The sequence below is a fragment of the Tachyglossus aculeatus genome, chromosome 7, assembly GCF_015852505.1.
Source record: "Tachyglossus aculeatus isolate mTacAcu1 chromosome 7, mTacAcu1.pri, whole genome shotgun sequence".
Taxonomy (NCBI): domain Eukaryota; kingdom Metazoa; phylum Chordata; class Mammalia; order Monotremata; family Tachyglossidae; genus Tachyglossus; species Tachyglossus aculeatus.
In genome coordinates, this window is record NC_052072.1 from 37,636,814 (window position 1) to 37,881,692 (window position 244,879).

Consider the following 244,879-nt stretch of genomic DNA (forward strand, 5'->3'; position numbering starts at 1 on the left):
GGGACTGTCTCTATATGTTGCCAATTTGTGCTTCCCAAGCGCTTAGTACAGTGCTCTGCACATAGTAAGCGCTCAATAAATGCGATTGATGATGATGATGATACAAGTTGGATGCGGTGGAGGACGCAGAGCTGTGTTGAATACACTCACCACTCCCTAATCCCTCCCATTGCCTTCCGGCGTCAACTGCCAGCCCAAAGTTGGGATTTCCTGGTAGGGCCACCCCATCTCCCTCCCTGTGGCTCAGCCACTAGCCTTGCAGGTCCATGAAATGGAGCTTCATGAACATCTATGTGCAGAAATCATAGGCAGAGAGACGTCCTCTTTCCTTCCTGACCGAGCCTGTCTTCCTGCTGTGTGACCTTGGGCAAGTCACTTCTCTTCTCTGTGCCTCAGTTGCCTCATCTATGAAATGGGGATTAAGATTGTGAGCCCTCTGTGTTGCATATCACATATCAATCAATCAACCGTATTTATGAGTGCTTACTGTATGCAGAGCACTGTACTAAGCGCTTGGGAAGTACAAGTTGGCAACATATAGAGACAGTCCCTTCCCAACAGTGGGCTCACAGTCTAAAAGCATATCTACCCCAGCGCTTGTGCCTGGCATTTAATAATAGTAATAATAATAATAATTGTGGTATTTGTTAAGCACTTACTGTGTGCCAAGCACTGTACTAAGTGCTGGGGTATATACAAGCAAATCAGGTTGGACACAGTCCCTGTCCCACATGGGACTTCCAGTCTCATTCCCACGGGAAGCAGCGTGGCTTAATGGAAAGAACATGGGCTAATCCCGGATCCGCCACTCGTCAGCTGTGTGACCTTGGGCAAGTCACGTCACTTCTCTGTGCCTCAGTTACCTCATCTGTAAAATGGGGATTAAGACTATAAGCCCCATGTGGGACAACCTGATCACCTTTTATCCTCCCCAGACCTCAGAACAGTGCTTTGCACATAGTAGGTGCTTAACAAATGCCATCATTATTATAGTAAGCGCTTAACAAATACCATCATCATCATCGTTTTACAGATGAGATAACTGAGGCCCAGAGAAGTGAAGCGACTTGCCCAAAATCACACGGCAGACAAGTGACAGAGCTGGGATTAGAACCCACATCCTAACACGGTAAGAGTGTAACAAATACCATATAAAAAACAAAAATCAAAGAAAGAGCGTTCATAAAGCTCTGCCTGGAGAAGATGATAAATCCACTTTATGCAGCTTCCTCAAGCTTCCAAGGGTATAGCTGAGAGAAAGCATGCCAAGAGGGCAGTGGTGTCTACATGAGTTAAAAATGTGACTCACTGGGAGTATTCCCTGTGCCATAGCCTGCTCTTTGGAATTAGAATATTGAGTCACGGCTTTCATTGTTCTCGTTTGTATGAGCAAAGCACAGTGCTTTAACCTCACAGAGTCTGGGCGGGGGGGGGGGGGTCCGTATTATTTCTACATTTGAGGGAATGGCACATAATCATCTGGATAATTCATTTACTCCAGGATTTCACGGCATTTTCCCTCAGCTGTGTTTTGCCCAGAATATCGAGGGAATGACCTTTGCCATAATATGCTATTGTTTCAACGCTTTGAGCTGTCTCGGTGCCTTTTCCCCCCAAATACAATTATCCACTTTTACAGCTGGGGAAGCTGAGGCACCAATCAATCAATCGTATTTATTGAGCGCTTACTGGGTGCAGAGCACTGTACAAAGCGCTTGGGAAGTACAAGTTTTCAACATAACCACAGACAGAGATAGTCACAGCGTTGACGGTGAAGTGGCGAAGAGACTATGTACGTGAAACCATAAATCCAACCCAATATTCTCTCTTCAAATCCAGAGATTTTTTCCCCATAATCCTTTGATCTGAACCCTGATCTTCCTGCTCGGTTTTAATAAATTCTGTACAAAACTGATATCTGTTGATGCCTCCCAAAGACAGCTATTTGCCTTGCATCTATATTTGGAGGACATAAATGCTAGTAGGGCACCAGCTCCGTGGGGAAAAGGAAGGTCACGGCTCACCAGACTGGTATCAAAAGGGCAAAGCCATGGGCTCCACCCCTTCTCTTACTACCAGAGAGGGTCTAGAAGAGAAGATGCCAACTTAATTTTTTTCCCCCCTCCTGGGAGACTGAAACCCCTGAGAGATTCCCCTCATCCTCACCAGGCTTTGGGGCTGGGAGAATGAAACTCCTGAATTCAGCCTGGCCCCTCTGAGAGTCCTCTCATCCTCACCTGGCTTTGGAACTGGGCCAGAGGTTTCTCTCAGCACCACTCCCCTGCCATCCCCAGGACGCTGTTACTGTGTTGACGCTGTAACCCAGGGAGCTGTCTCCCCAACAGTGCTTGGTACATAGTAAACGCTTAAAAAAATACCATCATTATTATTATCTGACCAACCCTGGACCTGCCCTGGAGACTGTAGCCACTTGTTTACTGACAGCTGCAGCAGCCATTAGAGAAAAAAATAGCTCCCTTTCCTCTTCTCTTCCCCATCCTCCTCTGGCCTCTCCCCTGGATTATTCTCCCTCTTCCCTCCCTCTCTCCCACCACTCCTCTCCTTTCTTCCTTTTCTTTACCCTCTCCTCCTCCCTCTCTCCACTGTTCCTCTCTTACCCCTTCAGGGCCCTAAAATTCACCCCCTCGCTTAAAATGGACTTGAGGTCCTCTCTGTGCCATCCTCATTCTCGATGAAAAATCCCAGGGACCGAACAACACTTTGGATTTGGATGCCGTGGCTTTTGTCACAAGGGATCGCCTCTAGACTGTAAGCTCGGCACATAGTCAGAGCTCGATAAATAACACTGATAATTAGTACAATTTTAATTCTCGGGATTGCACTTGACCTTTGTACAGTAAAAGACCTGATTGCAAATGCCTCTGCCCTTCTAATGAAACAGAAAACATTGTGGTGAGTAAATTTTGGATGGCGAAGGAATCACAAAGTGATTACATTGTGGATCAGCTTCGTCAAACAAGGTAGCGAGTTGGGTGCTTAGAACAGTGCTTGGCACACCATAAGCACTCAATAAATATGTTTGAATGAATGACTAAATGAGGGCATAATATTATGGCTAAAGAGGGTTAGCAAGGCTTTTATTCATTATTCAAGCTCTTATTACACTGCTTTGCACAGTTAAGAGCCCAATAAATACGATCGAATGAATTACCTATTGCAATGAATCAAGGAGGGTTACCTATAAGAAAGAGATATTAGCACAAGTAGATTGAAAATGAAAAGAAGGTGATTAAGAAGACCACTGGCAAGAAGGGCTTCTTGTGAAGGTTGATTTGAAATTGAAATACAAAAACCACGAATCAAATCTTGGACTCAGTAAGTGCTAAGTGAAACACTGTAGGTGGGGAAAACTTTTGTCCTGAACAGAATTCCTTAAGGAAGATAAAGACTGGGTCCAAGAGGGAGAAAGAGCAGTTTGCCGAGGATAAGATGGTCATCACTATTCTTCATGATAATATTATTAATAATAATGGCATTTATTAAGCACTTACTATGTGCAAAGCATTGTTCTAAGCACTGGGGAGGTTACAAGGTGATCAGGTTGTCCCGTGGGGGGGCTCACAGCCTTCAACCCCATTTTCCAGATGAGGGAACTGAGGCACAGAGAAGTTAAGTGACTTGCCCAAAGCTGACACAGCTGACAGTTGGAGGAGCCAGGACTTGAACCCATGACCTCTGACTCCAAAGACCGTGCTCTTTCCACTGAGCCATGCTGCTTCTCTATGTTTGTGATATTTATTAAGCACTCTTCAGCGCTTAGAACAGTGCTTTGCACATAGTAAGTGCTTAAGAAATGCCATTATTATTATTATTATTATATGCCAAGCACTGTACCAGGCCTCGAGGTAACAAGATAATCAGGTCCCACATGGGGCTCACAGACTACACAGGAAGGAGAACAAGTATTGAATCTCCACTTTACAGACGAGGAAACTGAGGAAAAGTTAAGTGACTGGCCCAAGGTCACACAGCAGGTATGTGGTGGAGGCAGAATTAGAACCCAGGTCCTCTGATTCCCAGACCCATGTTCTTTCCACTAGGCCACGCTTCTTCCCTAGTTAAGGACGGTGAATAAAAACTTAGGAGCACAGCCTTACCTCAGACCATTCTGCTCCTCAGGTTTAATCAAAAGGAGGGATTACTTCTCAAAGCTCAAATCCCAAATATGAACCTGGAGAATATGGGAAAAAGACTTTATTTTATATTTGCACCATTCAGCTGAGCGACATCTGAGTAATACCTCCCTCTGCTGTGAATTTTGAACATAGCAAAAATCTCTGGGCCGTCACTATTTTCGAGGAAGTTCGTTCCAAATACTTAAAGGTGCCTTGCTAATGAACGTGCTGTTTTCAATTCAACACTAACATTCAAAACTGACACATAATAATCAGAAAATATAAAACACGTTTTCACGTTTATTCGCCATCATTGCATGTCAAATTCCGTGCCCTGATTGACACGAGCTCCACCAATAACTAAATGTAACAAAATGTAGTAAAAATAACGCATTACCCCTCCAGCATCGTGACCCGCTGGCTCAAAACAATTCAGAAACAATATTATGCACAAACTCAGCAAGAAAATAAATTGTCCAAAGCCACAGAATGAGTAATGCCTCAGACCTGGAATGCCTTCTTTCTTCATAAACAAGAGACGATTACTTCTCCCCGCCTTCAGAAACTTTTTAAAAACACATCTCCTCCAAGAGACCTTCCCCCAGTTAGCTCTCATTTCATCTTCTCAGTTACCTCATCTGTAAAATGGGGATTAAGACGGTGAACCCCACGTGGGACTGGGACTGTGTCCAACCTGACACAAGATGTCCAACCTGATATCTACCCCAGTGCGTAGAACAGTGCCTGGCACATAGTAAGCGCTTAACAGACACCATAATAATTATTATCGTTGCCCTGCTGAGGTCAAGTCAACTGTAATTGGGTTCTGCACCTTGAACTCTCACTCACACTGTGCAATGTGCTACACTCCTGCTTGCCTACATGGTTGGGTGCTTGTTGTAATCAATCAGTCAATCAATCGTATTTATTGAGCGCTTACTGTGTGCAGAGCACTGTACTAAGCACTTGGGAAGTACAAGTTGGCAACATATAGGGACGGTCCCTACCCAACAGCGGGCTCACAGTCTAGAACTCTAATCTATCTCTCCGCCGACCTCTGGCCCACGTCCTCAGAGAAGCAGCGTGGCTCAGTGAAAAGAACCCAGGCTTTGGAGTCGGAAGTCATGGGTTCAAATCCCGGCTCTGCCAATTGTCAGCTGTGTGACTTTGGGCAAGTTACTTCACTTCTCTGGACCTTGCTTACCTCATCTGTAAAATGGGGATTAAGACTGTGAGCCCCCGTAGGACAACCTGATCACTTTATAACTCTCCAGAGCTTTGAACAGTGCCTTGCACATAGTAAGCGCTTAATGAATGCCATTATTATTATTATTATTATCCTGCCTCTGGCCTGGAACGCCCTCCCTCTTCATCTCTGACAGACAATGACTCTCCCCTCCTTCAAAGCCTTCTTGAAGGCACAACTCTTCCAAAAGGCCTTCCCTGACTAAGCCTTCCTTTCTTCTTCTCCCACTCCCTTCTGCCTCACCCTGACTTTATTCATCTCCCCCCCAAGCCCCAGAGCACCTATATACATACCTGTAATTTATTTATTTATATTAATATCTGTCTCCCCCTCTAGACTGTAAGCTCGTTGTGGGCAGGGAATGTATCTGTTTATTGTTATATCGTACTCTCCCAACTGCATTGTACAATGCTCTGACTGGCTGACTGACTCCATGCCACAGCAGGAACAAGGATGGGAGGGATGAGGGAATCTCAGTCAATCTCAAGTATTTATTAACCGCTGGAGTAGCAGTGTGGATTCTTGGAAAGAGAATGGGCTCGGGAGTCAGAGGACCTGGGTTCTAATCCCAGCTCTGCCGCATGTCTGCTGGGTGACCTTGGGCAAGTCGCTTAACTTCTCTGTGTTTCAGTTCCCTCATGTGTCAAACGGGGATTAAAGCTGTGAGTCCCATTTGGGACATGAATTGTATCCAACCTCATCTACCCCAGCACTTAGTACAGTGCCTGGCACATAGTAAGTGATTAAAAAATACTACCCAAAAAAAAGTCTTATTATATGCAGAATACTGTACTAAGGGCTTGGGAGAGCCCAATAAAACAGCATTACCAGACAGGTTCCCTGCCCATAATGACCGTGGAGTCTAAGGGGGATGAACTGTTGGCTCATTCAATTGGATTTATTGAGTGCTTACAGTGTGCAAAGGACTGTACTAAGCGTTCGGAGAGTATATTATAACAATAAACAGACACGTTCCGGATCGGGTAGCTGCAGCAGCTGAGCCAGATTTAGAAGCAGGCCTTAGAGCCGTGCTCTCAGAGCTCGTCGCTCGTCTCAGAGCGGGTCATGAGGGTGTATACAACGCCTCACTGTGTCCATCCAGCCCAGAAGTCTGCCTCCAAAAACAGCCAAAGGATCCTTAGAGGGACAGGGGGAAACTTGGGAGAAATGTTAGAAACCCTGTGTGTCACCTTGGGCCCAGTCAAGCAACCTCCAGGCCTCAGTTACCTCATCTGTAAAGTGGGGATTCAGACTGTGAGCCCCAAATGGGACATGGGCTGTGTCCAACCTTTCAGCTTGTATCTTCCCCTTCACCTAGCGCACAGAAGGTGCTTAGCGAATAGCATAAAAACAAAGAAATGAACAACAACAAGCAGGTTAAAAGCTAGTCATTTAGGCTACAACCTTAGGAGAAGACAACAGTTAGGAGTTTGGGCCCCAGGAAATGGAATTCATTTCAATTCTTGCTCTGACCCGGGGGCTTTGATTGCTCTATGTCAGAATGGTGGCAATGGGACTAAGTGAGATTGCAGGGTGTGCTCAAGGTGCACAATGAAGAATCTGTGATTCAAATCGCTATTGCCAATATCAGTTCCTCCAAGCAAGTTCTCTGTCCTGAGGGAATAATGAGGGATGGCAGATTCCATCATCATAATCATCATTAACATCCTCATCATCATCATTGTTAAAGAGAACAGGTAGATAAGAAGGGGCTTAACCTTGAAGCCCATTTTGAGATTAGGTTTGATGGGAAGAGACCCAGTGAGCCAGTGGAGGCCTTTGAATGCCCTCCCTCCACACATCCACCATACTAGCTCTCTTCCTCCCTTCAAAGCCCTACTGAGAGCTCACCTCCTCCAGGAGGCCTTCCCAAACTGAGCCCCCCTTTTCCTCTCCTTCTCCTCCCCTCCCCATTGCCCCCCCCGCCCTACCCCCTTCCCCTCCCCACAGCACTTATGTATATTTGTACATATTTATTACTCTGTTTTATTAACGATGTGTATATAGCTATAATTCTATTTATTCTGACGGTATTGACACCTGTCAACTTGTTTTGCTTTGTTGTTTGTCTCCCCCTTCTAGACTGCGAGCCCACTGTTGGGTCGGGACCATCTCTATATGTTGCCGACTTACTTCCCAAGCGCTTACTACAGTGCTCTGCACACAGTAAGTGCTCAATAAATACTATTGATTGAATGAATGAATAGGAACCGTCTCTATATGTTGCTGATTTGTACTTCCCAAGCGCTAAGTATGGTGCTCTGCACACAGTAAGTGCTCAATAAATACGATTGAATGAATGAATACTTCATTCATTCTGGAGCGTATCTGGAGGGAGCGTAGGTCTGGAGCGTAGATTGCCCGGCAGGTGGAGGTTTAGGGATTGCCTCTCTTTAATGCTCTATTGTACTTTCCAAGCACTTAGTATGGAACTGTGCACACAGTAAGCGCTCAATAAATACGATTGAATGAATGGTCATTTTTATAATAATAATAATAATGGCATTTATTAAGCACTTACTATGTGCAAAGCACTGTTCTAAGTGCTGGGGAGGTCACAAGGTGATCAGGTTGTCCCACGGGAGGCTCACAGTCTTAATCCCCATTTTACAGATGAGGTAACTGAGGCACAGAGAAGTTAAGTGACTTGCCCAAAGTCACACAGCTGACAATTGGCGGAGCTGGGATTTGAATCCCTGACCTCTGACTCCAAAGCCCGTGCTCTTTCCACTGAGCCATGCCTTTTCCCCAGTAACATATGATCATCTTTTATGCTAGACTGACATTAGTTTTAGTCAAGCTTGTGTGTTTTTCCAAGTTTCGGGTGACTTCTCGATCAATCAGTGGTATATGCTGAGTGCTGACTGTGTGCAGAGCACTGTACTAAGCGCCTGGGAGAGTACGGTATAATAATAATAATTATGATATTTGTTAAGCACTTACTATGTGCAAAGCACTATTCTAAGTGCTGGGGTTGATACGAGGTAATCAGGTTGTCCCACGTGGGGTTTAACAGTTTTCATGCCCATTTTCCAGATGAGGTAACTGAGGCCCAGAGAAGTGACTTACCCAAATTCCCACAGCTGATAAGTGGCGGAGTCGGGATTAGAACCCACGACCCCTGACGCCCAAGCCCTGGCTCTTTCCATTAAGCCACGCTGCTTCTCTGATAGAGTAATAATAGAATTGGTTGACATGATTCCTCTCCTCTCTCAACCTCTATGAGAACATGGAAGGGGAGGGATTTTGAGGGTGAAGTTCCAACCAGATTCCGGGTCACTGATACCTTACAGCATTGCACTGAAGTGGGGAGATCCTGGGCTTGGGAGTCAGGGGACATGGGTTCTAATCCCGGCTCTGCCACTTGTCTGATGTGTGACCTTGGGCGAGTCACTTCGCTTCCATCCCTCAGTTACCTCATCTGTAAAATGGGGATTCCGCACATGTTTTCCTCCTTATGTACCCTGTAGGGACGGGGATGGTGTCTGACCTGATTACCTTGTATTTTCCCCAGTGCTTAGAACAGTGCTTGACACATGGTAAGCTTTGGAAATCCCCTTACTATTATTATTATTACTATATGTCTTGAGCTCTGTTGGGCAGGGATATCAGCAGTACATGGCACAGAAAGCTTCCCAGACTCTTCTCATCATCATCAATCGTATTTATTGAGCGCTTACTATGTGCAGAGCACTGTACTAAGCGCTTGGGAAGTACAAATTGGCAACATATAGAGAAAGTCCCTACCCAACAGAGGGCTCACAGTCTAAAAGTCTCAGATTACCTATCCCATGGGTTTGCATTAGAGCTGTAAGGCCATGGCAGGTAACATCAATCACATTTCCAGTTTAGTATTAAAGCCTTTTTTCTGGTCAGTGGGAGGGCCCTACTAGTTGGGGATGCCAATTTGTACTTCCCAAGCGCTTAGTACAGTGCTCTGCAAACAGTAAGCGCTAAATAAATACGATTGATGATGGGGATGGGTGAGGAAGGGGAGAGGAGGAAAGCAAAGATAAAGTTGGAGCCCCTCCCTCCTCCTTCGTCATCATCAATCGCATTTATTGAGCGCTTACTGTGTGCAGAGCACTGTACTAAGTGCTTGGGAAGTACAAGTTGGCAACATATAGAGACAGTCCCTACCCAACAGTGGGCTCACAGTCTAAAAGGGGGAGACAGAGAACCAAAACCAAACATACTAACAAAATACAGTAAATAGAATAGACATGTACAAGTAAAATAAATAGAGTAACAAATATGTGCAAACATATATACAATCCCTACCCACCAGTGGGCTCACAGTCTAAAAGGGGGAGACAGAGAACAAAACCAAACCTACTAACAAAATAAAATAAATAGAATAGACATGTACAAGTAAAATAAATAGAGTAACAAATATCATCATCAATCATATTTATTGAGCGCTTACTGTGTGCAGAGCACTGTACTAAGCGCTTCGGAAGTACAAATTGGCAACATCTAGAGACAGTCCCTACCCAACAGTGGGCTCACAATCTATATGTACAAACATATATACATATATACAGTCTCTACCCAACAGTGGGCTCACAGTCTAAAAGGGGGAGACAGAGAACAAAACCAAACATACTAACAAAATGAAATAAATAGAATAGACATGTACAAGTAAAATAGAGTAACAAATATCATCATCAATCATATTTATTGAGCGCTTACTGTGTGCAGAGCACTGTACTAAGCGCTTGGGAAGTACAAATTGGCAACATATAGAGACAGTCCCTACCCAGCAGTGGGCTCACAGTCTACAAGGGGGAGACACAGAACAAAAGCAAACATACTAACAAAATAAAATAAATAGAATAGATATGTACAAGTAACATAAATAAATAAATAAATAAGAGTAACAAATATCATCATCATCAATCATATTTATTGAGCGCTTACTATGTGCAGAGCACTGTACTAAGCACTTGGGAAGTACAATTTGGCAACATATAGAGACAGTCCCTACCCACCAGTGGGCTCACAGTCTACAAGGGGGAGACACAGAACAAAAGCAAACATACTAACAAAATAAAATAAATAGAATAGATATGGACAAGTAAAATAAATAAATAAATTAATAGAGTAACAAATATGTACAAACATATATACAGTCCCTACCCACCAGTGGGCTCACAGTCTCAAAGGGGGAGACAGACAACAAAACCAAACATACTAACAAAATAAAATAAATAGAATAGATATGTACAGGTAAAATAAATAAATAAATAAATAGAGTAACAAATATGTACAAACATATATACAGTCCCTACCCACCAGTGGGCTCACAGTCTAAAAGGGGGAGACAGAGAACAAAACCAAACATACTAACAAAATAAAATAGACACGTACGAGTAAAATAGATAGAGTAACAAATATGTACAAACATATATACAGTCTCTACCCAACAGTGGGCTCACAGTCTAAAAGTGGGAGACAGAGAACAAAACCAAACCTACTAACAAAATAAAATAAATAGAATAGATATGTACAAGTAAAATAGAGTAACAAATATGTACAAACATATATACAGTCCCTACCCACCAGTGGGCTCACAGTCTAAAAGGGGGAGACAGAGAACAAAACCAAACATACTAACAAAATAAAATAAATAGAATAGACATGTACAAGTAAAATAAATAAAGAGTAACAAATATAATCATCAATCATATTTATTGAGCGCTTACTGTGTGCAGAGCACTGTACTAAGCGCTTCGGAAGTACAAATTGGCAACATATAGAGACGGTCCCTACCCAACAGTGGGCTCACAGTCTATATGTACAAACATATATACATATATACAGTCTCTACCCACCAGTGGGCTCACAGTCTAAAAGGGGGAGACAGAGAACAAAACCAAACACACTAACAAAATGCAATAAATAGAATAGACATGTACAAGTAAAATAAATAAATAGAGTAACAAATATAATCATCAATCATATTTATTGAGCGCTTACTGTGTGCAGAGCACTGTACTAAGCGCTTGGGAAGTACAAGTTGGCAACATATAGAGACGGTCCCTACCCAACAGTGGGCTCACAGTCTAGAAGGGGGAGACAGAGAACAAAACCAAACATACTAACAAAATAAAATAAATAGAATAGATATGTACAAGATAAATAGAGTAACAAATATGTACAAACATATATACAGTCCCTACCCACCAGTGGGCTCACAGTCTCAAAGGGGGAGACAGAGAACAAAACCAAACCTACTAACAAAATAAAATAAATAGAATAGACATGTACAAGTAAAATAAATAGAGTAACAAATATCATCAATCATATTTATTGAGCGCTTACTGTGTGCAGAGCACTGTACTAAGCTCTTCGGAAGTACAAATTGGCAACATATAGAGACAGTCCCTACCCAACAGTGGGCTCACAGTCTATATGTACAAACATATATACATATATACAGTCTCTACCCACCAGTGGGCTCACAGTCTAAAAGGGGGAGACAGAGAACAAAACCAAACACACTAACAAAATGAAATAAATAGAATAGACATGTACAAGTAAAATAGAGTAACAAATATCATCATCAATCATATTTATTGAGTGCTTACTGTGTGCAGAGCACTGTACTAAGCGCTTGGGAAGTACAAATTGGCAACATATAGAGACGGTCCCTACCCAACAGTGGGCTCACAGTCTATATGTACAAACATATATACATATATACAGTCCCTACCCACCAGTGGGCTCACAGTCTAAAAGGGGGAGACAGAGAACAAAACCAAACATACTAACAAAATGAAATAAATAGAATAGACACGTACAAGTAAAATAAATAAATAGAGTAACAAATATAATCATCAATCATATTTATTGAGCGCTTACTGTGTGCAGAGCACTGTACTAAGCGCTTGGGAAGTACAAATTGGCAACATATAGAGACAGTCCCTACCCACCAGTGGGCTCACAGTCTAAAAGGGGGAGACAGAGAACAAAACCAAACATACTAACAAAATACAATAAATAGAATAGACATGTACAAGTAAAATAGATAAATAAATATCATCATCAATCGTATTTATTGAGCGCTTACTGTGTGCAGAGCACTGTACTAAGCGCTTGGGAAGTACAAATTGGCAACATATAGAGACAGTCCCTACCCAGCAGTGGGCTCACAGTCTAAAAGGGGGAGGCAGAGAACAAAACCAAACATACTAACAAAATACAATAAATAGAATAGACATGTACAAGTAAAATAGATAAATAAATATCATCATCAATCGTATTTATTGAGTGCTTACTGTGTGCAGAGCACTGTACTAAGCGCTTGGGAAGTACAAATTGGCAACATATAGAGACAGTCCCTACCCAGCAGTGGGCTCACAGTCTAAAAGGGGGAGGCAGAGAACAAAACCAAACATACTAACAAAATACAATAAATAGAATAGACATGTACAAGTAAAATAGATAAATAAATATCATCATCAATCGTATTTATTGAGCGCTTACTGTGTGCAGAACACTGTACCAAGTGTTTGGGAAGTACAAATTGGCAACACATAGAGACAGTCCCTACCCAACAGTGGGCTCACAGTCTAAAAGGGGGAGACAGAGAACAAAACCAAACATACTAACAAAATGAAATAAATAGAATAGACATGTACAAGTAAAATAAATAAAGAGTAACAAATATCATCATCAATCATATTTATTGAGCGCTTACTGTGTGCAGAGCACTGTACTAAGGGCTTCGGAAGTACAAATTGGCAACATATAGAGACGGTCCCTACCCAACAGTGGGCTCACAGTCTAAAAGGTGGGCTCACAATCTATATGTACAAACATATATACATATATACAGTCCCTACCCAACGGTGGGCTCACAGTCTAAAAGGGGGAGACAGAGAACAAAACCAAACATACTAACAAAATAAAATAAATAGAATAGACATGTACAAGTAAAATAGAGTAACAAATATCATCATCAATCATATTTATTGAGCGCTTACTGTGTGCAGAGCACTGTACTAAGTGCTTCGGAAGTACAAATTGGCAATATATAGAGACGGTCCCTACCCAACAGTGGGCTCACAGTCTATATGTACAAACATGTATACATATATACAGTCTCTACCCAACAGTGGGCTCACAGTCTAAAAGGGGGAGACAGAGAACAAAACCAAACACACTAACAAAATGCAATAAATAGAATAGACATGTACAAGTAAAATAAATAGAGTAACAAATATCATCATCAATCATATTTATTGAGCGCTTACTGTGTGCAGAGCACTGTACTAAGCGCTTGGGAAGTACAAATTGGCAACATATAGAGACAGTCCCTACCCAGCAGTGGGCTCACAGTCTAAAAGGGGGAGACAGAGAACAAAACCAAACACACTAACAAAATACAATAAATAGAATAGACATGTACAAGTAAAATAGATAAATAAATATCATCATCAATCGTATTTATTGAGCGCTTACTGTGTGCAGAGCACTGTACTAAGCGCTTGGGAAGTACAAATTGGCAACATATAGAGACAGTCCCTACGCAGCAGTGGGCTCACAGTCTAAAAGGGGGAGGCAGAGAACAAAACCAAACATACTAACAAAATACAATAAATAGAATAGACATGTACAAGTAAAATAGATAAATAAATATCATCATCAATCGTATTTATTGAGCGCTTACTGTGTGCAGAGCACTGTACTAAGCGCTTGGGAAGTACAAATTGGCAACATATAGAGACAGTCCCTACCCAGCAGTGGGCTCACAGTCTAAAAGGGGGAGACAGAGAACAAAACCAAACACACTAACAAAATACAATAAATAGAATAGACATGTACAAGTAAAATAGATAAATAAATATCATCATCAATCGTATTTATTGAGCGCTTACTGTGTGCAGAGCACTGTACTAAGCGCTTGGGAAGTCCAAATTGGCAACATATAGAGACAGTCCCTACCCAGCAGCGGGCTCACAGTCTAAAAGGGGGAGAGAGAGAACAAAACCAAACATACTAACAAAATACAATAAATAGAATAGATAGGTACAAGTAAAATAAATAGAGTAACAAATATGTACAAACATATATACAGTCCCTACCCACCAGTGGGCTCACAGTCTAAAAGGGGGAGGCAGAGAACAAAACCAAACCTACTAACAAAATACAATAAATAGAATAGACATGTACAAGTAAAATAGATAAATAAATATCATCATCAATCGTATTTATTGAGCGCTTACTGTGTGCAGAGCACTGTACTAAGCGCTTGGGAAGTCCAAATTGGCAACATATAGAGACAGTCCCTACCCAGCAGCGGGCTCACAGTCTAAAAGGGGGAGGCAGAGAACAAAACCAAACATACTAACAAAATACAATAAATAGAATAGATAGGTACAAGTAAAATAAATAGAGTAACAAATATGTACAAACATATATACATATATACAGGTGCTGTGGGGAAGGCAAGTAAAATAAATAAATAGAGTAATTAATCAATCAATCAATCAATCGTATTTATTGAGCGCTTACTATGTGCAGAGCACTGTACTAAGCGCTTGGGAAGTACAAATTGGCATCACATCGAGACAGTCCCTACCCAACAGTGGGCTCACAGTCTAAAAGGGGGAGACAGAGAACAGAACCAAACATACCAACAAAATAAAATAAGTAGGATAGAAATGTACAAGTAAAATAAATAAATAAATAAATAGAGTAATAAATCTGTACAAACATATATACATCTATACAGGTGCTGTGGGGAGGGGAAGGAGGTAAGATGAGGGGGAGGGAGAGGAAGGAAGGGGCTCAGTCTGGGAAGGCCTCCTTCCAATAAATACGATTGAATGAATGAATGAACAGGAAGCGCTCAATAAATACGACTGAGCGAATGAATGAATGAATGAATGAGAGAGGAAACGGGGGGGGCAGAGGGCGGGGCCGGCCTCGGCTCTCGCGAGAAGAGGGCGGGAGGCGCGCGGCGGCCCTCGCGCCTCCCCGACTCGCGCGCGCATGCGCGCGCGCCTCTGAGGAGACCGAGGCCTCAGTCGAGGCCTCGTCGTCGTCGTCGTCGTCGTGGTCCGGGCGCCATGGCGAGCTCGGCGGCCCCGGCCCCTTCGCAGCCCCCGCGCCCCATCAAGGGCATCCTGAAGAAGAAGGCGGCCGTCCCGGCGCCCCGACCCGCCGCCAACGCCCGCCCCCACCACGGACACGACCACCGCGACCACCATGGACACGACCATCACCTCAGGTGAGGACCCGCCCCCCGAAGGAATCAGTGAGCGCTCACTACGGGGGGCACGGCACTGTACTGAGCGCTGCGACCGAACGGGCAGTCAGTCAGTCAGCCATTCGTGTTGGTTGAGCGCCGACTGTGCGCGGAGCACTGGACTGAGCAGTCAGTCAGTCAGTCATTGTCATTCATTCGTATTGATTGAGCGCCGACTGTGCGCAGAGCACTGGACTGAGCGCTTGGACTAAGCAGCCATTCATTCAGTCAGTCAGTCGTTCACTCATTCATTCATTCGTATTGATTGAGCGCCGACTGTGCGCGGAGCACTGGACTGAGCGCTTGGACTAAGCAGTCATTCAGTCAGTCATTCATTCATTGTCATTCATTCGTATTGATTGAGCGCCGACTGTACGCAGAGCACTGGACTGAGCGCTTGGACTAAGCAGCCATTCATTCATTCAGTCAGTCGTTCACTCATTCATTCATTCGTATTGATTGAGCGCCGACTGTGCGCGGAGCACTGGACTGAGCGCTTGGACTAAGCAGTCATTCAGTCAGTCAGTCGTTCATTCAGTCATTCAGTCAGCCAGTCGTATTGATTGAGCGCTCGCAGAGCCCTGGATTGAGCCCTTGGACTAAGCAGTCATTCAGTCGTTCATTCAGTCATTCAGTCAGTCAGTCGTATTGATTGAGCGCTCGCAGAGCCATGGATTGAGCGCTTGGACGAAGCAGTCATTCAGTCAGTCAGTCGTTCATTCAGTCATTCATTCATTCGTATTGATTGAGCACCGACTGTGCGCAGAGCACTGGACTGAGCGCTTGGACTAAGCAGTCATTCAGTCAGTCAGTCATTGTCATTCATTCGTATTGATTGAGCGCTTACTGTGCGCAGAGCACTGGACTGAGCGCTTGGACTAAGCAGTCATTCAGTCAGTCAGTCAGTCGTTCACTCATTCATTCATTCGTATTGATTGAGCGCCGACTGTGCGCGGAGCACTGGACTGAGCGCTTGGACTAAGCAGTCATTCAGTCAGTCAGTCGTTCATTCAGTCATTCAGTCAGCCAGTCGTATTGATTGAGCGCTCGCAGAGCCCTGGATTGAGCCCTTGGACTAAGCAGTCATTCAGTCAGTCAGTCGTTCATTCAGTCATTCAGTCAGTCAGTCGTATTGATTGAGCGCTCGCAGAGCCCTGGACTGAGCGCTTGGACTAAGCAGTCATTCAGTCAGTCAGTCGTTCAGTCAGTCATTCATTCATTCGTATTGATTGAGCGCCGACTGTGCGCAGAGCACTGGACTGAGCGCTTGGACTAAGCAGTCATTCATTCAGTCAGTCAGTCGTTCATTCAGTCATTCAGTCACTCGTATTGATTGAGCGCTTAGTGTGCGCAGAGCCGTGGACTGAGCGCTTGGACTAAGCAGTCATTCATTCATTCATTCATTCATTGTCATTGATTCGTATTGATTGAGCGCTGACTGTGCGCAGAGCACTGGACTGAGCGCTTGGACTAAGCAGTCATTTAGTCAGTCAGTCGTTCATTCAGTCATTCATTCGTATTGATTGAGCGCCGACTGTGCGCAGAGCACTGGACTGAGCGCTTGGACTAAGCAGTCATTTAGTCAGTCAGTCGTTCATTCAGTCATTCATTCGTATTGATTGAGCGCCGACTGTGCGCAGAGCACTGGACTCAGCGCTTGGACTAAGCAGTTAGTCATTCATTCATTGTCATTCATTCGTATTGATTGAGTGCTGACTGTGCGCAGAGCACTGGACTGAGCGCTTGGACTAAGCAGTCAGTCAGTCAGTCGTTCATTCAGTCATTCATTCATTCGTATTGATTGAGCGCTGACTGTGCGCAGAGCACTGGATTGAGCGCTTGGACTAAGCAGTCATTCAGTCAGTCAGTCGTTCATTCAGTCATTCATTCGTATTGATTGAGCGCTTACTGTGCGCAGAGCCCTGGACTGAGCGCTTGGACTAAGCAGTCATTCAGTCAGTCAGTCATTCATTCGTATTGATTGAGCGCTGACTGTGCGCAGAGCCCTGGATTGAGCGCTTGGACGAAGCAGTCATTCAGTCAGTCAGTCGTTCATTCAGTCATTCATTCATTCGTATTGATTGAGCGCCGACTGTGCGCAGAGCACTGGACTGAGCGCTTGGACTAAGCAGTCATTCAGTCAGTCAGTCATTGTCATTCATTCGTATTGATTGAGCGCTTACTGTGCGCAGAGCACTGGACTGAGCGCTTGGACTAAGCAGCCATTCATTCAGTCAGTCAGTCGTTCACTCATTCATTCATTCGTATTGATTGAGCGCCGACTGTGCGCGGAGCACTGGACTGAGCGCTTGGACTAAGCAGTCATTCAGTCAGTCAGTCGTTCATTCAGTCATTCAGTCAGTCAGTCGTATTGATTGAGCGCTCGCAGAGCCCTGGACTGAGCGCTTGGACTAAGCAGTCATTCAGTCAGTCAGTCGTTCATTCAGTCATTCAGTCAGTCAGTCGTATTGATTGAGCGCTCGCAGAGCCCTGGACTGAGCGCTTGGACTAAGCAGTCATTCAGTCAGTCAGTCGTTCATTCAGTCATTCAGTCAGTCAGTCGTATTGATTGAGCGCCGACTGTGCGCAGAGCACTGGATTGAGCGCTTGGACTAAGCAGTTAGTCATTCATTCATTGTCATTCATTCGTATTGATTGAGTGCTGACTGTGCGCAGAGCACTGGACTGAGCGCTTGGACTAAGCAGTCAGTCAGTCAGTCAGTCGTTCATTCAGTCATTCATTCATTCGTATTGATTGAGCGCCGACTGTGCGCGGAGCACTGGACTGAGCGCTTGGACTAAGCAGTCATTCAGTCAGTCATTCATTCATTGTCATTCATTCGTATTGATTGAGCGCTGACTGTGCGCAGAGCACTGGATTGAGCGCTTGGACTAAGCAGTCATTCAGTCAGTCGTTCATTCAGTCATTCATTTGTATTGATTGAGTGCTTACTGTGCGCAGAGCCCTGGACTGAGCGCTTGGACTAAGCAGTCATTCAGTCAGTCAGTCATTCATTCGTATTGATTGAGCGCTGACTGTGCGCAGAGCCCTGGATTGAGCGCTTGGACTAAGCAGTCATTCAGTCAGTCAGTCGTTCATTCAGTCATTCATTCATTCGTATTGATTGAGCGCCGACTGTGCGCAGAGCACTGGACTGAGCGCTTGGACTAAGCAGTCATTCAGTCAGTCAGTCATTGTCATTCATTCGTATTGATTGAGCGCTTACTGTGCGCAGAGCCCTGGATTGAGCGCTTGGACTAAGCAGTCATTCATTCAGTCAGTCAGTCAGTCGTTCGTTCAGTCATTCGTTCATTAGTATTGATTGAGTACCGACTGTGCGCAGAGCACTGGACTGAGCGCTTGGACTAAGCAGTCATTCAGTCAGCCAGTCGTTCATTCAGTCATTCAGTCATTCAGTCGTATTGATTGAGTGCTGACTGTGCGCAGAGCACTGGACTGAGCGCTTGGACTAAGCAGTCATTCAGTCAGTCAGTCATTCATTCATTCAGTCATTCATTCATTAGTATTGATTGAGCGCCGACTGTGCGCAGAGCACTGGACTGAGCGCTTGGACTAAGCAGTCATTCATTCAGTCAGTCAGTCGTTCATTCAGTCATTCAGTCACTCGTATTGATTGAGCGCTTACTGTGCGCAGAGCACTGGACTGAGCGCTTGGACTAAGCAGTCAGTCAGTCAGCCAGTCGTTCATTCAGTCATTCAGTCATTCAGTCGTATTGATTGAGCGCTGACTGTGCGCAGAGCACTGGACTGAGCGCTTGGACTAAGCAGTCATTCAGTCAGTCAGTCAGTCATCATTCATTCAGTCATTCATTCATTCGTATTGATTGAGCGCCGACTGTGCGCGGAGCACTGGACTGAGCGCTTGGACTAAGCAGTCATTCAGTCAGTCATTCATTCATTGTCATTCATTCGTATTGATTGAGCGCTGACTGTGCGCAGAGCACTGGATTGAGCGCTTGGACTAAGCAGTCATTCAGTCAGTCAGTCGTTCATTCAGTCATTCATTCGTATTGATTGAGCGCTTACTGTGCGCAGAGCCCTGGACTGAGCGCTTGGACTAAGCAGTCATTCAGTCAGTCAGTCATTCATTCGTATTGATTGAGCGCTGACTGTGCGCAGAGCCCTGGATTGAGCGCTTGGACTAAGCAGTCATTTAGTCAGTCAGTCGTTCAGTCATTCATTCGTATTGATTGAGCGCCGACTGTGCGCAGAGCACTGGACTGAGCGCTTGGACTAAGCAGTCATTCAGTCAGTCAGTCGTTCATTCAGGCATTCAGTCATTCAGTCGTATTGATTGAGCGCTTACTGTGTGCAGAGCCGTGGACTGAGCGCTTGGACTAAGCAGTCATTCATTCATTCATTCATTCATTGTCATTGATTCGTATTGATTGAGCGCTGACTGTGCGCAGAGCTCTGGACTGAGCGCTTGGACTAAGCAGTCATTCAGTTGTTCATTCAGTCATTCAGTCATTCATTCGTATTGATTGAGCGCTGACTGTGCGCAGAGCCCTGGACTGAGCGCTTGGACTAAGCAGTCAGTCAGTCAGTCGTTCATTCAGTCATTCATTCATTCGTATTGATTGAGCGCTTGGACTAAGCAGTCATTCAGTCGTTCATTCAGTCATTCAGTCACTCATTCGTATTGATTGAGCGCGTACTGTGTGCAGAGCCCTGGATTGAGCGCTTGGACTAAGCAGTCATTCATTCATTCATTGTCATTCATTCGTATTGATTGAGCGCTTACTGTGCGCAGAGCCGTGGACTGAGCGCTTGGACTAAGCAGTCATTCATTCATTCATTCATTCATTGTCATTGATTCGTATTGATTGAGCGCTGACTGTGCGCAGAGCACTGGACTGAGCGCTTGGACTAAGCAGTCATTTAGTCAGTCAGTCGTTCATTCAGTCATTCATTCGTATTGATTGAGCGCCGACTGTGCGCAGAGCACTGGACTGAGCGCTTGGACTAAGCAGTCATTTAGTCAGTCAGTCGTTCATTCAGTCATTCATTCGTATTGATTGAGCGCCGACTGTGCGCAGAGCACTGGACTGAGCGCTTGGACTAAGCAGTCATTCAGTCGGTCAGTCGTTCATTCAGGCATTCAGTCATTCAGTCGTATTGATTGAGCGCTTACTGTGTGCAGAGCCGTGGACTGAGCGCTTGGACTAAGCAGTCATTCATTCATTCATTGTCATTGATTCGTATTGATTGAGCGCTGACTGTGCGCAGAACACTGGACTGAGCGCTTGGACTAAGCAGTCATTTAGTCAGTCGTTCATTCAGTCATTCATTCGTATTGATTGAGCGCCGACTGTGCGCAGAGCACTGGACTGAGCGCTTGGACTAAGCAGTCATTCATTCATTCATTCATTGTCATTCATTCGTATTGCTTGAGCGCTGACTGTGCGCAGAGCCCTGGACTGAGCGCTTGGACTAAGCAGTCATTCATTCAGTCAGTCGGTCGTTCATTCAGTCATTCATTCATTCGTATTGATTGAGCGCCGACTGTGCACAGAGCACTGGACTGAGCGCTTGGACTAAGCAGTCCTTCAGTCCTTCATTCATTCGTCATTCATTCGTATTGATCGAGCGCTTACTGTGCGCAGGGCCCTGGACTGAGCGCTTGGACTAAGCAGTCAGTCAGTCATTCATTCATTGTCATTCATTCGTATTGATTGAGCGCTGACTGTGCACAGAGCACTGGACTGAGCGCTTGGACTAAGCAGTCAGTCAGTCATTCATTGTCATTCATTCGTATTGATTGAGCGCCGACTGTGCGCAGAGCACTGGACTGAGCGCTTGGACTAAGCAGTCATTCAGTCAGTCAGTCGTTCATTCAGTCAGTCATTCGTATTGATTGAGCGCTTACTGTGCGCAGAGCCCTGGACTGAGCGCTTGGACTAAGCAGTCATTCAGTCAGTCAGTCATTCATTCGTATTGATTGAGCACTTACTGTGCGCACAGCACTGGATTGAGCGCTTGGACTAAGCAGTCATTCATTCATTGACATTCATTCGTATTGATCGAGCGCTTACTGTGCGCAGAGCTCTGGATTGAGCGCTTGGACTAAGCAGTCATTCAGTCAGTCAGTCAGTCGTTCATTCAGTCATTCATTCATTAGTATTGATTGAGCACCGACTGTGCGCAGAGCACTGGACTGAGCGCTTGGACTAAGCAGTCATTCAGTCAGTCAGTCGTTCATTCAGTCATTCAGTCAGTCAGTCGTATTGATTGAGCGCTGACTGTGTGCAGAGCCCTGGATTGAGAGCTTGGACTAAGCAGTCATTCAGTCAGTCATTCATTCGTCATTCATTCGTATTGATTGGGCGCTTACTGTGCGCAGAGCCCTGGATTGAGCACTTGGACTAAGCAGTCATTCAGTCAGTTAGTCATTCATTCATTCATTGTCATTCATTCGTATTGATTGAGCGCTGACTGTGCGCAGAGCCCTGGACTGAGCTCTTGGACTAAGCAGTCATTCAGCCAGTCAGTCAGTCATTCGTATTGATTGAGCACTGACCGTGTACAGAGCACTGGACTAAGCGCTTGGACTAAGCAGTCATTCAGTCAGTCAGTCATTCGTATTGATTGAGCGCTGACTGTGTACAGAGCACTGGACTAAGTGCTTGGGCTAAGCAGTCATTCAGTCAGTCAGCCATTCATTCGTATTGATTGAGTGCTGCCTGTGTGCAGAGCCCTGGACTGAGCGCTTGAACTAAGCAGTCATTCATTCATTCAGTCAGTCGTTCATTCAGTCATTCATTCATATTGATTGAGCACTTACTGTGCGCAGAGCCCTGGACTAAGCGCTTGCTTGGACTAAGCAGTCAGTCAGTCATTCGTATTGATTGAGCGCTTACTGTGCGCAGAGTCCTGGACTAAGCGCTTGGACTAAGCAGTCATTCATTGTCAGTCAGTCATTCGTATTGATTGAGCGCTTTACTGTGTGCAGAGCACTGGACTAAGCACTTATACTAAGCAGTCATTCATCCATTCATTCATTCATTCATATTTATTGAGCACTTACTGTGTGCAGAGCACCGAACTAAGCGCTTGGGAAGTACAAGTCGGCCACATATAGAGATGGTCCCTACCCAGCAACGGGCTCCCAGTCTAGAAGGGGGAGACAGACAACAAAACAGAACATGTAGACAGGGGTCAAAATCGTCAGAACAAATAGAATTAGAGCTATATGTGCATTCATTCATTCAGTCGTATTTATTGAGCGCTTACTGTGTGTAGAGCACAGTACTAAGCGCATGGGAAGTACAAATCGGCAACATATAGAGATGGTCGCTACCCAACAATGGGCTCACGGTCTAGAAGGGGGAGACAGACAACAAAACAAAACATGCCTGCTGTGTGACCTTGGGCAAATCATTTCACTTCTCTGGACCTCAGTGACCTCATCTGTAAAATGGGGTTGAAGACTAGGAGCCCCACGCGGGACAACCTGAAACGCTACTCCGCGTTTAGAACAGTGCTTGGCACATAGTAAGCGCTTAACAAATACCATTATTATCATCATCATTGAGCACTTACTGTGTGCAGAGCACTGGACTAAGCACTTGGGAATTCCAAGTCGGCAACATAGAGAGACGGTCCCTACCCAAACAACGGGCTCACAGTCTAGAAGGGGGAGACGGACAACAAAACAAAACATGTAGACAGGTGTCAAAACTGTCAGAATAAATAGAATTGTAGCTCTATGCACATCATTAACAAAATAAATAGAATAGTAAATATGTACAAGTAAAATAGAGTAATAAATCTGTACAGATATATACAAGTGCTGTGGGGAGGGGAAGAAGGTAGGGCCGGGGGGGTGGGGAGGAGAGGAAAAAGGGGGCTCAGTCTGGGAAGGCCTCCTGGAGGAGGTGAGCTCTCAGTAGGGCTTTCTGCCCGCACCCCTTCTCTGCTCCGTGACCTCGTCCTACTCCCTCCTCTGGGCCTCACTTCCCTCATCTGGAAAGTGGGGATGAAAACTAAACCCCACGTGGGACAACCTCATCACCTTGAATCTCCCCCAGTGCTTAGAACAGTGCTTGGCACAGAGAAAGCGCTTAACAAACACCAACATTATTATTGTTATTATTATTCTAATCCCGGCTCTGCCACTTGTCTGCTGTATGACTTTGGGCAAGTCACTTAACTTCTCTAAGCCTCAGTTCCCTTTTCTGTAAAATGGGGTTGAAGACTGGGAGCCCCATGTGGGACAACCTCATCACCTTGGATCTCCCCCAGTGCTTAGAAAAGTGCTTGGCACAGAGTAAGCGCTTAACAAATACCAACATTATTATTGTTATTATTATTCTAATCCCGGCTCTGCCACTTGTCCAGCTGTGTGAATTTGGGCAAGTTCACTCCTCTGGGCCTCACTTCCCTCGTCTGGAAAATGGGAGTGAAGACTGGGAGCCCCACGTCCATGCTCAGCGTAGGTTTCACTTGGGTTTTTGGGTAATTGTGCGGGGAAGCGGGGGTCTTGGTTTTTAATGCCTGTTTCGGGTTTCACCAAGGTGGTTATGTAGTTTCTGGGCGATATTAAATTGATTTTTGTCATACCAATTTAAAATGGACATATGCTAGAAGAAACAATGATTTAGGACTGGGAGCAGGGGGGTAAAAAGATTTTACAAAACCGAATGGGTTTTGTTTTGGGTTTTTTTTTGCCAGTTTGAATTAGAGTAGAAGCCTCACTTTTAACATTTCCCGTCAGTATTGGGACAGGAGCGTGCTGATATGTGAAAACCCGGAAGTGGAAGGTTTATTACTGTAATGTTCTTTCGTGGTCAAAGACACAAAAAAATGGTCCATTGTATTTTGACCCGCAAGGAAAACTCGTTTTAAAACACTCAGTAATATTTCTGTCTTTGTGATGATTCAGATACATAATATGTTCATATCCGTAATTCTTTTTATTTATATTAATGTGTGTTTTATTTGTTCTCATGTGTTTATCTATCTCTATTTCTTTTTATTTAAATTGATGTTATTGATGCCTTTTTACTTGTTTTAATGTCTCTGTCCCCCCCCTTCTAGACTGTGAGCCCATTGTGTCAGGGATTGTACTGAATAGTACTTTCCAAGCGCTTAGTACAGTCCTCGGCACACAGTAAAAGCTCAGAAAACACGATTGAATGACTACATTTCTTTGGAGCACTTAGGTTATCAGCATGAACATTTCATTCATTGTCAGTCGTGTTTATTGAGTGCTTACCGTGTGCAGAGCACTGTACTAGGCGCTTGGGAGAGTACAACAAGCAGACACATTCCCTTCTTACAGTGAGCTTCCATTAAATAAATGCATTTAAAAAGTCACTTCTGGGGTACTGCCAATTTAAAATGGGCTTGTGCTAGAAATAATGAATTTAGGTGTTGGGGGGGCAGAAAGAGAATTGAGTTGTTAGGTATAGTAGGAAATATGACTATATGGAGTGTAAATATTAACGATCTTTTTGCACTGCATTTTCCTTCGGTGAGCGTCTTATTCACACGGTAGGTAAAATACAGTCTCTAATTGGGCCTCTTTTGTGGTGAGGGATGCGCTTAAAATATAGACTCCATTCAGGCATCAGCAGCGTCATTACAGGTAACTGATAACTCACACCCTGAAATACTGCCATGTATAGATTTCTATTTCTAACCTTGCCCTCTCTCTAGAATCCATCCTCTGGCTCCTTATTTTTTAAATGTTTGTTGTGAAGAACACCGTTTCGCTTTGTTTTAGGGCCTGGTTTGATCTGTCACTTCTTTGGCAGGCTTGGGGATTACATTGGCTGGAATTCCCCAAGTCCCTGTAAATCTGTTGAAGAAGTAAACAGCATTAGATATGCTTAAGCAAAGTCTTAGAGAGAGGAAAAGTAAATATCCATTTTAAATTCATCTCTGGTGGTTCCAGAAACCTAACTTGAAAAATTGGGGTCAGGTTTTGTGACATCTGGTGAACACCAAGGAGGGATAATAAATAATTATTTTGAAAGAATGTGTTGCCTAAGTTCATAAACATTTTTTTCCAATTTAATCTAAATTTGGGTGACTGGCATTTAAAGGGCAGAAGAAATGCATAAGAAGCATGTGGACGGTGATTTTGTTGGGGTCTTTGTCTTGTTACATGCTAATAGAACAACGTAACTCATAATGTGAGAGTTCCGCAGGTATATTATTTAATTCTGGATAAATTGTTTAAATTTATTTCCTAATGTCATCTAAGCTCAAACTAGCAGTATGGTGTATAAGCACTATTCATTGGTCTTTTTCATGTAAAACGGGATTAGAAATGAATTTCCTTGTAGCGCAGCTCCACAAATGCTGACTTGGCTCTTCAGTCCAGGATGAGAAGTACTGTGCCCTAGTAGAAAGAGCTAGGCCTGAAAGTCAGAAGACCTGAGTTCTAATCTACCACTTACCTGTTGAGACCCTGGTCAAGTCACTTGAGTTCCCTGTGTCTCAGTTTCCTCTTCTGTACAGTAAGAATTGAATACCTGTCCTCCCTCATAGATGGTGAGCCTCAAGTGGGACAGGATTGTGTGTGACCTGATTGCATCATCCCCAGCCTTTATACAATGCTTGGCACAGAGTCAACATAGTGACTTTGGGCTAGTCATTTAACTTGCCTCAATTTCCTCATCTGTAAAATGGGGATTTAGACCGTGAGTCCTATGTGGGACAGGGACTGTGTCCAACCTAATTTTCTTGCATAGGCGGTAGCAGTCAGTACGGTGCCTGCTACATAGTAATTGCTTAACAAATACCATTTTTAAAAAAGCAAAAAATTATGTTCAACCAACCAGAATCACTTTCATTTCATTTTCATGTTGCCGACTTCTACTTCCCAAGCGCTTAATGCAGTGCTCTGCACACAGCGCTCAATAAATATGATTGAGTGAATGAATTTGCTCTTTGCCTCTGTTAGTTTTTTGATGTCTGCTCTAAAATCTCTTTGCCTGTAACTACTGAGCTTGCTAATTATGGTATAACATTCAAGGGGCTTTATCTTAAAATCTTTTCTGATGAACTTTTACTTAATTCACAACTATAGATATTTTATTAATGTACGGTAATGAGTTTTTGCCTGGAAATTAAGGAATGGGTTCAAGGAGAAATTAATCACATTGCAGTAAAGTTAAAAAAAAGATAGAATGAAATGCTTTTCCTAGTTTTTTTCAGTTTCAAAAAGTACTTTTTTAAAGTTTATTTGGAAATCTTGTTAAAATTGGAAACAGAAGTAAAAAATCCCTACTTGCCAATGCATTATTGCAAGGAAAAAATGTGTGGATAATGAAAATAGTTTGTCAGTATTTGGATCATCTTTGCTTTAATGTGAATGTCATGTGCATGCCTTATGCTAACTAGAAGAAAAAACAGGGCAATGTATGCCTGTGTGGGCTTTTTTCCCCTGGTCAGAGTTTTATCCTGTGTATTCATTCATTCATTCAATCGTATTTATTGAGCGCTTACTGTGTAAAGAGCACTGTACTAAGTGCTTGGAAAGTACAAATCGGGAACATATAGAGACAGTCCCTACCCAACAATGGGCTCACAGTCTAGAAGGGGGAGACAGACAACAAAACAAAGCAGGTAGATAGATGTCAATATCATCAGAATAAATAGAATTATAGCTACATACACATTATCAATAAAATAAATATAGTAAATATGTACAAATAAAATAGAGTAATAAATATGGACAAATATATACAAGTGCTGAAGGGAGGGCAAAGGAGTATATGTTGCCAACTTGTACTTCCCAAGTGCTTAGTACAGTGCTCTGCACACAGTAAGTGCTCAATAAATACCATTGATTGATTGAGTAGGGCGGGGGGGGGGGTGAGGGGGAAGGGAGAAGGAGGAGGAGAGGAAAAGTGGGGGGGACTCAGTCTGGGAAGGCCTCCTGGAGGAGGTGAGTTCTCAGTAAGGCTTTGAAGGGAGGAAGAGAGCTAGTTTGGCAGATGTGCGGAGGGAGGGCGTTCCCGAACCAAAAATTCACATTTTGGGTCCGTAAAACATAATTACTGTCTCTATATGTTGCCAATTTGTACTTCCCAAGCGCTTAGTACAATGCTCTGCACATAGTGAGCGCTCAATAAATACGATTGATGATGATGATAATTATTTGACTGCATTTTCTTCAGTTTAGAATACATTCATTCCTCCTTTTGCAAGGGATTTACATTCTTAACAGCCCAAATTTTAGGTTTAGGTTATACTCTTGTTATAGCATGTGCCCCTTGACCAGTACCATGCAGTGTAGACTACACTGTTTCTTCTAGCATTGCATCATGTTCTATCCAAATAGACATGCTTTGGAACTGAATGGTCAGGTTGCAACCTTAAAGTTTATCAGCTTATCCCTGACAGTTACTGACATTGAGAGAACAGCAGTGAAAATCCAGCATTAAGAAGCTGGTCCATTAATGGGTGGAATGCTGTCAGAGTGTTGGGTGGTGAATTAATACTGTTCTTTCCCAGAAACCCCCTTTACTCATAAAATGCAGGCTTTACTAGTGCAATAAATAATTAGAAGGAAAAATTTCTCCCGGTTGTAGAGTGCATTTTTGAGGGTACTTAAGCTGGCTCCCAGATCGGACCAAAGACAGCCTTACCTCTAAATACTTATCTCTGTTAAACCTTTTGAAAATATTTCTGCCATTTGTGGTGCCTTTATATAAATGAATGTTTTCTGGGTTTGTATTGCCCAGTCTTCTCCATTAGGTCTTAAAAAGCAGCCTAATTGTCCTCTTACATTTTTTTTTGTGCTTTTGTCTTTCTCATCTTTTCAGCTTTAAGACTTTCAATCAGCTCTCTGCTACCACCCCCATCTTACCTTGCTTCTTTTGCATTACAATCCCTCCAGCACGCTTCACTCCAATACCAACCTATTCTCTGTGTCTTGCTCGCACCCACAAGGCTATGCTCACATCCTCCCTCCTGCCCAGAACGCCCTCCAAATATGATAGACTGTGATAGATAGATATGATAGACTATTTTTAGACTGTGAGCCTTTTAGACTGTGAACCCGCTGTTGGGTAGGGACTGTCTCTATATGTTGCCAACTTGTACTTCCCAAGCGCTTAGTACAGTGCTCTGCACACAGTAAGTGCTCAATAAATACGATTGATTGATTGATTGATTGATGATAGGCCATCACTTTCCCCATCCTGAAAGCCCTACTGGAAAGCCCCTCTCCTCCAGGAAGTCTTCTCCGACTAATCTCTCATCTCACCCTATTTTTCCCCCCTACTGCATCTCTTGAGTCTCCTAAGCACTTAGTTACTCACTCCACCTCTATAGAATGTAGGTTTATTCATTCATTCAGTTGTATTTATTGAGTGCTTACTATGTGCAGAGCACTGTACTAAGCACTTGGAAAGTACAGTTCAGCAACAGAGACAATCCCTGCCCACAGCGGGCTTACAGTTTATAAGGGGGAAGACAGACACCAAAACAAGTAAACAGTCATCAATAGCATCAATATAAATAAATAGAATTATAGATACATGCATCATTAATATAAATAAATAAGTACGTACATATATACACAAGTGCAGTGGGGCGAGGAAGGGGGTAGAGCCAAGGGAGTGAGTTGGGGAGAAGGGGGTGGAGCAGAGGAAAAGGGGGGCTTACTATGTGCTGGGCACTGTACTAAGCACTGGGGTGGATACAAGCAAATCAGGTAGGACACAGCCCCAGTCCCACTTTATATCCTTATACTCTGTTCCCCCTCTAATTTATTTTAATGTCTGCCTCTCTCACTAGATTGTAAATTCCTTGAGGGCAGGGACTGTGTTTAAGCCGTTGTACTGGTCCAAGTGATTAGTAAAAATGTTCTGCACATAGTATTGTTGATTTTTAATTTCCTTCAGTGACTAACACAGTGTTTTGCACAAAATGGCCCCTCGGTTCAGTCCTATAGATAATTATTAAGGCCCTCATTTTCTAAAAAAATTTTGATAGGAATCTTCCATTGTGATCTGTGGCTACTTTTTTAAAGTATTTTCATATATTAAGGGTAGTTTTTAATGGTTAATCCACAGGAAATTTGAGAGAAAGGAACGTTGATAGTTGATTAGGCTGAGATAAGATTGGTTTCATTTTTTTTTTCAAAGTCAATCTTTGTGTTCCGCAGTTCTGCAAATTTTGTTCTAGAGGAAGAAATTTCCCATTTTAAATGTTTGTCTTTTCTCTTTTAGGGCTCCTTTTATTCCAAATCGGTCATAATTTTTGAGCACCTTATGCAGAACGCTGTACTAAATGCTTGTGAGAAAACAGTTGAGCAAGAGAAATGGGCCCTGCCCTCAAGGAGCTTACAATCTCAGGGGAGAGACAGACAGACACAGGCCTTTCACCAATAGCTGGAAGAGAAAGAAATGACAGCTATTGATAAAAGTGTGGAAGGATAAGTGTAAAAAGTGAAAGTTGATGTAAATCCCTGTCCCACATGGGGCTCATAGTCTAAGAAGGAGAGAGTACAAGTAGCCATAGTCCTGGAATATTGTTAACCTGAAGGTATTTTCCACCCTTTCCAAAACGTAGAGTAAAATCCCTTGCATATAAAACATCTGAACTACTGTTTTTAAGTTCATTCACTGATTCAGTCATATTTATTGAGCGCTTACTGGATCCAGAGCACTGTGCTAAGCGCTTAAAAAGTACAGTTCGGCAACAGAGACAATCCCTACCCAACAGCGGGCTCATAGATACTTATCATGTGATAATACTGGGATGTGTGGATGTAAGCAACTAAATAGTAAAGTTAAAAAGCACTTTATGATGGTAGTACTCAATTTTAGGTATTTTTCTTTTGTGACAGTTCTTTGTTTAGAGGACTTTTAGTCCTGCTTTAAATTATGCGGCAGGTCCCCACGAACACGGGAACACTGTTACATGGAAGTTTTATTTCACAGGCACATTATAAAGAGGTTTGAATGTGGAAAGTAAGGTGGCGAGCTCTAGCTTAGGTGTTCTTGTCAGTCATATTTATTGAGTGCTTATTGTGTTCAGAGCACTGCACTAGGCACTTGGCAGAGTACAATTTAACGATAAACAGAATCATCCCCTGCTCACAACGAGCTTACAGTTGACGACCCATAATTATTTGAAATTATGCTCTTACTAATGCGGTGCCAAAATAGTTTTTAGACAATAACTCCATTTGCAAATGCTGAATAGTTTTAAGAACATCGGTAGCTTTGAATAAATTAGAAAACAATACTGCAGTAAGCATCAGAGTTTTCAGTATTAAGAAAATGACTTCTTTACCAGCAGAAGGGGTAATGGAATGGTAACACCCCATGGGTGGCCATACCTAGTTCTCAAATTCCTCAGGCAGTTGTACTAGATGTGATTCAGTAAGGCTTATTTGCTATTTGTCGGGAACTGTGTTTCCGTGAGTTTCGGGCTTACGGATCAGAGGGTTCCAAACTCCTCCCTCCTGGTTCATCCACCCCCGGAGTTTATCCCTAGTCTGCCATGCTCAGAATCCCAAACTTGGATCTCTTTGACTTGAGGGGTGGGTGTCCCATGTTGATCCTAGCATCACTGAGACCACATGGGCGGTTGGCATTTAGCTTCGGTCGTCTTCCCTCGGGGCAAGTGGGCCCAGCACGTGAAGGAGGTAGCTATCATAGCAATACAACTGTTGGAATGAAATAGCCATATTAATAGTTGAATATTCAAATAAAAATACACATGTACATATGAGTTGAAGATGGCAATAAAATATATAAAATTGTAATAATAATAATGGCATTTGTTAAGCACTTACTATGTGCAAAGCACTGTTCTAAGCACTGGGGAGGATACAGAGTGATCAGTTTGTCCCACGTGGGGCTCACAGTCTTAATCCCCATTTTACAGATGAGGTAACTGAGGCCCAGAGAAGTTCAGTGACTTGCCCGAAGGCATGCAGCAGACGAACAGCGGAGCCAGGATTGGTGGCTATTGGGTTGATGCAACTGGGTGATGTCAATTAATTGGGAGAGGCCTCCTGAAGGAGGTGGGATTTTTGGAGGGCTCAGAAGATGGGGAGAATTTTTTTTAATGGTGTTTATTAAGCGCTTACCATGTGCAAAGCACTGTTCTATGGGTTGAACTGGCAGGTTGTTTTTTGGTTTTTCTTTGGGTCTTTTTGGATGGGAGGGAGTGCAGGATAGACTGAGGGAACAGGTTGAGAGAGGGGTCAGAAGGAGAAAAGCTCTGAGCGGAGTGCAAGTGGGGGACGCAGCGAGTGAAGAGATTCTAGTAGCTACGATGGGGCGAGGTGACGGACAGCCCGAAGCCAAACGTTGTTCGGATTGACATGAGGGGAAACATGCAGCAGCCACTGGGGCCTTGGGGGTAGGGGAAAGCCTCTGAGCCGCTAAGCATCATTTCAGGAAGATGATTCGGACAGCAGCCATGATGATAATAATAATAATTGTGGTATTTGTTAAGTGCCTACTATGTGCAAAGCACTGTTCTCAGCGCTTAGAACAGTGCTTTGCACATAGTAAGCGCTTAACAAATGCCATCATTATTATTATTATTATACAAGATGATCAGGTTGCCCCATGTGGGGCTCACAATCTTAATCTCCATTTGGCAGATGAGGTAACTGAGGCACAGAGAAGTTAAGTGACTTGCCCAGAGTCACACAGCTGAGAAGCGGTGGAGCCGGGGTTAGACTGAGAAACCAGAGAAGCAGCAGATATAGTGGTCTCACCTCATACTGCTAAATTTGCCAGTTCTTCCTCTACATTTCTCAGATGTGCCCCTTCCTCACCACCCAAGCAACTACCACCCAAGTCCAAGCTCTTGTCATGTCATTGTTTACTCCCATATCAGCCTCTTCACTGTCTTTCTTGCTGCCTCCGCTTACTGCCATCCACTCCCCTCCCCCGGAACACCTATTTGCCATTTAGGCTGAAGGAATGTTTTGTGAACTGCAGCTCTCAGCCTTATTATGGTTTTGGCTTACAGGTCTTCATTACGTGAAGATGATAATAATAACAATAGTAATAATAATGATAGCATTTATTAAGTGCTTACTATGTGCAAAGCACTGTTCTAAGTGCTGGGGAGGTTACAAGGTGATCAGGTTGTCCCACGGTGGGCTCACAGTCTTAATCCCCATTTTCCAGATGAGTAACTGCGGCACAGAGACATTAAATAATAATAATGATAATAATAATAATGATGGCATTTGTTAAGCGCTTACTATGTGCAAAGCACTGTTGTAAGTGCTGGGGAGGATACAAGGCAAGCGGGTTGTCCCACATGGGGCTCACAGTCTTCATCCCCATTTTACAGATGAGGTAACTGAGGCCCAGAGAAGTTAAATGACTTGCCCAAGGTCACACAGCTGGCAATTGGCGGGTCTGAGATTTGAACCCATGACCCCTGACTCCAAAGCCCGGGCTCTTTCCATTGAGCCATGCTGCTTCTCTAAATAGTAATAATAGTAATAGTAATAATTGTGGTATTTATTAAGCATGTATATGCCAGGCCCAGTACTAAGCGCTGGGGTGGATACAAGCAAATCAAGTTGGAGAGAGTCCCTGTCCCACACGGGGCTCACGGTCTTGATTCCCATTTTACAAATGAGGTGACTGAGGCACAGAGAAGTCAAGTGAGGATTGACCTCCTTCCTCTTCCTTCCCAGTACAGGCTAACCTGAAGTTGGGGAGAAATATTGCCCTGTAAGGGGAAAGGGAGCAAGGAAAGGAATACCCAAAGACAGCTGTCCGGTAAGGGCCCTGAAGGGGACTCAGTGGCATGTCCACTCAGTCAAGCGAAGCTGTAGACCAGGTGCAAAAGAAATAGTTGTGGTTTTTAAGTGTTTACTATGTGTCAATCACTACATTAAAGTCATGGGAGTGCGTTATATGTTTGGGCTGTCTACTTGGAACCAGTTGGCCAGTCTTCCACTTCTGATTTGCAAACCTAGCTACTGTATCATTCAGTCATATTTATTGAGCACTTACTATTTGCAGAGCACGCTACTAACCCTTGGCCCACGTCCTTCCCCTGACCTGGAATACCCTCCCTCCACACATCCGCCAAACCAGCTCTCTTCCTCCCTTCAAAGCCCTACTGAGAGCTCATGTCCTCCAGGAGGCCTTCCCAGACTGAACCCCCTTTTTCCTCTCCTTCTCCCATTCCCCCCACTCTGCCCTACCTCCTTCCCCTCCCCACAGCATTTATATCTATTTGTATAGATTTATTACTTTATTTATTTTACTTGTACATATTTACTACTCTATTATTTTGTCAATGATGTGCATATAGCTATAATTCTATTTATTCTGATGGTTTTGACACCTGCCTGCGTGTTTTGTTTTTTTGTCTGTCTCCCCCTTCTAGACTGTGAGCCCATTGTTGGGTAGGGACCGTCTCTATATGTTGCCGACTTGTACTTCCCAAGTGCTTAGTACAGTGCTCTGCACACAGTAAGCGCTCAATAAATATGAGTGAATGGGAGAGCACAGTGCAGCAGAATTAGCAGTCACATTGCCTGCCCACAATGAGCTCACCATCTAGAGTCCTTTGCGTTAGCTAAGAGAGTGGCATCCTAAGCAAAGAGTGTTGTTCCTTGAGCACCTCTTAGGTTCCCCGGGATGGGATCATTGGAAGATATTCTCTAAGAGTGCTGTGTCAGAAAGTCCCCTGGGGATACTTTGCTTTGGCATTTGCTGCCCCGAAAAGCCCTTGCAACGTAAGTCTCTCGAATGCAGCTTGGACCAGGGTAGGCCCAGAAAATCCACTTTGAATGCATGGGCGGTCCCAAGCTAGAGAATTCTGGGTTTGGGGAGCAAGTTGATTCTGCAACTCTTGGACATCTGTATCTTCCTAAGGAGAATCCCAGCTTAGGTTATTTGACCCTCGTTTTGTGCCAAGACCTTTGCTAAACACTGGGGTAGGTGCAAGAGAAGCAGCGTGGCTCAGTGGAAAAAGCACAGGCTTGGGAGCCAGAGGTCATGGGTTCCAATTCCGGGTTCGCCACTTGTCAGCTCTGAGACTTTGGGCAAGTCACTTAACTTCTCTGGGCCTCAGTTACCTCATCTGTAAAATGGGGATTAAAACTGTGAGCCCCACATGGGACAACCTGATCACTTTGTGTCCCCCTCAGCGCTTAGAACAGTGCTTTGCACATAGCGCTGTAATCAAGTTGGATACAGTCCCTGTCCCACATGGGGCTCACAGTTTTAGGTTGGGAAAGGAAGAATGGGTATTGTATCCTTATTTTATAGATGAGGAAACGGAGGCACGGAGAACTTAAGGTCACCCGGCAGGCAAGTGGCAGAACCGGGCCTCCTTGAGAATTCTTGGAGATGGCTCTACAACAAACCTCCTCCTTGGTTTTTCTCAAATCCCAGTACGACTTCCTCAAGGCCATCTTGGAGCAGACCAGGGTGGGCTTTAAGGCCTGAAGGGGAGTTGTGAAGCTGGCACGCTCTCCTTGATGAATGAAGTATCTCATGTAGCTAAGTGTACTGTGGCTTCTGGGGTATAAACAGGTGGGTGGCTGGGTGGTGTACCATCATGGATGAACTTTGAAAAAAGAAAATAACTCCTTACCAGTTTTGATTCCTGTAGATACAGTTGGCTGTAAGTGATGAAAGGAAACCAAGAGAATCCGCCAGATTCTTTGTCTTGACAAAGACTATTAATGATATACTGAAAATTAACTTTTTTTCTAATTTTAGTAAAAAATCCCAAAAGTGGGATGAAATGAACATCCTGGCGACGTATCATCCAGCAGACAAAGACTATGGTTTAATGAAAATCGATGAACCTAGCACTCCGTACCACAGGTAAAATGTTTCTAGATGTCATTCTTTAATGACATATGTTTTCATTTCATATTTAGTTTGAGGTGCTGCTTAACAGTAGACTGGAGACATTATATTCGATTCCATCCCTGCCGGGGCTTCAGTTTGTGACAACACAATTATTCGATTTCATCTAGTAACCTTTCTAAATACTGAACATAGTATCTAAAATGAAAATATAACCAGGAAATATACTATGCACTTAAATGCCAAATACAGTCAAACTAGTTGAATTTGTTTAATGATTGTCGTTCCTGATAATTATAACCGACATAGATCAGTGAGTTGTGATTCATTAAAAGAAAATTTTTAAAGCATCCAATTCTCTATCTCTCTTGCTCGACAGTAGACTTAGCATTGGTAAATTAAATTCAGGGATCATCCAGAAATTGATTTTAGCCTTTGAAATCCTACAGAATTAAAAATTTCTTATTAGCTATTACTTTTAGACATCCCTCCCAATAAGTCCTTTTCTAGTTTTGCTAACAAGTAATGCAAATAAAAGATTTAAGTCTTTCTTTTATTGCTAGTGCATAGTAAAATGGCTAAAAAATGAGGAAAGAAAAGTAAGTCAGTTGCACAGTATGGATAATCCAAAGGCAGGATAATGGAGAGTTGACCCAGCTTTCTCCAGGAATATGCTGTTTTTATTATTTTCAGTAGTTTGATTAATGTAATAGTTGTATTTTAATCCTTGCCTACTAAGCTTATGTGTTAAATTCAGCTACGTATCAAGCACTGCATTCACCACAGGAAATTTTGTAGTGTTCACCTTTCAAGTTGATCAGATTTCAAATGGTCATTAAATTCTGATGATTGCATTTATTGGGAGTTATGTGTGTTTAACAACACCAACTTAATGTCTCAACAAACATATTAGATAATAGCTCGTCACCAAATAGGAACAGATTTGTTTTTAAAATAAAAATTTATGTAGTCTGCCAAGTTATGTTTGTAACATTCTTCAAATATTAATTGCAGTCTATTTTCCACATTAGCATGATAGGTGATAATGATGAAGATGCAGTGAGTGATTCTGAATCAAATGAAGCATTGACTCCAGATCTCCTAGCTAAGAAGTAAGTTCTAGTGGATCCGTGTGAATGATCAACATGAAAACTGAATTTTTGTAAAGGAAGTCTCGTCTTCACTCGTGGCTCAGTGGAAAGAGCCCTGGCTTTGGAGTCAGAGGTCATGGGTTCAAATGCCGGCTCCACCACTTGTCAGCTGTGTGACTTTGGACAAGTCACTTAACTTTTCTGGGCCTCAGTTACCTCATTTGTAAAATGGGGATTAAGACTATGAGCCCCCTGTGGGAAAACCTGATCACCTTGTAACCTCCCCAGTGCTTAGAACAGTGTTTTGCACATAGTAAGCGCTTAATAAATGCCATCGTTATTATTATTATTATTTCTCGAGGTTCCTTTCCCTTCAATCAATCGAGCTGAGCCCTTACCGTGTGCAGAGCACTGTACTAAGTACTTGGGAGAGTACAGTATAACAGAGTTGGAGGACATGCTCCCTGTCCAGAACAATTTTACAATCTAAAAGGGGAGACAAATATTAATATAAATAAATTTTGGCTATGTACATATGTGCTGTGGGGTTGAAAGGGAGGGGTGAATAAAGGGAGCAAATCCAAGTTCAGGGCGGCTCAGAAGGGAATGGGAGAAGAGGAAATGAGGGTTTAGATCAGGGAAGGCCTTTTGGAAGAGATGGGCCTGTAATAATATTTTGAGGGTGGGGAGAGTGACTGTCAGATATGAAGAGGGAGGGCATTCCAGGCCAAAGGCAGGACATGGGTGAGAGGTCAGCAGTGAGATAGATGAGATCGAAGTATAGCGAGTAGGTTGGGATTAGAGGAGCTAAGTGTGCAATGTGGGTTGTAGTAGGAGCGTAGCAAGGTGTTTTAGGAGCGGACAAGGAGGTTGAGTGCTTTAAACCTGATGTTAGGAGTTTCTCTTTGATGTGGAGGTGGACGGGCAGCCACTGGAGGTTCTTCAGAAGTGGGGAAACGTGGACTGAATGTTTTTGCAGAAAAATGGTGAGGGTGGCAGAGTAAAGTATGGGCTGGAGTGGGGAGAGTGAGATGGCAGGGAGATCAGCCAGGAGCTGATACGGTAATCAAGGTGAGATAGGATAAGTGGCTGGATTAATTGGTAGCAGTTTGCATGGAGAGGAAAGGACAGATTTTAGCAATGTTGTGAAGGTTGAACCAACAGGTTTTAGTGACGGATGGAAAGTGTGGGTTAAAAGAGAGAGATGTGTCAAAGATAATGCCAAGGTTACTGGCATGTGAGACAAGGATAGTGCTGCTGTCCATAGGGAAAGTCAGAAGGAGGGCAGGGTTTGGGTGGGAAGATAAGGAATTCTTTTTTGGACTTAAGCGTGAGGTGTCTGCGGGACATCCAAGTAGAGATGTCCTGAGGGTAGGAGGAAACGCGAGATCGCAGAGTGGGAGAGAGATCAGGGCTGGAATTGTAGATTTGGGTATCATCCTCGTAGAGGTGGTGGTTGAAGCCATGGGAGCGGGTGCAGATGAAAAATAGAAGGGGACCTAGAACTGAACCTAGAGGAACACCCAGTTAAGGAGTGGGAGGTCGAGGAGGACCTCGTGAAACAGACCGAGTGCTGAGCGGCCACAGAGATTGAAGGAGAAGCAGGGGAGGACAGTGTCAGTGAAGCCAAGGTTGGGTGATGTTTCCAGGAGAAGTGAGGTGATCCAGGGCTGTGAGTTAAAGGTACGAGATCAACAAAGGGATAAGGGAGTGAGTTGAGTTCAGTAGAGAGGGCAGTGTGGAGGGCGTCAATTTGGTCATCAAGGAAAGGCAGTTTGAGTATGGAAACTAAATGAGACATGGTGATTTGAGAAAATTGGATGGGGTCAAAAGACCCGAGGTCTCTGAGGAAATTAATCAGTCTTATTTATTGAGCGCCTACCATGTGCAGAGCACTGTACTAAGTGCTTGGGAGAGTACAATATTACAGAATTAACAGACACGTTCCTTGCCCATAATGAGCTTAAGTCTAGAGGACAGATTTGTGGGGAGGTGGTCTGGGGGAGAGAAGACAGGTGAGGAGGTTGTGGTCATTCATCCATTCAATTGTATTTATTGATCACTTACTGTATGCAGAGCACTGTACTAAGTGCTTGGAAAGTATAATTCATCAACAGGGACAATCCCTGCCCAGAACGGGCTCACAGTCTAGAACGGGGGAAAGAGAAATCAAAACAAGTAAACAGACATCAATAATATCAATATAAATAAATAGAATTATAGGTATATATACATCATTAATAAAATAAATAGAATTATAAATATGTACATATGTACACGCAAGTGCTGTGGGTCCCGGAGAGGGATAGAGCAGAGGGAGAGAGTGGGGGTGATGGGAGGGAAGGGGGAGCAGAGGAAAAGGGGCTTAATCCGGGAAGGCCTCCTGGACAGTTGGTCAGGCAGAGGAAATTTCAGAGTTGGCGAGAGTAGAGACTAGAGATGATGAGCTATTCCCATCTATTTGAGGATCTATTTACGTAGATAAAACAGAGCCACAAGAAATTTCCAGTAATCCTTTCAGCCTTTAGAAACCAGCTAAAGTGACTGAGAGTTGGGTCAACTTCTTACTTGTCTCAAACTCCTGTTGCCTGTCCTGCTGCTGGTTGCCTCAGCCTTATGCCATTTTGCAGGAAAGAGGATTGCATCTCAGGAGTGTTCTCCCCAGGATTTTGGGGTAGTTAAAGTAGGGAAACGGGATGGCGGGGAAAGTGTCTGGTCCTGAGATACTAAAAAGGGAAAGGGGGAAATTGCAGAGCATTTCCTATGGCTAATTTTATTTCCTAATTTGTTGCTACAAGATTTCAGAAAGTGGTCAGGCTGAGAGGGTGAGGAGGCAGGAAGAGGGTAGGAAATACAAGACAGAGGAAGGAATATAATAATATTAGCATAAGCACTATACTATAGACTTTAAAGCCCTTCAGCAGCCAGCCCTCTCCTACCTTGTTTCACTAATCTCCAGCTACCACTCAGGCCGCACATTTTCCTGCACTAACACCAAGCCATTCACTGTTTTTCAACCTCATCCTTCTCTCTGCGGACTCCTTGCCCATATTATCCCTCTGGCCTGAAATTTGTTCCCTATTCATACCCAACAGACCATCACTCGCCTTATCTTCAAAGTCCTACTTAAATCACATCTTCAAGGGGCCTTCCCTGATTAAACCCTCCGTATTGGTGGTGCCCTTCAGTCTGTAACCCCTAAGCACTTTAATTTTCACCTCACCTTGAAAACACTTGTGCACATAACCATCTGCAGTTTGCTTTAATGTCTGTCTCCCCCTTTAGTCTGTAAGCTACTTGTGGGCAGGAATTGTCTTCCTACTCCATTGTATTGTATTCTCCCAAGTACCTAGCTCGTGCTGTGCACACAGCGCTCAATAAATACCATTGATAAAGTCCTGAGAGAGCATACACAGAAGGGAATTGGACATACATAGTCTCCGTCCCTCAGGAGGCTCAAAGTGTAAGATCTACCACATCCAAACCTTTTCTCCTTTTTGTATCTTCTCTCTCCCTCTCTTTTTATCCTTAGTGGATTGTGGAATCATATTTATGAACTTAATGTATGCTTGAAAGTTTAAAGACTAAAGATCTGGAAAACACCGCAGTCTTGCTGACCTTGTAATTGATTGTATAGGTTAGCAGCAGCTGAAGGAACTGAGCCAAAATTTCTGGTTCAAGAAGAAGAGAGCAGCGAGGAGGATGAGGACCTGTCACCTGAAGAACAAGGTAATTAGTTTGACTTCTCTCGGTACATGCCTTTAGTTTAAAATTACAGAAGTCTGAATAGAAAAAGAAAGCATTCTCTCAGAATTGGTAATGTATTCAAATTTGCCTAGTGATTGATTTGTGGTTCATGTGTTCTCTGCCTCTGTGCAGCTTTGGAGAATGTCACTGAAATTTCAGTAGTTACTGGAAATAGGTTTTAGATAGCTTTTCAAGTACTTGTTATCAAGTAATGGTATTTATTGAGCACTTACTATATGTGGAGCTCTATGCTAAGCACTTGGGAGAGAACAGTGCGGCAGAATTAGCAGACACGTTCCCTGCCCATAATGAGCTTATGTTTGTTCGAAGTTAATTGCAAGATTCATCCCCTCCTCATTTTGACTCTGGTGGCCGAAATTCGCTCACTTCTTTCAAACATTCAACCAAGGGACTGAGCACCCAGGAGATAGGTAATGGGGTATCATGTATTATGGGTATATTTGAAGACCCACCCTCCTAAATCCTTCAATACAAAATCACCTCGGATTTTTTTTTATTATTATTACTGGTAGGGGTTTGGTGTGTTTCAAAGGGAGAAACACTTTAGGATTATATAATAGAGGAATTAGTTTCCATTACTGCTGTTTTAGAGGCAGGCTTTAATCATCCGAAAGAACGGGGATTCGTTTATAACTTGGAAACTCATTAACTGGTGACTCATTGTTTAGCTACCGATGCAAAACTTCAACTTCTTATTAAATAAGTAGAATCTTATGATTAAACTGCAGAGGGAGCCACCAGGCCTGCTCCTGTTTTGAAAATCAGACTTCTGCTTTGGTTTAGCAGTAGAGAAATCTCTTGCATATCTTATAGAAAATCTTACTCAGAGGTGGGGACAAGAACTGTATCCAATTTATCTTGTACCTACCCCGGTACTTAGCACCATGCTTGGCACATTTTTAACCATTATAATAATAATAATAATGATTGTTATTATTATATAATATTAAGTATATTTTTGATGGGATTATTATTTATTCCATAATAACTATAAATATACAATGTTTTTAAAGCCGTTTTAATGTTACTGGTATTGAGAGATATTTAAAATCATTTTCATTTAGTAGTGGCAGAAGCTCGTCTTGTTTGCTTAAATAAAAATAATTTGGATAAAATAGGTTCAGGCGGGAAATTAAAAAAAATACCAGCTGCCAGTGAATTTGAGGAACTTTCTGAAAAACCTTATTCAGCTCAGTGTTTAGTATCAATATTGTACATGATTGCAAAACAATGCTGCCAAACAGATTTTTTTTTTGCCAGACTTCACAATACTAATCCTGCTCCCCTTTTCATTCAAGCTTGCTTCCACTTTTTCCCTATCTTACACAACATCCACAGAGTAAAAGAAAACTTGTATTGACCTGCTGTTGAATCCTTATAAGCCCAAATTCCAAAATGTAAACCAGGGTAATAGAAGGTGAACTTATTAAGTTGCTCTGGGGCGTGCCTGACACCTGTCACTCCAGACAGACCTATGGATATGGGCTACAGTGGTTGTTTTTATGGTTTTGATCTCTCAAGGAAATCCATTTCATTTTAATGAAGCGTTCTATTTTCAGAGGAGAGTTTTGTTGTGCAAGTAGTAACTTCAAGATAAACCACAACAGCCCACTGAGCATAAGTGACTTTTTGCGGAGTTAAAAGTAAGGGGGGGTCACATTTTTATATCAGATATCTCAAATAACTGAAATTCTCAGTCCTTATTAAAAATTGAGTTACCCACTCATCCTTTGTTTTATGAGGGTGTTTTAATTTCTCTTATACCATTATGACAAAAGTAACGTCAGAAGTGCCCAAAACATTTAATTTTTCTGTGATATTTAAGTGCTTACTATGTGCCAGGCACTGTTTTAAGCGCTGGGGTAAATACAGCCTAATCAGGTTGGACACAGTCCGTCCCTGTCCCACATGGGGCTCACAGTCTTAATATGTTTATTATAATGCATATTTACTTGTTTTGACATGTATATAGCTATAATTCTATTTATATTGATGCCCGTTTACTTGTTTTGAAGTCTGTCTGCCCCCTTCTAGACTCTAAACCTGGTGTGGGCAGGGATTGTCTCTCTTGCTGAATTTTCCAAGCGCTTAGTACAGTGCTGTACACACAGTAAGCGCTCAATAAATACTATTGAATGAATGAATCCCTCTTTTAGAGATGTAGGAACAGAGAAATCAAGTGACTTTTCCAAAGTTGCACAGCAGACAGATGGCAGAGGTGGGATTAGGTGGGATTAGGACCTAGGTCCTTCTGACTCTGAGATTTCTTATAATTTAGTAATAAAATAGCATAAATTTGAAGTGCCCTCTTTTACAAAGGAGAAAATGTAGTATAACTCAGTAAATTTTTTTCCTCATTTGGGGTGAATCAATCAGTGGTATTTATTGATTGAACGTGTTTTGTGTGCAGAGCACTGTATTAAGCGCTTGGCAGAGTACAGTACAACAGAGTCGGTAGGTGTCACCATAAGCATCTTACAGTCATAGTTTGGTCATTGTGATAGGTGTTTGTTTCTAAAGTCCCCGCAAAATATCTAGGTTTATTTTAATACAGCAGTGCAAGACTGTAGTTCAATAATTTTTGTTAAGTTGATTGTCGTGAATCTTGAACTCCAGCAGCATGGCCTAGTGGTGAGAGCACAGGCTCGGGAGTCAGAAGGATCGTGAGTTCTAATCCCGGCTCTGCCACTTGTCAGCTGTTTGACCTTGGGCAAGTCACTTCACTTTGTGCCTCAGTTACCTCATCTGTAAAATGGGGGTGAAGACTGTGAGCCCCGCGTGGGACAATCTTGTGTCTACCCAGTGCTTAGAACAGTGCTTGGAATTTACTAAGCTCTTAACAAATGCTAACGTTATTATAGAGAAGCAGCGTGGCTCAGTGGAAAGAGCCCATGCTTGGGAGTCAGAGGTCATGGGTTCTAATCCCGGCTCCGCCACATGTCTGCTGTTTAACCTTGGGCAAGTCACTTAACTTCTCTGAGCCTCAGTTACCTCATCTGTACAGTGGGGATGAAGAATGTGAGCCCCACCTGGGACAATCTGATCACCTTGTAGCCCCCCCCAGCACTTAGCGCATAGTAAGCACTTAACAAATGCCATCATTATTATTTATTTATTATGTGTCAAATGGAGGTTAAGCCTGTGAGCCCCATGTGGGGCAGGGACTGCGTCCAACCCGATTATCTTGTATCTACTCTGGTACTGAGTACATTGCCTGGCACATAGTAAGCACTTAACAAATACCGTAAGAGAGAGTGCTTCTTAAAAGGAGACACAACAGTGGATAAAACTTAGTTACCTGTGAACTATCCAAGGAGAAAACAATGTCTTTGAAATGGTTGTCCATCAAATAGCATTGACCAAAAACTTCAGGATATTTTCCAGAGGAAAATATTTGAAAGGGGAAAAAAAATCCCAGTAAATCTGAAGCCTCTGACTCTTGTTCCCTGTAACCTCAATACATGAAACTAGTTGGATTGGAGGAGGAGAAACAATTAAGAGGGACTTGGAAGAGGATTTGGCTCTCCAACTGCCGTGCTGGATCTTAAAAAACTATTGATTGCTCTGGTGAAGGGAGATTCTGGCATTAGGTCTGGGTGGTCAGGGAATTTAACCGAATGGAATTCATGGCAGTTTCAGGGAAACACAAAGATTCGGTTTTAAAACGTGTGTGTTAAGTCTGCTCTTTGGTACCTTGCAGAAAAAAAGCGGCAATTTGAAATGAAAAGGAAACTTCACTACAATGAAGGACTAAATATTAAATTGGCTAGACAGTTAATTTCAAAAGAACTACATGGAGGTGTGGAAGATGAGGACGAGGAAGATGATGATGATGACGACGAGGAAATGCAAGAGGCTGCAGACGTGGAAAGCATGAATACGGAAGCATCTCACCAGAGTAAGCTGACTGATCCCATAATTTCTTTTTGCTCCTTCGTGAACAGTAAACTCGATTTTTTTTTTTCCATGTAGACCTCCTCAGGTGAACTATAAACCCGGGAAATCTGGAGAGTTGGAAAATACCTCTTTTGGTTGGTTATTTTTGAGCCAAGGTTTGCTACATGTACTTGTGACTCCTCCCTCATGTGGAGGAAATCTGAGGGGTTTTCAGGATCTTCAAAACTTCCCAGTCGTGAGACGTACGGACCGGTCTAGAAAGACTTGGAAAAGGGCCTCCTCGAGTGAGGTACTGAGCGGCACACGGTTCATGGGCATTTTTGTTATAGGGGAGAACGTTGATGCGTCCAGCTCCTGCTGCTGGGACTTGGACTTGCTGAGGCTGACGGCGTTAGGAGGTGACTGTGACTGCTCTAATTTTTTCAGGAGAGAGGGCTGGGACTGGCATAGCACTGAGGTTTAAACACTCACAATGCTTTGCTTTTAAAATCCAGTCCCCCTAGGCATCAGTTCCTTTCAAGTCACCTTTTTTTATGTGACGTCGTAGGATACTAACAATTTATTGAAAGCAATAGATTTCAGCCCAGGTCACCTACAAGTCTGGGTAGCTAGAGGAAAGATAGTGGAGTTGGGAAGTAACGGCTGATCCATGGGACATTTGTTTTTCTCCAGTTTGACGTACCTAGTGTGGTAATTTGATTGTGCTTTCATTTCCTCTCTAATAATTCTCTTCTTGGCGCTCAGTAATCTCATTTTCATCTTCTTTTCACTACGGAGTCCACGCACACCAAGTTCTCCAGTGATCTCCTCCTAGCCGGGTCTAGTCAACTCCATTCTCTCCTAATCCTCCTTGGCTTCACAATTGCCCAGAACACGATTCAGCCTTGGTCTTGCCATTACAGCACACACCCAGTCCTTTTCAACCTTTCTGACCACTCCCTCCCAATCTCCTGCAGCAGCTCTCCTTTTGTCCCTCACCCCATAACTGCTGGACCCCCACTAAGCTCCGTTCTGGGTGCCATACCTTCACTCACTCTCCCACTCACGTGGTTTCAATAACCAACTCTACCAAGGTGACTCCAGAATCTACTGCAGAAGCCCCAATCTCTCGCCTTCTTCATAACATTGCATTCCTCCTGCCTTTAGGACAGGCCTTACCATCCCCTTGCTGACCCACTGCCTGCATATTTTCCCCCACCCGGAACTCTTTCACTCGACTTCCATCTCTTCAAAACCACCAGGTCAAAGCCCTCCAAACAGCTCACCTCTTCCAGGAGGCTTTCCCCAAATAATTTTCCCTTGTAATGCCCCTTGTAATGGTATTCTAATATCTTCCCTCAGCACTTCTCAAAAATACCAATCAGTGGTATTTTTTGAGTGCTTCCTGTGTGCAGTACACTGTACTAAGCATTTGGGAGAGTACAATGCAACACAGTTGGTAGGCATGTTCCCTGCCCATAGCGAGTTTGCACTTACGTTTCAACATGATTGCCTTACGTACTTTACTTTTCCATAGTTTTGCTATTTTCAGTTGTATCTATTTCCCCTGCTCCATCGTTATTTACACATATTCTCTCTCTCTCTCTCTCTCTCTCTCTCTCTCTCTCTCTCTCTCTCTCTCTCTCTCACACACACACACACACACCACACACACACACATTAACTCCCTCAGTAGATTGTAACCTCTTGAAGACCAGACACCTTATGTTTTTGTACTCTCTAGCACCTAATACAGTGCTCAGGGTGCAGTGGATGCTCACTTAATGCTATGGAATGAATGAGTGACAATGTTCAAGTTTTGTGCCCAGGGATCATCATCATCATCAATCGTACTTATTGAGCGCTTACTGTGTGCAGAGCACTGTACTAAGCGCTTGGGAAGTACAAGTTGGTAACATAGAGAGACAGTCCCTACCCAACAGTGGGCTCACAGTCTAAAAGGAGGAGACAGAGAACAAAACCAAACATACTAACAAAATATAATAAATAGAATAGATATGTACAAGTAAAATAAATAAATAAATAGAGTAACAAATATGTACAAACATATATACATATATACAGGTGCAGTGGGGAAGGGAAGGAGGTAAGATGGGGGGATGGAGAGGGGGACGAGGGGGAGAGGAAGGAAGGGGCTCAGTCTGGGAAGGCCTCCTGGAGGAGGTGAGCTCTCAGTAGGGCCTTGACGGGAGGAAGAGAGCTAGCTTGGCAGATGGGCAGAGGGAGGGCATTCCAGGCCCCGGGGGAGGACGGGGGCCGGGGGTCGATGGCGGGACAAGCGAGAGCGAGGTACGGTGAGGAGATTAGCGGTGGAGGAGCGGAGGGTGCGGGCTGAGCTAGAGAAGGGAGGTGAGGTAGGAGGGGGCGAGGTGATGGAGAGCCTTGAAGCCCAGGGTGAGGAGTTTCTGCCTGATGCACAGATTGATTGGAAGCCTGGAGATTTTTGAGGAGGGGAGTAACATGCCCAGAGCGTTTCTGGACAAAGACAATCTGGGCAGCAGAATGAAGTATGGATTGAAGTGGGAGGATGGGAGATCAGAGAGAAGGCTGATGCAGTAGTCCAGACGGGATAGGAGGAGAGCTTGAACGAGCAGGGTAGCCGTTTGGATGGAGAGGAAAGGGCGGATCTTGGCCATGTTGCGGAGCTGAGACCGGCAGGTTTTGGTGACGGCTTGGATGTGAGGGGTGAACGAGAGAGCGGAGTCGAGGATGACACCAAGGTTGCGGGCTTGTGAGACGGGAAGGATGGTAGTGCCGTCAACAGAGATGGGAAAGTCAGGGAGAGGGCAGGGTTTGGGAGGGAAGACATTGTTGCTTTCCTACTTCTAGTGATTTCCCACTACAATCCAGCCCACACACTTTGCTCCTCTGATGCCAGCCTACTCACTGTACCTCCATCTCGTCCATCTCGTCACCAACCCCTTGTCCGTGTCCTCCCTCTGGCCTGGACCTCCCTCCCTTTCTTTTCTGACAGATGATCACTCTCCCTTCCCTCAAAACCTTATTAAAAGCACATCTCCTCCAAGACGCCTTCCCCAATTAGGCCCTCATTTCCTCTTCTCCCACCCACTTCTGCGTCACCCCTGCACTTGGATTTGCACCCCTCCCTTAGCCCCATGGCACTTCTGTTCATATCTGTAATTTATATTAATGTCTGCACCCCCCTCAAGACTGTAAAGCTCACTGTGGGCAGGGAAAATGTCTACCAGCTCTATTAATATTGTATTCTCCCAAGTGCGTAATACAGTGTTCTGCACAAAATAAGTCCTCAAAAAATACAAGTTGATTGCTTAAGTATTTATGGATGTCTCATAAGATATGGAACTTCCTTCCTGTCCGTCAGTTATTTCAGTAGCAGCCAATATAAATGGAAATTTGTTTTGCCTTTGTGTAGATTCTGATTCTAAAATGGTATTCTAGAATTCTTTCCCATACATTGTTTTTTCTTTTTTTTCCTCTTAGTTAACGTTTGAGGGTTTGTTATTCCCTTATCAAACCTGCTTTGACAGATTCCAGTCATCTACATAACCGTTCCTCGGCACATGGGTTATTTAGGCAGGTGTGAAGCAGGGAAAAAAATCTCGTAACTTCATTAATTTCAGAAACTGTTCTTTGGTTTTTGCGGCTCCATTATGGGAGCTATTTGAGACGGCAGCAGGAAAAAACATGGGTCCACGTATCCGGAGAGTGCCATACTACATGCTGCTTTACTCTTGTAGTTCATCTTGCAGAATTACAAAAAATACATGCAGCTCACAAATTTTTGCCAGTCTGCCCAGGCTTTTTAGTGCTGTACTTATTCACTTACTGATTCCCATAGCACGGGCTTTCAAAAAAAAATGTGACTGCTGTCAAATATACTTAAGCAACCTTCCAAGATAGATGTTCAGGAAAATCTGCAGGAAAAACAGGCAGTATATACTTGAATTTTTAACTAGCCTGCTTGGTGAATTGACTTTTAGAACCCGTACATGGTCTTTCATGTTGAATTTCAGTACCGTCCCTGAAGCTTTTTTTTAAAACAACACCGTGTTATTCAATTCTGATGATTCTGCAGAGCATTCTGTGTAAATAAACATTTTGTTCTAATGTGTATTTCTGAAGAGGCTCATTTTCATTTCTAGACTGGAAAGCGTTTCGTTGTATTTCTGTCGCGCACCACAACAATTGAAACTGCAAAGTGAATTGATTTCCTCCTGGTGTAGCCAAAAAAAAAATCAGGGTTCATTTGATGTGCTTTTTGAGTTGATATTTATAATTATGGATATGCAAGAAATAATTTATATTCTAATGTCTTCTCACAGTACCCGCTGCAAGTGACCAACTGCAAAAGAGAGCTGAAGATTTGTAGAAGAGACTTATCCAGCCCTGCAAATGCTTGTCAGATACCAACCTGTTAGAATGATACACTGCTTCGTGTTCTCTGCGATTCATCATCTAAGTATTGAAATGCATATCAGTTATTATGTTTTGCCAAGAATTGTAATGGTAACTTTAGAGACTACTAGATTAGGCTGAAAAATGCCTAGTCAGTTTATTCTTGTGTCTCGCACTTCACAGAGAATATCGCATAACATCAGTCCAGAAAGAATTACTTTTATAAAGACACTGGTTAGTTTGTATAAGATATTGTCACTTTTTATGCTTTAAAAGTTACACATTATCTTTTTTTGTTATTTATTTGCTGCTGTTCGAAGTGTGGTAGAGCTCTTTTAGAAGAGTTTTTGAAATCAATATTGTACAGCAACTTACAGGTTGATTTTTCATATATATACATATAAAATTCTGCCTGGTAAGTATCTTAGTAGCTATTTCTCTCCTCTGTGTGCTTTAACTATAAAAGAGATTATTTTAGAAAAGCCGTTCTGTAACTTTTCTGTACCTGGTTAAGATACCTTTGTGGCACTATTTTTCTTCCACGTTCTGTCGGTGGTCGGCGACAGACGCTGGGCTCTTTCTTTAATAAAAATAGCTGTTTCACAAATAATTTACTAGGGTTGATTGCACTAACTCCGGGTGGAAACTTTATGTACCGGTGATGAATAGATTTCAAATCGGTCATCAATTTAGGCGCTTCTTTCAGCACAGTTGAGTCCTTGTTCTTCTCCTCTCCCTCTTATCCCTCTCTAAAGATGTGGGATTGTTTGCATCAGTCTCTGGAGCTTCTAGCAACTTTTTGGTCTTCTGCCGTCTACCTCCTTGTCCCATTCAGTGTCTCTCCAGCGGACATCTTTTGCGTCAGGGCAATTCTCAGTGCAACCAAAAAAGCATTTCGGGTGTTGGGGCTGAAACCTCCACCGTTTTAGCCGACGGAGGGCTGTTGGAGATCTTTCTCGCCCTTAGCGGGTTGCAGCTCACCTCTTGAACTGCGACTCTAAATGTATTTCTTGACTTACTATAGGTCGTAGCTGAAGTTGCTTGCGTTTTTAGGAGTGACGTTGTTCCGGCAAAGGTTTACACCAAGGTAAATGCCCTTCTGATGTGGAAGGAAGCACGCGGATTTATTTCGGAAGCGAAGTACACAAACTGGAAATCCAGTTTTTGGCCTAGTGATGGATTCGTTTGCAATCAATTCTTTGAATCTAAGTTTCCATCAGTTGCGGAAAACTCCTACGTGGACATATTTTTAAAAATGATTTCTGAATATTGTATATATGAAGTTACTATTTTTTCTGAGCAGTCAACTTCCACCACATGTGAATTTATTGCGACATCAATGTGTAAGATTGAATAAAAGTGGAAGAAATTTATACCATTAGGAGAATGTGATTTTTTTTTTTAAAGTATTTTATGAGGCTCATGTTTCCAAGGGGGAAACCAAAGTAACTTTAAATTGTAAATGAGGTATTTTAACGAAATTCAACTAAGTAGATAATTGCCACTCCTTGGGAGTAAAAGCTTGTGTAGCTTTCAAAGTCATGTGGTTTGGGAGTGTGTGCTGGGTTGAACTGGTGTGTATGTGTGTGTGTGAGAGAGAGAAAGAGAAGCAGTGTGGCTCAGTGGAAAGAGCCCGGGCTTGAGAGTCAGAGGTCATGGGTTCAAATCCCGGCTCCACCACTTATCAGCTGTGTGACTTTGGGAAGTCACTTAACTTCTCTGTGCTTCAGTTGGAGAAGCAGCGTGGCTCTGTGGAAGGAGCCCAGGCTTTGGAGTCAGAGGTCATGGGTTCAAATTCCGGCTTCGCCAACTGTCAGCTGTGTGACTTTGGGCAAGTCACTTCACTTCTCTGTGCCTCAGTTCCCTTATCTGGAAAATGGGGATTAAAACTGTGAGGCCCCCCCCCCCGGGACAACCTGATCACCTTGTAACCTCCCCAGCGCTTAGAACAGTGCTTTGTACACAGTAAGCGCTTAACAAATACCATCATTATTTATTATTATTATTGTTATCTGTAAAATGGGGATTAAGACTTTGAGCCCCACATGGGACAACCTGATTACCTTGTATTTATCCCTGCGCTTAGAGCAGTGCTTGGTACAGAGTAGTTGCTTAACAAATACCATCATTATTAATACAAATATATATTTATTTACACTCACACACACACAAACACAAACTCAAATATGAATTGACCGAAACCAACCTTCCACTTCCATTCTAAGAATTATCTACCAGGGTATTATTTTAGAAGAAAAGGGAATGAACATAGTGGCCACCTTCGTCAGTATAGTCATTTGAAGGACAAGTAACATTTTCGGCTTTTTCACAGTGCTTTGCACATAGTAAGCGCTTAATAAATGTCATCATTATTATCCCCCCATCCCCATATTCGCAGCGCTCTCTCTTCTTTGTGGGGATGCCTTCAACCACCAAAGCAAATTTCCCCATTCTTGGTATTATAAAGACTCTAAAAATTATTTTGCTGTTATACGTGAGGTAGGGGGAGAGCTCTCTTATTTTTTTTGAGAGGAAGCTAGACCTCAGATTGCAAATTGTCAATATTTATGAAACCGGCCTTCCAGCTTCTGGCACGCAATGGTTTTATTTAGAAAGTAGTTCGGCCTAATGGGTAAAGCGTGAGTCTGGGTGGCAGAGGACTTGGGTTCTAATCCCAGTTCCACCACTTGTTTGCTGTGTGACCTAGGGCAAGTCATGAGCTTTTCTGTGCCTCAGTTTCCTCACCTGAAGAAAATGGGGATTCAGTACCTCTCCTACTTGACTCTGGGCCCCATGTGGGACAGGGACTCTAATGTGTATTTACCTCAGCATTTAGAACTGTCCCTGACACGTAGTAAGTGCTTAACGAATACCATTAAAAAAAAAAAAAAGATACGAAGGCATTTGAAAACCTGGTAAGTAAACAATGAGAAATGATTAACTCAATGTCTTCATTTATAATGCTAATGAATATTTTCACACTTACAAAATACTTCAAAATTTGCTAGAAGGGGATAGTTGTCTTTTAAAAAATAAGTATCTGGTTTCCGATTAGATGCAAGGTGCTATACATCCACTTTGTGCTTATGTGTCTTCTTACTGGTCCTATCAAATTTTAAATCCTTTATTAAGACTGTGAGCCCACTGTGGGGTAGGGACCGTCTCTATATGTTGCCACCTTGTACTTCCCAAGTGCTTAGTACAGTGCTCTGCACACAATAAGTGCTCAATAAGATTGATTGATTGATTAATATGAATAAGCAGCGTGACTCAGTGGAAGAAGCCCGGGCTTTGGAGTCAGAGGTCATGGGTTCAAATCCCACCTCTGCCGCTTGTCAGCTGTGTGACTTTGGGCAAGTCACTTAAGTTCTCTGGGCCCCAGTTCCTTCATCTGTAAAATGGGGATTAAGACTGTGAGCCCCACATGGGAGAACCTGATCACCTTGTAACCGCCCCAGTGCTTAGAACAGTGCTTTGCACATAGTAAGTGCTTGATAAATGGCGTCATTATTATTATTATTAATTGTGATATTAAGTACTTACTCTGAAGGCACTGTCCTAAGCACTGGGGTAGTTAGAAGATAAACAGTTCCTGCATGTGGGGCTCACACGACAGTAGGAGGAAAAACGTGTATTAAATCCCCGTTTTGCAGACACGGAGAAGTGAAGTGATTTGCCCAAGGTCACCCAGCAGATGTGGCGGAGCTGGAATTAGAACTCAGGTCCTCCGACTCCCGAGCCTATGCTCTTTCCATGCGCTTTCTACTAGGCCACATTTCTTCCCCTTGTATTCCTTTCATTGAAAACTGCTCTCAACTGGTCTTTCTATTATAGAATAACATAAAGATCTTTGGCGGGTTTCTCAGGATGGCTGAATTTTCATTGCAATCGCCAAAGCCCTGTCTGCTGATGGTTTCAAATAATAATAATAATGATGGTATTTGTTAAGCGCTTACTATGTGCCAAGCACTGTTCTAAGCGCCGGGGGAATACGAGGTGATCAGGTTGTCCCACATGGGGCTCCCAATCTTAATCCCCGTTTTACAGATGAGGTAACTGAGGCCCAGAGAAGTGAAGTGACTTGCCCAAAGTCGCACAGCTGACAGTAGGCGGGGCCGGGATTTGAACCCGTGACCTCTGACTCCAAACCCTGGGCTCTTTCCACGGAGCCACGCTGCTTCTCCTTCATATGGCTTATGAAAACAGAATCTATAATAGAGACTATGTAGGGAATATATTTTTGATAGACTGACAATGCTGCATATGGAATTTGAATGCTTATTTAGCAATTTAGGTGCTCCTTTTTCCTACCTGATTTTGAATTTGATTTCTTATAATCTGTATTTCAAAGTCAGGCATTGCATTCTACTCACTGTTACTTTTGTCACCACACAATTTGGATTTCCTTTTGGGATTAAGAGTTCCACCATAAATAGCTTGGTGCCTAGTTCCTTTCCGCACAGGACTCAATTACCATGAAACGTCGTGTGCCTTTTTCAAAGGGAATTTTTTTGTCTATTCAGTAGTATTTATTGAACACTTACATTGAGCAGAACACTGTACTAGACTCTTGGGAAAGTACAATGAAGTCAAAAGGCATGATCCTTGCCCTTAAAACTAAAATGGTATTAAGTGCTTACTACATGCCAAGCACTGTTCTAAGCGCTGAAAGAGTGGAGAGTAAGCAGTAAGTCTTTCTGGATTGCCTCTGTCAGTACTCCAAACAGTCTACTTGAGAAATTACCCCTTAATAATACTTTTAAGAATATTTTATTAACCTGGGACCAAAAATGGATTGGATTCAATGTTCTCATAAATTATACTGCTATTTAACCCAAGTGAGAAATTATTCTTTTCATAAAATGAAGTTTTTTATCAGCTTATTACTTGTGATTAACTGTTGACTGTCGTAGAAGGAGGGAGATTAACTAGGAAACGGTATTTTCCATTTGCTTAGGTTGTTTCTAGAATTTGCGATGCATTTTACTTGCTGCTGAAAATAAATCAGCACAGTTAAAATGGCTCCAGAATACAAATCAGTGCTTTTGTAATAATTACAAGATTTTCCGAGAACTGCCAAATCTCTTCCACTAGTGTCTTCCAGAAACAAAATAATTGCAGTGCGTCTTATTTTTATTAAAGCTCAAAATGGGTTTTTTTCCCCTCAGACGTAAAAGCTTGAGGATTTTTAAAAAAATTATTTTTAGCTGGCATTCAACACATTGTAATTAGATGCTGGAGATGGACGCTCTTTTTCTTTTTCTAATATAGAAGAATGTCCAATGTGTATTCCCTGAGTCAAAACATTTCCATAGAAACTGCCAACATTAGAACTACTCGGGGAAGGTGTTTGGGTTTTTATTTATGAGCTGGTAGTTAAAGATGCTTTTGTTTCACACTTTCATATTTACTTTGAATCTGTGGATCTCCTCCTCCTTCCCATCTCCATCCACCCTACCTTACCTCCTTCCCTTCCTCACGGCACCTGTATATATGTTTGTATGGATTTATTACTCTATTTTACTTGTACATATCTATTCTATTTATTTCATTTTGTTAATATGTTTTGTTCTGTTCTCTGTCTCCCCCTTCTAGACCGTGAGCCCACTGTGGGGTAGGGCCCGTCTCTATACGTTGCTAACTTGTACTTCCCAAGCGCTTAGTACAGTGCTCTGCACACAGTAGGTGCTCAATAAATACGATTGATTGATTAATTGGGTTGTGTCTCCATTTTAAATCTTTTCTCCTGAACCTCCCACTATCCCTGTCCTTCCCTGCACACCAGGGTAGCTTCAGCAGATATAATTCGAGGTGATTCAGACACTCAGAGGGATTGACGGGGTATGTAAATGCATCTCCGTTGATGCAGGAAAACCTGTTAAGGCTGCTTTATAATAATAATGATGGCATTTATTAAGCACTTACTATGTGCCAAGCACTGTTCTAAGCGCTGAGCTCTGTTCTTATGCAATCTGAGGGTTGGGCCCAAGCACTTTAAAAAGGAGTGATATGTCTCACTGCCTTTAAACAGAAGCCTGCAGAAAAAGCCTGTTAAGGCTGCTTTATAATAATAATGATGGCATTTATTAAGCACTTACTATGTGCCAAGCACTGTTCTAAGTGCTGAGCTCTGTTCTTATGCAATCTGAGCAGACTCGTCTATCTAAAACCGGCGCTTAGAACAGTGCTTGGCACATAGTAAGTGCTTAATCAATCAATCGTATTTATTGAGCGCTTACTGTGTGCAGAGCACTGTACTAAGCGCTTGGGAAGTACAAGTTGGCAACATACAGAGATGGTCCTTACCCAGCAGTGGGCTCACCGGGAGACAGAGAACAAAACAAAACATATTAACAAAATAAATAGAATAGATATGTACAAGTAAAATAAATAAATAGAGTAATAAATCCGTACAAACGTATATACATATATACAGGTGCTGTGGGGAAGGGAAGGAGTAATATTTATTTATTTATTTATTTTATTTGTACATATTCTATTTATTTTATTTTGTTGATATGTTTTGTTGTCTGTCTCCCCCTTCTAGACTGTGAGCCCACTGTTGGGTAGGGACCGTCTCTAGATGTTGCCAACTTGCCCTTCCCAAGCACTTAGTACAGTGCTCTGCACACAGTAAGCGCTCAATAAATACGATTGAATGAATGAATGAATGAACTGTGAGCCTGCTGTTGGGTAGGGACCGTCTCTCTATGTTGTCTATTGTCCTTCCCAAGCGCTTAGTACAGTGCTCTGCACACAGTAAGCGCTCAATAAATACGATTGAATGAATGAATGAATGAATAAAGCCCGGGCATGGGAGTCAGGTCATGGGTTCTAATTCCGGCTCCGCCACTTGTCTGCTGTGTGACTTGGGCAAGTTACCTAACTCCTCTGTGCCTCAGTTCCCTCATCTGTAAAATGGGGATTGAGACTGTGAGCCCCATGTGGGACAGGGATTGTGTCCAACCCGTTTGCTTGTGTCCACCCCAGCGCTTAGTTCAGTGCCTGGCACATAGTAAGCACTTAACAAATACTATAATTATTACTATAGTAATAATATATATTATATATTATTTTATTTTATTTATAATAATTTTATAATAATTTATATTGTTATATTATATATAATATATATTATATTATATAGCCCAATGTTGGGTAGGGACTGTCTCTATATGTTGCCAATTTGTACTTCCCAAGCACTGCTCTGCACATAGTAAGCACTCAATAAATATGATTGATTGATTGATTATTATTATTATTATCCTCCAGGCCTCCTGTCTTAGAGTACTCAAGCTCTGTGAACTGCTAAATCCTGCTAACTTTTTGAGTACATACCACCCTGTACCCAGTCATCCGCCACCACTATAGAGCCTGGGCCTGGGAGTTGGAAGGTCCTGAGTTCGAATCCCAGCTCCACCACTTGTCTGCTGTGTGGCGTTAGGCGAGTCACTTCACTTCTCTGGGCCTGTTCCCTCATCTGTAAAATAAGGATTAAAACTGTGAGCCCCAGACGGGACAGACAAGGACGGTGTCCAACCCGATTTGCTTCATTCATTCATTCAATCGTATTTATTGAGTGCTCACTGTGTGCGGAGCACTGTGCTAAGCGCTTGGGAAGTACAAGTTGGCGACATATAGAGACGGTCCCTACCCAACAATGGGCTCACAGTCTAGAAGGGGGAGACAGACAACAAAACAAAACGTGGACAGGTGAAAATGTCCACTTGGGTCCACTTCAGCGCTTAGTACAGTGCCTGGCACGTAGTGCTTAACGAATACCATTATTTATCATTATTATTATTATTATTAATATTATTGTTGTTATTACCACTATGGCCCATACTCTGGTCATGTCCCAATTAACGTGGTTTAGTGGAAAGAGCCCGGGCTTGGGAGTCAGAGGTCATGGGTTCTAATCCCGCCTCCGCCACTTGTCTGCTGTGCGACCTTGGGCAAGCCACTTCACTCCTCTGTGCCTCAGTTCCCTCCTCTGTAAAATGGAGACTAAAAATGTGAGCCCCAGATGGGAGCCCCTTCTTTCCTCTCCCCCTCGTCCCCCTCTCCATCCCCCCGTCTTACCTCCTTCCCTTCCCCACAGCACCTGTATATATGTATATATGGTTGTACATATTTATTACTCTATTTATTTATTTATTTATTTTACTTGTACATTTCTATCCTACTAATTTTATTTTGTTGGTATGTTTGGTTCTGTTCTCTGTCTCCCCCTTTTAGACTGTGAGCCCACTGTTGGGTAGGGACTGTCTCTATGTGATGCCAATTTGTACTTCCCAAGCGCTTAGTACAGTGCTCTGCACATAGTAAGCGCTCAATAAATACGATTGATTGATTGATTGATTGATTGATTGACAACCTGATTACCTTGTATCTTCCCCAGCGCTTGGCCCACAGTAAGCGCTTAACAAATACCACAATTATTATTATATTACGTATCATCAGTCACTTTCTGCCCTCCCAGCGCCGCCTTCCTTCAGTTTATACTATTCATTCATGCATCCAATCGTATTTATTGAGCGCTTACTGTGTTCAGAGCACTGGACTAAGCGCTTGGGAAGTACAAGTTGGCAACATATAGAGACGGTCCCTACCCAACAGCGGGCTCCCAGTCTAGAAGGGGGAGACAGACAACAAAACATATTAACAAATTAAAATAAATATGTACAAATAAAATTGTTATCAACAAGTAGGGTGCAAAATAGGTTAATCGGTGTAAATCGGCTGCAGGGTTCTTGTACCCAGGGTGGTGACGCAGATCGGAAAAATGACTCGGAGAGACGCTCCTTCCCTTCCCCACAGCACCTGTATATATGTATATATGTTTGTACATATTTATTACTCTATTTATTTTACTTGTACATTTCTATCCTATTTATTTTATTTTGTTGGTATGTTTGGTTCTGTTCTCTGTCTCCCTCTTCTAGACTGTGAGCCCACTGTTGGGTAGGGACTGTCGCTATATGTTGCCAGCTTGTACTTTCCAAGCGCTTAGTACAGTGCTCTGCACACAGTAAGCGCTCAATAAATACGATTGATTGATTGATTGATTGATAGAGCAGTAAAGAAGGAAAGTGGCTACCTGCACGTTCACCTCCCAGGGGAGGGACGAGTATTCACTCCTTCCTAGGTCATTTTCCTAAGCATGGCCCAGTGGAAAGTGGCATTTATTGAGCGCTTACTATGTGCAAAGCACTGTTCTAGGCGCTGGGGGTTGCAGGGTGATCGGGTTGTCCCACGGGGGGCTCGCAGTCTTCATCCCCATTTTACAGATGAGGGCACCTGTATATATGTATATATGTTTGTACATGTTTATTACTCTATTTATTTTACTTGTCCATATCTATTCTATTTATTTTATTTTGTTAGTATGTTTGGTTTTGTTCTCTGTCTCCCCCTTTTAGACTGTGAGCCCACTGTTGGGTAGGGACTGTCTCTATATGTTGCCAATTTGTACTTCCCAAGCACTTAGTACAGTGCTCTGCACATAGTAAGCGCTCAATAAATATGATTGATTGATTGATTGAAAGAGCCCGGGCTTTGGAGTCAGAGGTCGTGGATTCAAATCCCAGCTCCGCCATTTGTCAGCTGTGGGATTTTGGGCAAGTCACTTCTCTGGGCCTCAGTTACCTCATCTGGAAAATGAGGATTAAAACTGTGAGCCCCCCCATGGGACAACCTGATCACCTTGTATCCCCCCAGTGCTTAGATCAGTGCTTTGCACATAGCGCTTAGCAAATACCATTATTATTATTATTATTATCCTTCGACTCCCCAGAAATTCTGCATCAAGCAATAGCTCACCCACTGGTTTCCAGGCTCTACACCAGTTCTTTCTCACTCCATCTTTTCTCTATTTTGTTTGTACATATTTATTCTATTTATTTTGTTAATATGTTTTGTTGTCTGTCTCCCCCTTCTAGACTGTGAGCCCACCGTTGGGTAGGGACCGTCTCTATATGCTGTCAACTTGTACTTCCCAAGCGCTTAGTCCAGTGCTCTGCACACAGTAAGCGCTCAATAAATACGATTGAATGAATGAATGAATGAATGAATATTTTAGCTCTCTTCTGTGCTCTGCGCCAGTTGATTATCTCTGCTCCTCCTAAACTCACCCTCTAACTGTACCTTGGTCTTGCCAGCTTGGACTTCCCGAGCACTTAGTACAGTGCTCTGCACACAGTAAGCGCTCAATAAATACGATTGATTGATTGATTGACTCTCCTGCTCACCACCGTTCCTCTGCGTGGACCTCCCTCCCCGTTCACCAGACAACAGCTCTCTCCATCTTTATATCCCTCTTAAAATAGCCCTTCCTTCAAGAAACCTTCCCCAGTGAATTCCCACCACCCCAAGATTCATCACCACCCTTAGCACTTAGGTTTTAAATCCATCCTTAGCGCGTATGTGAATTTAAATGTGTTTTAGGCGTGTATAGGCATGTGCTCAATTATTCAGCCATTTCATCATGGCGTGTTTGTGCTACTGTCAAGATTTTTTCTTCCTCCTGCTCCTTTTATTTGTAAATTCCGTATGTCTGCCCGTACTCCTCTGGCAGATTGTAAACCTGAGGCCTGCATTATGTCATCGGTCTCTGATTCACTTTCCCAAACATATAGAACAGTATTCAACACACGAGTGTACAGTGCTTTGCACATAGTAAGCACTTAATAAATGCCATAAAAAAAATATATATATATATATATATTAATAGTACCTTTGACACAATAAATGCCATCTATATATATATATATATATATATTAATAGTACCTTTGACACACTCTTAATAAATGCCATCAAAATATATATATATATTAATAGTACCTTTGACACACTCTATAGTCATAGAAGCAGCGTGGCTCAGTGGAAAAGAGCCCGGGCTTTGGAGGCAGAGGTCATGGGTTCAAATCCTGGCTCCGCCAACTGTCAGCTGTGTGACTTTGGGCAAGTCACTTCACTTCTCTATGCCTCAGTGACCTCATCTGTAAAATGGGGATGAAGACTGTGAGCCCCCCGTGGGACAACCTGATCACCTTGTAAGCTCCCCAGCGCTTAGAACAGTGCTTTGCACATAGTAAGTGCTTAATAAATGCCATTATTATTAGTATTATAAATGTCCAAATGTAGAACCATTAAATCTTTTAAAAGAATTAGTGATATTGTCACTGATTTGGGGCTTATTCTGGTACAATTGGGGCAATTTAAAATGTAGTAAGTGAGTATCCCTTCATTGTAGTGAGAAATTTTATTAATGAGCTCAAGAAGCAGAGCTGAGTTCAGAATTTAGTCATAAAGTTGCTTTAATTTTTGCTAGTGTTTCCTTTTTAAAAACTAAAACCAACTAAAGCCAACTAAAAGTTGGCTCCGCCAACTGGCAGCTGTGTGACTTTGGCCAAGTCACTTCACTTCTCTGTGCCTCAGTTACCTCATCTGTAAAATGGGGATTAAGACTGTGAGCCCCCCAACCTGATCACCTTGTAACCTCCCCAGCGCTTAGAACAGTGCTTTGCACACAGGAAGTGTTTAATAAATGCCATTATTATTAGTATTATAAATGTCCAAATGTAGAACCATTAACTCTTTTCAAAGAATTAGTAATATTGTCACTGATTTGGGGCTTATTCTGGTACAATTGGGGCAATTTAAAATGTAGTAAGTGAATATCCCTTCACTGTAGTGAGAAATTTTATTAATGAGCTCAGGAAGCAGAGCTGAGTTGAGAATGTAGTCATAAAGTTGCTTTAATTTTTGCTAGTGTTTCCTCTTTAAAAACTAAAACCCCAAAAAAGGCTTCTTGCACAGTCACCAACCTTAGCTTCCCTCTAAAAGCGTGTGTGGAGAGGGACCCAAATAATAATAATAATAATAATAATGTTGGCATTTGTTAAGCGCTTACTATGTGCAAAACACTGTTCTAAGCGCTTGGGGGGGATACAAAGTGATCAGGTTGTCCCATGTGGGGTTCACAGTCTTAATCCCCATTTTACAGATGAGGTAACTGAGGCTCAGAGAAGTGAAGTGACTTGCCCAAGGTCACACAGCAGACATGTGGCAGAGCTGGGATTCGAACCCCTGACCTCGGACTCCAAAGCCCGGGCTCTTTCCACTGAGCCACGCTGCTCCTCTAGATAACTGCTATTTAAATATTTAATCTCAGTTAAAGTCATTATCTCCCCTTACCGTTTAAGCGAAGGAATTTGAGATTTATTGTTCAGCGTGTCAGGAGACTGCTTCAACACCATAGTGTTTTCTTTGAAACTAAATCAAGCATAAGAAATTGTCATCTACCATTGAGGGCCATAGAAACCTCCCTCTAGACTGTAAACTGTAGACTTTGACACGCTCTTAATAAATGCCATCAAAATATATATATCTATTAATAGTACCTTTGACACACTCTTAATAAATGCCATCAGAATAAATATATATATTAATAGTACCTTTGACACACTCTGTAGTCATAGAAGCAGCGTGGCTCAGTGGAAAAGAGCCCGGGCTTTGGAGGCAGAGGTCATGAATTCAAATCCTGGCTCCACCAACTGTCAGCTGTGTGACTTTGGCCAAGTCACTTCACTTCTGTGGGCCTCAGTTGCCTCATCTGTAAAATGGGGATTAAGACCGTGAGCCCCCCAACCTGAACACCTTGTAACCTCCCCAGCGCTTAGTACAGTCCCTCTAGACTGTAAACCCGTTGTGGGCAGGGATTGCGTCTGTTTATTGTTATATTGGACTCTCCCAAGCGCTCTGCACAGAGGAAGCGCTCAGTAAGTACGACTGCCCTGGTGAGGATTAGGCTTCACCCGGGGGGCTTGGATGGAGCCAGACTTTTAACACACACACACACACACACACACACACACACGCACAGCTCCTTCTTGGGAATTATAGGTTATTTGCTACTAGCCCAGCACAGCGCTTAGCACTGAGCTCTTTCAACTCTAATGGCTGGTTCATTCCCTTAAATTCTGTGTCACCATCCCTGAAAATAGGAATCCGAACATCTGGGCTGATCCTACTAAATTGCTTAGGCTTGTCGTCGGAGCACTCCGTGCGACAGTGACTCCTTTTAGACTGTGAGCCCACTGTTGGGTAGGGACTGTCTCTATGTGTTGCCAATTTGTACTTCCCAAGCGCTTAGGACAGTGCTCTGCACATAGTAAGCGCTCAATAAATACGATTGATTGATGATTGATTGACAGGCAGCATCTCTCTTCCCCTTGGTGAGGAGATCTTGTCCATTTTTCCCTCGACCGACCTACCTTTTAGACTGTGAGCCCACTGTTGGGTGGGGACTGTCTCTACGTGTTGCCAATTTGTACATCCCAAGCGCTTAGTACAGTGCTCTGCACACAGTAAGCGCTCCATAAATACGATCGATGATGATGATGATAAAAACTCCTACTAAAGACATCCCGAGGAGGTGAAGGAGTTGAGGGACCTGACTGAGGCTCGGAGGAAGACTGAATCTCAAAGCTCTGACTGGAAGTGACCGAGAGAATTTCCGAATCTAAGTGTTTTATTCAGGAGCAGTTATCGGAGGAGGAATGGAAGAGGAAACCGAGATTTAACCGGAAAACCCAGAAGTAAATTCCAGACCCAGATTTTACCACAAGGCTGCTCAGGTGGTAAAAGAAGCTTCTCACTACATTGAAGACCTCGTTTCATACCTCCTTCCCTTCCCCACAGCACCTGTATATATGTATATATGTTTGTACAGATTTATTACTCTATTTTACTTGTACTTATCTATTGTATTTATTTTATTTTGTTAATATGTTTTGTTCTCTGTCTCCCCCTTGTAGACTGTGAGCCCACTGTTGGATAGGGACCGTCCCTATATGTTGCCAACTTGTACTTCCCAAGCGCTTAGTACAGTGCTCTGCACACAGTAAGCGCTCAATAAATATGATTGATTGATTGATTGATTTCATACCTCCTTCCCTTCCCCACAGCACCTGTATATATGTTTGCACATATTTATTACTGTATTTATTTTACTTGTACTTATCTATTGTATTTATTTTATTTTGTTAATATGTTTGGTTTTGTTCTCTGTCTCCCCCTTCTAGACTGTGAGCCCACTGTTGGGTAGGGACCGTCTCTATGTGTTGCCAACTTGGACTTCCCAAGCGCTTAGTACAGTGCTCTGCACACAGTAAGCGCTCAATAAATATGATTGATTGATTGATTGATTTCATACCTCCTTCCCTTCCCCACAGCACCTGTATATATATGTTTGCACGTATTTATTACTCTATTTTACTTGTACTTATCTATTGTATTTATTTTATTTTGTTAATATGTTTGGTTTTGTTCTCTGTCTCCCCCTTCTAGACTGTGAGCCCACTGTTGGGTAGGGACTGTCTCTATATGTTGCCAACTTGGACTTCCCAAGCGCTTAGTACAGTGCTCTGCTCACAGTAAGCACTCAATAAATATGATTGATTGATTTCATACCTCCTTCCCTTCCCCACAGCACCTGTATATATGTATATATGTTTGTACATATTTATTACTCTATTTTACTTGTACTTATCTATTGCATGTATTTTATTTTGTTAATATGTTTTGTTTTGTTCTCTGTCTCCCCCTTCTAGACTGTGAGCCTGCTGTTGGGTAGGGACTGTCTCCATATGTTGCCAACTTGTACTTCCCAAGTGCTTAGTACAGTGCTGTGCACACAGTAAGCGCTCAATAAATATGATTGATTGATTAAGCACTTACTATGTGCCAAGCACTGTTCTAAGCACCGGTTTTAGATGGACGGGTCTGCTCAGATTGCATAACACCTTGACATTGACTTGACACCTGTCCACATATTTTGTTTTATTGTCTGTCTCCCCCTTCTAGACTGTGAGCCCGTTGTTGGGTAGGGACCATCTCTAGGTGTTGCCGACTTGGACTTCCCAAGCGCTTAGTCCAGTGCTCTGCACACAGTAAGCGCTCAATAAATACGATTGAATGAATGAATATGTTTGCTTTGACCAATATTGCCCCGACAGTAGTGGTGAGCCCAAGGACTATTCCCTCTCTCCAGTTATTCTGTTGTTGCTTTTTCTAAACTCGCCTTATCATCTTTCTCACCCCTTCCTTAGAATAATAGCCATTATTCTCGAGAAGCAGTGTGACTCAGTGGAAAGAGCCCGGGCTTTGGAGTCAGAGGGCACGGGTTCAAATCCCGGCTCTGCCACTTGTCAGCTGTGTGACTTTGGCCAAGTCACTTCATTTCTCTGGGCCCCAGTTACCTCATCTGTAAAATGGGGATGAAGACTGTGAGCCCCCCGTGGGACAACCTGATCACCTTGTAACCTCCCCAGCGCTTAGAACAGTGCTTTGCACATAGTAAGCGCTTAATAAATGCCATCATCGTTATTAACGGAGCGGGCAGCGTAGTTACCAACTTTTTTTATTTTGAATGTGGAGAGCAGGGATTTAGGGAGGATGTGGAGGGGCCAGGCTTTAAAGAGCCAACAAGGCAGGAAGCTGCGATTTTGGGTCTTTTTAACCTTGACTGGAAACTTTCAGTTAATGGGAGACAGCTGGGATGAGCAAGGCTTGGACTGCAGCTCAAAAAAGCTGTGGGAGTCATCGTCCCCATCGCTCCCAGCGAGCAGACAACCTAGGTCTGATACGGGGTCCGGTCCTTGGGCCTGTCCCCGGTCCTCAGTGCGATACTTGGCACAAAATGCCACTTAAAGATAATAAGAATTCATTATAATAGAAAAATAACCTTGTGGAAATTGTTGACTCATTTTTGCAAATGTGGTTTTTTTTTTTTTTGGAGGGAGGGTGGTTTAAGCAATTACTATATGCCAGACTCTGTTCTAAGTGCCGGGATAGACACAATTTAATCAGTTCCGGTCCTGCTCACAGTCCCTATTTTACAGATGAGGTATCTGAGGCACAGAGAAGATGAATGACTTGCCCAAGGTCTCATTCATTCAATCGTATTTATTGAGCGCTTACTGAGTGCAGAGCGCTGTACTAAGCGCTTGGGAAGTACAAGTTGGCAACATATAGAGACGGTCCCTACCCAGCAGTGGGCTCACAGTCTAGAAGGGGGCTCACAGTCTCACAACGGACAAGTGGCGGAGCCTGAATTAGAACCCAGCTCCTCCGACTCCTAGGCCTGTGCTCTCTTCACTAGGCCACGCTTGTTGTGAGTAGCAAATGAATTGAGTGTGTACTTGGCTGTTTCCCCTTCACCCTCTTTCCAGTATCTGTGTGTTGCCGACTTGTACTTCCCAAGCGCTTAGTACAGTGCTCTGCACACAGGAAGCGCTCAATAAATATGATTGAATGAATTTAGCCTGTCCTGCTCTCATGATAACTGAGTACTTTGAAACTGGTTCCTCATTCGTTCATTCATTCAAAAGTATTTATTGAGCGCTTACTGTGTGCACAGCACTGTACTAAGCGCTTGGGAAGTACAAGTTGGCAACATCACTGCCTTAAGAGACAGTGACCCAGAAGTGTACATACCCACAACACTCTCTCTCGCTCTCTCTCTCTCTTAATAATGTTGGCATTTCTTAAGCGCTTACTATGTGCAAAGCACTGTTCTAAGCGCTGGGGGGGATACAAAGTGATCAGGTTGCCCCACGTGGGGCTCACAGTCTTAATCCCTATTTTACAGGTGAGGTAACAGGCTCAGAGAAGTTAAGCGACTTGCCCAAGGTCACACAGCAGACATGTGGCGGAGTCAGGATTCGAACCCATGACCTCTGACTCCAAAGCCCGGGCTCTTTCCACTGAGCCACGCTGCTTCTCTCTCTTCCTCCCTCCCTCTCCATCCACTGCCTAAACACTTTCTCCAGATCTGCCAAAATGGGAAATTAAACATTTCTATTCTATTTCCAGAGTTGGGGGAATTATTTAACAAGGAAGAAAGAAAGCCCTACCCACAGCTTCTTGCTGCCTTCTGCTCAATAATAATAATGATAATGATAATGATGGCATTTGTTAAGCGCTATGTGCAAAGCACTGTTCTAAGCGCTGGGGGGGATACAAGGTGATCACGATGTCCCACGTGGGGCTCACAGTCTTAATCCCCATTTTACAGATGAGGTCACTGAGGCTCAGAGAAGTTAAGTGACTTAACCAAGGTCACAGAGCAGAGATGTCTTTTAGACTGTGAGCCCACTGTTGGGTAGGGACTGTCTCTATATGTTGCCAATTTGTACTTCCCAAGCGCTTAGTACAGTGTTCTGCACATAGTAAGCGCTCAATAAATACGATTGATGATGATGTGGGGGAGCCGGGATTAGAACCCATGACCTCTGACTCCCAAGCCCGGGCTCTTTCCACTGAGCCATGCTGCTTCTCTTTCCTGGATTCTTAATCTTTCCTGGATTCTTAAACTGCCACTGGAAATGGGAAAATATATATATATATATATGTTTGTACATATTTATTACTCTATTTTACTTGTGCATATCTATTCTATTTATTATATTTTGTTAGTATGTTTGGTTTTGTTCTCTGTCTCCCCGTTTTAGACTGTGAGCCCACTGTTGGGTAGGGACTGTCTCTATATGTTGCCCACTTGTACTTCCCAAGCGCTTAGTACAGTGCTCTGCACACAGTAAGTGCTCAATAAATACAATTGATTGATTGATTGATTAAAAATGATCTGGGATTGCCTAAATGGTTTTCATGACATTACGTGACCTCCTCATGTGACGGAGGAAGCCGTGCTGAGGGAGTTTCAGCAGGGATATATAATAAGCCTTGTTAGCGCCACATAATAGCTCCACTAAGTAAACACCCATTTTCGTAATGGGTCCGAGCAATTTTGTTGCCTTAATTAGAAATGGCAGAATTCCTTGTAAGGAACGAGGAAAGAAAGAATTCCAAATGCATTTTCGAGTCCTTGAAACATCCCTAATGTAAGCTGTTAGCGAAAGAGCTGTTACTCCCTTTTCTCTTCTTTTTTGGCAAAGAGTTCGTGTTTCCATATCCCTCTGCAGCAATAGAGAGCACATCGATAGTATTATAGGGATCTCCTTCCATGGAAGCCAGTGCCCTTTGGAGAGGAAGAAATGATGATGGTGATGATGATGGCATTTATTAAGCGCCTACTATGTCCAAAGCACTGTTCTAAGCGCTGGGGAGGTTACAAGGTGATCAGGTTGTCCCACGGGGGGCTCACAGTCTTAATCCTGATTTTACAGATGAGGGAACTGAGGCCCAGAGAAGTGAAGTGACTTGCCCAAAGTCACACAGATGATTTTCAACCTCTTGACTGTGAGTTCATTGTGGGCAGGGCACACCCATGTGGGCTTAGTACAGAGAAGTGGCGAGGCTCAGTGGAAAGAGTCGCTTAGTACAGAGAAGTGGCGAGGCTCAGTGGAAAAAGCCCGGGCTTTGGAGTCAGAGGTCATGGGTTCAAATCCCAGCTCCGCCACTTGTCAGCTGTGGGACTTTGGGCAAGTCACTTCACTTCTCTGGGCCTCAGTTTCCTCCTCTGGAAAATGGGGATTAAGACTGTGAGCTCCCCATGGGACAACTTGATCACCTTGTAACCTCCCCAGCGCTTAGAACAGTCCCTTTTAGACTGTGAGCCCACTGTTGGGTAGGGACTGTCTCTATATGTTGCCAACTTGTACTTCCCAAGCACTTAGTACAGTGCTCTGCACACAGTAAGCGCTCAATAAATACGATTGATTGATTGATTATTATTTATCATTCTCTGTGCCTCAGTTCCCTCATCTGTAAAATGGGGATTAAGACTGTTAGTCCCCCGTGGGACAACTTGGTCACCTTGTGACCTCCCCAGCCCTTAGAACAGTCTCTGCAGATAGTAAGCGCTTAATAAATGCCATTATTATTTATCATTCTCTGTGCCTCAGTTCCCTCGTCTGTAAAATGGGGATTAAGAATGTGAGTCCCCCGTGGGACAACTTGATCACCTTGTGACCTCCCCAGCGCTTGGAACAGTCTCTGCAGATAATAAGCGCTTAATAAATGCCATTATTATTAATTATTCTCTGTGCCTCAGTTCCCTCATCTGTAAAATGGGGATTAAGACTGTGAGCCCCCCGTGGGACAACTTGATTACCTTGTAACCTCCCCAGCGCTTAAAACAGTCTCTGCACATAGTAAGCGCTTAAGAAATGTCATTATTATTTATTATTCTCTGTGCCTCAGTTCCCTCATCTGTAAAATTGGGATTAAAAGTGTGAGCCCCACGTGGGACAACTTGATTACTCTGTATCCACCCCAGCGCTTGGAACAGCACTTGGCACATAGCGCTTAACAAATACCATAATCATCATTATTAGCAGTAGTATTATTACAGTGCAAGTGCTCAATCAATCGTATTTATTGAGCACTTACTGTGTGCAGAGCACTGTACTAAGCGCTTGGGAAGTCCAAGTTGGCAACATATAGAGACGGTCCCTACCCAACAGTGGGCTCACAGTCTCTGCACACAGTAAGCGATTAATAAATATTATATAATAGCATTTATTAAGCGCTTACTATATGCAAAGCACTGTTCCAAGCCCTGGGGAGGTTACAAGGTGATCAGGATGTCCCACCGGGGGCTCACAGTCTTAATCCCCATTTTACAGATGAGGGAACTGAGGCCCAGAGAAGTGAAGTGACTTGCCCAAGGTCATACAGCTGACATAGGGCAGAGCCGGGATTAGAAGCCATGATTCCCCAAGCCCGTGCTCTATCCATTAGGCCATGCCGTGGGACTGCATCTAAGATGGCTGTATTGTACCCTCCAAGGGAGTGGGGGTAAACTGGAAAAATATATTTTTTAAATAAAATATAATATATTTTATTTTTGTATTCCTTTTCCTACTCCCTTCGGTAGTCTCAAATGACAACACTTTCAGCCACTCAGCCATAGCAATTAAGCGGCAGGAGTGAGCAATTCCCAAGGCATTCAGAAAGAGCAGGTGAATAATTTCTGAAACTCAAGTCCTAGCCTCAAATTAATGTGTTTTTTTTTTCTTCAAGGATGTAAGAAGACTTACAAAATGAGTGGTACTTCAGGGTCACCTTTGTGAATGGGTTTTTCTTGTTCCCTGTAATCATATAAACTGCTTAACGTGCAGGGAACAAAAGAAGATCAGGGCTAGACCAAAAGGGGTGTTTCACGGGTCAGGATTAGGATTATTTCAGCGCTGACTGAAAAATATAATGCAATGCCAGTTTGCACGGCGTCCAGTCCTGACCTGTTTTAGGAAAACCTAAAAGAAAAATTGAATTGCTTAGATCGTATGTGGTGACGTTATTACCGAATTTGTCAAATGCTTTCTTAAAACTTTTAAAAAGTTTGAATGTTTTGATTTACCTCCATCTCCCAAATCCCTGGACATAATTGTTGATATTTGACGCTTCTTCTGAGGAGAAAAAAAAGAACAACCCTACAAATTTACTGTAATATGAGGACTCAATGTTCCTGAGACTAGAGTAGAACTTGTTGTACCAACCCTGCTGTACTGTACTCTCCCAAGCGCTTAGTACAGTGCTCTGCGCACAGTAAATGCGCAATAAATACCATTGACTGATTAGTTTTAAGCAACCTAAAGCCAGGTAATTTACCTGGGATGGACAGGGAATAAACAAGGTCGTTCGGGTCCTAGCCATATGGTTTTCAGGTTATTGTTAAATCAGAATTTTCTACCATTTAAACTGCATTGTGGCCATTGGCTACAGTGTGAGAGGAGGTCTGTGGAGGTTGGTAATGGCAATACCTGGAATCCTCAATGTACAGTTTTAGAACAACCTATAGGTTCATCGATATATGTTTTTCCCTTTGTGGTTTTGTCGATACGTAAGGGATGAGATAGTAAGCATAGTAATTCTTTCCTAAAATCTAGGAGCACGCAATCGAGTGATCCAAGGATATGAAAAAATATGAAGCTAAGGAGAAGTAGTTGCGCTTAATGGTTGTTGAAGTCTTGTCTAACTTCGAGGAAGTCCAGGTTGGTAAACTGAGTTTTTCATCTAGGAAGTAGGCTGCCAAGCTTTAAAAATAAATGTATTTCTTCTTGGGCACTCGAGAGAGATTTTCCCATTTATCCGTACATCTTGCAGATTGTCTCTGAATTAGGTTAAATTCAATCAGGGCTAGTTTGTAGAGTGACCTATACATGTGAAATGAGTATTCTGTGAGTATCTAATTGGGTACAGAGTTTCGGTGAATCATCTTGAGGTGGCATTTTGGCAGAATTTTTTTTTTAATTACTATGGTGTCCACGCCATCTCTTTAACAATTATTCTGCATACAAATAGCCAGAAACCAAGAATGTTAAGAGTAAGATAATCTCATGATGTGTGGGGGTATAGAGTTTATGACCCAATGGCTTTTTAAATTGCTGTTTTCACCCAGAGGAGATGCATACCAAATTCAAAGACTGTATTAAAATAAGAATTAAGGCTGAAAAGCTTTATTCAGATAACTCTATTTCAAATCACCTAGTAACTAAATCAGTTTGGGGTGTTTTTTTGGATTTGTTGGGGGTTTTTTGGGGGGAGGGATAAAAGGTAAGAAAGGGCCCATATTTTTTACTTTTTTTTATGTTCCCAACCAATCGCCCTTCTGTGGTGCTCTGCACACAGGAAATTCTCAAGAAATACTATAGATGATAAATAATTACGTTGAAAAGGCAGCATTTAGGGAAGGCAGATCTCAACTTTTTCCTCCTTTAGACCATAAAACTCTTTTGTAATATTAAAACAAATCAAGACTGCTTAAAAAGACTTCAAAGCTGATTTCTGAAATAAATTGCCAGTTTCTCTCAAACTTGCTTTTATCATTCTAAATCTCTTGTCCACGGTACGCACTGGAAATTGTCTCTGAAATTTCAAAAGAAGTCATTTGAATCACTTAACGCGGTAATCTGTACCATAGTTTTAATTTGAGCTTGAGACTTGCCTTTCTCCCCTTGCTTTTTGACAACTAAAGAGAAATCACAAGTTTTTAACATTATTCACCTTCAGGCTCTTCTATTCTTCCCCCATCCATGTCTCTTGTTAAGGGCTTAGTTTAACTCAAGTTCTTAATTCGTTCCATAGACATAAAAACAGATTTAAATAACCATAGAGGAGACTTACAAACAATTGTTTTGAGATTCCCTCTGCACTGAAGCAGGTGACCCTGAACGTGGCCAAGTAACATATCCTAGCTGCAGTAAGCGCTCAATAATAATAATAATAATAATAATAATAATAATAATAATAATAATGGCATTTATTAAGCACTTACTATGTGCAAAGCACTGTTCTAAGTGCTGGAGCACTGTCAATAAATACGACTGAATGAATGAATGACCACCCACGGCCCCTGGTAAGGACGCCCCTCGCTGCCATTCCTGTGAGCCTGTATATATATGTTTGTCCATATTTATTACTCTATTTATTTTACTTGTACATATTTATTCTATTTATTTTATTTTGTTAATATGTTTTGTTTTGTCGTCCGTCTCACCCTTCCAGACTGTGAGCCCACTGTTGGGTAGGGACCGTCTCTATCTGTTGCCAGCTTGGACTTGTATATACCCTGTATATATGTATATATAATAATAATAATAATGGCATTTATTAAGCGCTTACTATGTGCAAAGCACTATTCTAAGCACTGATATATGTATATATGTTTGTACGTATTTATTACCCTATTCATTTATTTATTTTACTTGTACATATCTATTCTATTTAGTTTATTTTGTTAATCTGTTTTGTTTTGTTCTCTGTCTCCCACTTCTAGACTGTGAGCCCGCTGTTGGGTAGGGAATGTCTCTATCTGTTGCCAGCTTGGACTTGTATATACCCAGTATATATGTATATATAATAATAATAATAATAATGGCATTTATTAAGCACTTACTATGTGCAAAGCACTGTTCTAAGCGCTGATATATGTATATATGTTTGTACGTATTTATTACCCTATTCATTTATTTATTTTACTTGTACATATCTATTCTATTTATTTTATTTTGTTAATATGTTTTGTTTTGTTCTCTGTCTCCCCCTTCTAGACCGTGAGCCCGCTGTTGGGTAGGGACCGTCTCTATGTGTTGCCAACTTGGACTTCCCAAGCGCTTAGTACAGAGCTCTGCACACAGTAAGCGCTCAATAAATACGATTGATTGATTGTACTTCCCAGGCGCTTAGTCCAGTGCTCTGCACACAGTAAGCACTCAATAAATACGATTGATTGATTGACTGTACTTCCCAGGCGCTTAGTCCAGTGCTCTGCACACAGTAAGCGCTCAATAAATACGATTGATTGATTGTACTTCCCAGGCGCTTAGTCCAGTGCTCTGCACACAGTAAGCGCTCAATAAATACGATTGATTGATTGTACTTCCCAGGCGCCTAGTCCAGTGCCCTGCACACAGTAAGCGCTCAATAAATACGATTGAATGAATGAATGAATTTAGAACATTTGATAACAGGTAGTTAAACAAAAAAGGGGGCACTGATTTACACAACCCAAGCTCATCCAAATTCCAGCTAGTCAGAAAGATGATACAGCCGCTACCCGCTGCAAAACCCAGCCGGCGGCGTAAGGCATCTCCAAACCACAATGGAAAACGTGTGATTTTGAAATAAAATGGCGAAACCAACGCGCGGGAGTTTCTTGGAAAGCCAGGGGTTGGAGAAAGTTGGGGGCAGAGATTGCAAGTGAGTTTTCACCTTCAGGACTAGAGTCACGCGGGGCAAGTTGGGCCGGTTACTAGAAGCTTCTAACGACGCTCATCATGGAGGGCTGGGGAGGAATGGGTTTGTGGAGGAGGCAGAAGGGCGGAATCACTACTTGGCCCCCCTTGCTTCCCAAATCACCCTGTGTTGTCCCAAATGTGGCTTCTTCTAGACTGTGAGCCCGCTGTTGGGTAGGGACTGTCTCTATATGTTGCCAACTTGTAATAATAATAATAATAATAATAATAATGGTGGCATGTATTAAGCGCTTACTATGTGCAAAGCACTGTTCTAAGTGCTGGGGAGTTTACAAGGTGATCAGGTTGTCCCACGGGGGGCTCACGGTCTTCATCCCCATTTTCCAAATGAGGGAACTGAGGCTCAGAGAAGTTAAAGTGACTTGCCCAAGGTCACACAGCAGACACGTGGTGGGGCTGGGATTCGAACCCATGACCTCTGGCCCCAAAGCCCATGCTCTTTCCACTGAGCCATACGTATCTATTCCATTTATTTTATTTTGTTTGTTTGGTTTTGTTGTCTGTCTCCCCCTTTTAGACTGTGAGCCCACTGTTGGGTAGGGACTGTCTCTATATGTTGCCAACTTGTACTTCCCAAGCACTTAGTCCAGTGCTCTGTACACAGTAAGCGCTCAATACATACGATTGATTGATTGGAGAAGCAGCGTGGCTCAGTGGAAAGAGCCCGGGCTTTGGAGTCAGAGGTCATGGGTTCAAATCCCGGCTCTGCCAATTGTCAGCTGTGTGACTTTGGGCAAGTCACTTCACTTCTCTCGGCCTCAGTTACCTCATCTGTAAAATGGGGATTAAGACTGTGAGCACCCCCCCCCCAAGGTGGGACAACCTGATCACCTTGTAACCTCCCCAGCGCTTAGAACAGTGTTTTGCACATAGTAAGCAGTTAATAAATTCCATTATTATTCTGCCACATCCACAGCACCCCCCCACAACTTTTTTTTCTTCTTTTTTGGGCATTTGTTAAGCACTTACTGTGTGCCAGGCACTGTTCTAAGCGCTGGGGTAGATACAGGCAAATCAGGTCGGACACGGTCCCTGCCCCACGTGGGGCTCACAGTCTTAATCCTCATTTTCCAGATGAGGTGACTGAGGCCCAGAGAAGTTAGTGATTTGCCCAAGGTCACACAGCGGGTAAGTGGCGGAGGGGGGATTAGAACCCAGGTCCTTCTGATTCCCAGGCCTGTGCTCTGTCCACCAGGCAACACTGCCTCTCTTGCCTCTGCTGCCATCTCCTTTCATTGGATGGGGACTTTTCATTCATTCATTCATTCATTCAATCGTATTTATTGGGCACTTACTGTGTGCAGAGCACTGTACTAAGCGCTTGGGAAGTACAAGTCGGCAACATATAGAGACGGTCCCTACCCAACAACGGGTGTCACATGCCTTGGCTCAGTGTCTGTTTCATTCATTCATTCCATCGTATTTATTGAGCTCTTACTGTGTGCAGTGCACTGTACTAAGCCCTTGGGAGAGTACAGTGTAACAATATAACAGACACATTCCCTGCCCATCATAATAATGGCATTTGTTAAGTGCTTACTATGTGCAAAGCACTGTTCTAAGCACTGGGGGGATACAAGGTGGTCGGGTTGTCCCACGCGGGGCTCACAGTCTTCATCCCCATTTTTACAGATGAGGTAACTGAGGCTCAGAGAAGTTAAGTGACTTGCCCAAGGTCACACAGCAGACATGGGGCGGAGTCGGGTTTCGAACCCATGACCTCCGACTCCAAAGCCCGGGCTCTTAACACCGAGCCGCGCTGCCTCTCAGAATGAGCTTACAGCCTAGAGGGGGAGATAGACATTAATATAAATAAATTACAGATATAGCAATGATAATGATGGTATCTGTTAAGCGCTTACAATGTGCAAAGCACTGGATATGTACATAAATGCTGTGGGGCTGGGGGGGAGTGGAGATCAATCAATCAATCAATCAATTGTATTCATTGAGCGCTTACTGTGTGCAGAGCACTGTACTAAGCGCTTGGGAAGTACAAGTTGGCAACATATAGAGACGGTCCCTACCCAACAGTGGGCTCACAGTTTAAAAGGGGGAGACAGAGAACAAAACCAAACAAACAAAATAAAATAAATAGAATAGATATGTACAAGCAAAATAAATAAATAAATAAATAAATAAATAAATAAATAAATAAATAAATAAATAAATAAAGGGAGCAAGTCGGGGGATGCAGGGGGCGAAGGAGAAGAGGAAAAGAGGCCTTAGAGAAGGGTGTCTGTGGCAGAAAGACGTGTCAACTACAATCAATCAATCGTATTTATTGAGCGCTTACTGTGTGCAGAGCACTGTACTAAGCGCTTGGGAAGTGCAAATTGGCAACATATAGAGACAGTCCCTACCCAACAGTGGGCTCACAGTCTAAAAGGGGGAGACAGAGAACAAAACCAACCAAACAAAATAAAATAAATAGAATAGATATGTACAAGCAAAATAAATAAATAAATGAATAAAGGGAGCAAGTCGGGGGACGCAGAGGGGCGAAGGAGAAGAGGAAAGGAGGGCTTAGAGAAGGGTGTCTGTGGCAGAAAGACGTGTCAACTACAATCAATCAATCATATTTATTGAGCGCTTACTGTGTGCAGAGCACTGTACTAAGTGCTTGGGAAGTGCAAATTGGCAACATATAGAGACAGTCCCTACCCAACAGTGGGCTCACAGTCTAAAAGGGGGAGACAGAGAACAAAACCAAACAAACAAAATAAAATAAATAGAATAGATATGTACAAGTAAAATAAATAAATAAATGAATGAATAAAGGGAGCAAGTCAGGGGACGCAGTGGGGTGAAGTAGAAGAGGAAAGGAGGGCTTAGTCAGAGAAGGGTGTCTGTGGCAGAAAGACGTGTCTACAATCAATCAATCAATCAATCGTATTTATTGAGCGCTTACTGTGTGCAGAGCACTGTACTAAGCGCTTGGGAAGTACAAATTGGCAACATATAGAGACGGTCCCTACCCAACAGTGGGCTCACAGTCTAAAAACGACAAATGACTGTCCACCTTCAAGCCTCTCTGTTCAACAGCTGATTAGACGATCAACTGAACAGCATTCGCGGTGAGGTCTAGGGCAGTGTAATATGCGGCAGCCACGGTCCTCCCTCTTTCCTACAAGGTAAAAACTGAACTGTTAAGCGGGAGTAAGGGTAGACAGGCTCCCCCTAATTAAGTGCACCCAACAATTTAACCGTTAGTATAATACCGTACACCACCCTTTTGTCGTTGGCTTGAATGACAATTCAATTAGAACAATTTCAATCAGAAATTTCGGTTAGAAATTGAACCGTTTGTTCACACTAATTGAACACTTAGAACAGTTCAATTAGAGCAATTAGAACAGTTGGCAATTAGAATAGTGCGTGAGGCATCATTACTAAAGCATGTTTACTAGGTGTCTATTTCTTGGCTCAGTGGAAAGAGCACGAGCTTTGGAATCAGAGGTCATGGGTTCAAGTCCCAGCTCCGCCACTTGTCAGCTGTGTGACCTTGGGCCAGTCACTTCACTTCTCTGGGCCTCAGTTCCCTCATCTGTAAAATGGGGATTAAGACTGTGAGCCCCAGGTGGGACAACCTGATCACCTGGTAACCTCCCCAGCGCTTCCAACAGTGCTTTGCACATATTAAGCGCTTAATAAATGCCATTATTATTATTATTATTATTATTTCCTACAAGGTAAAAACCGGGATGAACTGTAAAGCGAGAGTAGGGTAGACAGGCTCCCCCTAATTAAGTGCACCCAGCAAGTTAACCGTTAGTGTAATACCGTACACCACCCTTTTGTCTTTGGCTTGAATGACAATTCAATTAGAACAATTTCAATCAGAAATTTCGGTTAGAAATTGAACCGTTTGTTCACACTAATTGAACACTTAGAACTGTTCAATTAGAACAGTTGGTAATTAATTAGAATAGTGCACGAGACATCATTACTAGAGCATGTTTACTAGGTGTCTATTTCGTGGCTCAGTGGAAAGAGCACGAGCTTTGGAGTCAGAGGTCATGGGTTCAAGTCCCAGCTCCACCACTTGTCAGCTGTGTGACTTGGGGCAAGTCACTTCACTTCTCTGGGCCTCAGTTCCCTCATCTGTAAAATGGGGATTAAGACTGAGCCCCAGGTGGGACAACCTGATCGCCTTGTAACCTCCCCAGCGCTTAGAACAGTGCTTTGCACATGGTAAGCGCTTAATAGATGCTATTATTATTATTATTATTATTATTTCCTACAAGGTAAAAACCGGGATGAACTGTTAAGCGAAAGTAGGGTAGACAGGCTCCCCCTAACTAAGTGCACCCAGCAATTTAACCGTTAGTGTAATACCGTACACCACCCTTTTGTCACTGGCTTGAATGACAATTCAATTAGAACAATTTCAATCAGAAATTTCACTTAGAAATTGAACTGTTTGTTCACACTAATTGAACACTTTGAACGGTTCAATTAGAACAATTAGAACAGTTGGCAATTAATTAGAATAGTGCACGAGGCATCATTACTAGAGCATGTTTACTAGGTGTCTATTTCGTGGCTCAGTGGAAAGAGCACCAGTTTCGGAGTCAGAGGTCATGGGTTCAAGTCCCAGCTCCGCCACTTGTCAGCTGTGTGACTTTGGGCAAGTCACTTCACTTCTCTGGGCCTCAGTTCCCTCATCTGTAAAATGGGGATTAATTAAGACTGTGAGCCCCAGGTGGGACAACCTGATCACCTTGTAACCTCCCCAGCGCTTAGAACAGTGCTTTGCACATAGTAAGCGCTTAATAAATGCCATTATTATTATTATTATTATTTCCTACAAGGTAAAAACCGGGATGAACTGTTAAGCAAGAGTAGGGTAGACAGGCTCCCCCTAATTAAGTGCACCCATTAATTTAACCGTTCCTGTAATACCGTACACCACCCTTTTGTCGTTGGCTTGAATGACAATTCAATTAGAACAATTTCAATCAGAAATTTCAGTTAAAAATTGAACTGTTTGTTCACACTAATTGAACACTTAGAACGGTTCGATTAGAGCAATTAGAACAGTTGGCAATTAATTAGAATAGTGCATGAGGCATCATTGCTAGCGCATGTTTACTAGGTGTCTATTTCGCGGCTCAGTGGAAAGAGCACGAGCTTCGGAGTCGGAGGTCATGGGTTCAAGTCCCAGCTCCGCCACTTGTCAGCTGTGTGACCTTGGGCCAGTCACTTAACTTCTCTGTGCCTCAGTTCCCTCATCTGCAAAATGGGGATTAATTAAGACTGTGAGCCCCAGGTGGGACAACCTGATCACCTTGTAACCTCCCCAGCGCTTCGAACCGTGCTTTGCACATAGTAAGCGCTTAATAAATGCCATTATTATTATTATTATTATTATTATTATTTCGGCTGTCCAAGGGAAGAGGAGACCTGGAGGTAATGCTGGTAGGGAGTAGACAGAGCATCTGCACTTAGAACAGTGCCAGCGCTTAGAATAGTGCTTTGCACATAGTAAGCGCTTAATAAATGCCGTCGTTATTATTATTATTACCCATGGCCCTGAAAGTGGCAAAGCTATGATACAAAAATCTGCCTCGAGGGAAAGATATCATGCTACTTCTGCCACTAGGAAGCTAGTGTTCCCTTTTCCCCACAATCCCCTCTTCATCATCAATCGTATTTATTGAGCGCTTACTGGGTGCAGAGCACTGTACTAAGCGCTTGGGAAGTCCAAGTTGGCAACATATAGAGACAGTCCCTGCCCAACAGTGGGCTCACAGTCTAAAAGGGGGAGACAGAGAACAAAACGAAACATACTAACAAAATAAAATAAATAGAATAGATATGTGCAAGTAAAATAAATAGAGTAATAAATATGTACAAACATATATACATATATACAGGTGCTGTGGGGAAGGGAAGGAGGTAAGATGGGGGGGATGGAGAGGGGGGCGAGGGGGAGAGGAAGGAAGGGGCTCAGTCTGGGAAGGCCTCCTGGAGGAGGTGAGCTCTCAGTAGGGCCTTTTACCCTGAATTCTGACAATTTCCAATAACTCTAGCAATCTCTCTTTCCTCTGCAAAGTGCCTTTATTAATGTTTAAGCCCTCCTTGCATCGTTTGAGGTGGTCTGGGGCCTACGCTCCTTGTGCTTCTTTGTGCGGTCTGAGCTCGGAGTGATTTAAGAAGCAGCGTGGCTCAATCAATCAATCAATCAATCGTATTTATTGAGCGCTTACTGTGTGCAGAGCACTGTACTAAGCGCTTGGGAAGTCCAAGTTGGCAACATATAGAGACGGTTCCTACCCAACAGTGGGCTCACAGTCTAGAAGGGGGAGACAGACAACAAAACAAAACATATAAACCAAATAAAATAAATAGAATAAATATGTACAAGTAAAATAGAGTAAGAAATATGTACAAACATATATACAGTAGTACATATATAGTATAATATGTAGTACAGTATAGTATACATAGCACATACATACTACAGCATAGTATATACTATACTAGATCTGCATACCATAGTATGTCTATATTATACATGTATATATATACATATATATGTGTGTATATACATATACATAGTATATACATAATATAGTATATATATGGTAGTATTTGCTAAGCACTTACTACATTCCAGGTACTGTACTAAGTGCTGGGGTGGAAACAAGCAAATTGGGTTGGACGCAGTCCCTGTCCCAAGTGGGGCTCAATCCCCATTTTCCAGATGAGGTAACTGAGGCCCAGAGAAGTGAAGTGACTTGCTCAAGGCCATCCAGCAGACAAGTGGCGGAGCCGGGATTAGAACCCATGACCTTCTAAGTCCCAGGCTCGTGCTCTATCCACTCTGCTTATGGGAAGCTAGCAATTGCCGTGTTCCCGATGGCTTGGGCTCCCATTTCCCCTCCACAGGAGGCCTTAAATCTTCCCCTTGCGGCCTTGGGGGAACCCCCTCAGGGGCGGACGGCCCAGTGGGGAAACCGAGGCCCAGAGTGATCCAAGGACGTGGGGCCACCCGTCGAGTCCAGATCTGTGATGGAATTACCATTCCGAGCCACACGCTATTGCCGTCAGTTGTTCCCCTTCCTTCAGCTCCCGGGCTCGGCGGAAAGATCCCGGGCTTTGGAGTCAGAGGTCATGGGTTCAAATCCCGGCTCCGCCGCTTGTCAGCTGTGTGACTTTGGGCAAGTCACTTTACTTCTCTGGGCCTCAGTGACCTCATCTGGAAAGTGGGGATTAAAGACTGTGAGCCCCCTGTGGGACAACCTGATCACCCGGTAACCTCCCCAGCGCTTAGAACAGTGCTTTGCACATAGTAAGTGCTTAATAAATACCATTATTACAAGGCAGTTTAATTAAGCAAGTAGCGACCAAACTAAAAAGAAAATACCATTATTACTTACAAAGCAGTTTAAGGAAGTAGTGACTAAACTAAAAAGAAAAGTTAAAGTTAAATTCAGCTTTAGTAGAGCAAACGTATGAAACAGAAGCTTGTCAGAAGGCCACGGTTTCTAATCCCGGCTCCGCCGCTTGTCTGCTGTGTGACCTTGGGAAGTCACTTGACCTCTCTGTGCCTCGGGTACCTCATCTGTAAAATGGGGATTGAGACTGTGAGCCCCACTTGGGACAGGGACTGTGTTCAACCTGATTTGCTTGAATTCACCCCAGCGCTTAGTACAGAGACTGGCACATAGTAAGTGCTTAATAAATACCATTATTATTTACAAAGCAGTTTAATTAAGCAAGTAGCAACCAAACTAAAAAGAAAAGTTACAGTTAAATTCAGCTTTAGTAGAGCAAACGTATGAAACAGAAGCTTGTCAGAAGGCCACGGTTTCTAATCCCGGCTCCGCCGCTTGTCTGCTCTGTGACCTTGGGAAGTCACTTGACTTCTCTGTGCCTCGGGTACCTCATCTGTAAAATGGGGATTGAGATTGCGAGCCCCACTTGGGACAGGGACTGTGTTCAACCTGATTTGCTTGAATTCACCCCAGCGCTTAGTACAGAGACTGGCACATAGTAAGTGCTTAACATATACCATCATTTTTATTGTTCTAATACTTATCCACTCTTCCCCCACTCCACCCTAGCTCACACTCTCCATTCCTCTCAACTTAACCTCCTCACTGTTACTTGTTCTCACACCAACTTTTGGCTCACACCCTCCTACTGTCTAGAACTCCTTCCCCCTCTTAGCTGGCCGACCTCATCCCTCCTCCTCTTCTAAGCCCCCCAAAACACACCTCCAGCAGAAGGCCTTTCCCGAACAATTTCTACTCTTCCATTTTATTTCTAGACTGTGAGCCCCTTATTGGGTAGGGACCATCAGGAGGCCTTCCCAGACTGAGCCCCTTCCTCCCTCTCCCCCTCGTCCCCCTCTCCATCCCCCCCACCTTACCTCCTTCCCTTCCCCACAGCACCTGTATATATGTATATATGTTTGTACAGATTTATTACTCTATTTATATCTTGTACATATCTATTCTATTTATTTTATTTTGTTAGTATGTTTGGTTTTGTTCTCTGTCTCCCCCTTTTAGACTGTGAGCCCACTGTTGGGTAGGGACTGTCTCTATATGTTGCCAACTTGTACTTCCCAAACGCTTAGTACAGTGCTCTGCACACAGTAAGCGCTCAATAAATACGATTGATTGATTGATTATATGTTGCCGACTTGTACTTCCCAAGCGCTTAGTACAGTGCTGTGCACACAGTATGCGCTCAGTAAATACGACTGAATGAAGACCTTTTCCGAATAATTTCTACTCTTCCCACTTTATTTTCTAGACTGTGAGCCCGTTATTGGGTAGGGACCGTCTCTACATGTTGCCGACGTGTACTTCCCAAGCGCTTAGTACAGTGCTGTGCACTGTAATGACACGCAAATTCATGATGCCTTCCATATTTTTAGACTGAGCCCCCTTTTTCCTCTCCTCCTCCCCATCCCCCCGCCCTACCCCCTTCCCCTCCCCACAGCACCTGTATATGTTTGCACAGATTTATCACTCTATTTATTTTACTTGTACATATTTACAATTCTATTTTATTAATGATGTGCATCTAGCTTTATTTCTATTTATTCTGATGACTTGACACCTGTCCGCATGTTTGGTTTTGTTGTCTGTCTCCCCCTTCTAGACTGTGAGCCCGTTGTCGGGTAGGGACCGTCTCTCTATGTCACTGACTTGTACTTCCCAAGAGCTTAGTACAGTGCTCTGCACGCAGTAAGCGCTCAATAAATACGATTGAATGAATGAATGCATGCAGTAAGCGCTCAATAAATACGATTGAATGAACGAATGAATGAATATCCCCCAAATGCCACTTCGTTACTTCTGCACCTCTTAAAGACTGAAAGTTCTCACAATCTCCAGCTCACATTCCCTTTGCCTAATTATTTTGGGGTCCGCCTTCCCCACTGGACTGTGTGCTCCTTTGAGCCCGCTGTTGGGTAGGGACCGTCTCTATATGTTGCCAACTTGTACTTCCCAAGCGCTTAGTACAGTGCTCTGCACACAGTAAGCGCTCAATAAATACGATTGAATGAATCATACATATTTCTTTTGTCATTCCCAAGCACTTATTGCAGTTTCTGCAGACAGTAGGTGCTTGATAAGCACTACTGATTGATTAATTAACCACAAAAAAACTAAGCATCTTGGTGAGCCTTTGTTCTCCTATCAGTGTAGGAGGAAATGTTTTCAAAAACAATTTAGGCCTGGTCAACAGATAGATGATCTAAGCAAGAACAATTCCTTGGTAACGGAGATTTAAGAAATCAATCAATCAATCAATCATATTTATTGAGCACTTACTGTGTGCAGAGCACTGTACTAAGCGCTTGGGAAGTCCAAGTTGGCAACATATAGAGACGGTCCCTACCCAACAGTGGGCTCACAGTCTAAAAGACTGTGAGAGGGTGAAGTTCTTCAGGATGATACTAATCTCTTTGTTTTTGACTGATCGAATCACTGAATCTCTGTGGCCCGTCTTCCCTTCCTGCCAAATGGGGATAATAATAGCTTCCTCTCGGTAAAGGGGAAGAGAAACTGAGTCTCTTTCATCAGTTTCCTCGATTAAACCCCCGTGTTAGGTTTTAATACGTGCAGCAGGAAACTGAAAGAATGTATGTTAGTTTAGGAAGAATATCGGAGCACTGGCAGGTTGTCTGAAGCAGAAACAAGGAAGTGGAAGCAAAACCGCTCCAGAGAACGACCCGATCTCCCTTTTCTTTCGGATCTGCAGATGAGAAGTCGGCTTACAAAGTGTACAGTTTGGGTCCCCGCGTCGCTTTTCACTTTTTCGCCCAGTGCTGAACGACGCAGAACTTTCGCCGGAGTCTTTGCGTACCTTAGAAAATCTGGAAATCAGTGTGAGCTGGTTTCATAGCCGGGGAGCTGCAGCATCTCCTGTAGTTCCAAGGCCAGTTTCGGAGAATAAAGAAGAAAGCAGTGGGTTTTTTTTTGTGGCATGTAAGCTTGAGAATAATAATAATGGCATTTGTTAAGCGCTTACTATGTGCAAAGCACTGTTCTAAGCGCTGGGGGGATACAAGGTGATCAGGTTGTCCCGCGTGGGGCTCACAGTCATCATCCCCATTTTACAGATGAGGGAACTGAGGCTCCGAGAAGTTAAGTGACTTGCCCAAGGTCACACAGCAGACACGTTGGCGGAGCCGGGATTCGAACCCATGACTTCTGACTCCAAAGCCCGGGCTCTTTCCACTGAGCCATGCTGCTTCTCTGAGAAGTGTGCAAATCCTATATGATTAACCCAGACCCCTCGGGAACCCCATCCCCACAGGGCTTGAGAGTGGGAACTGTGATGGTTCTACCTTTTGGGTGCCTAAAAGAGTCTGGATCATTATTATTAATAACTGTGGAATCTGTCATTCATTCATTCATTCAATCGTATTTATTGAGCGCTTACTGTGTGCAGAGCACTGTACTAAGCGCTTGGGAAGTACAAGTTGGCAACATGTAGAGACGGTCCCTACCCGACAGCGGGCTCACGGTCTAGAAGGGGGAGACAGATGACAAAACAAAACATATTAACAAAGTAAAATAAATAAAATAGAGTAATAAATCCGTACAAACATAAATACATATATACAGGTGCTGTGGGGAGGGGAAGGAGGTAAGGCGGGGGGGATGGGGAGAGGAAGGAGGGGGCTCAGTTTGGGAAGGCCTCCTGGAGGAGGTGAGCTCTCAGTGGGGCTTTGAAGGGAGGAAGAGAGTATGTTAAGCACATACTACGTGCCAAGTCCTGTTCTAAGCGCTGGGGTAGATAGAAGTTAATTGGGTTGAACGCAGTCCCTCCCTGTCCCACATGGGGCTCACAGGTTTAATCCCCATTTTCAAGATGAAGTCACTGAGGCCCAGAGAAGTGAAGTGACTGGCCCAAAGTCACACAGCTGACAGTTGGTGGAGCCAGGATTTGAACCCATGACCTCTGATTCCAAAGCCAGGGCTCTTTCCACTGAGTCATGCTTAATAACAATAATAATAATAATGGCATTTGTTAAGTGCTTGCTATGTGTAAAGCACCGTTCTAAGCACTGGGGAGGATACAAGGTGATCAGGTTGTCCTGCGGGGGGCTCACAGTCTTCGTCCCCATTTTATTCATTCACTCATTCATTCGTATTTATTGAGCGCTTACTGTGGGCCGAGCACTGTACTTAGCGCTTGGGAAGTACAAGTTGACAACATATAGAGACAGTCCCTATCCAACAGCAGGCTCACAGTCTAAAAGACAGGGGGGAAAAGAGACAGATTTTCCAGATGAGGTAACTGAGGCCCAGAGAAATTAAATGACTTGCCCAAAGTCACCCAGCTGACAATTGGTGGAGCCGGGATTTGAACCCATGACCTCTGACTCCAAAGCCCGGGCTCTTTCCACTGAGCCACGATGCTTCTCAATTATGATGATTGCATTGCCTCCCGCTTCCTTTTTCTTGTTTTTCTTTCCATTTCCCGTGGTGAGGCGGGCAGGGCGAGAGGAACGAGCCCACTGTTGGGTAGGGACCGTCTCCATATGTTGCCAACTTGTACTTCCCAAGCGCTTAGTACAGTGCTCTGCACACAGTAAGCGCTCAATAAATACGATTGAACGAATGAATGGAATCAGCTGGAAAATACACTCACACACACACACTCTCTTCTAGACTGTGAGCCCACTGTTGGGTAGGGGCCGTCTCTATGTGTTGCCAACTTGTACTTCCCAAGCGCTTAGTACAGTGCTCTGCGCACAGGAAGCGCTCAATAAATACGATTGAATGAATAATTGGAATCAGGTGGAAAAATACACACACACACACACACACACATACACACTCTCTCTCTCTCTCTCTCTCTCTCTCTCTCTCTCTTCTAGACTGCGAGCCCACTGTTGGGTAGGGGCCATCTCTATATGTTGTCAACTTGGACTTCCCAAGTGCTTAGTAGAGTGCTCTGCACACAGTAAGCGCTCAATAAATACGATTGAATGAATGAATGGAATCATCTGGAAAGTACACACACACTCTCTTCTAGACTGTGAGCCCACTGTTGGGTAGGGACTGTCTCTATACGTTGCCAACTTGTACTTCCCAAGCGCTTAGTACAGTGCTCTGCACGCAGTAAGTGCTCATTAAATACGATTGAATGAATGACTGGAATCAGGTGGAAAATACACTCACACACAAACACTCTCTTCTAGACTGTGAGCCCACTGTTGGGTAGGGACCGTCTCTATACTTTGCCAACTTGTACTTCCCAAGCGCTTAGTACAGTGCTCTGCACGCAGTAAGCGCTCAATAAATACGACTGGTTGATTGATTGTACCTCCCAAGCGCTTAGTACAGTGCTCAACACACAGTAAGCGCTCAATAAATACGATTGAATGAATGAATGGAATCAGCTGGAAAAACAGTCACACACACACACACACACACACTCTTCTAGACTGTGAGCCCACTGTTGGGTAGGGACTGTCTGTATACGTTGCAAAGCTGTACTTCCCAAGCGCTTAGTACAGTGCTCTGCACGCAGTGAGCGCTCAGTAAATACGAATGAATGAATGAATGAATGAATGAATGAATGAATGAATGAATGGGAGAGGAGAGGAGCGGGCGGGCGGAAGCGAGGGCCGCCCCGGCGTCAGGCGACTTCCGGTTACGGGCCCCGCCCCCCCGGGTCCGTAGCGGCAGCCCATTGGCCCTGCCGGCGGGGCCCGCGCTCCTGGTTGGGCCTTGCGCCCGTCGGTCAGGCCGCCTCCGAGTCCCGATTGGCTGCCGGGCCCGTCAGTCGGTGGGTCGGTGGGCGGGTCGGTCGGTCGGTCGGTCGGTCCGTCCGTCAGTCAGGCCGTGGGCGCAGGGAGGGGGGCGGGCGATGCCCCGGGCGGTGCTGGCTGAGGGCGCTCAGTCGGGGCCCGGCCCTGTCCCCGTGACACGCTACCGCCTCCGCCGCCTCCGCCGCCGCCGCTAGTGCCCCCGGACGGTCCCCCCCCCGGACGGTCCCCCCCCGGACGGTCCCCCCCCGGACGGTCCCCCCTCAGCCGGCCCCGCCATGAAGGTGTCGGTGGATTTCGAGGAGTGCCTCAAGGACTCGCCCCGCTTCAGGTACCGCCCGGACCCCCGCGGACCGACCCCCCCGGGCCCTCGGCCCTCCCTCCCTCCCGCCGCCGCCTTCTCCGCCGCTTCCAGGACAAGCGGCCGCCTCCCCCCGCCCCCCACCCCCCCTCCTCCTTCTTTCTCCCCCCCTCTCCCTTTTTCCCGTCTCCCTTTTCCCCCCCGCTCCTTTTTCTCCTCTCTTTCCTCCCTTTCCCCCTTCCCTTTCCCCCCCCTTCTTCCCCTCTCCCTTCCCCCCCTTTCCCCCTCTTTTCCCCCTACTCCCTTCTTCCCCCCTTTCCCCCTTCCCTCCTTCTTCCCCTCTCCCTTCTCCCCCTTTCCCCCCTTCTCCCCACTACCCCCCTCTTCCCCCCTTTTCTTCTCCTCTCTCTTCCCCGCTTTTCCTCCTTCTCTCCCTGCCCGCCTCTTCCCCCTTTTCCCCCTCTCCCTTTTCCCCCTCCCTTTTCCCCCTCCCTTTCCCCCCCTCCCTTTTTCCCCCTCCCTTTTCCCTCTCCCTTTTTCCCCCCTCCCCTCTTTTTCCCCGTCTCTTTTTCCCCGTCTCTTTTTCCCCGTCTCTCTCCCCCCGTCTCTCTCCCCCCCGTCTCTCTCCCCCCCGTCTCTCTCCCCTCCCCGTCTCTCTTCCCTCCCCGTCTCTCTTCCCTCCCCGTCTCTCTTCCCTCCCCGTCTCTCTTCCCTCCCCGTCTCTCTTCCCTCCCCGTCTCTTTTCCCTCCCCGTCTCTTTTCCCCCCCGTCTCTTTTTCCCTCCCCGTCTCTTTTCTCCCCCGTCTCTTTTCTCTCCCGTCTCTTTTCCCCCCCCGTCTCTTTTCTCCCCCGTCTCTCTCCCCCCCCCGTCTCTTTCCCCCCGTCTCTCTTCCCTCCCCGTCTCTCCATTCCCTCCCCGTCTCTCCCTTCCCTCCCCGTCTCTCTCTTCCCTCCCCGTCTCTCTTTTCCCTCCCCGTCTCTCCATTCCCTCCCCGTCTCTCCATTCCCTCCCCGTCTCTCCATTCCCTCCCCGTCTCTCTCTTCCCTCCCCGTCTCTCTTTTCCCTCCCCGTCTCTCTCTCCCTCCCCGTCGTCTCTTTTCCCTCCCCGTCGTCTCTTTTCCCTCCCCGTCGTCTCTTTTCCCTCCCCGTCGTCTCTTTTCCCTCCCCGTCTCTTTTCCTTCTCCCCGTCTCTTCCCCCTCCCCGTCTCTTCCCCCCCCCCTTTTCGCCTCTCCTTCCCCCCCCCCCCCGTCTCCTCCTTGTGTCCGTGCCCCCCCCCACGTGTCCCTGCCCCTCCGTGGACCGGGCCGGGCAGGGCAGGGGCCCCCGCCGGCTGCCCACTCTGGGGTCCTCGGCCGCTTCGTTTCCCTCGCCACCCTTCCGGGTGAGGAAGTCCTCTGGACTGTAAACTCGGGCCGGCCAGGGAATGTGTCTGCTCGACTGCTCAAGGGTACTCTCCCCAGCGTCTAGTACAGTGCCCTGCACACAGTAAGTAAGATGGACTGAGGAAGTGCAGGCCGTCCCGGCTGGTGAGGGGAAGTGGTGAAATGGCTCACACACTCCATTCACCGAGCTCAGAAGAGGAGTGGGAAGATTTTGCATCGGGGACGATCGACCCATTTCCACCCTCTGGAATAGGCACGCTTTTCCCAACCCCTTCAGAGCCGGTAGAGGTTTTATTTGTATTTTACGTGGGAGAAGGGAAGCATAAGCCTCAAAGGATTCCCTGCCTCTCTTTGATCTGATGGAAAGTGGTGGCCGAAAGATAGGATGGGCACACACGGAATTCAGGGCGCCTTGGTCCTCAGCCACCATCATGTCATGCGTCAGATTTGTAGGAGGTCCTCCTTGTTTTCATTGTGGTGTTTAAGTTCCCGTTATGTGTCGAGTGCTGAGCTAAGCCCCGGGGCGGGTGCGGGTTTATCAGGTTGGATACAGCCCCCCATCCCACATGGGGCTCACCGTCCAAGTAGGTGAGGAGAACGGGTATTGAATCTCTGTTTTACAGATGAGGAAACGGAGGCCCCGTGAAGTGACTCGCCCAGGGTCACTCGGCAGAAAAGTGGCCGAGTCGGGACTAGAACTCAGATCCTCCGACTCCAGGCCCCAGCTCTTTCCGCGAGGCCCCGCTGCTCCTCGTGGAAACCTCCAGTGGCTTTTGGAAGTGGATTTTCTTTGGACGGTTTAATGTCATATGATACGAGCGGTTTTCGTAATCAGTCCACGTAGGGTCCCAAGGCTGTCCGCTGCGAGGTCACAGAGGTGTTTTTTGGGCAGTCGGCCTTCCACTGAGAATTGGTGATTGGCCATCCGCCCCAGCGCTTAGAACAGTGCTTGGCACATAGTAAGCGCTTAACAAATACCATTATCATCATCATCACTGAGAATTGGTGATGTATGTGATTGATGTGTGCACCTCTGTTTCTCTGCCTGGGTCACGGCTCTTAGTTAGCATCCAGCACATAGGAACTAATCATCCTCATCTTTACATCTGGGCATGTGAATTACGTTTTCCCCTTCTCCTTAAGAAGATGGTGCTTCTGGAAATATCCTAATTGATCTTTTAATTCTGGCCCTTTTTAGAGTTAATGTGTGCAATGATCAGATAGGTTGGTATGCTTGGGGAAAGCTGTCCGTGAACTAACGTAAAGCGTTGCTGGGCCGTTTTGAACACCGTCTTGGACTTTGGTTTGTGAGCAGACTGGAAGATTACAGAACTATGATGTGGAAGATGAGATATAAGGAGGCTGAAATATGCAACTGAAACTTCTTGAGGATCTTTTTATTTGGCAAATCTCAAGTGAAAAGTATTTCTGTAGAGACAAATACAAGTGAGAATAAGACTTTGGGTATTCAGTAGCTCCCCGCTCTTTAAATTCTCCAAAGAAATCTTCAAGGAAATACTATAGTCTTGAATTAGTTTGTGAATTGCAAGGATTCGCTAGGCCAGCTTTGCAGCTTTGACATGTTTGTTTTGTAGTCAGGATGGATCAATCGATTTAATTGAGTGTTTACTGTGTGCAGAGAGCACTGTACTAAGTGCCTGAGAAAGTGTTTACTATTCTATTTATTTTATTTTGTTAATATATTTTGTTGCCTGTCTCCCCCTTCTAGACTGTGAGCCCGCTGTTGGGTAGGGACCGTCTCTATATGTTGCCAACTTGGACTTCCCAAGCGCTTAGTACAGTGCTCTGCACGCAATAAGCGCTCAATAAATACGATTGAATGAATGAATAGTCCAGAGCTGGTAGACGCATTCCCTGCCCACAAGGACTTTACAGTCTAGAGGCGGAAGACAGACATTCACACAGATAAATTACAGATACGTACATAAATGCCGAGGCGCTGAGGGTGGGGCGAATGAATAAAGCGCGCAAATCCAAATTCAAGGGCAATGCAGGAGGGAGTGGGAGAAGAGGAAATGAGGGCTTAAGTCAAGAAAGGCCTCTTGGAGGAGATGTTTTTTTAATAAGGCTTTGAAAGTAGAGAGAGCATGCCTCCCCACTTACCTGTTTGTTTATGGAAGGAGCGAATTTAAAGTTGTACTGATTAATAATAACAATAATGTTGGTATTTGTTAAACGCTTACTATGTGCCAAGCTCTGGGGTAGATATAAGGTAATCTGTTTGTCCCACGAGAGGCTCACGGTCTCCATCCCCATTTTCCAGATGAGGTCACTGAGGCGCAGAGAAGTGAAGTGACTTGCCCAAAGTCACACAGCTGACAAGTGGCAGAGCTGGGATTAGAACCCATGACCTCTGACTCCGAAGCCCGGGCTCTTTCCACTGAGCCACGCTGCTTCGACCTTTAACCTATGGCAACATCATCATCATCATCAATCGTATTTATTGAGCGCTTACTATGTGCAGAGCACTGTACTAAGCGCTTGGGAAGTACAAATTGGCAACACATAGAAACAGTCCCTACCCAACAGTGGGCTCACAGTCTAAAAGACAGTGGGCTCACAGTCTACAAAGTGAGAGTTTTGAACTTTTGACGTAACTCATCAGTTTATTTAAAATAGTGGAGGGACATTTCTCTTTTCAATGTGGCTTTGTACTCCGTTCGTTCCATATTTTAATCTGTTTTAGAAGAAGCAAGTAGTAATGTGGAAGTAATTACAGTCCTTCGCATCAGTCCCAAGTCAGGTGATCCCTTTGTAGTTGGCAATAAAAAAAAAAAATTGAACCTACCGTATCGTGGTTGATCTTTAGAACAGTTTTTCTTTGAGTGTGGTGTTAATAACTGTTACTTAGCACAAGGAACACCCTTTGTTTGCACACAGTGTGGTCAGGAGTGCAGTCCCAGACTGGGGCTTCTTCAGTGAACTTCACCGCAGTTGATATCTCTGAGCCCAGAGGACAAGTCCCCCGCTTTCTTTCCCCTCCTGGTTTTCTCTTCGCTCCCCTCCCCCTGACTTCTGTCCCTCATTTTTCTCAAAAATAGTTTTGATTACACATTTCCCTGTCCCGCAGACAGTGGTTACCCATCCATCTCCTGACCAAAGCAGTCGATCCTCTCTCCCTCGCTCCTTTCCCACTACAAACCAGTTCTCACATTTCAGGCCTCTAGCACCAACACACTTGCTATGCCTTGATCTCGTCTTTCTCGCTGTTGGCCCCATGTTCTCTTCCTCCCCTTTCCTATCCTACCAGCCATCACTCTCCCCCTCTTCAAAGCCCTACAAAAATATCTCCTCCAGGAAGCCTTCCTGACTGGTCTCATCTCCCTACTGTATTCTATGGACTTGCGACAATACCCTCTAAGAACTTTGATACTCACTCCACCCCCCCCCCCCCCGAGTATTTAAGTACGTATTGTCATACTCTGTTCATTCAATTCATTGTCATATTTATTGAGCGCTTCCTCTGTTGCTTCCCCTATCTGTCATTTATCTTGTCTGTCTTCCCCGCTATATTGGAATCTCCTTCTCAGCAAGGACCGTGTCTTCCAATTCTAGTGTACTCTCTCAAGAGTTTAGTGTAGTGTTCTCTGCTCCATAAGTGCTCAATAAATGCCATTGATCGATTTGTTTTAAACTATTTGGCACTCTGTGGGGGAAATGCGAAGCAAGTTCACTATTAATATTGAGATGAATCTGTAGAAAATATAGTTCTTTCCAAGTCCGACTACTTACTCGATGGTAATCTGCTTTTATTATAAATCAGTGTAGTGCTTAAGAGTAGCATCTGAGGTGGTTTCAACAGATGTACTTAGTGGGCAGATGCCATCCTGACATCTTATTTTATAGTCATGTGAGCAACAGTCCAATATTCAACTTGGGTCTTCCTGGAAGAAGTGCAGTTTAATAATGGCTCAGAGTGATCTAGAGCTATGATAAAACTGGCTTGCTCTGTTCAAATGTTCCTGTGGTTCAGCCTAGGAAAAATAATGGTGGCTCAGGCCATATGATGACTTGCCCTAAAACTCCGTGGGTGTTTATCAGGGGCCAGCCACACTGATGTCGGGCTTTCAGCCGATGGGAGTGTCTTGGGCTCCGAGAGAGTCCTCGTGATTTGACCCCATTTCTCCAGCTCCCCTTGTTTATCGAGCTCGGGGAGGGAGCGGGAAGTCTTACCAAGCCTTCGCGCCTGCTTCTCCTCCCATCTCTCGACACCCTCGCCCTGCAAGCCCAGTCAGGGCACCTTACGCCTTCCCCTGAGGAAAATTGGAGAGAGACAGACAAGAAAGGAATGACACGGAAAAGCAGCTTTGCTTACAGGCCTGGGAGTCAGAAGGACCTCGGTTCTAATCCCATCTTTGCCAATTGTCTGCTGTGGGAATTTGGGCAAGGCACGTCACTTCTCCGGGCCTCGGTGACCTCATCTGTAAAATGGGGATTAAGACCGTGAGCCCCATCTGGGACAGGGACTGCGTCCAACCTGATTAGTGCATATCCACTCCGGCTCTTAGTATGGCGCCTGGAACATAACAAATACCATTAAAAAACAACAATAAAGAAACGTTGGAAATGAATTGAAAGGAGAGGAGACAGAAGGAGGGGTAGGAGTGTTGCCGGGAGAGAATAGTAGTAATAATAATTGGAGCATTTATTTGTTAAGCGTTTACTATGTGCCGGGCACTGTACTAAATGCTGGGGTGGATCGAAGCAAATCGGGTTGGACACGGTCCCTGTCCCACATGAGGCTCATGGTCTTATCTCCATTTTTAAGTTGAGGAAACTGAGGCCCAGAGGAGTTAAGCGACTTGCCCAGGGTCACCCAGCAGAGAGGTGGCAGAGCTGGTATTAGAGCCCAGCTCTTTCTGAAACCTAAGCCTGTGCTCTTTCCCCAAGAGATTATGAGAATATCCAAAATGCCGTAGGGTGGTTTTAGGCCTCTAGCGTGTGCGGGGTTCAAACCTAGATTGGAGGGGAAGTGAGAGAGAGAGCAGACAAAAGAAGGCAGAAAGCGCACTGCTCATATGAGGGGCGTCGCATCCCAGTTCAAGGTGTGAATTCAGGTGGAAGAGGTAAAAGGGCTCGCCCAAGGAGGGTGTGACAGGCACTGTTTCACTGGGAAGAGGACAGGGTTTTATACTTGCAGGCTACCGTCAATCAACTGGAATCTTAATGTATCACATCAAACATTATTGTCCCTTTTCAAATTTTAATTGGTTCTAAACATAAAAAAATGGAGCAAGACACACTTATCGAACTACTGCAATGCTGTTAGCCTGTTGATTCAACTCGTCCAACCTGATTATTTTGATCTACCCCAGTGCTTAGTTAATAATAATGGCATCAGAGAAGCGGCATGGCTCAGTGGGAAGAGCCCGGGCTTTGGAGTCAGAGGTCATGGGTTCGAATACCGGCTCCGCCACATGTCTGCTGTGTGACCTTGGGCAAGTCACTTCACTTCTCTGAGCCTCAGTGACGTCATCTGTAAAATGGGGATGAAGACTGTGAGCCCCACGTGGGACAAGCTGATCACCTTGTATCCCCCAGCGCTTAGAACAGTTTTTTGCACAGAGTACGCTCTCAATAAATACGATTGAATGAATGAATGAATGAATTTGTTAAGCACTTACTATGTGCAAAGCGCTGTTCTAAGCGCTGGGAAGTTTACAAGGTTGTCCCATGGGGGCTCACAGTCTTAATCCCTATTTGACAGAGGAGGTAACTGAGGTACAGAGAAATTAAGTGGCTTGCCCAAGATCACACAGCAGACAAGTGGCAGAGCCGTCGGGATTAGAACCCACGTCCTCTGACTCCTTCTAGACTGTGAGCCTGCCGTTGGTTAGGGACCGTCTCTATATGTTGCCAACTTGTACTTCCCAAGCGCTTAGTACAGTGCTCCGCACACAGGAAGTGCTCAATAAATACGATTGAATAAATGAATGAATGACTCCCAAGCCCATGCTCGTTAGTACAGTCCTGGGCACATAGCAAAGTGCTTAACAAATGCCATTGAAAAAAAAATAAAAAAAAAAAGCCATCATGAAATTCTCCTCAAAGAAGTTTAAAGATTAAAACTGTCAAGATAGTAATCAAGCTTCATACTTTTTACTTTGAAAATGCAATCTCTTCATTTTGGTCGGGGAGTTTGAGGGAACGCAGCTCATTTGGATGCAGATTGTCTTTCAGTTTACATTCGCGTTTTTAAAAATACGTAAGCTGTCATGACCAAAATTTATTTTTCGTTGTGCCAATATTTCTTCCCGTTGTTAAAAACTAAAACATTTGCCCTAGAATTGTAAAACCCCAACTGATTTATCTAGTAACATTTGGAAATACAAAGGCCTTCTTTGAAAAGCCAAGGTTGGAAACAAAACTCGGTGCTTTTTGAATGACCCCAGTCAGATTCTGGGGTCTCTGGAGCCCTGAGGCTTTTCGTTTAATAATAATAATAATAATAATAATAATAGTATTTGTTAAGCGCTTACTATGTGCAAAGCACTGTTCTAAGAGCTGGAGAGGTTACAGGGTGATCTCCACCTCCCCCTCCTTCCTCTCCCCATCCTCTCCTCCTTCCTCTCCCTCTCCTCCCACTCTCCAACACCCCGCCTTACCTCCTTCCCTTCCCCACAGCACCTGCATATATGTATATATGTTTGTACGTATTTATTACTTTATATTGCTTGTACATATCTATTCTATTTATTTTATTTTGTTAATATGTTTTGTTTTGTTCTCCGTCTCCCCCTTCTAGACTGTGAGCCCACTGTTGGGTAGGGACCGTCTCTATATGTTGACAACTTGTACTTCCCAAGTGCTTAGTACGGTGCTCTGCGCACAGTAAGCGCTCAATAAATACGATTGATTGATTGATCAGGTTGTCCCAGCGGGGGCTCACCGTTTTAATCCCCATTTTCCAGATGAGGTAACTGAGGCCCAGAGAAGTGAAGTGACTTGCCCACAGTCACACAGCTGAGAGTTGGCGGTGCCGGGATTTGAACCCATGACCTCTGACTCCGAAGCCCGGGCTCTTTCCACTGAGCCACGAGTTTGGGCAAGGGGTGTTCCTGGGGGATCGGCTTCTGCTGGGAAGTCTCCTCAGGGCAGGTGGTTCCAGAGTGAGCCGCTCTGAGGAGGTAGAATAGTTCTCGGGTCCCTGGGAGGGCTCTGGAGGTTCCGGGGAGGGTCACCTCCCCCACAAATTCTGTCCGATTCCATAGGTGTCATGCTTGACCTCTGAATTACTTGGGCTTTAAAGCACGCCATCATCTTGCCCCTCTTATCTCACCTTGCTACAACCTTGCTTGCTCCTACCGCAGCCCAGCTCGCACACTTCACTCCTTTCATTCATTCATTCGGTCGTATTTATTGAGCACTTACTGTGTGCAGAGCACTGGACTATGCGCTTGGGAAGTACAAGTTGGCCACATATAGAGACGGTCCCTACCCAGCAGCGGGCTCACAGTCTAGAAGGGGGAGACAGACAACAAAACAACATATTAACAAAATGAAATAAATAGAATAAATATGTACAAATAAAAGAGTAATAAATATGTACATATTTGTTACAAACAAACGTACAGACTCCTCCAATGCTAACCTTCTCACTTTGCCTTAATCTTGTCTATTTTACTGTCGACCCCTCGCCCACATCCTCCCTCTGGCCTGGTACGCCCTCCTTCCTCAAATCCGACAGACAGTGACTCTCCTCTGCCTCAAAGCCTAATTGAAGGAAGACCCATCTCCTCCCAGAGGCCTTCCGTGATTTCCCTTCCCTTTTCCTCTTCTCCTCCTCCCTTCTGCGTTACCCCAACTTTCTCCCTTTCCCCCTGGCTCCACAACACTTAATGTACATATCTGTAATTTATATTAATATCTATCACCCCCGCTGTAACCTATCAATCAGCTCATTGTGGACAGGGAATATTTCTGTTTATTATTATAGTATACCCTCCCAAGCACTTAATACAGCATTCTGCACACAGTAAGTGCTCAATAAATATGATTGAATGAATGAATGAATGGACGTATAGGATCTGGGCTGTCCAGGGCAGAGCCCCAGGTGTGCGTCCGTGTTGTCCGGCTCTTCTAGCCCGTATTATTTTTCCGTTGTGCAAATATTTCTTCCCATTGTTAAAAACTGAAACATTTGCCAGAAGTCAGAGGGAGATCTGAGGGACCTTGAATGCTTCGGACCCTCAGGCGATCAGTCGCTCAGAGATATTTATTGAGTGCTTGCTGTGTGCAGAGTACTGTACAAAGAGCTTGGAGACTCATTCCCTGCCCACAGGTAATCCCCGTAGCTCGCTGGTTCGGTCATTCATTCATTCATTCATTCAGTCGTATTTATTGAGCACTTACTGTGTACTAAGCGCTTGGGAAGTACAAGTTGGCAACGTATAGAGATGGTCCCTACCCAACAGTGGGCTCACAGTCTATAAGGGGGAGACAGAGAACAGTACAAAACATATTAACAAAATAGAATAAATATGTACAAATAAAATAGAGTAATAAATACATAAAAGCATATATACATATATGCAGGTGCTGTGGGGAGGGGAAGGAGGTAAGGCGGGGGGATGGGGAGGGGGAGGAGGGGGATTTTGTGCAGGTGGAAGAACTGGGAAAATGGTGGGTTTAAGAGTTTATGAAGCTCCGAGATGGTCCTGTAGGAGGAGAAAAGTCAGATATTTAGTCAGTATGAATGCATACATTAATAAATCGGCTGTATTTAATGAGTGATTACAGTATGCAGAGCACCGTACCGAGCACTTGGGAGAGTGTAATATAACAGAATTGCTAGACACATTCCCTGCACACAACAAGCTTACAGTCTAGAGGAGGGGACCGATATTAAGATAAATGGGTAAATTACAGATATATGCGCAAGTGCTATGGGGATGAGTAAAGGTTGCAAATCCAAGTGCAAGGGTGATGCAGAAGGGGAGGGGGAGAAGAGAAAATTAAGATTTAGTCAGGGAGGGCCTCTTGGAGGAGACAGGCTTTTAATAAGACTTTGAAGGTGGGGAGAGTGATGGTCTGTCAGATATTAAAGGGGAGGGAGTTCCAAGCCAGAGCCGGATCCCTCATGGTGAGATAGGGGAGAGTGAGGTACAGGGAAATAGGTCGGTGTCAGAGGAGTGAAGTGTGTGGGCTGGGTTGTAGGAACTAGTTTATCTGGAACCAGTTTATCTGGATCTCTGGTTCATCGGATCTGTTCGGTTTAGGCCCGCGGGTCAGAGGAGCTGGGTTATGATCCTGGCTCTGCCACTTTCCCGCCGTGTGATCCTGGGCAAGTCACTGACTCTCCTAGCGCCTCAGTTTCTTCATCTTTTTTTTATGGTATTTAAGCTCTCACACTGTGCCAGGCACCGTACTAAGTGCTGGGATAGTTACAAGCTAATCAGGTTGGACACAGTGTAGGCTTGTTGTGGACTGGGAACGTGTCTGGTATAATGTTGTGTGTTACTCTCCCAGGCACACGGTAAGTGCTCAATAAATAGGATTGAGTGAATACAGTACCACCCTTTTAAAAGGACTGCCTGCACCTTTCAGCCTCAGGAATAGAACGGCCGGACAAATTAGGTGTGTTGATCTATGGCAGACTGTTGGCTTGTTGTGGGCAGGGAACAATGTCTACCAACTCTGTAGTGTACTCTGCCAAGCGCTTAGTACAGTGCTGTGCATGCAGTAAGTGCTCAATAAATACCAGTGATTGGTTGACTAAAGAATAGTAAGATTTGGGCTCTTGTGTCCAACCTTGGAAGGCTGGATTTAATCAATCAGTCGTATTGAGCGCTTACTGTGTGCAGAGCACTGTACTAAGCGCTTGGGAAGTACAAGTTGGCAACATATAGAGACAGTCCGTACCCAACAGTGGGCTCACAGTCTGAAAGAGTGGGCTCACAGTCTAAAAGAGCTTAGATGGCTCTGAAGAGAGAACTGGGATATAAAGTGGGGAGAATAGAATTTCTCTTGTAAAGACTTTCTGGAGGGGATGTAATTTTCGTAGAGCTTTAAAAACAATCAGTGGTATTTGAGTGCTGCTTATCTACAGAGCACTATACTAAGCACTTAGGAGAGTGCAGTACCACTGAATTGGTTCTGATCTTACGGTGTAGGGAGGGAGAAAGACATTAATATGAAAAAATTATATAACAAAGATTAGTACATAAGTGCTTTGGGGTTGAGGGTGAGGCCATTATCAAATATCCAGAGGTCACAGATGCAAGCGCAAAGGTGGGGATAGCTGTGGTCTGTAGGATATGAGGGGAGTGGAGGGGAAGGCGGGGGAGAGTTACAGCATGGAGGGAGTCAATAAATGGTATTTTTTTTTTAATTTTTTTACAGTATTTGCTAAGTGCTTACAATGTACCGAACACTGTTTTAAGCACTGGGGTAGATACAAGCTAATCAGGTTGAACACAGTCCATGTGGCACGTGGGGCTCAGTGATAATCCCCATTTTACAAATGAAGTAGTTGAGGCACTGAAAAGTTAAGTGACTTGCCCAGGGTCACTCAGCAGACAAGTAGTGGAGCTGGGATTTGAACCCAGCTCCTTCTGACGCCCAGGCCCTATGTATCCACTAGGCCATGCTGCTTCTCAGTGTCTGTTGAACGCTTACTATGTGCAGAGTACTGTACGAAGCGCTTGGGAGAGTACATACTGCAGAGTTGGTAGATATGTTTCCGGCCTACAAGGAGCTTACAGTCTGGAGGGGAGCCAGACGTTGAAATACATCTGTGGTTTGAGCCTGAAATTGAATGGACATGGTATTTCTGCTTAATGCAGAGGGGTGCTTAATTTTGAGGCATGGGGTAGACATGCAGATTGACATTTGAGGGAAATGATCCAGTGCTAAACCCTGGGGTAGATCGAAGATAACGAGATCGGACCCCATCCCACACAGGCTGAAAATTTAAAAGGTACATTTAAAAGGAACATTTCCTCACATGGTACAGTTGAGGAAAGTGAGGCACAGAGAGGCTGTGGCTTACCCCCCAGTGTTACAGCAGGCAGGTAGTCGAGCTAGGACTAGAACCCAGGTCTCCCAATTCCCAGTTCCATGCTCTTTCTGCTAGGACACGCTACCTCCAGGATGTGACAAGTTCCAGGAACAGCATGGTGGCATCTGGAGAGGAGTAGACGGATCCTAGAAATCTTGCGGAGGAAGAACAGACAGGATCTGGCCACTCATTGATAATGGGGTGAAGGAGAGGGAGGAATTCAAGGGAATACCAAGGTCGCAGGCTTCAGAGCCAGGAAGGATGGTAGCGTTGTCAACTGGGAAGGGAAGATACTGTGGAGAAGATTTGGGAAGCAAGAAGAGGAATTACTTTCGGATATTTTGACCTTGAGGGTTCTGGTGGGACATCCAGATGTCCCGGAAGCGGGGAGGAAATGCGAGATTGCAGAGGAGGAGAGAGGTCAGGGCCACTGGGAGGTATCTACGGAGAGATGGGAGTTGAAGCCATGGCAGCGAGTGAGCTTCCAAAGAGAATCAGTGTGGCCTAGTGGATGGAGCCTCGGCCTGGAGTCAGAAAGACCGGGGTTCTAGTTCCGGCTCCACCGCTTGTCTGCTGGATGACCTTGGGAAAGTCACTACACTTCTGGGCCTCAGTTCCCTCATCTGTAAAATGGAGATGGAGACCGTGAGCCCCACGTGGGACATGGACTGTGTCCAACCTGATTGGATTGTACCTACCCCTGTGCTTAGTAGAGCTCCTGGCATGTAGTAAGCACTTAACAAATACCATTTAAAAAAAAAAAAACAACAGTGAGACCAGATAGGAAGCCAGAATAGATCCTTGAGGGGAAAGCCACAGCTAGGGAGTTGGGGGTTAGATAGAGGAAGAATCATCTCCAGAGACCCAGAGGAAGTCATCTTTAGAAGTGAGAGGAGACTCAGGAGAGAACTATGTCAGAAAACCCAAGGTTAGGTAATGTTTTCAGGAGGAGAAAATGATTCACGGTGTTGAAGACAAGGAGGAGTGGGAAATGGTGGAGTCTCTTGGATTTGGCGAGAAGGAAGTCTTTGGTGAGCAAGTGGAATGAAGGGATCCCCTCAAAGGGATTTATTGACTCCTTGTAGACAGGGACCAGGTCTGCCAACTCTGCCGTATTCAACCCTCTCAAGCGCTAAGTACTGTGCTCTGCCCCCAGGATGTGCTCAATAAATACCACTGATTTATAGACTGACCATCATCTCGCAGTTCTGTTTCTTAATAGTCCTTTTCTGTGGCCAGTTTGCGATTCTCCTCCTTTTTGTGGTGACTCAGATATTCTCAGTGGTTAAGCGTACAGACTCCTCGTACTTGAAAAACACAAAATGCCAGTACTCAGTGTTGACCTCAAATGAAAAGCCAATTTAGTGTGAGAGGAAGTAGTCGTTGCCGGGGTAGATTTTGTAAAGATCTGCTGTAGTACCCTAAGTGGTGTTTTGAGGAGGAACTGCATTCGCATACAAGATTAAACAAGATGGCATATGCAATCTTGACTTTACAACTTGAAATGGTTCCTTAAGTAAACAAAAATTTTTCTGCCTTTTTTTGTGTGTGTTCTTAAAAATGTGTTTCTAAATTTTTGGCATAACTTTTAGCTTTGTTGTCCCTTTCAGATTTCTAAAGTTATTTTGCTTCTTTCCCAGAGGATTTTCAGGAATCAAACCTTTAGAAAAGATCACATTGGGAAAGACTAGCTTTTCTATTCTGAACCATTGCGGAAATCTAAGGGTTTGAGTAAATGTCTTAGAACCGTAACATATTTTATTCCTCCTTACTTGGAATCCTTTAGAAATACCTTTGCCCCAAGGAGGCTTATTTTATTTTTTTTTATGGTGGCATTTATTAAGCGCTTACTCTGTGCAAAGCACTGTTCTAAGCACTGGGGAGTCTACAAGGTGATCAGGTTGTCCCATGGGGGGCTCACAGTCTTCACCCCCATTTTACAGATGAGGTAATTTTTTCAATTTATCAGTGGAAATCGTTGAGAATAATAATAGTAATAATAATGACATTTATTACGCACTTTGTGCAAAGCACTGTTCTAAGCGCTGGGGAGGTAACAAGGTGATCAAGTTGTCCCTCGGGGGGGCTCACAGTCTTAATCCCCATTTTCCAGATGAGGTAACTGAGGCCCAGAGAAGTTAAGTGACTTGCCCAAAGTCACAGAGCTGACAATTGGCGGAGCCAGGGTTTGAACCCATGACCTCTGACTCCAAAGCCCGGGCTCTTTCCACTGAGCCACGCTGCTTCGAGAAGGCGAAATTAGAATAATAGACTGTAGGGAGGGAGTAAATTGGGGGTAGGGGACAAGGGGAGAGGAAGAGGAAAGGAATCCAGCAGTGCTTCTCGTCTTCCTCCAGGAATACTTTGAGGTTCTGGCTGAATGCGGGTGGCTCCAGCCGGGCTACCCCGGCCCATCCGGCGAATACGAAGGAATCATTGGTGCAGGCGTCACTGTGGATTGTCTTTGTCCAGAAACGCTCTGGGCATGTTACTCCCCTCCTCAAAACTCTCCAGTGGCTACCAATCAATCTGCACATCAGGCAGAAACTCCTCACCCTGGGCTTCAAGGCTGTCCGTCCATCACCTCGCCCCCTCCTACCTCACCTCCCTTCTCTCCTTCTACAGCCCAGTCCGCACCCTCCGCTCCTCCGCCGCTGATCTCCTCACCGGGCCTCGTTCTCGCCTGTCCCGCCGTCGACCCCCAGCCCACGTCCTCCCCCGGGCCTGGAATGCCCTCCCTCTGCCCATCCGCCAAGCTAGCTCTCTTCCTCCCTTCAAGGCCCTGCTGAGAGCTCACCTCCTCCAGGAGGCCTTCCCAGACTGAGCCCCTTCCTTCCTCTCCCCCTCGTCCCCCTCTCCACCCCCCCATCTTACCTCCTTCCCTTCCCCACAGCACCTGTATATATGTATATATGCTTGTACATATTCATTACTCTATTTATTTATTTATTTATTTATTTTACTTGTCCATATCTATTCTATTTATTTTATTTTGTGTCTATTTACTTTATGTTTGGTTTTGTGCTCTGCCTCCCCCTTCTAGACTGTGAGCCCACTGTTGGGTTGGGACTGTCTCTCTATGTTGCCAACTTGTACTTCCCAAGTGCTTAGTACAGTGCTCTGCACACAGTAAGCGCTCAATAAATACGATCCCCCTCGCCACCCTCTCCATCCCCCGTCTTACCTCCTTCCCTTCCCCACAGCACCTGTATATATGTGTATATGTTTGTACATATTTATTACTCTATTTATTTTACTTGTACCTATCTATTCTATTTATTTTATTTTGTTAGTATGTTTGGTTTTGTTCTCTGTCTCCCTCTTCTAGACTGTGAGTCCACTGTTGGGTAGGGACTGTCTCTATATGTTGCCAGCTTGTACTTCCCAAGCGCTTAGTACAGTGCTCTGCACACAGTAAGCGCTCAATAAATACGATTGATTGATTGATTGTGGATCTCTCTCCCTCCATCCGTCCGTCTGCCCGCCCGCCTGCCCACCGGTGTGGGAGTTGCCACCAGGCTCCCAGCCCTTCTAGGGGCCCGCGGGTCACTCCTCTCCACTCTGCTGCACCTCCTTCCTTGGGCTGGGGCTGCTGCGGAAGCCGCCAGGAGTCCTAACTAAGTGCCCGACCTGTGATGGCACCTGTATATATGTTTGTACATATTTATTTCTCTATTTATTTTACTTGTACATATCTGTTCTATTTATTTTATTTTGTTAATATGTTTGGTTTTGTTCTCTGTCTCCCCCTTCTAGACTGTGAGCCCACTGTTGGGTAGGCACTGTCTCTATATGTTGCCAACTTGTACTTCCCAAGCGCTTAGTACAGTGCTCTGCACACAGTAAACGCTCAATAAATACGATTGATTGATTGATTGGTTGATGGGTCCCCCCCAGTCCTCCCCACCTCAAGCCCCCTGAGCTGCCCGGGGAGAAGGGCAGATGGCCCCCACCTTCACGAGACCCCAGGTCACCCAGCCCCAGCGAATACTAGAATCAATCAATCAATCAATCGTATTTATTGAGCGCTTACTGTGTGCAGAGCACTAGAAAATCAGCAGCAGCACCTTCTCTGACCGCTGCCACCATCTGGCTCATTCATTCATTCATCCAGTTGTATTTATCGGGCAGCTACTCTGTTCAGAACACTGTACTAAGCACTTGGGAGAGTACCATATAATAGACACATTCCTGCCCACAACGAGCTCATAGCCTAGAGGATGAGACGGACTAATATAAATAAACAGATGCATTAAATACGTTTGTGGCTCAGTGGAAAAAGCACGGGCTTTGGAGTCAGAGGTCATGGGTTCAAATTCTGACGCTGCCACTTAGCTGGGTGACTTTGGGCAAGTCACTTAACTTCTCTGGGCCTCAGTTACCTCATCTGTAAAATGGGGATTAAAACCGCGAGCCCCCCCCATGGGACAGCCTGATCACCTTGTAACCTCCCCAACACTTAGAACAGTGCTTGCACATAGCGCTTAACAAATACCATCATTATGATTATTATTTATTTTATTTATTTATTCAATCTAGTTCATCTAGACCAGAGCAGGCCTGAGCAGCGCAAACCGGGCCCGACCAGGCCTGACCCGGCCTCTTCTCAGTGCACAGTGCTCCCCGGCGGTGGCCCCGGGCCCTTAGAACAGTGCTTTGCACATAGTAAGCGCTTAACAAATGCTATTGTTATCATTATCATCATCATCATCACTGCCCCTGTTTGGACACTCTGTTGCTTGTCACCAGAAGCGGGTGTTGTGGAGGAGGGATGGCAAAGAGGGTCGGTGGGGGTAGTGAAGCGGCACAGGAGATAACTCTTCCCCACATCCCGCCAGCAGCGGGCAAGGAGCAGAATTGTCCCCTTGCTCTTCTTTGGACCCTTGTTGGATCCAAGAGATGGGGGCGGGTGGCTCAAAAAGCTCGGGGTTGGGGGGGGAAGCTAACGGCACCTGCGCCCTCCGCCTCTCTCCGTCTTAGAAGGCTGGAGATAAAGGGACTTCATGACTTATTGGAAAAGCGTCTACAAGCTAACGGGTAGGAGTATTCACCTTCCAAGCGCTTTGCGGTGGTATTTAGTGCTAAGTGTAAATCTCTTCCTTTTTCTCATTGGAAAGCTCAATCTAATTAGGTTGTAAGTGCTCCAAAGTAATGATTATAATTGTTTTCTTGGGCAGATTATTGGAAAGGATGAGTGTGCTGTTTTGCCACCCTGAGCCGCAGGTTTCTGACGAATCGACCGTTTTTTGTCTTGGCCATAATAGGAATTGTAGTCACCGGGATACCGCTGAGCCGCACTGAACCGAATTTCCTCCAAGGATCAGTAATTAGACCAATAGGATCAGCAGTTCCATTTTTGATATAATCAGTAGTATTGATTGAGTGCTTACTATGTGCAGAACACTGTACTAAGCTCTTGGGAGAGTACAGTGCAGATATCGAGCAGAAATCTTACCAATCACGGTGTAGAAAATTCATGAACATTTAGACCTGCTGTTTGTCAATAGACACGTTCATACGATTCATTTGAGGAAAAGGAAGGTTTCAGGCTCCCTGTGGACAGGGAACATGTGTATCAGCTTTGTTTTACTCCCCCTTTTCCTAAAACCCCCCCTTTTCCTCAGCTCCCCCTCTTCTCTGTGTCACTCCGACGCACTCCCTTTGCTCTACTCCCCTCTTCCTGCCTCACAGCACTTGTGTATATATGTACATATCTATAATTCTGTTTATATCACTGCCTGTTTTTGATATGTACGTATCAATAATTCTATTTATATTGATGCCTGCTTATTTGTTTTGATGTCTCCCCCCTTCTAGACTGTAAGCCCAGTATGGGCAGGGATTATCTCTATGGCTGAATTGTACTTTCCAAGCGCTTAGTACAGTGCTCTGCACACACTAAGCGCTCAATAAACACGTTTGAATGAATGCTCTCCCAAGCGCTCAGTGCAGTAAGCACTCAATAAATATGATTGATTGTTGGAAGGAGGTTTGAAGACTAAATGCAGGTTTGTGTATCATTTGACTGTATTCTAGTAAATGTTGTTGGTGAGAAGTTAAAGAAGAATGGAGCTATCACCAGTCATCCCAATGTAACAGGTAATTATGGCATTGGTGAATATTTTCAAGGAGAAACAGCATTTGCACTTATTCTTGACAGAGTTGTGGGCAGTGTACTCAAACCTTGACGACTCTAGATAAAAATATCACTCCTGCTCTAGTTTTGGAATACCATCGAACGTGTCATCTGCTCTTTGGATGTATCAGGGAATAGGTGTCTATTTTTGGAAATTTTATATTTTGTTTAGAAATGAGGAATCATCCCCCTAACTATTGTAAGATGGACACTTGGAAAAATAGGAATGTGCTTTTGGGGTGGAGGTGAGAGGGGAAGGGGAGGTAGTGGTGGAATTTTAGGTGCAAAATAGGTTATATAAAGCTGTGCTTCAAGAGTGGAAAGGGAGTACAGTTTTTAGTGGGGAAACGTGGAGGATGATCCGGGGAGTGGTAAGAGGTTTTTTGAAGAGTGGAGAGGTCAGGAGGACCCAATTTCAGGTCTCTTAGTTCTGCTAGATGTTGACGCGTAATAGAATGTCCAAAAGGGGCAGAATACAAGAAGAAGGTAGAGAAAAGTTCTTGGTTGGTACATAAAGTAATTTATCAATTCCTTTGTTGTCTTGAAATCAGATTAGATTTCCCCTCCCCACAGCACCTATATACATGTTTGTACAGATTTATCACTCTGTTTTACTTGTACATATTTACTGTTCTGTTTTTGTTAATGATGTGCAGAAAGCTTTAATTCTGTTTGTTCTGACGACTTGACACCAGTCTACATGTTTTGTTATGTTGTCTGTCTCCCCCTTCTAGACTGTGAGCCCGTTGTTGGGTAGGGACCGTCCCTATATGTTGCTGACTTGTACTTCCCAAGTGCTTAGTACAGTGCGCTGCACACAGTAAGCGCTCAATAAATGCGATTGAATGAATGAATTAATGAATGAATTAGAACAAATATAATCCCAGCGAATCCTATGGCAATAAGATAAAAGTAATTAAGACTAATCAGTCCAGTCTAATTTGGGGGCACTCTTGTATATGACCATATTTCTATTCCTTAACTAAAGTAATGGACTGAAGAGCAGATAAGTGGGTTTGCACCTGGGCTAGAGAGTATTTTATTTCTAATGTCAAGGCTGATTTTATCACAGAATCACAACAGAGGAAAGAAGCATTAGAGGTGTTCTTGTTCGGCCCTCTGCCTCCAGCAAGGCCTTTACTTAATCATCGTGGAAAAAATTGGTAGAGTAATGATGATACTCACTGAACCAACACACTGAAGTGCCTAAAAGCAATGTGGCCCACTGGAAAGAACACAGGCCTGGGAATCAGAAGGACCTGGTTTCTTATCCTGGCTCCACCACATGTCTGCTCTGTGACCTTGAATAAGTCATTTCACCTCTGTGCCTCAGCTCCCTCATCTGTAAAATGGAGATTAAGACTGTGGGCCCAATGGGGGACATGGACTATGTCCAACCTGATTATCCGGCATCTATTCCAGTTCTTATTTTGAGGGTTTGGTTCATAGTAAGCACTTTTTAAATTATCGCTATTATTATTATTATTAAAGTGTTTGAAGTGCAATGGAAGCGTAAGACACAGTCCCCTCAAGGAGCTCGACACTGAAATAGTCACAAGCAGTAGAATCAAAAAATTCAGTCAAATAGACAAGTCCCGAGTTGGACGTAAATATTAAATACCCAAGTGCAAAAGATGGTTAAAGGTTGTTCAGATTTGGGGTAGTGATAATTAGTCAAGGAAGGGTTTGAGCAGTTGGGATTTTAGGAGGACTTTGAAAGTGAGGGGAGTTGAGGTATGGTGGATTTGTGGGTTTAGCTTCGTCTTAAAGATTGCCGAAGAGAATAACTTGCAGTTTCGTAGAAAGAATGGAGTATTTCACTAAAAGTAAAGTAGTTTGCCTAATGGCCAGACATCTGAATTTTTTAAAAATGGTACTTGTTAAGCACTTTACTATATGCCAAACACTGTAATGAGCGCCAAGGTGGGTACAGCTCAAATTCGGGCAGGATTTCTAGGGGCCCTTAGAGTTGTTGTGCGGTGCAGAGTATAGAGAATCGCTTGCCCGCCTGTGCTGCTTCATTCGCCTAGTTCTGTAGGCCAGAAATGAGCTGTTGATGTGTATTTTCTCTTCAAAATGAATAGTGCAACCTTGGGATTTGTGTGAAGAGAACAGAATTCCTTTCTATGCATTCCACAGCGGCATAGTCTAGGAAGTGTGCTTCTGGCTCTAAGCGTAATGATTGAAGTGCCTGGAAAATAGATGTTTATGTTGGCAGAGTTCTAATATTGAATGGTAAACTCAGTGGGTGGGGATTCTCTCTCTCTCTCTCTCCCCCTCTCTCCCCTGCCCTGCGCTAGTTTATTCAACAGCCGTTGCTGCTTGGTGTTCATTTAAAACAATAATTAGGTTGGAATGTAACGGATGCCCATCTTCTGTTTTTCTTTAACTTCATGCTTCAGCACACTATAAAATGGCCTTTTCCCAAAACGCATCCTAAAGTTATGCTGACATGATAAAGTAATTCCCCTTTTTTTATCAATTAGTGGAAGTTCAACTTGCGTGGTTTAATTCAATTTTTTATAGGCTTGTGCATTCAGTTCTGCCCTACCCGACAGAGTACTGTATACTGAGGTCTCATATATCGCCAAGGCTGCATTCTTGCAGAATGCTATATTAAAGTCACACAGAATTCACCAGTCGCACGCATGCACTAGCCATTTCTTCTGATATCGTGATATATCGTAAGCGCTCAATAAATACGGTTCAGTGAATGAATATGCTGTAACAGACTTGTGATGTTGGATGGATATGCCCTAATTATCTGATGGTAGTCTAGCTAAAATGGGTAATGAAATCACCCCCGTTGTCAGAAAGCTTTAACAAAGCTGTTATGCTCTGTTAATGTTAAATACTTTGTTAAATACTGAGTACTTTTAATACAGATCTATCTTAGTGGAAGGGTAGAAAGTCACCCACATCCTTTGTTACATAATATATATCCTTCTTTGCCCAGAAATTTTGTCGCTTTTGCACTGTTGTTGAAATGCGAAACTATAAATAATTTATGATAAATGCTGAGGTTTTTTTGGTATGCTTTTTCTACTTAGTAATTCTAAGCAAGTAACCAGAGCTTTTTGGTTAATTGCCACATCTCCAGTAAAGAGCATATGGCTGGTGTGTTACTAGGCTACAACGGCATTCACGTATAGAATCTCCAAGGGATGAAATGGTTTCTCGGAAAATCTCGACAAATTAGTTTACAGAGCATCGAGTCCTTGTCTTCCTCTAACCCCCTCCTTCTGCTGGGAAAAAAAGTTAACAGAAAATTACTCCTTAGGAGAAAAGGGCTTGACAGCGGCTGGGAATATTGAAATTTTACTTTGGTCTCTCAAGATCAGTGAGCTCGGAGAAGAGAAGATTGAGAACAGTGGAAGGACGATAATGGCAAAAGTCTAAGGGATTCAATTAGGACTTGATTCTGTCTCTTGGGATTGTGAATGGAGAAGGAATCACGTTTATCTATAAAAGCAATAGGTGATTGCTTCAGGCAAAACACATTTTTCATTAGAATGAAGTTAAACTTCATGGGCTAAGTAGTATGGTACTGTCAGGTGAAATTAGCTGTTCATTAGATTAGAAGGCGGTTAATCACTTTTTTATCTTCTTGAACATCAAATCAATTTGGGTTTCTGTGAACAAATACAATTAGGAACTTCCTTTTGAACTAACTACCCTTGGTGATGTTAGTAGTTTGGACTATTTCCTGAATTTAAGTAAGGCTTTATTACCGTATTGGCAAGATGTTTCCTTTAAAGCTTTTGGGACTCTGGCCTCTGTAGTAGTGTTGCAGAATGCAGTGACAGTGGTATTATGTTTGGCAGGATACTGTGGAAAAAAATCAGAGGCAGAATACAGAGATATTGGCCTAACGTTTGTTTGTGGTGTCTGTATTTTTCCAACAGTCGAGTTGTTTCCTAAAGTTCTTCAATAGCCACCCATTCCTCTTTGGCATTAATTAATTCGTTAATTCAATCAATCGTATTTATTGAGCGCTTACTGTGTGCAGAGCACTGTACTAAGCGCTTGGGAAGTACAAGTTGGCAAAATATAGAGACGGTCCCTACCCAGCAACAGGCTCACACTCTAGAAGGGGGAGATGGACAACAAAACATGACAGGTGTCAGGTCGTCAGAACAAATAGAATTAAAGCTAAATGCACATCATTAACAAAAGAAATAGAATAGTAAATATGTACAAGTAAAATAGATAATAAATCCGTACAAGCATATATATAGGTGCTGTTAGGAGGGGAAGGAGGTAGGGCTGGGGGGATGGGGAGGAGGAGAGGAAATACTCATCTGCTCCACTCTTTCCTTCTTACCTTTCTCCTCTGTTCTCCCAGTACATCCCAGCTCGCATTCACTCAATCTTGTTTTGTCTTGGAGAAGAAGCATGCCTTAGTGGAAAGAGCATGAGCTTGGGAGTCAGAGGTCGTGGGTTCTAATCCCAGCCCTGCCACTTGTCTGCGGTGTGACCTTGGGCAAGCCACTTAACTTCTCTGGACTGCAGTTCCCTCACCTGTAAAGTGGGGATTAAGACTGTGATCCCCACGTGAGATAACCTGCTTACCGTGTATCTACCCCAGTGCTTAGAACAGTGCTTGGCACATTGTAAGCGCCTAACAAAAACCATTATTATTATGCCTTCGAATCGTTTCCGACCCACGGCGACACCATGGACACATCTCTCCCAGAATGGCCCACCTCCATCTGCAGTCGTTCTGGTAGTGGATCCGTAAAGTTTCCTTGGTGAAAATACGGAAGTGGTTTATCATGGTCCTTTTTCGTGCGGTCGACTTTGAGCCTCCGCGATCAACTCTCTCCCATGCCGCTGCTGGCCAGCGTAGGTGAGTTTTGAGTTGTAACAGATCGCCTTCCACCTGCCAGCCACTGGCCAAGCTAGGGACGCAGTGGATAGGCCTCTGCCTGACTCTCCCTCCTGTTGCCGAGCCTGGTGGAGTACTGGAAACGCGCCAGGTGCGGTCCTGAGAGGGGACTCTTTCAATCACTAGTCCTTAACTGAGTGCCGGCTGAGTATTCAGCGTAGTACTAAGAGCGTGGGAGAGTATAACAGCAGCAAGATGCCTGTTGCTTGCCTTTAAGCAACTTTCAATTTACTGGGGGGAAGGCGGACAAAAATTGCGCTCAAATAATGAAAGCTGGAGGAAGAATAAGGATGTAGGAGGAAGTAGTACACTTCATTTCTCTCAGACTGGTCTCCTAATTCATTCATTCATTGTCGTATTTATTGAGCGCTTATTGTGTGCAGACTCCTTGTTGACTACCCAAGCCCCAACCCACTGTGCGTGTCCTTACCCCTGCTTGAAACACCCCTGTACCTCTAATCTGCCAAACCACAATCCTGCCCTCCTGCGAGCCCACCTTTTCCAGGAGACTTGATTTTTTAATGGTATTTTTTAAGATCTTACTGGGTGCCAGGCACTGTACTAATCTCTGGGGTAGCTAGAAAGTAATCAGGTTGGACGCAGTGTCCCACATGGGACTCACAGTCTTCATTCCCGTTTTATAGATGAGGTAACTGGCCCAGAGAAGTTGTGACGTGCCCCAGGTCACACGGCAGACAAGTGGTGGAACTGGGATTAGAACCCAAGTCCTACTGGAGAAAACAAGACTGTGAGCCCACAGTTGGGTAGGGACCGTCTCTATATGTAGCCAACTTGTACTTTCCAAGCGCTTAGTACAGTGCTCTGCACACAGTAAGCGCTCAATAAATACGATTGAATGAACTAGGCCCATGCTCTATCCACTAGGCAATGTTGCTTCTCCCTCTCTTGGCTTATTTAGCCCACTTACTCATGTATTGCTTACTCGTTTCCACTCTGTGTATTCAATCTCCCTTTGCCTCTCTCCCTCATTAGGTTGTAGAGCCCTTAAAGGCAGAAACCGGAACTTTTACCATTTACCCCTAAATTCCTAGTCCAGATCTCTGGGCACATTAAACACTCGATAAGTTCTGGTGACTGACATCGGCATTTCCAGTGTGCGACTTAAAAAGAAGGTTATTACAGTTGCAAAATCTTTGAGCGCGTCATTAAAAATGCTCGTTATTTAAATCTAATTAGAAATTAAGCAAATCTATTTCAAGCCCGAATCGAGCTGTAGAAACGGATGTGTGCCATTGTGCGTTAGCCCAAGTAGTATCTTGTCTTACGCCGTCGAGCCGTCTCTGATCCATAGCGACGCCATGCACACATCTCTCCCAGGGCGCCCCGCCTCCGTCTCCAGTCTTTCTGATAATGTATCCATAGAATTTTCTTGGTAAAAATATGAAAGTGGTATCTTAGCAGAGATTTAATTATGGGCTTTGGGATATTTGAAACACCACACAATAGCAGGAAAGGGAGCTTTTATTCCATACTAAGGAGGAGGGCGTTTTTTAAACATTGGGGAACTGGGGGAAGGCAGTTTCGTGGTCGAAGTTGTGGGCCAGTGGTAGCTTCATGGCTGCTTTTTTTCCCTTGACTTCCTTGCCTCTTAATAATAATAATAATTGTGGTATTAAGCACTTACTATGTGTCGAGCACTGTGCTAAGCACTGGGGTGGAAACAAGCCACTCAGGTTGGGTACAGTCTCTGTCCCACATGGGGCTAACAGTCTCAATCCCCATTTTACAGATGCAGTAACTGAGGCCCAGAGAAGTGAAACAACTTGCCCACGGTAGAGAAGTGGCAGAACTGGGATTAGAACCCGTAAACTTCGGACACCCAGGGCTTTGCTCTACCTGCTGCACCGTGTTTCTGCATTATGCTTCTTTTCCTCCGAGGTCCCCTTAGCAGAGCCTTCTTGCCCCTGGATGTTATTTGGTGAGGAGGCGGGGATTAAGCAGTCGGCCGGTATAGACAACGACTAGGGTTGATTTTGGTTTGCAACTCCGGCGGGCACAGTGGGGACAACCCAAAGGATGGGGTAGCCGCCCCGTTGACCAGTTTGGCAGGAGGGCAGGGCGGGCAGAAGGAAGCCAGGTGACCTTGGCACACGGACTTAAAAAGCCAGGTAGGTTGTAGAGGGTGATGATGATGATGGTATTTGTTAAGCGCTTACTATGTGCAAAGCACTGTTCTAAGCGCTGGGGGGATACAAGGTGATCAGGTTGTCCCATGTGGGGCTCACAGTCTTAATCCCCATTTTACAGATGAGGTAACAGGCTCAGAGAAGTTAAGTGACTTGCCCAAGGTCACACAGCAGACATGTGGCAGAGCTGGGATTTGAACCCATGACCTCTGACTCCAAAGCCCGGGCTCTTTCCACTGAGCCACGCTGCTTCCCGGTGGCAGGTTAGAAGCAGGGTGGTCCAGACGGGAGCGTTGTGAGGCACCAAGGAACCCAGGAAAAGCTCCCTAACCAGCAACTTGTCAGCCAATCAGCTGTACCTATTGAGCACTTACCGTGTGCGGAGCACTGTACTGAGCACCCGGGAGAATACAGTATAGCAATAGAACAGACACATTCCCTGCGCACAACGAGCTTGTTCAGGATGGTTTGTGTGTGCCATTTGGAAAGGGGTTCCCCCCCCCCCAAGTGTGAGATGAGAGAAAGGAAGCAGTGTTATCTTCTTTGATACTCTCTTTACCCCATATTTTGGATTTTTTTTTAGCAATTTTCAAGGAGAGTATGCCTTCATGAAGCAGGGCCATGTAGATTTTGGCACTAAAAATAAGAAAGTAGCTGGGACCCTCTGGATCACTGTTTTCAGAAATTAGGGTCTTAGAGAAGCAGGACTTCTCAGCAACAAAAATATGCTATGTGATTCTTGATAAACCTGTAAGTAGATGAATTATTTTGTATAGAACAATTTTCAGTGAAGCAGTATATATCCCGGATCCTCTTCAAAGTAATAATAACAAATTATATGGTATTGTAAAGCACTTAGTATGTGTCAAACACTATACTGGGATAGATACAAGGTACAGTAGGACACAGTCCATGTCCCACGTGGGGCTCACAGTCTAAGTAGGCAGGAGAACAGCTTTTAAATCCCCATTTTACAGATGAGGAATCTGAGGCACAGTCAAATGACTTGCCCAAGATGTCACAGCAGGCAAGTGGTGGAGCAAGATTAGAACCCAGGTCCTTTGACTCAACCTGCACTCTTTCCACTAGGCCACTGCTGCTTGCCCAGACTACAAGGTGATAGGGAATAAATGAGTACGTAAACCCTGGCTTCGTTGCCTTTGTCTAAAGAGAAATTTCTTAGTGATTGTAATTACAGCCTGGGAACACAACTTCAGATGTGCTTTAGGCATTACGAGATCAATTCACTCGGAGGGAATTAGTGTTCAATAATGTGCTACAATTTTGAATTAGTTTACATTGAATTATGACTAGAGTGTCTCGCTCAGCTGAAGAATGGCATCTTTTGATTTGGAATCAGCAACATGTAATAGTGGAAAGAGAATGGGCCTGGAGTCAGAAGGCCATCTAATTCAGCTCCACCATGTGTCTTGCTGTGTGGCCTTGGGCAAGTCATTTCACTTCTCTCTGCCTGTTACCTCATATGTAAAATGAGGATGAAGACCGGGAGCCCCACATGGGACGTGAACTGTCAAATCTGATTAGTGTGTATCTACATCAGTACTTAGTACAGTGCCTGGAACATAGTAGGCACTTAAAAAAATACCACTAAATGAGGTAAGAAAATTAAATGAATTTAGCAGGTGCTAGGCTTGTCACAGTTCTCTTGGCCAACTTTAGGAAATTGTGTTTTTCTCAAGGGAAGTATGCAGTTGGCATGACTCTGCTTTACTCACATGATTTGAGGTATCATCAGATTTTAGTTTGGAAATTTCATTGGAGAGGAAAATCTGACAATTCCTGTAGAGAAGGCTATTATTATGTTATGTGTTAAGAGCTTAGGTGTCAAGCACTGTTCTAAGCACTGCAGTAGATCCAAGCTAATCCGGTTGGACACAATCCCTGCCCCTATATAACCTTTGAAAACATAAAACATCCAGAAAAACACCTCCCATTAAGGGGAAAATCGTCTTTACTCTTTTTCTATCAGTCAACCAGTCAGTGGTGTTTACTGAGCATTTGCTGTGTGCAGAGCAAAATACTTCCGATCCCACAGAATCAGAAATCAAGCTCTGATTTCATCCCTTGTTACTAATCATAGTGGAAGAGATTTGGAAGCAGATTTGATTTTGAAATAGTGCAATGTATTGAATACTTGTAGAAGGGTGGGCTATTTTAGAGGTATGGAAGAGAGAATTGTAGAAGTATATGGGGAACCAATTAATCCTTTGGTAGAAGAAAAAGCCGTAGTGGAACAGAGCTAGGCATGGAAGCTTTCTGTGAGTGTGTGTTCTGGCCAGGTGCTCACAGCGAGGTATGGTGAGACCCTGGTTCAAGTAACTATCTCACACCTGCCGGGTGACCTTGGGCAAGTCATTTAACCTCTTTGGACCTCTGTTTCCTCTTCTGAAAAAGGGGATAGACCGAGCTCTGTGGAGGCTAGGGACTGTGTCCAATCTGATAACCTCACACCCTCCCTCCCCCTGAAATCAATCAATAGTATGTAGTGAGAGCTTTCTACATGAAGAGCACTGTACTAAGCACTTAGGAGAGTATTCCAAAGTGTAATACATAGTAAATGCTTAATAAGCATCATAATTTCCTGAAATTTTGTAGCAGGAAGGATTTATTGGAGGTGATAATCGTGCCACTCTACCGTTGGTGGAGAAACAAAGGGAAAGGTGTCTGGACAATGTTGGAGAGGCAAAGACAGCACAGGAAAATTGGGTCCCCTCCTTACTCTTCCAACTATCACCAACAGAGGTACTTACATAATAGTCCGTGACGATAAAACAGGCCTTGATGTTCGGCAGCATTTGTTTGTGGCCCAACGTGAATGTGCATGCCTTAAAGAAAAAAAAAGTAATATGAAAGGACACCAGCAATTGCAGTGTGTGCCCACGACGACGAGATTCACCTGTTTAAGAGCTTTCATTGTAGGGAAATAATTGGTGTGGCAAGAGTTTTGGTCATCAGTAGACTAACCAGATTTTCTGCTTTTGAGAAAAGAATACATCCTGTCATATTGTTCATGGATTCAGGAGGTAAGGAAGAGTTTACCTTGTCCATGCCTCTGATTCTGGCAGCATGGTAGTACCAGATCTCCAGGGAGGAAGTTTTTGTGATTTGGCTTGAACTCATTTTGGTATCTAATAGCCCACACCTTTTTGTCAGAATCATTTCCTTTTTGTAACAACAGGTTCTCCTTGCCCCCAGAGAAACATGGAAATTTGTCGGTTAATTGTGTTAACTTTTAAAGTGCTGATTGTTAAGTTCTAAAAAAAAAATTGGAAGAGAATTAATAATTGCTGAAAGTTTTAGATGGCAGTGACTGAGAAGGTAGAGGATGCTTTCCTCAATTTGATCGCTACCTGGCTCTTTTTGCTGGCATTTTAGGTGGATTGGTTGGTTGGGTTTGGGTTTGTCTCCCTGAAAGGTGAACTTCGCTTTTTTTTGTTTGTTTCACTTCTTCCCTAATCCAAGTCCACCCCTAATTAGTTTCCATCCTTCCATCCTGCATGACCTTTTTCGTTCCTCAAATTTGGGGTGTCCCTTCTCTCCCTGTGGGTTTCCTCTTTATTTTCAACACTGACCTGGCTTTGTTTTACTGCTCCACATTACTCATGTCTCATTACCCTTGTCTCCTTTATTCCCAGCATGCAAACTTGACAAGATTAAAATGGTAGAAAAAATGTTGTTTTTGTTGTTAATTGTTAATAAAAACAGTTGTATGTGTGTGGATGTCTTTCACAGTGGGCATCAGAAGAAAAAAATCCAATGGGCAAGGAATGAAGTTTTTAAAAGCCATGTAAAAATAATTTTTTGAAGGTAGCTGTATAGAACAGAAAAAAAATTGGTTCTTCATTTTGCTTCCCATTTTCCAGAGAGCATTATCACTATTCATAAATGTGTGTGCTAAATGATGTACCAGAAGATTACTCAAGGAAATAATTTAGGGAAGTGATTGTAATAAATTAGGACACTTTGAATAGATTTTCACTTGGTTTAATAAGAACTGCCTGGTGCATATCTCCAATCCCTGATTAAAGTTAAAGCTACAACTCTAGTCTATAAACTCGTAGTGGGCAGGGAACGCATCTTCCCAGTTGGTTGTGTTACACTGTCCCAAGCGCTTAGTACAGTGCTCTGCATACAGTAAGTGCTCAACAAATACCATGGATTAAAGTTGTACCAAGTCCTTAAATGGCAGAGTTGGCTTTTTAGCCAATTGCCTTTGTAAATTTGTCACCGAGATTACACTTTGAAATCTTTTTAGACTGTGAGCCCACTGTTGGGTAGGGACTGTCTCTATATGTTGCCAACTTGTACTTCCCAAGCGCTTAGTACAGTGCTGTGCACACAGTAAGCGCTCAGTAAATACGATTTGATTGATTGATTGATCTTCCTAGACCCCCTCTTCAAAAGATAATCTCCTAGAAACAAGTTTTTTTTAGGCTTGCTAACCGTTTAACAAGTCGATATTGAAAAGATTTTCACTGGCTAACCAAAGCTGCCAAAGATTCAGTGAAAGAAAGCGGTTAAAGTGAATACACCGTATTTCGATAGTTTAATAAAAGCTTTCTCTGAGCACTTCAAAAGAACTTTTCATGAGGCAAAGTAAAAGCTGGTTTTCAAATAGGAATTATGTGCTTTGATGTAGTGAAGCCGTTTTGAAAAGTCCTATAGACTGGAAATGGGGAGAGGTCATGTGGCCCAGAGATTCACTCCCGAGTCACACAGCTGTTGTCACTCCTCCGTAAAATCAGCTTTGAAATTGCAGACAAGGTGGAGCAGTGGGGAATTCCTTTCTGTTTTCTGCCTTCTCCACCCAGAAACTTTAGATCAGGAAGTGGGGCAGAGGCGCTGGAAATTGCCGTCAGATGACCTCGGCCCCAAGACCCCTGGTGGCCCTCTCTCCCTCCCCCTCTGTAACCTTCCCTCCCCGACAAAGCCCAAGGACTTTCTGAGGAAGACCCATGGCAGAGGGAGAAGGAAGGAAAGGACAACGCTCCAGATGTGAGGTCAGCGAGCATCTCTGGTCCCTTCAGTCATTCAGTCAATCACCTACTTTCTCTGGACGATGTCTGGACCTGCAGATCCCAGGTTATCAGAGCTCCTGTCTCGTAGCTGTCCAGGGCAGCCATCCCGAATGGCCACCTTTTATGGGTCAGCATTTTCCCCTTGAGAGCGGGAGGGTTTCGGAGTGGTAGCGGTGTTTCCTGTGTGGGCCTGCTGCTAATGAACGCTTCAGCGGAGGTTTCAAAGGCCGGCGCTTTTTCCGTTAGCCACCGTGGACGTCTTAGCAGTTAACGCTGGGATCCCGAGAGGAGCAGGACGGGGAGTTTGGGGCCGGCTTGGAGCCAGCTCACAGCTGCTGGGGACACAAGTAATTGAGCTGGTGGTCTGTATCCCGCCCTGTGGGCTGGAGGAAATTAACTGGCAGGCCATATTTCCCCCATCACTTTCTAAAGTTACCCGTCACTTAAATTTCCAGAATCCCTGTCATCTAGTCGGTGTGCAGAATTTTCAAGGTAGGATCATTTTTCCTCCACCTCCTCCTTCTCCAGTCCTGTTTTAAAGATCTAGGAAAGTAACTTGTTCCAGAGTGGTATCTTGGTTCTCAAAGATGCCGTAACAGCTCTTGAAAGCACCCGAGCGGCCCTATTCCTAAACACAGTTCATCCCGGTAGACTGTAAGCTTCTTGCGGGCAGGGATCACCTCTACCAATTCTGTCGGATTGTACTTTTCCCCAGCTCTTAGTGCGCTGCTCTACATGCAGGGAACCCTCAAGAACCCTCAATAAATAACACGGAGTGAGTGATCCCCTTTGGGAAAGGGCTAGAGGTTCCCCACCATCTTTGAGAGGGTACAGAATGTGTACTCAAAAATAAAGCCAGGAAAATGAAATCTCCCTCTCATCAGCTTCATCACCTGTAGGCCTGATGACCTACATAGAACTTTATAGTCTTACATAATAATAATAATAATAATAATGGGATATCCGTTAAGCATCAAGCACAGTGCTAGGCGCTGAAGTAGATACAAGTTAATCAGGCTAGACAAAGGTCCTGTCCCTCGTGAGGCTCACAGTATAAGCAGGAGGGACACCAGGTAGTGAAGCCTCATTTTTCAGTTCAGGAAACTGAGGCACAGAGAAGTCAGGTGACTTGCCCTAGCAGGCAAGTGGCTGAGCGGGATTAGAACCCGGATCAGATCCCCTCACTCCCAGACCCAGGCTCTTTCCAGTAGACCTCGCTTACATAAAATAATTTCTTCATTCACCTTAATGTAGACTGTATCTACACATCTCCTCCAGGAGGCCTTCCCTGACTAAGCCCTCCTTTCTTCTTCTCCCACTCCCTTCTGCGTCACCTTATTATTCATCCTTTATTCATCCCGCCTCCCAGCCCTACAGCACTTGTTACCTATCTGTAATTGTATTCATATTAATGCTTGTCTCCCCCTCTAGATTGTAAGCCCAGTGTGGGCACTATATGTTGCCAACTTGTACTTCCCAAGCACTTAGTACAGTGCTCTGCACACAGTAAGCGCTCAATAAATACGATTGATTGATTGATTGGGCAGGGATTGTCTCTATTGCTGAATTGTATTTTCCAAGCGCTTAGTACAGTGCTTGGCACACAGTAAGTGATCAGTAAGTACGATTGAATGAATGAATGAATGAATAAGTTCATCGTGGGCAGGGAATGTCTGTTATATTGTCTTATTGTACTCTCCCAAGTGTTTAGTGCAGTGCTCTGCACTCAGTGCCCAAAAGATACGATTGACAGACATTTCCCAAGTGACAGACTAACCTCCTGCCTTAGAGGGATGTTTCACTACGCCCAAGACAGCTCAAGCATGAGGTGGGAGTGTTAGAGTTGATACTCTCATTCACATTTTAAGACTGTTGAACTGTTGTTTAAACTAGTGCTAGTGCTAGAGTGGAAACAGTGGAAACTTTTTTGTGTGTCGCTATTCCAGAAGTTTTTAAAAAAAGTCCGAGATGCCTCTTAAACACTTTATTTGGAAGAGCTAACTGAAGTGGGTCATGGAAAATTTCTTCTGAACACATAAAGTGTCTTGTTGGAATGCTACTTACGGCTCATAGGTTTAAAAATAATCAATTCAAACTAGCATCCTGCGGCCACTTTGCTGACTACCTTCTTCACTTGTACCGATATTCTTGCTTGTACTGTGGTTTTAAAAGCCACTCAGATTGAGCACGTAATATTTTTAATAATTTTTTTTTAGTTTAGACTGTCACAGTCTCTAACCTGTTAGCTCGTTATGGGCCAGAGTATGTGTCCAGTAAAGTGCTCTGTGCAGTACTCTGCACTTAGTAAGTGCTCAATAAATGCCATTGATTGATACATTTTGCCCAATCTCAATTGGCCTTCAGAGTTCTATCAGTGTGAGTTATTTTCTTGGCAAAATTTGATGTATTGAGTGTAGTTGAGAGTATTCATTCATTCAGTATATTGAGCGCTTACTGTTTGCAGAGCACTGTACGAAGCGCTTGGGAGAATACACTTTAATCAAAGCTGCGGATATGCCCAAAGCGGCGAAGTACCTGTCATGTTAGCCAGTGTGCATGGACATTTCAACACAATTTATTCTTATGATTGGTAAAGGTATGCTGACTGAATTGGGAATTCTGGCCCTTTTCTAGGTAAGTAAATGGGATTTCTTGTTGGGGTTTTTTCACTCATCTAGAGCAGTGTCCTGTTTAAGATATTCCTGTTAAGTGTAGCCGAGCATTTCTTTTTACCCACATGTAATTCAGTTGGATTTCAACAGTGTAACTTTTGGCAGTATAGGCATCCGGTCATACTGGATAATTCTGCTGTGGACTATTCTAGTTCTGCTGCTTGGGGGACTGCGGGAACTGTTTGTGGTCTTTGTTACGTTGTTGTTACCTTTCTTGGGGGACTGTGGGAGCTGTTTGTGGTGTCCTATCTTTGGTGCCATGGGAGGTGGCTCAGGATGAGTGGGGGGAGGGTGAGGGGTTGCTTGGATAGGAGATGGAGTTCTCAGTTGTCCATGAACAGTTTGGGTCTGCGTGATCCAGATGATCATTTCTCCGGATCGGTCCGTTCTGGGCCAGATGGAGAATGAGAGGTCGACTGTGTCTCCTTTTTAAGTCAAAGAATGGCTGCCCAAGTTAAAAGATGTACAGTTGTCAACCACTATTTACATTTGCAGCAGATAGCTTCCTGGCTAGTTCAGTCTTTGGACTGGCTTAGGCGTAAACAAAGCTTGCAAACTTCCTACTTGTGGGTCACAAACGTGGTTCAGGGTAGCTCGATTTATGATTAGGGGTTGAGGTGACCCAGCTTTGGGAGTATTGGAACCACTCGGTAGCATGCACGATGGTTATGCAAGGGGCTGGAAAGAAGAGGAATGGAAAACGGGAAGAGGAGGTTTTTGGCCTCCTCTCCCCGCCTCCCCCAACACACACATACACACAAATGCACCTTCCTAAGATTTTTCCTGGCTGATTCCGGTCAAGCCAACTGTGAGTTCGGTGGGAAATGTTTGGGGAGCTAGGCACCTGGCCAGTTTTCCTGTCACTTGCTAAAGGAGTTTGCTCCCACATTAATGGCTCCCTCCTCTAATAAGTCACCCATTTGGTAAACCAAATGGTAAGCATTTGGTAGACCTGGACTCCACCAACTTGTCTGCTGTGTGACCTTGGGCAAGTTCCTTAACTTCTCTGTGCTTCACCTGTAAAATTGGTACTAGGACCGTGAGCTCCATGTGGGACATGGACTGTGTCCAACCTCATAAGCCGAGAAACAGCGTGGCTCAGTGGAAAGAGCACAGGCTTGGGAGTCAGAGGTCATGGGTTCAAGTTCCGGCTCCGCCGCTTGTCAGCTGTGTGACTTTGGGCAAATCACTTGGCTTCTCTGTGCCTCAGTTGCCTCATCTGTAAAATGGGGATTAAGATTGTGAACCCCACACCCCACATGGGACAACCGGATCACTTTGTATCCTCCCAGCGCTTAGAACAGTGCTTTGCACATAGTAAGCGCTTAACAAATGCCATCATCATTATTATTATTATTATTATTATTATTAATAAACGTTTGTGGGTATACTGATCCTAGCCTAATGTAGTCAGCTGAGTCATAATAATAATCATGATGGTATTTGTTAAGCACTTACGAAGTGCAAAGCACTGTTCTAAGTGCTGGGGGGGATACAAGGTGATCAGGTTGTCCCATATGGGGCTCACAATCTTAATCCCCATTTGACAGATGAGGTAACTGAGGCCCAGAGAAGTGAAGTGACTTGCTCAAAGTCACACAGCTGACAGTTGGCGGAGCCATGACCCATGACCTCTGACTCCAAAGCCCGGGCTCTTTCCACTGAGCCACGCTGCTTCTCTTGCATCATAATGCATGATTTCCACTCTTGCGTTTTAGCTAGAACTCAGCATCAGAATTAGGGAATGTTTTTTGGACAACGCACACCTCTCCGGGTGGAGTGGCGTCGGAAAAAATGGCTGTGCATTTCTGCCTGCACATATTGCCAGATAAGAGGAGTACTACAGCACAAATGTTTCCTAAAGCAGAGTCCTGCAAGAATGCTACCCCTGCATTATTCAGAGAACTGAATGTATACTATAAATATTACCTAATGCTTTGACTGGTTTATGGTAAGGTGGCACCTAAATAATCTGGATAGTCACTGCCGGATTTTGCTGCTTTGGGGCATTTTTGGCTTTTTATAGAACTTGTTAATCTTGGTTCAAGACTGATTTCCTGTGCTGCTATACCCTGGTTAGCACTTTTACTTCCACGAAGATAATGTTAAATTAGAGTGGTAAATGAAGAGCAGTGTTGTTTCTGAAAGGAAATTAGGGAAACTGCATTAATGTGTTGTTAAAGGGAAGCGATAAGCACAATATAACTAACACTGTTAGTGTACAGGATCAAACAGCAATGTTTTGGTTGCATTAAAATGATGCCCCAATTGACCTCCTAATGAGAAGTATCGGGACCTGTGGGAAGGAGCACTGCCAATTGCCTGCTTTGTGACACTGGGCAAGTCACTTAACTTCTGTGGGCCTCAGTTTCCTCATCTGTAAACTGGGGATACCTGTTCTCCCTCCTTCTTAGACTGTGATCCCCATGTGGGACAGGGAATGTTCTACACTGAAGGCACAACTGACGCGTAGTAATAATGATAATAATGATGGTATTTGTTAAGGGCTTACTAGGTGCCAAGCACTGTTCTAAGCGTTGGGGGAGATACAAGGTGATCAGGTTGTCCCACGTGGGGCTCACAGTCTAAATCCCCATTTTACAGATGAGGGAACTGAGGCACAGAGAAGTGAAGTGACTGGCTGAAAGTCACACAGAAGACAAGTGGCGGAGCGGGGATTTGAACCCACGACCTCTGACTCCAAAGCCCAGACTCTTGTTACTAAGCCTGTAACAAATGCCATCATTATTATTATCATGATTATTATTATTATTATTTGTATTATGAAGTAAAAGAAATCAGCCTGGAAATAGCGATTTAGGAGTTTACATAGAGGTAGTAGTTGGAGTTGAGTGGATGAGCTGAAGGTTGGGTAATAAAGTGAGAAAAGTAAGGAAGCCAGAGATAATCCCTGAGGCACGCAGCCCACCCCCTACTCTTTGCAGCATTTGCACAACCCAGTTTGATTGTATTCTGTGGTTTTTTTACTTTACGTTTTAATTTTCTGGAGCTGAGTCTATTTCTCATTTCGTTTTTATCGTCAATCGTACATTAACACACTGTACTGTTGCTTCAACTTTTGAATGCCTCCACCAGTACTAAAAAAGTCATGTTTTCGGGTTGCATTTTGTCAGCACCGGAATGTGAACTTCAGAAGTCTTAGTTTCCTGATTATCCAATCTTTTGTCCATCATGGGTTTCATTTTTGTTTTGTTTTGTTTTTTTATTGGAAAGCTTGTAACGGTTTCAAGGCAGTTGGCTTCAGAAATGATTAAGAAATAGGCTGTGAGGAAAAGAATTGCTCAACTCAGTCTCTGTACATTTTAGGCCACTCTTTCATTCATTCATTCTTCAGTTGTATTTATTGAGCGCTTACTGTCTGCAGAGCGCTGTACTAAGAGGAAAAGAATTGCTCAACTCAGTCTCTGTACATTTTAGGCTACTCTTTCATTCATTCATTCGTTCATTTGTATTTATTGAGCGCTTACTGTCTGCAGAGCACTGTACTAAGAGGAAAAGAATTGCTCAACTCCGTCTCTGTACATTTTAGGCCACTCTTTCATTCATTCATTCGTTCATTTGTATTTATTGAGTGCTTACTGTCTGCAGAGCACTGTACTAAGTGCTTGGAAAGTACAATTTGTCAACAGAGACAATCCCTACCTCACAGTCTAGAAGGGGGGGACAGACAACAAAACAAAACAGACAGGCATCAATATAAATAAATAGAATTATAGGCATATACACATCATTAATAAAATTAATAGAATTATAAATATATACGTATATACACAAGTGCTATGGAATGGGGTTGGGGGGCTTGAAGTGGGGGAGTGTGCTAGTTTGGCGGATGTGAGGAGGGAGGATCCCTTCCTTTTGGATCTCATTGCTTACTGCCATGCTTTCTATTTATTCATTGATTTCCTCAGTGCTAAAAAAAGTTTGACTCTTTATATTTAAGGTAAACCATAAAGACCAGAAATATTTATAGTTCAGATTTTGTTGTCTGGAGTATTTAGGACAGGGAAACAAAGACTAGAGAGGGTGGAAGACAAAGGAGGGGAATGGAAGGAATAAGTGTACTTAGATGTGTAGAGAATTAAATGTTGGGGATTTGCAGGAACATGGTTTTACTAAAGGTCCTATTCTGAGAGACGTGAGAGAAAGTAAAGTGAGCCAATAAGGGGAGGGAGTAGGAATGATATATGTATATATGTGTGTGTGTGTGTATGTATATATATATGTTTGTACATATTTATTACTCTATTTTACTTGTACATATCTATTCTATTTATTTTATTTTGTTAGCATGTTTGGTTTTGTTCTCTGTCTCCCCCTTTTAGACTGTGAGCCCACTGTTGGGTAGGGACTGTCTCTATGTGTTGCCAACTTGTACTTCCGAAGAGCTTAGTTCAGTGCTCTGCACACAGTAAGCGCTCAATAAATACGATTGATTGATTGATTGAATGAGGGAAAGTAGTGTAGGGAAGGACAAGAATTAGGAAAGAACCAGACACCAGAGAAACGCTTGCATCAAAATCCCTCTGGACTATAACCTCCATGTGGGCAGGGAACATATCTATCAACTCTCCCAAGGTTTTAGTACAGTGCTCTGCACATGGTAAGCATCCGATAGATTTAATAATAATAATGATGATGGTATTAAGTGTTTACTATGTGCCAAGCACTATTCTAAGGGCTGGGGGAAATACAAGGTAATCAGGTTGTCCCACGTGGCGCTCACAGTCTCAACCCCCATTTTCCAGATGAGGCAGAGAAGTGAAGTGACTTGCCTAAGGTCACACAGCAGACAAGTGACGGAGCCGGGATTAGAAGATACGATTGATGGATTGATGGATCTCGGGGCCTAGCCTCGGCTCAATTTCTGAAGTGCAGAGCTGTGAGCCAACAGGCGTGGTTCTCACTTCTGGGCAGGAACAGATCCCCTTGCGTGCAATATGTGAGCCCACCGTGAGGCTTTTCGCCATGCCACCAGTGGGTTCGTTAGCACCCGGGGCAAGAAAAAATGTGCGGTCCCCGCGGGGACGGGTTTCAAAGGTCCGGCCCGAGCGTCGGAGTTGGGTGAGAGCACCTAGTTAGCGAGCTCCTGCAGGTAATAACTTCAGTCGTGATCGTGGCAGTTGTTAATTATCACGGATCAAGCACGGTATTAAGCTCTGGGTTTGATACAATTAGACAAAGTCCTCGTCCCGCGTGGGGCTCACAATCTAAAGGGGGAGAGAAAACATTTAGATGAGGAAGTCGAGGCCTAGAAAAATTAAATGGCTTGCCCGGGTCACACAGCAAGCAAGTGGTGGGAGTGGAACCCAGTCTTCCTCACTCCCAGTCCTTTCCAAATAGGCCACACTGCTTTCTAGTAGCCTCTTCCAGTGCTTCCCAATTCCTGTTTGAGGGCAGGAATTGCCCCGGACTTCTTGTTAAAGGACCCCCAAGCTGTTAGTGTAACGCAGTGCCCATAGGAAGTGATCAGGAAAATGCAGTTGGTCGTCGAAGTAGTGATGTTTGTTAAGCCCTTAATCAATCAATCAATCGTATTTATTGAGCGCTTACTTTGTGCAGAGCACTGTACTAAGCGCTTGGAAAGTACAAGTTGGCAACATATAGAGACAGTCCCTACCCACCAGTGGGCTCACAGTCTAAAAGGGGGAGACAGAGAACGAAACCAAACATACTAACAAAATAAAATAAATAGAATAGATATGGACAAGTAAAATAAATAAATAAATAGAGTAATAAATATGTACAAACATATATACATATATACAGGTGCTGTGGGGAAGGGAAGGAGGTAAGATGGGGGGATGGAGAGGGGGACGAGGGGGAGAGGAAGGAAGGGGCTCAGTACTGTGTGCGGAGCACTGAACAAAATGCTGGGAAAGAAATCACAGGTGCCAACTGCTAACTTGGTGACTCTGGACAAGTCACAACTCCTGTTCCTCAGTTTCCTCAGCCGTAGAAAGGGGATTCACTACCTGTTGTCCCTCCCACTTAAGACTGTGAGCCCCATGTGGGACAGGAGCTGTGTCCCACCTAATTGACTTGTACCCACCCCAGCAATTAGTGTTTGACACATAGTAAGCGCTTAACAGGTACCAGTAAAAAAAAAAAGAAATTAGACACAGTCTCTGTCCCTCATGGGACATGTGTACTACTACTACTACTACTAATAATAATAATAGTTATGGCATTTGTTAAGCACTTACTATGTGCCAAACACTGGTTTAAGCGCTGGGGCAGATAAAGGGTAGTTAGATTGTCCCACGTAGGGCCCACGGGCGTATTCCCCATTTTACAGATGAGGTAACTAGGAACAGAGAAGTTAAGTGACTTGCTCAAGGTCACACAGCAGACAGGTAGCGGGAGCTGGGATTAGAACCCACGTCCTCTGACTCTCAAGCCCATGCTCTTACACTAGGCCGTGCTGCTTCCTATACAGTCCAGTCCAGGGCACTAGACTAAATACTTAGGAAAAAACCTGCAGGTAAGCATTCAGCATGGTCCCTGACCCTCCAGGGGCTCACAGTCGAAGAATAAAATGGGCAAGGGTTTGATGAGAGACAAAATGTGGAAGATGAAGTAAAATAATAGGAAAACAACACAAAAGAGAGAGGTTCAGAGTGAGAAGCAGTGTGGCTCAGTGGAAAGAGCCTGGATTTGGGAGTCAGAGGTTGTGGGTTCTCATCCCGGCTCTGCCACTCGTCGGCTGTGTGACTTTGGGCAAGTCACTTAACTTCTCTGTGCCTCAGTTCCGTCATCTGTAAAACGGGGATTAAGACTGTGAGCCCCACATGGGACAACCTGATCACCTTTATCCCCCGCAGCGCTTAGAACAGTGCTTTGCACATAGTAAGCGCTTAACAAATACCGTTATTATTATTATTATTATGTCCAGTGATAAACAGGACCAGCTGGGACCTCCAGGTCCAGCTACCCAGGTCATGAAGAGTCCAGTCCCAAACAACTTCCCAAACTTTGTAGCCGCAGGCCACTGCAGCTTGGAGTGTAATGACCTCATTAGATAGTAGTTCCGCTCCTGGAACTTCCCGTTTGAGCAGGAGACTTTGGTTCTAGGGGTTAAGCCGTTACTTCCTACTATTACTATTATTATTATTATTATTAATTTATTTTATTTATTTATTATTTATTTATTTTATTTGTACATATCTATTCTATTTATTTGATTTTGTTAGTATGTTTGGTTTTGTTCTCTGTCTCCCCCTTTTAGACTGTGAGCCCACTGTTGGGTAGGGACTGTCTCTATTTGTTGCCAATTTGTACTTCCCAAGCGCTTAGTACAGTGCTCTGCACATAGTAAGCGCTCAATAAATGTGATCGATGATGATGACTTCCAGCTTAGAAAGAACAGAAGCAGCAGCACCGTGCCAGGTTGTTCCACATTTTAGTCTGTCTTCCTTCTCCCTCCAGCCCCGATCTTCTTATGGAGCTGTAATAGTCAGTAGCCCGATAGTAGCACCATTCCGACATGAAGATTTCCAAATGATAACCTCACAGGAACATCACTTCGAGACATTAAAAACGGGACAGTTTGACAGGTCTCCAGGGGTACCTATGTAAAAGGGCAGCTTTGGTAGGCTTTCTACATAGCATAAATAGTAAGGATTGTACTCAAAGCTTTTAGGGAAGTTCTCTCAGAATGAATGTTTGTAGGAAAAGAATTCATTCAACCGTATTTAATGAGCGCTTACTGTGTGCAGAGCACTGTACTAAGCGCTTGGGAAGTACAAGTTGGCAACATAGACGGTTCCTACCCAACAACGAGTGTAGGGAGGGTGCCAAGAAGAGGAAAATCAATACAGTCACCCGTTCGTTAAGCCCACTGTGTATGGAGAAGAGAACTGGAATCCACGGAGTGATCTGAGGCGCGCTGGACCTATAGAGATATTCTATAATCTGTTAATAAATTGGGCCTTGCCTCTAAAGGTGTGCTAGTCCCAGCAATGACAAATCATCAACTGGGTTCTCTCTCCAAATGAGGACGGAACTCGGGGGTGAGAGCAGACCCCAATCAGCCCCCTTAAAGGGGAGGGATGTGAATGTTAACGGGAAAGGTTTTAACGAGGATTTAGAGGATTCCTCATCAGCCATTAGGGGAAAGCCTGCCCTCCCCCGGACCTGCTCACCACCATCTACCCCGTCTCACAGGCCCTTAAATTCACATTATTTATTCATTCATTCGTATTTATTGAGTGCTTACTGTGCAGAGCACTGCACTAAGCACTTGGAAAGTACAGTTCGGCAATAAACGGAGACAATTCCTGCCCACACCGGGCTTACAGTCTAGAAGGGGGGAGACAGACATCAAAACAAGTTAACAGGCATTAAAATAAATAAATAGAATTATAGATATTAGACACAGCAAAACGAGTAAACAGGCATCAATATAGAATTATAGATATGTACGTATATACACAAGGGCAGGGGGAGGGGACTATAGGAAAGGGAGCGAGTCGGGGTGACATGGAGGGGAGGGTGAGCTGAGGAAAAGGGGGGCTTTAGGAAATGGGGGAGTACAGTATAACAGAGCTGATAGACATGTTCCCTGACAACAGGAAGCTTACAGTCTAGAGCCTGAAACCTTCATTTTTCTCAAAGGAATCGTATCAGCTTGTCTGTTGACAAACAGCAGGTCTAAATGTTCATGAATTTTCTACATCTCGATTGGTAAGATTTCTGCTCGATGTTTACACTGTACTCTTCTTTCTCACTCAACCCACATAGTCTGTCACCATATCCTGTTGGTTTAGCCTTCTCAGTTTGCTACCATCCACCCTTTCGTCTCCATCCAGACCTCTACCATGTTCATCCAAGCATTTAACGTTTCCCACCTGGATTACGGCTTCAGCCCCCTCGCTGACCTCCCTGCCTCCTGTCTCTCCTCACTTCAGTCCACGCTTCACTCTGCTGCCTGCAAGGTTTTTCTGCGAAATCCTTCAGACCATGTTTCCCCTCTCCTCAAGAACCTCCAGTGGTTGCCCATCCACCTCTGCATCAAACAGAATCTTCTTTGTTTTGGCTTTAAAGGTCTCAATCACCTTGCCCCCTCCTACCTGATTTGCTGATATCCCACTACCACTCAACCCACATACTTCACACCTGTAACACCAACCTGTTCACTGCACCTCAGTCTCTTCTGTCTCATCACTGACCCCACATTTGGCCTCTGACCTGGAACTCCCTCCCTTTTAAGACAATCACTCTCCCCACCTTAAAGTCTTATTAAAAGCACATCTCCTCCAAGAAGCCCTCCCCGATTAGGTCCTCACTTCCTCTTCTCCTACTCCCTTCTGCATCGCCTGTGCACTTGGATTTGCAGCTTTTATTCACTGCCTCCACCCCGTCAGCCCCACGGCACTTTTATACATATCCGTAATTTAATTTATTTATATTCAAGTCCGTGGCTTCCTCTATACTGTAAGCTCTTCCTGAGCAGGGAATGTGTTATTGCCGTACTCTCCCAAGCACTTAACACAGCGCTCTGCACACAGGAAGCACTCGGTAAAAACAAATGATTGATTAATTGTTAGTCTCAGGAATTTTGGGACAGGCAGAATCACGGCTAAGGAGGAGTGCCAAGGAAACTCAGGGCTTGGTATAGGTTTGTCAAGCAAATAGTACTGTTGCCTTTATTACTCGAGGGTCCCTAAAGCCAGCAAGGGATGGATAGGGGAAAACTGGGTTAAAAGAGGTATTTTAAGGACAGGGGCTATGTAACCAACTTGGTTTTATGCCTCGTACTGTTCTTACAGTTTGTGCACATGGGAACGTTTCGTGACATCTGCTCACAGTCATTTGGTCCTAATCCCGGGCATGTGGAATACGACTTGCTTGGAACCACAAATTTTTCTGCTCCCGAATCCTGGTGGGGTCGTTCCCATCCCCACCCCAGTTAAGGCTCTGTTTTTTTCCACTTTGACTCCAGGGACTTGTAGTCCAATGAGCATTCAGAGCCTTTGAACAGAGATTTTCCATGGCAATATTTACTCGGCCCTGAGCTCCGTCCCGCCGTGACTCTACGCTTTGGATGACGGTGGCCCCGGCCTTCGTTCTTGTCTGAACGTTATGCAGCTGAGCTGGGGTGAGATGGAAGAACGGTGAACTGCTGCAACATTAATTTCTAATCCACAGTCACTGCTCCTAGGACTCTCACTATCTAAATCCTGTAAACTGGTTTGTGCGTTGACAGTGCATTTGTATTAAGGATAGTCACTCCGCCACTTGTCTGCTGTGTGACCCTGGGCAAGTCACTTAACTTCTCTATGCCTCAGTTACCTCATCTGAAAATGGAGATTAAGGCTGTGAGCCCTATGTGGGCTCAGGCTTATTAGCTTTATTAGCTTGTATCTACCGCAGTGCTTAGAACAGTGCTAGACACATAGTAAGCGCTTAAATACCATCCTCACCATCGCGATCTTTAGAGTATTTGAAGGCTCTGTTGGGACTGGTTTGGGACTACTGCTGTTTGTTGTTCATGGTATTTGTCAAGCACTTAGTATGCCAGGCACTGTACTAAGCGCTGGGGTGGATACATGTTAATTAGGTGGGACACGGTCCCTGTCCCGCATGGGGTTTATAGTCTTAATCCCCCTTTTACAGATGAGGTAATTTAGGCACAGAGAAGTGAATTACCGAAGGTAACACAGCAGATAAATGGCAGAGCTGGGATTAGAAGCGCTTAGTACAGTGCTCTGTACACAGTAAGCGCTCAATAAATACGATTGATTGATTGATTAGAACCCAGGTCCTTCTTATCCTCGAGGCCATGCTGCTCCTTAACAGTAACATTCAGAATGATAGACCAGGTGACATCAGTTGCAAAAATGTATTGAAAAAGTTCAAGAATGTGCCTTGGTTAATGGCAAGAATTTCTGGAAAGCTTACAGCTACCCTTCCCCAGTCCCGGCCTCGACTGGTAGAGCATAACAAACAGTGCTAAGCATGTCATGCCTCGAAATTGATTATCTGTCAAGGACACATGTTTAATTCAGAGGAAAGTTTAGCAAAAGCACTATTCAACTTGATTTTAAAGATAGTCTCAACACTATTTGCCTTTTTGATAACCCTCTTAACAGTATAAATTGATAATAGTTTACTATTATCTAAATTCCGTGAAGTAGAAAATATCTCTTGCTTGGAGACTTGTATTTAGTTAGCCCTTTTTCAGGTTTTTCCTTGTAGCAAGTAAAGTGCAACCCATTCACAATTCTCAAAGCCAGGAAGCCCTCCCAATTCATTAGCTCTGGTTTTCTGAGAATTTGGGTGGTTTTGGGTTTTTTTTGGTACTAAAGAAGTTCTTTTTGAGGTAGGAGATGGGGAAGGTTGTCCAAACACTGCTTTGGGGATCAAGTAATGTCATTTAAAAAATTTACTCCTTGTTTTAGTATCCTTTACTTTTTCAAATCTTATGGAATTTGATATGATACATCTGAGTTTGAAGCTAAATGTTAGCAAGTGGCCCAAGTGAAACAGGTGGGCAGGATAGAAGAAAGGGATTGTTACAGATGGAGGTCCTAGTGTTAAGGGAGGGTGGGGGACTGTGAAACTCAGATCTTGTCAGAAGATCTTATTTTGTATTCATGTGCATTTGTTGGGTGATGCATTCATTGTCCTCCTTGAGAGGTTATAGTGATCCAGAGCCCCAGATTTTTATATTTAAATTTTTCTTAGGTGATTTGTTAATTGGCCTATATACTTATTTCTTTGTTGCCTTTTGTAGCAGTTTATGGTTTGATCTCATGATAGTTGACCCCATCAAGGAAGGTGTTGGCAAGTTTTGTTTGAAGCTGAAGCTGTCCCCTTCCTCTTTCACACTCGTTTTCTGTTTTCGCAACCCAGAAAATGCAGCGCTCATGTGACACGTACCTGCTGAGATCCGACTTTCCAGTAAATTATGTGTGACAGTGATATGTATATTTTTGGAGCAATAGTTAGGAGTTTAGGCTAAGTATTCTCAGAACCAACTGTGATATTTTTCATTTTAAATACATTTCTGAACATCGACCTTTTCCTTCTGTTGCCCGACTTGAATCCCATTACTGTGTGTTGTATTTTAATTGCTCTTTCTAGTCAACAAAAACTAGCTGTATGTGAGCACATGCAACAGATGAACTGCTCAGAGGTAGAGGTGAAGACCATATCGTCTGTTTTACTTGAATTCTGTTTTTGTTTTAGAAGGCAGCTCAGGGTACAACGTTCCAGGTTATTCAGAAAGTTGAATTTTATTAATTTCTGATTTCAGGGGACCTACCCATAGCCACTGTTCCACACTAGCTGTTTAATCGTTGAGGGTGGGTAGACTAGGCTAAAAGGAAATTCAAAGCAAAATTACAGTTTTTCCGAGAGTTAGGTAACTGGGGTATCCATTGGAGGAGGAAAGAGAGTCCTTTTTTTTGTGTGTGTGTGTGTGTGGTATTTAAGTGCACACCATGTGTCAAGCACTGTTCTAAGCACTGGGATAGGTACAAGTTAATTAGGCTGGACATAGTCCCTGTCCAGCCCAGGGCTCAGAGTCTAAGTGGGAGGAAGAACGGGTATTCAGGCCCCATTTTACAGTTGAGGAAACTGTGGCCCAGAAAAGTTGTCTAAGGTTACACAGCAAGCAATCGGCAGAGCGACTGACAAGTTTTCTGCTTCCCAGGCCCGTGCTACTCTTTCAGGCAGACTAGGAGAAGTCATGGACTATGAGAAGAATAAACCGAGAGGGGACACACACTTCTTTAAAAGACCGGCGAGGCTGTGGCTGGACTTTTTGCCATCGCCGCTGACCGGCAGCTCTTTGACAGCACGTATGCCGCAGGGAAGAACACCGTGGAAACAGCCACGGCTCTGAAGTGAAAAGACAAGCTGGTGGTTATATTTAAGGCAATGTTGAATATCCAGTCCTTTAATCGTCTGTAAAAAAAAAAAAAAAAAAAAAAACACTTTCTACCTCAAAATTTGCATCTGAAAGTGTGGAGTCTGTGTAACTTGGATCAGTTCGTTACCGGAAAGATTGTAGAAATTTCCTGGCACAACGTGTGGTATTATTATCTTCCGTGCCTGGGGAAGATGAAATGAAGCTTGAATTCAGGGAACTAAGAGGTGATCTAAGAATGTCTTCATGAAGCAGAGAAACATGTACCATGAAACTTTTAAGGTAGCTTTCTGACTCGCATATTGCTGGGTGTTAATCTTCTTACTCTCCCTCTAGATGTAAACTACCTGTGGGCAGGGATTGACCGTACCAACTCGATCGTATTGTACTCTCCCAAGTGCTTAGTACAGTGCTCTGCACACGGGAAGCCCTCCACCTTTGGCCTTGGCTGTGATTTGTAGTGTAAACTACTCATACCATCAGAAATGTTTGTGCTGAGCTTATTGTTCTAAAACCAACATTTTTTGGGTACCCTTTTAAACAAAAAGCAAAAAATCTAAGAGTTGTCTTAAACTTGCTCAGTGGTGGTGAGCTGAGTCACCCTGCCTGATGATATCGACATAGAAATTGTTCCTTCCCAGCAGGGATTGAGTCCTAAACACCAAAGCAGCAGTGGTGCTGGGAATTTTGTCCGGGAAGAATGAGAATGGCCTTTGGAAATTGATGAAGTAAAGGGAGGATGGGAGGAGGAGGGAGGAGTCCAGAGGGGAAAAGCTCCTTGGCAAACTGTTTCCCCAGGATTATAAAGTACTTGGCTATGAATGTGGTTATTCTTGTTTAGCGTATACCTCCCCCTCATCCCTATTTAGTACTGGGAAGCAGCTTGATCTAGTGGATTAAGCCCTGGCCCGAGAGCCAGAGGACCTGGGTTATAATCCCAGTTCTGCCACTTTCATTCATTCAATTGTATTTATTGAGCGCTTACTGTGTGCAGAGCACTTGTCTGCTGTGTCATCCTGGGCAAACCAGTTAACCTGTCTGTGCCGCAGTTACCCCATCTGTAAAATGGGGATGAAGACCTTGAGCCCCAAGTGGGACCTGGACTGTGTCCAACCTAATTAGCTCATCTGTACCCCAGCACTTAGTACAATGCTTGGTGCAGAGTAAGCTCTTAAATACCATTAAAAAAAAAAGTGGGATCATTATGGGCTCTTTGACAGCTTCTTAGGCACACTGCGAACCCTCTTTATGAAGAAAGTTTACAGAGACTCACTTCTTTCTGATTATTTTTTTTTTCCTGGCCCTACTTTCATGGTTCTGTGGCTTCTCTTCTTTGATTTATCCCTCTTTCATTGTGTTTTTCCCCATACCTTGCTCTCCCTTTCTTCACTCTGCTCCCCTTTTATATGCTCCGCCCTTTTACCTGTTTCCTCGTTGCCCCGAATTGCAGAGAGATGCTTAATTTGATCCTTCCTGTTTCACAATAAGAAAGAAGGGTCAGAAAAATACCATTTTTCTGCCTCTATTTTGCACTTTTGTGGTCTGTGGGTCTCTGTTGCACTGACAGGTTTGGAGAAGGCAAACAGATGAACTACTAAGTTTGTGGGCCATCGTGGCTCATTTGTTTTCCCTATTTTCTATCCACTTCGCTATACAGAACACCATTTCAGGAGGTGGGAGAGCAGATAAAACTCATGTATCAATTTCAGGTGTTCAGTTACATCACCATCCTGACTTGTCAGCCTTTCTGGATGCTTTGAGCAACAAGGAGAATCTCTACTGTCTGCTTGCCAGAGATTTCGTCTTTACAGTACTTCCGAGTTCTATGTGCTGTACAACATGTGAAATTATTTTAACTCAAAGGTCGATTTCTGCGTTTAAATCGTAGACACGTACTGCATGCTAGGAACTGGTTCCTAATTCGCATATGTCAACTATGTGTGCTTTTGGGTAATTTGGGCCGAGCTTTCTTTTTTCTTTATTTTTTTTGATAATAGAGTGGATTGAACATAATTGCATAATCTGCTGTGCCATTAAATTAATAATCTCGATGACATGCAAATAATTTACCAAGCAATTGCATGGATTTAAATTCAACTTTCTGTATTGTGTGTGAATTGTTTCAAGCCGAGAAATGTCTGTTGTTTTTGGCAAAAAGCATTTACGAAACCCGGTAGAACGAAATTTGGATTCTCATATTGTGTATTCCCCTTTGCAGGGCCGCTCTGGAAGAAGTAGAAGCAGATGTGGCCGAATTGGAATTAAAACTGGACAAGGTCAGCAATACAGCGTCATACTTTGGAAAACAACAGTCCCGTGCAACCCATTCAGACGGCGTAAAGGCCATTGTAGATCATGCTCCTTTATTATCATTTTAAAACTAGAGGCTCCGCAGGTCCGGGCAACAGTGTCACCCAGACATATAGAGCCTGGGGTTAGCGGCGTTATAAGGGTGTCGGGCTAAATTTGGCAAGTCTGCCTTTCAGTAGCTATTGCTGGTGAAGTGTTGGACTTGCTACGACCTAGATGCTCTAGAGTAATTGAGTGTTTACTAGGACGTAGACATTTGAGGGAGAATCATTCCTGAAGCAAGACTGAAAGGTTCGAAACGTGGCTGATTTAACTAGTTTCATATATGAGCAAATAGCGTTGTAAAACCTCTGGTTCCTAGCCACAACAGGGTAGTGTCAGAAATGTTTACTGCAGGCAACAAATCTGAAATATTAGCCGTCATTCTGGCATTTGTAGAACATACTGTTTTTGCCAACAAAATCTTTTTGTTAGCATACTTTTTGTTAGCTAGAAGCATACTTCTTTGCTGCACTGTGCTATCTATTTTTATCCCCGTTAGAAACTTGTCGTGCCTATCTTTGCAAAGATGAGCGTTTATTTTTTTTTCCCCAACTGCTTGATTTTTGTGGGGAACTGAGTATATTATTGCTCTGCAGTGAAGGCAAAATAGGTGACAGTACTGGCTGATGTACTGCTTAGGGAGAGAAGGAATGATGGAACCAGGCAAAAATCTTTTCAATTATAGCAGTGTCGAATTTGAAGGGTCTAGAGGAGGTCACATAAAATCTATCCTCTCTCCTCTTGTTAGGACTATGTCCTAAACATCACTGGGGGAACAGGCCTGACCGTGCCCGCTAAATTTAGACTTGGCAGTATCCAGGATTGCCACAGCATTGTGTGGCAGCCACTGTTTTCTCAGTAGAATGTCATTCTGGGAGTCAACAGATTTACTTGCCCATGGTCAAAACCCAAAAGCATTTCAACGCTTTGTGGCTCCTCTAAATCCTACCTTTCACTAGGGGGATAAATGACGTGTCTCCAAAAAAAAATGACGCTTTTCCTTGCAATGATATGAAAGCAGGTTGATGTTCGTAAGAACGCTCATTCCTTGGGGGTGGGGAAATCAAATTATACAGCTGGAGGAGTGTGGATCCCTCGCCCTGCAGAAAATTGAGGAAATAGTTCCCGCTTGGCAAAGGGAAACTTTTTATAGGGCAGTTGGGGGGCTTCTCAGGGGAAAATATGAATTCATTCATTCATTCAATTGTATTTATTGAGCGCTTACTGTGTGCAGAGCACCGTAGTAAGCGCTTGGGGAGTACAAATCGGCAGCATACAGAGACGGTCCCTACCCAACAACGGGCTCACAGTCTGGAAGGGGGGGACAGACAAAAAAAAAACAAGTCACAACTCACAACCTTGGCAAATCACAACTTCTCTGTGCCTCAGTTTTCTCTACTGTAAAGTGGGGCTTCAGTACCTGTTCTCCCTCCTAAACTGTGAGCAACTGTGTCCAACCTGATTAACTTGTGTCTACCCCAGCGCCTAAAACAGTGCTTGACACATAGTAAGTGCTTAACAAATACTGTATTAGCTTAAAACAGTGTTTGACACATAGTAAGCACTTAACAAATACTGTATTAGCTTAAAACAGCTTTTGACACATAGTAAGCGCTTAACAAATACTGTATTAGCTTAAAACAGTTTTTGACACATAGGAAGTGCTTAACAAATACTGTATTAGCTTAAAACAGTGTTTGACACATAGTAAGCGCTTAAATACCAGAACATCTTAAAACAGTGCTCGGCACACAGTAGCCATTTAACATATACTACAGTAGCTTTAAACAGTGCTTGACAATTGTATCAATCGTAGTCTCTGCTTTCACAGCTTGCTAGAACTGAGCGGAACTTGCCGTCTTTTTAACCGGGATCAGTTGTCAATTCGAACCCTGTCCAGTGTTATGGTCTGGATTCTTTGAAGATGGATTTGTTTTTCATTGATTCTCTCTATTAACTACCGAACCAGAGAATTCTTTCAAGGTTTCGTTATTCAAAGTGGTTGTTCCTTGAACTTCGTCTTGATAATTAAAAGCAGAGTGATTGTCCCCTGTTAATGACCACACTGTAATTTTTCCAAATAGAAGGTGACCCGAAAGGCAGAGCCATTGATTTGGTCAACTTCTGTGCATACTGTTTTTCCTTTCATTGGAAATGTACATCATATTGGGATTATACATGGGTGTAGATCTGTAGTGCATACTGTTTTTCCTTCCATTGGAAATTTACGTCATATTGGGATTATACATGGGTGTAGATCTGTAGCAAATGAGGCCCTCGAACTCTGTGTTCTGGTTTCTGTTTCTTTTCATTCTGAAATGAGTCGGTGTTAAATGATAGCACTGTTTGTGCTCCCCTCTCTTAATCCCTAATGTTCTCTAAAACCATTTAGATGAAACGTGTCCTAGCCGTGGTCAAACTGGAGCCTGTCAGGCTGGGCTGGTAGGAATTAATTTCGAGTTGACGCAGGCTCTGGGAAGGAAGGGAGGTTAGTAGGGAATTGGGCCCAGGGAGGAAAAGGACTCCAGAAAGTACATCTTTTAAGCTGAGTTAGTTTTAAGACGGTTTTCTGCAGTAACTTTCCAGCATTCTAAAAATGTCCGTATGTCTTTGGGAAATGCGATTCTGCTTTGTGAACTTTAATCTTTGAATAAACACTCTCCCCGATGAGCCTCATTGGCCTGCAAGTTGCAGGGTCCTAAGAACTGTTGAATAGTTGTGTTTACTAATCAATCGGTGGTATTTATTGAGTGCTGAATGTGTGTAGAGCACTGCTGTAAGCGCTTGGGAAAGTAGTAGACACGTTCCCACCCCACAGCGAGTTTACAGTCTAGAGGAAGAGACGCCAGTTACAGTCTTCAGTAAGCAGAACCTTGTAAATAATTAAAACAAACTCAAAGAACCAAGAATGGGTTCTGTCACACATTCCCTAAAATGTACACATAATGTTTTACAGCCTTTAGAGGAAGAAAGCGGTTATCTTTCAGATATCAGCGCTTAGAACAGTGCTCAGCACTTAGAACAGTGGTTTGCACATAGTAAGCCCTTAATAAATGCCAAAATTATTACTATTATTATATACATATAATTTATTCATATTAATGTTGGTCTCTCCCCCAGATGGTAAGCTCATCATGGGCAGGGAGCGTGTCTACCAAATATTGTACTCTCCCAAGTGCTTAGTACAGGGCTTTGCTCACAGTAAGCACTCAAGAAATAAGGTTGATTGACTGATTGAAGTCCACAAATGTTAGCCGCAACCAGGTGAAAGTGGGCTATAAATAGACTTTTACAAAGTTTCCGAAAAAGGCTAAACAATGTGTCTCAAAATCAGTGGTGGGGAAAAAAAAAGGCAGAGTTTTTGGAAGAGCTGGAAAGCAGGGCAAATTTTCTTAGCGACAGAATGACTTTATGCAACTCCCAAGCAGTTGGAGGAATTTTGGGCCCTTCCCCTGACATCCCAAATTCCCTTCTGTTTCCTCTCCCGTAAAACCCTCAACCACATGAAGATGACAAGACTTAAGCTACACTTAGCATTGATCTGGGGGGCTCTGAACGTTATCAGTCTCCCTGAAGAATGGGATGCCTGGAAATTGAGCATTAGTTGAAGATAATATTTTGGAGGACTGTTCTGAGTTCTTCACTTCTCTCACTACTTTCTCCAAAAACAGGAAGTTTCTGGTAGGTCCCACATTTTTTGGAGGACAGTCTTTACAGGGGCATTACATTTGTACTCGTTACATTTGTATTTCTGAACTGGGTACGTTATCTTAAAAAAAAAAAACAACCAACCTTCTCTTCATTTTTTGGGCTTATTAGTGAGCTCAAGTTACCACCAGTTTAATTTCAAAACTTTGTCACATCCAATAAAATCATTCTGTTTTGTAACTTTTTTTTTTTCAGCTTGTGAAAATGTGTATTGTAATGATTGATACCGGGAAAGCATTTTGTGCTGCAAATAAGCAGTTCAGGAATGGAATCCGAGATCTGGCACAGTATTCATGCAATGATGCGATAGTTGAGGTGAGTGTTCAAAACGATAGTAATCCTAGTTAGGAAATGCAGTGGAAGACTGAAAAAGCTGATAAAAGCAAGGTAATATCACCCTGTGTTTTTCCTGTTTTAATACACTAACGCTTTTGTCTTTTATGCATCAGAAGTTGTCGGTCAGCTCCTTTAAGATGTGCAGGTTTGGAGCATAAAATTGCACGTGCCACCCGAATAATAAAAATTTTGGTATTGATTAAGCACTTTTCCTATACTAAATGCTGGGCAAGCTACAAGATAATCCAGTTAATAATAAATAATAATAATAATAATAATAATAATAATGGTATTGAGCGCTTACTATGTGCAAAACACTTTTCTAAGCGCTGGGATAGATACAGGGTTATCAGGTTGTTCCACATGGGACTCACAGCCTTAGTCCCCATTTTACAGATGAGTTAGCTGAGGCACAGAGAAGTTGTGACGTACCCAAAGTTACACAGCTGACAAATGGTGGAGCTGGGATTCGAACCCATGACCTCCAACTCCAAAGCCCGGGCTTTTTCCATTAAGCCACGCTGCTTCCTTGCCCCACATGGGGATCACAGTCTACGCGTCTAAGAAGCGTGGCATAAGGGCCTCTGAGTTAAAGGACTTGGGCTCTAATCCAGTTCTGCCACTCGTCTCCTGTGTGACCTTGGGTAAGTTACTTCACTTCTCTGGGCCTGTTACCTGCTCTGTAAAATGAGGATTAAGACTGTGAGCCCCCATGTGGGACATGGGCTTTGTCCAACCTTGTACTGATCCAGCACTTAATTTAGTGCTGGATACATACATACATACATACATACATACATACATATTTATTACTCTATTTATTTATTTATTTATTTATTTTACTTGTACATTTCTATCCTACTTATTTTATTTTGTTGGTATGTTTGGTTCTGTTCTCTGTCTCCCCCTTTTAGACTGTGAGCCTACTGTTGGGTAGGGACTGTCTCTATGTGATGCCAATTTGTACTTCCCAAGCGCTTAGTACAGTGCTCTGCACATAGTAAGCACTCAATAAATACGATTGATTGATTGATTTAGTGCTTAATTCAGTTCATAGTAAGCCTGTAACAAATACCGTTAAGAAATATGGTTATATATACTTCTCTTGCATGTTAATGATGTTAATGTTGTGCATTTAGCTTTAATTCTATTTATTCTGATGACTTGACACCTGTCCACATGTTTTGTTTTGTTGTCTCCCCGTTCTAGACTGTGAGCCCGTTGTTGGGTAGGGACCGTCTCTATATGTCGCCAACTTGTAGAAGCAGCGTGGCTCAGTGGAAAGAGCCCGGGCTTTGGAGTGAGAGGTCATGGGTTCAAATCCTGGGTCCGCCGCTTGTCAGTTGTGTGACTTTGGGCAAGTCGCTTCACTTGTCTGGGCTTCAGTTACCTCATCTGTAAAATGGGGATGAAAACCGTGAGCCCACCGTGGGATCACCTTGTAACCTCCCCAGCGCTTAGAACAGTGCTTTGCACGTAGTAAGCGCTTAATAAATGCCATTATTATTATTGCACTTCCCAAGCGCTTAGTACAGTGCTCTGCACACAGTAGGCGCTCAATAAATACGATTGAATGAATGAATGTTATCTTCCAGTCCCAAATTGAAGGAACTTTTTAAAATTTATCAGTACAGTCGTAGTGGCAAGGTCTTAACCTGCAAAGCAGTTTATCAGGAACTAAAATGTTTGTGGAGATGCTTCTGTTTCTTTTCCTGCCCTACTGCTGCTCCAGAAAGAAACCTTCAGTAGTGGCTTTCCTCTGGCTCCCTCCATTTGGGCCTCTTCTCCCTCAAGTGCTCTTGTATTACCCATCTTACCTCCTTCCCTTCCCCACAGTACCTGTATATATGTATATATGTTTGTACATATTTATTACTGTATTTATTTTACTTGTACATATCTATTCTATTTATTTTATTTTGTTAATATGTTTGGTTTTGTTGTCTATCTCCCGCTTCTAGACTGTGAGCCCACTGTTGGGTAGGGACCGTCTGTATATGTTGCCAACTTTTACTTCCCAAGAACTTAGTAAAGTGCTCTGCACACAGTAAGTGCTCAATAAATACGATTGATTGATTGTATTAGCGCTGTCCAAGGGACTTTGCTCCCCCATTTCCTATGGCTAGCAGAGCAGCCAACCTCTGTGGAGCCTTCAAATCCCATCCCTCCTTATCCCCTCACCATCGCCCTTTGATCTTTAGACTAGCTCACCTTACTTCGTCGGAAGCCAGTCAGGCTGTAGAAGAATTGTGGGCCAGTAACACTTCTGTGCCTGAAACGGAGCTAAATGGCACAAAAAGCTAGGCATCTGCAAACAGGTTCACTTTCACTGCCGCCTCTATTTCATCATCATCATCATCATCATCATCAATCGTATTTATTGAGCACCAGCTGTGTGCAGAGCACTGTACTAAGAGCTTGGGAAGTACAAATTGGCAACATATAGAGACAGTCCCTACCCAACAGTGGGCTCACAGTCTAAAAGGGGGAGACAGAGAACAAAACCAAACATACTAACAAAATAAAATAAATAGAATAGATATGTACAAGTAAAATAAATAAATAAATAGAGTAATAAATATGTACAAACATATATACAGGTGCTGTGGGGAAGGGAAGGAGGTAAGATGGGGGGATGGAGAGGGGGACGAGGGGGAGAGGAAGGAAGGGGCTCAGTCTGGGGCTGGGGGGGATACAGTGTGATCAAGTTGTCCCACGTGGGGCTCACAGTCTTAATCCCCATTTTTACAGATGAGGTAACTGAGGCTCAGAGAAGTGAAGTGACTTGACAGCAGACTCGTGGTGGAGCCGGGATTCAAGCCCATGACCTCTGACTCCAAAGCCCGCGCTCTTTCCACTGAGCCACGCTGCTTCTGTTTGTTCCTGTAAACACAGCTGATGCGGACACTGTTGTTTAACCTCTGAAGTCTTCCCGTGTGGAGTTGGTCCTGGCGCTGAGGCAGCAGCGCGGCTTAGTGCATAGAGCAGGAGGATCTGGGTTCTAATCCTGCCTCCGCCACATGCCTGCCCTGTGACCTTGGGCAAGTCACTGAACTTCTCTGGGCCTCTGTTATCTCATCTGGAGAGTGGGAGCCCCATGTAGGGCGGGGACTGCATCCAGCCCGATTAACTTGTATCTCCCCCATCGCCCTCACTTTGCCTGTTTACTTGTTTTGCTGGGTATATGTCTGTAGTTCTATTTATAGAGTAATACTAATACTAATACTAATAATAATAATAATAATAATAATAATAATAGCATTTATTAAGCGCTTACTATGTGCAAAGCACTGTTCTAAGCGCTGGGGAGATTACAAGGTGATCAGGTCGTCCCACGTGGGGCTCACAGTCTTCATCCCCATTTTACAGATGAGGTAACTGAGGCACAGAGAAGTGGAGTGACTTGCCCAAGGTCACACAGCAGACATGCGGCAGAGCCGGGATTCGAACCCATGACCTCTGACTCCAAAGCCCGAGCTCTTTCCACTGAGCCACACTGCTTCTCTATTATATTACTATATTACTATTATTATTATTGTTGATGCCTGTTTCCTTGTTTTGATGTCTGTCTCCCCCCCTTCTAGACTGTGAGCCCATTGTGGGCAGAGATTGACTCTGTTGCTGAATTGTACTTCCCAAGCGCTTAAGTACAGTGCTCTGCACACAGTAAGCGCTCAGTAAATACGATTGAATGAGTGAATGAACAGTGCTTGGCACAAAGTAAGTGCTTAACAAGTACCATAATTATTATTCATGCAGTCACTCAGTCAATAGTATTTATTATTATGAAAGTCGATTATGAGCTCTTACAGATAGGTACAGTTGCATTCAGTATACTTATTTTTTTTCCTCCAACTGACTCTGCAAATGTAACTCGTTTTGGTTGTCTTGTTTTCTTTTACAGACAAGCTTGATAAAGTTTTCCGAAAGCTTTCAAGAAATGATCAATTTTCACACAGTAAGTAACCGTAACTGGGACATCATTTTGGCTGATTTCTCTTTGAAAAACATTATGGTAAATTTTTAGTAAGCATTTGAAAATAACATAAATGGTCTTATAGTTGGATTGATACTAATTTTAAATCCACCGGGGACCGTAATCCCCACTGTAGCACCTTTTCTGTAAAACACATGCATTTACATTTTAGAGGAGGTAATTCCAAGGTTTGTCCAAAGTTGAAGATGAGCTCTTTTCCGATGTGATTTTGGAGAACCATCTTGTGCAATAGCCGACAGAAAAGCCAAAGAAGCGAAATGGCTGCGGTCCTTTGGCTCTGCATCTAATTCAGAACAGAAGAAATGTTACATTTTGTGTTCCTTGTAACTCAATCTTTAACCTGATTCTCATTCTTCTGAAATGTTATTTGGGCACACGTCTCCCCACTACTCAGAAACCTTCGGTGATTGGCCGTTCCTGTCTGCGACAAGCAGAAACTCCTGACTGTTGGCTTTAATAATAATAATGGCATTTGTTAAGCGCTTACTAGGTGCAGAGCACTGTTCTAAGCGCTGAATAATAATGGCATTTGTTAAGCGCTTACTGTGTGCAAAGCACTATCCTGAGCACTATGTGCAAAGCACTATTCTAAGCGCTGGGGGGGGGATACAAGGTGATCACGTTGTCCCACGTGGGGCTCACAGTCTTAATCCCCATTTTACAGATGAGGAAACTGAGGCTCCGAGAAGTTACGTGACTTGCCCAAGGTCACACAGCAGACATGTGGAAGAGCTGGGATTCGAACCCATGACTTCTGGCTCCAAAGCCCATGCTCTTGTCCACTGAGCCACGCGGTTAAGTCATTCAAGTAGCTTGCTGTCTCTTCCATATGTACTCTCTCTTTTCTCTCTCTGCACCCCACCTTTGCCCTTCACTTCTCTCAATCAACCAATCAACGGTTTTAAGTGAGTGCTTCCGATGTGCAGACCGCTGCTTTCCTCGTCCTCAAAGCCTTTCCGAAATTCTCCTCCAGGAGGTCTTCCCTGATTGAGCGCTCATCTCCCTCCCCTAGTCTCTCGCATCACCCCCCTCCTGCCTCTTCAAATTTCTGCTTCAGTACTAAGGCATCCCTTGATACTCTTTCCTGGGCTAACCTTCCTCTTCTCCTGGTAGTACTTATCTTTAACTCCTTTAACTTCCTCCCTCTTTGTAATCTATTTTAGTTTCTATCTCCCCCGCTAGATTGAAAAGAGATTGTTTGAAAGGCAGAGATTGTTTGTTATTGGTTGTACTCTCACAAGCACTTAGTACAGCGTTCAGAGTAAGCACTCAAATCCTATCGATTGATTCTCTTACCGGCAATTTCAGTCAGAAGAGTATAAATGTGGTTACCTGGACAGAATGCGTTTTTCACAAAAAAAGTAAGAAGAAAAAGCTTTGTCAGCATATCAGATTGAGCACTTCAGTACCTGTGTTTCTTTTCCATCTTTTGTCTGTCTTGAAATCAGTAAATGTTCAGCCTCAAGTTGCGCTCTGTGCTTCTTGTGATCCCTTTTCATCAACTATCTAGGGCCCGGCTGCCGTAAGATGCCAAAGTGTATTAAAACCAGTAGTAGTATTAGGCGTAGTGAACGCCTATCAATCATTTATTTCATCTCAGTTTTCTTGAGGTGGTGTTTTGGGGACCGGTCAATGCCGCTCTTTGATTTTGTGTAGAGGGAGGTATTACAAGATTCATAGTTGGCTTCACGGTGAGTGAGAAAGCAGCTTTTGCACACTTGGAGCTCAGGCGGAGAAGTGGGCTTGAAATGGAATCACGTTTTTCCTTCATCCTGTCGGCTCTGTGTGTTTGAATGTTCGAATGTCGTTGTGTTTTTCTAATTGACGATTCAAGGAAGGCGAGACTTATTCTTCCAAGGTAAGACCAGTCCGGTGCATGAGGAGCCCTTCGGGTTATTGAACTGAATCCCCACCAAACGGTTGTTTAATGGCTGGATTTTAGAGCCCTTCGAGAGGGCTAGTGTGGGCTCTTTGCCTGCTTTTTAGGTTTCCAAGCGCCAGTGGGCACCCAATTAATGCTGCTTCTGCTGATATCTCAACCCATATCTGGTCCTCAAAAATCTCCAGGGGCTACCAATCAATCTGCGCATCAGGCAGAAACTCCTCACCCTCGGCTTTAAGGCTGTCCGTCACCTCGCCCCCTCCTACCTCACCTCCCTTCTCTCCTTGCCCAGCCCGCACCCTCCACTCCTCCGCCGCTAATCTCCACACCGTGCCTCGTTCCTGCCTGTCCCGCCATTCACCCCCGGCCCACGCCCTCCCCCGGGCCTGGAATGCCCTCCTTCCGCCCCTCCGCCAAGCTCGCTCTCTTCCTCCCTTCAAGGCCCTACTGAGAGCTCATCTCCTCCAGGAGGCCTTCCCAGACTGAGCCCCTTCCTTCCTCTCCCCCTCGTCCCCCTCTCCATCCCCCCCATCTTACCTCCTTCCCTTCCCCACAGCACCTGTATATATGTGTATATGTTTGTACATATTTATTACTCTATTTTACTTGTACATATCTATTCTATTTATTTTATTTCGTTAGTATGTTTGGTTTTGTTCTCTGTCTCCCCCTTTTAGACTGTGAGCCCACTGTTGGGTAGGGACTGTCTCTATATGTTGCCAACTGGTACTTCCCAAGCGCTTAGTACAGTGCTCTGCACACAGTAAGCGCTCAATAAATACGATTGATTGATTGATTGATATCAGACTGGGTTTGTACTGATTCCCAGAGGTTTGGGGCCTTGCGGTCACAAGGAGTTGCGTGTGCGTGGTCACCCCAGAGTGCCGATGGAATTTGTCACCACAACAGTACTGGGACTTCTGAGTACGTGTGATTGTGCGGTGGCGGCACAGCTGCCAGGCTTGTCACAAGCTCATTTTCTCTTTGCCTCGTTCCTCTAGCCCTGTCCCCTTAGGACCACCACTTGAAGGACTGAAACTGGGAAGGACTATTAAGTTTGGTTTCCTTACTCAAACCCCCGCCCACAGACCTATCCAGGCCTGTGTCTGACTGGGTTTATTTAATTTAATTTATTTAATGGTACTTATTAGGCTCTTACTATGTGCCAGGCACTGAACTAAGCGCTGGGGTAGATACACGGTAATCAATCAATCAATCAATCGTATTTATTGAGCGCTTACTATGTGCAGAGCACTGTACTAAGCGCTTGGGAAGTACAAATTGGCAACATATAGAGACAGTCCCTACCCAACAGTGGGCTCACAGTCTAAAAGGGGGAGACAGAGAACAAAACCAAACATACTAACAAAATAAAATAGACTAGATATGTACAAGTAAAATAAATAGAGTAATAAATATGTACAAACATATATACATATATACAGGTGCTGTGGGGAAGGGAAGGAGGTAAGATGGGGGGGATGGAGAGGGGGACGAGGGGGAGAGGAAGGAAGGGGCTCAGTCTGGGAAGGCCTCCTGGAGGAGGTGAGCTCTCAGCAGGGCCTTGAAGGGAGGAAGAGAGCTAGCTTGGCAGATGGGGATGAGGTTGGACACAGTCCATGTCCCACATGGGGCTGCTCCTGTTAATCCCCGTTTTACAGATGAGGTAACCGAGGCACGGAGAAATGAAGTGACTGGCCCAAGTTCACTCATTCATTCAGTCTTATTTATTGAGCGCTTACTGTGTGCAGAGCACTGGACTAAGTGGTGGAGCTGGGATTTAGAAGCCCAGGCCTTCCGACTCCCAGGCTGGTTCTCTGGCCAGTAGGCCACACTGCTTTTCATTCATTCATTCAGTCGTATTTATTGAGCGCTTACTGTGTGCAGAGCACTGTACTAAGCGCTGGGGAAGTACAAGTTGGCAACACATAGGGACGGTCCCTACCCAACAACGGGCTCACAGTCTAGAACGGGGAGACAGACAACAAAACAAAACGTGTGGTCAGGTGTCAAGTCATCAGAATAAATACAAGTAAAGCTAGATGTACATCATTGACAAAATAAATAGACTAGTAAATATGTACAAGTGAAGTGAAGCAGCGTGGCTCAGTGGAAAGAGCCCGGGCTTGGGAGTCAGAGGTCATGGGTTCTAATCCCAGCTCCGTCATTTGTCAGCTGTGTGACTTTGGGCAAGTCACTTCACTCCTCTGGGCCTCAGTTATCTGTAAAATGGGGATTAAGACTGTGAGCCCCATGTAGGACAACCTGATTACCTTGTAATAATAATAATAATAATAATGATGGTATTTGTTAAGCGCTTACTATGTGCAAAGCACTGTTCTAAGCGCTGGGGTAAATAGAAGGTTATCAGGTTGTCCTACATGGGGCTCACAGTCTTAGTCCCCATTTTGCAGATGAGGGAACTGAGGCAAAGAGAAGTGAAGTGACTTGCCCATGGTCACACAGCTGACAAGTGGTGGAGCCGGGATTCCAACCCATAACCTCTGACTCCAAAGCCCGGGCTCTTTCCACTGAGCCACGCTGCTTCTCATCCCCCCAAGCACTTAGAAAAGTACATATTTATTTTATTTTGTTAATATGTTTTGTTGTCCTTCTCCCCCTTCTAGACTGTGAGCCCGCCGTTGGGTAGGGACCGTCTCTATATGTTGCCAACCTGTACGTCCCAAGCGCTTAGTACAGTGCTCTGCACACAGTAAGCGCTCAATAAATACAATTGAATGAATGAATGCTTTGCACATAGTAAGCACTTAACAAATGCCATAATTATTATTATTCTGATCTCTTATGCAGGTGAATGCAAGAAGAGTGATGTCCTTGCCATCTACTTCCCTGACAACTGTAAAATAATCAGGGCCCAGCTGCCCAAAGTCTCCCCCTCACTTACTGCCTGTGTATCTATCCTCAGCACTTAGAACAGTGCTTGGCACATAGTAAGTGCTTAGCAGATGCCACGGTTATCATTCTAGATGAGAGGCTTTAATCTTTAAAGAAGCAGCGTGGCTCAGTGGAAAGAGCGCGGGCTTGGGAGTCAGAGGTCAAGGGTTCAAATCCCGGCTGCGCCACTTGCCAGCTGTGTGACCTCGGGCAAGTCACTTCACTTCTCTGGGCCCCAGTCCCCTCCTCTGGAAAAATGGGGATTAAGACTGTGGGACAACCTGATCACCTTGTACCACCCCCAGCGCTTAGAACAGTGTTTCGCACATAGTAAGCGCTCAACAGATCAATCAATCGATCAATCAATCGTATTTATTGAGCGCTTACTGTGTGCAGAGCACTGGACTAAGCGCTTGGGAAGTCCAAGTTGGCAACATCTAGAGACGGTCCCTACCCAACAGTGGGCTCACAGTCTAAAAGGGGGAGACGGAGAACAAAACCAAACATACTAACAAAATAAAATCAATAGAATAGATATGTACAAGTAAAATAAATAGAGTAATAAATATGTACAAACATATATACATATATACAGGTGCTGTGGGGAAGGGAAGGAGGTAAGATGGGGGGGAGATGCCATTAGTAAGCGCTCAATAAATACGATTGATGATGATGATGATGATGATGATTATTATTATTTAAAAGATAAACTAAAAGATGCTTCAGACCGTTTGTAGATAATTTATGCAAATGGAGTCAAAGTAGAGTGAAATGATTTTGTCTGGTATGATGCCGTGGGGCTCAGATAAACCTAATAGCCGTTGATTCAATGACCTGCACGACTCGAGCTCTGCAACAGTTGGGAGAAGTGATGATTTCCCTTGTGGAGACCGTTGGCCTGAACGCTCCACTGCAGTTCTAGACCCCACAAAGACCTCCTTGGCAGAGGCCAACCCTCCTTCTCCTCTCCCAAATTCTTCAGGGAAACGTGGGCTGAATTCGAAAGATTGATACCTGCGTGTTTTATTGCTATATTTCCGTTTTCTCCCAAGCGCTTAGTACAGTGCTGTGCGCGCAGGAAGCCGTCCAAGAATACGACTGATTGAGTGCAGCGCAGGTGCTGGCTGTGGCCGTCTCCAGTTCACCTCCGCCGGGGACTTGGTGCCGGTTGGTTTCACGATCAGCAGGGTGGATGAGGGTAGATGGTCCCATCATCATCATCATCATCATCAATCGTATTTATTGAGCGCTTACTGTGTGCAGAGCACTGTACTAAGCGCTTGGGAAGTACAAGTTGACCCAGCCCCAAGCTGGGCGTACAATAGGCGTGCTTTGCCGCTCACAAGGTTTCAGTCATTCATTAAGTCGTATTTATCGAGCGCTTACTCTGTGCAGTGCACTGTTCTGAGCGCTTGGGAGAGTACGATACAACAGTTGTACTTTCCAAGCACTTAGTAATAATAATGTTGGTATTTGTTAAGCACTTACTATGCGCAAAGCACCATTCTAAGCGCTGGGGAGGTTCCAAGGTGATCAGGTTGTCCCACGACGGGCTCACAGTTTTAATCCCCATTTTCCAGATGAGGTAACTGAGGCACAGAGAATCAATCACTCAATCAATCATATTTATTGAGCGCTTACTGTGTGCAGAGCACCGTACTAAGCGCTTGGGAAGTCCAAGTTGGCAACATATAGAGGCGGTCCCTACCCAACAGTGGGCTCACAGTCTTGAAGGGGGAGACAGAGAACAAAACCAAACATATTAACAAAATAAAATAAATAGAATAGATAGGTACAAGTAAAATAGAGTAATAAATATGTAGAAACATATATACAGGTGCTGTGGGGAAGGGAAGGAGGTAAGACGGGTAATACAAGATCACTTGAGGGAGAAGAGGCCCAAATGGAGGGAGCCAGAGGAAAGCCACTACTGAAGGTTTCTTTCTGGAGCGGCAATAGGGCTGGAAAAGAAACAGAAGCATCTCCATCTCCACAGACATTTTAGTTCCCGATAAACTGCTTAGAGAAGTGGAGTGACTTTCCTAAAGTCACCCAGCTGACAATTGGCGGAGCCGGGATTTGAACCCATGACCTCCGACTCCAAAGCCCAGGCCCTTTCCACTGAGCCACAGCAGCTTAGTACAGTGCTCTGCCCACAGTAAGCACTCAATAAATCATCATCAATCGTATTTATTGAGCGCTTACTGCGTGCAGAGCACTGTACTAAGCGCTTGGGAAGTACAAATTGGCAACATATAGAGACAGTCCCTACCCAACAGTGGGCTCACAGTCTAAAAGGGGGAGACAGAGAACAAAACCAAACATATTAACAAAATAAAATAAATAGAATAGATATGGACAAGTAAAATAAATAGAGTAATAAATATGTACAAACATATATACAGGTGCTGTGGGGAAGGGAAGGAGGTAAGATGGGGGGGTTGGAGAGGGGGACGAGGGGGAGAGGAAGGAAGGGGCTCAGTCTGGGAAGGCCTTTGCGATTGAATGCGATTGAATGAATGAGGGTGAAGGACCCGAGTTCTAATCCCTGCTCCGCTGTGGCTCAGCCGTCTCACTGGCCCACGCTCCATCTTTTGGGCCACGTCACTCTCGCTGGGGAGCTTGGCTAGCGGGCCGGCGGGGAATAAAAGGCGTGGGGAGGAAAGCGTCGCCGCGGGGGGAGACGAGACGGAGAGTGTCCCGGCTCGTGAGAAGGGCGGGGAGCCTGTCCGCCCACCCTGTCGCCCCGTGTTCCTCCAGAAGGAGCAGCGAGCTATCGCTGCCTGGCTCCTTCTTTTGTTCTCTGTCTCCCTGAATGTAGACCGTGAGCCCGCTGTCGGGTAGGGACCGTCTCTCTATGTTGCCGACTTGTACTTCCCAAGCGCTTAGTACAGCGCCCTGCCCAAAGTAAGCGCTCAATAAATACGATTGGATGAATGAATGAAGAACAATAAGGGCAGGACTACCTCCGTGCCGTATACGCAAGTTTTGACGGTGCCCATTTGGATCTCCCTGGCCCGGATGCCAGAAGGCACATTAAAATATACCAGTCGGGAAAAGGGGGTTGGCTTCATGCCTCGGACCCATGCACCTCTCTGACCCCTTTCTAGACTGTGAGCCCGTTGTTGGGTAGGGACCGTCTCTCTATGTTGCCAACTTGTACTTCCCAAGCGCTTAGTACTGTCCTTCACACAGTAAGCACTCAATAAATACGATTGAATGAATGAATGATCATCTGTTACCAAATTGTACTGTAATAATAATAATGATGGCATTTATTAAGTGCTTACTATGTGCAGAGCACCGTTCTAAACGCTGGGGAGGTTACAGGGTAATCAGGTTGTCCCACAGGGGGCTCACAGTCTTAATCCCCATTTTACAGATGAGGGAACTGAGGCATAGAGAAGTGGAGTGGCTTTCCCAAAGTCACCCAGCTGATAATTGGCGGAGCTGGGATTTGAACCCATAACCTCTGACTCCAAAGCCCGGGCTCTTTCCACTGAGCCTCGCTGCTTCTCTAAGCTTTCTGAGTGCTTAGTACAGTGCTCTGCACACAGCAAGCGCTCAATAAGTACGATTGAAAGAATGAATGAATGATCATCTGTTACCAAATTGTGCTTTAATAATAATAATGATGATGGCATTTATTAAGCGCTTACTATGTGCAAAGCACCATTCTAAGCGCTGGGGAGGTTACAAGGTGATCAGGTTGTCCCTCGGGGGGGCTCACAGTCTTAATCCCCATTTTCCAGATGAGGTAACTGAGGCACAGAGAAGTGGAGTGACTTTCCCAAAGTCACCCAGCTGATAATTGGTGGAGCTGGGATTTGAACCCATGACCTGACTCCAAAGCCCGGGCTCTTTCCACTGAGCCACGCTGCTTCTCTAAGCTTTCCGAGTGCTTAGTACAGTGCTCTGCACACAGCAAGCGCTCAACAAGTACGAATGAGTGAATGAACAATAAACAGACACATTCCTGCCCACAGTGGGCTTACAGTGTAAAGGATGTTCAGGGGTCTTGTGTACTTGTGTATCATGGTATCCAGTTTGGGGTGGGGAGGGCAGGTTCAAATCCCGGCTCCACCACTTGTCAGCTGTGTGACTTTGGGCAAGTCACTTAACTTCTCGGGGCCTCAGTTCCCTCATCTGTAAAATGGGGATGAAGACTGTGAGCCCCACGTGGGACAACCTGATCACCTTGTAAATTCCCCAGCGCTTAGAACAGTGCTCTGCACATAGTAAGCACTTAATAAATGCCATTATATATATATGTATATATATTATATATATATGTATATATATTGTATATATATATATATATATATATATATATATATTCTCCCATCCGTATGTAAAACTTTGGAATGCTCCCCTCTGGCAGCTTACAATTTTCTACTCCATAGTAGGCAGTCCACAGCACTGGATTCATTGAGAAGAAGGATGGCTTAGTAGATAATAATAATAATAATAATGATGATGGCATTTGTTAAGCGCTTACTATGTGCAGAGCATTGTTCTAAGCACTGTGGGGGGATACAAAGTGATCAAGTTGTCCCACGTGGGGCTCACAGTCTTAATCCCCATTTTACAGATAATAATAATAATAATGATGGCATTTGTTAAGCGCTTACTATGTGCAAAGCACTGTTCTAAGCGTAGGGACTGTCTCTATATGTTGCCAATTTGTACTTCCCAAGCGCTTAGTACAGTGCTCTGCACATAGTAAGCGCTCAATAAATACGATTGATGATGATTGATGATGATGATGATACAAGGTGATCAGGTTGTCCCACGTGGGGCTCACAGTCTTAATTCCCATTTTACAGATGAGGGAACTGAGGCTCCGAGAAGTTCAGTGACTTGCCCAAGGTCACACAGCAGACATGTGGCGGAGCCGGAATTTGAACCCAGGACCTCTGACTCCAAAGCCCAGGCTCTTTCCACTGAGCCACGCTGCTTCTCTGAAGCATGGACTGGGTTCTCAGGACCTGGGTTCTAATTACGGCCCTGCCACTTGCCTGCTGCGTGACCTCGGGCAACTCTTTTCACTTCTCTCAGCCTCAGTTGCCTCATCTGTAAAGTGGGGGTTAAAGTTGTAAGCCCCACGCCGGCTTTGTTTGCATCTGATTTGTTTGTATCCACCCCAGCGCTTAGTATGGTGCCCGGCACACACAGGCGCTCAGTAAGTACCATCCGTATTGTGTGTTGATTGCAAAATAGGATGAATAAAATAGCTTTGTGTGAGATGGTAAAATAAGTACCTTGGTTTTGATCTTATTTGCAAATGAGGTAAAACCCCGAGGAGTGGATACAAAATAATGGATGGAGTTGGGCGACTTGTTTCTCATTTTAGGAAGAGAGTCATGAGGAAATTTGGATTCCCTGCCGTTTGTTTCTTGACTTTTTAAGTTACTGCGCTAAATCTGAGCATTCATTGTGTTCCTTATTATCAAGAGCATTTGTGGTCACGGTTGCTCCAAGCTCTTTCATCAGATCTTGGGTGTGTTCTTTCCACAGCACACTCATGTATCGTTTTCAGCTCTTGGCCCAAACTTGCAAATGGGTCACGGCCCAAATCATAAAGGACGGCTTTCTCTGAGAGAGGGAGTCTAAATTCTGTTAAAATCTGTTGGTAAGGGTTTGCTACATGGCCTCAATCCTTTTTGACCTTCCCTATCTTGTGTTTGGGGGGCCCATAGGTAACGTGGTTCCGTGAAATGTGGTGCTGTGCCTCAGCAGTTCAAAAATCGGACATTGGGCCCGAGCTTACGGACGTGTTTGTGCCCGTGGCTGTTGTAGAACCGAGAGGTTTAATAATAATAATGGCATTTATTAAGCGCTTACTATGTGCAAAGCACTGTTCGAAGCCCTGGGGAGGTTACAAGGTGATCAGGTGGTCCCACGGGGGGCTCACAATCTTAATTAATCCCCATTTTCCAGGTGAGGTCACTGAGGCCCAGAGAAGTGAAGTGACTGGCCCAAAGTCACACAGCTGACAAGTGGCGGAGCTTGGATTTGAACCCATGACCTCTGACTCCAAAGCCCGGGCTCTTTCCACTGAGCCACGCTGCTTCTCACCAATAAGCACACAAAACCAGCTGTATTTATGTCCATCTTCAAATGCCAGCCACTAGGTTTAGTGGCAGAGGGCAGGGTTCTTAGGACACTCCAAGGCGGGGGAGAAATTACCCTTCGACTACTAAACTAAATTGACCAGAGGATTGAAGAGAAAATACCAAATTGTATCGAAAACGGAGGGTGGACGCTTCTGCGGAAAAACGCTTTTAATATAAAGACATTTCTCCGGAACTTTTCGAAAGGCCTTCAGCTTGGCACAGAATGGGCTTTTATCGCTAGGCTCTCCGTCCGGAACATCTGCAATTTGAAAATGTGTCCTTTTGTCATTCCTACGCCTGAGAATTATGTGTTACTTTGACAGTGAGCAGCATGTTCCAGATTTTGTGACAGGGTCATATCTAGTCATTTTTGACTTGGTGGACTTTGGGGCCAAGTCCTAGAAACTAGTGTTAACTGTTGACACAAGCTTACCGAAGCGATTCGGACGCACATTTTTGGCATTTATTTTTAGACTGTGATCCCACTGTTGGGTAGGGACAGTCTCTATATGTTGCCAACTTGTACTTCCCAAATGCTTAGTCCAGTGCTCTGCACACAGTAAGCGCTCAATAAATACGATTGATTTTAAAATCTTATTACATTTTTTTTTGCAGAGCTTGGTATAGCGCTCACCACATGGGAAGGACTCAGTGTCGACTGAGTCAATCGGTCTGCTGATTTAGAATAATAATAATGATGGCATTTGTTAAGTGCTTACTATGTGCAAAGCACCGTTGTAAGCTCCGAGCACTGTTCTAAGCGCTGATCCTTGTAAGGCACTGCAATTTTTGCCCCTGTTGTGAAGTTGTTTGCTTCTCTCATGGCTCACAAGATTTTTTTTGGAGGACTTTTTCTGCTGTTTGAAGAAGTACTGCTTACATGTTTATCCAGTTTATTATAACTTAGTTATTTAATTTTTTGTAAGGAAATCTACTTTCACACCATGAACTGGAGATCAGTGTAATCGAAATATAACAGTGGAGGGGTCTTCCTGGATTGAAGTTGAATCCACAAAGAGGCAATGTGGCCCAAATTTGGTGATCCCTTATTCTTCTCCTCCTCATCCCCTCCCACCCCCCACCCTACCTCCTTCCCCTCCTCACAGCACTTGTATATATATTTTTACAGATTTATTACTCTATTTATTTTACTTGTACATATTTACTATTCTATTTATTTTGTTAATGATGTGCATAGAGCTTTAATTCCATTTGTTCTGATGACTTTGACACCTGTCTACATGTTTTGTTGTCTGTTTCCCCCTTCTAGACTATGAGCCCGTTGTTGGGTCGGGACCGTCTTTATATGTTGTATTTTATATGTTTATATGTTGTACTTCCCAAGCGCTTAGTACAGTGCTCTGCACACAGTAAGCACTTAATGAATACGATTGAGATTGAGATGAAGTCATCCAGAATGGAAATGGATGTCTGTGACCTAGGTCTGAAGTATTGGCATCACCTTAGTCCAGCATTTCAGGTCGTTTGCAACCTCAAAGCTTCGGAGGGAAATTGCCCTTTTAATTAATTGTCTTTTAATTTCCCTTTGCATTTGAAAAGTTTATTCAGAACCACCCCACAGTAGAAGTGCTTTCTATTTCGGTCCTCTCTAACAATACTGACACTTGTTCACTACCAACTTGTTATACTGCTCAGAAATTCTTTTAAAGGCCCGCATTCCCTTCTCCATCTGCCTCTAACCGCCATCTTGATGTATCAGATAGGAGCTGCTCGTTATCGGATCTGAAGTTTGAAGCGGCGTGGCTTAGTGGAAAGAGTCAGAAGGCCCTGGGTTCTAATCCTGGCCCTGTCACTTGTCTACTGTGTGACCTTGGGCAAGTCACTTCACTTCTCTGGCCCTCAGTTACCTTATCTGTAAAATGGGGATTGAGACTGTGAACCTTATGTCGGACAGGGACTGTGTCCAACCTGATTAACTTGTATCTACCCCAGCGTTTAGAACAGTGCTTGGCTCATAATAAGCGCTTAATAAGTGCCATAATTATGTGGGACATGGGCTGGGTCCAGTGTGATTAGCCTTTATCTACCCCAATGACCAGTACAGGCCCTGCCACATAGTAAGCACTTACCAAATGCCATTAGAAGTCATGCAGCACCTATTCCACTTTTATAGGGGTCGTCATCATTAAGGATTTATTGAGTATCCACCGGTTATCACTCTTAGAAAGAGTTTCTTCTAATGCAAGTGCAGTCCTTAAAATGGAACTCACTTTTAGGCATAGGATGGGCACAGTGTCAGCATGACATACCATACATTAAGAAATGTCAAAGTGACGCATGTTAACAAACCTATGTACCCATCTCTATTGAAAATGATTTTATTGACAAGAATAAGTTGGCACTGCAGGTGAAATGTTGATAAAATGGACTTCATGAAGCGTGCAGATGCATTTTCGTTGTGCTTGGAGCTAATCCTGTCTTCCTGTTCATTCATTCAATCATATTTATTGAGTGCGTACTGTGCGCAGAACACTGTACTAAGTGCTTGGAAAGTACAGTTCAGCAAAAAATAGAGTCAATCCGTGCCCACAGCGTGCTCACAGTCTAGAATATGGTTCCTCCTCTTCTGTCCCCACCTCTTGCTGGTAACGGACATGCCCAAGATTTCCTTCGGGCAGGGAATGTGTCTGTTTATTGTTGTATCGAAGCAGCGTGGCTCAGTGCAAAGAGCACTGGCTTTGGAGTCAATCAGTCAATCAATCGTATTTATTGAGCGCTTACTGTGTGCAGAGCACTGTACCAAGCGCTTGGGAAGTACAAGCTGGCAACATATAGAGACGGTCCCTACCCAGCAGTGGGCTCACAGTCTAGAAGGTCATGGGTTCAAACCCCGACTCCGCCAATTGTCAGCTTTGTGACTTTGGGCAAGTCACTTCACTTCTCTGTGCCTCAGTTACCTCATCTGTAGAATGAGGGATTAAGACTGTGAGCCCCACCGAGGGACAGCCTGATCACCTTGTAACCTCCCCAGCGCTTAGAACAGTGCTTTGCACATAGTAAGCGCTTAGTAAATGCTATTATTATTATTATTATTATTATTGTACTCTCCAAAGCGCTTGGTTAAAGTGCTTTGCACACAGTAATTGCTCAATAAATCAATCAATTGTATTTATTGAGCGCTTACTGTGTGCAGAGCACTGTACTAAGTGCTTGGGAAGTACAAGTTGGCAACATATAGAGACGGTCCCTACCCAACAGTGGGCTCACAGTCTAGAAGGGGGAGACAGAGAACAAAACCAAACATATTAACAAAATAAATAGAATAGATATGTACAATTAAAATAAGTAAATAGAGTAATAAATATGTACAAACATATAAACATATATACAGGTGCTGTGGGGAAGGGAATGAATGAATGAATGGTCCCCCTATCCCGGTACTGAGATTGGAGTCCACCAACCGAAGCATAATCCAGACGAACATTAGTCACTCCTATGATAATAAGAATAATAGTAATAATAATAATAATAATAATAATGATAATGGTATTTAAGTGCTTACTTTGTGCCGGGCACTGTATTAAGTGCTGGGGTGGATACAGGCAAATTGAGATGAGACCCAGTCCCTATCCCATGTGGGGCTCATGGTCTCAATCCCCATTTTACAGATGAGATAACTGAGTCGAAGTGAAATTATTTACTCGCAGTCACACAGCAGACAAATGGCGGAGCCGGGCTTAGAACCCACGATGAGAGCGCATTCAGCGTCTGTCCATCCGGGCTGGACTCATCCATGGGAAAACAAGGAAGAAGAGAAGAAACCCTTCAACTTCTGGGAATGCGGACAGCCCATGTGCCAGCTAGAAGCGGTCACAGGGGAGGAGATTATGGGCAGGGAATGTGTCCATTTATTGTACTCTCCCAAGCGCCTAGTATAGTGCTTGGCACACAGTAAGCGCTCAATAAATACGACTGAATGAATGAATGAGGAAAAAATAGGTGCCACATGTGAAGGACACTTGCTCTAAATTTAGGGCACTCTTCCAGCGGAAGTTTCACTTAAATCATTTGTATTTGAGCGTTTACTATGGGCAGAATGCTGTACTAAGCGCTTGGGAGAGTACAGTATAACAACGTCGGCAGACACTTTCCCTGCCCACCATGAGCTTGCAGTTTAGACCTAAGAAGTATGAGGCTGAGTTTGGGGGACTGCCATTCTTCGCTGGAGCTTAAAGGTTTTTGTGACCTCGCCGATGACCCGTCTAGATTCCGAGTTGCTACGAGGTTAAATTCTTAGGTTCATTCTGTTCCGTGTTTGTGAGTTGGCTGAAACATCGAAATGGTTGCTCTCTGAGGGCTGAAGAAAACCTGACATAATTTGCTAAATCTGTTGGTTAGTGGTTTCACTTTATTGCGTTTCAGTATAGAATTGCAATCGTTTTGCCTAATTTCAAAGGGACAGATATGAAATCTGTGAAGGCATACCTGGGAAAAACATAATTTTGATTGAACAGAATAGTTTCTTCCCTTCAGCTTCTCAGGTATTTTAAAGGGAGAGACATAATTTATCCTAAAACTAGGTTTATCCTCAAACTTTTCACTCAGGTAGCCATATTTTCTGACTTGGAAACGTAATAAGGGAATTAGAAGGACATCAGAGTGCTGTCCCAATTATTTATGGCCTTAAAAATTTCAGAGACTTAAAATGTAAGGGATGCTAATTGTCAAAGATGAAATAACTTCTGTCTTTTGGCTGAGAAGCAGGAATTGACAGGAACTTTTCCCCTCGAGACGAAGAGGTCTGACTAAAATAGGAACAGCCAGAAGCCACTGAATTACGGCCTTACGTATTTGCAAAAAAGGAGCACTCATCCTGTGCAGAGCACTGGACTAATATGAGCAACACAAAAAATAAAGATCTAAGAATAACTTAGAAAAATTAATCTGCAATATTTATGACAGAAGAAGGGGTGTTCCGAAGAGGGTGTGTCCACGGAGTCGCTATGGGTTGAAAATGACGGCATTTGAAGGGAAAAAAAATAACTGAAATGAAGATGTTTTATTTATGCATTCATTGGAGAAACAAGTTTAGAGTTTGGGGAGTTTTGTAAGTATTTACCACCTATGTTGGAGAAATCTTATAGTAGCTCCTTCCTGTTTTAGTGAGCCTGTCTACATGTTTTGTTTCGTTGTCTGTCTCCCTGTTCTAGACTGTGAGCCCATTGTTGGGTAGGGACCGTCTCTATATGTTGCCGACTTGTACTTCTCAAGTGCTTATTACAGTGCGCTGCACACAGTAAGCGCTCAATAAATATGATTGAATGAATGAATGAATGAATGAAAGATGGGAAATAGCCCAGTCTTTTTTTCCATTGCTGATAAGAATAGATGAAAATCTGAAGTATGTGTTTTTTTCATCACTCTACCCTTGTAACCTCCACATTTTATAAAGAAGTGCCTCGAGAACAGTATTTATTCCTTACTTTCTGGCACTGTTATTTTATCCCTCAAAGCATCCGTGGTCCTTTTCCTTCAAGATGGAATTGTTGACAAGGGGTGACAGTCATCGGGTCAGGTCTGTAGTAGCTTTGTGCCCCGGCCGCTGTTCCCTAAGTTGACCCTTTGTCAATTTCATTGTGTGCTGGGTTTCTAATAGTTGCCTAGTTCCCTTTTTTTAGCAAGGTCTGTAGAACAAAGTCACATGGACAATTTGTTCAACAATGCTTATAGAATTCAGCTATACTTTTGTTTACATTGTAGGAATGTTGCAGCTATTTAAAATACATTTTTGCCCCCGCAGAGGTGCCGATACCTGAGACTGTGAGGGGGATTTCTTCTCCGTGTTTTCAGGGGGCCTTCTTCACACTCTTGTAGGAATCCCTGGAGGAACTGGACAGGGAACAGGGATTCCTGAGGGGGAAGAGGGAGGTAGCCGCCTGGTCTAGGGGCTGTGCATGACTGGAAGTTTCAGAGCGTCTGGCAGGTGGAGGAACACGGCTACGTCGGGAACTAGTATTCCGGTACGGTCCCGGCAAGGGTCGAATGTGAGGTGGTGGCGGAAGCGGCGGACGGCTTTCCTTCCCCCTTTCCTTCTCCCCTCTTCTCCCTTCCTTTCTCACCACAGCCACCTCTCCCCTATCCCTGTCTTGGTCACGGCGCTGACGGCCAAAATCAGAACAGTACTGGGCCCCACTGTAGGCCTTTGAAGGGTGGTGAGGAATCCTGCCTGTCCTGTCTTAGGATGGGCTGGGACACGCTCCCTCTCAGGCAGGAGAGCCACCCCACCCATCTACTTTGGCCAACTAAAGCCTCTGACTGGTGATTCTGTCTTTAGGGCTCCCACTCGACGTATCTGCCCTTTTCACCAACTAGTCCCCAACCTGCTCTCTCTGTTTTTACAAGCTAGCTGCTTAACTTTATTTTTTTTTTCCCCTCAACTGTCCCTCCTCCGTTCTCTCACTCCTACAGTCCTCCTGACTCGGAACCCCTTCCGTCACCAAATTTGACAGATCGCAGCCCTCAACAATGCTTTGCTCTTCCCCGCTCTTAACCCCAAAGCACTTAGGTACATATCTGTAATTTTATTTTCTTATATTGATGCCTTCCTCCCCTACTCTACACTGTAAGCTTACTGTGGGCAGGGAATGTCACTCTTCATTGTCATATTGTACTTTCCCAAGCGCTTAGTACAGTGTTCTGCACATGGTAAGCGCTCAATAAATATGTTTGAATGATGAATGCAAAATGAATTCCCAGCTTCCCACGGGCTCTTTCCACTGAGCCATGCTGCTTCTCTATTATATTACTATATTACTATTACTATTATTATTATTAATTTATTTTATTTATACTTTTTTATTTGTTTATTTTATTTGTACATATCTATTCTATTTATTTTATTTTGTTAGTATGTTTGGTTTTGTTCTCTGTCTCCTCCTTTTAGACTGTGAGCCCACTGTTGGGTAGGGACTGTCTCTATTTGTTGCCAATTTGTACTTCCCAAGCGCTTAGTACAGTGCTCTGCACATAGTAAGCGCTCAATAAATGCGATTGATGATGATGATGATGATGTTAAGCCCACCAGTTACTTCTAGCTTGTAGATTCCCAAATCGGCATCTTCAGCCCTGGTCTCTCTCCTTCTCTGCTGTCTCGTATTTTCTACTTGGATGTCCCACCGACACCTCTCGCTAAACACGTCCAAAACTGAACTCCTCATATTCCCACCCAGGCTCTGTCCTCCCCCGACTTTCTCATCACTGAGGACCATTGTCACACCACCATCCTTCCCGTCTCACAAGCCCCTGACCTTGGCATTAGTCCCGGCTCATCGCTGTCATCCAACCCACATATTCAATCTGTCACCAAATCGTGTCTGTTCAGCCTTCACGTCATCACTAAAATCCAGCGTTTCCTCCCTGTGCAGACTGCTAGCACTTTAATCCGAACACCTGCCGTATCCTGTTTTGATGACTGCGTCAGCCTCCCTGCTGACCTCCCTGCCTCCTGTCTCTCCCCACTTCAGTCCAAACTTCACTCTGCTGCTTGGATTATCTCACTATAAAAGCATTCAATCCAGGTTTCCCCACTCCTCAAGAACGTCCAGTGATTGCCCATCCACCTCCACTGACAGAAACTCCTTACTGTCGGCTTTAAAGTGCTCAATCACCTTGCCCGCTCCTACCTCACCTCACTACTCTCCTACCACAACCCAGCCCACATATTTCACTTTTCTAATGCTGACCGTTCTCATTGTGCCTCAATCCTCTCACCCACATCCTGCCTCTGGTCCGGAACACCCTCCTTCTTCACATTCGACAGATGATCGCTCTCCTCCTTCAAAGCCTTATTGAAAGCAATCTCCAAGAGGCCTCCCCCGACTAAGCCCTCAATTCCCTTTTTTTTTTAAAAAAAAATGGAATTTGAGAAGTTCTTTCTGTGTGCGAGGCACTGCATTAAGCACTGGGGTAAATACAAGGTAATCCGGTTGGACATAGTCCATGACCCACGTGGGGCTCACAGTCTTAATCTCCATTTTATAGATGAGGTAACTGAGGCACAGAGCAGTTAGGTGAATTGCCCAAGGTCACACAGCAGACAAACAGTATTAGAACCGATGTCCCTCTGACTCTGAGGCCCCTGCTCTATCCATTAGGCTACACTGCTTCTATTCTTCCATTCCCTTCTGTTTTGACCATGCTGCAGTTTCCCACCCCATCCCTCTTTTATTCCACACTCTCTGTACTGCTGTCGTGGATTCACTGTAGTATCTGTGGGGCTTGTATTTATCAAGCACAACGCTCTTTCAAAATGTTGTATAAACCTAAGGTCATTTTACAGAGAAATTTTGTAGGTTTTTTACTCAGAATTTTTAATGTGAATTCCCGGACAAAAATAAAAAATGTACAATTCACAAATCAGTTCTTAAGAGCACGGGCTTTGGAGTTAGAGGTCAGGGGTTCAAATCCCGACTCGGCCGCTTGTCAGCTGTGTGACTTTGGGCAAGTCACTTAACTTCTCTGTGCCTCAGTTCCCTCATCTGTAAAATGGGGATTAAGACTGTGAGCCCCCCGTGGGACAACCTGATCACCCTGTACCCTCCCCAGCGCTTAGAACAGTGCTTTGCACATAGTAAGCGCTTAACAAATACCACCATTATTATTATTATTACTTGGATTTGCACCCTTTATTAGTAATAATAGTGATGATGATGGTATTAAGTGCTTACTGTGTGCCAAGCACTGTTCTAAGAGCTGGGGTAGATACAAGCTAATCACATTGTTCCACGTGGGGCCCACGGTCTTAATCCCCATTTTACAGATGAAGTGATTGAGGCACAGAGAAGTTAAGTGATTTGCTCAAATTGACACAGCTGACTCGTGGCAGAGCTGGGATTAGAACCCACAACCTCCGACTCCCAAGCCCGTGGTCTTTCCTCTAAGCCACGCTGCTTCTCACCTATCTCCCAGCCCCATAGCACTTCTGTACATATCCTTTATTTATATGAATGTCTGTCTTTCTCTCCAGACTGTAAGCTTGTTGTGGGCGGGGAATGTGTCTACAACTTTGTTAAATTGTATTCTCCCAAGCACTAAGTATTGTGTACACGAGCAGATACCACAGTTATCGTTATTAAGCCCCACTTGGGGCTCACAGTCTAAGTAGAGGGGAGAACAGGGAGCCGTGGACCGAATGTTTTTTAGAAAAATGACGTGGGCAGCAGAATGAAGTGTGGAGGGGAAGGGGAAGAGACAGGAGGCGCAGAGTCCTGGGAGGAGGGTTATATGATACTGCTTGGTTGGAGTTTGGATGGAGTAGAAAGGGCTGATTTTAGAGATGTGAAGCTAGAACCATCAGGATTGAGTGACAGACTGAATATGCGGGTTGAATGAGAGAGTTGAGTCAAGGCTAATGTCTAGCAGTAGCAGCATTTTTTAAGCACTTACTGGGCGCAGAGCACTGTCCTAAGCACCGAGAGAGCAATCAGGTAGGAGGGTATGGGCTTGTGAGATGGGGAAAATGGAGGCGTTTACAGTAATAGGAAAGTCAGGGCGCATTAGGATCTGCTGTTAACTGGAACTAGAGTATCGAAGGACGGGATATGTTAGGGTCTCGGTCTTAAATTGGAAAACGTTTTGCTTGTTTCCTTTTTTGTGCCAGAAACTATTCTCAGAATATTTTAGGATAATAATGTTCGACTTTTCTACCTTCCTTACAGATCCTGTTCGACCAAACTCAAAGATCAATTAAGGCACAACTTCAGACATTTATTAAAGAGTAAGTCTTCATTTAGCAGGAGAGGGGAAGTGAGAACAATAACTTGCCGAGGAATGCTAAAACCTTTCCTTTGTAGAATTGAAAATGCCTTCTGAAAATGGGTGTGGGAATTAATGAAAATGTTGCATATACCCTGCCGGATTTCCCAGATTGCCATAGTTGAGGTTGACTTGCCAATTTTCTTCACTTTCTCCCCCCTCTCCCCGTCACCCCAGTACTCTCTCTCTTGCTCTCCTTTTCTCCCTCTTGCTCTACGTTTCTCTCCCCCCCACCCCCCCTTTCATTTCTTCATTGTATTGTCTTTGGGAGATGAGATCAAAGAGAAATTTAAATGATCTATTGATTTCACTTTTTGGGCAGCTTATAAAATAATCCCTTTACCATTTCCAGTGGGCTGTGATGTAGACAGTCTTTTGTAATTGAGGGGTTTTGGGTGGCCATGACTTCAGGTGGCGAGTTGGGTTGGTGGTTTCCCCAATTCCAGGCCAGGCAATCATTATTCTCTCTCAGCAGAGCCTACTTTTGCTAATATGACCGCAAGCTAGTTAGAAGAATTCATTAAAATTCTTCTGAAGAGTTCAACATACTTGTCATGTTTCTTAGAAGAGCCCTACAATTTAATATTAGAATTGTAAATGGCCTATCACTTGCTGGTGAAGTTAGGCCTAGTACTTCAGCTTTGTCACTACTTTGGTTTTTTTTTTTTGTTTTGTTTTGCTTTAAATGATATATGTTAAGCGCTTACTATGTCCCAGGCACTGTACTAAGCTCTGGGGTAGGTACAAAGCAGTCAGGTTGGATAAAGTCCGTGTCCCATGTGGTGCTCACGGCCTTAAATTCCCTTTTTACAGATGAATAATAATAACGATGGCATTTTTAAGCACTTGCTATGTGCCAAGTACTTTTCTAAGTGCTAGGGAGACTACAGGGTGATCAGGTTGTCCCACGTGGGGCTTACAGTCGTAATCCCCATTTTACAGATGAAGTAACTGAGGTACCAACAAGCTAAGTGAATTGGCCAAGGTCACACAGCAGACGAGTGGCAGTGTGAGGATTAGAACTCAGGTCTCTCTGACCCCAGGCCCATGCCGTTTTCACTAGGCCACGCTGCGTCTCCTGTGTACAACTAAGAATTTGAGTCCTGCGTGGACCAGGGACTGTGTCCAGCCTGACTCTCTTATACCTATCCCAGTGCTTAAAACAGTGCTTGGCACAGAGAAAGTGCTTTCTGTCCTGTGTGATAACAGCTATGATTGTCACTGTTTAATAAAAACTGACAATTCATGAACACTTTGCCAGGAAAAGTCTTGATTTTTATATCAGTAAATTGATTTTAGGAGGGAATACCGTGTAACACAAAGAAATAAATCAAGAAATTAAATTATTTAATCTTTGAGAAACGTTTTTAAAAGTACATTCTGTTTAAATTTTTTTAGGGATCTTAGGAAATTTAAAGATGCTAAGAAACAGTTTGAAAAAGTCAGTGAAGAAAAGGAAAACGCACTAGCCAAAAATGCACAAGTTCCAAGAAACAAACAACACGAAGTAGAAGAAGCAACCAATATCCTGACTGCAACACGAAAATGCTTCCGACACATTGCTCTGGACTATGTCCTCCAGGTATGTTTCATGTCGGGTTCCAAGAAGATTTTAATAACTGAGCTATGGCATTTAGGGTCTGCCAAGTTTTTAAAAAGTTTTGGCAAGGGACTCCAATCTAAAGACGGAATTTTGGGTTTCGATTCTTAAAAATTTGTCTTCTCTGGCATCTTGAATAGTCTTTTTCTCCAAGAATTTAAAGGCTGTTTTTATTACAAAGAAACATTATGAAACAAAGGGAAACTTAAGATTTCCCAAGACTCGGAATCCTTGGTTTCTGCGGCATCTGCTTTTATTTAGAGGCCCCATGGAGTTAATGTTTTAGTTTTTCACGATCCTGATTTAACATCTAACCAGTGATACAGTGAATGCAGTGCCACTGTCTCGGTGCCAGTGAAAAGGAAATTGTTTAGCTTTTTGTAGATTTTTTTTTTAAAGGGAATTTAAGTCACTGACCAGAAGGCTGAAGAGAGGGGTGGGAGAATCATGTGAAACATCAGAATAGGCTTAAAAATGAGTAAAGGTATGACTGATCATTTTTGGAATCAGCAGGAGTTTGATCATGCCAATGAATGAGGTGAGATCACTGATAATGGCATCTAGGTATTGTTTTCTGGGCTGAGTTTTCAAAACAAAACTGACATGCTTCCATTTAAAATTTTGAATTCTTGTAATTCTATCATAATTTTTATTTTTAAGTGTTATTTTGAAGGTGAGCGAGTTGGGGCGGAAATGTTCGTTTTCATTGGAACAGTAGCCTTATCTGAAAATACATAGAGGATCAAGCCCTCCTCACTACAGATTAAACTTGGTTTATGCTGGTAATAATAATAATAATTGTGATATTTGTGAAGCGCTTACTGTGCGTCAAACACTGTACTGAGCACTGGGATAGAGACAAGATCATCTGGTTCCACATGAGGCTCACAGTATAAGTAGAAAGGGGAACAGGTACTGAATTGAATCCCCCTTTTACAGATAAGGGAATTGAAGCACAGAGAAGTTAAGTGACTTGTCCAAAGTCACATAGCAGGTACATGGCAGAGCCGGGACTCGAACCCAGGTCCTCTGACTCCCGGCCCCATGCTCTTTCCACTAGGCCACACTGCTTCTCTGGTGCCTTTAAAAACACAATGAGCCTGATGTTGTGTAAGGGGAGGTGTGGGCGAATGGGTGGTCTTAAATCTGTGTGGCGTCCCTGACAACAGGTATAAATGTTGTATGAAGGGGTAGAAAGTGCCCCTAGCTTCTGTACATAGTTGATGATGATGATGGCATTTATTAAGCGCTTACTATGTGCAAAGCACTTTTCTAAGTGCTGGGGAGGTTACAGGGTGATCAGATTCTCCCACGGGGGGCTCACAGTCTTAATCCCCATTTTACAGATGATGTAACGGAGGCACAGAGAAGTTAAGTGACTTGCCCAAAATCACACAGCTGACAATTGGCCGAGCCGGGATTTGAACCCATGACCTCTGACTCCAAAGCCCGTGCTCCTTCCACTGAGCCACGCTGCTTCTCGTTAAAAGCTGTTAAGGGGTTAAGCTGTTTGAGATGGCTGTGGTGGTCTAGACTGTAAACTCTAAACTGTGTAAACTCACTGTGGGCAGGAAACGTTACTACCAACTCTGTTCTGTTGTTCTCTCCCAAGCGCTTTGTGTAATGCTCGGCACTCAGTAAGCACTCAATAAATACGATTGATTGGGGTCAAGAAGGAGGCGTGGGTTCTTCTTTGGACAACCCTTCAATCAATCAATTATTGAACGCTTACTCTGTACAGTGCACTGAACTAAGTACTTGGGAGAGTACAATACAACCGAATTAGCAGCCATGGTCCCTTCCCATAAGGATTTTAGAGTCTAGGGAATCAATCAATCAATCAATCAATCATATTTATTGATTAATAAATAGGGAATAAAATAGGGAATAAATAGGTAGGGAAGTGTCTGAAGGCGGGCCAATTTGGGAGGAATCGATTAAGTGGCAGGGCCGCCAGGTAGTGCAACTCAGCTGGGAACTGGGAATGCCTGTTGGGAACGGGGAATAAGGGAAAGGCAAGAAGAAAGCGACTTTGTCCCCTGCCACTCAACAGCTCCTCTCGCGTCTTGATTACCCTTATGCGCCGCAGGCAGGCAAATAGAGGTTGATGCACTTGGCGATCAGAAAGAAACTAGTTTACTACAGTGGATGATATAGTATTAAAAACCAACAACCCATAAATGAACCAAAATGTGTCTCTCCTAGATTAACGTTCTTCAATCAAAGAGACGATCGGAGATCTTAAAATCGGTAAGTTCTTTCACTTGCTTGATGCCTCGGGGAGGAGATAAAGGAGGCTTCCCACTTCAGATCACATCTCCAAGAGGGCTTTCTCGACTAATCCCTCACTTCCCTCCTCACTGTCCCTTCTGTGTCGACTGTGCACGTGGATCTGTAATCTCTGAGTGCGTGATCTTTGCCCCACAGCACTTTGAACATATATATAATTTATTTTAATGTCTCTCTCTGGACTGTAAATTCCTCATGGGCACTGTACTGTACTCTCCCAATGCTTAGTATTCATTCATTCAGATGTATTTATTGAGCAGTTACTGGGTTCAGAGCACTTTACTAAGCACTTGGGAAAGTACAACACAACAACAAACATTCCCTGCCCACAAGGAGCTTACAGTTTGGCAGGTGGAGACAGATATAAAAATGCTCTGAAAACAATAAGTCCTCAAGGAATGCTATTAATTGATCTGCATGCCCATCTGAATTGACCCTAAAAAAAAGATTCACCTTCAGACATTACTGAAATCTACCATTGGCTTTCCATATGTCGGATATGGAGAAATATACGAATCAAGACACAAAATCTTTATGCGTTCCATGTGCCAAACTCTGGTATGGCTTAAATGAGGGTGAAATGGCTGCAGCCTAATTATAAAATGATTCTTTCCACATGAATTCAGGGTGCCACTTAAATTCCACTGGGCCTTTCACAATTCTCTGCTTTATGATATACACCTGGACATCTGTAATAGTTCCTGGTGAAGATTTCATGTCAGCCTTATAAATTTAGAGACTTTTTCTTGGAGTTGATGGCCTGTTTTCTTTCATTCTTTCTTCTTCCCTCCTCCCAACTCTTCCTTCTCAAACTCTGCGGAAAAGGTTTGTGCTAAAATCTTGGAAGGGCAATGCTAAGTGGTCTTTTTTTCTTCTTCTTTCCCCCAGGCTTTCTGTATTCTAAGGGCTCCTCTTGGTCTCTGGGTATCTACTGAAGAAACTTTTTTTTTTCTTAACCAAACACTTCCAGCACATACCAACCTAGTATTGTCCCAGTCCTGCGTTCCTTAAAATCAGTGAGATTTTGTTCACCGCATATCAGAGACAGATGGTTTCCATATGCTGGTTGTGAACGCAGTCTTCCTTTCTTGGCTTTTGTAAGACTTTATATTTATTTTTTATTTGGAGATTGCTTTGAGACCATTCGAGGACCCATGACCCCATTCTGACTTCAGAGAGCTTAACAGCTGCTATTCTTTTGCTGGAAAGAATGTGTGTTTTGTAATGTCTTTGTCCTGATGTGAATAGTATTACATTGTTCTCCTGGATGCAGAAGCTTAAATGAGAAAATTCTCAAGAGTGGTGGGCTTCCACTTTGTCAGAAGCCTTGATTCATGCCATTCACGTTCTGAGTTGCTTTATTAAGGATAAGAACTCTTCCCTCTTGCCAGTTCGTCCTGGGCTTCTTTGACTAGCATCAGTCTTGAGTGATTTTTGGAATCATTTGCTTCATGACAATATGACAGTTCCACCTTTGACTCCTCCCAGACTCACTTTCTTACTGCGCTTGTTCGTGACTTTCCCACCCCTGACCCCTTTCTCCCGCCTGGAAACTCCCTCCTGCTTCAAATCCACTCGTCCCTCAGGTCTCTTCATCTTCAAAGCCCTTTTGAAACACCTCCTCATCAGGGGGATTTTTCCCAATTAGGTTTTCTTTTCCAAAGGTCTTGTCCGTCCAACTACCACCACGTCACCTTAACTTCAGCATTGACAGCCTTCTGCCACACTCCTCTTCATGCCAATTTACAACTCTTTTTCTTAAGCGCTTAGTACAGTGCTCTGCACATAGTAAGTGCTCAATAAATACGATTGATTGATTGATTACTGGCAGATTATTTTGTGTCATCCCCCCGCATACTACCCTCAATTGACTTTAAACGTTTTGAGGGCAGAGACCATGCGTATGTTTGACTACTAGTATATTGTCCCAAGCACTTAATACAGGTGACTGCATACAGCAGGCCCTCAATAAATGCTCTTCATTGGGTGATAGGATGTAGGAGGAAGGAAAGGAGAACAGGTGTTGAATGCCCATTTTGTAGATGAAGGAACTGACACACAGAGAAGTTGTTACTCTCCCAAGGTCATGCAACAGGTAAGGGCAGAGCTGGGATTAGTCAGTCAGGCAATTATTTATTGAGCGTTTACTATGTGCAGAACACTGTACTAAGAGGTTGGGAGAGAACACTGTAAAAATAAACAGACGCATTCCCTGCCCACAACGAGCTTACAGTCTAGAAGGAGAGACAGCCATTAATATAAATAGATTATGGGTACGGACGCAAGTGCTGTGGGGCTGGGAGAGGGGATGAATAGAGGGAGCAAATTAGGACCTCTGATTCTAGACCTGTGCTCTTTCTACTAGTGCACACTGCTCTTCTATCTATGACCATTGAAGCCTTTATTAGTTTGAGAATGGAGACTGATTAAGAAACTTCCTGCAACTTAGTGTTTTTTTCCGACTCTTCTGTGATCAAAATCACTCAAAGTGGCTTTTTTTTTTGAAGTAGGCTCTTTTGAAAAATATTTTTGAAAGGTAAGGATTATATTGCTTCGTAATCAAGGTGGCACTGGATTTAAGAGGGACATCCAAAATTGGAGTAACTTCTCTTCAGTTATCCTTTCCAAATATCCTATGGTGTCTGTTGCTTGTCCCATTGACCCTTTGATCCCCTCTCTGTACATTTCCCCCCACTTTTTCTTCAACTGACCTGTGTCCTAGGGACATGTGGACAAAGAGTCTGGGGCATGTCTCCTTACCATCCGTTTCCCTGTCTCCCACCCAGATAGGGGACTCTTCACGGTGGGGAAAAGGAAAATGTAATTGCTTTATTGCTTTCTTTCCATCTTGCTCAGAAATGCGTAATGTTGTTTTTTAATCCTTTTTTGGGGGGACGGGGCCCTGGAGCTAGAGGGGGGAAGAAAAGGAAAGTAAAATTTGTCTGCTATGAGTGCAATTCTCAGTTCGAGAGCATTTCTGGTACTTTGAAGGTGTAATTTTTTCCCTGCTAAAAGTAATAAAAAAAAATTGATTCAGAGCAATCGGTACTGCTTTTTTTTTTAGATCAAATACTTGAATAGTGATGGTATTTTAGAGAAGCAGCGTGGCTCAGTGGAAAGAGCACGGGCTTTGGAGTCAGAGGTCATGGGTTCAAATCCAGGCTTTGCCAGTTGTCAGCTGTGTGACTTTGGGCAAGTCTCTTAACTTCTCTGTGCCTCAGTTACCTCATCTGTAAAATGGGGATTAAGACTGTGAGCCCCATGTAGGACAACCTGATCACCTTGTGACCTCCTCGGGGCTTAGAACAGTGCTTTGCACATAGTAAGTCCTTAACAAATGCTATTATTATTATTATTATTATTATTATTATTATTATTATTATTATTATTTAAGTGCTTACTCCTATGTGTCATACACTGTACTAAGCACTGGGGTAGATACAAGTTAATCACATTGGACACAATCCCTGTCCCACGTGGGGCTCACAGTCTTAAGTAAACGGTTTAATAAAACTCTTATAAAACAAATGTTTGGAATTTTCTGTTTTAAAAACCAGAAATATGGGGTTTAATAGAAATGATGAGCTTTGCCTTGACCGTGAATATGACAGTTGGACTTCTTCACTTTGAAATGGGAGAAGACAGACAGACTTTTCTTTTCAAAAAAAAAAAAATTGTCCTTGTTTTATCATTCAGATTCCAGAATCACTCAAATCACTGTTGTCTTTCAAGACCATTTTTCAGTTGTAAGTCACTTTCGTGAAAATTATCGACAAAAGTAACAGTTTACCATTTTGTATTCTAAAGCATTTTTTTTTTATCTTACCGATGTTCAAATTTTACAGTTTGGCCAAATGTCACAGGCTCTGCTAGCTTATTTTAAGTGTCCATCAAACAAATTTTTTTTAAACACAAATGCATTTCTCTTCCTTCTAGATGTTATCCTTTATGTATGCTCATCTGGCGTTCTTTCATCAGGGATACGATCTATTCAGTGAACTTAGTCCTTACATGAAGGATCTTGGTGCACAGGTAATTGAATTATATAGCATGACTCCTGGAGAATAGTGTGGCTGTATGTACTTGATTTTGAAAATTTGGGATGTATGAGATAACGTGTTCCCCAAATTGCAGCCGGTTGTCTAATTGTTTTAGAAGATGCATTGCGAAAAAGCCGATGCTGAAAAAATTGTCTTTTGCAAACGTACCTGGGACGATTTCAACAAATGGTTAACCTTTTCTCCACCTTCACTGCTTGGGACCAGAGGAAACTCCCTTAACAAAGTGCATTTCTGTTTGCCCATAATTCCAGTGGAAAGTTGATTTGACTTTGAGGTAGGAAGTGATCTTTGTTATACGTAGCCAAAGCCACAGTTAATTGTTCCTGATTTGTGTGTCGGTAGGGATCAGTTAGCAGTCGGGAGGTTAAGAGATTGAGGGTGGTGCGGAGAGGGAGCAGATGAGGGAAGAGACAGAAGTTTCTGTTTCCCGCTTGGATTTAAGGAGACAGTCAGAAAAAGAAACACAAAATAGCGAAAAGGTAAGGAAGCCAACACCATCACAAAGACTGACAGATATACTCTCACTCAGGAAATGGAGAGAAAACAGACATGGGGGGGAGGTCAAGCACATAATCACACTCACAGGGATATATATGAATGTTAGCCATTTTACGTGTGTTTTGGTAAAAATATTGAGGCCATGATACTGTAAAACCCAAATTCCCATCGCTGCACTGATGCCCTAAAATGGCTTTTGTTAATGTCTTATAAGAATGCCACGACTGCTGGTTCATAAAGCAGGCTTACTGTACTTTCATCGAAGCAGCATGGCGTAGCGGATAGGGATAGGCCTGAGAGTCAGAGGGTCATGGGTTCTAATTCTGGTTCTGCGATTTGTCTGCTGTGTGACTTGGGCAAGTCATTTTACTTCTCTGGGCCTCCGTTACCTCATCTGGAAAATGGGGATTGAGACTGAGCCCTACGCGGGACATTGTGTCCAACCTGATTCGCTTGTATCCACCCCAGTGCTTAGTACAGTGCCTGTCACATAGTAAGTGCTCAGTAAATATTATTATTATTATTACAGGTGACTTACCACAGATCATTTTTCTTTCACCTTTGCAAAAGCATGGATTCAGACACACCAGGATCAGACAGTTCCCTTGAAATATTGGCAAGAGTTTCCTGTTTCTGACCCTGGGACTCCCCTGGTACTCCCCTGTACGATCAAATGGGACTCTGTTATCTCACCTCTTCCCTGTACAAGTCCTGGACTCTGGATAAATGGGGGGAAAATAGACCCTTCCATTAAGAACCTTGCGGCTTCAGGGACTGAACTGTCTACCAGTGTTTAGAACAGTGCTTTGCACATAGTAAGCATTTAATAAATGCCATCATTATTATTATTATTACCTGAGTCCCCTTCCTGACCCCAGTGGCTGTGGAGTCAGAAATGGCAGCCAGATAAATTCCTCTTTTCCTCCTTTACATAGCACGTAAGCCGGAAACTGTTTCCCAAACCACAACCTTTTAGCCGAAGCGCACTATTGTAGGTTTTAAAGATATTTAAATTTTGTTTAACATGTTTAAATGAAAAATATTGTATAGGCTCTGCAATTTCCTGATTTCAGTACCCTATTTGGGATGGGGAGGGAGCAGGGTGCTGCAGCTTTTAGGCATATGACTTCCTCTAGGCATTAATGTTTTGGGAGATCAGCAGCACCAAATGATTGTAACTGCAAAAGAATTGAGGCCCTTGGTTTCATTTGCTCTTAAGCTAGTTACTTTCTAAAGCATTTCCGATAGCAAGGCAAAAAATAGTAAGAATCCTGGTAATGATGGAGGACTGGGACTTTTTTTGATACTTTAAGTAGGGCCTTGAGAACCTTCTGCGGCAGCTTCGTATTTTTCACGCAGTTGGTCCTGGCGTATCACTCGTTGAGGAGAACAAATGTGTGGTTAGTTACTCTGTGAAGACTTACAACTTCTAGAATGCCCTCCCAACTACATGGTTTGTTTTGTTGTCTTTCTCCCCGTTCTAGACTGTGAGCCCGTTGTTGGGTAGGGACCGTCTCTATATGTTGCCAACTTGTACTTCCCAAGCGCTTAATACAGTGCTCTGCACACAGTAAGCGCCCAATAAATATGATTGAATAAATGATTGACTGTGGAAGGAAGAGCTCCAAACTAAAGCCAGAAAATCGTAGCCATCGTTGACTGGGGGTGGGTTCATCCAGCCTACACCGAATATCTGATCTGACATGCTAGGTTCCCCAACGATTACATTCACGGTGAAGGAAAAAGCAACCATTTTCTGCTTACGATCGTTGTAACTGGGTCTTGCGGCTGTTGCGAGCTCCGACTGAACTGGAAGATTTTCAAATGGAAATAAGTAGAGAAGTTGTTTTGGAGGAATAAGCCTGTTGATTGCCCCCTTATTCCCAAGAGACAAGTCCATGTACTGACACCGGGTAAAGGGAGAATCCAGGTGACTGCTTGAAGAGTTCCAGGGAGGTTGTGCTTCTGGAATATCTGGCAGGAAAGGTACCAGTGAAATGACGAGTCCAGTTCCAAAGTGAACTCTTGGAAAAGTAAGTTCTGTTGGAAAAAGCAACCGTTTTCTGCTTATGATCGTTGTAACTGGGTCTTGCGGCTGTTGCGAGCTCCGACTGAACTGGAAGATTTTCAAATGGAAATAAATAGAGAAGTTGTTTTGGAGGAATAAGCCTGTTGATTGCCCCCTTATTCCCAAGAGACAAGTCCCTGTACTGACACTGGGTAAAGGGAGAATCCAGGTGACTACTTGAAGAGTTCCAGGGAGGTTGTGCTTCTGGAATATCTGGCAGGAAAGGTACCAGTGAAATGGCGAGTCCAATTCCAAAGTGAACTCTTGGAAAAGTAAGTTCTGTTGGAAAAAGCAACCGTTTTCTGCTTACGATCGTTGTAACTGGGTCTTGCGGCTGTTGCGAGCTCCAACTAAACTGGAAGATTTTCAAATGGAAATAAATAGAGAAGTTGTTTTGGAGGAATAAGCCTGTTGATTGCCCCCTTATTCCCAAGAGACAAGTCCCTGTACTGACACCGGGTAAAGGGAGAATCCAGGTGACTACTTGAAGAGTTCCAGGGAGGTTGTGTTTCAGGAATATATGGCAGGAAAGGTACCAGTGAAATGACGAGTCCAGTTCCAAAGTGAACTCTTGGAAAAGTAAGTTCTGTCCTTCAGATTTAATGAAGGAAACTCAGATGCCATTGATGTGTGGTCTGAACATTATCTAATGAACTAGAGACCCGGGGTATTGTCTTTGGTGACCACCAAATTCATTAGCTTAGGGAGACTTCTGGTGAGTAGAGACATAATGGCTTAGTGGCTAGAGCACGGGCCTGGGAATCAGAAGGTCATGGGTTCTAATCCTGCCTCTGCCACATGTCTGCTGGGTAACCTTGGGCAAGTCACTACCCTTCTCTGTACCTCAGTTACCCCCTCTGTAAAATGGGGAAGACTGTGAGCCTGACGTGGGACTGGATCTGTGTCCGACCCAATTTGCTCGTATTTATCCCCAGCGCTTAGAACAGTGCCTGGCACCTAGTAAGTGCTTAACAAGTACCACAGTTATTATTATTACTCTTAATGATGAATTGGCTAGAAAGCCTGCACCCTACGAGGGGAGCAGAAGCAGAGGAGGAGGCAGTGGGTAGAGGGTGGTTAGTACACTGCTGTACTCACGAAACACTCCATAAATACCGTTGTTCATCATCATCAGTGGCTTTATGGAGTGCAGAGCACTGTACTGAGTGCTTAGGGGAGTACAGTTCAGCCGAGTTGGCATTCATTCATTCATTCAGTTGTATTGAGCGCTTACTGTGTGCAGAGCACTGTACTAAGCACTTGGGAAGTACAAGTTGGCAACATATAGAGACGGCCCCTAACCAACAACGGGCTCACAGTCTAGAAGGGGGAGACAGACAACAAAACAAAACCTGTGGACAGGTTTCTTCCATATGCTTTGAACAATGCTCTGCATATAGCAGGCAAGCAATCAATCAATCACATTTAAAGAGCGTTTACTGTGTGCAGAGCACCGTATTAAGCATTTGGGAGATAAAATATAACAGAGCTGGTATGCACATTTCCTGCCCACAAAACACGTTCCCTGGCCCCCAACAAGCTTAATTGGCGGGAGGGAGGAGAAGAGGCCATGGGTGGGTGGATGAATGGAGGGAGGAGGAAGGAAGGAAGGAAGAAGAGTGAGGAGAGAGGAGTTGAAATTGAGCAGGCCAGAGGGCCAGACTCAGAATCCCCGGAGCCAGTTCAAAAGCTAAGGGACAGGAGAGTACAAAGCCACCCCTGGGGAACAAAGTCTGACGGTGGTGGAGGAGAAAGGGGTACAACAGGACAGCAGCCGGCGCAAGAGGACTGAAAGAGGTCATGAAAGACAGGGGAGCACATTAGAGACCCCAGAGTAGCAATGTTTGGGTGGGTCCTGATTATTTCTAATTGCATGGACATCCAGTCAATCAGTCGGTCATTTTTAGCAACTTACTGGGTGCAGAGCACTGTGCTAAATGCTTGGGAAAACAATACAGTTGGTAGACGCATTCCCTGCCCACAAGGAATTTATAATCCAGAGAGGGGGCCCGACATCAAGCACTTAGTACGGTGCTCTGCACACAGTAAGCGCTCAATAAATACAATTGAACGAATGAATGAAAATAAACCACGGATGTGTACATAAGTGTTGTGGGTCTGAGGATGAATGTCAAGTGCTTAAAAGATACAGATCAGATAATAGTAATAATGTTGGTATTTGTTAAGTGCTTACTATGTGCCGAGCACTGTTCTAAGCGCTGGGATAGATACAGGGTAATCAGGTTGTCCCACGTGGGGCTCGCAGTCTTAATCCCCATTTTACAGAGGAGGGAACTGAGGCCCAGAGAAGTTGTGACTTGCCCAAAGTCACACAGCTGACAAGTGGTGGAGCCAGGATTAGAACCCATGACCTCTGACTCCTAAACCCATGCTCTTTCCACTAAGCCATGCTGCTTCTCATGATAATGGCATTTATTAAGTGCTTACTATGTGCAAAGCACTGTTCTGAGCACTGGGGAGGTTACAAGGTGATCAGGTGACATCCCATGGGGAGCTCACAGTCTTAATCCCCATTTTACCGATGAGGTAACTGAGGCCCAGAGAAGTGAAGTGACTTGCCCGAAGTCACACAGCTGACAATTGGAGGAGCCGGGATTTGAACCCATGATGTCTGACTCCAAAGCCCCTGCTCTTTCCACTGAGGCACGCTGCTTCTCAAGTGTATAGGCAGTGCAGAAGGGAGAACAAGGGGAAATGAGGGATTAGATTAGTTGGGAAAGGCCTCATGGAAATGTGATTTTAATGGGGGTTGGAAAGTGGGTAGGGAGGTAGTCTGTTGTTTATGAAAGGGGGAGGGATTCCCAGGACAAAAGGAGGCCCGGGGCCGGGAAGAGGAGATTGAGTTTTAGTGAGTAGGTTGTTTGGAAATCAGTGAGGTAAGATAGGAGAGGGCAAATTGAGTCAGTGAATTAAAGTCAGTGGTAAAGAGTTTATGTTTGATACGGAGATAGATGGGCAATCAATAGAGGTCTTTGAGGAGTGGGGAAATATGGACTGATTTTTTTTATATTTATAAAAATGATTGTCAGTAGACTGAAGTGTTGACTGGCGAGGGAAGATACCGAAGACAAGAGACTGCAAGGAATTTAAAGTAGTCGAGGGGGATATGATGCATATCTGGTCAGCGTGGCAGTAATTTGGGTGGAGCGGTAACAGTAGGTTTTCGAGATGTTGTGAAGGTAGAACTGACAGGATTTGGTGACTTTAAATAAGTGGGCTGACAGAGAAAGTTGAGTTTACCATGCTAAGCTTTTGGGTTTGGAAGACTTGGAGGATAGTGGTGGTGTCTATGGTGGTGGGAAAGATGGGGGGAGGACAGGGCTTGGGTGGGAAGATGAATGCTGTTTTGTACATGTTAAATTTGAGGTGTTGGTGGGCCATTCAAATAGGGATGTCCTGAAGACAGGAGGGAGTTTCAAACTGCACAAGAGGAGAGAGATCAGGACTGGAGAGGTAGACTTGGGAATCATCTGCATAGAGTTGGTATTGCATTCATTCATTCAGTCGTATTAAGTGCTTACTGTGGGCAGAGCACTGTACTAAGCACTTGGGAAAGTATAATATAACAATAAAAAGGGACAGTCCCTGCCCACGATGAGCTCACAGTCTGGAGGAAACCATGGGAGCAAGAGAGAGAGAAAATGGAGAATAGAAGGGGATCCAGAACTGAGCTTTGAGGGACCTCCAGTGTTAGAGGGAGACAGATGAAGAGCCTATGAATGAGATTGAGAGGTGTAGCCCGAGAGAGAGGAGGAGAACCAGGAGAGGACAGTGTCATTCATTCATTCCGTCGCATTTATTGAGCACTTACTGTGTGCAGAGCACTGTACTAAGTGTCAGTGAAGCCCAGGGTGGATCATATTTCATGGTCCCAACAGCGATAGATGATACCCTTCACATTCATAAGGAATCGTCTTCGGGGGTGCCGCCTCACACAGCCGTCCCTGGCAAGGAAACGGTACCTTCCTTTCCTTGGAGTCAGAGGTCAGAGGTTCAAATCCTGCTCCTGCAATTGTCAGCTGTGTGACTTTGGGCAAGTCACTTCTCTGGGCCTCAGTGACCTCATCTGTAAAATGGGGATTAAGACTGTGGGCCCCCTGTGGGACAACCTGATCACCTTGTATCCCCCCCAGCGCTTAGAACAGTGCTTTGCACATAGTAAGCGCTTAACAAATACCATCATTATTTATTATTACTTTAAAAAGCTCTCTGCAACCTGACTTGTTAGGACGGATGTGCTTGGCATGGATCAGCTTCACTGATCTGCCATTTGCTTCCTATCCATGGCAGCTGCCCTGAGGTGGTTGTTATGGTCACGTGCCATCCTAGCAACCGCCTGCCAGGAAACGGGTTCCACCGAGGGGCTAGGCACGGCAACTTTTACCCCACATATGCCGGCACCTGCCATGAAAAGGAAGTGACATTTCCAGTGGTGTGAAAGAACCAACAGCAGCCACATAATCATGGTCACACATTCTTCTCCCCCATCCTTGCCTTGCCATCAATCCATTCCTTCGTCTCCAAACGTTCACATACATTCCCTCCACCTCCCCTCCTCTCCCCCCACCCCAAAACACACACACAAAAACACACACACACACCCACTCCCTCTAGCCTGTAAGGTCATTGTGGACTGGCAATGTGTTGTTATATTATACTCTCCCAAGTACTTAGTATAGTGCTTGTGCACACAGGAAGTGCTCAATAAATGTGATTGAATGAACACCCTTATCTCCCATATAATAATAATAATAATAATGGCATTTGTTAAGCGCTTACTATGTGCCGAGCACTGTTCTAAGCCCTGGGGATGATACAACTTCAGCAGGTTGTCCCACGTGGGGCTCACAGTCCCCATTTTACAGATGGGGTAACTGAGGCACAGAGAAGTCAAGTGACTTGCCCGAAGTTGCACAGCTGATCGGTGGCGGAGCCGGGATTAGAACCCATGACCTCTGACTCCCAAGCCCGGGCTCTTTCCACTGAGCCACGCCTCATTTCACTAATAATTATTTTTAAAGTATTCTTAACTTCTTAGTTTACTGAAAATATAGTTTACCTATAATGCAGCCTTGCGGTTAGCATTTAAAGGAAAAAATACAATGAGCATGTGTAATGAGCAAGCAGAATTCTGATTTTCAAGGGAAAACAATTATTCTTAGTCAAAGACAAATTCTTGTTCTAACTCGTCACCAAATTACTCTTCTTATTTAACAGTCTGTGTGTTCATTTTATATACCCCACACAACTATATACACCCAAATATCCATATATACCTGATACACATTCACCATCTATTTCTATATAGGTGGAATGTTCCTCTTTCATTGACAATCGGCAGGTAGCCAAGCAAATGCATGCCAAAATAAGCTGTAATCAAAACGTATGCCTGCATGTATGTACATGTGTGTTTGTGTATGCCCATCCCCCGTCACCTTGTACATACGTTTATGCAAGTAACTGTGCAAAAATGTCGTAATATTTTTAGAAAAAAGAGAAGGAAAGCCAAGAAGAAATGTTGGGAAGATGGATGTCTACTAACATTTATATACGGATGTAACGCCCATACAAATTTTGCTATGACCACAAATGATAAAAGCATGGTGAACCTGATTGGGACCAGACCTGGAGATTTTTAAGAGATTTTAAGAATTACAGTGTTAAAGCAATAATCTTGAAATTTTTCACCCAAGAAATGTTCACTGGTTTTATCGCTCTTTAGCCAGTGATTTTTAGGGAGGGTGAGTTTTACTTGCCTTTTAGATTTGGTTATAGCCCAAATAAAGAAGTTTCGGGATTGAGAAATCACCGACTTGGCCTCGTCTGTTATTTTTTCAAGCAATGTACGAGTTGATCACTCGTGTGAAGTCCCTCTATTCTAGAGGATAACATCCCTGAATCTAGCTGCTGATGCGACATTTGTTGAGGGGCCACTAGAACTTCTACCACAGAATGAGTCATCATCAATCGTCATCATCAATCGTCTTTATTGAGCGCTTACTGTGTGCAGAGCAGTGTACTAAGCGCTTGGGAATTACAAAGTGGCAACATATAGAGACAGTCCCTACCCAACAGTGGGCTCACAGGCTAAAAGGGGGAGACAGAGAACAAAACCAAACATACTAACAAAATAAAATAAATAGAATAGATATGTACAAGTAAAATAAATAGAGTAATAAATATGTACATACATATATACAGGAGTCATGTTGTTGTTCTGAGGCTGCAGGTGTCATCCGTGTGGTGCACTTTAATGGCCCCTGTCACACATCCCTGTTCTTGGAAAATGGCCTCCTTAGATCTTAGAGGAACTGGCTCTTTTATTTGGGTTTTCATATCAGAAGAATCTGTCCTCTAGCTTGAATGGGTGCAAAGTGAGTCAAACCAGGACTTCACCTGTGAGGTTAAGCCTCTGTGATTTCAGTGAAGTGATACCGCAATTCGATTTTATAAACCGAACTCTTTAATGCAGTACATTTTCTTTCAATACGTAGAAAGGCTAAGAATGTTCTTTTTCTTTTAGCTGGATCAACTGGCCGTGGATGCAGCAAAGGAGAAGAGAGATATGGAGCAGAAGCATTCCACCATCCAACAGAAGGTACTGGGGAGAAAAAAGGATTATCCGCATTTTGCACTACGGTTTAGTATCCTCTTGGTATCTGAGCATTCTTCCTTTGAAGATGCCTGGATAGCTGTAGGCCTTTGCCGTGAAATCGATCATGAATGTAAGAAAGCAACCCCTGGCTGCTGGAATTGTACTACCGTGCAAAAGCTAAACTCCGTTAGGGGGTTATTTCCCATTGTTGCTTTCATTGTAGTCTGTAACCGGCCACATTTAAATATCAACAGCACAGAATCCATCTCTCAAACTTCACACTGGATTCAGTTGCTCAGAGCATCGTGATGCCATCGGGATTTTTTTCTTTGTCTTGGAGAGTCAGGGCCAGAAAATGAGCTTGCCATTGTGGGTTTGGAAGCTCTTCGTATTTCAGAAAGCAGCTAAAGAAATCCTGCTGAAACCTGACCTTATTAAACTTGCAGGGAAGCAAGGGCTGAAAAGTATTCTTTCAAGGGACTTCTCTGGGCGTAATCCATTTACAACATGAGTGATGCAGAAGCGATAGAAAACCATTTTTCAGATGAGAAATCTGCTTTGAAATAAGGATGAATAGAATTTAAGTTAAAAGATGAACTTTGGAGAGGGGAATATGTTTCGGTATTCATTTCTGCTTCATTCCTCTGGACTTCTGCATCTGTTTGTATCATTATGCCTAAAGAAGTAACAAAGTGCATCTTGGACAGGCAGTCTCTTCCTGGGGCCTGCCAAGAAGTCAGTGATTGCAGTCAGAATGATCCAGTTGCTGCCAGAATTGAAATGCTATATAGAAATAATACTGAAATTACATTTCATTTGGATGAAAAAATTCAATTAGGGGGCCTTGTAGGATTTTGGGGTTTAGAAAAATTGTACCCAAAAAGTGTGTCCGATATTTCAGGGTGGTGTTAAAGAATATCCACTATGATGGAGTATATACACAATTCAATAAATACTATGGAAACTTTTTTTGAGGGAAAATTTTGCTTAAATAGTGTTCGCCTCTCTAACTTAATGTACTCTGAAAAGCTAATGGTCTGGTTTGATTACAGTTACAGGAATGGACATGCTGTGTAGAAAGTTCCAAAATGAACACACAGACTGTTAAATAAGAAGAGTAATTTGGTGACGAGTTAGAACAAGAATTTGTCTTTGACTAAGAATAGTTGTTTTCCCTTGAAAATCAGAGTTCTGCTTGCTCATTACACATGTTCATTCTGTTTTTTTCTTTAAATGCTAACCGCAAGGCTGCATTACAGGTAAACTATATTTTCAGTAAACTAAGAAGTTAAGAATACTTTAAAAATAATTATTAGTGAAATGAGGCGTGGCTCAGTGGAAAGAGCCCGGGCTTGGGAGTCAGAGGTCGTGGGTTCTAATCCCGGCTCTGCCACTGATCAGCTGTGCAACTTCGGGCAAGTCACTTGACTTCTCTGTGCCTCAGTTACCTCATCTGTAAAATGGGGATGAAGACTGGGAGCCTCACGTGGGACAACCTGCTGAAGTTGTATCATCCCCAGGGCTTAGAACCGTGCTCGGCACATAGTAAGCGCTTAACAAATGCCATTATTATTATTATTATTATACCTTTATGGAAGTGGTAATATTAGTTGTGGCACTATCAAAATAGCCCCTCGGCTTTTTAATCTATTCTTTATAAATGTGAAGTGAATTGCTTTCTTGATACCAGATGTCATTCTACAGTAACCCTGTTCAGTGTTATTCCAGAACAAAAATATAAGTTGCACTTGAAAAACAATGTACTTTTTGACATTAATCCAGAAGTGACCTTTAGGAAATGGTATCGGCTCTTATTTTGCTTACAGTTTGCAGCGTGTGTGGTTATTTGAACCCGTGGCCCAGGTTTCAGAATGTCATCTCTTAGGTTTTGTTCAGAAGAGTGCATTTTAGGAACAAACAAGAAACGTGCCTACAGTAGAGAAATATTTTTCAGTTTCTAGGTTCTTTCTATCGGCACATTAAGCTACCCCGGGTCCCTGATTTCTATTGTACTCTGTTACAGTCCTTAGATTAAGGAATCTGGGGATGAATTAATCCTATTCTTTAAGGATTTAGTGACAATCTGGAGAGAACACGGGCCTGGAAATCAGAAGGACCTGGGTTCTAATCCTGTCTCTGCCGCTTGTCTTCTGTGTGACCTCGGGCAAGTCGCTTAACTTCTCAGTGGCTTAGCTACCTCATCTGTGAGAATCAGGACTGTGAGCCCCATGTGAGACAAGGACTGCGTCCAACCTGATGAGCTTCTATCTACTCCAACATTTATTACAGTGCCTGGCATGTAGTAAGCGCATTAATAAATACCATAAACATGAAAAATAAAAACAAATTTTCCCCCCCTCTAACCTGAGAGCTCATTGTGGGCAGGGATTATCTCACTTTATTGCTGTATTGTATTTTCTAAAGCGCTTAGTACAGTGCTCTGCAAACAAGTAAGCTCTCCCTAAATCATCAATCGTATTTATTGATGTATTCGTATTCAATCGTATTCAAATATGATTGAATGAATCGTATTCAATCGTATTCAGATATGATTGAATGAATAAAATTTTGGTCTTGTGACCTGTAGGCTAGGGGAAACAGGGAAACATTGTTCAATAGAGAGTGATTTCATTTGAAAATGAGAATAATTAACAGTTTCAGTCTTGAAGAATGTGTTGCTATGTGAGATCACTTGGCCTTGAAACAATTAATATTTGAATAATTGGAGTGTAGACACTATAATCATAGCTCTTTAAAGTACACTACAAATGACCTAATAGTGATCAATGTACAAGAATGCAATAATACATTTTTTTTTTCACAACTAAGTCCTAGTTAGCCCGGTATTCAGTTGCACATTTGTGGCATTTTTAGAAGGTAATATCTTTCCACTTGTGCGGTGATGTCTACCTAGATTCAGATAGATATCCAGATAGAGATATTTTCTCTCCGCTGACCCCTGTTCTCTGCCCAGATCCTTTATAGGTAGGTAAAATTTCTTTAGAGCGTCTAATCAGTATACCATAGATCTGTTAAGCTCTTTGGTCCCCAATAAACTATCCTCAACTACCCTTTTCTTCCGTACTTTCTGAAGGTACTGTCAGCAAATATTCTGTCCTTTATATTTTTAATATTCCTTACCCACTCCTTCGTACCTTAAATTGACTCTAGTATTGGGAAACATGCTGAAGGTAATTAAAAAACGAAAGGAGAATCCTCTAACTTATGAAACGCTTGAAATCTAAAAAGTGAGTTGGATAAAACTTTTCAATAAAATAGGTCTTTGCATTGATCTAAGGAATAAATATAAAGGAAAAAAAAACAGGAGGACAGTGTAGAAGTTATGTAGCAAATGTTAGAGAAGTCTTGTTTTGTATTGAGTATTCTTCAGTGAATTCCTCCCAGGCAACCGGGTGAAATTCTAGACTGCAGCTCGTTGTGGGCAGGGAATGCCTGCCATTATATTGATATAATATATATTATAGTCTCCCAAGTGCTTAGTACAGTGCTCTGCACACCGTAAGTGCTCACTATATACAATTGATTTGATAACGGCCAAATCCCGTTAGAGCTGTTAAACCATGAATGCTTTTTGCATAAACCTAGCAGCCCCCGAATTATTTTAAATTAAGGGTGCTTCTTCCCTTAGATTTTGGGGTGAGGTGAGGAAAGTAGGGACTTCACACGTTATTCCCACTTAAATTTTCTTGATCAATTTTTGCTCCTTTAACCCACTGAATTGGAGGTGTAATAGGATTAGTAATAATGAGCCAAGTTGTTTCTGTGTGAAACACCCTGCTACGTGTGCTGGGATAATTACAGGGTAAACCCTATAGACACACCAGTCTAACCAGAATAAACACAGTTTCAGCTTACAACCGGAGTGGGGTCAGCAGACAGATAGTGGAGAACAGAACAACACAAAGTTACAAAATCAGCAACCCAAGATAACAGTGATAACAGAGTGGCTGTGCCCAGTTCTTGGAGAAGGGAATCTTTCGCAGTCCTCTTGGCTCCAACCACAGCTTCCCTGGTGTTTTGACCAGTTCTTAAGTCGATTTCCACCCAGAGTTGTCAGGAGGAAGTTCGGCTGAATGGGCATTAAGTAGCTGTAGGGACCCAGGCCTGGTGGACATATTATTAATAATAACATCATCAATAATAATTAATAATAACAATTATTATTATTATAATATTAATAATATTATTGATAATTATAATAGTAATAATATAATACTATTATCAATAATAATAGTAGTAATATTATTATTATTAATAGTAATAATAGCATTTGTTAAGCACTTACTATGTGCAGAGCACTGTTCTAAGTGCTGGGGGTCAAGGTGATCAAGTGGTCCCACATGGGGCTCACAGTCTTAATCCCCATTTTGCAGATGAGGTAACTGAGGCTCAGAGAATCAATCGTATTTATTGAGCGCTTACTATGTGCAGAGCACTGTACTAAGCGCTTGGGAAGTACAAATTGGCAACACATAGAGACAGTCCCTACCCAACAGTGGGCTCACAGTCTAAAAGGGGGAGACAGAGAACAGAACCAAACATACCAACAAAATAAAATAAATAGGATAGAAATGCACAAGTAAAATAAATAAATAAATAAATAAATAGAGTAATAAATATGTACAACCATATATACATATATACAGGTGCTGTGGGGAAGGGAAGGAGGTAAGATGGGGGGATGGAGAGGGGGACGAGGGGGAAAGTCAGAGAAGTTAAGTGACTTGCCCAAGGTCACACAGCAGACATGTGGCGGAGCCGGGATTCGAACCCGTGACCTCTGACTCCAAAGCCCATGCTCTTCTCCACTGAGGCACGCTGCTCCTCTCATAATGGTATTTGTTAAGCGCTTACTATGTGCAAAGCACTGTTCTAAGTGCTGGGGAGGTTACAAGGTGATCAGATTGTCCCACGGGGGGCTCACAGTCTCCATCCCCATTTTACAGATGAGGGAACTGAGGCCCAGAGAAGTGAAGTGACTTGCCCAAAGTCACACAGCTGACAATTGGCAGAGCCTGGATTTGAACCCATGACCTCTGACTCCAAAGCCCATGCTCTGTCCACGGAGCCACGCTGCTTCTCTCTCGCGCCTGTCGGGGTTCTTGCCTTCATTCTAGGGGGAAGCAGGGAGGCTGGACCAGTCGTTGTGGACTACTGTAGATTTTCTTATGTCTCTCTGTTTTTTTCTTTCCAAGAAAGAAAATATGTGAATCCCATTATTGGGTAGTAGGGGTAATGGCACTTATTGAATGCCTGATGTGTTCAGCGCACTATACTAAGTGCTTGGGAGGTGCACTAGTAGTAATCTGTCTCTGATAGTGTCAACAGGATGACACATAAAGGAATAAATAGGACGATTGTCCTCCCTTATTCCCATCTTTCTGGTTGGGAATATGTCTTCCAACACCCCTATAAACCTATATGTTGCCCACTTGTACTTCCCAAGCGCTCAGTACAGTGCTCTGCACACAGTAAGCGCTCAGTAAATACGATTGAATTGAATTGAACCTGTGAGCCCACTGTTGGGTAGGGACTGTATATTTTTCCAACTTGTACTTCCCAAGTGCTTAGTACAGTGCTCTGCACACAGTAAGCGCTCAGTAAATACGATTGATTGATTGATTGATTGAACCGTTTCTTTCCCCCAGCGTATTATGCATTTCTTATAAGTGGATTATTCAACCCCTCCTTGAACCTATTTGTAATAACGATGATGGTGATCGTATTTAACCCGTGCTGCGTGTCAAGCACTGTTGAAGTGCCGGGGTGGATACAAGCTAAACTGGTTGGATGCAGTCCCTGTCCCACATGGGGCTCCCAGTCTTAATCCCCATTTTACAGATGAGGTAACTGAGGCACAGAGAAATAAAGTGACTTGCCCGAGGTCACAACAGCGGGCAAGTTTGGCAGAGGTGGGATTAGAACCCAGGTCCTTCTGACGCCCAGGCCTGTGCTGTGTACACAAGGGCATGTTGCTTTATGAAGTGTTTCCTTGGGGAATTATATACGTATGCTCTATATAGACTATAAACTCCTTGTGGGCAGGGAATGTTTCAGTGTTACTGTCACATTGTACTCTCCCAAGCCCTTAGTACAGTGCTCTGCACACGGTGAGCACTCAGTAAATGTGATTAATATGCTTACCCATTGTTTGGAAACTGCACTATCCCTCAGATGATATGAATTGCCTTTCTCTTTACTTTCACTCTGTCGGGTTTCCCTTGGTGACCTGAAACTGCATGTGATTTTGCTGGCGCAAACACAGTCACGCTATGTAGCGGCAAGCTCTTCGTTTTGTGTTTTTGTTGGCGTTTTGAAGGCTGCTACTGCACTTTAAAACCAACAATTTCAGGGTTCTGTAATAAGTGATTTCCCAGGAAAAATTAAACTCATCCCAAAAACCTTACCTCTGCTGGACTTCCTAGTGAATTACTCAACCAGACCAACTGAGGGGAGTTGACATCTCACAGTGCTACTGACAGTAATTTAGCGTTTACTCTTAATTCCAGTTAACATTTCTTGCTCAATTGTGCTTATGAAGTTTTTAATTCAATCTGATCTCAATATTTTTATTTAAGAATGGTCAACTACAAGGATTTCCATGTACTTCTTGTTTGCTACCATAGCAGTTTTTTTCAGTGTTTTTTAAGTGCATACTATGTGCCAAGCACATAGATACCAGGTAATCAGCTTGGATATAGTCCATGCCCCGCAGACTTTACAGACGAGGTAACTGAGGCACAGAGAAGTGAAGTGACTTGACTCTAGACTGTAAGCTCATGGTGGGCAGGGAATGTGTCTGTTGTTGTACTTTCCCAAGTGCTTAGTACAGTGCCCCCCACACAGCAAGCACCCAGGAAATACGATTGACAGGGTCGCGCAGCAGACAAGCGGCAGTGCCCGGATTAGAACCCAGGCCCATGCTGCTAGGCCAGGCTGCTTTCATTCATTCAGTTGTATTTATTGAGCGCTTAGTGTGTGCAGAGCACTGTACTAAGCGCTTGGGAAGTACAAGTCGGCAACATATAGAGATGGTCCCTACCCAACAACGGGTTCACAGTCTATAAGGACGTCAATCAGTCAATCAATCGTATTTATTGAGCGCTTACTGTGCGCAGAGCACTGTACTAAGCGCTTGGGAAGTACAAGTTGGCAACATATAGAGACAGTCCCAATGCCGTATACATCGTCCAGCACATACAGTGGCAACTCCCCTCTCCTAGCACTTGCCCGACCTTTGATGAAGAATCTCAGTCTGCGTGACTCTTGGCTCTGGCTGTTGTACAGTGTGAGATGGTCAGCGGAATGGATGAGGTTCTTGACTCTGCTGCTCAGGAAATGGGTCATCCTACAATCAGACGGGCCATTTATCCGTTTGGCTGTTTGAAGAAGACCCATTGAGGCGGCGAAGGAGAACTGTACTAAACCAAAGGCCCCCGCGGTCTCCCTTTGGCCATGTGCTTTGCTCCCTGCCCCCGGCTTCTGAGCACACACCTGGCTGGATCCTGGATGGGATGGGAGGGACTGAGGCTCGGCCATCCAATCAATCAATCAATCAATTGTATTTATTGAGCACTTACTGTGTGCAGAGCACTGTACTAAGCGCTTGGGAAGTACAAGTTGGCAACATATAGAGACAGTCCCTACCCAACAGTGGGCTCACAGTCTAGAAGGGGGAGACAGAAAACAAAACCAAACATATTAACAAAATGAAATAGAATAGATATTTACAAGTAAAATAAATAGAGTAATAAATATGTGCAAACATATATACATATATACAGGTGCTGTAGGGAAGGGAAGGAGGTAAGACGGGGGGAATGGAGAAGGGGACGAGGGGGAGAGGAACGGCCTTACCTCCTTCCCCTCCCCACAGCACCTGTATATATGTATAATAATAATAATAATGGTATGTATTAAGCGCTTACTATGTGCAAAGCACTGTTCTAAGCGCTGGGGAGGTTACAAGGTGATCGGGTTGTCCCATGGGGGGCTCACAGTCTTACTCCCCATTTTACAGATGAGGGAACTGAGGCCCAGAGAGGTTAGGTGACTTGCCCAAAGTCACACGGCTGGCAAATGTATATATGTATGTATGTTACATGTACATGTATATACGTTTGTATGTATTTATTACTCTATTTTATTTGTACATATTTATTCTATTTATTTTATTTTGTTAATATGTTTTGTTGTCTGTCTCCCCCTTCTAGACTGTGAGCCTGCTGTTGGTAAGGGACCGTCTCTATATGTTTCCAACTTGTACTTCCCAAGCGCTTAGTACAGTGCTCTGCACACAGTAAGCGCTCAGTAAATACGATTGAAAGTGAAAAGTGAAAGGGAGACCCCGTTTTAGTCCAGCAGGTTTTTGTCACTCCGAGTTTCAGAGATGACAGGTATGTGAAAGTACCCTTTAGCTGCCTAGCCTTCCACATCAGTTGTTTCACCACTTAATAGTGGTGTTGATTACGTGCACATTATATTGAGAAGCAGCGTGGCTTAGTGGAAAGAGCCCGGGCTTGGGAGTCAGACGTCATGGGTTCTAATCCCGGCTCAACCACTTGTCAGCTGTGTGACTTTGGGCAAGTCACTTCACTTCTCTGGGCCTCAGTTCCCTCATCTGGAAAACGGATCAAGACTGTGAGCTCCAAATGGGACAACCTAATAACCTTGTATCTATCCCAGCACATAGCACAGTGCTTGGCACATAGTAAGCACTTAACAAATACCAACGTTATCATTATTATTATTATCATGTGCCTACTATGTGCCAAGCACTGTTCTAAGTGCTGGGCAAGATACAAGGTAATCAGGACAGATAGTCCCGAATGCACAGGCGAAGAAGTGACTAGTAGTGAATCCCCGTTTTGTGAGTGAGGAAACAGAAGTACAGAGAAGTTGTGAATTTTTTTATTTTTTATTTTTTGGATTTAAGCACTTACTCTGTGCCAGGCACCGTGTTAAGTGCTGGGATAAATGCGAGTTAGGACACAGTCCTTTTCCCACATTGGACTTTGTCCTCATTTTACAGATGTGATAACTGAGGAACCAAGAAGTTAAGTGACTTGCCCAAGGTCACACAGCAGACTGGTGGCAGAGCTGGGATAAGAATCCAGGTCTGTGCACTATCCGTTAAGCCCCGCTGCTTCCCCATGGTCACATAGGAGGCTTCAAGTGGTGTAAAACACGCACTATAATTTTAGCTTTTGAAAAACTCTAATTTTGCCACCCCGCAATAGGTTAAATCCTTTTCATGACTATTTACTAGTATATTATAGGTCTTTAAACCCTACTGATACAGTACCTTGCTTTGGTATTGTGTTAGCAGAAAATATCAGCAGGTTTAAGGAAGGTTTAAATAAATTCTCGTCTGGTTTAATAGAGGGAAAAGTGAAGGGATATTAAGAGAGTTCATTCCAACCCTGAGGATCGAAGTGCAGAAAGAGAATATTATTCTTCCGTGGTATACTAGTACTGTGATCTTACTAAACTAAATGATTTTTATGCTAAACAGGTTTACCAATCACCCTGACAAATGTTGTTCTAAGCAACAGTAAGGGAGACTTCATAAGGTAGTTTAATTTCCACATGACTCTTGTAAACGGCAAGTTACTCTGGAAAAGAGCAGTTTGTTTTTCCTAACTCCCTGTAGTGAGTCACTCACATTTTTCCCCCCAAGTCATGATATTTGTTGGGTCATCTTGGTTTTTATTCTGAAGCCAAAAGACAAAAGTTGCTCTATTTGGCTCTTTTCTTCTGTTCCACCACAAGTTGCTTGCTGCTGTGCAGTCCTTTTTCGTTGATGAATTGAATTTTGTTTGATGAATACAGTCAGTGGACACGTTCAATTTTCTTGTGACCCCCTGTCCGTGTTTTGACCTAGCTGTAGGTGATTTGCCGGGGGAAAAAAATGGGCAGATACGTTTTTGTTAAATGGCCACCCAAGCCCAAGAGTCTTCTTCTTCCAGCACACGCTGATGTCTGAACTGAAAGAGCACGGTAAATTATTTTAGTTAATAAGATCGGCTGCGCCACTGTATTTAATTAAAGGGGCCCAGCCACTGTCAGAGCCCTGTTTGCCGTTCGAACTGAAACAGGAGCAGTAGGAGGCTATCAACAGAATGCTTGGATCGTTTACATTAATACAGGGCAACAAAGATATGGGTAGCATTTCACTTTGCCCGACAGTTGCGATGTCCAGAAGGGCTTAATGAGCCGAGAGGAAAATCTGACACGAAAAGGTTCTCGAATGGGTAGATAGAATCGAGAGGGAAGGACCCGCTTTTCTTCGGTAAAGAAAATACAGCTTTCAGAAGGAATTGCAAGATGCAAATCTTCAGCAGATTTCATTATGTTTGGGAACCGGTAAGTCAGAGAGAAGATTTAACGTCCTCTTAGAATAAAAATTACCAGACAGGGGAGATGATTCTTGAAAAATATGCAAGAAGGAACGATATGGGAAGATTTTAGCTCATTCGTTCCAAGTGTTTCTGCTTATGAGTTAAGCCTTTTTCTACTTACTGATGTTTCAGAGGAACACTCGATCCTTTTCCTTTTCCAATTTGCATTTGGTATGTGAAGGAAAATGGCTTAATAAAATGTGGGCATTGGGTTTGTGGATTTTAGAGATATGCACAGGATGTAAATTATGATGCAAAACCGAATCTATAAAAACGCAGCCATTTTAATTTAGGGCAGAATAATTTGATTTACTATGAACAATTACATTTTTTCAGTCAGAAACATGACTCAGTTTTTACTTTACTCCACAGACTTGAAAAATACCTTTAAAATACTTTTTGACCATGGTAAATCCATTCTGTCCTCCCTTTTGGGATTATTTTAAGAGTCTTGAAAAGCGCTTCCCTTTCATCAGGTTTACAGTGGCAAATGAGCTAGAAATTCGCAAATTGTTCTGTATATATTTCAGAGCTCCTTTTGGGAGTGTATTGTATTCCTGTGGGAATTTGTGTTCGAGGCCAAGAAATAAAGACTTTTGCAGCTTTTTCCCAACCCGCAAAGGCAATGATTTAAAGTTTATGCTGTGTTTCCTCTCCCCGACCGCCAAGATAATCTCGTTGAACATGAGTCTGTGTCCCACATAGGCCTCACAGTCTTAATCCCCATTGTACAGATGAAGTGACTGAGGTAGAGTGAAGTGACTTGTCCAAGGTCACACACCAGGCAAGTGGCAGAACTGGGATTAGAACTCAGGTCCTCTGCCTCCTGGGTTCTTGCTCTTCCACTAGCCCTCACCGTTCACCTCTTTCCTTCGAAGATATTACTTTGTCAACCCTGCCACACTCTTAGCCTGCCTACACATATCAAAATATGGATGGACCAACATGCAGTTATTCTGATACTTCATCCTGGAGTCTTAACTCTGCCACGTATCTGGCTCTTGTTCTTCATACCACTTCCACTCTTTGTAAATAATTTCGTATTTCTGTCTCTCCCATTAGATTGTGAGCTCCTCGTAGGCGGGGAATGCTTGTTTTACTTCGGTTGTACTTTTCTAAGCATGTTGTACAATGCAGTGTCATTATCTCCATCACTGCTACTACTAATGGTGTATATATAGGTATATATTTATGGTGTTTAAATGCTTATTATGTGTCAGGCCCTGAACTAGGTACTGGGATCAATGCAAGCAAATTGGGTTGGACACATAGTCCCTGTCCCACATGGGGCTCACAGTCTTAATCCCCATTTTGACAGATGAGACCCAGAGATATGAAGTGACTTGCCCAAAGTTTCACAGCAGACAAGTGGCAGAACTGGGATTAGAACCCAGGTCCTTCTGACTCCCTGGGTCATGCTCTGTCCACTAGGCCATGCTACTTCTAGACAATAAGACAATAAGGTGGGTTCTTTTATTTTTTAAGAAAATGCAAATATTTCCCTGTTGACAGTCTTAATAACATGTATGTTCAGTACTTTGCACACAGTAAACACATAGTAAATAGTATTGCTAATACATGTATCTGCTCTAAGAGAGTTAGACCCTGAAGACAGAATAATTTATTCGGCAGCTTCAGCAAATCAGTTCCCAAGAACACCACATTTGCAATTTTTGTGTTAAAAAGCGACATGTTCCATTATGTTGGGAAAGCTGGAACGTTCTCAGCTAGTATTAGGCTTCTAACCAACTCCCACTTCCAAGGCTGTCCCACCCCGTGGTCAAAAAGAGGATCCAGGCTTTCCAGATCTCCCAAGCAACCCAGATTTAGAGCTGAGGTAGCTGAAATGGAAATTGCACACTTTTTTCATCATTGATTTTCATTTTTTGCTTTTGTAATTTTATAAACTGCAGTAAGTTCATGGAAAGATTGCAAGCAAAGGGCCATGGCTTTCCTTCCTGGGGATAAAAGAAAGAAACTTTAAAGAGACATGTTTTTAGGAATGAGGCCCCATTATATTATAGGTTATTTTAATAGCAGTACAATCATGAATTTCAGACTAAATTTCTTTTCTGTTTGTATTTTTTTCTCACCTCTCCCTTCCATTTATCGAAAGAGGAGAAGAGTCCAGGGTTTTAAAAAAGAATCTTAGGACAGCACTGGGGTGAAATGGAAAGCAAATTTATGGCGACAGATCTTGTGGAAGAATCTTTTAGATTGCTTTACTGTGGCTGAATTTCTGTGAAAGAACACTGACCTTTCTGTGGGTGAAGGGCAGTAATGATGGCTTTTCTTACAAAGAGGAGACATCAATGATTGATAGAGCAGGCATAAATGATTGATTCTGTTGTTGAAGAAAAGTTGTGCCACTGCTTATGCCCTTCCTTCAGGCTGCTTTTGAATGGTTCAAAGTTAGCTACACAAAAGTTCCTGTTTCATTCCCAATTTTAGGAGAAGCTCAGTAGTACCCACCCAGATCAGGTGATCAGAAAACCTTAAGCTAACTGAATTATAAAGTTCTAGTCCTTGAACAGAAATGTTGCCAGCTTTCAGCTTTCAACTTTAGAAAGAATGACTTGAACGTTTGTGCTCTGTGAAAGGAGGGAATGAAACAGAGATGTTTGCAGATTAAAGAACCAATTCTGTGTTTCACAAAGCTGCAGATATTTTCTTCTCATTTCGTATTTGAATTAAATAATATGTATGACTCAAAGAGTCGAAAAATCCAGAGCTCCCTCAAAATTCAGACAAAATAAAAGTCACTCAATTGTAGTTAGCCTATAAAATGTAGAGGAAGCTGTTATTACCTGCTATCTGAAATTGTCTGTTTCAGAAGAACAAAAACTGAAACCCCAGGTACTATAGAGATGAAAAATAGATAATCATGTCCTGGTGTATGGAAACCACTTATTTTAATGTCTGCCTCTCCCACTAGACTGTAAGCTCCTTGTGGGCAGGGAACATGTCTACCAACTGTCATTATTTTACTTGTACATATTTACTATTCTATTTATTTTGTTAATGATGTGCATCTAGCTTTATTTCTATTTATTCTGATGACATGGCACCTGTCCACATGTTTTGTTTTGTTGTCTGTCTCCCCCTTCTAGACTGTGAGCCCGTTGTTGGGTAGGGACCGTCTCTATATGTTGCCAACTTGTACTTCCCAAGCACTTGGTACAGTGCTCTGCACACAGTAAGCACCAGTAAATATGATTGAATGAATGAATATTGCACTCTCCCAAGCACTTACTACAGAGCTCTGCCTACAGTAAGCACTCCACAAATACGATTGATTACCAAATCATTTTAATTTTGAAGAACCCTTTTCTCTGCAAGCTTGTGGAGCCTATTAGCCGTGTCTAATTGTCAATCAGTGGAATCTGTTGAGCGCTTACTGTACTTGGAGCTTGGGAAAGTATAATGCAGCAGAGTTGATAGACACATTCCCTGCGCCATGTGTTATTTTCACAGCACTTAAAATGAAGTTTTGCACACAGGGTCTTAAATACTTTCACTACAACTAGCGAGCAGTTGCGTAGGGACCGTCTCTATATGTTGCCAACTTGTACTTCCCAAGCATTTAGTACAATGCTCTGCACACAGTAAGCACTCAATAAATACGATTGAATGAATGAATGCAGAAATTGGAAACATAAATTGGAGTGGTAATTTCAGATCCGTGGAAATGATTGAAATAGTCCTCATTTAATGAGATCTTTATCTCCATAACCCCATATATTGGAGTCTCTACTCAGTAAATGGGAGAATCAAGTTTAATATTTTTCATTTCTTCAACCCTTTGTAAGATCTCAGAGTGCTTTCATGTTTCATTTTCTCTGCTTAGTATCCTTGTAAGGTGGAGTTAGGCAGGCACCTAAAAATCTCACAAATGTGACTCTTTTAAACAAATTGTAAAATTTACGTGTATTTTCTTTTTCTAGGATTTCTCCAGTGATGATACCAAGCTAGAGTACAATGTAGATGCGGCCAATGGCATTGTTATGGAAGGATATCTGTTTAAACGAGCCAGCAATGCCTTTAAGACTTGGAACAGGTAAAATGTTTAAAACAACATACATACTTTCTCCCTTCCTAGGTTTCGCCTGTTTGTTTTAAAATATCTTACAGCACCATCAAACACATAACTGTGAGTCTTGACATTCTAGGTGGTATAAAAAGGCAAAACTGATAGCCTTGCCTATTGCTGTAATTATATTTTTAAAATGTCTTTCAGAAGCTGTCCTATTTTCGAAATTGAATTTGAGGAAACTTAATGTTATGTGATCTTTGTAGGATTGTGAAACCGTGGGAACATTCTTATGCTTTGTGTTGGAAGGCCGAAAACTGACAGCATTATGGTTATAATGAAACACAAATTGCGTGCTTGCTTACCTTTTAGTCAGACTGTGGACAGTTAATATGTCTACCAACTCTGTTGTATTGCTTATGAGAAGCAGCACAGCCTAGTGAATAGAGCACAGGCCTGGGAATCAGAAGGTCATGGGTTCTAATCCTGACTCTGCCACTTGTCTGCCGTGTGACCTTAGGCAAGTCACTTAACTTCGTTGGGCCTCAGTTCCCTACCCTGTAAAATGTGGATTAAGATTGTGAGCCCTATGTGGAACAGGGATTATGTCTAACCTGACTATCTTGTATCTACCCCAGCGCTTAGAACTGTGCCTGAAACAAAGTAAGCGCTTAACAAGTACCATCATTATTATTATTATTGTTATTAGTCCCCGAAATGCAGAACCTTTGATAGTCTAAAAAAATCCTTGAGATAAAATGCATTTGGGTGTCTCATGGTGTGACAATCATTGTCAAGGACTCTCTTTCTCAGGATCAACTTTACCTTCCACCTGTTTTCCCCATTTGCTTACCATTGCAGCTCTTGATCATGTTGTTTGAAATTCATATTCAGGAAAGGAAAAAAAAATCAAAATTGGAATTAGCAGATTATATCTAAAAGCTGAAATGTTTGTCATTGAAACGTCTATTGGTGACTCATTTAAGAAGTCTAATTAGAGAGATTTACCTCATTGGAAATATTCTTAAATAAATTGCCATACTTTTGGCATAGAATGCCTACAAGACAGTGCTCAGCAACAAAAACTCCTTTCTAAAAAAGTTATGAATTATAGCTGGCTCACTCAGCTTCCTTCCAGGAATTTCCAAATGTTTTACAATATTTTTGCTCTCACAGTCCGTTCTTACCAAGTGTACTACTGGCACATTAATCTGATTTTATTTCACGTGTGTGCTTATGTGTAGAATCAAATATCCACATGAGGTTTGGGAGGGTAAATTAAGAAACTGAATAGAGAAGTGATGAGGTCTGATATTTTTTATAACTACAGATATATAATGTAGTGAAATAAGCAGAGCTTTCCCTGGTAAATCAATTTATGTCTGAATTTCCTTTCTTATTATTAAGTCTTGACCATTATTAGTGCAAACAATAAGAGCTACTTTTGTCTTGGTCACTGATCTGGAAGCTTTTCAGAATGGAAGTACTGAAATGCATTTTTTGTAAATGAATTTTTTTCCCAGTGACATATGTCAGTCATACTTATTGAGCACATACTGTGTGCAGAGCATTGTACTCAGTGCTTGGGAGAGTACGATACAGCATGTTATAATGTAACACCATACCCCATGGTCTCCAGGGCTTTGTATTTGAAAACGAAGCCTAGGTATTATTAAACATTTTTAGAGAAGCAATCAATCAATCAATCAATCAGTTGTATTTATTGAGCGCTTATTGTGTGCAGAGCACTGTACTAAGCGCTTGTGAAGTACAAGTTGGCAGCATATAGAGATGGTCCCTACCCAACAGTGGGCTCACAGTCTAGAAGACATCAGGCATCAGATCTGCCCAGACATCAGAGGGTGGGAAGGAGTCACAAAAATTGGTGTGACGGAGAGGGGAACACAAGGAGAGTAGTGGACGATATTTGGATGAGGGTCTTTGGGTCATATTTCTTAAGCGCTTACTATGCATCAAGCACCACAGCGTGGCTTAGTGGAAAAAACATGGGTTTGAGAGTCAGAGGTCGTGGGTTCTACTCCCAGCTCCGCTACTTATCAACTATGTGACCTTGGGCAAGTCACTTCTTTGTGCCTCAGTTACCTCATCTGGCAAATGGGGATTAAGTCTGTGAGCCCCACCTGGTGATAACCTTGTATCTACCTCAGCGCTTAGAAAAGTGCTTGGCACATAGTAAGCACTTAACAAATACCGTCATTATTATTATTACATTTTCAAACCTTCAAATCATAAATTGTTCACTTTTTTTAGTTCATTCATTCATTTGTATTTGTTGAGCACTTACCGTGTGCAGAGCACTGTACTAAGCGCTTGGGAAGTACAAGTTGGCAGCGTATAGAGACGGTCCCTACCCAACAACGGGCTCACAGTCTAGAAGGGGGAGACAGACAACAAAACAAAACACGGAGACAGGTGTCAAAATCGTCAGAACAAATAGAATTAGAGCTATATGCACATCATTAACAGAACGGGATTCATTCAGTGTCGTAAGTTTAACTTCATGAAATTGAGTTGATATTGTCTGCTATTCTAAAAGAGACAGGGGATATAATCTGGTCATAGATCATCATCAGTGGTCTTTATTGAGCACTTAATCTGTGCAGAACACTTTACTAAGGATTTGGTTATACTTTGCTCTTCACACTAGTGAGGATAGTTTAAAGGAAGCTCATGTAGTATTTTCTTTCACTGTCAAATCACTTCTGTTTGAAAAACAATCTCTGATGCCAAAGAAAACTTTTCTCATTCAGAAATTGTTTCCTCACAACAAATCCACTTTTTAATAGGGGAATTTTTCAGACACCTTGGTGGAATTGCCATTAGAATACACTGCATTGTTCTGTCGGCAGAAGCAACATTTAGTTGGAGTGAGTTAAACAATTTTTCATATTTTGCTGGTGAAGATGTAAAAATCAAGGCCCAGTAACAATTTCATCCTCTCTTTGATGACCTTCCCAGCCGCAGAAGAAACTCAGGAAAAAGTTTTGTGGGGCAGGTTGAACTTCCGAGTGGAATGTTTAACCAATCTTTATAGTTTCAGAAAATAGTACTTCTAGGTTATTTGCTTACTAGGTTTTAGAGCATCACTAGGGAATATTTCACAATGGCAAAATAGAGTAGTTCCATAAGGACCACAGTGAAATCCCAGTCTTGTTGCAGAAGAACTCTAGTGCATCAAAATGAAACAAAATGTAAGAGCCTTTAGAAAAAAAATCAGAAATGGATTCACTCTGCTGTACGCATGGATCATTTTCATCTATTTTATAATCTCAATTTCTTCTATGGAATTGGGGGCCTTGATCAATGTAAATATTAATAATGTGATTGTTTTCTCAGTGCTGTGACTTGATGTTATGTCAGGTGTAGGTAAAAACTCTCATTTACAGTAAAATGGCACTGAATCGGTCTTAATACAAGAGTCTTTTCAAACACCTGATGTACGGATATTGGAATAAGTCACTTTCACATCATCAATTAATTTTGCTACATAAGCCATTTGTTAACTTTTGTGCTGTAATTCTAAAGAATGGTATTTTGTCTAGATATGTAATTTTCAAAAGAAAAAAGCTATGGCCCCCAATGTGGATTTCTTTTTTTAAAGAAGTGAGTGAATTTTAAAATGCTGTGATCATTTTGATCTTTGAAGTACTTGGGAGTTTTCAAAGCTTTAAGATCACCAAATCTGTTTCTTAGGGGGGAGGTTAGTTTCTTAAACTTTTTATTTGCCATTAAACTGGGAGCGACATAGACATTATAAATGAGTCCAGTCTAAACATGAGGAGATATTCCTTCATTGTTAAAGACAGTACCCTAATCTAGCTGATTTTGATCACTCATAGCAAATTCATATCTCACTTTATACGTGGGCACACAAGGATTTCTGTGTTTGCCATAATCGTGTTAGGCTCCTTTCTCATCAGTCAAAACCTCCAGTGATTTAGAATTCGGCTGCATAGTCAAGGATCAACTTTGCATTTGCCAAGATTAATGGTTATTTTCATTAAATTGTAGTTGATATGAAAGGTAGCTCTAGTCTGGTGGGGTTTTTGTTTGCCTTAATTGGCCAAAATGTCTCATTCGTGAATATATTTTAATGCTGTGTTCAGAGAATCATTTTCTTTCAGAAGTTGCTTTCGGGAAATCATTTTTCCTTGGCTCTACGGTATTGAAGAGTGCTACATTTTTGTTCCCGTTCTCTCCAGCTTGTATTTAAGTAGTCACATGTTCTCTTTTCCTTTAGGCCAGAGTATGTACGTCTGAGATGGTATTCCTGTTTCTTCGTTTTGGAATTCTCGGGGAGCCAGAGAGAGGCTGCTGTGCTTCAGAGCCTTCTATTGGCTCAGCCAGCTCAGCCAGAAATTTAAGATTTCCTTTTCTTCCTTTGCCCCTCTGTTTTCCTCACTTTTCCGAATAGGTATATTTTTAAATGTCTACTTGAATTTTCACAAGGTGCAAGAGCAGAATTAACTGCCATAAAGTACGAAAAGCCATGTGTGCACTCAGCAGCATTTTGTTCTTAGAGGCACACTTTCAAAATTCATTCATTGTCATATTTGTTAGTATGTTTGGTTTTGTTCTCTGTCTTCCCCTTTTAGACTGTGAGCCCACTGTTGGGTAGGGACTGTTTCTATATGTTGCCAATTTGTACTTCCCAAGCACTTAGCACAGTGCTCTGCACATAGTAAGCGCTCAATAAATACGATTGATGATGATGATTTGAATGCTTACTGTGTGCAGAGCACTGTACTAAGCGCTTGGAAAGCGCAATTCAGCAATAGAGACACTCCCTGCCGACAAAGAGCTTACAGTCTAGAAGGGGGGGGGAGTTGGACATCAAAAGAAGTAAACAGGCATCAGTAGCATCAATATAAATAAATGGAATTATAGATATATGTCCATCAAAATAAGTAGACGGGCATTAATATAAATACATAGAATTATAGATATGTACATATACATGCAAGTGCTGTGATGGTGTTGGGGGAGCTTGGGAAAAGGGAGGGCTTAGTCTGGAAGCTTCTCCATTCAGGGAAGGTCAATCTGAATCACAATCTGCAGACAAAGAGGGAGCAGGAGACGGCAACGGGCACGTAAGGAAAGAAAACATCATCATCATCATCGTCAATCGTATTTATTGAGCGCTTACTATGTGCAGAGCCCTGTACTAAGCGCTTGGGAAGTACAAATTGGCGACATATAGAGACAGTCCCTACCCAACAGTGGGCTCACAGTCTAAAAGGGGGAGACAGAGAACAAAACCAAACATACTAACAAAATAAAATAAATAGAATAGATATGTACAAATAAAATAAATAGAGTAATAAATATGGACAAACATATATACATATATACAGGTGCTGTGGGGAAGGGAAGGAGGTAAGATGGAGGGGATGGAGAGGGGGACGAGGGGTAGCGGAAGGAAGGGGCTCAGTCTGGGAAGTCCTCCTGGAGGAGGTGAGCTCTCAGCAGGGCCTTGAAGGGAGGAAGAGAGCTAGCTTGGCGGATGGGCAGAGGGAGGGCATTCCAGGCCCGGGGGATGACGTGGGCCGGGGGTCGATGGCGGGACAGGCGAGAGCGAGGTACGGTGAGGAGATTAGTGGTGGAGGAGCGGAGGGTGCGGGCTGGGCTGGAGAAGGAGAGAAGGGAGGTGAGGTAGGAGGGGGCAAGGGGATGGACAGCCTTGAAGCCCAGGGTGAGGAGTTTCTGCCTGATGCGCAGATTGATTGGTAGCCACTGGAGATTTTTGAGGAGGGGAGTGACAAAACACAAAGTGGACATAAAAAACAAAGGCCAAGATGAACAGCATAAGAGCGATAGGGCACTCTAGCCAAAGGAGCAGAGTTTCCGATTCCTCGAGGCTCAGAAACCATCAGTCACAGCCTTTCCAACATTCTCAAAGTTGAGCTGGCTTTCCGCTGCTGCAGCAGGAAAGTGCCGGTAGAGTGGAAACCCGGCAACTTCTGCCCTGTCCCACAGTCCTCATTAAAAGGGGAGTGGGTTGAGGCCTTGCACTGCTGCTGATCTCTTCTCTTCCCACATTCATGGATGTGAACAGACTAATCGCTCTGGTGGGAGAGTCCTGAGCATTAACCAGAAAATAATAATAATTTTAGTATTTGTTAAGCACTCACTATGTGTAAAGCCCTGTTCCAAGCGCTGGGGAGGATGCAAGGTGATGAAGTTGTCCCATGTGGGGCTCACAATCTTCATCCCTATTTTACAGATGAGGTAACTGAGGCGCAGAGAAGTTGTCACACAGCTGACAAGCGGCGGAGCCGGGATTTGAACCCATGACCTCTGACTCCAAAGCCTGTGCTCTTTCCACTGAGCCACGCTGCTTCTCTGATTCCGATTGGTGGTAGGAGTGATGGACTAGACTAGACTGTGAGCCCATGGTTGGGTAGGGACCGTCTGTATATGTTGCCATCTTGTACTTCCCAAGCGCTTACTACAGTGCTGTGAACACAGTAAGCGCTCAGTAAATACGATTGAATGAATGAATGATGGGGGTCGCCACTTAGAAACATGCAGTCAACGAGTGGGGTTTATTGAGTTCTTACCGAGTTCTTACAGTGCCCGGGCTGTCCTAAGTGCTTGGGTGAGTACAGAGAAGCAGCGTGGCTCAGTGGAAAGAGCCTGGGCTTTGGAGTCAGAGGTCATGGGTTCAAATCCCGGCTCCGCCAATTGTCAGCTGTGTGACTTCGGGCAAGTCACTTCACTTCTCTGGGCCTCAGTTACCTCATCTGTAAAATGAGGATTAAGATTGTGAGCCCCACGAGGGACAACCTGATCACCTCCCCAGCGCTTAGAACAGTGCTTTGCACATAGTAAGCGCTTAATAAATGTCATTACTATTATTATTATTACAACAGGACAATGAACACATTGCCTGCCCACAGCGACCTTAGAGTCTAGAAACGTCGAACTAGAAGGAGGGAGGAAGACACTGTAGTGTTTCTTCTTTAGAGGTAGAAGCAGCTGTTCCTCCTCCTCCACTTCTTCCCGCTGTTGCTGCTGCTTCCGGAGCAGGTGAAGCCTTTTCCTGGTCCAGACACCCAGTGTCCTGCATGAAAAACCTTTAAGGTGCAAGCAACCTCCCTGCGGGTTTGCGGCCTTGCCTCGTGCGCTTGTAGCCGTGCTGACCTGCACGGTCGAGGCGGCGGGAGCTCTGTTGCTCTGCTTTGGCTCACGATGGGAAGGCTTCTGGCGGGCCCGGCCCATCATCATCATCATCATCAATCGTATTTATTGAGCGCTTACTATGTGCAGAGCACTGTACTAAGCGCTTGGGAAGTACAAATTGGCAACATATAGAGGCAGTCCCTACCGGCAGTGGCAGAGAGCAGAAAGCTTTCTCTCTCCTTTTCTCTCATCTCTGCCATTTTGTCTCGTTCTCTTCCAGTCCCTTCTCTGGCTCCTTTTCTCTTACCCTGATTCCCCCTCTCTCTTTGTCCCCCTTTGGCTTCGCCCTCTGTCCTGCGTAAGGTGATCGGATTTCTTGGATTGGAACCAAAACTTTCATATTTTGTCCCTGGGTTATCTCAGTGAAAACTTGGAAGAGGCAGACCTGCAGCTAGATGGATGGACATCGTTAGCGTTATTATGGAGGAACCATTAACAGGGTTATGGCAGAAGATTGGATGTTCTGGAGGAAATATATCCTTAGAGTCATGATGTATCAGAAACGACGGCATTTGATTGATAACGTGTGTGTGTGTGTGTGTATATACAGATATGTACGTGTGTGTGTATGTATATACATACACACATACATACATATATCCTCGCCCTCGTCCCCCTCTCCATCCCCCCGTCTTACCTCCTTCCTTCCCCACAGCACCTGTATATATGGTTGTACATATTTATTACTCTATTTATTTATTTATTTATTTATTTATTTATTTATTTTACTTGTACATTTCTATCCTATTTATTTTATTTTGTTGGTATGTTTGGTTCTGTTCTCTGTCTCCCCCTTTTTGACTGTGGGCCCACTGTTGGGTAGGGACTGTCTCTATGTGTTGCCAGTTTGTACTTCCCAAGCGCTTAGTACAGTGCTCTGCACATAGTAAGCGCTCAATAAATACGATTGATTGATTGATTGATTGATATGTATGTATATACATACATATATATACACTCCCATATACTCCCAAGTGTATGTGTATGGGAGTACACATGGGAGTGAGTATGTGTATGGGAGTATATGGGAGTATATGTGTGTGTGTGTGTGTGTGTGTATGTGTATATATGTGTGTGTGTGTGTGTGTGTGTGTGTGTGTGTGTGTGTGTAATTGGGCCTCTTAAAGAAGACGCTACTGAGGGTGAAATCCTCCTATGGTTCATGTCTGACTGAAGAGGCCAGTATCTTAATGGCCACATCAAAGTTAACGTAATGGAAAATCGATGTTAATAGGAAATATATGACTAGTTGTTTATTTTCCACTCTTTACATGATTCTTAGTATTAAGTCAGTAAATATTAAATGATAACCCCCTGGATTGATTTTTGAGTAATATTTTTTAGTGGTATTTGTTAAGGGCTTACTATGTTCTAAGCGCTGGGGTAGATAGAGACCAGTCAGGTTGAACACAGTCCGCGTTCCGTGTGGGGCTCACAGTCTTAATCCCCATTTTGCAGATGAGGGAACTGAGGCACAGAGAAGTGAAGCCACTTGCCCAAGGTCACACAGCAGACAAGTGGCCGAGCTGGAATTAGAATCCGGGTTCTCTGGCTTTCAGGCTCGTGGTCTTTCCACTAGACCACAGTGCTTCTGATTTGGGAAAATGTAACTGGAAAAAAATGAACCGCACTGGAGATTTTGACTGGATATAAAATATATCCATATATTTGTGTTGTGGCAGCAAGATTTTTGGGCACAACACCTAGTATAAAACCAAAATGGCAGCACATGAAGGTTAGTGGAGGAGTCACAGAAATAGGCTGTGTTGGGGCAGAGTTTTTATTTAACAAGGAAGAAAGAAGTCATTTGCCTGATGGAATAAAACAGACTTTTAATAATCATCAGCTCACCCATTATTCCTCTAGAATATTTTACGCTTATGTAAGGGAGTGTGTGTTTGTTGATATTATTTACAATTTATTGTCTTTAGCCTTCAAAAACAGGCATTTTTAAATCTTGAGAGTTTGCAGTAGGCTTATTTTATAATTCTTGTAACACTTAGTAGCTTGTAATGGAAAGTTCAGTAGAGAGATGGGGCTTTTTTTGTATGTGTGATTGTAGCATACTTGCTAAGTTCATTTTTCCTTTACATTACCAAAACTGTGAAATTCAAAATTCTAATGCTAGAAATAATTTTCGAGTTTAAATCTCTCCAGTAATGAAGGAATCTTTCCAGAATTACTTACGTACTGCAACTATGTGTAATTTTGTGAAATAAAAGCAGAATTATTCAAGAGTTTATTAGGGATGTGCTTTAGTTTCACCTTAATTCTTGCTTTGTTTTTACATCACGCTAATCTTTGCTCATGTTGCTTATTTTGCATTTTCATTCCTTTTCCTCCTTTCCCTTCTGTTTTAATCCTGCCCCATTTTTTCACATGACAGGAAAAAGTCTGATCACATCAGGTACCAAATGATTTCCTTTGTTTCCCCTGCTTCCCCCACCTACCCAGTGTTCTCTTTGGCATGAGAAAAACTTATCATTAACTCTGCATTTCACTTGGATCACCTGCAATGGATATTATATCCTCTTTGTCTTCTAAAACTGAAAGAGGAGAGCATAGCTTTAATAAAGGATGATATATCTCTCAAAACGCCCCCCCCCCCCCCCCCCCCAATTCCCGTTTCCTTTTTAACTCAGGAAAGAGCATTTAGTATAGTAATTCCAGCTTTCAGGAGAAATAGTTGGGTGCATAGTGAAAACACTTATCACTCCTTTCCAAGGAAATTTTTCTGTTAGTGAAGCTTTGTCTTCTGTGTTGTTTTCAGCTGTTGCCAACATTAGTCGGTGGGGTAAAAACAGAATAATTTTGTTGGAAAAAATGTTTTTTAAGGGGCGTGTTTCCTCTTTGCTTTTCATTAACTTCCCTTCCTACATTTTTGAGCATGACATGCTTTTGGTTTTCCATATTTAAATGTTTTTTTTTTTTTTAAGTAAGCTTTGATATCTTTCCACACCTTCTGAGTCCGTGTTGACGCATGCCCTCACACCCACATAGGTGTTTGGAATAAAACTAAAATGAATTGGAGTGTTCAATTACCAAACCACTTAATTTTAGAACATCTTTAGCATTAAGTGTTAATGAGTTTATTAGGACAGATAAACCACGCACACATTGTTCTTCATAGATCACTGCTCTCCCCTGTAACGTTTTGTGGATTAAATTTGTAGTGTTTAAATGTGAAGTTGATGTAGATTACCATTGAATAACTGTGTTTTCAAGGAGCACAGTATTTTCCTTGCTTTAAGGAAGTCACCGTATGATCTTAAATAGCAGTGACTGAAAATACTGAGATGTTCACGTTGCAGAGTGGCAGTGAAGGTCTCATCCCTATGTTGGACAAGATTTGTTCAAATTATGCTGTGGATTGTTTAATCGTTATTGACTCTCATTCGTACAGAACGTGTAAAGAGACAAATGCCATGTTCTCTGTTTACATTTTAAAGGCATCATTGTTGATGTGTGTACATTATATCTCTATTTTTGTGAGGTAGGTGAAGGTTGTAGATTTCTGTTTAATACTTCCAGATTTCTAAAAGGATCTGTTTCAACACTTATAAAATAGCAACAGGTGAATAGCCCTCTAAAGGAGATTTCAGAAACATGAAAGGTTTATTGCTGAGGGTAAACCATACTTTAAATGACCTCTGTTTTAGACTTCATTGATATTAACATGAATTGCATTAATATTCCCCGGGGACTTCAGTAAAACTTAAATTCTACATTATATTAGAACTTTACGATTATTAAAAATCACTGCAGATGATTGAACACACTCTTTTATCCATTTGCAGATTTCCTCCATTGCATGTTGTCTCATGTGCCACAACTGTACCATTTCTTTTCAAGTAGGGATTGCTGTATAACATCTCTAATGATTTGGGTGTCCTAGAACAAAGAGTGAGCCCAGAAATTCTTCTTCCTTTCCCTCTTTCTAATGAACTCCTGAATCGCACTAGATGCTTACTTTAAGACATTGTATTTTAAAAGGTTGTAACTTCTTAAATCTTGAAACAGCTATGTAAAAGAATAAAGATCACATGCGGAGAGACCAATCTCTCTGATGATTTTCCTACTGATTTTGTGAGTGGAATTTTTTTAAGGTGAAAAATGTGCCTAAACATTATGTATTTTTAATGTATGTGTGTGTATTGATTACATTGAAAAGATAGAATCTCTATTTGCTAATGTATTAATTACTAATGTTTTGAAATATTAATTTTCTGGCTATCTAATGTTTGAGAAGAAAATGTTTTCCTTTTATTAGTGATGTGTATTTGTGCTTCTTTTGAATGGCATAAGCGTGTGGACTGAGAAAGGTCTTTAGAACCTTTTGCCTTGAATTTTGGCAAATTAAAATTAGCTCATTAGAATTAACATGCCAAGCTAATCTATTTTTATCTGGAGCTTGAAAATATTTTGATGGATGCTTTATATAATAATGAGCAAAATGTGATTGCATCATTTATGTTGGTGAAACCACTCTGATTATGCCATTTGAAATATGCTTGTTTAAGAAAAAACTTGGGTGAAAAATAATCTGGCTTTCGATTTCAGTTTTAAAATGATCGGTTTCCTATTGTGCTTAGTAAAACAAATATGAACTGTGTGATTTTGTTGAACTCAGTTCAGCAGTTCGGTCAGCAGAAAGTTGCATGTTTTTTTTTAGCCCTGCTTGAGTGAGTGCATGTGATGAATTCACAAACATTCTCGTAGAAATGCTCATATTCATCAATAGTTTTACAGCTAATAATTATCTAGTTCTTTTGGTTGGGTCACATTTTCTGGTCATCTCAATTTTTCAATTGCCAAAGACAAATTAAAGGAAAACATTTGTTGAAATACAAGCTCATGTCACAGAGAAACCACACTAAGATCATTTAGCATCTTCAGTCACGATTTCAATTTATTTTTCAGAAATGCTCATTTTAATCTCGTCTTGCACCCTCTTCCTTTCTTACAATAGAAAATCTCTCCCATTTCACATGGTGAAAATTATCATTCAAGAGATAATTTTTTGGTATGTTTACATATAGTGCTGTTTCAACACGAATGAATTCCTGCTGCATTACATAATTAGCGATACAATAAATAAATATCACTCCTAAAATTTTAAAATGTCTTCTATTTATTTAGACGCTGGTTTTCAATACAGAATAATCAGCTGGTGTACCAGAAAAAATTTAAGGTAAGATCTTCCACTGAACTGTGTCACTTTGGAACCAAATTTATAATCAGCCACCCACATACCTGTTTCCCTAGTCACGTTTTTGAATCCACAGATAATCCTACCTGAAATTGCCAATGTATTTAGTTCATAGAAATGTTGTGAGAACAAAGAGAGTCAATTTTTCTTTGAAAGAATGAGGTCACAAATGGGTGATCCTCGGTGAAAGCATTCGTGATCCATTTAGTTACTTGGTCTAGAGTTTATTCCAAATCCTTTTGATTGGAGAAATTCTTTTCCTGGGGCAATAGGGGGTTCTGGGGAATGATTTTAGGGAGAGGAAGTTATCTTGTGACTCTCTATCGAAGCTATGTGTGATTTAGTTTATCTTTTTTTTTTATGGTATTTGTTAAGCACTTACTATGTGCCAGGTACTGTACTGAGCACTCAGGTAGTCAGGTTTGACAACAGTCCATGTCGCACGTGGGGATCGCAGTCAAAATCTCCATTTTACAGGTGAGGTAACTGGGGCACAGAGACGTGAAGTGACTGGCCCAATGTCACGCAGAAGACAATTGGGAGATCTGGGATTTGAATCCAGATCCTTTTGACTCCAGACCTATGCTTCTTACGTCAGTGCTTAGAACAGTGCTTGGCACATAGTAAGCGCTTAACAAATACCAACACTATTATTATTAGGCCACGCTGCTTCCATTCTATTTCAATTTAGAAGTCTTAGTCGGAAAAATGCACTTTCAGTGAAAAATGTAGCGTGGAGAAATAGATTGTACTCAGGTTCAAATTTGTTTGAAAGTAATTTTAACTGCGGTGAAATGAGATTTGTTTCGTACACTCTAGGACAACCCCACGGTAGTTGTTGAAGACCTGCGGCTTTGCACAGTCAAGCACTGTGAAGATATAGAAAGGCGCTTCTGCTTTGAAGTCGTTTCCCCGACCAAGTGAGTGACTATTTAAAAACTAATAGCAATTTGAGGACAAAATAGGGCTGTGTGTGAATTGTAGGTTACTTACATATTTTCTTGAGAGTTGATAATGGGCAGTCCCTTTCCATCCCAGAAGTTTCTGGGCTAGAGAGGTTGTTACATAGCCTCTCTGGGGAGTAGAATAAAGGGGTGTTCCGTTTACATTAATACTAAAAGTACTTTACTCCTCCACTGGGGAATAGCTCTCTCTTTCTCCCTCACCATCCATCCCTTCTGTCCCCGTCTCCATTTCTTGCATTTCCTCTTCCTGATAAATAGTTGATAAACCTGAACTGTGGAAGCCATTTTGTTTTGCTCCTGAGAAGATGGATTTGGTTGTGTTGTCTTTCCTTTATAGAAGCTGCATGCTCCAGGCAGACTCTGAAAAACTGCGCCAGGCATGGATTAAGGCCGTTCAAACCAGTATAGCTACCGCTTATAGAGAAAAGGGGGATGAATCTGAGGCAAGTATACGCCAAGAAGGCAAAACGATGCGCTAAGGAATTTTTGAAACCTCTTTTAGATGAGAAATGTGTGACATGCCAGTGGTACATTGTGATGGGTGAGAGGGTATTTATCAGTAACTTTTTTTGTGTGGAGTCAGAGGACACTGGTACCTTCTTATGAGTAAACTAAGCAGCATGGCCTAGTGAATAGAGCACGGGCCTAGGAGTTAGAAGGACCTGGGTTCTGATCTTGGCTCCTCCATTTGTCTCTCCATGACCTTGGGCAAGTCACTCTACTTCTCTGTGCCTCAGTTCCCTCATCTGTAAAATGGGGATTAAGACTGGGAGCCCTCTGTGGGACAGGAACTATGTCCAACTTGCTTATCTTGTATTTACCCGGTGCTTAGAACATTGCCTGGCACATAGTAAGTGTTTAACAAAGGGCTCTGCTCGCAGTAAGCGCTCAAAAATGACTGAGTGAATGAAGTAATGAATAAATACTAATTACTATTATTAATAGATTTCTAATATATATGTATCCATATATATACACACATATATATACATATATACATATATGTATACATATATATACACACACACAGGTATATATATATATACCTGTATATATGTTTGTACATATTTATTTCTCTATTTATTTATTTATTTTACTTGTACATATCTATTCTATTTTTATTTTGTTAGTGTGTTTGGTTTTGTTCTCTGTCTCCCCCTTTTAGACTGTGAGCCCAGTGTTGGGTAGGGACTGTCTCTATACGTTGCCAATTTGTACTTCCCAAGCGCTTAGTACAGTGCTCTGCACACAGTAAGCGCTCAATAAATACGATTGATGATGATGATAATTTGTGGTTATAACAAACATCAGTTGAGTCCATGCTCCAAGTTGCTATTCATCACCATCATTATTAGACCAGGGGAGTAAACTTTATAGCTGAAGAACGCTATGTCAAGTGACTGGGGGTTCAGTGTCTGCCCCACTTCTTTCCCTGCCTCCTGCCCTCTCTGCCCTGGCAGCGGGTGAAGAGTGGTTCATTTATTCATTTATTCAGTCGTATTTATTGAGCGCTTACTGTGTGCAGAGCACTGTACTAAGCACTTGGGAAGTACAAGTCGGCAACATAGAGATGGTCCCTACCCAACAATGGGCTCACAGTCTAGAAGGGGCAGACAGACAACAAAACAAAACATGTAGACAGGTGTCAAAATCGTCAGAACAAATAGAATTATTTGTTCTGAGAAGCAGCGTGGCTCAGTGGAGAGAGCCCGGGCTTTGGAGTCAGAGGTCACGGGTTCAAATCCCGGCTCCGCCAATTGTTAGCTGTGTGACTTTGGGCAAGTCACTTAACTTCCGTATGCCTCAGTTCCCTCATCTGTAAAATGGGGATGAAGAGTGTGAGCCCCACGTGGGGCAACCTGATCACCTCGTATCCCCCCAGCACTTAGAACAGTGCTTTGCACCTAGTAAGCGCTTAGCAAATGCCATCATTATTATTAATTATAGCTTTGGATGAAGTTGGTTGTCCTGACGCCTCAATCAGTTGTATCGATTGGGTGCTTACAGTGTGCAGAGACTGTACTAAGCACTCGGGGGTGTTCGTAACGAGCTTACAGTAAAGAGGGGGCGACAGGCATTAATGTGAATAAATAATTGATAATATAGAATTTACAGATCTGACCTCGATCCTCCATGCAGCCTGACTGGCGGGGATGCTCACACTGCAGCCGTCCTAGTTCGCCAGCCCTCCCGGCCACCGGTTGTGGCCAGCAGTACTGAGCCGGGGTGGGGGCTTCAGGACATGGAGCCCTTGGGGTCCCCGCCCTGAGCCCCCAATAAAGTGCTCTGATGAGCCGGACTGGATGAGTCCAGTGAGCTGCAGTTTGCCCACCACTACTGTATACTCTCCTATCTCTTGTCAGTCAGTCAGTCGTATTTACTGAGAGTTCACCGTGTGCAGAGCACTGTAATAAATCCTTGGGAGAGGGGACAGGGTCCCTGCCCACAATGAGCTACCATCTAGAGCTTGCAGTGGAAGGTGGGGAAAACCTTGTAAATTCATGCGGAAGTGGATGCTTTAAGTCAGGAGCTGAGAGAAAGAGGCTGGTAGGTCCGGGATTGTAGTTTGAGGGCAGAACTAGACCTCAGGATAAAAAATGGGTGTTTAACCAATACTTCATAATGATGGTGAGGGTGGCATATTGATTTAATAAAGTTCTAGTTTTCAGACACATGGCCCCAAGGATCTGTGCTGCTGAAGCTCCAGTGCGTGCAGTTTAAATCACCTTGCCCCCCTCCTACCTCATACTCTTCTATTCTAACCCAGCCTGCACACTTGGTTCCTCTAATGCTAACCTTCGCACGGTACCTCAGTCTCACCTATCTCACCGCCAACCCCTCGCCCACGTCCTCCCTCTGGCCTAGAACACCCTTCCTCCTCATATCAGACAGACAATGACTCTCCCCCACTTCAAAGCCTTATTGAAGGCACATCTCCTCCGAGAGGCCTTCCCTGACTAAACCCTTTTCTTTTCTCTCACTTCCTTCTGTGTCGCCCTGACTTGCTCCCTTCATTCATCCTCTCCCTCAGTCCCACAGCATGTATATACACATGCACACATATATATCTGTAATTTATTTATTTATTTAGGTATGTATATTAATGTCTGTCTCCCCTTTTAGACTGTAAGCTCGGTGTGGGGAATGTCTGTTTCTTGTTATATTGTACTCTCCCAAGCACTTAGTACAGTGCTTTGCACACAGTAAGTGCTCAAATAATAGGATTGAATGACTGACTGACCGAATGACTGAATACAAAGAGCCTCCCAGAGGTTCTGTGCTTTTAGACTGTGAGCCCACTGTTGGGTAGGGACTGTCTCTATATGTTGCCAATTTGTACTTCCCAAGTGCTTAGTACAGTGCTGTGCACATAGTAAGCACTCAATAAATACGATTGATGATGATGGGAGAATTGCTGGGAGATTCCTCATAAGAGCAGAGAGTAAGCAATTCCTATTTGAATAATTTAGGGAGTTGGGCAGTTTTTTAAATGGGATTTGTTAAATGCTTACCATGGGTCAGGCCTTGTATTAAGAGGTGGGATAGATACAAGATAATCAGGATGGACACAGTCCATTCCCCACATGGGGCTCAGTCTTAATCCCCAGTTTACAGATGAGGTAACTGAGGCAAAGAGAAGTGAACTGACTTGCCCACAGTCATACAAGGCAAGTGGCAGACTCAGGATTAGAACCCAAGTCCTTTGATTCCCAGGCCCATGCTCTTTCCACTAGGCCATGCTGCTTTTCATTTTGGTGGTGGGTTTTGTGGTGGTTTTTTACTGGGAACTGTTTTCCTGGATGCTGATCAGTCAGCCATCCATACAATCGATTTTCATTGTCGTGTCATCATTTAAATAGCATTTATTTAGGAACTACTTTTGGTAAAGTATTCTACTCTCGACTTCATGTTTAATAGGAGTTAAAAGAAAAGTTCCTGTGTACCAAGTATGTTATATTAAAAAACGCAGTGGTATTTATTGAGCACTTACTGAACGCAAAACACTGTACAAAGTGCTCAGGAGAGCTCAGTGCAGTAGAGTCAGTAGACATGATCCCTGCCCTCAAGGAGCTTACAGTCTAAAGGGGGAGACAGACATCACTATAAATTACAGATAGGAGAAAGGGGAGACTACAAGAACAAGCTGAACAAGCACATATACTATATTCATATTGTCATGCGTGTGCATGCTTATAAGTTGGCTGGGTGCTTTCCTGTTGTTAAATTTTACTTTTTTCTTTCAATTTTTACTCATCTTCTGTGTCTGTCCTCCACCTCACCCCACCTTTAAATTTTGAGCCCCTTGTAGACTCGGAAGGGTATCCGATTCTGTCCGTGAATTCCGTCCAACAGTCAGTGATAGTGTTCTGCCACTGAAAGAGTGTAACCAATGCCATTAGTGGTTATTATAAGTGTTTATTAAATACGCCTGAGTGATGATTACTGTGTTCATCCGGCCATTCTTAGATTGGAACTAGTTCTCAAGTAACACAATTTCTACTATAATCGCCCCGTGTAGAACTGCAACTAGGTGTTTTTTATTGCTCAATCAGTTTCTTTATCTACAAGGTAGAGGTGATGATGATCCCTTTCATTCATTCATTCATTCATTCAGTCGTATTTATTGAACACTTATTCTGTGCAGAGTACTGTACTAAGTGCTTGGGAGAGTATAATACAGCACTAACCAGACACATTCCCTGCCTGCAACAAGCTTACAATCCCAGTTTTTCAGGCTGATAATCTCCCACTATAATTTACTCTAAGCCCTTGGAGCCCCTTAGCAGGATGGAACAGTAGTAAATATAAGGTGATGGTTTTTAAGTTGGCGCAATCTCTTTCTCATAAGCTTCGTTGCAGAGGTTTTTAGTTACACAGTTTGTTTCGTTCAGGTCCAGTTCATCTGCAGGGCGGCTTATTTCCTTCAGCGCAGAAGCATCCGTTAGGGCGAAGCTGAAGTAACTTTCCCCCCCTTCTTGATTTTCCTCCAGAAGCTGGATAAAAAATCATCCCCTTCTACGGGAAGCCTCGAGTCCGGCAGCGAGTCGAAAGAGAAGCTGTTGAAAGGAGAGAGTGCTCTGCAGAGGGTTCAGTCGATCGCCGGCAACGGCTTTTGCTGCGACTGTGGCCTGGCGGACCCCCGGTGGGCCAGCATCAACCTCGGCATCACCTTGTGTATCGAGTGCTCGGGCATACACCGGTGGGTCATCGCTGGACGTCGCGGGGGGGCCTCGTTAGCTCCGTTTTGGGGGACCAGAAATGAAAGAAAAGCTTCATTTGTCACCATCTACAGTGCCCCTTGCCAGCGCTGATTCTCTTCTGACACCCTAGTCCTGGCTCCCTCCGAATAATAATAATTGTGGTATTTGTTAAGCGCTTACTACGTGCCAGGCACTCTACTAAGCACTGGGGTAGGTACAGGTTAATCGGGCTGCACACCGTCCCCATCCCACCTGGTGCTCTCAGTCTCAACCCCCATTTTAAAGTTGAGGAAACTGAGGCCCAGAGAAGTGATGTGACTTGCCCAAGGTCACACAGCAACCAGGTGGCGGAGCTGGGATTAGGACCCAGGTCCCCCTGACTCCAAGGCCCGTGGTCCACTCGCTCGGCCACGCCGCTTCTGCATTCACTCAGGTTTTTCTTTCCCATCAGACATCTAATTGGCTTGGGGCCTCAGTTCTCCTTTTGATGAAACGAAGGAAACGTGTGTGTTTACACAGCTCGTTGCAAAATTAGAAGTGGAAATACAGGAAGAAGGGAAAATTGCCTTCCGGGGACTCGGCCTACTTATTTGCATTGGTGTTCAGGGCCGAGTCGAGCTGTATGTGCTCTGAGAGGGTAATTGTGGTGGGGGGAAGTAATATTCTGGTCTCAATAATGTGAAATCGGAAGATCAGTAGAACCAGTGGAAGTATTTTGGGGTAATAACATGCTTCTTTTCTATTTAGGAGTCTAGGGGTCCACTTTTCCAAAGTGCGGTCTCTAACGCTAGACACCTGGGAACCAGAACTTCTAAAGGTATAGTAGTTTTGGGGGAAAACAAGAAATGCTTAATAATTTAAAAATGAAAAAACACGACAGGGGGAATTAAATGTGTGGGTTTTTAATACTTAGAATCTTAGCCGAACCTCGGATGATACTAGAAAAAAGTTGTGGTAAACGTCAACCGTGTCTGAAACTCTCTGGTGAATATGACATGGTGATGATGTCTGTCAGAATTGTAACTTTTGTGCGGTTGTTCATCATATCATGTATAGAATTCCTGATGACAAATTCCTTTTTATTCTGCTCTCGATGTGTTAATTACAATTTTGACTACCCAAGTTATTCTTCACTTTGAAATCCAGTGGGACTGTTTTGTTTTATGAGATAGGAAATTAATGAGCATGTGATGGCGTATGTTTATTGTTAGGTCTCTTGCATTAATCAATCAATCAGTCAATTGTGTGCAGGGCACTGGACTAAACACTTGGGATAGTACAATACTTGAGTTGGTAGACACAATCTCTGCCCTTAAGGGGTTTATAATCTAATTGGAGGTACAGACATTAAAATAAAAACAGATGGGGAAGCAACAAAATATAAGAATATGTATGTCAGTGCAGTGGCGGGGTAATGAGTAACAAAATTCTTAGGGAGATTGGACCCAAGAGCATAGGTGATGCAGAATGGAGGGCAGATAGGGTGGGGAAAATTAATGAGAGGTTATTCAGGAAAGACTTCCTGGAAGAAATGTGGGTAAAAGTTAAAATAGCTAAAAGTTTGTGCACAATTTGTATTTGAGAATCTGACAATTTGTTTTGCTGTATCGATCAATGGGGAAAAGCCAGGCATGGGGGGAAAAATTCAAAAAACCCTTTGGTTAGCTCTGTGAACACATAATTCAAAGAAGGAAATTTTCTTTTCTGACCCGAAGTCATAAGTTCTCTGAGTCATTTTTACCCAAGCAGGTTGTGGTAGTGAGTAAAAAGACTCATGATCTTTAGATGAAGGTAGACTTGACACAAATCAAACGTGCCTTAAAAGAGAAATCAGGGTGCAGTATCACTCCAGTTTGGATTTGGACTTTACAAAAAATAAACCATTTAAGCATTAAGCATTTAAAACCATCTGATGTCGGATGGTTCCTCTTTCCTCTTGTGTGGGTAACTTTCAGATACTGGTGAAGTCCATGAGGGAGCAGGGTAGCTCTGAATTGATCAAGCAAAGAACCAACTTTTTTGAGGAGAGAATCTTTTAGGGAAGGATCTCCAAAAGCCGAAAATCTCCACGGCTGGTCTTGTGCTCACAATACAAAATGGGAATCCGTATTAAAGCTTGCACTGGTTTTTTTTTTTTTGAACTTTTAGGCTTTGAACTTTTTTTGTTGTATATTGAGGAATTGTAGAATTACACGGTCTTATTGGGCAGAATTGTTCGTTGCTGTTACCTGGATGACTAAAAACTGTTTCTTTAGGACTGTGAAATGTATTTCTCATCCTTTTATTTTTTACCATACAGCTTATGTGTGAATTGGGCAATGATGTTATAAATAGAGTTTACGAAGCTAAAGTGGAGAAAATGGGAATAAAAAAGCCACAGCCTGGACAAAGGTACTGATTTATTTAGCTTTTATTCTGAAATGTTGGAACAAAGTTGTGGTGTCTTCTTTTAACTGAAAGGCACTTGGTGAAATTTTCATCCTCCAACTTAATAACTGAGTCAGTGTGTAGGTGATATTGTAGGTGAACTCCAGATGGAAGGAAAATCAGAGTTCTCAAGTTTCTATATATGTCATATTTCTTTGCTGACATTTGCGTAATGTCAGTAACACTGAGGTGGTGTATTTCTGGTACCTTTATTACAAGCACTGAGTGGTTGATTTATACTGTTTGATTGCATTTTTCTCTTTTCTCTGAGTCTCTTTCCACCACTTTCCAACTTCATTTGAGGTAACAACTTGAAACAGTGAGATGGAAGTATTTAGAGACAATCGTTGCTACTCCACAGTGTTTTTATGTGCATATGTGTGTGTGTGTGTGTGTATCTCACTTGTTACCTTATTTTTCAGTAGTTATGGTTTTTAAATGTAGTTTAATGTGAAGATTAGACAGCTTTCCTTAATATACCTTTGAGTTGCATATCCTTCCCAAGCGCTTAGTACAGTGCTCTGCACAAAGTAAGCGCTCAATAAATACGATTGAATGAATGATTGAATGATGAATAGAATAATGCATCTAGGGCCTTATGTGTCCCTTTTGCCGATGATATATAAAAATAAATTATAATTCAAATGTCTCGGGAAGTTGGTAATGTGCTAGACCAGGATTCAGTCAATTATGGCTTTCGGGCCACAACTGGTTGTTTTTTGAAATAATTTGGCACTTGAGCCAGGGTTGGAAGACCAAAGTATTTAAACTCAGAATTCCTCTGCAGACTACATGGGGCCACTGGGTTCTGTTTGGCCCAGAGAGGGGGTGACCTGCTACAAAAAAAGGGTTTACTTTAAGGAAGAAATAGTCTGCATTTTTATTATCCTATACTGCCATTAACAATTTACAATCTGCAAGTAGCCATTAACAATTTACAATCTGCAAGTAGCCATTAGTAGGTTCTATCTTTCATATTCCACCCCACCAAGCAGTTGCAGTGAGAAGATTAAGGTAGCCCAGATTCACTAATAAAAGGTTTGTCATTCAGGAACCCTACTTGTTTATTCATTCACTCATATTGAGTGCTTACTACGTACAATGTACTATACTAATTGCTCAGGAGAGTACAGTAAAACAATAAACAGACGCATTCCCTACCCACAGCGAACTTACAGTCTAGAGGGGGAGCCAGACATTAATATAAATTAATATATTAAATATATATTTATATAATATGTAACTATAAATACAGTTTATATTTATAGGTGCACTTTGAAAACAGATGTAGAGGAAATGTTTCAAGACAGGTGTTAGGATAAGGGAAGCGATTCTCCAATCTGTGATGATCCAATGTGTTGACATTTCTTTCCCTTTCTGACCAAGCACTGTGTCAGTTTGCTGTGAATCTTTGAAAAAAAAAAATGTGGTTACATAACAGAGCAAAACAAAAGGATTCTGAGTGGTAATCTTTGAAAATCTGGAAGTGATAACAGAACCGTATTTGAATTATGAAATTAATCACAAAGTATCACACCTGCTTTTGTGTTGCCAGGCAGGAGAAAGAGGCATACATCAGAGCAAAATACGTGGAGAGGAAGTTTGTAGACAAAACTTCTACTTCACTGCCTCCAGAGCAAGGGAAAAAAGGTGTTTCCCGAAGTCATGAGGAAAAAAGGCACAGTATCTCTAAAACAATACCAGGTGATCAAGTCAGAACGCCTGCCAAGAGCTCAGGTATTAACTTGTCTTTCATCGGTTTTGTCCATGTGCTTATACTTTGGGATAGCCAGATGCAGGTAACCAAAACTGTCTTTGTGTAACCATTCAGAGAAAAACTAGATTTATCTGTGTGTTTCTCTGAAAAATTGCACTTCCTTCTTTTTAATGTAACCCTAATTGGATAGTCGGGAGACTGAGGGGATATGTCTGCCCAAATATAGCGGTGCCAGGTGTCTGTGAACATAAAAGAGGGAGAGGGGAAACTGATTCTTGAATCATCTAAATTTTACAAACTCATTCTCTTACTAACCTCCTGATTTCCTCATTTCTTTCTTCCGAAACTCCCCCCAATAATAATTTTCCTGCCCTCTTCCCTTCTTCCCGCCTGCTCTGTGCTTTGCTAACTTGCATGTTCCCAGCGGTTGCTGTAAATAGTGACGAGGCCAGGCGAGAATCTCTGTTCTGTCCCGATGAGCTAGACTCACTCTTCTCCTACTTTGATACCTCTTCAAAACTGCGTAGTAGTAAGTACTACCGTTGTGGAGCCTTCAGAGTCTGTGCATTCGAGTCATTGTGCAGCGTGGCCATCTCTCCATGTTAATCCATTGTGTCGGAGCTAACGCATCGCTTCCTCTAGTGAAATAATCGAAGCTTTTTACTCGTCCTGATTCATTGTTGGGGGCGGCGGGGTGGGGGGGTGGGGGGGTTGTCCATGAAATGCAGAGCTTCTGTTGCTCTGTTGGTTTCTCTCCTCCCGTCAAATCATACCCGTGCGTATTAAAGGTATGGAAACCCATTCCAGTATGCGAAGTCGAAGGCCGAATTCAGGATGCGGTCTAAGAGCTTGTTTTATTATCATGTTTTCTGTGGAACTGATTTGCTAAATGGTATGAGGTCTAACCACTAGTTGGCTTCTCTTTAAAATAGTTAAAAGCAATGACAGTGGAATGCAGCCTAGTGCCGATGACGGCAGAGAGCCTCTACCCTCCGTGGTTTCGGCCAATAGTTTGTGCGAACCAGGTGAGCTTCTGTTCAAATCGAGACGGCCTTTAAATTTTGGCACGGGCCAAGTCAGTCAGTCTAGTGATCCATGGTATTTATTGAGTGTTTACTGTGTGCAGAACACTGTGCTAAGCGCTTGGGAGAATACAGTAGAACAGAGTGAGTAGACACGTTCGCCACCCAAACGATTCGCCGAGGATATTTCCCTCTAGAAATCAGTTCAGACTCTGTCGGGAACTTGGCGAGGTAGAAGACTTCGTGTTTGAGGTGTGTCGAGACTCTGGTTAGACACTGAAGCAAAATGCCAACGGGGAGAAATTCCCAACGGAAGAGGGAGAGTGTAAAGCTTCCCATCGGACAAGACTCAAATTAATCAGAGCAGAGGGGGCCCTTTGTGTCTCTTAACAGACCTCAAATAACAGTTGGTCAGCTTATGGGGAAGTTCTCTCCCTATTTGCGCTTGGGGTTAAAAACAGATGAGCACAGGGGCATTCAATTTCATCATCTGCTGCAGAAAGAGAAATGCAGGGATTCTTGCGCTGTTTCTCATCCCCATTCCCTTGGGCTAGCTTTTCTTTCAAGGAGGGTATCAAGAGATTGGTGAGGAAAGGTCGAGACCAGATGGGGTTTTCTTCCTTTCCTCCTCTCCCGCTTGGTCCCCGGCCCCTCTGTCTCTATTGCCTTGGCTTGGGACGTGTCAGCGGCATTGTGTGAACCATAACCCACGTGGGAGGATCCAGGTGGGCTCCAGCCCAACTTGGTGGTTTAGGCCCTGGGGAAACAGGGACAACTCTTTTAGTGATTCCACGTAGCTCAGTACCACCGTGAAATAGAGGAATTAGAGGGAAAGGAAGAGTCACTGTAGGGAGAATGGTGGAGCTTGCTGAGCGTAATGGACGGCTGGCAAACCAGTAGTAGCAGTCTTAATCTGGCCTCCGTTTGCCACCTGCGGTCAGCAGCACTGCTAGCATTGTTGGACCAGTCTTTTGTTCTTGGGGCGAGGGTGGGGGATGAGGGGGAAGACTTAAGGAAAAAAGCTTACGGACAAATCACCCCTCTAGTTTTTGAGGCGAGCATGAAAAATTCCCACATCATTCATTTAACACAACCCCCTCTTTCGCTCCAAGCCCGACTAATATTTCGAGAAAGTGTAAAGGCGTTGTTTCAGTCTACTAATATGCTTCAACTCTGACCCCGTGATGAAGCATATACTTGGCTTCATTGACGGTTGTTCTTTTCAGAGGCAGAAAGACGGGATGCTTCTGTATTTCTTGATTCTAAATATGTTCACCCAGGACTACGACTGTATCGGGCGGCGTTTGAAAAAAATCTTCCCGTTATGGCAGAGGCTTTGGCTCACGGAGCAGATGTGAACTGGGCGAATCCCGAAGAGAACAAAGCAACATCACTTATTCAGGCTGTTTTAGGGGTAAGGAGTTGTTCTCATACTCATTAAGCTTTGCTCGGGGCCGGGGCAAGAAATAAAGCATCTCCTGATTTCATGTTTGGATTGGATTGGGTACAGTTTTGGGTCTCCAAAACTGGAAAAGGGGAAGCAGCTGTTCAAGATATAGTAGTGAGCTGGGAGGGTATTTAAGGATGGATTTAATTATGTTGAATTTCCTTAAAATGAACCTCATGCAACACAATTAATGAATGTCCCTTCCCATTTCTCAAGCCTGTAATCGTGACAGTATTCGTGACTGCTCTCTTTCCATCTTCGGAATTCAGTCATTTACCCAATCCTGATGTGTTTCCCACCAAAACATTTCCATGATCTGTCCCTTCTCTTTTTTAGTGGAATTTAAGCACTTACTCTGTGCCAGGCACTGTTCTATGCCCGCACGGGGCTCAAAGTTAACTGAGGCACAGAGAAGTTAGGTTCCTTGCTTAAGGTCATGCACACAGCAGACAAGTGGCAGAGCTAGGATTAGAACCCAGGTCCTTCTGATTCCCAGGCCTGTGTTATAACCACTGTGCCACTCTAGGCCTTCTCTGTAAAAGCGGTCAACATGCCATATCCCAGCTGGGTTTCTGCATCAGCCTTTGTACGACTCTTCCTGCTTCTTCCCACTGGACTGTACTTTGCTTCGTTGATCATTTTTCTAAAACCTCTTTTTGATCATTCCTCCTCACACCAAAGCACATACATCTAAGCATTGTATTTAAGGCACTCCGTCACATCTCTCCAGCATACTTATTTACTCTCTTCTCCCATCACACCCCAACTCACACTCTTCATTCCTCTCAACCTGACATAATCACTGTGTCTTGTTCTCATCTCTCCAACCCCCTCTCTCCTTGCTCACATCCTTCCTCCTGCTTAGGAGTTCCTCCCCCTTTCACACCCAACAGAGTCAGTCAGTTGTATTTACTAAGTGTTTGCTGTGTGCAGAGCATTGTATTTAGTGCTGGGGAGAGTCTAGTACAACGATATAACAGGTACATTCTCTGCCTATAAGGCACTTACAGCAAGAGCGGGAGACAGAGATTAATATAAACAAATAGAGCACAGTTCTCAACACCGTCCAAGCCTTTCAGAAATCACTTTTTCTCCAGGAGACCTTCCCTGAAAAATTTCTAATCCCACCTTATATCCTTTCAGGGGCTGCCTTAGCACTTCTGGGCTTAAGCATTTAAGTATGTGCGACAACCCATAGCACATAAATACTCTTTTACTCAAGCTTTACACATGTAAAAAAATCAATTGTATTTCTTAAATGCACGTACACATCTCATGTGTTTTAGTTTCTGTGGGCTCCTTGAGGGCAGGGACCAAGTTTGCTAGAAGTAGTGATGGCAGTTTTTAAGCACTTACTGTGTGCAAAGCCCTGTACTAAGAACTGGGGAAAAGGGTACGCGGGTGAAAATTGGTCCCTAGCTCTCGAGGCACAGAATCTACAGAGGGTGGAGGGGGTTAAATACAGTCACTAATTATCTTTTACTCTCCCAAGAGCTCGACTGTAAGTTAGGTGTGGGTGGAGAATGTCTGCTATATTGTTATATTGTACTCTCCCAAGTGCTTAATACAGTGTTCTGCATGCGTAAGCCCTCAATAGGTATGATTGATTGATTACAAGGGCTTAGTCTGCGTAGAGTAGGTGCTCATTATATACAATTCATTCATTCATTCAATTGTATTTATTGAGCGCTTACTGTGTGCAGAGCACTGTATAAAGCGCTTGGGAAGTACAAGTTTGCAACATACAGAGACGGTCCCTACACAACAGCGGGCTCACAGTCAAGAAGGATTATTAAAAGTGAAATTCCCGGCTTATTTTGCTGTGCCACAGAATGGCGCTCTAAATTCCAAATGATTGCTTGTGACCAAATAATAATAATTCATAATTATGGTATTTAAGCACTTACTATCGGCCAGGCACAGTATTAAGTGCTGAAGAAGAATAAGAGTTTTATCTGCTGATCTTTGCTGGTTCTGGTTCGTATTTGATGTATAAAGTAGCTGGTAAGGCGGCGATGGGCTTTTAAAATCGATTCTTCTGGAACTTGTATATTGATTTCAGGTCCACCAACTGGCTTTTGTCTTGCAGGGTTCTTTGGTTACCTGTGAGTTCCTCCTGCAGAATGGGGCCAGCGTGAACCAAAGAGATGTGAAAGGAAGAGGGCCATTGCACCACGCCACAGTCCTGGGCCACACAGGGTAAATGGGCTTGCAATTATTTTGCTTTAAATTTCACCCCAATCCCATGGCTGTAAAGACCTGCTTGGGTCCCATATTTTGTATCTGAGGCCAACCTGCACCCGCAGACTCTCCGTCTGTGCTCGGCCCAGATCCCAAACCTTGGGCAAGTCACCTCAATTCTCTGGGCCTCAGTTCCCTCATCTGTAAAATGGGGATTGAGACTGCGAGCCCCACTTGGGACAGGGACTGTGTCCAACCCCATTTGCTTGTATCCATCCCAACGCTTAGTATAGCGCCTGGTATAGCACTTAGTATAGCACAGTCCCTTTTAGACTGTGAGCCCACTGTTGGGTAGGGACTGTCTCTATATGTTGCCAATTTGTACTCCCCAAGCGCTTAGTACAGTGCTCTGCACATAGTAAGTGCTCAATAAATGCGATTGATGACGATTGATGATGATGGCACACAGTAAGCGCTTAAAGCCCACAATTATTATTATTATTGTTATTATTATTTCTTCTGCATACCGGACACAGGCTGCATGTGTCGGGGCGCGTGAGACCGAGGCAGCCAGCAAGGCCGATTCGCCCGGATCGCGGTTGAGCCTCTTGTTTTCTAAAGTTTCTACCGGAGAAGTATAAATCAGCACCCCAGTTTGCTGCCTTTTTGTAATAATAATTAGCAATAATAATGATGGTACTTGGAAAGTGCTTACTACGTGGCAAGTAAGTACTGTTTTGGGCGCTGGAATAGCTACACGTTAATCAGGTTGGATGCAGTCCTTGTCCCCCGTAGGGCTCACAGTCTAAGTAGGAGGGATTAGGATTTCTTCCTCATTTTGCAGGTGGTGTAACTGAGGCACAGAGGAATTAACTGACTAGCCCAAGCTCACACAGCAGGCATGTGGCAGAGTGGGATTAGAACCCAGGTCTTCTAATTCCCAGGCCCCCACTAGGCCATGCTGCTCATCTCCTGCTTCCCTCTGCTTTTTGTTTACGTACAGAGGTTGCCAGACAATCTTCACTATGATTTTGCAAATATTTTCTCCCTGCTCTTTCCCGTACCCAGGCCAAGTCTCCTAGTAATTATCTGACCTACCACTTTGCCGAATTTTGAGGGTGCTTGCAGTTAACTGTGGGTGCGCAGGTCTCTACTTAGCTATTGTATTTGACTTAAAACACTCTGTCTTAAGGCTTTTCGCCCTGATGGTAAGCGAGCTTTTCCAGAAATGGTGATGGAACATTTTTGTTTTAAATGGGAGTGCTACAGGAGGTTTATCCACTGTTCTGTGCTCTGCTTTCTTGACTTTGTTGTTTGGAAGCATGTGTGCAACTCCTGCGCTGATTTTGCGAGTTCCAAATCAGATATTGGGTGCAAAGAGTTGATATTTTTCTCCATTTTGGTTACTAAATCCTCATTTAAAAGAACGTTCTGTGGATGATACCAGTAATAATAATAATCGTGGTATTTATTAAGTGCCTACTCTGTGCCAAGCACGTATATACCAAGCATTGGAGTGGATAGAAGATAAACCATATCGGACATAGTCCCCATGCCACAGGGGAGCCTGAGAACAGGCATTCCCCATTTTTCGGAAGCGGAACTTGTGGCACAGAGAAGTTGAAATGATTCGCCCTAGGTCATGAAGCAGACAAGTGGCAGAGCTGGGCTTTGAACTCCCGCGTTCCCGAGGCTGTGCTCTTTTCACTAGGCCAAGCTACTACTCAAATGTCCGTTAGATTGTCTGCTCCACATTTAGGTGTGTTAAAACACATGCTTTCACTCTGCGTTTTGGCTATAACGTTGTGAGGGAATTAGACATTGTTCACCCAACAACGCTACAGTTTGGCTACAGAGTACGGCACATAGGAGTGGGTGAGTACTACAGTCTGGGTTTTGCAAGAGCAACCCCAAAGGTTATTGGAGAACGACGTGTACCAAGTTTAAGAGGCTGAATGGCGATTCAGAAGTCCACATCCTGTACTACCGAAGTGATTGATTATGATGAACAGTAAAAGTAGTTGCTGTGGACAACTTTTCGAATCTTGAATTTTTAAAAGGCGCGTTTTCTTACCGAGAAGCGGGGTTTAGAAATTCCTTAGTTTGAGATCTTCACCCGTTTAGTCTAGTACTGGAGATTCAGGGAAGTCAAGGAGGCTTCAGCCTCATCCCCATTGCCATCATTCTCATCACTGGGGGCAGGGAATTTGTCAACCATCTCTGTTGTATTATTCTCTCCCAAATGTTTGTGCTTAGAACAGTGCTTGGGACATAGTAAGCACTTAAATACCATAGTTATTATTGTTATTCTGCTCACAGTAAGCGCTCAGTAAATATGATTGTTTGACCCTCCCCACTGTTATCACCATCAGCATCAGCAGTCACTGAATAGGCCTTCAAACATACTCAAGCCTCCCATATTCTGAAAAATACAAAAACACCTCTCAGGTCCTTCACCCAGAATGTCTCTCCATCTTGTTTTTTTCCTGTATTCCTTGTACGGGCTTTTTATTGCCACTGCCGTCAGGGCTTCCCTGCCAGTTCTTTCCTTGACATCTTTGAGTCAGGACATTGTTTCTTCACTTGGTGGGGATCGTTTTCTAGTGACTGTCTTTGGGCTTCTTCCTAACCTGTGAACCGTACAAAACCTTCTTGACCTCTTTTCAGTCAGTTCTTAGAAGTGTTTATTGAGCACCGACTTTGTCCATTGAACCGTACTAAGGTTTTTGGGAGAGTTCAGTGCTTGTGAGGAGCTTACAAGTCGTCGTGGGGAGGCAGACAGAAAATAATTTAGAGATAGAAGGCAAAAGAGAATGGAAAGGTGTTTAAGAGAGTGTGATTTGGTACGTACAAAAGCGCTAAAGGTGGATAAAGACTGGGTTGGTTCCAAAGAGCTGCAATGGTATTTGGGGTGGGCACATCAGGGGAGAGAAGGAAAATTAATGTTGGAGGGGGGGAACCCCTGGAGGGGTAGGAATTTTGGCAGTACTCTGAAGATGAAGGACTCTCGCCCTTTTTTAAGTGGTATTTGTTAAGCGCTTACTATGTGCCAACCACTGTTCTAAGCGCTGGGGTAAATACAAGGTAATCAGGTCATCCCTCATGAGGCTCACAGTCTTAATCCCCATTTTACAGATGAGGTATCTGAGGCACAGAGAAGCTAAGTGACTTGCCCAAAGTCACACAGCTGATAAGCAGTGGAGCCGGGATTAGAACTCACCACCTCTGACTCCCAAGCCCGGGCTCTTTCCACTAAGCCACATTGCTTCTCCGCTTGATAAGTGATTACTCCATGTCAAGCACCTTTCTAGGGACTGGGGTCCTCTAGGACTGTAAGCTTGTGGTGGGCAGGGAATGTGGTTGTTGTTATATTGTATTCTCCCAAGCGCTTAGTACAGTGCTCAATAAATACGATCGAATGAGTGAGTGAATACAAGCTAAGGAGATCGGGCACGGTCCCTGTCCCAAGTGGGACCCCCAGTCCAATTAGGATGGAGACAATTTATTCCTTTCTTTAGAGACCCTCATTGCCTTGATTTCAAGGACATGGTTCTACCCTAAAGGTACCTATTGAATGTCCTTGTCTACCCATCTGCAAAGTATTTTTTAAAAGAGGTCAGAACCGCTCTGGTGGAAAAAGTATATTCAAAAGATAGATGGTGATGGTTTAAAATAGAAGCGCTGGAATTTTTTCATGGTTGGAAATTTTTCATTCATTCATTCATTCATTCAGTCGTATTTATTGAGCACTTACTGTGTGCAGAGCACTGTACTAAGCGCTTGGGAAGTTCAAGTTGGCAACATATAGAGACGGTCCCTACCCAACAGCGGGCTTATAGTCTAGAAGGGGGAGACAGAGAACAAAACAAAACATATTAACAAAATAAAATAAATAGAATAAATATGTACAAATAGAGTAATAAATACATACAAGCATATATACATATAAATTCTGCTTCTTTAACAGGCAAGTATGTTTATTCTTGAAACGAGGTGCAAATCAACACGCCACTGATGAGGAGGGCAAGGACCCACTGAGCATAGCGGTCGAAGCTGCCAATGCCGATATCGTAACGCTGTAAGTTGTTTTCTCCCCCTTTCCATTTTTACCCTTGGCATTAGGACTGAATGCGTTCCAGAGGTGTTCTTCCTATCCTCATTTCTCTTCCCTTTTGATTTTACTACATCTCCGACCCTGGTTTTGACTACCCCTGGCTTGCCAAGTCAGTCAGGCCCCGCCATTGGTGACCGAGTTGCCACTTGTTTTTGTGGCTGTCGGATTCCATGGTGTTCTTACTGCCTTCATCCCTCTGCTTCCCGGTCCTCACCAATAGCTCAGGCGTCCACTACTTGCTCTGTGGCTAGACTTTAAGCTCAATATGAACTCGGAATGCATCTCCCAAGCAAGTGGTGCAGTGCTCTGCCCACTGGAAGAGCTCGATAAGTACCACTGACGATGATGATGTCTGTCTTCGAGGGGCAGGAAATACAGAGTGGGGCAATGAGCTGGAGATATGGCGGGGGGTGCAGCGGCTAAAAGATTTCCAACCCTAAACTGGGGTAGAAATGCCAAGGGCTATAGCTGCTTCCCTGGGCCTGGCATCATCCCCCCTCGCTGCCCCACACACTTACCCAAAACATCTTCGCGACATAAGGAGCTCATTGGTGCCCGCTCCAATCCTTTCCCATTGCGTGGATGGGAATAATAATAATGATAGTAATAATAGTAATAATAATAATAATAATAATAATAATAATCTGGTATTATTCATTCATTCAATTGTATTTATTGAGCGCTTACTATGTGCAGAGCACTGTACTAAGCGCTTGGGAAGTACAAGTTGGCAACATATAGAGACGGTCCCTACCCAACAGTGGGCCCACAGTCTAGAAGGGGGTGACAGACAACAAAGCAAAACATATTAACAAATAAAATAGAATAAATATGTGCAAGTAAAATAAATAAATAGAGTAATAAATACGTACAAACATATATACATATATACATATATACAAGTGCTTACTGTATGCCAGGCCCTGTACTAAGCGCTGGGGTGGATACAAGCAAATCGGATTAGACACAGTCCCTCTCCCACGTGGGGCTCAGTCTCGATCCCCATTTTCCAGATGAGGAAACTGAGGCCCAGAGAAGTGAAGTGACTGGTCCAAGGTCACACGGCAGACAAGTAGCGGAGCTGGGATTAGAAACCCCAACCTTCTGACTCCCAAACCCAGGCTCTATCCACTTTGCCACACTGCTTCCCATATTCATTCATTCGTTCAGTCGTATTTATTGAGCGCTTACTGTTTGCAGAGCACCGTACTAAGGGCTTGGGAAGTACAAGTTGGCAACATATAGAGACAGTCCCTACCCAACAACGGGCTCAGTCTAGAAGTTTGTATATAGTTTGTAATAATAATAATAATAATTCTGGTATTTAAGCGCTTACTGTGTGCCAGGCATTGAATGAAAAGGTCCGGGACTACTCACTGTAGTTTATATTAGCTCCTCTGTTCTGGCCTACCCACAGAACATTTTTCTCCCCAGTGACAGTGTTCACCCTATCAGATCCTCAGGGATTAAGCACTAATATAAAATGATGGCATTGCTAAGCCATCAATGGTATTTATTGAGTGCTTACTCTGTGCAGAGCACTGTACTAAGGGCTTGGGAGAGTACAATATTACAGCGCTGCATTGGACCCCAGGGAGTTCCTCTCTTAAGTCTGGCTAATTTACTTTAGTGGTCAGGTTGATTTGCCCTTCGAGGCAATTAAGTTTTATTCTGACCGAGAACCACCAGAGAAGCAACATGGCCTAATGGAAAGAGCACAGGCGTAGGGAGTCACAATCTGGTTTCTAATCTCTGCTTTGTCACTTGTCTGCTGTGTGGCCCTGGGCAAGTCACTTCACTTCTCTGGGCCTCATTGGCCTCCTTTGCAAAATGGGCATTAAAGCTCTGAGCCCCACGTGGAGCACAGACAGTCCAACCTGATTAGCTTGTATCTACCCCGGTTTTTCGTACAATGCCCGGTACATAGTAAGTGCATAACAAATACCATTAAAAACTCCCCTCCCAAAGGATAATCAGTCATATTTATTGATGTGAGCCCACTGTTGGGTAGGGACTGTCTCTATATGTTGCCAATTTGTACTTCCCAAGCGCTTTGTACAGTGCTTTGCACATAGTAAGCGCTCAATAAATACGATTGATGATGATAAGAATATGTACTGTGTTCAGAGCCCTTACTTGTTTTTCATTCATTCATTCAATCATACTTATTGAGCACTTACTGTGTGCAGAGCACTGTACTAAGCCCTTGGGAAGTACAAGTTGGCAACATATAGAGACGGTCCCTACCCAACAGTGGGCTCATAGTCTGATGTCTGTCTCCTGGCCTCTAGACTGTAGCCCGTTGTGAGCAGGGATTGTCTCTCTTTACTGTACTTTCCAAGTGCTTAGTACAGTGCTCTGCTCACAGTAAGCGCTCAATAAATACGATTGAATGAATGAAGACTAAGCGCTTGGGAGGGGACAGTGTGGAGCTGTGGTGAGGGAGGAAAGAATTAGGACCCTTGACTTCAAAAGCACAAAGACTCCCACGGGCCTCCTCCACTCCACGGAGGATGGCTCCTAGAGGATTGCTCCGGCTGAGACGGATCAACTGCCTTGACCGCCTGGCCGTTGTACTTTCCAAGCGCTTAGTACAGTGCTCTGCACGCAGTAAGCGCTCAATAAATAGGGCTGAATGAATTTCCCAGTATTGCAGGGGCAGCCAAGATCATCTTTGGCAGCAGAAAACAAGGCAGTGGGTAATTAATAGGCAACACGGTTAAGCCATGTGCACAAATATTAAGGGTTTGTTTAAGTTCATTAAGCAACAATGACCAGGCCCGGTATTTTCTGCTTTTCTACCATCAGTAGTTCACTGCCGTCTGCGCCGTGGTTTTGTCCAGCCTGACTTAACAATCTCTTTTCCCTCAATCTTAGGTTACGTTTAGCAAGAATGAATGAAGAAATGCGGGAATCCGAAGGACTTTATGGACAGCCAGGTCAATATTCTACTAATAACCATACAGAGATGCAGTATAAGAAATGCATTCAGGAATTTATCAGTTTACAGCTAGACGATTCCTAGTTCGTCCGTCGCACCTAATCAGATCTGGTTCAAAACGTAGTGTTTTTACGATCAGGTGGTCCAATTGAAAAGCCGCGGACTAGTGTACTGAAGAAGGTTTATTCATTTATTAAGGGCCAGGTCTTTTAAAATCAGTAATTATTTTCAGGCCCTTTGACTTGGCTCAACTTAATTTTGGCTGCTGACTCCCCATATCTGCTGTGGGTTGTATTCCATAAACATTCCTTTGAGTGGGTGGGATAAGATGTATTTCTCTCTTTCTCGCTTTCTCTCTCTCTCTCTCTCTCTCTCTGTCTTTCTCTCTCTCAAAAACACACCCATACACAGTAGCGCAGCAAGTGCTTAATGTTTGCAATCTTGTGAATTTAGAAAGTGGTTATAAGACTAGGCACACCCTTTCTATAATTCTGCCTATGTACTCGTGCAAAGGGGTGCTGGGTTAGGAATATAAATTTACTTGGAGAAGGTTTTTATTCAGTTGACCTTTTTATATTTCAGCTACAAAGCAAAAAATGGTGAGGCATGTGAAATAGGCTGTCAGCAAGTGATGTGCCCATGTAGAATCCAGTTAATAGGTAAAACAGTAGGGTGAAAATCTCATCCCATTTTTGGGTTTTGGAAAGCCCGTTACTGTGGTGTATGTTGAAAGCATTCCCCCACTTCCATTCCTTCTTTTATCCGCCCCCCCCGCCACATATTTGGTTATTTTTACTTGAGCTAACTGTGAGTCGGGTGTTTGCTTCAGTTCTGAGTTCTTACCGCTAATGTAAATGTTAAGAACTGGAGAGAGTAACAATTATTCCTCACCAAGAGGTGACTAATTTCTGGTTCTCTAATATCACTGCACTTAAGTTGGTTACAATTTTGTTTAAAAAAACAGTCCGCCTTGGTGATATTGGCATAGTTTTCAGGTATTTATTACCAACAAATTCAGACGTAAAACTTAGAAATTCAGTTAATAGTAGAACTTATTCTTCAAAATAGTTTTAATTCTACATTTATTTAGTCAATTATACGTCCAGGGGCTAAATCTTGGTCTTTACCCTAACAAAAGATATTTACTTTAATGTCGTATGCAGTTCCAAAATTGTTTTTAAGCAAAGTGCTGATTTTTAAGGACATTCTCTTTTAGAGTCCCAATTTTTCAGTATCCTGGATATTTTTTTCGGTTTAACAAGTATTATGGAAAAAAACTCGATAAGAGTGAAAAACGATTTAGTATCCGTCTTATGGAGTTCTGTAGTATAAACGTTCTAAGTGAGTTTCAGCCTTAGTTCTGAATGACCCCCTTTTTGTTTAAAGTTGGATGTGAAATGCAGTTAATTTTTAAATTCAGATGTTCAGTGTTACTCAGGCCACTTTTGAGGCCTCTCTGTTGAAGCACTTTAAAAAACAAAAAACGTTCAAGGGGTAGGACCTGACATTTGTGAAAGTTTGATCTTTACGGCTTTTAAGTTTTTGTTTTTTTTTCATTTTTCTTCCTGAAATTTTTAATTTACCCACTTGGTCAGCCGCTATTTCCCTTGGTGTGTTTGCTGATGACGTTTCCCCCCGCTGACTGATCAGAAGGTCAGTGGTGTTCCTTGTTCCGTGTCGGTGGCAAGCTTGAAGGTACAGGGCCTTCCAGGATCTCCCCTCTCCTGGCGCTCCCAAATCAAAGCCGCTCTTGGGGCTCTTGTTGCTTCCACTGAGGAGCCTTTTGAATTCCTTCCCCCTCTTTTGGATGTGCGGAGACCGAACAGGATAGATTTCATGGAGAGATACGTGGAAAGACATTTAAGGGACCCCGACATTTCCACCGAGGGAGAAATTGGAGAATACTTTGGCTTGTGTGGCGTCATCCGTTTCCCTAAAACCCTCTTACTCCGATTTGCAGTTCAGCAAATAAAAAAGAACATCTAAATGGCCGTCGCGGCCATCCAGTTGAAGAGATTTGCTCCGAACCGTTAGATCGTTTGGCATTTGGAAGGCCTAGTGCTTAAAAAGAGGACATTGGTTTCTTATCCTGTCCGGGGGTCAGCATCGGCCTGCTTGCTGGTACTTTTCTATCCCTTCGTAGAGCTCCGGGGAGCAGTCGGTGGGAGGTGTCCTGGGGCCCGTGGCTGCAGTCTGTCCTCTCCATTCAGCAGGATTCTGGGGGGTCTTTCTTCAGGGGCCCCTGCTAGCCTGCCGCTTTGTCCGCTGTCACTTGCTCTGCGGTACGTGCAGGGAGGGGAGCACATCACAAGACTGATCGACTGTTCCGGCCGGAGGAAGCTTTGCATAACGTAGTTGGGGATTGTTCTGGAGAGGGGCAGCATCTCCCCTAGTGCGGTGGAAGCCAAGGGCAGCATCCCTCTCGCCTCTCAGAAACCAACAGGCCTGCCCCCTAAAGAAGGCGGAGGCAGGGAGGCGACATCATTTATCATCACGCTCACGGCTAAAGTCTCCAAGGAGCTGGGGTTTTACGAATGAGGGCTCCCTGAGAGAGTGGAAGCTTGGCAGATCAGAGTCACAGCTGCATTAGGAGAGGATACAGTGAAGGGTCCTTCCCGCTGTAGCACTCGCAGCTCTGAAATACTTCAGGGATGATGGGTGACTCTCTGAAAATAATAATAATAAGATGTAACGGTGGAATGGGGAGTCCTCACCCCCTCATCTGTCCCTTGCTTTCTCCCCTTCTATTCTGCTTTCCTCTCTTCTTTACTAATTAATAACAACAGCACTTGGGCGCTTACCGTGAGCCAGGCACTAAGCTCTGGGGTAGATAAGACGATAATCAGGTTGGACACAGTCCCTATCCCACATGGGACTCACTGTCGTCATCCCCCACTTTCTTTCTAATTTCCTCACTTTAAGGGGAAAGGAACAATCCCCATTCCACCCCACTCAGGGAGCCTATCGTGGCTGGATGCCGTAGAGGCCAGTACCAGGGCGTTTCAGAGGAACTCATGTTCCTGGGGTTGAGGGAGGGAAATAGGGAGGGAGGGCTCTAGAGTGAGGGGATAGAATGGGGGACATCCCTCCCTCTTCGGTGGGAGAGTCACCGCTCCTTGTCATGTAATCTTGTGGAAGAGTGAGTGTACACAGTCGTCTTTGTCTTCTGGGTAACCAAGGAAAGGGTCTGTAAAATTTGGAGTAATCGTTGGGCTCTGTATAGTAGAACACTAAACACCCAGAATAACTAACAAGTTTCAAAGACAGGTCAGAACGCGTGCTCGATTTATCCCTCACCGGAGGCTGGGTGAAGGGTTAGCGAGTCGAACGTTCTCCTTAACAGAAATTCAGTGGAATGTTTGCATTAGGTCCCTGACCGTGATGAGACTTGTGTCACAAAGCATTAGAAGTTTTAATTGTTCATTGCAAGCATTTACACGTATTCCTCAAAACATTCCAGGGAGTGCATCCTGGGTGTTCGGTTTGCACTTTGGTAAAGCTAGTAGAGGCAGCGCCATGCATACTTTGGGAGCAGTGTTTAAATGGCTAAATTTCGATCCAAGTTTTAATCGTAGCGCTAAAGATGTAATGCATATATTGTAGGTTTGTGCCTCCTCCGGCTTAATTGCAGCACTTGCTTTTTGGACGTGAAACCAATGACTCGTTGAGTAGCGTCTGTGTGAAGGGAACGGTCGGTTGGTTAGAGTGGAGAGATCACGTAACTTCTTTTGTATGGTTCAAATGGTTCTTCCAAAACGTACTTGTATAATGACTACTAGCTGATGTATCTTTGGAAAAACAAACAAAAACAGCTTGTCCTACAAAATATGCATTGCTGGTAGTAGAAGCCATATATGCAGTTGTACTGTTGTTCTACTTGAGTGCTCCCCTTCTGGTGCTAATCGTTAACTATTCCCTCGTAGGAGCTGCTTCCTCTCCTTTTCCCTATTTCTTCTTGAATGTACGATGTGTGCCTTTTAAGTTCCCTTTGGTGTTCAATGGTCAAAGCAGTATTATAGTATTTTTGTATAAACAATATCTGCACTTTATTGCTTGGAAAGTGAAATTCCACACTTTGATTGAAGCAGTGTTTTGAGATAACATTTACTATGTTTACAATAAATATTTTAATTATTTTCATTCAAAATCCAGACATAAGGGGAATTTTCTTTTGAAAAATATTTTGGTATTTGCTTTATTTGGGCTTTTTTGCATTGAGTTCCTCTTCTTCTTTTTCTTTTTTAAATGCCATATACAATGGCAAACCAAAAAAAAGTTCAAAGTATTTTGCAGGTGGTTTTGCAGTAATGAAATTGTGAGGACCCAATGGACGTGAACTGCGTAAAAGTACCAGTTCCTCCGTGAAGTCAATGCCTTTATTCCTTCTGTTTAAAATCATTCAATTACATGGATTAAATATTCATTGCATTCGCCTCTTTTATTAAAGGGTCTTTCCTTCCCTTGACAAATGTCCTTGGGAATATTAGTCCTTATAAATGATATAGGGTAACAATTTAAGGGGGTTTCAGGCAATGATTTAAAAAAATCAAAACTAAACGGAGATTTTAAATGACACGACATACGTAATATATGTGTTCAGATAATTTCATAAATTCATGAAATTTCTCCAGCGTGCTGTCTTCCCTCCTCCACTATTTTGGACGTAATCAGGGAAGAGCCACCATCTAAAAGCGTATTGTGACCAGGAACCGTAGATCCAAAAACATTGCTTTAAACTGGAATGGGGTGGGGGGGAGTGCGAGGGAGAATGAGTGGTAAATCAGAGACAGCTGGGGCAGGGGTTAAGCATTAGAGAAGCCGCATGGCTCAGTGGAAAGAGCCCGGGCTTTGGAGTCAGAGGTCACGGGTTCAAATTCCGGCACCGCCAATTGTCAGCTGTGTGACTTTGGGCAAGTCACTTCACTTCTCTGGGCCTCAGTTACCTCATCTGGAAAATGGGGATTAAGACTGTGAGCCCCCCCCGTGGGACAACCTGATCACCTTGTAACCTCCCCAGAGCTTAGAACAGTGCTTTGCACATAGTAAGTGCTCTATAAATGCCATCATTGTTATTATTATTAGACCCTCCTCAGCCACTCCCACTAGCCTGGGTCCAGAAGACCAGGAATAATATCGCACTTGGCCCACTGCAGCAGTGAAAGCATAAATGATCGACACTGAGTCTCAAGGCAGATGTACTAAAGCCGTGTGTGGCTTGGGAGTTGCAGTTTGACCTTCCCTACACTAAACTTTTGGAACAGTTTTTTAAAGAGCAGCGTGGCTCCGTGGAAAAGAGCCCGGGCTTTGGAGCCAGAGGTCATGGGTTCAAACCCCGGCTCCGCCAACTGTCAGCTGTGTGACTTCGGGCAAGTCACTTCACTTCTCTGTGCCTCAGTTCCCTCATCTGTAAAACGGGGATGAAGAATGTGAGCCCCTCGTGGGACAACCTGATCACCTTGTAACCTCCCCAGCGCTTAGAACAGTGCTTTGCTCATAGTAAGCGCTTAATAAATGCCATCAAAAAAAAAGGAGGTCTTGAAGTGGGCAGGGAACACATCTGCTCACTGTGTGAGCTAATGAACTCTCCCGAGCGCCTAGTTTGGTGCTCTGCACACTGTAAGTGCTCAATAACTATGATTGATAGGTAACCTTGCCCCCCAGCCTCCCTCCCCTCCCCTTCCCTCCAACCTCTGGTGGGTTAAAATTCATTTGGCAGAATTAAAAGCACTGGGGTTTTGTAGTCTAGGCCAACTAATGACGCTTCTGTGATGGAGAAACAGCGTGGCTCAGTGGAAAGAGCCCAGGCTTTGGAGTCAGAGGTCATGGGTTCAAATCCTAGCTCTGCCAACTGTCAGCTGTGTGACTTTGGACAAGGCACTTCACTTCTCTGGGCCTCAGTTACCTCATCTGGAAAATGGGGATTAAGACCGTGAGCCCCCCATGGTACAACCTGATCACCTTGTAGCCTCCCCAGCGCTTAGAACAGTGCTTTACACATAGTAAGGGCTTAACAAATACCATTATTATTATTATTAAGTGAAATAACGCTGAGAAATAACGGTGATGATTGTGAAGTTAGGTACTGGCGAGTTGCTAAGCAGCAAGCTAAGTGATGGGGCAGGTAGGAGACGATCAGGTTGGATGCAGTCTGTTTTATATGGGCACTTCCCAAGCAGTGGACAGGGCCGGCATGTCCTGTGCTCTTTTCACTGGGCTCCGTTGCCTTCGGAAGCATTACATTAACACCCCGGAGTATTTTAAAGCGCTGCTAAGGCAGTAGCCATGTAGGAAGTAATCTTTCCGGACGAGCAGAGTGGATCTGCTTCTCTCCTCCATCAGCTCTGCAGTACTTAGCCAAGCAGACACAATACCTGGGGCCTGCGGGGTCTTTGCCGTGGTATTCTTGCCAAAGGATCTGGCGAAAAAAATTGGTTTTTTGGTCATCAAACATCAAACCCAGCATTTAACAGCCCAGTCATAGGATTCATTCCAACGTGAGAGCGGAGGAGAGCTCTAGATTAGAGGAAGACCGAATCCGAAACTCCAAAGTGTGATCCCAGTCCATTTCTAAAGAAAACACAATGGCTTTTAACAAAGAGCAGAAGTGTTTCAAGGTTTCTTACTAATCATCCGTGAAATCTGACTAAATTCCATTACTTCCTCCTGTTGTCATCAGCAATAACTATTTCTGTCTCTTAACAAAGTTCATATCAAGCTGTTTACCTGTATTGATAAAATTGATTTCATTTGCCAAACCACGTTCAGAAATAATTTGTTCCTCACAAGGGGTTACATGTATTTTTATTTACATTGCTTTAAAACACTTGCATCTTGGCTATTTTCTAATTCTGAACTTTCCTCTGTGGCTGCCTCTGAGGTGCTTTTTTCAGGTATAGTCTTTTTCTTTCAATATTTACTTTTCTAGCATTTGCAAATTTCTTTTTTTCTAAAATGCCACTGTCTGAGAAACGAGCTTTATGAATGTTAACGGATGAATCAGTGATTTATCAACTGTGCATCGTTACATTTAGACTTATTTTCCGATTTTATTTTTACACAGGAGATGAAACTTACCAGGACATTTTTCGTGATTTTTCCCAAATGGCATCTAATAATCCAGAGAAACTAAACCGTTTCCAGCAAGATTCACAGAAATTCTGAGTGTCTTGTAAGAAGGGCCAAGGTTCAGTCGGGCATCCCTGACACTTAAAGCTGAAAATTCGTATATCTTTTGTTTTTAATGTATTCAATATTGCTAAATACGGAATCGTTTAGGTGGAAGTGGAGAAGTGGCAAATGTTGGAGCGGGAAGACAACAGCGGAAGTTTTTTGTGGTCTTTTCTGGGCATTCCTCACTGATTTGGAAAAGAATCTTTTTGGGATGTATTTAAACGTGGTTACTTTGGGCCACGAGGGGCTATTTCGTACGAAGAAAGGGTGTAAGGAAAACTTCTGCACTCATATCTTAGTATTTTTCCAAGTGCTTTAGCTCCCCACATCCTTCACCCCTGCTAACATTCACAGTGTCCCGGAGCCCAAATGTCTCACCCTGATTTCCAGAGGCATCTTGATATTCACTGCTGAGTTTGAGGGAATATGTAGGAAAACGAGGGAAGCCACAAGTCCCTTTTAACACACAGAGGAGGTGATTTCCATTCGGTGGTGTGTTTTTTGCCGCTCCCACCCCCCTCATCGTAGGTCTGTACCCTGACGTGATCGTGTTTAGTTTCCTAGTTTTCCCGCCGAGCTGTTTCGGACAAGAGATTCCACTAAAATACAGGCACGTGAGGCCGGTCGCTGCCGGGCAGTGCTGGTTTGTCCTTCCCAGATTTCCAAGGACACAAAATACTGACGTTCTCATCTTTCCTTTTTTATTCTTTTTTACCACCGAACTCTTGGAACTCACCGTTATGAAAATACCTGAGAGTCATTTGTTGTGGTACACTTCTCTTGGACTCACATAATTGCAAACATCACTTTCAGAGGTGAATTTGATGACTAGAAAATAAAAGTGCAGGCTGGGAATGAATTTGAAGTTTGACTTTTGGAGATTTTTTTTAAAAAATTCTCTAATGAAAGAAAAAAATATATTTCTCTGATTTTGTGTGGGAGAAATCCTTGATGTTCTTCCTTTTTAATAACCTACAGTAAATAATTGCTACCCATAGTATTGCAAAATAAATTTTCCCATTTTTTTATATATTCAGCATGTGTGCTCATGAACACCATATATGTTCATAGAAAGTACAAGTGTATTCACTTCTGCACACTATTTTGACTATATATATATGCATGTGTATATATGTGCACATATATACATGGATAGCCGTCATTTCAATTTTATAAAAATAAAAGACCTTAGTAATGACCTTTTGTTTAGTGCAGAAATCTATGTTTGTGTGCAATTCTTGTTGTTGTATACCTTGACAGAAGTGTAAATTGCTAATCAGCAACCATTTTCAGATTCTTTATGCTTCTGTGGTATAGTCTCATGTCTCTAATACTGCCTTTCTAATTGTCAGTAAGTAGGAATGTACTACAGTGTATAATTTCTGAAGTTTAGCCTTCAAAAAAGAGAATTTGAGAAATCGCTTTGAAGTATACTCTCGATGGTTGGATTATATTCCAAATACTCTAAATTTTCAAAAAGTTATCTCAAAATATCCCCCTTAACCTTAAGAATAAATTACAATCCAAATGAAAAAGACGTAGTAAAATAAAATTCACACCACCAAGCTGTTCCCTGATTTCTGTTTTTTAAAAAAATGCCTAACTTATACAGTGCTTATTATAGTTGTAATCGCTATATTTGTCCTATGCCTATTGCTATAATAGGCATTTTATACTGTAAAAATGTTTGGTAGAAGTTGATTCCTATCGTTATGCTTGGTATTCCTTTAGACTTGAATTACTTCCTAGGCCACGGAAAACATAGCCCACCTATTGTATCTTATTATAAAACAACATGAGTGTGAAGAATGAATGTCGTCACTTAAACAGCTCTTAGCGGAATCATGGGATTTTCCGATTTGAGATATAGTATTCATTTAAGGTCCACTCAGATGAGTAAATTGTCCTTCGAAGCTGACCATGGTGTGAATCTGACTAAAACCTCAAGGGAAGGAAATACCGCATTTGTTTCTAATTTTGAATATCTTCCAAAACCGAGACAAAGACAAAGCCGTTACACTCCAAGATCCCCGTTCTCCGTCATCTTCAGACCCATCCGTGGAAGCCCTTATCGGATTTAAGAAAGACTGAACGGCAACGATTTCCTTTCTGGAGGCAACAGAAGCGCTTTGATTCTGTGTTTCTCCTATTACGCTCCCATCTTCTACTGCTTGGGGATTGAGACCGGTTTGTTAGTCTGAAATTTCCTATCCATTTCACTGTGCCTGAAGCGGATTCTTGAAAATCCTAGTGGGAAATATTTTCAGGGGAAACCAAGCGTTTTAACAACTTGGGGAAAAGCTGTAGTATCTGAACTCCGCAAGTATGGAGCTTTCCGCCTCTTGGGATTCTTGAGAATTCCAGGAATGTACATTGAAATAGCATTCCCATAAAAACTTTGTGTGGCTCGGCAGAAGCAAATCTGGAGCGCACTAGTGAAAGGCAAGTACTAGGTTGATTGGAAATAGCAAGTAGCTTGGCTCTTAAAAGATTTTTCTTGCCACATAAGTGCCAAACTTGCATCGGTTTCTGCTAGTTTCACTTTTGAGATGAGATGAATCTTACAGTAGTGTATTTGAATTTTTATCATACTTTAAACCATTTGGTCCGGGTAAAGATTAAGGGGGTCTCATGATCCAAAAGCAGACAGGACTGGGGCCACTGAGGGGCGAATATTCTTTGCATTGCTTCCCCGGTGACATTTTGCTGTCTTCTTCACTGCCTGACCACACTGTATTTGAAAATGTTAACACCCATCAAATTTAGCCCAAATATACTGGGGAAATATACAGCATACTGAAATATGAAGTGACCTGGTTATACATGAACATAAAAAGGCAACTCCTTTTTACTGCCACTCACCCAGGCTACACGTTAAATGGTGGTAATGGTTCATTACTCTTTTGTAGGTCCTCACTAATTATTTTCAAGTGTTTATTATTACCGTTGGTTGAATGCTCGTCATTTAGCTTCCTCCAGCATTAGCGTTCGACTGACCGATGAAATGAAATCTTTCTTGCCGGAAAAGTGATCGGATCCTACTGACTTGTTTGAGTTCTCAGTCGGACGCATGTTTGGAAGTTGTTTCTGTGCTTCTTGAATGGATTTTGACACCTTCCTTTAATTTTACAGCCTGGACAGTTAGCGATTCATGATATGTATTAAATCATCGTCAAGATGTGGACTTCAACAAATAGCAAAATATTTTATATTTTAAACGATATGGTTCCAGTACATCGTCACTGAAATACTGCTTATGTTTTCATTCAGAACAATCTCCTTTGTTTTGAAACACAAATCATTCCCATAGCACTGCTGCATAGTGAAGATGTGACTCTTTTATGCGCAATACCTTAATTAAGTACATAATGTCCTTACTACATTTGCTTGAATGTTGAAAAATATTTTCAAGTATTTACCTTCAGTCGCTAGCTTGTACTTTAATGATAAAATATCTCCGAGCTGTGGAGAACATGAGAAAGGACATAGAATTTTTTTTTAAAGACATGGCTCTAATACAGGTGTATAAACCCTTTTGCAGTATTCACTAGAATTAAACAGAAGGAAAACTTCAGAACTACAATTTGCACCTCTGGCTTACTTTAAAATCAACCAAAAATGACTGTTTGAATTTCATATCTGCTTGACATGCAACTACATTGTTTGTGTACCTTTCTTTCATTTACAAAAAAACTTACCCTTTTTCGAAGGGATACCCAGGGGCAGAAAGTTTGATGTAAGAAATGTATAAACTTTCCACGGCTTTTGTCTTAGTATATTATTACACTATTTTGTGGATTTTTCCAGTCTTTCCTTTGGAGGGTGGTTGAGTGCTCAGAAAATAAAATAGAAATCCCACTGGATTGTTTTGTTCAAACTGGTTGGTATTCCACATGATAAAAAATGACTAGCGGGAGAGGTGCTGGGAATTCACACCCTTTTCAAGGGTGGATGTAAACGAACCACTTAATATTAAATCTTGAGTTGGTCTACATTCTTTCCTCCATCTAGATCATTCCAGCCTTAAATGCTTATTGCGGCGTTTTACTCCCTGAAGGAATACTGTAAAGTACGTGTAACTAGTTTTCATTTCTTTTATTAGTCCATAGAAGAGAAGAAACTTTGTATCATCTAAAACTTGAATGTAGTTTTCCTGTAGCCCGTCCTTGTAAATGGAAAAAAAAAAATACGTTATCTTTATAGTTACTTTAAAATGTACATTATGTAAGAATTGTAAATATACCTGATTAGAGACTTCATATGCTGCAAAATGGTGGTAATATTGGAGGCAATAAAAAGCTTACCTATGGTGAAGGCCTCCTCTAAGTTATTATTGGAATTTGTGTGCGTGTCTCTCAGCGGTAGCCGTACACTAGTATGCTTGCATTTCATTTCGTACTATTGTATGGGTACTGCCGAGAGAGAGTCAGAAGGACCTCGGTTCATTCATTCACTCATTGTCGTATTTATTGAGCGTATTTATTGAGCGCTTACTATGTGCAGAGCACTGTACTAAGCGCTTTAGTCATATTTAACTATATAAACATATAAATGCATATAAACATATATGTATCTATGTTTGTACATATTTATTACTCTATTTTACTTGTACATATCTGTTCTATTTATTTTATTTTGTTAGTATGTTTGGTTTTGTTCTCTGTCTCCCCCTTTTAGACTGTGAGTCCACTGTTGGGTAGGGACTGTCTCTATATGTTGCCAATTTGTACTTCCCAAGTGCTTAGTACAGTGCTCTGCACATAGTAAGCGCTCAATAAATACGATTGATGATGGTGATGATGATGATGCAGAGCACTGTACTAAGTGCTTGGATAGTACAGTTTGGCAACAGAGAGAGACAATTCCTACCCAGCGGGCTCACAGTCTAAAAAGGGGCGATAGACAACAATCAGTCAATCAATCATATTTACTGAGCGCTTACTGTGTGCAGAGCACTGTACTAAGCGCTTGGGAAGTACAAGTTGGCAACATATAGAGACAGTCCCTACCCAACAGCGGGCTCACAGTCTAAAAGAAGACAAAACAACGAAACAAGACAAGTGGACAGGCCTCAATAGCATAGCTTCTAATCAACAGCTGGTTTTAATCCTGCCTCCACCACTTGTCTGTTGTTTGGACAAGTCACTTCACTTACCTGTGCTTCAGTGGATCAGTGGAAAGAACAGGGGCTTTGGAGTCAGAGGTCATGGGTTCAAATCCTGGCTCCGCCAATTGTCAACTGTGTGACTTGGGGCAAGTCACTTCACTTCTCTGGGCCTCAGTTACCTCATCTGTAAAAGCAATCAATCAATCGTATTTATTGAGCACTTACTGTGTGCAGAGCACTGTACTAAGCGCTTGGGAAGTACAAGTTGGCAACATATAGAGACAGCCCCTACCCAACAGTGGGCTTACAGTCTAGAAGGGGATTAAGACTGTGAGCCCCCAGTGGGACAACCTGATCACCTTGTAACCTCCCCAGCGCTTAGAGCAGTGCTTTGCACATAGTAAGCACTTAATGCCATCATTATTATTATTATTACCCAACTGGTAGTGTTTATTGAGTGCTTACTGTAAGCAGAGCATGGTACTAAGCGCTTGGGAGAGTCACAATATGACAGTTGGTAGACTTGTTCCCTGCCCACAATGAGCTTACAGTGAAGAGTACTGTATGAATAGCTTGAGGGAATACAATAAAGTTAATTAACCATGATCCATGCCCTCGAAGAGCAAGGGGAGAGAATGGATACTAAAAGTTTTAGGGGGAGGGAAAAGTATCCATTTTAAGTGATTTGGTAGTTACGTGATGGGGTATGTAAGACATGAAGATAACTTATGGATGGTCGATTATCCAAATACATAGTTGGAGCTGCAGTGGTTGCTGAAAGGCGGGGAGAACAGAAATTAATCGGGGAAGGCTTCCGAGAGGAGACGTTATTTCAGGAGGGCCTTGAGAAAGCTGTGGTCTGATGAGTGTGAAAAGGCACAGAGAGAACAAGGTTAGCTTGGGAGGAATGAAGAGTGTATATGGGGGGAAAAATGGATAAATTCGGAGGGAAGTGATAAAGCCAACCATCAGGGTTTCTGCTTGATGCAGTCAGTAATGGGTACCTGGTGAAGATTTTGGAAAAATGGGGAATGGTTTTAGAAAACTGAATGGGACAGTAGATAGACCGTTGGTAGAGAGATGGTTCATCCTCTGATTATCCCGTATTTATTTCAGTGTTTAGGCTCGCGGTAAAGTGCTTAATAATAGAGAAGCATTTGTTCATTCATTCAATCGTATTTATTGAGCGCTTACTGTGTGCAGAGCACTGTACTAAGCGCTTGGGAAGTACAAGTTGGCAACATATAGAGATGGTCTCTACCCAACATCATCATCATCATCATCATCAATTGTATTTATTGAGCGCTTACTATGTGCAGAGCACTGTACTAAGCGCTTGGGAAGTACAAATCGGCAACACCTAGAGACAGTCCCTACCCAACAGTGGGCTCACAGTCTAAAAGGGGGAGACAGAGAACAAAACCAAACATACTAACAAAATAAAATAAATAGAAAAGATATGCACAAGTAAAATAAATAAATAAATAAATAGAGTAATAAATATGTACAAACAGTGGGCTCACAGTCTAGAAGGGGGAGACAGACAACAAAACAAAACATTAATAAAATAAAATAAGTAGAAGAAGCTTGGCTTAGCGGAAAGAGCCCGGGCTGGGGAGTCAAAGGTTGTGGGTTCTAATCCCGCCTCTGATTAGATTTTGGGCAAGTCACTTCACTTCTCTGGGCCTCAGTTCCCTCATCTGGAAAATGGGGATTAAGGCTGTGAGCCCTGCGTGGGACATCTCATTACCTTGTATCTACCCCAGCGCCTAGACCAGTGCTTGGCACGTAGTAATTGCTTAGCAAATACTATTATTATTAATAAATGCTATCATTATTATTATCACACATAGCACCAGGGCTGGGGACGTTTTTGAGAATTCATTCTTGCACCTCTATTTTTTACTTCACACTCCCTGAGGGATAGTGCAGTGGAGATAGGGTTTGGCAGGGTGATGGCAATTTTTAAAGTTCCCTGGCTTGATAGCAGGGCATTTATTTGCAGAAAAGCAGCTGAGAACGAGAGACAAACATTTGAAAGGTCCGCGGATGCCCTTGAACGTGAAGGTTTGGGAATAATAATAATGATGGCATTTATGTGCGAAGCACCTGTTCTAAGCGCTGGGGTGGATACAAGGTGATCAGGTTGTCCCACATGGGGCTCACAGCAATGATCCCTTTTCTGGTCTTAAAAGCAACGTATACGAAGGTTTAAGGTATTCAGAATATAATAGTGATGCTGGAATTTAAGTGCTTACTATGTGCAAAGCACTGTTCTAAGCGCTGGGAGGGATACAAGGTGATCAGGTTGTCCCACGTGGGGCTCACAGCAACGATCCCTTTTCAGGTCTTAAAAGCAACGTTTACGAAGGTTTAAGCTATTTCAATCAATCAATCAATCAATTGAGCGCTTACTGTGTGCAGAGCACTGGACTAAGCGCATGGGAAGTACAAGTTGGCAACATAGAGAGACGGTCCCTACCCAACAGTGGGCTCACAGTCTAGAAGGGGGAGACAGAGAACATAACCAAACATACTAAAACAAAATAAAATAAATAGAATAGATAGGTACAAGTAAAATAGAGTAATAAATGTGTGCAAATATATATACATATATACAGGTGCTGTGGGGAAGGGAAGGAGGTAAGATGGGGGGATGGAGAGGGGGAGAGGAAGGAAGGGGCTCAGTCTGGGAAGGCCTCCTGGAGAAGGTGAGCTCTCAGCAGGGCAGAATATTTCAGAATATAATAATGATGCTGGAATTTGTTAAGCGCTTACTATGTGCAAAGCACTGTTCTAAGCGCTGGGGAGGGTACAAGGTGAACACACGTGGGGCTCCCAGTCTTCATCCCCATTTTACTGATGAGGGAACTGAGGCTCAGGGAAGTGACTTGCCCAAGGTCACACAGCTGACAATTGGGGAGTGGGATTTGAATACATCCATCAATCAATGAATCGTATTGAGCGCTTACTGTGTGCAGAGCACTGTACTAAGCGCTTGGGAAGTACAAGTTGGCAACGTATAGAGACGGTCCCTACCCAACAGTGGGCTCACAGTCTAAAAGGGGGAGACAGAGAACAAAACCAAACATGCTAACAAAATAAAATAAACAGAATAGATAGGGACAAGTAAAATAGAGTAATAAATATGTACAAACATATGTACATATATCCATGACCTCTGACTCCCAAGTCCAAGTTCTTCTAGACTGTGAGCCCGCTGTTGGGTAGGGACCGTCTCTAGATGTTGCCAACCTGTACTTCCCTAGCGCTTAGTACAGTGCTCTGCACACAGTAAGCGCTCAATAAATACGATTGAATGAATGAATGAAAGTCCGGGCTCTTTCCATCGAGCTATGCTGCTTCTCCGTAGAAACTCTTGCCGCCTCTTTCCAGCTAGAGAAATAATAGACGAAACGGGGAGCCATCACTTCGGACTGTCAGTTGTAACTGAGACAAAGTGAAGTGACTCAATGGAAAGAACACGGGCTTTGGAGTCAGAGGTCATGGGTT

At 43.4% G+C, this 244,879-nt stretch overlaps 2 protein-coding genes across 7 annotated transcripts; both read left to right on the forward strand.

The window, feature by feature from the left end:
* Window positions 1-15,408: 15,408 nt before the first annotated feature.
* PPP1R2 (protein phosphatase 1 regulatory inhibitor subunit 2) lies at window positions 15,409-49,948 on the forward strand. Its single transcript, XM_038749443.1, has 6 exons — window positions 15,409-15,619; window positions 35,342-35,449; window positions 36,466-36,546; window positions 40,163-40,254; window positions 43,994-44,191; window positions 48,495-49,948. Exons 1-6 carry the CDS (start codon window positions 15,459-15,461, stop codon window positions 48,539-48,541), a joined length of 687 nt encoding a protein of 228 aa, XP_038605371.1. The 5' UTR covers window positions 15,409-15,458; the 3' UTR covers window positions 48,542-49,948.
* A 35,865-nt stretch (window positions 49,949-85,813) lies between these two features.
* ACAP2 (ArfGAP with coiled-coil, ankyrin repeat and PH domains 2) lies at window positions 85,814-240,569 on the forward strand. Of its 6 annotated transcripts, none has more exons than XM_038749263.1 (25): window positions 85,814-85,871; window positions 134,238-134,295; window positions 138,275-138,394; window positions 142,320-142,373; window positions 162,983-163,041; window positions 164,478-164,661; window positions 166,885-166,929; window positions 170,905-171,000; window positions 180,140-180,214; window positions 181,459-181,470; window positions 194,577-194,689; window positions 207,005-207,056; window positions 207,894-207,994; window positions 208,377-208,482; window positions 213,031-213,239; window positions 213,988-214,057; window positions 215,540-215,631; window positions 217,223-217,404; window positions 217,809-217,913; window positions 218,317-218,409; window positions 219,633-219,820; window positions 221,943-222,052; window positions 226,002-226,112; window positions 229,026-229,087; window positions 236,150-240,569. In XM_038749263.1, the coding sequence occupies exons 1-25, from the start codon at window positions 85,819-85,821 to the stop codon at window positions 236,248-236,250; spliced, it is 2,451 nt and encodes an 816-aa protein (XP_038605191.1). In that variant the 5' UTR covers window positions 85,814-85,818; the 3' UTR covers window positions 236,251-240,569. The 6 variants fall into 6 exon arrangements, with proteins under 6 accessions (XP_038605191.1, XP_038605193.1, XP_038605194.1 ...); XM_038749265.1 differs by having other exon boundaries at window positions 219,687-219,820; XM_038749266.1 differs by lacking the exon at window positions 217,809-217,913.
* Window positions 240,570-244,879: the final 4,310 nt, after the last annotated feature.

Coding starts and splice junctions, on each gene's coding strand:
- PPP1R2 (XM_038749443.1), top strand. CDS start 15,459: ATGGCGAGCTCGGCGGCCCCGGCCCCTTCGCAGCCCCCGCGCCCCATC. Junction 36,547..40,162: donor CCAGATCTCCTAGCTAAGAA/GTAAGTTCTAGT, acceptor TTGATTGTATAG/GTTAGCAGCAGCTGAAGGAA. Junction 40,255..43,993: donor CCTGTCACCTGAAGAACAAG/GTAATTAGTTTG, acceptor GGTACCTTGCAG/AAAAAAAGCGGCAATTTGAA.
- ACAP2 (XM_038749263.1), top strand. CDS start 85,819: ATGAAGGTGTCGGTGGATTTCGAGGAGTGCCTCAAGGACTCGCCCCGC. Junction 85,872..134,237: donor AAGGACTCGCCCCGCTTCAG/GTACCGCCCGGA, acceptor TCCCCTTTGCAG/GGCCGCTCTGGAAGAAGTAG. Junction 208,483..213,030: donor AAAAGGGGGATGAATCTGAG/GCAAGTATACGC, acceptor ATTTTCCTCCAG/AAGCTGGATAAAAAATCATC.